The sequence below is a fragment of the Chlorocebus sabaeus genome, chromosome 11 (assembly GCF_047675955.1).
Source record: "Chlorocebus sabaeus isolate Y175 chromosome 11, mChlSab1.0.hap1, whole genome shotgun sequence".
Lineage (NCBI taxonomy): Eukaryota > Metazoa > Chordata > Mammalia > Primates > Cercopithecidae > Chlorocebus > Chlorocebus sabaeus.
In genome coordinates, this window is record NC_132914.1 from 28,280,851 (window position 1) to 28,546,177 (window position 265,327).

General features: G+C 40.2%; 4 protein-coding genes and 1 pseudogene across 19 annotated transcripts; 3 read left to right on the forward strand and 2 right to left on the reverse strand.

Moving 5' to 3' along the window:
- Window positions 1-4,402: 4,402 nt before the first annotated feature.
- Window positions 4,403-182,209, forward strand: LOC103218783 (liprin-beta-1). Of its 14 annotated transcripts, none has more exons than XM_007968002.3 (31): window positions 4,403-4,529; window positions 62,449-62,536; window positions 117,683-117,781; window positions 119,242-119,447; window positions 131,936-132,022; window positions 133,499-133,612; window positions 136,076-136,207; window positions 141,133-141,225; window positions 141,555-141,647; window positions 143,021-143,135; window positions 145,212-145,244; window positions 147,228-147,289; window positions 150,573-150,657; window positions 153,406-153,560; window positions 157,675-157,790; window positions 158,673-158,729; window positions 160,006-160,066; window positions 160,426-160,455; window positions 162,981-163,152; window positions 163,618-163,650; window positions 166,043-166,193; window positions 166,487-166,615; window positions 168,122-168,272; window positions 168,962-169,073; window positions 169,190-169,278; window positions 174,052-174,174; window positions 174,975-175,100; window positions 175,693-175,881; window positions 178,412-178,591; window positions 179,259-179,324; window positions 179,462-182,209. In XM_007968002.3, the coding sequence occupies exons 3-31, from the start codon at window positions 117,718-117,720 to the stop codon at window positions 179,546-179,548; spliced, it is 3,111 nt and encodes a 1,036-aa protein (XP_007966193.2). In that variant the 5' UTR covers window positions 4,403-4,529; window positions 62,449-62,536; window positions 117,683-117,717; the 3' UTR covers window positions 179,549-182,209. The 14 variants fall into 14 exon arrangements, with proteins under 14 accessions (XP_007966193.2, XP_007966192.2, XP_007966194.2 ...); XM_007968001.3 differs by lacking the exon at window positions 4,403-4,529 and adding an exon at window positions 7,218-7,401; XM_007968003.3 differs by lacking the exon at window positions 4,403-4,529 and adding an exon at window positions 7,218-7,401 and having other exon boundaries at window positions 150,573-150,648.
- On the reverse strand, window positions 76,873-78,586 carry LOC103218781 (uncharacterized protein C12orf71-like; annotated as a pseudogene).
- Window positions 182,210-182,324: 115 nt separating the features above from the next.
- REP15 (RAB15 effector protein) lies at window positions 182,325-184,211 on the forward strand. The gene has a single exon (XM_007968035.3). The coding sequence runs from the start codon at window positions 183,189-183,191 to the stop codon at window positions 183,897-183,899; it is 711 nt and encodes a 236-aa protein (XP_007966226.2). The 5' UTR covers window positions 182,325-183,188; the 3' UTR covers window positions 183,900-184,211.
- Window positions 184,212-197,612: 13,401 nt separating this feature from the next.
- Window positions 197,613-241,195, forward strand: MRPS35 (mitochondrial ribosomal protein S35). 2 transcript variants are annotated; one of them, XM_007968032.3, is made up of 8 exons: window positions 197,613-197,757; window positions 201,511-201,551; window positions 202,976-203,143; window positions 206,486-206,546; window positions 210,692-210,831; window positions 221,768-221,877; window positions 223,886-223,955; window positions 240,087-241,195. In XM_007968032.3, the coding sequence occupies exons 1-8, from the start codon at window positions 197,646-197,648 to the stop codon at window positions 240,354-240,356; spliced, it is 972 nt and encodes a 323-aa protein (XP_007966223.3). In that variant the 5' UTR covers window positions 197,613-197,645; the 3' UTR covers window positions 240,357-241,195. The 2 variants fall into 2 exon arrangements, with proteins under 2 accessions (XP_007966223.3, XP_007966224.2); XM_007968033.3 differs by lacking the exon at window positions 201,511-201,551 and having other exon boundaries at window positions 197,634-197,757.
- Window positions 241,196-246,711: 5,516 nt separating this feature from the next.
- On the reverse strand, window positions 246,712-259,586 carry MANSC4 (MANSC domain containing 4). Of its 2 annotated transcripts, XM_073020582.1 has the most exons (4): window positions 258,072-259,586; window positions 256,428-256,968; window positions 251,952-252,086; window positions 246,712-248,624 (listed from the first exon to the last, which is right to left on the reverse strand). In XM_073020582.1, exons 2-4 carry the CDS (start codon window positions 256,654-256,656, stop codon window positions 248,008-248,010), a joined length of 981 nt encoding a protein of 326 aa, XP_072876683.1. In that variant the 5' UTR covers window positions 256,657-256,968; window positions 258,072-259,586; the 3' UTR covers window positions 246,712-248,007. The 2 variants fall into 2 exon arrangements, with proteins under 2 accessions (XP_072876683.1, XP_007966227.3); XM_007968036.3 differs by having other exon boundaries at window positions 256,428-259,586.
- Between the last annotated feature and the right edge of the window lie 5,741 nt (window positions 259,587-265,327).

A 265,327-nucleotide genomic window follows, 5' to 3' on the forward strand; every position in this document is an offset into this window, starting at 1 on the left:
GAGTCTTGCTCTGTCGCCCAGGCTGGAGTGCAGTGGCCGGATCCCAGCTCACTGCAAGCTCCGCCTCCCGGGTTCACGCCATTCTCCTGCCTCAGCCTCCCGAGTAGCTGGGACTACAGGCGCCCGCCACCTCGCCCGGCTAGTTTTTTGTATGTTTTTTAGTAGAGACGGGATTTCACCATGTTAGCCAGGATGGTCTCGATCTCCTGACCTTGTGATCCACCCATCTCGGCCTCCCAAAGTGCTGGGATTACAGACTTGAGCCACCGTGCCCGGCCTCTTACACTTTCTTTTATTCAGAAATGGGTGATGATCTTTTTTTTCAGGGTCAAATGGAAATTAAAGTGAAGTAAGATTAAGAGGTTTAAAGGCTTTAAAAGACGGACATACTGGCTGGGCACGGTGGCTCACGCCTGTAATCCCAGCGCTTTGGGAGGCAGAGGCGGGCAAATCACGAGGTCTGGAGTTCGGGACCAGCCTGACCAACATGGTGACACCCATCTCTACTAAAAATACAAAAAATTAGCTGGGCATGATGGCAGGTGCCTGTAACCCCAGCTACTCGGAAGGCTGAGGCAGGAGAATTGCTTGAACCCAGGAGGCGGAGTTTGCAGTGAGCCGAGATCATTTCATTGCACTCTAGCCCAGGCAACAGTGTGAGACTGTCTCAAGAAAAAAAAAAAAAACCAGACAGACATACTAAAGTGATAGTTAGGATACTTTCTCATTGCTTCCTTAACACCCTGGCTAGTTTAACAAACCACAGTACTAATTATCTGGCAATTCAGATGCTGCACAGTCAGCATCCTTTAGTGGAAAGGAATTTCTGAAGATAGAATCTGGAAGAGCAAGGGAAAGTAGCAGAGAATCTAATTTTTATGGGACTTGGGAGATAGATGCTGGATCCTGAAGATTTATCAGCAACTTGTTTCAACGTGCCAGGAAAATTTCTTCAATGAAAGCATTTGTTTAAACCAATTTTTCCATCATCATCTTACATCTGTTTTTAGCTAAAATTTATTCCTCTTAGTCTTCTTTGACAGAAATGTCTGGGTTAAAGTTAACCCACCATTTTAAAATGTAAGTTCGAGTTAAGTAAAAGAATTCTAGTTAAATATTAGGAAAGACTAAAGAGATAATAAATTAATGATTGTCTAGGTGACAGGTGAGTGAAGTAGAAATTAATGGATCAGTCTGAAGCCTGGTATATATGGCACTGGTCCAGGAAATGTCAAGTTGGGTAAATTTTGATCAGTAGTGAGCCATGATATATTATTTGAAAACTGAGCCCTATTTAATATTGTGGCAGGTGGAAATCAAGGGGGGGACTTACTGGTTTTGAGTAATGCTCTGTTGTTACTGGGCATGTTCCTAAGACTTCAAAGAGGCCTATCCACAGTGCATGTTGATAGGAAGGATGGCGGTTCTCTCCCACCCAAAAGTTTGACAGCTATAGAAAGGCTTGAGCTGCTTGGGGCAGACACTATGCAGATCACCTGCATTCAATGAAAAACAGAAATTGCTCCTGTGTATTGAAAAGGCTGGCTCCCTATCTTGTTGACCTCTCTCAGAATACAGAAACCAGACATACTTTTTAGGAGATTCAATTAACGAAGTTTGTAATGAGGTTAATTGTTTAAGGGAATTTAATTTGTTTAATTTAGTCATTCGTTGAACATTAATCAAAGGCCATGAAAACCAATTATCCTTATTTTTAATTAAATTTTTTTCAACTTATAAATAGGCTAATAAAATGAGTAAGTTGAATGTAACTAGATGTTTAGATGTATCTGGTGGGTAACCAGAGAATAACCAGCACAACTGGGTTGCAAGGAAGAAGTGATTAAAATAAGCCTCCCCACTTGGAGCAAGATATTGTGCCTGTTTCTAACCTGTCTCTGTGAGCAAGAAGAGAATGGGGAGGAGGGCTAGATTCAGAAATGATGTCAATGATGAGAGCTAGGTAGTGGCTTAGCATTCAATGAAAGGATATTAAAATAATGTCTGGATTATCACCAATGCCGTGCTTAGGATCAGACAGAATAAGCAGTAATTTCCTTTAGAAGGAATTCTAAAGCTAAGCTTGTTTCATTTGGATTTGGGTTCATGATTTATACCATGTGTTTAACCCATTCTGCGTTTGGCAGTGTAACTGGGATAACAACAACTGGAGGCACCCAGATCCTTTGTGATCAGTCTGGTCAAGTTATTCCTGAACTTGTGAAGACCTAGACCATAGCAGGTTATGAGCAAAAGACAGCATTCATTCATTCATTCATTTGGTGAATCTTTAATCAAGATCTATGGGACAAAACATGGTTCTAGATCCTATAAAGGATGTAAAGATGAAATAAATTAGCATTCTGTTCTTGAGGGCTGTAAGAAAATTGCAGCCAGAAAGGAACATAAGGCACCTATAAAAATAATAGTACGATTGTTTTATGTCATAGAAAAGAGGAAAATATGTTTGCTTATGACCTATGATGTGTCAGGCAAGGTGCTCTGTCATCTTGCATATGACATCCTGTCAGATCCTTGCAACCACACTGTGAGGTAGATCTTTGTAGAAACGGGCAAAAATCACAGTGAGGACATATTATTAGGGAATATGGGTGTAAAGTCATGCAGTTCATGCACTGTGGGGATATGAAGAAGAGTGGAAAATAAATTCAGAAAGGTAAGTTGGGGGCAAGGATGTGAAGGCTTTTGGACACTAGTCAAGAAAGCCTGATGAGTTTTGTTCCTTGGTAAAGGGAGAGTCATTTAAGTTTTTAGAGTCAGGAGTGATCAGGGTTGTGCTTTAGAGAGCTGCACCTGGAAGCCTATAAAGCCCAGACAGGCAAATGACGTGGACTTGATGAGTAGGGTGAGCCTCTTATGGCATCCGTATCCAAAGTAGGGGAGATGTCCTCATGCCTGCTCAGATTTGGGGATAGGGTGACAGAAAGAGTCAGCTTGTTCTGTTACTGCAGAGGGCAGAAGTGACAGTGTAAATTGTGGACAATCAATGCTTTAGAAATAGAAAGACAAAATAGGTTTGGAGTCAAATAGACCTTGGTTTCTTTTCCTTTTCTTTTTTTTTTTTGAGACGGAGTCTTGCTCTGTCACCTGGCTGGAGTGCAGTGGCGCGATCTTGGCTCACTGCAACCTCTGCCTCCCGGGTTCAAGCCATTGTCCTGGCTCAGCCTCCCAAGTAGCTGGAATTACAGGTGTCCACCACCACACCCAGCTAATTTTTGTATTTTTAGTAGAGATGGGGTTTCACCGTGTTGGCCAGGATGGTCTCAATCTCCTGACCTCGTGATCCGCCCACCTCAGCCTCCCAAAGTGCTGGGATTACAGGCATGAGCCATCGCGCTCAGCCCCTAGACCTTGGTTTCAATCCCAGTTCTGAGCAATCTGGAGCAATTTACTTGTATAACCCTGGAGAGTCTTTGATTCCAAATGTCAAAATGATGCTAGTAACACAGGATATTTGTGAGGATTAAATGAGACACAAGACAGATGTCTTTGGGGAGAAAGTCAGTAAAGCAGGATCCAGATGGAGATGAGAAAGATCTTTAATGGTGGGCTGCTTGCTTCTTTGTGTGTTACTGGTTGCCAGATGAGTTCAAGCAGGGGCTGGAAGCTACCTGTAAGGAATGTTGATGAAGGGTTTCTTGCATTTTAATAGTGGTTGCATCAAATGACTTTTAGGATCCATTTCAAGTTCTAATTGAGTAGTTTACTCCTGCTCTGCAGTGTCTCTTGCTCCCTACCCCCCAATAGTGGTACTCTTTGGCAAAAAGTTACCAAAGGTAAGGCTGGTCATAGGAATAACGAGGCAGAAAATATCTAGACCTACAGAGTAAATTAGCGTTGAAACCACAGGAATCATAAATAATCATTTGCACTAAGCCAGCCAGGAGCCGGGATAGTGAGTAAGTTCTGGCTACCTTCTCATCAGGCATCCTGTGTTGCTTCTGCTGCACTATCCTGATTTTTTTGGAGTTTCCCCAAGATACCCAGAGGCCAGTGATTTCAGTATGTTTATTTAAGGGTTACACTGTCTTCAAAAAATGAAGTATCATGGTGAAGCCTAAATGTAGAGCAGATAAAAGAGCTGTAACTCTGGTTAAAGGGGGTGGGGGGAAGAGGCTGAAATCTCAACCGTTGGTTCCTTCGTCACCCACTCTGTAACCTCTAGCTTGAACATTACTGCTCCAAACCTGGCCTGTTTTCAGCCTTCCCTTTGAGTCTTTTGTTTTCTGGATTCTGGATGGCAGCTGTTATCACTCCAGCTGCAGAGAGGATGGGAGGCGACTTCCTGTTTTTCTATCCTGCCATCTCTGTGGGGGTGGGACATTCCCTCCCCCATCTCCTGCGGCTGGCTGTAGTTTTGGAAAAATGTGAGCCTGGATGCAGCCGTCCTGACTAGGGCTGTAGGAATGGCTGGTAGCCACCCAGCCTCTGTTTGAAGGCATCTGGGAGCAAGACAGGCAACAGACACTGATGGACAAGTTGTGTCCCTGACTGTGGGACAGGGAAGGGTGAGTAGCTAAGAGAAAGGTGAAGTAGTTGGTCCAGAAGTTATCTGAGGGAGTTAAGGGTGTTGAACAAATGGTGGGTAGGGGTGTGGGAGAACGGAAGGGCTCTGGCCAAAGCATAAAAGATAGAAAGAAAGAGAGAGGAAAAAAAAGAAGAAGAAACAGTTTTTGTCTGAGATATTATTTGGGGATACAGTGCATTTAAAGAATGGAAGAGAATAGAAATGATACAATGATCCGTTTTCTCACGCCCTGTATTTTTATTGAGCTTTTCCTTGAATTGGGTACAAGGAATATAAAGAAGTCCTATAAGCAATATGCTTGCTCTTCAGAGTTTGGGAAGGCAGGAAAGGCATTTAACTGGACATGTATAACCACAGGTTCACACATCTGTACAATCTCAATCCTTATAACAACCTTTAACGTCGGTATTGTCAGCCCTATTTTAAAGAGGAGGTAACTGAGATTAGGGATGGATGTTTTAGTGACTTGCCCAAAGTTACCCAATAGGTAAGTGGCAGAGCCAGGCCAAGAACCTTGAGTCCTTTTTTCTGTCCGCTGTAACACACAGCTAAGTCTTGGCACAGGACAAGGACTTTAATTAGGCTTTGAGAGAAGGGTGGGACTTAACACACAGATGAGTGGGGATTCTGGTTAGGCCGAAAGGTGAGAAGGAAGCAGGGATCTGTGAGTTGACCTGTTTTGACTACAGAGAGGGTTTCCTGGGAGCGAAGTAGGAGATAAGCTGGGAAAGGGAAGTAGAAGCCAGATAAGGGAGAGTTTTAAATGGCTAGAAAAGAATTGCCGGGAAAGGGGGACCTGATTTAAAGGGGAAGAGGTTGATGACAAAACCAAACATTTTAGAAAACTCATCTGGTAGTGGTGCAGAGAAAGAATTAGAACTGGGGGAAACTGGAGTCAGAAATTCAAGTCAGGAGTTTGGGATAGTGCAGGTCTGACAAGCAACAAGAGGGTAATGATACAAAGTAGGTCTGTGAGCGCAGTGGCCCAAGCCTGTGGATTTCTTGTAGCATTCTATTGTTTGAAAAAATATAAATTATGGACACTCAATACTTGAGATATGGAAAGAAAAACAATGGCTTTGGAGTCAAATAGACCTTGGTTTCAATCCAAGTTCCGGGTGATCTGGAGAAATTTACTTACATAACTTTGCTGAGCCTTTGATTCTTTATGTTAAAATAGGGCTAATAACACTCAATTTACAGGATGATTGGGAAGATTAAACAAGACACAATGCTGGATTCTGTGCATCCCTCTACAATTTTTGGCAGATCGGTGAAATGTAAGGCATGTCATCCATCAAAAAACAATGAAGCCTGGCGCGGTGGCTCACACCTGTAATCCCAGCAGTTTGTGAGGCAGAGGCGGGCGGATCACTCGAGGTCAGGGCTTCGAGACCAGCCTGGCCAACATGGCAGAAACCTCTCTCTACTAAAAATACAAAAATTAGCCGGGTGTGGTGGTGGGCGCCTGTAGTCCCAGCTACTCAGAGGATGAGGCAGGAGAATCACTGGAACCCGGGAGGAGGAGGTTGCTGTGAGCCAGATCGTGCCACTGCACTCCAGCCTGGGTGACTGAGTGAGCTGTTTTTTAAAAAAAAAAGAGAAAAAAAGAAAGTTATTAATTCACTATATTTCTAGAAGATGGTGGGTTATATGCTACCTATATCTCACACAAATAAAGCTGCTTTTCACCATTCAGTCCTGCCTCTAAGTAGCATCTGCCTTGAAAGAACCATCTTCTGAGAATCTTTCTCTTCTGTCAGCCAAGGGGATTATACCGCATGATATCTGTCAAGGATAAACGTTACTTAATTCTTAATTGATAGCTCAGCCACTACAATTGGTTCCATTCAACAGTAATTATTCTCATGTGGTTTGTGGAACTCAATTGTGAGGTCCCTCCTTCCTCCATCCTTTTCAGTGTGTGCATTAAAACAGCAGCCTTAAGGTCTTTAAACGAGTAAATAAATTTTTCTTGCTTCAGAGATTCAATTTTACTTGCCCGAGAAGCTTGTGTGGTGTGATTTTCATCGCTAAAAGCAAAAGCAGCCACATGGCTGATAACACCACTTAGCAATTCAAAGCTCGGTCACCGTTTTCAGGAGTCTCTTCCAAATCTTTCTGAAGTGCTTTTGAAGCTCTACATTCCCCGTCTAAGGGAACACCCAGCAGTCCCAGGATAAAAGGGCAGAAGGGTGAGCTGACGTTTTCCTTTATTTGCATGACTTAAAGCTAGCCATTTTCTACACCACGCGCCGCCGGGCTCGTACATGCCCGTGTGCCCGTGACACTGAGGCAATTGTTTCTCCTTAAAAAGGGGGTTCGCGTGGGTTAGTTTCGTTTCTGATCTGCAATCTCAGTTACTACAACAAGAAAAGTCTAAAACTCGACCCGCCAGGTTCTTCCCCATCGCATTATCTCCGTTCCTTAGAGATAGCAGGAAGGGCAGCATTTTCTTCCATCCACCCACTTCCAGCCCTAGTCTGGCTCAGCGAGGAATGTATAAAATTAGTGGACTCCTCTGAGTGACGTTCCCCGGCTCCAATCAGCGGGCGCGCAGGCGCCTCCGGCCCCGCCCCACTGCTGACTCTCTTTGGCTGATTCCTGCAGGGAGGGAGGAGAGAAGGGCGGCAGTGGGAGGGGGAGGTACCTGAACTGGGAGTGATGTCAGCTCCCAGCTCGGTGCCTGCCCGGATTCCTGACATGGTGTAGTGCAGGCAGGGTGGGGAAGGGACGGGGAAGGACTCGTGTGCTGCTAGCCGGCGGACGGGCCGGAGTGCTGGGGCTTTGAAATCCTAGAGGAGGTGGACGAGAACTTTTGGAACTAGTGCCGGCGGCTCTCCACCCCCCAGGTAAGGGCGTTTTGCTCCACTACGAGACGGGAGGGAAGTGGCACCGTTGTGTGGCTGCAGCTGGCTGTTGCAGCTGCTCCTCCTCTTCCCCGGGTCGATTTCCTTGTGCAACTCACTTCTGTTTCCCAATGGGAACGGGCACTTTTGGGGGGTGGTAGGGGTGGAGGGTAGGGCTTAACTCCTGGGGATCCGACCGAGCTTGTACGTGAAGAATACTCCAGGATTGGACGTTTAGGTCTTGTCTGTATCCTTAGACCCCCACACCCTAGGTTCCCAGTAATACCTGAGAACCCCAACCAGAGGGGTGTGTGTCTCTCTATATTGGGGGATTTTAAAATGCCGCAAAAAAATTATGAATCATCGACTCAAAAATTATGCTCGTTGAAAAGAAAAAAAGTTTTGTATTTTTTTGTCTCCTTGTGGCCTATTATATATTAAAAGAATATCAATGTTATTCTTATATATCAATGTAAAATATCCTTTTGTGTAATCCAGTCAGGATGTGAGAAATTCACTTGGGGTGTGTATTAATTATGAGCTTGTGGGAAAACTCGTCTCTTGGGGGCACACTTCTAAAACTGCAACTAGTATTCGCTCATTTTAACCGAGAAATCCCTTCAGCTGCCAACTTTGTATTTGGAGGGGTTAGGATGGCTGCTGAGAATCTTCAGATCTGTTTCCTGTGGCTGCTTTAAAGGTGGGCTGGTAGTTGTGTTTTCAGGGATCTCTTTTAGAGAAGGGAATTTTAACAGGGAAATGCGGTAGAAGGCGTGGCATATAAACTCTTAATTATAGAGTCGTGAATTTTTCAACATGTGGGACCAAAACAAATCCTTTCTTTCAGTGAGAACTGCGGAGAGCAATAGAAAGAGAACTTGATTTCAAAGTCCAAGTTTGGTATTTTGGGAAAGCAATTGCCTGTCGGGAGGAAAAAGATACTTTAAGAAGTGAAAAGATACTTTAAGAAGTGAAAGAACAGAATTCTGATTTTTGTTTATTTCCTGTTTCAAACGCTGTCTTTTTCCTGTGTGGAGATTTTGTGTGCCCTGGTCACTAACTGGGTGTGATTGACTTTCTCGAAGGGGCGGGGAAATTGACTCCATACAGATTCAGGACCCTCTCATCAGTGCTTTAAGGCTCTCTTCTGGAGCAGGAAGGAAAAAAAAAAAAAAGTCAGCGCTGAGACTCCTGAGTCAAGTTTCCCCTTTCTTTCACCGAAGTTCCTCCTTAGCAGTGAGGATCCTCCTGTTGCCAGGTCTGGAGGAAATGGGAGTGGACTTCATTGTGAGTCAAAATCCATATCCCAGGCCCCTGAAGGAAAAAGCATTTCCAGGAGATGGAGAAAGAAAGAAGCCACAACAGTACGTCTAGTAAACCCAAGTCAGGAAATGGGATAGAGGACTCTCCATGGGGTTCTCTATCTTTCTAGCCGGATGATCATTAGGTTTCAGAACTAGAAAGAAGTGTTTGGTTGTGCTGTTGTTTATGACATACCTGGGTCTGTATTGTTCTTAGTTCCTGCAAAAATTAAATAGGGTGGATAAATAGCAGGCTTTTTGAGAAAGGAAACTGCTTTATTGGAAAGACAAGAACATTTTAATTTTGGTTTGTATTTTGGCTTAAGACACAGAAATTGCAAATGGCTCTGCAATAATGGTGAACAAGTCTTTTCTATTTATGTTCTATGGGGAGTACATAAAACATACCATATTTCCAGTGTACTTTTTCAGTAGGATAGAGCTGTGGAGTGGGACAATGTGAACTCAGTGTAGTGTTCCTTGGTTGATAGTGTTCCAACTGCATTTGTAATACCAAAAGATGGGGCTGCAAAAGCCAGACGGTTAAGTAGAGAAGAGTATCTTTAGGATATTATCCTTATGTGCCAAATTCAGATTTACACTTTCTTTCCAAGAAACTAGTCCTAGTTGAGGGACTTGAATATACCAAAACTCTAAATTTGATTCACAGTTTGAGTAATAGCAGTAATTTTACATACTTAATTTAAACCAATATTTCTCTTTCTCAGTTCATGTTTATGAGGCAGATCTGGTGAGGAAAACACAGAATACTTAAAAGATGTTTGAGTTATTGAGAAAGGTAGGATCAGGTGTTGGTTAAATTACTTTTGACCCACAACTGTCATACTTCCAAGAGCAATTTTAAAAATTAAGGTCGGCCGGGTGCGGTGGCTCACGCCTGTAATCCCAGCACTTGAGGCAGGTGGATCACCTGAGGTCAGGAGTTCGAGACCAGCCTGGCTAACATGGTGAAACTCCGTTTCTACTAAAAATACAAACAAATTGCCGAGTGTGGTGGCGGGCGCCTGTAGTCCCAGCTACTTGGGAGGCTGAGGCAGGAGAGGGAGGCTGAGGCAGGAGAATCGCTTGAACTTGGGAGGCGGAGGTTGCAGTGAGCTGAGATCTCACTATTGCACTCCAGCTTGGGCAACAAGAGTGAAACTCCATCTCAAAAATAAATAAATAAAATAAAATAAAATAAAAATTAAGGTCATCAGGCCTTAATGAATAAATGTTGATTTGAAATCCAGGGACACATTGAAGTTCCAGATCAATGGTGCCTAATTTCAAGGGCATCATTGACATTTTTTGGGAACAAGTTCACTGAAGGACAGTTAATTAACTGTTTATATAGTCTTTTTGTTACTCCCTGTTCCACCATGAGATAAATCAGAACAAGGTAATTTTCACCTCAGTTACTGACTAGCTGACTTCTTTTAAAACCTTTCATATTCATACGACATTTGTATAAGTTAATTTAGATTATGTTGATAATTTGTTACATTAAAATTAACTTTTTATTTATATCCCAAACCAGCATAATTTTCAAACTGTTAACTGAAAGAAGACCTTATTCAGCACTCTGCCTTTTGTTTTTTCTTTTCTTTTTTGAGACAGGGTCTCGCTCTGTCACCTTGGATGGAGTGCAGTGGCGCAATCTCAGCTCACTGTAGACTCTGCCTCTCAGGTTCAAATGATCCTCCCACCTCAGCCTCCACTGGGATTACAGTCATGCACCAACATGCCCAGTTAATTTTTGTATTTTTAGTAGAGGCAGGTTTTCGCCATGTTGCTCAGGCTGATCTTGGACTCCTGGGTTCAAGCAGTCAACCCACCTCGACCTCCCAAAGTGCTAGGATTACAAGAGTGAGCCATGGGTGCCCAGCCTGTCTTTTCAAAGATGTTATTACATGTCTCTGGCCTAGTTTGAATCACCTTTTCAAAACAATGAATGAAGGAATGAATTAATGAATGCGTATTCATTCATGTTTGGGTCTGTGTCTTGATTCTTTATTAAAGAAACGTTGCTTCAAGGCGAAAACATAGGCAAGAAGTTTTGCATAATGACGTTTTTATTTTCAGAGATTTCCTTAGAAAGTCATATTAGCTCCAAAATTAAGAAAAAAAAATCGCAGTTGAGCAGCCAGTTGTGAAATCTTTCAGGGAGCCATAATCGTAACTATCATGATTATTTTGTTATTTTTAACCATGGTCAAACAGATGGATTTAAATATGAGAGTCAAAGCTGTTAGTGTTACTGTCACATTTTGATGCAGGATATTCTTTTTTTTTGTTTGTTTGTTTGTTTGTTTGTTTTTGAGACAGAGTCTCTCTCTGTTGCCCAGGCTGGAGTGCAGTGGCATGATCTTGGTTTGCTGCAACCCCCACCTCCCGTTTTCAAGTGAGTCTTATGCCTCAGGGTCCCAAGTAGCTAGGGTTACAGGTATATGCCACAACGCCTGGCTAATTTTTGTATTTTTAGTAGATACAGGGTTTCACCATGTTAGCCAGGCTGGTCTCGAACTCCTGACCTCAGGTGATCCGCCTGCCTCAGCCTCCCAAAGTGCTGGGATTACAGGCGTGAGCCACCATGCCCGGTTATGCAGGGTATTCTTTGTGAATAAAGAGAACAAAATGTCTTCTGGCCAGCATTTTCTGTTCAAGTAAAGGTGGATAACTTCACAATTAAATCAGTTATCTAACTGTCCAAAAACTGTTCTGGGCTCTTGTAATTCAGTGCATCAGTGGTGTGTTATGTCAGTTATTTTTCAAATTAATTGCAGTGCACATTAGAACCTTCTTCCTAGAAAAACAAAACAACAACAAAAAACCCTACAGCTTTTGTCATATATGTCACTGCCACAGAAATTGATGCTGTGTTAAATGGAGCTCATAAATTTAAAACTAAACTGAATTATTCCACCCTACAAAATACATAGAATCTTTTCTTTTACACTCTTCGTTTTAGATATAATAATTACTGATGCTCATTTGGTGTTCAGTGATAATGTCTCCAAAAGCCAAGTGGTGAGCATTGTTTTTCCACTTCTAAAAAAAAAAAAAAACTAACATACCAGACAACTGGATTTGAGATAAAAAAAAATATGGGTTCTTCCAGGAGTTTTAAGTTTATGCACTTTTTAGGCAGTTTGGGGGAGGAAGGGAGAGAACCTGAGGTAAATATGTACCAGTCTAAACCCACTGAAGAGTGTCTGTTTCTGAAAGGTGGGTTTGGACTCTGAGTGGTCCAGGTGGACGTGTTGTCACAGTTTGTGAATCCTCTTTGGTTATGCATCTCCCTGGGAACTTGATGGGACTCACATTTTGACTGGCCCCCCCACACATCCTTGTTTTTGTTGGCAAGTGTAATGAGTTCAGAATAAAAAGATCGTGTAGTGGTTTTCTGTACAGGGGTGCGCACCTAACAATGTCCATGCCCGAAGGAATTGTATAAACTCAAATTGCATTGAGTATCAGTCATTCTGGCCAAGGGTCTTGTCTTAAATATGGATCATGTAGGAAGAAGATCAAGTACCACCATCATGTTTGGGGCTGGCCCTAGATTTTGTGGACACCCTCTGGACTCCACGGTAGGCCTGGATATTTTCACCTCTCCTTTAATTTAGGGAAATTATGCCTTTGACATAAAAAGACAAGTTCAGAAGAGTAAGTGTGCTCATTCTTCGTGTGCGTGTCTTTGTTAAGAGGTGAAACTCAAATTTCACCTGGTGCAAGAGGGACTAAGGCTTTTTTCAGTGGCAAGTCTATTCCTAAAGAAGTGGCCAGGCCGGACGCGATGGCTCATGCCTGTAATCCCAGCACTTTGGGAGGCTGAGGCGGGTGGATCACTTGGGGCCAGGAGTTCGAGACCAGCTGGGCCAACATGGCAAAACCCCATCTCTACTAAAAATACAAAAATTGGCCGGGTGTGGTGGTGCATGCCTGTGGTCCCAGCTACTCAGGAGGCTGAGGCAGGAGAATTGCTTGAAGCTGGGAGGCGGAGGTTGCAGTGAGCTGAGATTGTGCCACTGCACTCCAGCCAGGGCAACAGAGCGAGATTCTGTCAAAAAAAAAAAAAAAAAAAATTAAAAAAAAATAATAAGTTGCCAAATTTTAATTTTTCCTTTTAGCAATAAAAGCTGAACTCTTAAGAAGTGGCCAGATTCTTTAGGCCAGCAAAGTAGTTTTGGGGAGCAACTAGATAGGCCCATTGGGAACGGTGTGGACTCTTCTGTGGTATGCAGTAATATTGTACCATATCACTAAATGTACCTGTGTTTTCTTGTATTTTTGTGCCTAGGATCAAGCTCACCGATGTCCTTTTGCTGGCACTTTGTCACCCTTCTCTTCATCTATAGTATTCTACACAAATATTTTCTCACTACCACAGAATTGCATAAGTTTTTCATGAGGAAAGTTTATTGTATTTACTTTATTTAGAAGAAAGTGAAAACAAGGTTGAAACTCTATGGTCTACTTTTTTCATCTAGTGACTTGACAGAGCAGGTGCTATTGCATAAAGAATGCCTTTGCAACCATTATCTTTTTCTAAAGATGCTGCTGCTTGTAACGACACAGTAGAGGGTTTGCTTTTGTTTGCATTGGAATTTGAACACACTCTACTTTTTCTTGTGAATGATAGAAGAGTCGAATGAACCTGTGGATTCTCGAAATTAATTCTGGGAAGTGAGAGGGAGGAAGGGAAACAGTGACGACTCACGGGAGACACTCTGATTGAACCTGTGATCTGGTCAGGGCCATCTGTGTGAAGTCACCTGGGTCTCAGTGTTTTTCCTCTGGATCAGCTGCCTGGATGGTTTTGTCAAACTTTCAGATCCTTCCATCCTCCACCTCCATCAGTGTGTGACTTTGCATAACTGAGAAAGCTGCTATACACAGAATTAAGTTTCTTTTATTGTTTTTGTCTACTAAGGGAATTTGATTCTCTGGGATGATTTGCACTTCATATCACCTTGTGGGAAAGACACAGCTGGATGCCCAACAGATATCTATCCCCCATCCTTCTCTATAACTGAATCTATTTTGTTTAATTCACCACTATGTCCAGTTAAGTGCTAGATTTCCCAGAATCCCTTGCAGCTGGGAGGTGGTTCAGTGACAGTAGTCCTGGGTGATGAGATGTAAATAGCTGGATGCCCCGCTCCCCAAAGCACTTTAAAGGGGAAGCCTCTGTGAGCTTGCCTGTTAAGACTTTTGCTCTTTGTACTTCTTCCCTGGAGAAAGTAAACAGGCCATTGTGTGACCAAAGACAAGATGCTTGAGGGTTAAGGATGACTGGGTGAAAAGTTAGAAGGAGGCTGAGAAAGCTGATAGCATTCTGCAACTGCTCTACTGGACCCTGTCTGCCCATTTCTTGACTCTGTGAGAAAAATAAAACCTCTACTTGGTTAAACCACAGAACTTGGGTCAGTTACTTGCAGCCAAATGTGATCTTAACTGAGTCTAAATGTTTAAAAATCATAGTTCATCTTTTCTTTAAAAATAAAAAGGCTTTATTCTGTACGAGAAAAACAGGACTTTGGAGCCATGCAGATCCTCAACTTGAATCCTGGCTTTGCTATTTTTTACAGTCTAATATTGGCAAGTAATTTAAACTCACTGGGTCTCAGTTTTCTCATCTATAAAATGGTAGCTCTGATATATGTGCCATAGCATTTTTGCAAGGATTAGAAATAATTCAAAATTATTATTATTTTTTTGAGACAGTCTCACGCTGTCACCCAGGCTGGAGTGCAGTGGTGCAATCTCGGCTCACTGCAACCCTCCTGGGTTCAAGCGATTCTCCAGCCTCAGCTTCCTAAGTAGCTGGGATTACAGGTGCCCACCACCATGACCAGCTAATTAAAAAAAATTTTTTTTTAATTTTTTTATTTTTAGTAGAGACAGGATTTCACTATTGTTGGCCAGACTGGTCTTGAACTCCTGATCTCAGCTGATCTGCCAGCCTTGGCCTCCCAAAGTACTGGGATTACAGGCGTGAGCCACCACGCCCGGCCAGAAATTAGTAATAGGAATAATAATGGCATATTCAGCACATGGAAGATCTTCAACAAATGGTGGCACTGTTACCAAAGGGAAGTGTAGTGGGGAGCCTGAAAGGGGGAGGCAAAGAATTCAGCTCTTTCTCCTGGAAGGTTCTCAGTAGGTTTATAGCTACAATCCCTTGGCTCCATCTACTTGGCATTTATTCCACCTCCTGTTTCTTATCCTCATTCCCACCTGCGCACAACAGAATACTTGGAACTCTTCTGTTCTCCAGCTTTGGTTAAGAAAGCAGAGGATGTCCTTATAAAAATTTATTAACTATAGCATAGGGAGAAGGGTGGGGGCTCCAGAGTCAGACAGATGTGGATTAGAATCCCCTGTTGTTACTAGCTGTGTGATTTTGGTTAAGTCTTCTGTGAAATGGGAATAATTGCGTGGTTACGAAGATTACATCTGATAATGTATGTGAAGCACTAACAGCTGGTTTCTTGGCACACAACATGCACTGGTTTGATGACAGATATTGTTGTTACTATTTCATTAAGCATGTGTTAAGCAATTCCCAGCCTTGGTACAAGGTCCTCTTGGAGATGGAAAGACAAACAAAACATGATCTTTACCTTAGGAGTATTCACATACAGGAGATGGGGGCAGAAAGAGATGGCACAGCGTATTCATGACTGTAATAAAAAGCAGATTTAGAATACTGTTTAGCTGTTAAAAAGATTGAATATACTGACTTGTACAGATGTCTATTACATATATTTTAAGAAGTAAAACACCAAGCACACATGTATGGTTTACATTTGTCAGTGCATGAAAAACTGCTAAGTGGGATGGCTTATGGGAGTTGAGATGAAGGGAACTTTGTATTTTTTTTTTTTAAGTATATTACATCTATGTTACATTACTTGGGAAATATAAAACATGTTAAAATTTTAAACATCTATTTTTTGGTCCTTTTGGAGGTTGGTTGGGGAAGAGCATTCTGTGAACTGGACTAGCCACCAGAGCAAAGGAAGAGACTGAGTTTCGGGAGGTTCCACTAGAAGAGGTGGGATTTGATTGGGTCTTAAAGGGTGGGGAGGAGATTTTGAGGAGGCAGTGGGGACAGATGAGCATACTTGGGTTTGCAGCAAAATGTAGAATAGAGTGAGATTAGATCTAGAGAAAAGAGAGAACAATACTGTTTGAAAAGACGTAAGTTATATTGGGACAAATCTTACAGGGTTTTAAAGAGAGTGACAAGATTATACCTTAAAACAGGATGTTTTTAAGAAAAGAAAAAGTGAGGGAACTATTGTTTTGTAAAAATGACTCTGGAAATAGCAGATTGGGTGTTTCTAGTGGGTATATGGGCAAGGGGAGGGACAAGGACAGAACACCCTAAATCAAGAATGGCCCATATGCAAAAGTTAATTTTCTTTCAAAGATGATGTCTTGCTATGTTGCCCAGGCTGGAGTGCAGTGGCTATTCACAGTTGTGATCATTGTGCACTCATGGGCTCAAGCAGCCCTCCTGACTCAGCCTCCCGAGTAGCTGGAACTACAGGGACATGCCTCGATGCCTGGCTAAGTGAAAGTTGAATTTTAATGGGAAACATGAGTTAAGATTTGAACATCTCTGGAGTTTGAGATTCCATCATGACCCACATTATCTTTCATTTTCTCATTGTATAAATGGATAACATAATAGTACCTATCTTATCAGGTTGTTAGGAGAATAACAATAATAATAGGTAACACTTACCTGGTAGGTTAACTTTTTATGTACCAAGCGCTACTCTAAGCACCTTAAATATTTCAACTAGATTAATCCCATATTACAGATGAGGAATCTGAGGCATAGGGAGGCTAAGTAACTTTCCCAGGGTCACACAGATTATGTGTGTCAGACTCAGAATTTGAACTCAGGCAGGTGCAGCTCCAGGGCCAGTATCTTCAACCTCTTCTTAGTCCTACCTCTGGCGTGGTTCTGTACTTGGGGTGTTAAAAGCCAGTATGAACTGTTAGTTGACATTATTTATATAAAGATGTTGAGCAAGAATTCAGAAATTTAGGCTTGGAGTTTAGGCCAAAGCCTAGACTAATGGATCATCTCTATAGGGTTGTTACATAAAGAGCGAGAATAGATGAGCTCCCCGAGCAAGAGTATGTAGAGTTAAAAGAGAAGCAGGCATACAGTCTTCAGGGGACTCCTGACATTTAGAAATGGTCCGGCAAAAAAGAAGTTAGGAGAGGAGATAGAGCAGGATCTGCAGAGAAGTGGAGGACAATGGTGGCCAAGGGAAGAAGCACAACGTAAGTGAACTAACCATGCCATCCAGTGCAACAGACTCGTTACAAGGCTGCATCCAACAGACTGTCCCTGGTCCTGCTGCCAGGTCAGTTCATGAACTTGGAATCCAGAATGCAAAAAATTGAAGACTACACGGGAGCTGATGAACTGCAGGCAGCCCAGTTAGTTCATCCTTTCAAGGAATTGATCCGAGAGAGACATGGTAGATAGCTTGCGTTTGAGGAAGGCTCAGGTAGAGAGGAGGATATTAAAAGAAGGAAAAGGGAGGAAGGAATGAGTGCATGGTCCAGGGTAGAGAGATGGGGATAGACCCAAAATCAAGTGGAGGGCTATAAGAACACTTCTTCTGATGTGATGGAAGAGAGGATGGGGGAAATGGAAAAAAAAAAGATGTGATCAGAAGGGATACGAGTTGAGTAAGTTCACTGCAGGCAGTCTGCATTCATTTATCAGTAGAGTAGGAAGCAGTGAAAGGAAATTCACAGTCAAGTAACTCAGGCTCCTGAGAGGCTGGCTCTGGGGATTATTGTTATGGAGGAAAAATTTGAAAGAATGACAGAAGTCTCTCATCTGAACAATACAAACTGACACATTTGCCAGAATGTGTCTCGAGGCAGGAAGTTGGTTTATTGAAGTGGAAAGTAGTGGTTATTAAAAAAAAAAAAAAAAAAAAAAAAAGGAGAATGAAATTAGACAAAGGGAAACTTGACTGTCTTTGAAGGAGGAATTTTTAGACAACCAGACTTAATGGTTCACAGACCAACTTCTTGGGGGAAACCTGAGCTCTGAGTGGTGAGAAACAACTGGTTTTGGAACTCACAGCTGGGATTTGGTAACAACAGATCCATCAAGGCACCAGGAAATACTCTGTAGAAAGGAATTATCCAACAGAGACAGCACTGGATTAAATTATCCTCCTGATAAGGTGGTCTCTGATCTTCAGTTTCTTATTTCTAGAAAGATGTTTAGTTGAAAAGACATAGGCTTGTGGCATTTCAGCAGATTTGTTGTGGTAATGACATCAGGGGTATGTGAGAAAAGGATTGAGGAATGCAATAATTAAGAATACGGTACTAAAAATCACTACCCCATCAGTCCATTGGTGGGTCTTATGGTGGTTGCTTTGAAAGATGTCAGTAAAGGCTTGTTCATGTGTGTGCAGTATAAATTGATAGGCATAATATTCTGGAGTTCAATGGTTCTCAGCAGGGCTGGCTGTAGAATTCGTGGAGCCTGTTGCAAAATGAAAATGTGTGACCCCTTATTCAAAAGGTAAGGAAAAAGTGCTGCTAAAGGTACTAAAATATGAAGCTTTTTTCCTTTCTCATACAGTTTTTTTCTCTTGACTTGTCATAGTATTGGCTACTTGTCATTCTATGTGAAGAAAAATTAAAAATTGAAATTATAGCATGAATTCAATTTAAAAATTAAAAAACTAAACATTGAAGTTTTTAGTATGAATTTACTCTTCGTCTTTGTATTATACAATGTTGGTTTTTGTTGTTGTTGTTGTTGTTGGTTTGTTTTGTTTTGTTTTTTGAGACAGGATCTCACTCTGTCACCCAAGCTACAGTGCAGTGGTGTGGTCACAGCTCATTGCAGCTTCTACTTTCTGGGCTCAGGTGATCCTCCGGCTCAGCCTCCCAAGTAGCTGGGACTACAGGTGCATGCCTGGCTAATTTTTTGTAGAGACAGGATCTCACCATGTTGCTCAAGCTGGTCTTGAAATCCTGGGCGCAAGCAATCCTCTTGCCTTGGCTTCCCAAGGTGCTCGTATTGCAGGCGTGAGCCACTGCGCCCATTGCAATGCTGGTTTTAAATGAAAATATAGAGCATTGAACTCATATGCAGAATTACTGAAGTTGTCGATGTGTATGTATATTGTTATGAGAACAGTAGAAACACTGCCCAAAACTAAACTACTTTTATTTCACTTCTTGACATGTGCACATTCTATTGACACCTACCTTTGGCTTATGATGTGTAATGAAGGACTGAAAGAAGAAGCAACTATGAGTTGCCTTATCTTTCCTTTTCCTTCTGTGCCGTCATTTTCAGCATAAGTGGTTGGCTAATATGGTTAAGTAACATGAGAAAGAGATAAAACGCTTAGGCTCCCTGGTCATTTGTGTGTCTTAGAAAGACATTTCTGTGTGCAATCAAAATGGAAGTCATTGCCTCTTGGGGCAGTCAGCAGCCACCTGCCTGCTTATTCAGTTGTATTTGTAACACACTTACCTTGCACTCACTTTAAGTCTTGCTGAAATCCCACACACCGGGAGTTCACCGGAATTCTGGGCTCATGGTGCATTGGGAAACGTGTGTGAATAGAGAGGTCAGGAACGGTGGTTGTACCTATTACGTGCTATGTTAGGCTCTTTTGCATTGGTATAAAGGAAAACTAGGACTGGGTAATTTATCAAGAAAAAAGTTTAATTGGCTCACAGTTCTGCAGGGTGTGCATGAAGCATAGTGCCAACATCTGCTTCTGACGAGGCCCCCAGGAAGCTTCCGATCATGGCAGAAGGCAAGGGGAACCAGCTTGTCACATGGCAAGAGAGGGAGCAAGAGAGACAGAAGGGAGAGGCCCCAGACTCTCAAACAACCAGATCTCCCATGAACGAATTGAGCAGGATTCACTCATCACCAAGGGGATGTGCTAAACCATTCATGAGGGATCCACCCCCATGATCCAGTCACCTTCCACCAGGCCCCACACCCAACATTGGGAATCACATTTCAACATGAGATTTGGAGGGGCCAAACATCCAAATCATATCACATCATTCTCCTCTGCTCACTTGTGGGCTACATTGCCCCATTGGACCTGACTTACACAACACAAATTCAAAATTATTATCATTCTCAAGATGGTGACAGTAGAGTATTACACCAACCATGGGTCTTTTCTGAGCGTGGGGTCCTGTGTTACTGCCCAGGTCACAGGTCCATGAAGATGTCTCAGAAGTCAAAGAGCTCACTTTTGAGGCTAAGTTTCCCTTGGTCCTAATGTCTCAGCTTCATTATTAAAGTTTGCAATGTATCAGCTTTGTGGGTGATAGCCTAGGGGACCCTCTCCTGGCCATCAGCAAGGTCATTTTTGCCTTTCAATAATTTTTTAATCATTCTTCATTTCCCCTACCAGTATATCTGGGTTCACATCCTCTTCCTCTCTGGTAGATACCCTGTCATTGTCTCCTACTGGAGCCCTGCAGGTAGTCCCTTCTGATTTTTTTTTTTTTTTTTTTTTTTGAGACGGAGTATCTCACTGTCGCTGGGGCTGGAGTGCAATGATGTGATCTTGGCTCACTGCAACCTCTGCCTCCCTGGTTCAAGCGATTCTCCTGCCTCAGCCTCCCAAGTAGCTGGGATCACAGGCGCCTGCCACCACGTCTAGCTAATCTTTTGTGTTTTTAGTAGAGACAGGGTTTCACTATGTTGGCCAGGCTGGTCTCGAAACTCTTGACCTTATGATCCACCCACCTTTGCCTCCCAAAGTGCTGGGATTACAGGTGTGAGCCACTGTACCCGGCCGCCTTTTCTTTATTCTGCACCTTACTGCCAGTCAAATTTTCCAAGTAAGTTTGGTACCAGGCCACCCTGCCTACTCCAAAGCTTTCTTTGACCTCCTGTGAGCCATGGCTTACAGCAGAGTTCTCATCCTGGTGTTCCTGGGGTGGAGACTGCATGGAGACAGGGTTAGTTTGGCCTACGTGTTATTAATAGAGAAGTTTCAGCCAACACTTGCTTTGGGAGGATTCACTTACTGAAATTTACCTATTGAAATTCAGATTTTAAAAAGAGGTCTGGCCACTGTGGGCTCTTGTTTCCTTGTGCTGTGCTGGTGCCCTAAAGAACAAGGTGGACTGGGCATGGGGAGAAAGATGCCCAGTTCATCTTTTTCCTTGGTTTACTCTTAAGGCAGAGTGATTCTTTGCTGTGGGAAAATCCTCACTTGCAGCTGTGTAAATGGAAAGCAGGTATCTGGCTATTCTTAAGAATGGTGTGAGGCAACCTGAATGTTGATCTTTTAGTCTGAGAAGTTAAATTCCCTGTTCATAATGGAAATTGGGTATGTGCTTTGTAGCAGCCTTTGGTTACTTTTTTTAGGAGAAATATTTCTTAAGTCTTGCCTGGCTATTATTACTACTGTGTCATCGTGTGACCTCATCTGATCTTGACCTCTTTCTCCAAACTTGCCTTTCCCTGCTCTTCTGTGCAGAGGACTCCGGCTCCAATCCCCAGGTGGCTTTAAGTCCAGCAAACCTTTCTGTTTTTCCCATTGCTCTTCTCTTTGCTTAATGTCTCCTCTTTCCTCCAGACCCACTTAAAAGCAGTTCTTCAGGAAAACTTAGCTGAGAGTCTCAGTCAGAACTCATTCGTGCAGGAACTTTGCAGGAATCAGGTAATCAAATTCTGGATTTTAACTGCTCAGGTACCAGTTGGGTGGTGAGTTAAGGTTGTCTTTGAAGGTTCCTTCCAGCCCAGTGATTTTGAGATCTGGCATCTACTTGTTATTTGAAATTGTACTTTGTGATAGGAACTGTACTTGCAGTATCTCAGTAAATTATGATGCAGCACTAGCATTGCCTCCATTTTACAGATGGGGAAACTGAGACTGTTTTCCAACACTGACTCTCAAAATGGCTCTTTTCTGGGTTTGTCTTATTTCTTGAAATATATTATGGACTAGCTGAAGACCATGACTGCCTTTGTTGACAAGACCTGCTAGCCGGTAGGAACTCAGTAAATATGTGATGAGATGATTGGTTCATTCAATCAATATGCATTAGGCCTATGCCAGGCTCCATGGAGATGCAAAGATGCCCCAGGTAGAAAATGAAGTATTAGTTATACTGTAAGCTTGGCCTCCTACCTGGGCACGAAGGTTGTATGGAATGGTGGATCTTGGGCTCTGGAGTTAGATGGACCTATAGCTGTGGGTCAGTTTCCTCCTTTGTCAAATATGGGCAGTAATACTGTATACTTTTGTAGCAGTAGTTTTCAACTGTAGTGATTTTGGCCTGTAGCAGTCATTTGACAATGTCGAGACATTTTTTGTGTCACAACCTGGAGGTGGGGGTGCTGCTGGCATTTGGTGGGTACAGTCCAGGGATGTGGCTAACCATCCTACAATGCACAGGACAGCCCCCCACCACTGAAGAATTATCCTGACTCAAAGTATCAGTAGTGCTGAGGTTGAGAAATGCTGCCTTAAAGGGTTGTGAAGATGAAACAAGATAATGACTGCAAAGAGTTTGGCGTAGTTAGCTGTTACTCCAAGAAAGTCATCCCAAAGACTGCAAAATCATCCTTTGAAAGGCAAACACCAAAAGGCTGAATTTCATCAGCATCAGTGATTCTTGCCAGTGAGAAGCCTTATGCTAAGGGTTTCATGCTGTCCTGTTTAGGAGTGGTGACAGACTCACTGGAGGTTGTTTATGTTACATCGTGTACTACTGTGAGCTGGCGTGGAGTTATCAGAGCTGTAAAAGCCATTATTAGTTTTTAGGGTATTCCTGGTAAACTTCCTGCTTGCTTTACTAGTTTGTTCTGTGGAGATAATTTTGGTGTGCGGGTTTAAATCTTCTGATGGAAAATGTTTTGACTATCAAATTCCCAAAACCTGTTTTGATACGTGACACACGAAACGTTTTGGTTTTCACATCAAGAAGCCTTATGTTTTTCTAGCCTTGGATTTTAAACAAAGCAGCTTTTCCCCCTGTTTACTGCCTTACCTGTCTATCTGTGGGAGTAAGAGGGTGGAGAGCTAGCTGCTGGATTTCCATCTATTGTTTATTGTGGATTTATATTTGAAATTGTTTAACCTTTTTTTGTAATTATAAAGGTAATATATGTATCTTATAGAAAATTTGAGTAACATAGAAAAAATAGAGAAACACAGTTAAAAAAAAAAAGCATCAGTAACCCTTTCACATGAAGGTATAGTTAGCTTTGGTGTGTTGGTGTGTTTTCTTCTTTTTCTATTCCTATATTTTTTCCATAGATGAAGTATTCTGAGTATGTAATTTTGTGTCCCACTATTTTTAAAACTTCACATTGTTTTATTGTCGTTTCCTTACACTACTAAAATGTCTGTAAATATTTCTAAGGACTGTAAAATATTCCATCTGTGGGTGTTTCATTATTTTATCGCATTGTAAAAATATAGCCTATTTTCAAATTTTTTTTTTTAACAGACAGGGTCTTCCTCTGTGACCCAGGCTGGAGTGCAGCGATGTGATCATAGCTTACTGCAGCCTCAAAATGCTGGGCCCAAGTGATCCTCCTGCCTCAGCCTCCCATGTAGTAGGATTATAGGCATGTGCCACCATGTCTGGGAAATTTTTTTTTTTTTTTGTAGAGACTCTGTCTCAAAATATCGGTAGTGCTGAGGTTGAGGAACACTGCCTTAAAGGGTTGTAAAGATGAAACAAGATAATGAATGCAAAGAGTCTGGCGTAGTTACCTGTTACCCTAAGAAAGCCATCCCAAAGACTGCAGAATCATCCTTTGAAAGGCAAACACCAAAAGGCTTAATTTCTTTTTTTTTTTTTTTTTTTTTTTTGAGAGGGAGTCTCGCCCTGTCGCCCAGGCTGGAGTGCAGTGGCCGGATCTCAGCTCACTGCAAGCTCCGCCTCCCAGGTTCACGCCATTCTCCTGCCTCAGCCTCCCGAGTAGCTGGAACTACAGGGCCCGCCACCTCGCCCGGCTAGGTTTTTTTTTTGTATTTTTTTAGTAGAGACGGGGTTTCACCGGGTTAGCCAGGATGGTCTCGATCTCGTGATCGAGAGGTCTCCTGACCTCGTGATCCGCCCGTCTCGGCCTCCCAGAGTGCTGGGATTACAGGCTTGAGCCACCGCGCCCGGCCAAAAGGCTTAATTTCATCAGCATCAGTGATTCTTGTCAGTGACCCTGTCTCTACCAAAAAAAAAAAAAAAAGTGATCTTCCTGCCTGAGCCTCCCAAAGTGTTGGGATTACAGTGTGGGCTATTGCACCCAGCCTGTTTTCAATTTTGACAAGCATTTGTGCATTCTGTATTTTCTGGATTTCAGATCATTCCTGTCTCTACAATAGATGATGATATGCAGAACAAAAGGATGGGGTGTGTGTGGATATTTGATTAGTATTGCTGTCAGTTGCCCCAAAGCTTCTACTAATTTTTGCTCCTGTTAGCACAGTGATGTTCTCATATTAGTAGCATTTGATAATTTTCTAGGAGAAAAGAATTTTTTTCTTTTTAACGTATTTGATATTAATGAGCTAAATCATGTTCATATGACTATTGGCTGTTTCTTAACAAACTGTTCATGTTCTCTGCCCATTTATTGAGAGTTAGTATTTTTCTCATTTGTCATAAACTTTAGTTTGTGTATTTCACTTATTAATCATCTGTCAAAGTTGCTGCAAATATTTTCACCTACTGCTTCTAATTTTTTAATTCGGTTTGTGTTTTGTTTTTGTTAGTGATATAGAGGTTTAAAATGTTGATGTAGTCTAATTTATTGATTGTCTTTTGCACTTGCGCTTCTCCAACTTTCCTCTGTCTATACTAAAATTAACCCTCACTGCTCTGGTATATCCCAAAGTAGAGTATCACAGGGATTCCTGATGAGGATAAATGGGCCTGAAGGGCTTATGGGCACCCACTGTGTATCATGGGAAAACTTGCACACGTGTGTGTGTGTGAGAGAGAGGTGTGTGTGTGAGAGAGAGATGTCTGTGTGTGTGTGTGAGAGAGGGAAAAAAAATAAAGTTGATGAGAAAAGGGGAAGCTGTTTTTGGGCCGAGGGTTGTTTGTTTGGCTTTGGTTTTCATTTCTTTTCCCTCGGTAGAAGTGAGCTTACTGAAGGCAGCGGGGCTTCCTTAGATTCCTGAAGCAGCTGAGTGACTGAAACCAGCGACTTGCTGAGAGAGCTGTGACTACACCTGGCAAGGGGTGTGTTAGGCATTTGTTGAGTCTGTGAGAAGGCAGGCGGAGCAGAGACTCAGGCCACATCCCATTCAGTCCTCACCCCTTAAGTTTTGCTTTTTGAGGCTGCAGGCTCTGTTCCACAGCCTCACCCAGGTTACGTCCTGTGAGAGGACTCATAGGAGCCCACAGCCCTGTTGCAGCTCACCAGCTGCACTAACTGTAGCTTGAAAATGAAGGTAACAACTAGTGCTTACATAGCACTCAGCTGTTTTGCAAAACCCTTTCACCAGGGTTTTTATAGATGCTTCTCACCTCAACCTTATGAGGTTAAATACTGTTTCTATCTCCATTAATTTGGAGGAAACCACTACTCAATAGATGCATCATTAAAATCCAGAGCTTCCGACTCCGGGGCTGACCTGCTCTACTTAAGAAAGAATTCCATCATTATATTTTCTGGTCGTAGTTTCTTGGTGATACTATTAGGCAGAGGGTAGCGCCGTTTTAGGTTTTGGAGTCAGACATATCTTCACTGGAATCCCTACCTAGCCCTATCTTGGCATTGTGACTTCGTTACTTAGCCAGCCTGAACCCTGGTTTTCTCATCTGTAAAATGGAAATGACAATGTCTACCTTGTAGGAATATGGTCGACCCTCTGGATCTGAGGGTTTCACATCTGGGGATTTAACCAATAGCAGATGGAAAACATTTGAAAAAACAAAATAACCATACAACAATAAAAATACAATGCAAAAACTATTTATATAGCATTTACATTGTATTAGGTCTTAAGTAATCTAGACATGATTTAAAGTATATGAGAGAATGGATGTGTGTAGGTTATATGTGAATATGTAAGGAACTTTATTTAGCATATGTGGATTTTGGTATGTGTGTGGGTATCCTGGAAACCAATTCCCCATGGATACTGAGGGATGACTATATTAAAAAGATTAAGTTGAGGTTGGTGCAAAAGTAATTGTGGTTTTTGCCATCACTTTCAATGCCAAAATGGCAATTACTTTTGCGCCCACCTAATATATGCAAGATGCCTAGTGCAGCACCACTGTGCTCATTGTAGAAGCTCTGTGATGATGGTTTCTTAATCGCAAAGCTGAAAATGCTGCTGTTGTTTTTTTTGTTTGTTGTTTAAAAGTTTTAGAATTGCTGGTAGATCTGCACAGACTTGGGAAATTCTAGTGAGTATCACTATATTTAAATGCTAGAAACACTTCTTTATCTGACCTATTTATTTTTCTGTTGAGTAGACTTTCTTGTCTGTTGTGGATAAGTCATCCGCTTCTCTCAAATCCTTCTGCTTATAGAATTGCGTGATGAATTCTCAGCTTAGGACTGTGCTCATAGGCAAAATAAAACATGTTTTGTCTACGTGTTCATGTAAAAAGTACAGACGGCTCTCTTGAAGGGCAATAACCCTTCTCTTACACATAGTTGAGATTTTTGGCATCATTCATGAGGTTGTTACTTGCCCAGGCTTCATAAACATTCAGGTACCAGAGCAACATTTAAAAAGAAGATTGTAGAAACTCATGAGAAAAGACAAATCTGCTAAATAACCCAAGGGAGGCAAATTGCTAAGTAAATTTTTATTTTTCATGCCATTTAAAAGTTAGGTTAGATTTGATTGGTCTTTATGCCAGACTTTGTTTAACCACATAAAAAAACTCCCCGAAATTAAATCATTTTTGCCTAAAGAATATCAACATAAGGTTGTCTTGCCATTTAATGTATAATGTATGTTAATTTAGGCTTTTTCATTTTAATAAATTGAGCCAAGTAACTACTATAAATACTCTAATTTAGAATTATAATCCAATGCAGTCTTTTTTCTATGGAGTTAAAAATACCCTTTGGGAATCCTCTTTAAATGTGTCTTGGACCTTCTTATTTTTTTATCCCTGCTACCATGGTTGCATTTTCAACAACAAATCAACTTAGTATTAGAATATGAGGTTATGCTAATGTAAGTGGGGCTTTATGGCGTTAAGAGTTAACATTCTTACTTCTGTTCTGGGAACTTTAGATCCACTGCCCTATGGCTTTTTCATTTTTCCCCTTTTTGGTAGGAAGGGAGAGACCATGAGGAGAAAGTCTTTTTTTATATAATTTATACACGTTTGTAAATTAGAGTTGTAATATAATTCATGCCATGTGTATATGCTTCACCTAAAACAGATACAATTAAGGTGAGTGATTATGTGAAATTTACATGATTTCTAAGTTTCCTGTCATGTTTAGAGTTCAAGGATCAAAATGAGCATACTGTTGGCTAAATCTTACAACTTTTGCAAGCTGAGTGCAGGACATTGTGAAATGCCTCAACCAATTGTATTGGTCAGTAGGAAATTCTTTTCCTAAAATTTCAAGCCTGTTGCTTGTGTTTTTTCTTTTCTTCCCTGCACCCCCTAGTCCTTGCTTTTTTTTTTTTTTTTTTTTTTTTTTTTACAAGGTCTTGCTCTGTTGCCCAGGCTGGAGTGCAGTGTTGTGATCATAGCTCACTGCAGCCTCGACCTCCTAGGCTCAAGCTATCCTCCCACCTCAGCCTCTTGAGTAGCTGGGATTACAGGTGCACACCACCATGCCTGACTAATTTTTTGATTTTTTAAATAGACATAAGATCTCACTGTATTACCCAGGCTGGTCTCAAACTCCTGGGCTCAAGTGATCCTTCTGCCTCGGCCTCCCAAAGTGCTGAAATTATAGGCATGAGCCATCATGGCCCGCCTGATTTTTTAATTTGCAGTGAAAGTGGACATTTGGAGGCAGAGGTGTTTGTGGTGATATGGTGAGGAGAGAATGGACAAACAAACTTGGTACTGCTTGACTATTAACTGACAGGATACAAAGGACTAAAAAATATGCCTAGTAATGGGCAAAGACTTCATGACTAAAACACCAAAAGCAATGGCAACAAAAGCCAAAATTGACAAATGGGATCTAATTAAATTAAAGAGCTTCTGCATAGCAAAACAAACTATCATCAGAGTGTACAGGCAACCTACAGAACGGGAGAAAAGTTTTGCAATCTACCATCTGACAAAGGGCTAATGTGCAGAATCTACAAGAAACTTAAACAAATTTACAAGAAAAAAACAACCCAATTAAAAAGTGGGCAAAGGATGTGAACAGACATTTCTCAAAAGAAGACATTTATGTGGTCAACAAACATATAAAAGAAAGCTCATCATTACTGGTCATTAGAGAAATGCAGATCAAAACCACAATGAGATAACATCTCACACCAGTTAGAATGGTGACCATTAAATAGTCTGGAAACAACAGATGCTGGAGAGGATGTGGAGAAATAGGAACGCTTTTACATTGTTGGTGGGAGTGTAAATTAGTTCAACCATTGTGGAAGGACAGTGTGGCAATTCCTCAAGGATCTAGAACTAGACCATTTGACCCAGCAATCCCATTACAGGGTATACACCCAAAGGATTATAAATCATTCTACTGTAAAGATACATACACACGTATGTTTATTGCAGCACTATGCACAATAGCAAAGACTTGGAACCAACCCAAATGTCCATCAGTGATAGACTAGGTAAAGAAAATGTGGCACATATACACCATGGAATACTATGCAGCCATAAAAAAGAATGAGTTCATGTTCTTTGCAGGGACATGGATGAAGCTGGAAACCATCATTCTCAGCAAACTAACACGAGAACAGAAAACCAAACACCACATGTTCTCACTCATAAGTGGGAGTTGAACAATGAGAACACATGGACACAGGGAGGGGAACATCACACATTGGGGCCTGTTGAGGGGTGGGGTGCAAAGGGAGGGATAGCATTAGGAGAAATACCTAATGTAGATGATGGGTTGATGGATGCAGCAAACCACCATGGCACTTGTATACCTATGTAACAATCCTGCACATTCTGCACATGTATCCCAGAACTTAAGTATAATAAAAAAAATATGCCTAGTGATCCTGAGATAACAATCCAGTTGGGTAGCCCCATGCTGATCCCTTCAAATCATTTTGGCACCAGCCCTTTGAAACAGAGCCTGCATAGTACATATGAGAACCCAGCAAGTTTCACCAGGCATTTCTTGTTGCTGGCTGGGTGGCTCAGGGAATAAATAGAGTAATTAGTGCTCATTAGCACTCCCACGAGCTATAATGCATCTACCTGAGGCAGAGAGATGCTTGCCTGTGTTCCTGAAGCATGGAAATCCCTATATGATCTCTTCAGTCTAGACATTTTTGCATTGCAGAAACAAAGGCTAACTTGGCAAGTGTAAAATCCTCCAAGTGCCTCAAATAACAGTAGGTAAAACCTGTGGACTAGGGACAGAAGGCTTTCCTAGGAACAGTTAGTGTGTCTAAGAAATTGGTGTGCTGTTTAAAGCATTCTCTTCTTCCGCAACCCGCCGCCTCTCAGTGTATGCGACTGAGGCAAACCAGATTAGTCAGAGATGTTGGACACGGTAGTCATATAACTTGATCCCCTTAGCTTCTTGTCAGCTGTACTTCAGCAGCTGTAGTCTCCATCAACGGAGGGTCTGGATTGTACAGAGTCATTGAGAAAGAAGAGAGAGAAACCTTTGATGGTGATCTGTGGCCCTGTCCAGGACCCTGTGCCATTGATAGTTCTTGTTCCTGTGAAATACTAATCTGTGGTATAAAGGTGGGAGTCACAAAGGGAGAAAGAGGGAGCCAAGTTTTGGGGGCTTGGTACACATGCCTGGAGAAACATATAGATAAATCGTGAATTGGCAGATTGTTATGGGAAAGAAGCCTGAACCAAGAATCTGGCACTCTGATCCCTACATTGATTAGCTGTGTGATATTGGGCAAGTCACTTAACCAGTTATAAAATTGTTAGAACGATACAAGCCCAGCCCTCACTGGGAGGGCTTTAAGGATCAAATGAGATCACATGTAAAATGCTGTAAAAATTAAGTAGTAGTATGATTTTTGAGTTTTTATATGGAGTATGTTAGCTATGCTTTAAACATCTTCACCCAAACCTCTGGTAAAAGCACCTGCTTTTCCACTGACTTCCAGCCCTGTGACTCTAATTCCATCTCTGTGCCCTAAACTAGATTAGAACCTGTTTGGATACCAGGTAGTTCCCTTGAAGTTTTTTGGAAGATGGTGCTGTCTCCTGGACAAGACAATAGCAGGAGCTCCTGATTCCTGCTTTGGCCTGTCTGCCATCCCCTTTCTTGGGAATGCAGTAAATTCTACAAAGTCATCATTCATCTATCAGTTCCACAGGAATTGTTCTCTGTTATTAAAAGTTTGGAACATTGGCTGGCCCCAGTGGCTCATGCCTGTAATCCCAGCGTTTTGGGGAGGCCGAGGTAGGTGTATCACTTGAGCCCAAGAGTTCGAGATCAGCCTGGGTAACATGGTGAAACCCCATCTCTACAAAAAATGCAAAAAAACTGGCCAGGCATGGTGGTCCCAGCTACCAGGGAGGATGAGATGGGAAGATCACTTGAGCTCAGGAGGTTGAGGCTACAGTGAGCCATGATTGCACCACTGTATTCCAGCCTGGGAGACAGAGTGATACCCTGCCTCAAAAAACAAAAACAAATAACCAGTTTGGAATGTTATGAATAAAGTGTTCAGCACTCAGTTTCATACTTAGGTGGAACTCTTCTTGCTGGGTAGCTTTAATGAAGATTTGCTGGGATTTGAGGTTATAAAGTAAATATGTCTTTGGTGGGCAGCCATACTCTGATGGTTAAGGTTGGGAAGCCCAGCTGTGGCCTCCTTCATGCAAATCACTACCTTTGCTAGGTCTCGCCGCCTTTACTTGTGAGCTTGCTGTATTCTCGTGCATTAACTCCTGTCCCTGTTGACTGGGTTGGTGTTCAGAAAGTGATCTGAGCTGATTATCAAAAATGTGTAGTTTTTAAACCGAGTGGCTATATGACAAGTGTGTTTCAAAGACTGTTATCAGCCTTCGTAGGACCTTTGAAGGAGCCTGTGACTTCTTCAGTACAGTTAAAAAAATAGTGTTCTGCATTAGTGATATTGGAAAACTGCTTGTGGTCTTAAGTTAGGTTCCCTAGAAGCAGACTCTGAGACCGGGAGTTGGGTGTGAAGGATTTTGGGTGTGAGCTCTCAGGAGACACCTGTAAGGAAGGAACAAGGCAAGGTTGGGCAGAGGAAAAGCTGACTGGCAAATGTGGTTGCATCCGAGACCCCAGCCACTTCTCTGGGGAGCGCTGGATGGTTCTTCAGAGCTGTCCCCATTTGAGCAAGGGGCTGGACCTTTGTATGCCTACATCAGCTAGTTGCTGGCAACTGGCCACTCCTTCTGAGGATATCACTTTAGGTGAGACTGTCCTGCAGCTGGCTGAGGACCTTCCTTGTGAACTGTCAGCAGCCGGGGATGGGTGCACTGGTCCTAAAAAGGAAGTCTGGGTGGAGCAACATAGTGTCTACTATACTGTCCCAAAGAATCTAACCCTTTGAGAAAGAAACAAGTGGGTACCGCCAAATGCCCGGCATATGGCAAGTCCCTTTATATGGAAAGTTAGAAAGTTTGGATCCCTTAGCAAAACTGAAGGAAGAGATTATAACCCCTTTGTGAACTATTAAATAAACAGATCTCCAGCCTCTTGGAAATTTATGAGATCCTTGGATAATATTTATATCTGATTATGGTATAACAGGGCTTAGCTTCTGTATTTGTGAAATGACTGACCTATAATTGAATAATTTTCCCCAAGCATGAGTTACTGCATGTTCACAATATTCATCCTATGTGTATATAAATGTAGTCAAATGGGTCACCGTAACAAAAGGCAAGCAAGTGAGTGAGGCACACAAACTCAGACTTAGAACCTTTCAGGGGACCCTGGGGATGGAGGGCAAATACAGGAGATTATAGCTTTGGTTCCCGAATCACCTTATGTGATATTTTAGTCATGGTTGAGGATAATGATTTAGGAATTAAATTGCCAAAGGGTAAGTCAATATGCTTTGGGGGAGGGAGGAAAGAATCAACTTTCTGGCATTTCCAAAAGCCAGTTGCACTGAACAAATGTCTAAAACTGGCATCGTTTGTTGTATAAGTGGGATGAGTGGACAAAGCCAAAATTCTACCTAATCTCTTTCCCAACTGCAGATTAAGTCATATCTGTAAAAGGCAACATGGTTTTTCTTCTGCATTTTCTGCCTTCTAGTAAGTGAAGAGGCAATGGGTTGTGCTCCCCCATCATCTCAATAGTTGGAGTGTACTGTGGGGACTGGAGGTGGGGAAGCCTAATGACTTCGTTGTGGCACAGAGCAAAGGTGATCAGAGGTTGTGTGTTCTGACCATGGACTTCGCTTCCCCGTGAGCCCCCTGGACTCTGTGTATTCTTTGCCTTTATCTGCATTGCCACCTGGAAGCTTCGTAATGTCAAGTCCTGGAAGATATTACTAACCTGTTTCCATTATGGGTGTAGTGGAAACATAAGTAGGTCACCGTTCCTTATTCAGAAGCTGAACAGAGTCAAGCTGCCATGGTGACAGGCTCTGTGTAAAAACACCCATCTCTGAACCTCTTGGAGAGATGTGATGATTTGGTCATTGGATGTGAAGAGGAGAATCTGCCAGCTGGTTTATTGCGTTGGCTAGAAATAGGAGATGCAGAAACTAAAAAGCTTTCAAGGAGTCGTCAGATGAGAAGGAAATTAATGTAGCATAGTGATCCTGCTGTAGAGGAAAGGCTAAAGGTGAGACTTTGAATATGTGCACCATTTCTTCTACAGCTCTTGACTCGGATGATCCTTCTCAGTGTGATCCCACGAGTGTTTGGTGATGATCTGATAGTAGAAGGGGCAGAGCGTTTTAACTTTGGGCACGTCTTCCTCTGACTTCTCTATCTTTCTAACATGCCTGCACATGTGCCTTTATCATTGGCATTCTGGAGTTAGGGACATGACCTTTTCTACAGTCCAGATGAGGAATCTCCAACAGTGACTTTTCATTGTGACTCATGTCTGCAAAGAATGAATAAAGAATTTCTTGGCCAGGAAGTATGTACTATGCAGAGAGAAATAATTGTTGTTGGGAAATAAACTTTTGAAGAACCAGAATTAAAAAAAAAAAAAGAAGAATGAAGGAAGTCTATCAAAAGGAAGACCAAGAAGTGATCTGCAGGGTGTTGCCTGGAGATATGGGAAATAAATCAAGAACAAAGAAATGGGAAAAGATAACATAAAAAACATTGCCAGTTAGGACCAGCTGGGGTCCTAGGAAAGTGGCAGTTCCAGTGGGACTTGGAAAGCCACTGAAACACTCACTTACGCACACACAACTGCTCCGCCCTCTCCCCTTCTTTGGCCCCCATTCACCTGGTGTAGGAGGGTCTGACACCCTCACCAGGAAGGATGCTTTTGGCTGTTTTGAAGGCGAGACCTTGAAGTGTGGGAGAGCTTCACCTCTTTCGTAAGCTGATGTTGCATAACCTCCTCCAGAGTTAGGACATAGTGGTTAAGGACACAGGCTTTGGAGCCAGGCAGATAGGGTGTGACTTAAATGCTGGACCTCAGAAAAATGGCTTATTGTGAAGAGTTTAATGGAGCATAATGCAGTAAGTGCTCAAAACTGTTGTTAATATATGCCAAGAGTTATAACTAAATTTGTAAAAAGCACCTTCTTATACTCTCAGGCAAACTTTGAACCTGAGCTCAGCTTCAACAGGGAGCTGGACTCTATCACTGGCCCCATGGGGGAGCTGGGCAGTAATCCAAAGCTCTGGGCGGGGTGTTTGAAGCAGCTGCAGATCCTCGCGAAGGGCTCTGGGTGCCCATACATTGTCCCCGTGGAGTTTCTGTACTTAAAGCCCCTGATTTTGTTTGTAAGCTGCTCCAACTGGGATGTGTGCACACTCACACATGTTAACTGAGAATGGATTCAGGAACTATTTTAACATTTACATGGATAATAGGTTGCTTTGTTAAGTCATATGTCAATTTTTATTTAGCTCCTAACCATCTCCTGTACACAAGACACTGGACTCACAGGAGTGCAAAATGCAATGGTGTTAGGGGTTTGCATGGATACGTTATTTGTGATTTATGACAACTCAGAGAGAGGTAGGTAATATTACCAGTTTTACAGAGATTAAATAACTGGCCCAAGATCAAACAGAGATTATACCTTACTACATGGACTCTGTGCAACCACGAATTGTAAGATATATTCCCATATTGGAGATGTTAAATTAATCTTTAAAATTAACGAAATGTGGTAAGTCACAGAGCCTCGATTCTACCCCATACCTGGCTGATTTCAAAGTTTGTGGTTTTTTACCCTCATCACATATAAGGGCTTGCAATCCTGTCTAACTGGTGAACATAAAACAAGCACAAATAAGAGGACAGTTAACATTTGTAAGAGTTGAAAGGGCGGCATTAATAATAACAATAATGATTGTTGTTTATCGCCCACTTACTCTGTGGCAGTGCTTTCATGTGCTTTGTTTGGGGGTGGGCACTAATTTTATATTCTTTTTTTTTTTTTTTTTTTTTTTTTTTTTAGCAAATGTGAAAACTGAGATAGCTGCTCTTATTCCCATCTTCAAATGAGAAAACTGAAACAAAGATTAGTTATGTGACCTTGGGAGATCTTCTCCAAGGTCATATAACTTGTATTAAAAGTCAGTCTGCAACGTTGTAGTTAAGAGTACAAAATTATTTATAACCATGACAGACCTGGTTTGGGTTCCAGAAGAGTGTGATCTGATAGACAGGTGCTCAGTGCTCCAGGAGCACCTAACCCAGCCTTGTGGGGTCTGGAGGGACTCCCAAAGTGGACGGCACCTAAACTGAGAAGGTAGTGTCCATCTCTCCATCGTAAGCCACTGTGCTGCTAAAAATAATCATGGTTGTCCTATGTTACTGACCTCCACTAGTACTATGAAGGTCTAAACCTGGCATTAGCTAGTAGGAACTGGCTTTATTTATAATTTACATCCTTTCCACTTCCCAAGAGCAACAGAGGAGGTTTAAAAGGAACACTATAAATTAGACAGTTGCTGAGAACCAGGATGATGGCTACAGAAAACATCTTGGAAATCCAAAAAAATAGAAGAAAAATATTATTTGATGTTCCATTGTGTAATGTAAGTCTCTGGAGATGAACAGCTAGGTAGTTCTTCCTACAACTTTTAGGCTACGGAGTGCAGTCTCAGGTGCTGCGAGAGCTCACACACTGGCCAGCCAAAGTCTCTGTCACAACTCAATCATTGGCTTTTCATGTTCCTCTTAATTCTTTTTACAGAATTAATGATTTTTATTTTGAGTTAATATATTGCTAAAGGACGTGAAGATTGTGTGTCAAGCTGGCATCCTGAAATAAAACTGTATGTTTACAAATGGATACCCTGTTATTAAAAATAAATTTTGACAGACTGTGGTTCATAAGGAGACCCGTATTAGAAGACACAGAAAGAGCCTTCAGAACATCAGATCATAATTGCTGAGTAGCAGACTGCGTTCCAGGTCTGTGTCTGCCCCTTCAAGAACATGTGACCCCTAGTTTCCTCATCTTTAAAACAAGGGGGATAGGTTAGATATTCCCAGATTTCTTGAGCTCTAAAATTTGTTTGACGCAAACATTTCTAATCAATTCTAACACAGCGTTTGTTCTGACTAATTCATCAGGGTACCTGCCTAACAGCAAATGTTGAATTTGTTGGTCTCCAAGTTCTGTTTTCAATGAATTGAAATAGGTGTTATATTTTAAATTCTGATTGTCCATTGATTGCATGTCAAAGAGAATGTATTGCAGGCATTTCTCTTGCATGTCTTTGGAAAAGAGAAAGTTATTGTTAATGAAGAGAATTGAACCGCTGGCAGTTTAGGGGCGAAGAAGGCTTTTGGCTGCAATAATCCCTCAGAGTCGATCCCAGAGCCACCGACCAGCCAAAGTTGTCCTGAACTGCAGTCAGGAACGCTGACACTGGATCAAAGGACAACTGTTTTGGTTAGTTTGAGAGAGGTCCTGCTGCCGTGGAACTTTGAGGGTGGGACTAAGGAACAGGCAGGGCTGAGGATGGGAGAGAAAAATTGTACTCACTCTTATGTACCAGAGGGGGAATTCCAGTTGTGATTCCAAATCGATGTTTCTCAGGGAGAAAAAGCTCTTCTCTTTTCCTCTGGTTCAAGGCCATCTGACAACTCTGAACATAACTCTGGTTTGGTAACTCTGAACTTAAGTTAAAGAGTTTGGTAACTCTGAACTTAAGTTAAAGAAAACATTATTCAATGATACTTGTTAAAGCATGGAACAAAGATTTTATTCAGTATCATTGCTACAGGGCTTTGCAGTGGGGGAGAGAGATTGGGTTCAATTCTGAATATTGCGTGGACAAGTGGGCATTTATAGCCAAGGAGCAGGGTGGGAGTCAGTGGATGGAAAAATACTAAGAGGAAATGTTGGGGTAAGGGGGATTCTGGCTAAACTAACCTAACAGGATTCTTGCTGAAGATAGGCCAGGGTGATCAGACATCTGGGGGATGGTGGAGGATGAGGATGAGGAATCTGATCAGATACTGAGAGTGGGAGGTTCTTGCTAAACTGACTTAGCAGGGTTCTTTGCTAAACTTGGATTTTATAAGGAAGTTCACGCAGGGGCCTAGCAGAAGATTTATGAGCCTGACTAAAGTTTGGCCAAGCAAAGAATCTTTGCCACATAACTCATTTGATAACTGAACTTAACTCATTGCCAGATGACCCCATACACTGTCCAGGCTGGGGATAGAGGGTGATTGAAAATAAAGATGAACTCAAGCTTACGATGACATGAAGAAAGTGAAACTACAAGTCTGATCTCTCCCCAGGCCCTCAACAATGCCACCACTGTCACCACTCAGTCCAACTGGGCCGGGGATGGTGCTCACCCGCACTCTGGATGAATGCTGTTTTGTGCTCTGCTGTGTTGGTTCTTCTGCAGCCCTTTCTGGCTTAATGATAGGTTGCCCCCGCCCCACAGGAGCCAAAGGTGCCCAGTGAGGCTTTCTCTGTGGATGGGACTGATACACACCATGACATGTGTTGGGAAAGTCCCTGGTGCTGGACAAGTTCTCCTTAAGTAGCTTTGAAGTTATGTGACTGACCCTGTAGGAGTAATTGGTTTCTTATGAATGATGACCTATGAATTAAATAGGAAGCAATTCTTATCTACAAAGTTTATCTCCAATGATAAGGAAAAGACTGCCAAGGAAGCTCATCGACTCAGCATTCACAACTGCAGGGGACACCATTCACACCATTCATGTGGCCCTCATTCAATGCTCTTGTAATTCTTCATACCTCTTAGAACATTTTTGGGTGATCTTCTATTAGAACAGGCAGATGGAGTTGAGCTGGCTGCAGCCAACGATCAAATGGTTCCTCAAGTATTCCTGCTTTTCTTCCCCTCCTCTTTATCTTCCAATTGAGTAAACAGATGCTTTCTGAATTATACGTGTTATTTAAAAAACTGATTAAAGAGGCAGTTTGTAAGCAACTCTTGCTAAGTGCCTTGGGTAAACCTGCTGTCTCACAGAATTGAGCAGGGCAGAAAAAGGCATCTTATGGAATGCCAGTGTTTCATCTAAGTTTAATTTGATACCAAGGGCTGCTTGACAGCACCCATCTGGTTAACACTGAGTACTTAGATGTCTATTACGGTAAATGGCTTAAAACTGGCAACTTTTAGACATTAGCTCACAATCCCATTAAGATTCCTGTTAAGCCCTGGGGATAATGCACAGCCTGGTGTAATCAAGAAAACTGTAGCAGTTACACTCATCCCAACATCCCAATTATTCCTAACTTAAATGTTGCCATCCACCAAATTTCTCAGCCTAGTGAAGCTGTTCCCTCCATTTAAAACAATTGCTTTCTGAAAATTTGTATTTCTTTGGTAAAAAGATATATAGTAGGAGGAGATGATTTGGAATTTAGAAGTGCTCACCACAGGGTTCTTATTCAGTATTTTTATCAGTGACTGGGAGTTGCGGTTGAAACCAGACTGGGAGAGACAACCGATGACAGTCAAAATCCAGAAAATAATCTGTACAAACGATGACAATGGTAAACTGAAGCTGATAATGCTTTAAATAACAGAGCTGTATGTCACGCTGTGAATATACATGAAAAAAAATCAACTGAAGACTGACATGACTTGGTTTGGTAAACACTTCCTGGGGGTTTGTATTTCAGCAGAAGTCAAATTTGTGATATTGCTGCGAATGGAAAGTTCATCTAACCATGTTTAGCAAATTTCATGCAAGTTAGTGTCCTGTTTCTGGAGATAATGGTCCCTTTGTGTACCTTGTCAGAGATTCTACATCTGGGGTCTTATGCTCGACTCCATACACTTTAAGAGGAATGTTGCCAAATTGGAATGTTCCCAATGTTGGGATGTGGAGATCGTGCTGACACCAGAGGTCTGGAAATTGTGTCCTCTTAGGAGCGGTTTGAAGAACTGGAGCTGTGATGTCCTAGGAAGTTAAGGGAGACAGGGCTGCTATTATAAAACATTTGCCTGGTTGCCAAGCAGAGGAAGGAATAGACTTGTATTTTTTGATCCCTGAGGACAGACCTCAAATGGCAACAGAGGCTGGGGTGGGGCGTGCATTCTTGTTCCTTCATGGAAGGCAGGCCCTTCCAGTAAGTAAACGAGCCAAGCTGTTGACAGGAGGTGGCAAGATTTATGGAGATGCCTCAGAAAATATTCGGCCTTTCCTCCTAGATGTTGGCTCAGGTCCCCTTCAACAATAAGGTTCTATGGTTTTGTAAAATAGCTAGCACCCCTGGTTCTTTTCAAAAATTATTTTCTTCAGAGAGAGAGAATGGTGGAAGAAAGGCACTCTTTGCTGCGACACAGATCATAGAAAGTACAATAACTGCTTGTTTCTGATGAGAGCTGAAAATGCTCTGGAAATTTCTCTAAATGTGGCTTTTCTTGTTCTTTATTTTCTGCAGATCCTGCCAGGACTATAGATTCCTTATTCCTTTATTTATTCGGTGTTTCACTCGAGTGGGCTAAATAACAGTGATTATTATATGCAAAAAAGGTTGCTACAGTTATTTTTCCCCCTGATATGAAAGCTAAGCCTTGTTTTCCTCTTCTTGGCAGAAATTGTGCTTTTCTTTGGAGGAAATCATAAATCAGGATTGAAAGCAAAAGCTATTTTGACCCAACTCTTCCCTTTTTCTCTATGGAGTAACAATCACTTGGCGAGGATGTAGCACGTCGGAGACAGATGATCAGAATTAAATTCTTTTATCTGTTAACAAGCTCATCTTTTCATGGACTCAAATCCTTTTAAGAAACATTATTTTGGGGGGAAAAGCCCCCATTTTGTGTTAATTTTTCTGATCCTTTGACAAATACGTTTATTATTCTTTTAAGCAAGTTGGGCACCATTTTACATAAAATTATAGCTTAAATCAGAGCCTTGTGATTGAAAGAGACTTTGCATAAAAAAAGCAATTACTTATTTGTCAATGTTAAACTTAGATGCAGTGTTTAGAACTTAAACTGTGAAGTTTAAGTTGAATTGAGTAATGAATACAGAATATTTTGGAATTAGCAATTAGCCTACTGAATAAAGCTGCTTCCTGAATACATCTCTTGCTTTTGAAGTCAAGTATTTTCTTGGCATCACAACAGGCCAGTTTTGAGTAGTCTTGTTGTGGTTGATATGCTAGTTTCAAAATCTGCTGGAGAAATCAAAGCTCCAGTGTAGGTTTCTGACTTCCCACATGCCTAACTGTAAGATCTCTGCCATATAGATGGCTGATAATATTTTCCATAGCCACCTGGGAGTAACAAAGAGCATTAACATTCATTACTGCATGTTAATGAAACATATAAATATTGAAAATAAATATTGTGTGACTTGAATCTTTAGCAAGGTTTCTATTCTCTGCCAATGATAACATTTGTTATCATAGAGTGAAAAACCAGTTTCGGCCGTCACCAAACAGGAGCCATCATGGTAATACCCAGAAAATGTGACAAAAGGCTAACTGTTGTGGCCTTAGTTTGCATTGTTAGTTATACAGACTTTTTGCAGAGATTTGATATGAGGTTGGGTTTATAGGAATTAGGAATTCATGATGGAGCCTCATGTTTATTGCTTCTTGGTTCACATTGGGAAAGGTGTCAGTTATGGAGGGAACAGGAAATTTCCATCGTGCTTTGCTGCTGGCAGTCTGGATTTGTGTTGTTTCAGAAGTTTTCCTGGTGTAAGCTACTTTTAAGCCAACACCCCCCTAATATTCAAGCATTGAGCAGGAGAGAGCAAGTTAGAAGATTGTCTCTCAGAATTACTAACAAGTCATCTCACCTGTCTGCTTTAAGCTTCAAACAGGTTAATCCTTGGAATTGCTGAGGGCTAATAAATTAAAATACGTAAGCCTGTACTTTTAAGGGGAGTGATTATTTTGCATTTGCTCAAACATACATGTTTGAAGGGAAGGAGAGAGGAGGATTAAGCTTCCTAAAATCTCAATAAAGACCCCACCCCTCAAAAAAAAAACCCTCACAATCCTGAAATAGGGCTTACCAATATGTCTAAGTGGCGTGGATTTTGTTTAATTTCAAAATCTGGAATTGCATTGAGTCTTTTTATTTGAAAATCCTTCATGACTGGTTTCCATATGTGTTTTAGGAAAAAGAAGCGGGTGTCTGCTTTAGAAGTCTCTTCATGGCTTGATTTATTTTGAAATTAATGAAGTACAAGATTTTCTCTCCTTCTGCTGGCCTTTTTTGTATCAAGCTAAAGTTTTTAGGAGTAATATCATGATGACATTTTTTTTTTTCTTTTTTTTTTTTTTGAGACGGAGTCTTTCTCCATTGCCCAGGCTGGAGTGCAGTGGCACAGTCTCGGCTCTCTGGGAGCTCCACCTCCTGGGTTCAAGCAATTCTCCTGTCTCAGCCTCCCAAGTAGCTGGGACTACAGGTCCCTGCCACCACGCCTGGCTAGTTTTGTGTATTTTTAGTAGAGACGGGGTTTCACCGTGTTAGCCAGGATGGTCTCGATCTCCTGACCTTGTGATCCACTCGCCTCGGCCTCCCAAAGTGCTGGGATTACAGACGTGAGCCACCGTGCCTGGCCACATCATGGTAACAATATTTAACTTTTAATCTGAAAAATTAAAACTGTGGTGTTTCCCAGGAACCCCAAAAGTCTATAGAATGATATTTAATATAGGTGCTGGCATGGGTATGTTTACAATATAAAAGAACTCTGTCTTTTGAACATCAGCTTTTATACTCATGGTATTTTTACCTTTAGGTCAGATCATGAAAAGTCTCCAACACTGTTGGCATAGTACATTTTGTCTATTTAAGTGCTAAATGCCTCCCTATAGGGGTTTTATATGAAAAATGAGTGATGCAGATGTATTGTGGACAAACCTGGAATTACTGGAATGTGAACTTCCTTCTTACATTTTCAAGCACTCAGGAAAATTCTCTGTCCCTTAGATCTAAATAAATTCTCTAGTTTTGTTTTCTGATAATCCTGGGAACAGATCACTGGGTTGTTTAAGGGATCATGTTTTATTCGAAGCTCTATTCCTTTATTTCCAAGAGTCAGTTGTTTTCTTCAACATAGCCTTATCGTACTCCACAAGACTTGGTATATGTAGAAAGTGTTCTTTCTACATATGTGGTTCTTAGGACTTTTGGAATGCAGTAGGTATATTTGGGTGGAAGTGGACGAGAAATATTTTGGAATACAATTATTAGGCATTTTATGGTTTACAAATGCTTTATTAGTATGCTCACATATTCTCTTTCTTATACCTTTTTCTTTTCCCTAAAGACCTTCTGGGTTTTGTTTTGTTTTGTTTGTTTGTTTGTTTTGAGACGGAGTCTCGCTCTGTCGCCCAGGCTGGAGTGCAGTGGTGCAATCTGGGCTCACTGCAAGCTCCACCTCCCGCGATCTGGGCTCACTGCAAGCTCCACCTCCCGCGATCTGGGCTCGCTGCAAGCTCCACCTCCCGCGATGTGGGCTCGCTGCAAGCTCCACCTCCCGCGATCTGGGCTCGCTGCAAGCTCCACCTCCCGCGATCTGGGCTCGCTGCAAGCTCCACCTCCCGCCATCTGGGCTCGCTGCAAGCTCCACTTCCCGCCATCTGGGCTCGCTGCAAGCTCCGCCTCCCGCTATCTGGGCTCACTGCAAGCCCCGGATTCACGCCATTCAGTAGCTGGGAGTACAGGCGCCTGCCACCACACCTGGCTAATTTATTTTTTATTTTTTTAGTAGACACGGGGTTTCACCGTGTTAGCCAGGATGGTCTCAATCTCCTGACCTCGTGATCCGCCCGCCTCGGCCTCCCAAAGGGCTGGGATTACAGGCATGAGCCACCGCGCCTGGCCTCTGAGTTTTTTTTTTTTTTTTTTTAGATTATTTGGTGCTTGAAACCTGTAGGTATGATTTTGAATGAACAGGGCTACTTCCAGTAATTAGATCATATAATGAAGATTTGAAAGGGCTTATTTTCATTTCATCTCCAGCCCTTCCCACAATGGACGCAGTACAGAAAATCAAGACTGTATGTAATTACATAATATGTTATACACACACACACACACACACACACGATATTCTATATAGATCAAGACATGTCTTACTTCTTTGTGGGCATTGGGGAAAATAGTTTAGGTATATATACTCTTCCTTCCCGCTCCCACCTCTCCACAAACACACACACACACACACACACACACGCATGCACGCTGCCTAGAGGTAATTATAAATTATGTATATGTTTGATCTTCAGCAAAGTGGAAGCATAAAGAATGATGTTTAAATGCACTGTAAAGCCCCAATTCAGAAGTTGTGTTATCGCAAAGCCTTATTAGCATACAAAGCCTTATTAGCATGCAAAGCCTAATTAGGTTAAACTTACTTAACCTAAACTTGCCATTAACTTATTTTTCTGGATATAAATCATAGCCATAACAGTGATTTTTTTCTTTTTATTTATTTTTATAGAGGCGGGGTCTTACTTTGTTACCTAGGCTGGAATGCGGTGGCGTGACCACACTCACTTGAAGTTTTGGGCTCAGGTGATCATCCTGTCTCAGCCTCCCAACTATAATAGGTGGGACTACAGACACGTGCCACCACACCTGGCTAAGTTTATTTTTTATTTTTGTAGAAATGAGGCCTCACTGTATTGCCCAGGCTGGTCTCAAACTCCTGTCCTCAAGCGATCCTCCTGCCTTAGCCTCCCAAAGTGCTGGGTTTATAGGCATTAGCCACAACGCCACGCCCATAATAGTGATTTTTAAAAATTTTTTTATTATTCATTCATTTATTTATTTTTAGACGGAGTCTCGCTCTGTCACCCAGGCTGCGAGTGTAGTGGTGCAATCTCAGCTCACGGCAAGCTCCACCTTCCGGGTTCATGCCATTCTCCTGCCTCAGCCCCCTGAGTAACTGGGACTACAGGCACCCGCCACCATGCCTGGCTAATTTTTTGTATTTTTAGTAGAGATGGGGTTTCACCATGTTGGTCAGGCTGGTCTCAAACTCCTGATCTCGTGATCTGTCCCCTCGGCCTCCCAGAGTGCTGGGATTACAGGAGTGAGCCACCGTGCCCGACCCATAATAGTGATTTTTCAACATCAATGCGTATGTATGATATTCTCAACAGTGCTAAATACTGATATCGGCTGTATTCGCTTAATTCTTTATTTACAAAACAACTTTTTAGCTAGACGATTTTTTCCTGTTTCGTAAGGTTTGAGGAATGTAATGGTTCAAAGGAAGAAAAAGCCAACCCAATAACACAGCACCAAAACTCTCTGTGATTTTACAACTGGATCATAAGGATACCTGTGGTATTCGAAAACCTAATTATAGTTATACCTCTTGGCGTAATTATAAGCTCCCCTCCTTCCAGACAGAAAAATTAAATGGTGAAATGTTTATGTACATACATAGCACCAATGTGGAATAAACCCTGCTATTTCTCTACATGAAAAATAAATGTAATTGGGCTAAGTTGACATTTTCTAGAGAGGACACATAGGGTAGGAGATGCTAAAGCTGTTTCTTTCTCCCCTCAGAAACAAAACACTGTAATTGTCATTTGAATTAGAATGTACCATGCCAGGGACTAAGGCTTTCTTTAATGATAAAATACAATCTATGTAATGTTCTTCTGTGGAGAGAATTTGTGTTGACAGGTAAGTATTACACATGGACAACTTAACTCAAATGTTTTTAAAATGTACACCCAGAATTTTTGTCTTTGTGTAAAATATTACTGCTTTTTCGTCTTTGAAACGCCAAGGTTTTCCCCTTTGTTCTCAGATAGCAGTCAGTAATCCTGCGCTTGAAATTCAAATTATTGGCTGGCTTAGATCCTGACTGAAAAATTTGGGAGGAATAAAGGATCATGGATTTGCCTGAGGAAAGATGAGTTCACAAAACCTCAGGAATGAATTAAATGCAAAATGAGTCTATTTGTTTTGGTGGTTTGGATTTGGGGTTCTTTGTAGCAAAACCTCGTGGATTCTATCAGTTGGGATTTTAGAAATTAAGTTAGATGGGACTAGTATTGTCTTTGAGAGAGTCTTGTTGAGAACAGACTGAAGAGGAAAAGCTCAGGTGAACACATGATTTGCATCCAGTACATGTTGTAAATTATTGGCATATTTTGGCTGTTCCTCAAACCAGGCCTGGCTGCATCTGTGCTTAGAGGTAAAACTAATAAGAGGACCACATTTTGGGTTCTTCGTGTGAGCTCAGTACTGTGTGAGTGAGTCACTTACATCAACATAGCCATATGAGTTGAGTATTATTATTACTTCTATTTTAAGATGGGTTGATATAGGTTGAGAGGGCTTGGGTAATTTGAAAGGACACAAAGTCAGGATCTAAATCCAGCCCTCCTGGTCCAGAGATTCATCCTTGTGATCCTGACCGTTCTACCCCACAGGAGCTGCTGTTAGCTTTATTTCTCTGTGCTTGAAAACTAAATATCCTATGTACTAAACCTTTCTTTTAATAACACATAAAACTGGAAAACAAAAGTTCATAATCACCTTACCGAAGAGATGATTTTTGCTAGATTTTGTGTATTGTGGAGGAATATTTTTCCTCTAATCTCTTAAGATCCTGTGGGCCTGAGAACTAAAACAACAAAAGACAGAATAACAGCGGAAAAAAAGTTTGCATGTAAGAAGCTCACCAACTGGTTAAAGCCAGAGACATGTATACCTAACATAGTAGGATATAGGGAGGGAATGGTGAGGAGAGAGAAAAGGCCTCTGGGAGGAACCACTGGGTTTCTTTATGGAAGAGGAAGGGGTTTCTAGAGATAAGCAAGTTTGTTCTTGCAATTGTGAGTGGTCTTTTGGTCTTTCTGTTTTCTTCATGGTCACAAAGGTCCCTGGAGAGGGGATTTGTGGTAGGTTTACTCTTGGCCTCCTTTCTGGGGGTAAAGGCCACCTGAAGAGGAAAATTATGGCAGCCTAATTTTCTTTAAGTTTCGGCTTCTAGTCCAGTCAAGGAAGCTCCAAGAAAGCCGCTTTTTGTATCTGTTGAATCTCAAATATCTTTAGCTTAAAACAATCTTTATAACAACTGTGGAGTTCTGAGTGGGTCTCTGTAGGTGTTTTGATCTTCTATTTTGTATCGTTGGATAAAACGTGTCATTTTCCTGGCCCTCAGAACCCTCTGATGGCATTTCTTCTCCCTCAAAAGGAAATCAGTCTTTAAAATGGCACAGAAGTTATGCATGGGCTCTCCTCTCCAACTTCTCCGACCTCTCTTGATCATCTCAACCTTGTGCAGTTTGCTCCAGCCACAGCCACCTGCTTTCATTTCTGTAGGTCTCTGAGCACACCTCTGCTCCTGCACGTGTGCACGTGCTCTTCCCTCTGCTTGGGGTGCTTTTCCCCAGAGAACTGCATAGTGCACTCATTTGCTTCACAGCCTTCCCTGACTAGCTTACATAAAGCAACAACCCCAGGCTGGGCAACATAGTGATAGCCCATCTGTACAAAAAAAAAAAAAAAAATTAAAAATTAGCTGGGTGTGTGCTGTGTGCCTGTAGTCTCAGCTACTTGGGAGACTGAAGTGGGAGGTTCGCTTGAGTCCAGGAGTTAGAGGATGCAGTGAGCCGTGATTGCCACTGCACTCCAGCCTTGGGCAACAGAGTGGTACCCTGTCTCAGTCAATCAGTTAATCAGTCAATAAAATGAACTAGCGACCCTCCTGTCTGAACTCTCTTTTTCCCAACTCTGCATTGTTCTCTCCATGGTATCGCTGTCTCTTGTATTTTCACTTGTTTATTTATTTATTTGCTGTTCCTAGGCAGTGACTGTGTTTTGTTTATTGCTATATCCTCAGCAACTAGATGAGTGTCTGGCACATAGAAGATGCTCCAGAAGTATTTGTTGAGTAAAAGAAAGAAATGAAAATGTGTGAAAACGTACACAGACATGCCTGTGCACACACAAACGTGCACAATATCATACATGGTATTGTGCAGCCTGCTTTGCATTGTATCGGGACTAGTATTACATTGTATCACTATTTTTATAATTTTTTAAATTATTAAGACTTTTGACAGGGTAAATTGTCTTGGTAAAAATTATTGAAATTTAATTGGAGCTACATGATTTGTTAACCTGGGCTTGTCCTATAAATGTTAGTTGGCCATGATTTTATTTTTTCCTTTGCCTTTAATTTACAAAGCCAGTTAGTTGCTAATCCTGTTAGCAGCTTTAAATATCTATATTCCCTACTCCCATTACTACTAAGTCACTCTTTTTTAAGAGTCATAATTGTGCCATGCTTTTAAAAATATTAAAGAAAATGAGCTTTTTAGACTGCTAAAACTGGGTTTAATTCTGATTCTCCCATTGCCAGCTCTTGTGTTCCTGGGCAAGTTATTTGACTTCTGAACCACAATGTTGTTGATTATTAAGATGGTTATGATAATATTGAACAGAGTCATTTGCAGGTTTAATTGAAATAATTCATATAAAAGTAGTGCCAGTTCCTGTTTATACTCTGAAAAATAACTGCCAGGCAGATTGGAATACTTGAATCTGTATTTTTTAACCTCACAATATAAATGGATATTGTGTGCATAATTTTAAAGATGTTTCCCCTTGCTGCCTGTCTTCTGGTTGTTCAAACACTAATCTAGGCACTGCTGTGAAGGAACTTTGCAGATGGAATTAAGGTTACTAATCAGCTGACCTTAGGTTGGGGATAGTTTTTTGAATGATCTAGGTGGGCCATCTGTAAATAATTACATAAGCTTTTAAAACTAGACAACTCAGGCCAGGTGTGGTAGCTGACACCTGTAATCCCAGCACTTTGGGAGGCTGAGGTAGGCAGATCACGAGGTCAAGAAATCAAGACCATCCTAGCTAACATGGTGAAACCCAGTCTCTACTAGAAAAAAAAAAAAATTAGCTGGGTGTGTTGGCACGCGCCTGTGGTCCCAACTACTTAGGAGGCTGAGGAAGGAGAATCACTTGAACCTGGGAGGCGGAGTTTGCAGTGAGCTGAGATAGTGCCGCTGTACTCCAGTCTGGGCAATGGAGCGAGACTCCGTCTTAGAAAAAAAAAAAAAGCAGACCAACTCAGAAACTCAGAGATGAGGCAGAAGAGGGAACCAGTGGAGAGACTGGGCACAAATAGAAAAGACTTGTAGGGTAAGAGGAGACTCCACCGGCCATTGCTGACTTTGAAGGGGCCATAAGCCAAGAAATGCAGGTGATCCCTAGAAGTTGAGAACAATACCCACAGGCAGCAAGGAAATGATGATAAAGCCTCAAGTTCCCCCATCATGGATCCTGGTGGCACTACTCCCTCCTTAGTGTCTTTCCCCAGAGCTCCTAGGCTGTCAGTCAGGGTGTAACTTTATAGAGTTATTCCCTGCATTTAATATGTTATTGTGCATATGTTTTTTTAAATTTTATTTTATTTATTTATTTATTTTTAAGATAAAGGGACTTAAGGAATATGCAGACCCCAGAGACTCAGCACCGGGCAAGCCAGCCATAAACACTTCCCTTTTTTTTTCTTTTTTGAGACGGAGTCTTGCTCTGTCACCCAGGCTGGAGTGCAATGGCGCGATCTCGGCTCACTGCAAGCTCCACCTCTCGGGTTTAAGTGATTCTCCTGCCTCAACCTCCTGAACAGCTGGGACTATAGGCATGTGCCACCACGACTGGCTAATTTTTATATTTTTAGTAGAGACAGAGTTTCACCATATTGACCAGACTGGTCTCGAACTCCTGACCTTGTGATCCGCCCACCTTGGCCTCCCAAAGTGCTGGGATTACAGGTGTGAGCCACCATGCCTGGCCAATGCTTCCCTTTTTACATGCATTCGATCTGTGAGACAGTGAGAAATTACTGAGGTTTGAACTTTTGTTCTTTCTTCTTCAAAACTTGAGATAATGTATACAGTCCTCTGCATATAAGAAGATAGAATGAGTGTACTTTTTATCTCCAAAATTGTATGTAAGGATATTTGAAAGGGAGTCAAGTGTGTAGTTTAGAAATAGTCTTCTTAAACATTCACATAGCTCCTTTCACAGAAATAAAATTCTCTGAGCTCTTTTCATTATGATTTACCAAGTCTGGTCTTGTTTGTACTGTTGTTGTTGTTGTTTTTTGTTTGTTTGTTTGTTTGTTTGTTTTTTGTTTTTTTTTTTGAGACGGAGTCTTGTTCTGTCGCCCGGGCTGGAGTGCAGTGGCCGGATCTCAGCTGACTGCAAGCTCTGCCTCCCGGGTTCACGCCATTCTCCTGCCTCAGCCTCCGGAGTAGCTGGGACTACAGGCGCCCGCCACCTCGCCCGGCTAGTTTTTTTTTTTTTGTATTTTTTAGTAGAGAGGGGGTTTCACCGTGTTAGCCAGGATGGTCTCGATCTCCTGACCTCGTGATCCGCCCGTCTCAGCCTCCCAAAGTGCTAGGATTACAGGCTTGAGCCACCGTGCCCGGCCGTTGTTGTTGTTTAAAGAAAATTCTTTTCTAGTTGATTTCTGGAAGTTGAATGGCAGGGAGATGAAGGTAACTTAAAGGTAAATTTTTGTATGACTAACTTTTCTCTCTTGTGCTAATTATACGTGCTTTCACTTTTCTCCAACAGTCTCCAAATTCATCTTCCCTCTGGCCTTTGATGTGTGTCTGTCAGCTAATATTTTTATACAGATAATATTTTCAAGTTCCTACCAGAAGAATTCCGGGGAATACTTTCTCATCTTGCTTTCCAGGTCTCTCCTACCTCTCTGCCTCCCTCTTCCTAATCTGCTCTTTGTTCTTATGACGTCCCCTCCTATTGTCCCAGGCCACCAGCCCCTTTGACTCCCCTTCTAGGCCAGGTGCTGGCCAGTCACCTCACCGAGATCCCTGAGAGCCCTCAGAACCCTTTGTCTTCCTGTCTTGTGCCATGACTGCCCTGTGATCACTGCTTCCAGGCTGTAGGGCACTGCTAAGCAAAATGATGAATCACTGCTGTCTCTTCAGCAGACTAATTAATAGAAGGCAGTCCTTTGATTCTTCATCTCCTGTTGACTTCCCAACCCATTTCCTTCAATAGCTCTTATTATGTTTTTTTACACAGTTTTTAAGTCCCAGTCTGCAGTCTCCACTCAGTCTCTAAGGATGACATTACCACTTTATTTTATTGAGAAGATCTGGGTCAGGGGACACAATTCAGATGTCAACAGGGGCCATTGAAATTATTGAAATGAAAGGGATGTCAGGCAGGGGCTGTTGTAGACTTGCAGGATGCTGGCCGTGCCCAAGGAGGGGCAGCACTGATTGGAGTCTGGGGCAAGCTGGGCTCAGTATTGCCACATCTTCTGTTTTCTCTAGAAAAATCAAATATCTGGTTTTCTAGTGAAATCTCTCTACATGTTGAAGTCACATTTTTTGGAAATGCTGTGTGGACTAGAACAAAACACATCTGGCAGCTAGTTATCTTGATTGTAGGGCTTCTCTTTCTTTTTTCACCTCATCGTATTTCTCTATATCCATTTGCCAGCATTTCTTTGTCTCCAGGGTCACTTCTTTTCCTTCCTGTCTCACACGTCCAGTTGTTGTCTCTCCACCTTTTATCTGCATAAAAACATTCAGGATATCCCCCTTCCTAAGCACATAGCTAATGACTCCTCCTTCCATACTCTTGCCTGTGTCCTGGTGTCCCGTCTTTTCTTCATTCTTTCATACTGAGTTTATAAACAGTGAAGGGGTCTATGTTCATTGCTCTTACTTCTTCACTCCTTCTTTTAACCTCTACAATCATTTGTCTTCACGACTTCTCTGAAGCTCTCTCATTCCCTGGATCCTATGATTGTACTAACCCGAATTTTCCTCTGTGAACACTACTTTGCCATCTGTTTTCACCAGCTCATCTTGCTACATCCTAACCATGTTATTTCTCCATCTTACTCACTTTTCCTTCTTGAATAGCCCCCATAACTACCCTTAATTATAAGTTTTTTTTTTTCCTGGTTTTTCCTAGTATTTCATCTGCCCATCTCATGTGATAGCCATACCATATTATGTTAGATTACATTATAGGTCATTAATATGCCTCTCCTAATGGATCATGATATTTTTTTTTTCCCAGAAAGAGACTTTACCTTTTTATTACGTTTTTTTGGGTCCCCTACAGCATGTAGCCCAGTGGTAGGTATCAAATACATTTTTAAAATAACTTTCACATTATTAATAATTAAAACCTAAGACCATAGGATACCTCTGACACTGCCACCACCAAGCCCCGCAGATTAGAACTTAGGAAGGTTTTTTTGCTGCATGCTGGGTTTGGCCCATGATAGTCAAAGAAAAAGCTTCATCTCTCACTTGAATGCTTCTTCCACAGAAGATTAACTCTATGATTGTATTCCAGGACAGCTGACTCCACCTGCTGTTTGCAAAATATTGAAGATATATTATCACAGAGCAGGGATGGGTTTTCTTCAGAAATACTGTTCTAGACAGAAATTGGTAAAAACTCAAGTGAATCAAAATCCTTTAGGATAAAACCACATTTAGAATAGTGATCGACGGCAGGGTTGAAGAAAAGAGGTAGTTCCTCAAAATTAAGCTTTAGTTTTGAGGAGGAGATTTTAACTTTTAATTATGGATAACAACTACTAAAAATGGATAATAATGAGGACTTTTTGGGGAGTAAGTGAGGGCTTATTGTTTGCCAGGCTCTCTATGTGAATTACATCACTTAATTCTCACACAATAAGTGGGAATTATGGAATCTCTGTTTTATAGATAAGGACCCTGAAGCACAGAGAAGTTAAGTCAGCTTGTTTAAGGCCACACAGTCAGCGAATAGTGGAGCTGGGCTTCAGCCAAATCCCAGAGTCCATCCTAGTAACCACTCTGTACCAGAAAAGGGAGTTGAGGGGGGAAAGAAAGGATCAGTCTGGAACATCTGTTTCCTATCCCTGTTCCTAGGATCTAAATACTACTTTATAGCAAGTCTGTTCCTGCCCCAAAGACAATTTTGTGGCACCTTTGCACATTGTCCCTCAGTTTCTCTTCCATATTACTCAGTGTTAGCCGAAGAGGAAAGCATACTGGTTTTGTTCCATTCTAATCTATAGCAATAAAGGGCAGAATATCAATAAGGAAAAATTAACCTACCTGAATTTTAAAGGTGAACTGGAATGTGTTAAATTGTACCTGCAAATACAATTCAGACCATGGGATACTCTACAGGCCCAATAACTCAGTTTCTTCAATGAATAACTTGGAAGGAAAAAGAAAAAAGATGAAGAACGAACCTGTAGATTGAAACATTATTTAAAGATCTATCAACCAACCACAGTGGTGGGTCCTGATGAAACCCTAATTTAAACAAATGGTTTTTAGATACAACTTTTATAAAATAATTGGGAATGTGATCACTGACTAGAAATGGGGTGATGCTGGCATAGAAATTCCTCTCCCTAACAACAGGAATTATTGCTCATTTGGGGGATATGATAATAGTCTTAAAATTACCTTTTAGACATATGTACTAAAATACTCATGGAAGAAATGATAGGATTTCTTGGATTTGCTGCAAGATAATATGGTAGTGTGGGTGGCGGGAGGATTGATGGAACCAGATTGGCATGGGTGGTGATTGTTGAAGCTGGTCATGGGTACTTGGCACTTCATTGTATTAATCTACTTATCTTGGTACATCTTTCACATTTTCCATAATGAAAGTTTCAGGAAAAAAAATAAACTGGTAAATCCAACTTAAATAATAAATTGTTTTAAAACTTTAAATACTTAAGGTATTTTAAAGTCTGGAAAGGTTGTTTAGTCTCAATGAAGTTTAATCCTGGCTCAGCATTCAGATCAAGTAGATATTGTCAGGACACTGACTGAAACCTAAGGTAAGTTTCTGTCCCATATCATTATGGAGACATTCTGGACTTAAAACAATTTAAGAGATGGGGTATTGCTATGTTGCCCAGGCTGGCGTCAAACTCCTAGGCTCAAGCAATCCTCCTGCCTCAGCCTCCCAAGTAGGTGGGATTGCAGGCTCTTACCACAGTGCCCAGCCAGACTTTTTAATTTTTAAGGGCAATGGGAAAAGTATAAAATTTGCCTTTAATCTAACTCCTATTCCTCTTAAGAGAGGACATGGCATGGACCCATAGTGGCCTCAAAAAGCTGCAGTCCTTGATGGTGTTGTGAAGAAGGGTCATGGAATCTCACAAGAAAGAGAAATTGTCATTAATGCTGGTCAGGCAGTTAGGCAAATGTAGCCACAGTAGTCTTAGAAATTATTTTTTTCATGTTTTCTGGTCATTAGGGAGATTTTGTTCTTAATCTCAAAAAGTACTGCTGTATTCTTTTTTGTATTGGTTGACTATTTAAAATCAGTTTGCAGGGGAGAATATTCTTTTTCTAGAATGTCTTGATAAATTAAGCTTAGGATAGTGCACTTAATTACTGATTTCTGTAGGAGTTAAGAATGCCAGTGTTACATCTTTCTTCACCAAGCCCATCTCATTCAGCTTCCAACTGTGTAAGGGTGAGGGGTGGAAGTGGAGGGGCCTTATTTTGCTTTGGAAGTGGATAATGATGCCAGGATGTTCTCACATCACTGAGGGCTTGTGGGTGTGGTGGGTCACTTAACAGAGCCGGCTTCCCTAGCCAGCCTTCTCCTTCCATCCTCTCCTGGACTTCTCCCGTCTTTTAGACCCTTCCTTCCTAAAATTATTTAATGGCTGTGCTTCCATGACCTGTGTTCTCTCCCAGTGCACTTATCAAAAACCCATCTTGTTGCTGACCACTTTTAAATGGATGAAGTTCAGCCATGAGTGAACCCAGGGCTCTTTACTAAACCTTCCGGACCTGTTTTTCCAATATATTGTATATGTATTCACCAAGAGGTTCCATAGGCTTTTGGAACTCAAATGTGAGAAAAATTTAATTATGCACCCCTCGCCACTTTATTTTATGTCTTCTGAATTCTCTGTTCCCACAGAGAAAAAAGTCAGAAACCAGAGTCGTAGAGTCATTAGTGATATCTGCTGCTTCGTGCCCCAACTGAATCCCCTAAATGCTTTTCTCAGTTTTCTTCTTCCCTGCGTTCTCACTGCTAGTTCATGGCCCTGAAACCATAATTGCATCCCCTGCCTCCAAATTCATCCTCTGATGTGGTCTCCAGCACGATCTTTTGAAATTCTGATTTGATGTTGATTTTTCTCCCGCTTTAAAGCCTTCTGCACTGGGCTGTGAACCTTTTTCATCAGAGTACTGTTGTCATCAAACTTGTGAGCATCTCCTTCAGTATGTGTATTTATTATAAATAATACACACATTATTGCACGGATATATTCAATATTGTAAACACACCTACAAAGTAGAAGTCTCTTATTATCTTTCATACAACAGAAATAGTTAGGATGGCTGACTATGCCTTCTGGTCTGACTGCTGAAGGCATTCTTTGATTCACCCCTCTGCTTTCCTGCTTACTGGCCTTCTGTCAAGAAGTCTCCCCTCCTCATTCCCACATGTTCCTACTCACCTCAATCATTCCTGTGCATATATCTACTTTTTTGTTTTGTTTTGTTTTTGAGACAGAGTCTTGCCCTGTTGCCCAGGCTGGAGTGCAATGGCGCAATCTCGGCTAACTGCAGCCTCTGCCTCCCAGGTTCAAGCAATTCTCCTGCCTCAGCCTTCTGAGTAACTGGGATTACAGGTGCCAGCTACCACGTCCCGCTATTTTTTTGTATTTTTTAGTAGAGACAAGGTTTCACCATGTTGGCCAGGCTGATCTCAAACTCCTGACCTCATGATCCACTTGCCTCGGCCTCCCAAAGTGCTGGGATTACAGGTGTGAGCCACCGTATCCTGCCGTATCTACATTTTATACAGTTTCCAAGTATAGGTATTTTAGTTCCTGTTCTCCATGGTCTTTAGCATTATAGCCTTGATAATTTCTTAATTTTATTGCTTTGACTTCCCCAACTTAATTAAACGATTTACCGTCTCTCTAATATTGGATATTCAGATATTTCCAATTACTCATTGTTATTTAGAGTTCTGTAATGAACACCTTTGTGTATATAATTTTTTCCTGCCTTTTGGAGATTATTTCCTTAAGGCAAATCCATTTGGATGTAATTAGTGACTCTTATTACATATCATGCATTAATGCTTTCCTAAAGGTTTTGTATTAAATACAGTGCCACTAACAATGCATGACCAGCAATTTTTCTACAACATCGCCACCAGTGAGTGTTAGGATTTTGTGTGTGTTTTGGTATATGTAAAATGGTAACTCATGGCTGTTTAATATGCATTTTTGGTTACCATTGCAGATGAAATTTTCCCCATATGCTTATTTTTTTTTCTGATAAGGCTAGGATTTCAATTTTTTTCTTAAAATATATACTCTTAAATGAAGTTGTATTTTACATGCTATATAGTAATCATTCCTTTATCAAATATGCAGTTCTGTTAGCTTCTCTAATAATAAAATAGCTGCATACTATTCTGCCTATTTGTTGGATGAGAAAACTTGAGGCTTAGATAGGCTAAGTAACTTGACAGATCATATATAGCTAACCGTTGTGGCCGTGGGGTATTAAAAGTCAGGCTGATTTATTTCAAATTCCACCCTCTAAGTCATCTTGCTTCCTTTGACAAAAGCAGTCCCTATTGTTTATAATACAATTATGAAATACAGATAAGCAAAATGAAAAATTAAATCACATTAATCTGAAACCCTGCCGCATAGTAACAGCCACTGTCAACATGGTGTCATATGATAGCATACCTCAGAGGGAGACACAAGACCCACTGACTGGGGGTGGGAGAGGTTTTAAAAAAATGTGCGTGTACCTCGCCTTTCATCTCCCCTCCCACATCTGTCTCTAATTAAAGATGTTACTGGTAGTAGACTGCTCTGGGATCCGTGACGAAGGGGAAGAATAAAGTGTTGAAAGCCATAGATGGTTATCCTTCCTGACTTTTATGTGTGTGTATATTTATGAAAAAGCAGATCCTTTAGTATATCATGGGTGTCCTTCTATGTCATGAATTACTGGTAACCACTCCTGTAACCTGGTTCTGCTTAATATTCTGATGGATGTACCTCAGTGTACAGACATTTAGACTGTTTCCATTTTTTTAATTGTAAATATTATAACATTCTTGTGAAAAGAGTATATATTTATCTTTGCTCATTTTTCCATGTTTTTCTTGTAAGTCTAATAAATGTAGAATGATGGGCCAAAGGCTATTATATTTTTAGGGCTTTTGATGAGCATTGTCAATTGCCAGTTTACCAACCAAAAAAGCAGCTATCAATCTGGTCTGTGGTAAAATGAGAAGGAAAATGGGGGAGGAGATGAACCCACCAATCCATTTTTTTCCCCCTTAAACGCACATGATGCAGAGATCATGGTTGTAATCTGACAATGAAAATGTGCCTATTCCATGTGGGACATTTTATGGGACAGAGTCTCTGCTGTTCTTGTGGGGTCAGTAATGATAGAGTTCATAATGGGCCAACCCACTTTTCAGACCTATGATGACCTCACTGGGGTATGTTAGTTCCGGCAGTTCTACTGACATGATAAAGTGTTATATTCCAGTGGGCTGAAGTCATTGCTTTTATTCAGTCACTATACAAATTTCACATTAGTTCAGAATGGCCTTTCACAATGCTTGTGGGATCTCAGTGGTTTGACTTCATATTTGTTGAGTGATATTTGCAGTCACATATTGGTTAGTGATTGAGTGGAAGTACTTGATTTTACAGGATTTCTTGGATATGGATGCCTGAATTTTGAGAGTGGTGCAGTCATTTCTTCCACATTTTCAAAAAGGATAGAACATATTTCAGGACATTTATAGAATGCTTTTTTTCTCTGAGGACATGATGACTGACTATAATCTGCAATCTCTGATTTCTACCCTGATGCTTCAAGAAGTGTACAAATAATGGGAACATCTACTCTAAAAGTTCTTGCCCCCAACTGAATTGAAACCCACTGTTTAAATATATTGTTATGTAATTTTACACTATAATTCATATTTTTATATAGTTTTAATACATTGTTATGTAAATTTTGCACTTCAGTCCATATTATTCTCATATAAAATAAAGTTTTAAAATATTTGCCACAAAGAAAAATTGGTATATAGTTGGTATACCAGGAAGCTGAACCATGTTCTTTGCTTCACTAGGCTGCCAGTACAGTCTCATATAGCATGTTACTGTACATATGTTTACTTTTATATAAAACTTTATGGCAGACTTTAATCATTTCAGTCAATTCAGTCAAAATTTTCAAAGAATGACAACTTTTGAATTCTACAACTGCTCAGAATCTTTGAATTATGATCTTACTGTGGAAAAGAAAAATACTTTGGCCGTATTGGCAAAGAAAGCAAGCCATTACTAAACACTTCAAATATGATTGCAAAGCAACATGTTAATTTAAAAACATGTGGGCCTTGTTTGATGTAATATGTCAGTAGATATTACAAATACTAAAATTTTGGAACCTCGAGGGAAATTGACTACACTGACTTTTATTTTGGCATGGAAAACGGGTTCACTGAGGACTTTGGGACATGGGATTATCAGATTATTCATTGAGCTAATATTTACAGCACAGTGCTTAGTACTGTGGGAACACAGAAAAAACTGCACACTAAACCTTTTAAAGCATGAGGGATGAATCCCAAGCCCTCATCCATCCTCAGATTTGCAGATACACCATAACATGTAATTTCTTCATCTCTTTAATGTCTATTTATTTTATTGGCTAAAGGCTATCACTTCCTTGTACCACTTGATCTTCACTTTGATTGCTAGAACTGACTGCTGGCTTTTTTCTAACAATCCCACAAAGAAATAAGTTTGAAGTTTGCTCATGAGAGTTACTAGATAGTCAGAAAACAAAGCTTTCTTGGAATACAGATGTTTATTGGTTGGCTGGGCTCCATGTAACTAACACAGCCCAAGCTTGTGATTGGAATTTGCTTTTCAGCTAAGTTACTTGTCAGCTCTACTTGTCAGGGACTCTTCATCTACAATTTGAAAATGCCAAGCATCTATTTGAAAGAATCTGTTATTTGAGGAACAATGTCTTATTGAGAAAGCAAAAGAGACTTTTGGAATATTTAAACAGTGAACATTAATATGTGATTAAATACCCGAATGAATGGGTGGTGGAAATAGTACAGGGTGTTGGCAATGAGAGAAAAGGAAGACTACTTAGGGACGTAATATGTATTGAGCCACAAATATGGTTTCGAGCGTGTTGCTAGTAGAGTTTTTCATGTTGGTAGCAGAGGAGAAAATAGGGTCTTTAACAAAGGGTACGGAATGAGTATGGCCTCAGAAACAGGAGTAGATATGATATACTGAAGAAAAAGCCAGCCATCCTGGAGGCATGAAGACCAACATAGAAGGAGATAAGATTGGAAAAGTCAGAAAGGCAAGATGTGGAAGGTATTTAATGTCAAACTCAAGGATCTAGACTTTACTCTGCAGACATTGAAAACCAACTGGAGACTAGTGTAATTAAAAAGAAAGTTAAAGTCTGGGTGCAGTGGCCCATGCCTGTAATCCCAGCATTTTGGGAGGCTGAGGTGGAAGGACTATTTGAAACCAGGAGTTAGAAACCAGCCTGGGTTACAAAGTGAGACCTCATCAGTACGAAAAAATAAAATAATAAACTAGTCAAGCTGGCACACCTATATTCCTAGCTACTCAGGAGCCTGAAGCAAGAGGATTGCTGGAGCCCAGACTTTCGAGGCTGTAGTGAGTTGTGATTGTACCACTGCACTCCAGCCTGGATGACAATGTGAGACCCTGTCTCCTAAAAAAAAAGCCCAAAACAACAACAAAATGGTTAAGACCATCTATGCACATGAATTGGTGATGAGTAATTTAGTGCTATATTGTCTCTCTATTTATTTGGAATCATATAAACCTATATTTCAGTACAGAAGGGCACTGAGTCACACTTAGGTGACATATTTCCTCCCAAAATCCCAGCGAACTTCAGGAAGTGGTGGGGGTGATTCAGCAAGGGGATATCTTCCTGACCATGTGATGGTTGTGGCTGCATAGAGCTCTTTTTGCCAGGCTATGAGAACAATCTTTCCGTAATTTCTGTTGACGCTTACTCAACGTTTTCTCAGATGGAAACTTGGGGGTAAGACTAGATGGGAGCAAACGTGGAAGATTTAGAGTCTCTCTGCTAAGTCTTCCTCCTGAAGCTTTTCTGAAGGGCCGGAACCTCCTGGAGAGGCCTTACTTACCAAAGAAAAGATAGATATTGGTCAGTTAGCTTGATTCTTTGATTACTTATGATAAAAAATAAAGAATATGATAGGCTTTTATATTCCCAGTACCCCAAGATTGGCTCTAATCTTAGATGGGTCTTAAAAGTCCATGGAAGTCCATGTATAGTCTTATTTTGGGTATCTTAACCTAAATTGTGCAGAGGTATGTTTTACTGGATTGACCTAACCTAACTAATAGATCTTTTGAGATTTTATTTTGTATAATTTATAAAATGGAAAGTATTATCAATGTAGCATAAAGGTTAAGAAATGAGCTCTGGAGCTGGACTGCCTGGGTTCTGGTCCTGATTTCTCCACTACCTAACCTTGGGCAAGTTATTTAACCCCTCTGCCTCGATTATCTCATTTAGAAGATGGAAATAATTTACTTCTTTCCTAGGATTTTTGTCAGAATGAAACGAACAAATTTGTTATTTACTAAGAGTAAAGCTCTTAAAATATTGCCTGGTATATATATTCCCAATAAATATTGCAATTAGTGTATCATAAATGAAAAAAATTAAAGCAGGTAAAGCTTAAGTGATTAAGTGACTTAGGTAGTTATCCGGCAACATTACTACACCAGGATTAGCATTTCTTATTTTAAGACAGTCTACTGAAGTAGCTGGTTTTTTAGACCAGAGGTCAGCAAATCTTTTCTTAAAAGGGAAGATATAAACGTTTTACACTTGTGTATCTTACAGTCTCTGTTGCTACTACTCAACTCTGTCATTGTGTCTTGGAAAAATCAACCACAGGCAAAATGTAAATGTATGGGTGTGGCTGTGTTCCAATAAAATTTCATTTACAAAAACAGGTGGCAGACCCACATTTGGCCTTCTTACAGACCCTTGCTTTAATGACTTAAGTCGTATCTGAAAGGAGACTACAGATTCCATTTCATTTTGAAGGCTGAAATATGGCATTATGTATTAGAATAAACAGAAACTTTGCTTTTTAATGACTGTTTAACATGTTAGTCTCATGATGGTCATACTTTAGGATAGCAAAGGGATTTAGAAAATAAACAATAGTAACAAATGTGTTTTTTATCTCAAAGAGATCCATAGAAATCACTTATTTAATGGTTGGAGAATTATCTTGGAATTTGAGACCTGAGGTTGTGGGCAGGATGTTAAGAGTTCGTTTGATTAAATGGACCCAAATATAGACTGGTTTCTTTTTTTTCTTCTCTATGTATGGGATAGGTTTGTGAGTCAAATAAAAAGCTGTTTGTAAGTATACTTGTCATTTCACTAAGGGTTTTTCTTCTGGGAATGTTGTTTGCATGGGTTTGGATTTTTTTATGCCTTACTTTTCAGTTTGGTAATGTGTTCTTGTTTTTAAATTAAACTTGTCATTGAGTCTTTTTGCGAGTGGCTATGTTGGTTAGTTAGTATTTATAGCTTAAGTCTGTTTCTGAGGAAATGACTAAAGTCTCTTTGCATTCAATCAAAACTGTAGAACAAAGAACATCTTTGACTTACTTAAACCAGTCCTATGATGAAAACTCAAAAAATATAATGGTTCATGTTTCTAAATGTTTTTGTGTATTCAGTCCTGGTTAGGCCAAATAATCGGAGCTCTGTGCTGAGGGAGGGATTGAATATATTCAGTGCCTGTTAGTTAATGTGAATTTCTGTGGAGCACATTCAGGCAATGCTTATTTTCTCATAATCCTCCTCCCATCTTCGCCTGCCCTCCGCCCCACACCGCCACCACCACTTTTTTCATTTTACATATTGTTTTGAAATGGGTTTTATAGAACATAGGGGTTTTTTTTCTTCTTCTTCTTCTTTTTAAACTCTTCTACTAATTTTCTCCTTTCTCATTCCTAGCCAAGAGCCCTGATCCAGGTGAAGCATGTAAACCTTGCACATGGAATTCCCAGCAAGGAGGCTGGTGTGGATCAGGGCAGGGCCTGGGAAGTGACTGACTTGCAGAAACCCGCTGTGTCTTGTTCTCTTCTGGAGACCCCTGCTTCACCATGTTGTGAACATCTGCAGCCCCCCACTGCACCCTAATCTTGCCCTCTTACTGTTGACTCAGTCCTCATGGAAGTGTAGGTGCCCTTCCTTCTGCTCATGATGTTCCAGGGCAGGAGATGAGGGGGCTGAGTAGGAAAGAAGAGAAGGCCCAGGTCCTGTCTGCTCAGACCCGGGCTGATGTCTGCCCTGAGACTCGGGCTGGGACTTGTATTTTACCATAAAGGCCCTATGACAGGTGGTGGTTGGATTTTGGTGTTAGATCAGCTGTGTTGTGGACTGACTGGGATTTTCTGCACTCGCTTTTAATCTAATTGTTACTTGGTTCCATTGATTGTTTCAGCTCTTTCATAAGCAGCTGGAGGAACCACTTCCCCAACTAAATCTTGGGTCTAAGTATGAAACATGAAAGTGAAATCGCACCGCACAAGGCTGCACATCCACTCACTTCTGCCTCTGCTCTCAGAAGCACCTGAGGGTGGGATTCCTAGGAGCTCACTTTGAAAACTGCTCGTTAACATGACTGTTTACTTTCAGAGCATAGCCTAGTCTTAAACTTGAGCTTGCCTATGTATATATCATAAATTACTTAAAATTTGCTGGGATTAGTGTGTATATATGGGCCATATATGAAGCCAGCTGTAGGAGAAAGCAGAACGGACAGATACTTACCTGATATGATTTGATGGGTTGTTGAGAAATTCCATGATGAAAATCCACACCCCCATTCATTCCTGAAATTCCATAGTCAGTAATGCATTTTATTTCACTGTTAAGCACCTGCCTTTTCTGAAGCTTTTTTTTTTTTTAAATAAAAAATGTCCTCATGAAGGATATCCATTAAGTTGTTGCAACCTTGGAGCTGATCCTTTTGCTTCCCTGCTTGATTAAACATCTGGGGTTAATGAATCCTCAAAAGGACAGATAGAAGAAAGGAAACAGCCACATCCATATGTCATAATTTTGTCTAGGACTGGCCCTGACTCTGTGTGCATTTGTAAAACACGTGTGGCAATAGATCTTTTATTTAACTGGGAGACTTCTTGCTTTCTCCTTTGGATGCAGGTAGTTCTGAGGTATTTGAAGAGATGGCATCTCAAAAGGAGCTTTCACTGTTCTTAAATATTCTTTTAGTACCAAAATATATTTTATTACTGTATCATGGTGAGGATATATGTGCCCGTATATACTAATGGGAAGTTTCCCCTAAGTATGAGTTATTCAAGAGATAAGAGAATCAGAAATGCAAGTCGGAAAAATAATGTATGTATTTCTACATATTTTATACAACTTGTTCCTGTTGGACAGCAAAATAATAAATTGTGGGCATTTCCTATTTTTTTTTACCTTAACGACAAAATATTGGAAAACCATGGTTCATTCATTTACTCAACAAACATTCATAGAGTACATACCATGTGCTACTTCTACTTTGTGCTATAAAAATTAGTGATGGTGGTTTCAGCGGAAAAATCAGTCATCAGGGAATATTTGAGGTTGTCCAGTAACTGAGGAAGGAAGGGAGAGAAGGGTGGAGTGCTGGACGGGGACGAAGGAAGAAGGAGGATAGGAGAGAAAGGATGGATGGAAGGAAGTCCTTAACACATGTTTTGTTGTTTTTAATTTTACTCATGTTATCTAGTTTAATGTTCTTTATATAACAGCCATTTGCCACTTTTATTATTTCTGATGCGCTGTAATTTTCACTTGTCGTTTTTGTATTTGTTTCTTTTCAGTATAAAAGAACGTGTGGATCAGTTTGCTAAGTACATCCAAGATTTGAAGAACTGAAATAAATCAGCATTAAACCTGCTTTTTAAAAACGTAAGTGAACTCACTTCTGGCCATGGTTCGTTTCAGACCTCTCTGAAGCCTGCAATTACCTCTCAGTGTATGTGAATTTTTTTCCAGGAGTAAAGTTACTTGACTCTAGTGAGTCTACTAATTAAGTCTAGGAGTGTTTGTATCCACTCCCCCTTTTAAAACCTGTAAATTCTAAGAGTAGCATGAATAACATAGGTGGCTGTAGGACTTAGACGTGGCAGGCGATGAACAAATCTTCATTTGGCACTGAGAAGGAAAACACAGACGACCTGGTAGTATATAAAATAAAGAGCATAGCCCTCTTCTCGAGTCCTTCAGCACTCTCCACCTCACAGACCATTTCACCACCTTATCTACACCAGTGAGAATTGCTAGTTGACCCATTAATGACCCAGTAGGCTTAGAATATGAGGCATTGGTTTCTCACAACCATGTTTACCCACTTCCTCCCTATTTCTCTTGCTCAGTAATAATAACTACTGTTTATTGAGCTTCTACCAAGTGACAAGCATTTGATTAATTTCATTCCATATTCATTCCACAAATAGTGTTTCTGAATGCTTGCCGTGTGCCAGGCATGGCCCTGACACTACTTATTACCTTATCCTCATGGCACCCTTTCAGGGTAGGAGTTAACACTTCAGTGATCTGGATGAGGATATGAGAGAGGTAAGGAGCGTGCTGACGGTCGCCTGGCCAGTGAATGTGAACTGTCTGACTTTCTCTGATTTGCCATATCCTAAAGCATGTTTAGATGGTTTTCCTGGCATGGATGTCAGTAAGAGATTGGAACCCCCTGGATCATATTCATAATAGGAATGTGATTCTCTTCCTTTTAAACCTTGGCTGCAGTCACAGAAAGGAAGGAAGTTAGAGAAACATCCTGTCACACAGCTTTGGTACCTGTGTGGGGAGCTAAGAGATCTGATGTCCAGTTCCAGTCCTTTCATGAATTTCCTCTGTGTCCATGAGCTATCTAACGTCCATGGGAAACATTTGGTCTTATGCCAACCAAAGGGCACGGACCAGATGCTCTCAAGGGTCCGTCTCAGTCAGCTCTTTGCTGAGGGACCTCATGCATGGAGGAAAGTGCACACATCATTAAGTGGATAGCTTGAGGGGATAAATGTCACAAAGTAGACACACTTCTTCAGTCAGCACCTTGATTAGTAGAAAATTACCAGCACCCCAGAGCCTTCCTCCCCTCATGCTCCAGGAGCAACCAATATCCTGCCTTGTGATGCCTTTGTTTAGTTTGTCTTTATGAATATAATCATACAGTGAATATTTTGTGTCTACCTTGTTTTGCTTATGTTTGTGAAATCTACACTATTATATACAATATTTTTTGCATTCTCTTCGCTCTAATACTATTCAATTGTATACCTATTTTACGGTTGCTGGCCATTTAGATAGTCTCTTGTTTGGGCGTATTACTAATAGTGCTCCTATGAATGTGTTGTGCATATCTTTTGGTGATGATTCCATTTTGTTTGTTCAGGGACTAAAGTAATTTTAATTCATGGCACTTCGGAATGATGTTGAACTTTAGGTAGCCAAGTGATTTGTCTGCTTCAATGTGATGTTCCAAGCTGCTTACTCAACAGGAAGATGTTTTTGTAGATTACTCTTGTGGGGTGTGGCCAGGTGGAAGCCCTCTCTGATATGTGAGTGGTGTGGTGGGGCTTATTGCCCTGGCAGAGAAAGGTTTCAATTGCATGGTACAAGAAGGGACTATGTAGGGGAAGAGGAAATAGATCCAAAAGAGAGACGTGTCTGGGGATTCCCATAGAAACTGTCAGGATATCTCACCAATCAGATCAAGAACCTGGAAAAGTAAGAGACCCAGGGAAGACTCAGCTTATAAGACCTGATGTGTCTAGGGAGACGAATAGAGAAAGAAAAATGGAGGCAGGCCTGAGCTCAGAAGGAGCTCTCAAAGAATTTTCTGAACAAATTCATTAAGCCTAACTTGTTTTAAGGAAGTTTTGAAAAACCAGTCCCTAAAAGTATGAATCTTGAGTCAAGAATGATCTTAAAAGTATAGAACTAGGAAAAAATGTATTTTCCCAAACAAATACGGGATGTGAGCATGTAGACTTTGCTTTAAGACCTTTCTACATTCAGATCACAATTCCACCACGTTCTTGTCTCATGACCTCTCTGGGTCAGCGTCCACATCTGTAAAATGGGGATGGTAAAATGTCCACCCCTAAGATACCCCCAAAATTTGCGGTAACAATTGACTACAATAGTGTTAGTAGTGTGCTTCAGGGCACATAGACCTGACACTAAAAATGATAGTCATTATATTTCTCATTCTTGTCACTAAGATTACCCATTTATATCTGATACTTTATGAGAGTTTTCAGATCACTTTTTAAAAACATGAGACTTCGGTTTTTAATTTCAGTGTAGTGAATACTAACAAAAAAGATTTTTCTACTTGCCTCACGTTAGAGTGAAACTCAGAGGAAGGATGAAAGGAAATATTTGTCCGTGTGTCCTTGGCATGTCCCTCCCCAGGGTGAGTCAGTGAAGATGCTCTTGGTTTTCGGAACTGGTTTACTTGTTCAAAAAGAGACCAGTGGAGCTGAGATTTATACGAAAGTAGGGTCATTTTGCACAAAGGAAATTTGTAATTGTATATATTATACTTTTTTTTTTTTTTTTTTAAAGAGACAGGGTCTCGGTTTGTTGCCCAGGCTGGAGGGCAATGGTGCGATCCTTGCTCACTGCAGCCTTGAGCTCCTGGGCTTAAGTGATCCTCCCCCCTCAGTCTCCTGAGTAGCTGGTACTACAGGCATGTGCCACCATGCCCAGCTGGTTTTTAAATTTTTTGTGGAGACAGAGTCTTGTTTTATTGCCAAAGCTGGTGTTGAACTCCTGGCTTCAAGTGATCTTCCCACCTTGGCGTCCCACGGTGCTGAGATTACAAATGTGAGCCACTGCTCCCAGCTGTACTTTCAGTCTTAGGTGTTCTGAGAACTGGCAAATATATGAAATTTCATTTGCCTAAGAGTGCAAGCAATACCCTAGTCTCTCCTCTGTGCCAGTGGTCCTTGAGTTCATGCATGATAGTGGTGAATGCTGTTTTGTTATACCATTTTTGAGGCTGAATGGACCCAGGTACAAGAATGAGGTGGGAGCCCCTTGTCCAGCTTCATCTCTGTCTTCTCTGCATTAGGCCAAGGAAGGTTGTGGGGCAGTAGGGTTAGCTGTTAACTCAGGCTTGCCTGTATCATCACTCCACCCTGTAGTGCAGTGGTTTGTAAGTAGTCAATTTGTAGCCATTGAGATAATGTCATCCCCAAAGAAAAGCATCTACTATGGATTTATCCTTTGCACCATTTTCTCTATACCCTTTTTGCAGTCTTTATCACTTTCATTGTTATGTGGGGAGTGGGGTTTTCTATCTCCTGACTGTCTTTTGTGAACTAAATCTTATTTTATGCAATTTGTACTAAAAATTATAAAAATGCTGTTTGGGGATGGCAGTCTTATTTGGAATTGTGTCACATGTTGTTTGTTTTGTGCTTAATTGGTTCATGATAACTTGGACAATATGTAAATGATCTTGTTTTCATCATGTAACTCACAAAATGTTTTCCTTTCCGTTTTTTTTCTTTAGTGCTTTCTTCTTTTCCTACCAAATACCTAGGCTCACTTTTACCATCAGATAGAGATTTAGTTGGGCTTTTAGAACTCTCCCTTCAAGCAGATGCCTTGCGTGTGTGTGTGCCTGTGTGTGTGTGTGTGCCTGTGTGTGTGTGTGTGTCTGTAGTTTGTGGACTGTTAGAAGCTATTTGCTCATCTTGTCAAAGCCATAGCAGTCTTTTCATTCTCAGTTGCTTCGCTTTCTCCTCACCTCTTAGGAAATTGGCAGCCAATGACTTCGATTTTTTTTCCTCTGTGAGACAGATATGCTAGTGTGTAACTGTAGACAGAGGAAGAGTTTGCACATTTAGCAAACGATCAAATAAGTGGCGTGTGGATGTGTGTGTACATACATGCTGGCTCTGTAACTGAACAAGTGGTGTTTTTTCTCTCAAGTCTCTATGCATTTATACATTTAATTAGGAGGCTCAAGTATCTGTGATGCCTTTTAGATATGTAACCTCAACAGTTTTTTAAGAAGGGGGACGAAGGTCCAAGACAATTTTTGCTCTTATTTAGTGGATGTGTGGTTTAATGTTATGATACGTTGGGGAAACCTGGGTTCTGACTCCGTCGTTTCAGTGAGCCATGATTTCCCATTGTTTCAGGAGTAGAGAAATTGGGGAAGGGATCTTGATAGTTCTTAAATCTATTATTTAGCAGTAGCTCAAGGCTGTGTGCAATATAATCAAAGAAACGAGATTGGGTCCCCTGGGTGTGGGTCTGCATTCCTTCTGTACCGTAGCTGTTCTAGTCTTCTGGTCAAATCATAGCTCAGAGCTGCTTCAGCCGAGAGGAGACTTAAATTAGGGATGTGCAATTTACAGCCATTGTAGCAGGATCCATTTAGTCCGTAGGCAGAAGATAACGTGTGCTCTCTCTGTAGAAATGATAGCAGCTTTCAGATAGAAATAGCCCTGAGAGTTTCTTGTGACTATTACCTTGAGCTGAGGTGTAATCCCTTACCAGTGGTGGAATCCTAAGTACAATAGAACAGTGAATTGTCTTCTGTGTTTTCATCTGTGGTTCAGAACACAAATTCTTACCGTTCCATCAGCTTTTCTTGCTTATTGTTTGATTTTTACCTAATTCCTTTATTGTTGTAGTAGTAGTTATATGCTTGGCTTGACATAGTTAGGCTATTTGATATTGTGATATTAAGATATTTTCGAGGAAAAGGTCATCAGCTGTCTTTCTGGGCTATTCTGGGCATTTTGTACTCTATTTTGGATCTAACTTTTCTTGCTCTTGATTTCTGATTAGCTGTTCTTCCTCTTTGCTTTGGCCTCACAACTTGCTTGGAAGCTTTTCAACAAATCTGCTCTTGGATGACTGCTTTGTTCAACAAATAAACATTATCTCAACCTTGGGGAAGAGTTAAGAAGACACAGGATGGAACACTCTGTTAGATGCTTCTGGTTCTAAGCATAGAATTCCTGGAACAGAGAAGCTAGCTTGCAATACATTGATGTCCGGAAGTTGTTTTCCTGCTTGAGGAGGTCACATTTCTACCAAGAGAAATGTGAATTCTGAGGCATTTTCAAAAGTTTTGGATGATTTGGTGAGATTTAAATTGTCTTATTTTTGATAAATTTTTATAAATTAAAGAATGCATTATTTGCTTAGAAGAGTGGGATTTTTGATTCTTTGTGGTCTACATTGGTCTTACCTGAGGTCGGACACAGACCTTTCAATAAGATTGGGCCTACTGTGTGGTTGGGATAGTTGAAAGCCAAGTATCAAGCAGGAAATAAGAGTAGTAGATCTTAAAGCATTAGAATTCTCATAAGCGAAAACAGCAACACCCAAGAAAAATCCATTTACACTTACCCACAGTCCCTGTGGACTGTGGACCTCTTTTCTCCTCTTGTTAGCCAGCAGAACAGCAATCTCTTCTTTGCAAGACTGTGGGTAATTCCAGGGGGACAGAATAGGACAGAAAACACCAAGTGCCTCTATCCAGAGGGTGACTTTTGTTTCCTCACTTTGTGGCCCCACTGAATTCTCAGAAGGTAAAGCTGAAAGAACTCAGAGTGTATGGCTGGGTTTTTGCACTCTTTACCTGATAAAATCAGTTGATTCTTGTTTTTTGTGGTAGTTGTGCTCTGACGTGATTGTGAACACTGAATGACCAAATACTTTTCCTAGGGGAAATGCGGAGGGAGGTTCCTGCGAGCCTTTGACCACAGCATTTTTGCCAACTGATCAATACAGAACCTTGTTTTATGTGTGTTTCTGTTTAGACATAGACACCGTTTTCACGTATGTTGTTGAGTCATTAACACTGACGCACATCCAACAGCTTTGTAACTCAGGCCTGAAGGAAGCTGACCTCACACACTGGTTTCATCCTTGAGGCACAGCCTCATTGCCTCAGGAGCACCAGGCAGCCCTTCCACACTGTGCGTGGAGCCATTTTCAACAGCACAACGATTGATGACAAGCACAAACATGTGAACAATGTGAAAAATGTGACACGGAACAGACCATGAAAAGGACACTTTATGGCAGGAGGGCTGAACTGATGCAGGAAAGTGGAGCATTGCCTTGTTCAACCTGAGCTGGGAACTCCGTGAGGCTGACTCGGAATTCTCACTCCTTTGCATGTGTCCGTGAATGAGTGTGAAGGTACTGATGTGGGGGTTGCAAACAAATTTTAGCAAGTGGGCCAATTCCCATGTGTCAACTGCATAACAGAAGCAAAGCAATCCCAATTATTGTGATAGGAAACTTTCTCGGTCCCACTGTGTGGTTCATGTAGAAAACCAATCATTTAAGGTAAAAATGAACCGTAAGCTGGTGTTGCCAGATCAATGTCCAGAAGACGTTTTTAAATAGGCTCTTGTGAGATGAAGACAGGCAAGGAAAATGTGCCCAAGAAATTATCATTTGTTGTTGAACAAATGGTAATTAGCTGTGCTGCCCGGCTTTGAACATTTAGAGAAAGGGAACAACATCATGTATCCGCATGTCCTTGGCATGAAAGGTAATAATGGCCAGCACCTAGGGGCACCTCAGCAAGTGAATGAATCCTAAATAAATGAATGAAAGAGCAGGGAGAATTCTTAGTGATGCCTGATGGCCCACTGTAGGGCACCTTAGGAATCTCATGCATCATTTTAGCCTAGATATATCATTTCCTGCCCACTGTGATCCTTAAATTAACTTGCATAAATGTGCATCAACAGGCGGAAACAGTAGTGAAAGGAAATCATGTGACACAGAGGTTATGTATCATGCTCATTTTTATGCACAGCCCCTACCACGTTAATGTTCATTAAATGGATTTGAATGAATGAATGAATGAATTTAAATATCTGGAATACTTAGAAATGCAATGACTTTAAAAAACTTTTTAAATTTAAAACAGAGGTGACTTTGTAAGTCACTTTGTACTATAAGTCTGTACTCAGAGAAGTAGAAAGGTGTGGATATTCTTTTGTTAACTAGCTTTGTCTATTGTATGAACCTGAGCTTTTCCACTCAGGAAACATCTACGCTGTGCTGTGTGCTGTGTCTCCCTGCACCCCCCTCATATAAATATCCAGGGACGAGAGTTAATTAAAGTAGAAGCTAGTTAGGTTTTCTGAAAGGAAATGACATTCAATTTCAGATGTTATCTGTTTAAATTATTTCCTGCAGATGAACTGTTCATTTTACGAATTATTTATCATGGAGCTAGTGTGTACATGAAACTGGGCCAGGGGCTTTGGAGCATGCAAAGATAAGCAGAACATAGGGGCTTTTGTCTAGTGGGAGGGAAAGACATAAGTGCACATTTTTGTAAGTCTGGATAAAATGTACACTAACTACAGGTAAAAGTGAAGTGCTGTGGTGGCATAAGGAAGAGCGAGGTTAATTCCAACCTGCTCTATTCTATGGAGGAGCTTCAGTATAACCTGGGTCTTGAATGCCCATTTGGGAGTGGATGGGCAGCAGGGTAGACTGGAGAAGTAGCACATTAGGGCAAGAAGAGGTAACAGCATAGGCAAAAGGACTGGAGCATGAAGGTACAAGGAGCAAGTAACATAAAGGTTCTGGAGTGTGAGGGGCAGTGGGGGAGTATTGTGAAATAAGACTAGAAAATTGCCTCGGGATCCGATTATAGAGAGATTTAATGGTAGTTTGCTTGAACTTTATTCTGTAGTCATTAGGAACAATAGCAGATATTAAAACAGAGGAATTATGTGACAGCAACTAGCAGCAGGTAAAATTTGTAAGCACTCTTTATGTGCCAGGTACTAATCCTTACCACAGCCCTTTGAGGCTAATACTATTAGTATGGCAGTTTGTAGATGAGGAAACAGCACAGAGAAGTTAAGTAACTTCCCCAGGATCCACAGCAAATAAGTGGTGGACTGGGAATTGAAGCCAGGAAGTCAAACTTAAGAACTTGGGTTTTTAACCTAGGATTGAAGAATAAGATTTGGAGAGTCTTTGAACTTTTTAAATTATTTGCAAAGCGGTCAGTATATATGAATATGTGCATTAGTTTAAGAGAGAATCTATGGCTTTAATCATATAAGAGATACATGCTTAAAAATGTTCATAAAGACTATATAGGCCAGGCATGGTAGCTCATGCCTGTAATCCCAGCACTTTGGGAGGCCAAGGTGGGCAGATCACTTGAGGCCAGGAGTTCCCAACCAGCCTGGCCAGCATGGTGAAACCCTGTCTCTGCTGAAAATATAAGAGTTAGCCTGTGTGGTTGTGTACGCCTATAGTCCCAGCTACTTGGGACACTGAGGCATGAGAATCACTTGAACCCAGGAGGCAGAGGTTGCAGTGAGCAGAGATCGTGCCACTGTGCCCCAGCCTGGGCGACAGAGTGAGACTCTGTCTCAAGAAAAAAAAAGACTATAAGAGCACCCTCTTTCACTCTCAGAAGTCCCGCAGAATGCACAGTACATTATATAGTGACTATGCCTGTTCTTCTTGTTAGGTAGGAAGAAGCAGAACAATCTGTCACTGCTCGAAATAAAAGAAAATGTTCAAATAATTTGAAGAAATTATTAGTATTATAAGTGTCAGGCTGTTCTTGATTTGTGAGAAACAGAAAATTTAAAAGACGATATTTTGAAGGTAGACATCAGATATTCAGGCTTTGAAACTTGCAACAATTTGAAAGGGCAGAGGACCTATCTCCCCATTTGGCAAAAATTATTCTTTTTAATCTCAGCAAAAGCTAGATAAACTCATGAAATCTTACATCTTCTGGAAAAATACCTAGATGCTACTCTGCTTTCAACTGAACCAATTTGCTTTTTTACGGTTAGGACTTGAAGGATGAATATTTACCAATCTATGAGACTGAAAATTCTTTGCAGCCAGCTGTGAACCCAACCCCAGGATGAATGAAGAAATCCAGATTAAAGAATTGCCCAGTTTAGATCACTTGAGAAATCAAATTAGTATCTAGGTTTTATTTAGAGTAAATGTTTTAATGTTTTAAATATATATGATATCATAAGATATTACTGTCGGCCGGGTGCAGTGGTTCATGCCTGTAATCCCAGCACTTTGGGAGGCCAAGGTGGACGGATTACGAGGTCAGGAGATCAAGACCACCCTGGCTAACACAGTGAAACCTGGTCTCGACTAAAAATACAAAAAAAAAATTAGCCGGGCTTGGTGGCGGGCGCCTGTAGTCCCAGCTACTCGGGAGGCTGAGGCAGGAGAATGGTGTGAACTCGGGAGACACCAGCCTGGGGGACAGAGTGAGACTCCATCTCAAAAAAAAAAAAAAGATATTACTGTCATACAAGTGTAGCAGATGTAACACTTTAATAGAGATTTGTACTACTTACTTACTAGAGTTTTTCTTTGTATTTTCGCCATCTTTGTTTTCTCTCTGTCTTTTTTTTCCTGGACTATTTGAAAGTAGGTTGCAGATATCATGACACTTCTACCCTTAAATATTTCAGCCTAAATTTCCTAAGAACCTAGCCCACATTCAAAACCAAACTATCCTTTACTGTATTTTTTGTTTTGCTTTTGGTTTTGATCAAAGATTCCATCAAAAATCACAAATAGCTATTAGTTGTCATGTTTCCTTCATCTCTTTTATGAACTGTCTTGTCTCCCTGTCTTTTTTGTGTTTTCTTATTTTGTGTTTTATGATGTTAACATGTTTTAAAAGTCCAAGACAGTTGTCTGGTAAAATGTGCTATAGTCTAGATTCATCTAACTGTTGGTGTCCTCATAATTAGATTCGAATTAAACATTGCTAGCAAGTGTACATTGCTTCTCTTCAGAAGGTGCATGATATTAGCTAGGCTAAGTTTAATCACTTGGATAAGTTGGTGTTGACCAGACCTCTCCATTGTAAAGGTGCCTAATCCTCTTGATGACTGGGAAGGCACCTGTGGGGTCATCTTAGAGACCATGTGCCTGTTTTTTCCCTGACAGTGATTCACTGAATGGTTTTAGCATCTATTTTTGATCCTTATATGAATCAATTATTAAGTTGTTGGTTGCAATATGGTACTAACTTGATTTCTAAAGTGATTTTACTGAAGAAAAATTCTCCTTTCCATCCCCATGCCCTGCTTGAGGAAAATCTTGGCCCCAAAGATGCATGACAGAAGGATTGATGGAAGTGAAACTTGAAAACGACTATCCAAACACACATTAACTATGAAGATGTTTGAAGGGTTTTCTTTTCCTTTCTGAGTGGGTATGCAGGAAGCCTCTACCCTAGGGTGAGAGCTCTTTCTTTTAGAGATTTGTACTTAAAATAATCTTTATTGATGCAGGTGAGGAAAAACTAAATAAATTGCTATTTTGGTTTTCTTTTGGACTGAGAGAATTTAGTAGTAATGAAATGAATTTTCTTTCAATGCCACAATCTGAAAAGCTATGGTGTATACCATACCATTTGAAAATGTCTTAGAAGTAGTTCCTTATAAAGCATATTATATTGAAATCAAATGGTCATTAAAACTATGGAATTCCTTTGAAAGGTGGAATAAAGCGGAAATTGTTTTGTCCTGGTACTTCTTGATCTAGGCTAATAACCCTTTGGGGGAATTTATCCTGAGGCTTTTTACTCATTCTGCTCATGACTGGCTCACTCAGTGAGTGTTATCTGATGAAGATCTTATTTCACTTCTGAAAGCACAGGGTTGTTCTATTTGTTTGAGGTATTAGTAGGTGGCAGGAAAAGATTGACTCCAGGCATTGCAATATAAAACCCACCCATTCATCTTGAAATTGGAGATTGTCCTGTATGCTATATAAGTTCTCCTACTTGCAATGTAGAATGAGGAGACATATTTTTGAAGCAATTAACTGTTCCTTCAAAATTTTCTTTATTGTTAGTGTAAGGACTTTAGCACTCTCTAGGAAATCGTTTATAACTCGCTTCATTTTTCTTTTGTTTTGTAAGAGGATTTTACACACTGTTCTTGTGGCCAGTTAAACTTGGACCCATGCATCCTCTTGAGCTGTGAATTTTCTGGTCTCAAAGACCCGGGCTCAAGTGATCCTTGAGTCTTGGCCTCCCAAAGTGCTGAGATTATAGGCATGAGCCACCACTCCTGGCCAATAACATATTTGACACTATAATTAAGAGATACTGAGATACTTCTTATTTTAAAATACTTTGTCCTGCTTTCTAATATATAGCATGACACTCAACCTCAAAGGGCATGGAAGGCTTACTTTATTGTAAAGGCTTGCAGAGTACATTGCTTAAATTTTAGGGACAGGTTCATACCTGCCAAACAGGTTTATAAAACACTGATGAATAAACACAAGTATGTCAGAAATCTTACTAAAGAACAATGCATCTTATTCAGTGTAGACAGTCTTTTAAAGTATTTTGGTTGAGTTTGTCCTAGAGCTTAATTACTAGAGTAAGAATTAAAATAATAAGGCCGGGCGCGGTGGCTCACGCCTGTAATCCCAGCACTTTGGGAGGCCGAGGCGGGCGGATCACAAGGTCAGGAGATCGAGACCATGGTGAAACCCCGTCTCTACTAAAAAATAGAAAAAAAAAAAATTAGCCGGGCGCAGTGGCGGGCGCCTGTGGTCCCAGCTACTCGGGAGGCTGAGGTAGGAGAATGGCGTGAACCCGGGAGGCGGAGCTTGCAGTGAGCCGAGATTGTGCCACTGCACTCCAGCCTGGGCGACAGAGCGAGACTCCGTCTCAAAAAAAAAAAAAAAAAAAAAAAAAAAAAAAAAAAGAATTAAAATAATAAAACTGGTTGCAAGTCTCTTGAGAGTAAAAGATGTCATCTTTCTTTCAGGCCTATCATAGTGTCTAGTCTAAAGCAACAATAAGGCTCCAGGCATATTTGTTGAATTAAATTTTCAATTTAGTTTCTGAATTCCTCTAGTTAATAGATTTCTCAATTGATAGGTGGCCATCTCACTTGACTTCTACTTGATGGCCATGTTCTCTTCTTGTCTGCCTCCCTTTTCATTCCTATTTCTGACCCTACTGATCAGTCTCTTTTGACTTAAAGAATAGCAAAGCTGTTTTATTTCACTTTTTAAAATTTATATAGACAGGATACTTTAAAAACATTTAAAGAATTACATAGAGTCAGAGAGAGAGATTACTTTTTACTAAACACTGTGTTAGGATTTTGTTTTTTGTTTTTTTGTTTTTTCAGATGGAGTCTCACTCCATTGCCCGGGCTGGAGTGCAATGGTGCCATCTCAGCTCAATGCACCCTCTGCCTCCTGGATCCAAATGATCCTCCTGCTTCAGCCTCCTGAGTAGCTGGGATTACAGGCACCTGCCACCACACCTGGCTAATTTTTGTATTTTTAGTACAGACAGTGTTTTACCATGTTGCCCAGGCTGATCTCAAACTCCTGACCTCAAGTGATCTACCCCCCTCGGCCTCCCAAAGTGCTGGGATTACAGGTGTGAGCCACTGCTCCCAGCCCAGTGTGTTAGGATTTGCAATATAAAGGAACTAAGACCTGGTGCTTGCCTTTAGATCTCACAGTCTACAGATAAAATAGATCTGTAAAGACGGCTGAAAAGTACAGGTCATGGCAAGAAGGTGGCAGGGCAGGGACTAGGGGACAGCTAAAGGAGGGTCATGATCCCTTTGCCTGAGGGATCAGTAATGCCCAATAGTAACCCTAGAGCAGGATCTTTAAGGATGAGTTTCCCAGGCAGTCAGGAAATGGAGAGGGAAATCCCTATGGTTCTGTGTGTTGGCTGCAGTAAGGAGCAAGAGGGTCCCCTTCGGGAACTTAATGAGCATAGATTTTTAAAGTATCTGGGAGAAGAGAAAGGCAAGGCAAAGCAGGTGTTACTAGATGCGGTAGACATGCCAAGTTTGGGAAGGAGGTGTATGGGTTGGATCTAGAGGGAAGCAGATAGAAGTTGGGGAACAGGAAACCTTTTACAACCAACCTCCCCATGCTGAGTGGATTATTACTTCATTAGAACTCAATGTTTACCCACTACACAGTATTATCACTCATACTCTTTATAGTCATATGTTTGCCTGACTTTATCTCTTAAATAAGTCACTTGAGCCTAAAGATTGAGGGATTTTGTTTTGACAAGCTAGAAAGGTATCTGGCACTCCTATTTGCTAAATATATGTAGAAGGAAGGAAGAAGAGAGGAAGGAGAGGGATAGGGAATTGAAATTGAGGAAAGGAAGGAATTTGAAACTGAAGAGTCATATGCTTTGCCACATAAACTCTGAAGGTCACACAGGATGGTAGTGCCAGCAGAAGAAGGAGGACGTTGAGTGAACCTGTGGTTGAATGAGGAGGATGGTAGAGATGCTGGGGAGGTGAGAGTCAGGACAAGAAGGCTGAGGGCTGTCTTCCTCAAAGAAGTTGACATTTAGTGGAATGTTCAATGACAATTGCAAAGGAGTTTCAGAGGGCAGAATGGAATGGGTTGGGAGAGGACTTGGTTAAGATTTGCTGAAAACTCTGAACTTTTGGTAAGTACTGCTCTGTGTGGGAAATGTTTCAATGAGAATTGACTCTTAATTAACTCTCATTCTTAGATATCCCTTGAACAAGTTCTCCGGAGAGTTCCTCAGGAGAATGTCTACTTGCAACAACAGTAATAATATTTATCAAGTGCTTGTATTACCTCATAAACTCTCACACTAACCCTGTGAGGTATGTATTATTATCTTCCACATCTTTTGAATGAGGACAGCTAGACTTAGAGTGGTTAAGTGGTGATCACAATCCTCACATTGCATCCCAGGTCCCTGGGGAATATCAGAATTGCTGTCCGATTTCCTGAAATTGAAATTAATTTCCTTGGTGACTCAATATCCACTCCCGCTCGCTCAAGTCCTGCAAGTTCAATCCAAATCATCCTGCTACCATGAAAATCTGACGGGTCACGCTGCTGTCTACTGAAAATGGGGATTTGGGTTAATGATAAAATAGGTTAAAATACATAAAATAGATAAACTAGGGTAAAATACAGTATAAATGGGTGAGAGGAGAGAAAAATAATACTTGAGTTTAGGAAGCATAATACTAATTAAAATTTCCTGAGAAAGAATTTTCAGGAAATTTTAGACAACACGTATGCTTGAAATGTGAGTCAAGATGGTATGCTGGAAGAGGAAGACATGGGTAACAAGAGCATTTATTTTGTTTATTGAGGAAAAAATAAACTGATGGGGATTATTAATGGAATCCTCATTATGGATTATTTTCAACTTTCCAAAAAGTTTTAAAATCTGTCTATATGGAATGTCCTAATTCAAGGGTTTCTTGAGGTTGAATTCTCTTGCGTCTGTGAAAGAGTGTTTTCCTTGGTGCTGGCCGATGGGGACTCTTGGTGGCCTTCACAGGGTGATCCCTCCTCAGCAGAGGGGAGAGGATACATTGCCTCAGGCAGCTGAAGGCCCACCCAAAGTTCAGGCAGCACTGGGCCTGTGTGTGGGAAGGAGTGTCATCCTTCTCTGGCTGCTCTGACAGGATTGAGATCTCTGGAGCACTTGTCCTTTGGCCTGCAGTTGCCTGGCTTATCATCTGCCAAGAAAATAAAGAATGTGTTAGGTAGGTGTAACCATGACAGCAGCCAACTCAACATTTACTCATTTGTGGAACTCACATCTTTTTTGCAAAAATAGCCCAAGTAGGCCAGGTGCAGTGGCTCACGCCTGTAGTACCAGCACTTTGGGAGGCCGAGGCATGTGGATCACTTGAGGTCAGGAGCTAGACACAAGCCTGGCCAACATGGTGAAACCCCATCTCTACTAAAAATATAAAAGTTAGAGTGGCGGATGCCTGTAATCCCAGCTAATCGGGAGGTTGAGGCAGGAGAATCACTTGAACCCGGAAAGTGGAGGTTGCAGTGAGCCGAGATCACACCACTGCACTCCAGCCTGGGCAATGGAGCAAGAATCTGTCTCAAAAAAAAAAAAAAAAAAAATAGCCCAAGTGTCAATGCAAAGTTTCAATGCTCATTAATACTGAATATGTACGTTTTTGGTGGGGAGGGAGATATAGTTGCTAGCCCTTCTCCTTGCTTGCTACCCTCTTGTTTCCCTCAGTGTTCCTCAGTCTTTTCCCTAAAACTCCACCCTGACTCCCTTCCTTGTTATCTGTCTCCCACTGGTTTCACGTCAGACCTCCTGGGACCTGCTTCCTGGTGGTCGTAAGATTCTGTGGTTCAACCCAGGCCTAGCCCTTGCTGTCCTGTGAGGCATCTCTGCTCTCCTCAGCCAGCTCATGTTCCTTAAGCCTTAGAGGAGTCTGTGGAGACTGCATAACATCTTTATTTTCTGGTGGTTTGCACTTGGGCAGGTCTTGACAAGCATCATGTTCTTGATGACTGACCTGAACCATTTCCAGAGGGGAGTCGCCGGACAACTGGAAATCTTTCTGAGTCGTTTCAGGAAACATGGCGTCATCATCTTCAGCATCTTTCAGATTTTCTAGAAATGTCTGAAACTCTTGCACAAGATTATTCAGTTTGTCAACAGTTTTGTTTTCTCTTTTGGTAACTCATCTATCCACTGGTTGTCTCCATTTAGAAGCCTATTAGCTATTGAGTCTGTGTTGTTGGAGTTGACGTCCACGTCCCAGGCTAGGAAGATGCTTAGTTTGCAAAACTGCTCTGGTTCATCCTGAATTTGGTCTTGTCTCTTCATGCATCTCCTTATCCTTTCAGTCCCCCATGCCCCTTGGATGGGAGGGAGAAAGTGGATGGAAGGATCCTTGGAAGTTGCGTCTTCACAGGAGGTTGTGTCCTCACAGGGGGTGTCCTCACAGGGGAAATAGCCCACAGAGAGGCTCAGGTTGGAATTGGATTTGGAGCTGTAGTCCTCTATGTCGCTGTTAGAGGATGAATATGCCATGGAGTTCAAAGGCACAAATCTCTCTCAACTCGAGAAGCTTCAAAAAAGAAAAGAAGAAAAAAGAAAAAGTAGGTGGGATCAGGGAGAAGAGAATCATGGTACTTAAGCAAAAACATTATTCATCTCCCTTTTTTTTTTTTTTTTTTTTGAGATGAAGTCTCGCTCTGTCACCCAGGCTGGAGTGCAGTGGTGTGATCTCAGCTCTCTGCAACCTCCACCTCCTGGGTTCAAGTGATTCTTCTGCCTCAGCCTCCCAAATAGCTGGGATTATAGGCACCCGCAACCACGCCCAGCTAATTTTTGTAGTTTTAGTGGAGATGGGGTTTCACCATGTTGCCCAGGCTGGTTTCGAGCTCCTCACCTCAAGTGATCCACCCACCTTGGCCTCCCAAAGTGCTGGGATCACAGGCATGAGCCACCATGCCCAGCCCCATTCCCTTTTCTCTTCAGAACTACCCCATTTAGATTGAAGTCTTATCCTATTTTTACAATCTCCCAGTGAAGGGCAGAAGAGGCAGCCGTCTACCTTTCAAAACTGACTTCATTGTGATATAATCCTATCTACTAAGCATCTCCACCTCTCATAATTTGTCCTATTACAGTTGTAAGATCTTGTATCATAAAATAAAAAAATCATTATTTAAAATTGGAAAAATATAGAAAAGTATGAAGACGAAAACAAACATGCCATAGTCCCACCTTCTGAAGGTAACAACTATCAAAACATTTTGATGGACTTCCTTATCTTTTCTATTTATATAAACACACACATGTATATCTGTACATTTATACAATATATCCACATATATATATATGTGAATGTGGCTATCATATCAGTTGAAACTGAGATTATTTTATGGCATAGCCTACAACAAACATATATATGGTTACTCTGCATTTTTAAATTACTTCTTATTTATGACCATTAGGTGGTAGTTATTGTTTTACTAAATAAATCTGTAGTAAACCTGCTTTTCCATAAATCTTTGACTATGACTCTTATTTTTCTATATGTAGGATTAATGGACCAAACATCACAAATATATTACAGTCTTGTGCTAGTTGATACCAAATTACTTTCCAGAAAGGTTTCACTGTTTAGATGCCCATCCTCCCATCATCTGATGACACTTTTTAGTCTAGCTTTTTCCGTGAAGCCCCGGAAAGCAAGTAGGACTGGAAGAATGTGCTCATGCGCGTGTGCACACACACACACACGTACACACGCACGCACACACACGCACGCGCATGCCAACATACATGCAAGACTGTCACACCCTGCCCTGGTGGCTGCCCACATGGAAGAAGTGCTGCTAACTCCTGAGGCAAAAAGGGGAGACATGAGAAATCCTTCACATCCCGAGTCTCAGTGGCTAGAAGTCCAGCTGTCAGAAGTCTGTGTTCTGAGACTGTTGGTTACCATGGCAACAGAAAGACCTGAATTAGAGCCAGGAATATGGAGAGAGAAAAGAAAAAAAGGGGATAGAAAGCCACAGAATCTATCCCTTGGCTTCCAAAATATTCTATGCCCTAGGCTGGGTGCAGTGGCTCATGCCTGTAATTCTAGCACTTTGGGAGGCCGAGGCGGGTGGATCACCTGAAGTCTGGAGTTCTAGACCTGCCTGACCAACATGGAGAAACCAAGTCTCTACTAAAAATACAAAATTAGCCGGGTGTGGTGGCGGATGCCTGTAATCCCAGCTACTCAGGAGGCTGAGGCGGGAGAATCACTTGAACCCAGGAGGTGGAGGTTGCGGTGAGCGGAGGTCGCGCCATCGCACTCCAGTCTGGGCAACAAGAGCGACACTCTGACTCAAAAAAAAATATGTGTTTGTATGTGTATATATATATGTGTGTGTGTGTGTGCACGTGTATGTGTGTGTGTGTGTGTATTCTATGCCCATACCATCCCGGGTTGAAGAGGATCCCTCTTGAGGGTAGAAGGACGAATGCATGGAGGTTACTTCTCTCTTGTCAGGTGGCTAAGATGGTTCCCGTCCTTAGGAGATTTAGAGCTCTAAATAAGGGGCATGGGTATAAACACACACACACTCTCACACACACACACACACACACACACACAGAGAGAGAGAGAGAGAGAGAGAGAGACATGCTTACAAATGGAAAGCAAAAAGCCAAGAAACACTAATCTGACCTAAGAGAACCTCAACGCATTGGAATCTATCAATTTCTAAAGATCTTTTCCAAATATTTGTCTCCATTTCCACTTAACAAGGTTACAGTTAAAGTTTGCCATGACTCACTCTCACGTTTTTCATTGTAGAATTGGCTTAAATTCGTTTGTTCTGTTAAATAAGATTGTTTAAGGAATTCTGATGACATAATAGACGAAATAGGCAGACTTAGAGTTAGAAAGAAGCAGGTTCTGCTACCCAACAGATGCAGCCTGACAGGTGCCCACAGACTGCCCACAACTCCCCTGGGTGATTGTGGACCTGGATTAATCCTGGAGGATGTTTAAGTCAGAAGCAACGTATTCCCTAGCGTTTATTTTATTTTGTTTTATTTTTATGTTTTATTTTTAGAGACAGGGTCTCACTCTGTTGCCCAGGCTGGAGTGCAGTGATGCCATCATAGCTCACTGCAGCCTTAAACTCCTTGGCCTCAAGCAAACTTCCTCAGCCTCCCAGGTAGCTAAGACTACAGGTGTATACCACCACATCTGGCTAGTTTTCCCTAGCACTTATTTAACACTTATTATATGCCAGGTCTTGTACTAAGCACTTTACATGTGTCATTTGTTTAATCCTCACAGCAACTTGATCAGTTAAGTACCATAATTTGCCCCATTCAATAGAAGGAGGAACCAAGGCATGAACGGTTGTATAACTCCCTCACATTCCCCGATCGTAAACCCAGAACCTGGATTCAAACATAGGTAGTCTGGCTTCAGAGCCCATATCCTGACCTCTACACACTCTTGTCTCAGGAGGCTGACCACCCACCTCCTCCCTGGAAGATTCCTGGAGGAGCTGATCCAGGCCCAAATACACCCATGTTCTGGTTCCTTGGAAGAAAATCCTTTGAGGGGAACAGCTTGTTCTAAGAGACTTGCAAGAGGTACCTGTGGTATATAGAACTGGCCTAACAATGGTGTCCACATTTGGGGCAGGCCAAAATGAGATTTAAAATTAGCATTTGGCTTCCTTTTTGGCCTAATGGGATCTGGAGTCCTCTCTCTACCTTTTCATAAAAAGTTGGTGACTGCCTTCCAGAACTCTTATGAATATAAGTAGGTTCTTCTCCATGCCACTGGAGTGGAGGCAGGGGAGACACTGTGTTTTGTCATTACTCATGGAAATGGAACACTTTGAACTGAATATAAGCATTTAAGGAAAAAATGATTTCCTAGCATAAACCACCAAAGTTTAGAGTGATCCTGAGGATAGAAGAGCTTCAAGGGGAGGCAGCCTCAGATACAACTTGAAATTTTATTTATTTATTTTTTTAAATGTATTTTTGAGATGGAGTTTCGCTCTTGCTGCCCTGGCTGGAGTGCAGTGGCGCGATCTCCGGCTCACTACAACCTCCATCTCCTGGGTTCAAGGGATTCTCATGCCTCAGCTTCCCAAATTGCTGGGATTACAGGCATGTGCCACCACACCTGGCTAATTTTTGTATTTTTAGTAGAGATGGGGTTTCCCCATGTCAGCCAGGCTGGTCTCAAACTCCTGACCTCAGGCGATGGCCCACCTCGGCCTCCCAAAGTGCTAGGATTACAGGCATGAGCCACTATGCCCAGCCAGAAATTTTACTTGCTTATACCATTTCTCTACTGTATATTTGTAGAGATATTGTATTAGTCCATTCTCATGCTGCTAATAAAGACATATGCAAGACTGGGTCATTTATAAAGAAAAAAAAGTTTAATGGACTCACAGTTCCATGTGGCTGGGGAGACCTCACAATCATGACAGAAGGCAAAGGAGCAGTAAAGTCACATCTTGCATGGTGGCAGGCAAGAGAGAGAGCATGTGCCAGAGAGCTCCCCTTTACAAAACCATCAGATCTCATGAGACTTATTCATGATCATGAGCACAGCATGGGAAAGACCCACCCCCATGATTCATTTACCTCCCACTGGGTCCCTCCCAGAACACCAGAGAATTATGGGAGCTATAATTTGAGATTTGGGTGGGGACACAGCCAAAACATATCAAATATATTCTCTATAATCTCTCTGTGTGTGTGTGTGTGTGTACACAACTTTGAAAATATACAACTCAGGTAGTGAAAGTACCTGAAACACACTTTCTTGTTCTAGAAAAATATATGATCATTTAGGTTTTTCTTTCTAAAGCATCATAGAAATAGCAATGACACATATCATCCTTAGGATGCCATGTCAAGGAATGTAGTCCCTATTAATTAACTCCGCTTTCACCTCCAAAAGAAAATCAGGGGATTTGGGGGTCCTCATTAACAATACAGCTCATGTTAATTTTTTTCTTAGGGCCTTAGACTTGCAGGTCTAGCTTCTCTTGGATTACAGTTACTACATTGTCTAAGTTGTATAAGCTGCCTTTTCTCTTGAAGCAAGATCAACTATAATAAAGCTTCTTGAAGTTTTAGAAATGATAGTATGTTGTAGATTTATAATGTTTTAGGCCTGAAGCCAATAATAACTAAGAATTGGAACACTTCCTAAGATCCATTTGACTTGATGGGATTTGGAACCTAAATATACAGAGTAGGAAGTTTCTAATTTAGAAGTTAAGCTGTTATGATACTTAATTTTATGTTTCATCTCGGCTAGGCCGTGTGGTGCTCAGAGATTTGTTCAGCGTTATTCTGGGGGTCTCCATGAGGGTATTTCTGTATGGACTAGTATTTGAATCAGTAGACCCAGTAAAGCAGATTGCCCTCCCCAATGTGGGTGGACATCATCCTATCCACTGAGGCCCGAGTAAAACAAAACACTGAGTAAAGGAGATTTCGCACAGTCCTTCTCTGCTCCTGGAATCAGACTGGCACTTACACTATCAACTCTCCTGCTTCTCAAGCCTTCAGACTCAGACTGGAATTGTACTATTGGGTTTTCTGGGTCTCCAGGTTACAGTTAACAGATCTTGGGACTTCTTAGTCTACATAACTGCAGGAACCAATTCCCTAAAATCTCTCTCCTTTCTCTTTCTCTCCCTCCCTCCTGCCTCCTTTCCTTCCTTTTTCTGTCATCTTTCTCCTTCCTTCCTTTCACCCATTCGTTTCCTATTGGTTCTGTATCTCTAAAGAACCTAGAGTAATACAGCTATTTATTTTTCATTTATTGAAATTATGAAATATTTTAAGCATACTAAGAAGAGACATCCTGAACCTGTGATGGGATGCACTGAGGGCGCAGCATCGTTTCTGTGGTATTCTTGCCAACAGTGTATAATCTCAATGATGAGAAAATATCTGACAAACTCCAGTTGTGGGACATTTGACAAAGTTTCTGACAAGTGTCAGGTCAAGAAAGGCAAGGAAAAACCGAGGTGCTGTCACAGACTGCAAGAGACTAAGGAGACTAAGGAGAAGGAACCACTAAATGGAATACATGATTCTAGATAGGACTGTAGAATAAAAAAAAAGACACTAGTGGAAAAACGGGAAATTCCAATACCATCTTTGTTTTAGTTAATCATGTTGTACCAAAGTTAATACCTGGTCTGATCATTGTACTATGGCTGTGTAAGAGGTTAATGTTAGTGGTGTAAGCTGAGAGGTATATGGATACCCTGTACTATGTTTGTAACTTCTCTGTAAGTCTAAAATTAGGTCAAAATAAAGAGTTAAAAGAAGGGCTGGGCGCAGTGGCTCATGCCTGTAATCCTAGCATTTTGGGAGGTTGACGCGGGTGGATCACCTGAGGTCAGGAGTTTAAGACCAGCCTGGCCAACATGGTGAAACCCCATCTCTACTAAAAATACAAGAAATTAGCTGAGTGTGGTGGCACATGCCTGTAGTCCCAGCTACTCGGGAGGCTGAGGCAAGGGAATTGCTTGAACCTGGGAGGCGGAAGTTGTAGTGAGCTGAGATCGGGCCACTGTACTCCAGTCAGGGCAACAAGAATGAAACTCCGTCTCAGAAAAAAAAAAAAAAAAATGTTAGAAGAATACATTAGCATATAGAAAATGATATGACAAACGCCTGTGTACTTAAATCTCAGTTTGGTCAAGTCTTAGCATTTTGCCATATTTATTTCATTGTATCTTTAAAAAGAAAACATAGATAAAACTTAAGCCCCCTTTTATTTCTTTCCTGAACACCTTCTGTCCCTGCTTCCCTTATGAGCATTATTCTGAATTTGATGTTAATCTTGTGCATGTTTAAATGCTCTTTTATATATTAGTATATCATTTTACCTTTGAGGACAAAAACTTACGGAAATTTGAATTAATACTTAGTATTATAGAGTAGTATATACTTAGTACTTAATGCTACAGAACTATTAAATTACATTTTTAAATTACTATTAAATTAATTACAGTTAAAAATGATTAAAATTGTATTTTAATTTTTCTTTTATTAAAGTTATTTTTAATTGACATATATTTGTTTATGGGGTACAATGTCATATTTGGATACATATATATTGTGGAATGGTCATAGCAAGCTAATTAGTATAGCCATCGCTTGAAATATTTATCATTTTTTTGTGGTGAGAACATTTAAAATCATTTCTTTTAGCTATTTTTAAGTATACAGTACATTATTATTAACTGTCATCACCTTGCTGTGCAATAGAGCACCAGACTTATTCCTCTTGTCTAACTGAAACTTGGTACCTGGTGACAAACATCTTCCCTTTCCCTCTTTTCTCCCCAAAATGGTAAATTTTATATGTATTTTACGAGTAAAAACAATTAAGGGGAAAAAAAGAACCAAGTAAATGGGCTTCAAGTGATGCTCTTCAGAAACAAGGACATTGTCTTATTTCAGTTGCTTATTTTGCTTTATGAGAATTATTGTGACAAGGACTTCCTTCTTCCAAACCAAATTCTTAGCTGAAATATTTATAATGTTTGTTTTCGGGGGCAGGGAGAGGATGGGTAGATTTCCTATGCTCTGTTTGTATGTTCATTCCCAGACACAACCTTATCAAGGCTCATGTACTTAATTAAAGTGGGGGGCAGGTGGTGAAAATAGAATGTGTTGGTGTACGCAAGGTTAAACCGCATCGTACCGCTGCTGAAGGCTACACACTCTGCTTGGTGCTTTCCCATGGCTGGTAGTTTAATTTTATGACAGCCTCTGAGTTGTGTATTTTCATTCTAATATTAAATTGTGCAATTCAGAGGACCTAGATTTGCCTCCAGAGTCCAGAGACTCCCTGCAGCTCTGCTGCCGTTTTGAGAAGTGACCTCCGCTGAGTTGTTCATGCATCATGAGTTGACATAGTCCACCAGGCTAATAGAGGGGAGCTACAGGTTCCGTCTCCCACAACGTTACCATCTAGCTTGGCCATGAATGTAACTTACAGACTGAGTTCTGCTGTACATATAACATTTAATGGCCAGCAGGCACAAGAACATCACAGAACCTTGTTCTGTAAGCTCCAAAACTATGCTGTCCCATAGGGTGGCCACTAGCCACATGCGACTACTAAAATTTAAATGGAATTAAACAAAAATTGGTTCTTCAGTCACATTAGCCACATTTCAAGTGATTAGTGACCACCTGTACTAGTGGCTACCTTATTAGTCAGGCAAACAAAACATGTATGTCATCTCAGAAAGTCCTGATGGACAGAACTGCTCTAGACAGTCCCTGTGCTCTGTCCTTTGGTGGATCTGGAGAACACTGAACAAAAAGTTTCATTAGCAGCAGATGGGACAATATTCTAGCATCAGGATTGGGCTAACTTTCTTGACAGCATCAGGTGACCAAATTTCCTCCAAAGCATCTAGAAACAGGACTGGGGAGCGTCTTCAGCTGAGGACACCATTTCCCCCTCCCCACCCAGCTTTATTGAGGCATAAGTGACAGATAAAAATTGTATATATTTAAGTTGTACAATGTGATGATTTTATGTATGCACACATTGTGAAATATTACCACAATCAAGTTTATTAACACATCCATCACCTCACTGTGTGTGTATGTGTGTGAAATCTATTGTAGCAGATTTCAAGTATATAAAAAAAAATTAACTATAGTCACCATGCTGTACATCAGATCCCCAGAACTTCATGGTCTGAGGGCACCCTTTGAAAGACTTAGACAACTGGGCTAGATAGATTCTTATTTTCAGGTTGTGCAAGAGTGGGAAAGTCTCTGCAATACTTAGAGCCCATTATGAACACTGAAAAATCATTTGCAGCATTCATTATTGTAAGTAACAACCCTCTGGTATTCATCAGAGATAAACATGGTTGACTTGGTTTTCTGTTTACATGATCTTTTGATTAGTCATTCAAATGCTAACTACCCCAGGGTATAGGTTAAAAATAATTATTACCCTTGTATCACAAAAATACCCATGTTGAAATATTTTGAAAAACTGCAGACAGTATGACTGCCGGTGTATAGATGACCTCGTTTAGTTTTTGCAACAACCGTTTCCAGTAGATATTGCAGGTATTAACTTCATTTTTGTTTCTACAAAATTCTTCAGGATCCTGTGGCCAGGCTATTGCATGATGGAACCAGTTGCTAAAGACATGCAAATTGTTCGTTTAGCTGCCACATGTATAAGCATACAGCCGTTCTTATTGTATTTTATAATGTCAAGGCTCCTACATACTTTGGGCCAAGCCCGATAGTGCTTCATGCAACACAAAATACAGGCAACCTATAGTCCTCTCCTAACTCTCTGTTGGAATATTTTCTGTATTTTTCAAGTTTTTATTATTTCAGCAACTGTGTGCATACCAGTTGAGTGCCTGTCAGGTTCCAGGCCCTACATCCTGCCACTTCTAGCAGCAGCAGGTTCATTTTTAACCTGGCTTTGCTGCATCTATAAAATAGAGATGATAATGTTGTCTTTGCAGAGTTTTTGGAATGATTATATATGTGGAATGTTCCATAAGTGGTTTATTTTTATTGCATAATTGAGGAGACAAACTCCTTCCTCTCACTTTCCTTGGCAATACCCTTCTGGGGAAAATGTTTATATTTTATTCTAAAATATCAAACATAGACTACTTTCCAACCCTGATTCCGAATCAAAATCATGTGTGCATGCAATAATTATACTTGTATTTATGTGATTATCTGACTGTCTCCCCCACTGGACTGGAGCTTCCAGCAGGGCAAGGTGGATCCAAGTTGTTCTAGGAAATGTCAGCATCTGCCAACATGGTGCCTGACCAACAAACCCCTCCTGGATTCTGGCCGTCATGGTTAGCGAACCACCAGAGTTAGCATCCTTTCGCAATGTTTCAACTGCATGAGAGCCACACTGGAGACCATTTCTAGTGCATCTCTAGTTGGGGTGGAAATGCCCAGAAGGGATCCTTTTGGGCTAAGCGGAGGTTTGGTGAAATGAGTGTCAGCTAATGTGGACGTTCCAGATCAACAGCTGTTCTCCTTTTGGCACCATTCTAAATTGAGTGGACAGTCCCCTTGGTGGGAAGAATTTTGCACAAAATATGTTTGTGGGGAAGGAGGAGAAACATAGACCCCCTGGGGGCTGTTAATTACATCAGAGGAAACCAGAAAGCACAGATCAAAGAGCAAAGTTGGCATTTTACTACTTATCCTTAAAGGACTAGAAGTCAAATGATCAAAATGTGAAGACCTTTGTTCTAGTTTTCTAGGGGACTATAAAGGAAAGTGGGGATGGGGGTGGAAGTAAGAGGTGGAAATGCTCAAGGTTGATTCTCTAAGTGGGACCCCAAGGGTTCAGAGGCAGACTGACTGGCGTCCAGCTCCAGACTAACCCAGTTGGAGAAAATGGAGATAGGAGGTAGCCTACAGTGTTTTTATTATATTATGGAAAATCAGAAAGATGATATATAGTATCTGAGTGAGTGAAGAATGAATGTAAATAGGAGCAGTAAATGTGAATGACTGTTATAGTTAATAATTAACTTTAATTTAATTAGAGAATTGAGGATGAGCAGAACCGCAACAGGTAAGCCTGGAATGGGGGCTGGGGTGAGATGAGAGTTGCATGTCTCTTGGCATCTCTCTGGCTGTTCTCATCAGTCATCACTGAGTTCCTATTAGTAGAACTGCCTGTGGGCCAAAACCTCCTGCCCTGCTCCTCCTGCCTGTAAATGATTTTGCTGATTTAGTGCTTTATATTTCTGTCCATCCTATTCTTAGCATAAATCAGTCTTTCTCTGCATTTCCTTGAAGCTAAATAAAATTAAGCTATGGGATACTCCCTGCCTCTGGCATGTATCTCTCAGAGCATCTGTGAATAAACGCTGTTGTGTGTGCACACAATGGTCTCCATTCAATTAGGAACCACTTGTGCACATCTCCTCTAGGAAGAGAGCTCTTTACCTATATTAGTCCGTTTTCACACTGCTGATAAAAACACACCTGAGACTGGGAAATTTACAAAAGGAAGATGTTTAATGGAACTTACAGTTCCACATGGCTGGGGAGGCCTCGCAATCCTGACAGAAGGCGAAAAGGAGCAAGTCACATCTTACATGGATGGCAGGAGGCAAAGAGAGAGCTTGTGCAGGGAAACTCCCATTTTTAAAACCATCAGATCTCATGAGACCCATTCACTATCAGTAGAACAGCATAGGAAAGATCCACCTCCGTGATTCAGTCATCTCCCACCAGGTCCCTCCCATAACATGGGAATTGTGGGAGCTACAAGATGAGATTTGGGTGGGGACACAGAGCCAGACCATATCCTTACCCAAAATGCATTTATGGTGGCCTACCAGCTTGGGAAGTGGTTAATGAAAATGACATTGGTTAATGAAAACTATAGTCAAGGTTTGAAAAATCTTGTAATGTGAAAACAACTTTAAAAAAATTTAAAAACAATACAGTATGGGAAAATTAGAAGCTATAAGACGAAAGGGGGCAATATTTTTTAAAACTTACCGAGAGCAAAACTTTAGGGGTAGAAATTAGATCAGTGGTTGTCAGGAGCCCCCGGGGGTAGGGAAATGGTATAGACTGCAGAAGGGTCAGGGGAGCACTGTGGAGGACAGAAATAATCCACATCAGCACTGTCCAATAAAAATGTAATTTGAGCCACAAGTGGGAACCACTAACTTTTAATTTTCTATAGGTAAATTTAAAAAAAGAGACATAGGAATAGGTGAAATTTTTTTTTGATGTTTTATTTAACTTAATATATAAAATATTATAATTTCACTCTAAAATAAAATTATTACGATTTTTTGCATTTTACACTTATGACACATTTGATTTTGTGCTGGCCACATTTCAAGGAGCCGTGTGTGGCAGGTCTATAGGCCACACAGTTCAACACAGTTTTGGTGGTGGTTTCATGACTGTATACATTTGTCAAAGTCTATCAACTATATGTCTTAAAGGGTGACTTTTACATGTGTATATTATATCAATTTAAAAAAATTCCTGATAGCCATTATTAGCCAATGTATGTTCCAAGCATATATTAAAATTATTGTCTCAAAATGAATTTCAGAAATTTCCAAAATAAAAGTTAAGAGCATACATTAGAATCACCTAAGGTTAGTAAGTTTCATAGACTTCATGGGGGTGTGGGTGTATGTGTGTTTCCATTACACAGCTTAGTTTAGAAAGGTCTAGTGAAAATTTAATTTGACTTTGCGATTCAATAAGAAAAGGATTTGCATATGTTTGGCAAGGTAAAGATGAACCCAAATTGTTTTGAGAAAGACAGTGCTATTTTAAGAAAGCCTGTCATTTTCTCTTTTGTTTTATGGCTACTTCTCTTGCAGCACTATTAAAAATCACTGTCTCTTGACTTCCTTCTGTTTCTATTGTATAATGTGTTCTGCAGTAACTGTTTTGACAGTAGATCTGCCTGCAGGCACTTTTGGGGCATGGGGAAGGATGGTACTCATGTACCCACTTGGTAAGAGGAGGTTGTCGGGGAGTAAGTTTAACTTTCATCACTAAAGCTAGGAAATTTTTTTAGCTGTACGACCGTGTGTTAGTAGTTACAAATAATATTGTTTGCTATTTGATAGCTATTTTGATGTTTTCTTTTTTTCCACCAGAAAGTCCATGTTTAAGTTTTGCTGAAGCTTACATAAACTTTCACAATTTACAAATGAATATGTCTAGGAGAAATAGGCCAAAGGATATCTTCGAAATGGTTTTGAAACCCAGATATCTGGGCTGAAAATAAAAAGATAAAATTTGTTAGGGTTGAAAAATAAATTCCATAAGTTTGGTCTGGGGAAGACCCAACTGATAAGAAAATTATCCCACAATATTCATAGACTAAATCTTAGAGCACAAAATGTGATGTCGTTGTTTGAGAACTTTATAACCCGCAGCATACATTTAACAAGTGGGCCACAGATTAGGCAGAAGGCAAATCCTTCTCAGGTTGTTTCACCTTAGTTTAGAGTTTAGTTCGGTGGTCTGTTAGTCCATGAAGCAGTTACTCCATTGTTCTTGCTATCAAGATGAATTTTATATATAGCAATGAAAATCAGATTTCAATGTGCATTGAAAATGCAAATCCTAGTTCCCCATTTGTAGGAATTTCTGGTTTAATAGACAAGGAATGGGGCCTAGAATCTGCTTTCTCAGCATGCATCCCCACGTGATTCTTGTGCCAGCAGACTCCACCCTGAGAAACTCTAATCTGCAACAACCAGTTAAACTTTTACTAGGTTTTCTCTACCGATTAGGCACTGTGATAAATTCAAACAAAAGGCAATTTCTTTGTCATGAACATGCTAATGTAACTTACAAGGCGGTATGCCGGGAGTGGTACAGCCAGTATGAATGGGAAGGAGCTCAGAGCCAGGAGCCAATGCCACCAACAGTTGATTCAGGTTAATGGAGACAAAAGTGCATGTCCACCTCGTGGGAAATATCATGAGCTCCAAAAGGGAGAATGGCTTTCCTGGGGGAAGCAGCTGCACTTAGATATGGACTGCAATGTTGTTGAAGCACTGAGGAAATTTTAACAAGAAAATTGACTATGACAATTAAGAAGCAGATGCGAAAGAAATGCATCTGATCATTGTCAGAGGTTCTTAAACTTGAGTGTGCATTAGAGTCACCTGGAGGACTTGTTAAAATACAGATTTCTGGGTCCCATACTCAGAGTTCCTGATTCAGTAGGTGTGGGGTGGAGCCTGAGAATTTGCATTTTTTCTGACAAGTTCTCAAGTTATGCTGATCTGGGGGCCACACTTGGAGAGCCACTGCTCTTAATGAATTTGGCATCTTGATTTACCAAAAATCCATAGATGATGATGATGGGTGCAGATTGTGGGGGGCAAGAATGGGGAAGGCGATGATTATCAGGGTGTGACCTTGAAACCCCACTCATGGGCTATGTTCCTCTCCACTTTTTTTTCCTTCTATGACTTTTTTACTCTCAGAGCAACTGGTCTAACCAAAAATACCCTGGGGGTGGGGACAGGAATGTGGCTATGGAGAATAATTTGAGAACTATAAATCAGTTTTTTTCTTTCCTAATTGACATTTTATTGGTTGTGTTGAGGATCAGTACACAGACATTCCAATTTGTACACAATTATGTACTGAAACTCTAAAAAGCCATTTTAATTCTTTTTAAATTCATTGCAGTTCTTTTTAAAAGTTATTCCAATGACTCTCCACCTTAAAATTTGGTAGCAAATTTTCCTTAAGAGGATATCAAGTACTAGTATCTTCCAATGTTGATAAGCTGTTACATACGTCATACCAATTCACAATTTAATAACATACACACTGCATACTCAAATTTCAGTCTTTCACAGCATAATGCATTTAGGAAAACAGGACTACCACGACCAAAGATGCTACAGACTGCACACCGTCCTGACAGGGAGAGCCATGACCAAAGAGCAGTATTTTTTAGGAAACAATTCTACTAAAAGCCAACATGAAAATAGAAGTAATCACAAATGTTCGAGACATTAAATGCAGGACTGTGACTCCATATTGCCATTTGCTGTGCTTTCTGTTATAGGATATGGAAACGAATCCCCCATCTATAGAATGTTAATCTGACTCCCAATTCAATATCCCACACTATTTTCTGGTTGTACCAGAAAATAAAATAAACAACCAGCAAATGATTTTACCTGTTAAAGAAAAGCATTTACCCTTGAAAAAAGGGTGAGTTAGGATTCCCTCCTTCTTAAAAATATTTCTGGAACTACTAAAAAACTTGTATTTACAAAACAGTAGATAAAAATATTCCTCTGGATTGTACAAGAAGGGAGACAGGGACACTGATAAGACATAGCATGTGACATCGGTCAGACTTTTTGTCTTTCTCTGTGGCTTCATCCGAGGCTGGACTTTCCTTATTTTCAGTGTCTCCATTTTCTGTAGATAAATCTTTAGTTTCTTGATCAGCCACTTCAGCCTGTTTTTCCTTTGCTCCTTTTTCCCCTTTTGTTTGTTCGTTTTGTTTTTTGCTTGTTTGTTTGTCTGAAGATTTATCCTTTCCTGCTGCCTTTTGGGGCTTTGTTTCACTTAGTAGGAGCCGGTTTAGTGGACCACTTTGCAGATCTCTTCTTGGGGGTCTCCCTTTCCCGACACTTCAGCTGGGCTGACCTTCCCCCTGGGCATTTTGGTGACAGGGAAACTGTGGGCTGGGTGTCTGCAGGCTGTGGTGCACCGAGAGCCTTCCCGAAACTGGGCTGCCTGGCCACAGCTGCTGCTGTTCCCATCCGAGAACTACAATCTTATATTCAGCATGCAGCCAAGTACTTCTAAAGCTCTGATCAGGACTGCATGTCTCAGATTTTATTTTAGAAAACCATAGGTATGGAATATCATATTTTATTATGAAGGCTGTTTAATCCACTGCTTATAGAAGTCTCAACTCTAAAACTGTACTCATGACGTTAATCCCCAAACTTGCTCCTCCTCCAGTGTTCTTTAGAAACGGCACCGTCATCTGCCCGTCTTCTCAGTACCACAGGCTGGCCTTATCCTGGACATCACTCCTTCTCTCACACACTTTCATTCCTGCATCCAGTCACTCAGAAAGTCCCATCAGTCCCATCTCCTGACATATGTTACATCTGTCTACTTCTGTTGCCTTCACTGCCTCCACCTTGTCCAGTCTACCAACTGTCAACTGGCTCTTCCCACATCTTCTTGGGCTCCCTTCTGGTTATTATTGTATAGGAGGCAGAGAGATTTTTTTTTTTAGGAACATAAATCACATCAAGTCTACCCTGTACTTAAGACCCTTCAATTGCATCCCACTGTTTTTAGGATAATCCTTAAATTCTCAAAATGGTCCCATGGGCCCTGCATGACATGGCCTCACCCACATTTTCAGCCTCATTTGCAGCCATTTCCCTGTTTGTTCTCTACACTCCAGTCCCACTGACTGTTTCACTTCCTGAACTAAAGGTGTTTAAAGACACTGCTCTTCACTGAGATACTCCTAGACAAATATCCCAGGGGTATCCATAGAGAAGAGGGTGAATGTGACACTTGCAGATGACATTTTAATTAAGATTAAAACTGGCAAATGGCCCCAGTCTATTGCTTTTTGAAAACGAGGTCTTGGGAAAGAACCACTACTTGTCCTTGGAGAGCCTGGGCGAGTTAGAAAATGGCGCCCCTCCAGGTGAGTGCAGTCCCCGAGCTGCATGGATTGGATTTCAGCGTCTACGCACCCAGGGTGAGGCGCTCTGTGAAGGACGTGACCTGCACAGCCAGAATGGTGACCTCCTCTGGAGATCTCAGTCGGTTTGCTTCCAAATGGAAACAGGTATAAATAGATTTGTCTTATTTAGAAGCTGAACGACTATGGACAACTTCTGGAGCTCCCTGGTAGCCCAGTAGTGGTTTTATAATAATAAATAATATGAAAAGCTTTTACCACGAGGCTGTAAAAGTTGTTCTTTGCATGACTAGGATGACATGGCTTTCCAAGCCAGCATGGTTCTGTCTATGCTGCTAGCTCTGTAGCTGTTGTTTTTCGGAGTTGAAGACCAGGTGTGATTTACAACCTCGAATGTCTCTAGCTGCTGGCATCTAAGTTTGGCGCTGAGCACTTAAAGCGCCCAGACTGTGGTGTTTTACTGTGTGGAGGAAGGCCTCGTTGGAGAGGCACAACATTTTTTCATCTGACATGCTTGCTCTTGTGGAAATGGCTTGAAGTATTTGAGTCCTGGCAGCAGAAAACATGGGAGGAGACTTAATTCTTGCTGAGCATGAATCATCCTATACAAATTAAAAGTGATCACTTTTAAAAGCAGTTTCATTGCTGGTATAAAACTATTCATCAATCATTGGATTGCTTTGATGTGTATATCACATATCTGTGTGTCTCTGCCAGGATCCTAGCATGAACCTCTCCCTGAACAAACACTGAATAAATATTGCTATGATTTTGCTTAGTGCTGATACTTTTGTCTTTGACTTAGAGACAGTTTAGTTTCTTGTTTTTAACTCCACGTTGAATATGAGTTCTGTTATTTTTCCTTCTTTTTAATATTTATGGAAGTGCCTAAATTTTCCTAGGGGTGAGGTGGGGAACATAGGAAAGTATGAAAAACAACCACACACGCACAATTCCTTTGTAATTTCAAACGCTAGTGGACACTCTCTGGAGGTCATTGTCAGATCTCTCAGTAGGAACAGAATTTGAATCGGAGCAAGTAATCAGTCTGTAAATGTTTGTTATGATACTGGAATTACCAAATATGCTGTATCTAATTGAATTTCATTACTGGGGCATGAAAGGCAGTTGGTTGAATGTTGCCACTGAAAAGAATATATTGTGGCCAGCAGACTGTTGCCTGTATAGCGCTGTAGCTGGGTTTTTCAGGCCAGCTGCACTTTGAAAAGTTCTGGATGCTGTAAGTATTGGAAAGGTTGGGTCCTTCTGAGCTCCAGGAGGGAAGGATCTATTCCAGGCTTCTCTCCTTGGCTTGTACATGGCTGTCTTCTTTTGCCTTCACATCATCTTGAATTTGGACATGTATCTCCGTGTCCAAATTTCCCCTTTTTATAAGGATTCCAGTCGTACTGGATTAGGGCCCATCCGAATAGTCTTGTTTAAATTGATTATCTCTATAAACACCCTATATCCAAATAAGGTCACATGCTGAGATCCTGGGGCTTGAGATTTCAACATATAAATTTTGAAAGGACTTAATTAAACCCATCACATCACCCGTAGTTGAACCGCAACACAAATTAGCCTCAGAAATCAAGCTGTATTTATTTTGTGTTTGTTTTTATTTGCTTTTTAGCTATACTTATTTTGGAATTGTCTATAAACTGAACGAATTTCCATAAAGTAGTTGACTTTTATTTCTTTTTTCCAGACCCACCAGAGTGCCATAGTATTGGTTCTGCAGTCAACACTGCGCTCACTCTCTCTCGCTATCTCATTCTCTCTTTCACACACTCTCTCTCTCATTTGTTTCATGAGTCATTAGGCCAAAAAGTGTTAGGTAAATGAAAGCAAATATGACAGCAGCACCTTGAACAAGAGGACCACTTCTTTCCCCCTCAAGTCCATGACCTGTAACATGTCTAACATTCCAGTTCTGAGGATTTTAAATGTAATTAGTTGATCTGTAGTGTGTTTTCACTTGACACCTTGCTTTAGTTACACCATTCTTGTGTATCCCTCATTTTCCACATTAGCCTTGTTTAGTTGTGCAGTTTTGACATTCACAGCTCTCCAGTGCTTTGGACTGAATGTTTATTCCAAGAACTTGCAGCTGACTTTTCCAGCAGATCATTCTGATGTTGTCGAGGGATGCCGTCACAGGTGCAGGTTCTCGAAGCACCTTTTCTACTATCTTCCTTTTCTACTCTGGGCCTTTCCCAGTTTCTGGGAGGTCAAGGCATCTGCCAAGCCTCTCTCTCTGCAGCCCACTGGCATCAGTCATACTTGTATGCTCCATCTGTACTTTATTGGTGTTTTTTTGTTTGTTTGTTTTGTTTTGTTTTATTTGTTTGTTTTGAGACAGGGTCTCTGTCACCCAGGCTGAAGTGCAATGGTGCAGTCACAGCTCACTGCAGCCTCAACCTCCCAGACTCAAGTGATCCTCCCACCTCAGCCTCCTGAGTAGCTGGGACTACAGCTGCCACCACACCTAGCTAATTGTTTGTTTTAATAGAGACAAGGTCTCACTGTGTTACCTGGCTGGTCTTGAACTCCTGGGCTTAAGCGATCCTCCTGCCTCAGCCTCCGAAATTGCTGGGACTACAGGTGTGAGCCACGGTGCCTGGCTCCATCTGTACTTCAAAACTCACCCCACTCCCTGTTCCCGCAGCACGTCATGTGCTAATGTGACTGGTATGTACCCTCTTAGCTTCTGGGCCCTGAAATACAACCCATATTTTGTTCCCCCTATCCTTAGAGATCAGCTGGAATGGAAGATTTTCTCCCTTTTGTATTAAATGAGTCAAATGTTTTCTCTCCTCAAATATATTCCAAAATATCAGTAACCTGTTAATAATAAAACGGCTTATCCCTTCAGAAAACAGAATTTAGGGTTGGTTAGATAATACCCACTACCAATCATCATCATCATCTTCATCTTCATCATCCAGCCCTCTCTAAGCCTGTGGCGGGGTGGAATAGCATGAGCTATGGATTGTACCTGAGCAGAGGAAGGTCTGGAACCCCATCTCTCTGAAGAAATTAGGTGGCTTGAGAGGCCATCTTAGATCTGCACAATTTCAGTACCAAAGACCAAAACCCCTTCATAAGCTGCAATTAGACTCTCCCTGATTGCCATGCCTGGCTTTCTGTTGGAGAAAATCCTAGAGGAAAACAGAAACTCCCAAGGAGCTGGGTAGCCAAGAGAGGAGCCCAGACCTTCCATCTGGTGACCTGATGGTTCTGGCATTTGAAGCCCAGGGTATTACATATGAATTGCAATATCTGAATTGACAAAAGTACTCTCTCCAGGTTAGATATGCTATCAGAGCTTAGATGTAAGGAGGTTTTAAAAATTTCATTCAGAGATCAGGTGCAGTGACTCACGCCTATAATCCCAGCACTTTAGGAGATGGAGACAGTGGATCACCTGAGGTCAGGAGTTCAAGACCAGCCTGACCAACATGGCAAAACCCCGTCTCTCATAAAAATACAAAAATTAACTAGGTATGGTGGCACACGCCTGTAATCCCAGCTACTTGGGAGGCTGAGGCAGGAGAATCGCTTGAACCTGGGAGGCAGAGGTTGTAGTGAGCCCAGATCTCACCACTGCACTCCAGCCTGGGCAACAGAGTGAGACTCTGTCTCAAAGAAAAAAAAAAAAAAAATTTCACTCAGAGACCTGAAGTGTCAGGCCCAGCAATAGTTCTTTGGCCTTTGACGTCAGTCCTATGAGCTAGCTCTCTAGCACTAGGGACTATTCTTGTGTTTAGTTTCACCTCCTCTCTTCTTGGGGTAGATCACAATCAAATAGCTCCCAGTTTCTTCCTTTGGGAAGACAATGACCTTGTCTTCCCCACACACATCCATACAGCACTACTCTGTGGACTCCTCACCCCAGGTCCAGAATAGTCAGGGTGGCTACTCTAGGACTAATCTCTTTTCCTATCTCCTGGTGAAATGGTTTTAGCAGACGTTTGTCCCTGGCAGCTGTTAGTTTCCCCTGTCATCACTATATTAAGACATCCTTGGCCAAGCATGGTGGCTCGTGCCTGTAATCCCAGCACTTTCGGAGGCTGAGATGGGAAGATCACTTGAGCCCACAAGTTCAAGACCAACCTGGGCAACACAGGGAGACCTTGTCTCTACTCAAAATAAAAAAAATTAGCCAAGTGTAGTGGTACGCACCTGTGGTCCCAGCTACTTGGGAAGCTGAGGCAGGAAGATCACTTAAGCCCAGGAGGTTGAGGCTGCAGTGAGCTGTGATTGGGCCATCGCACTCCAACCTGTGTGGCACAGCGAGACTCTGTATTTTAAAAAAAGAGAATAAAAGACCTCCTAACCCATGACTTCTTTAACTGTTTGCTTACACACTGGGGCCTTCAGCAAATTAAGAAAACCTTGGTGAGCTCCTGAATAGTGCTGCTAGGCCTCAGCACATACAAAGGAGTCCTGGAGTGTGTTCATGGTTCTGCTTAGCTTTTAGAGCAGACCTCTTTTTACGGCCAGACTCCTAAGCTACTAATGGACCAGTTGTCAGGGATGGGTATACGCAGAGAGAGCCTGTCTGCAGATTTTTCTACTCATTCTCTATCAGGTGCGAATTTCAAATAGGCAGAAAAAGAAAGGACAGCCTGCAATGCAATAGAACTTTCCTTTGGGAGGAATTTTTTCAATAAAAAAAATAAGCTATGACAGGTTTTACTTCAACAAAGAATTGTTATGTAACTGGAATCATAAAGATTCTTGCATTTATATTGAAATAAATGTTTGGGTGATTTATTTTCCACAACTTCAAAATGACAATTGCTATTAATTAATGAAACAGAAAAATTCCATGCTAACTAAAAGAAGCAACTGGTGGTACTTGCTAGTATTAATACCTTCTAGTGACAAGTTGGCTATCTGAGAAACCCTTCTTGATTTGATTCATTAACCCCATGAATGAATCATGAACAGGAGATCCAGCCACAGAAAACTATAGTTCCTACAAGCAGATCCTAGGAAGGTTTGACACCATGGGGGTTCTGAGCTTGGGCTACTCACCACATTTATTGCCACTCTTTAGACCCCGAAAGCCTCAGCAAAGTGTATATCTCTTAAGATCCTATTATCCAGCTTTAACTCCCTTTCCCAAATCCAGGAAATTATACAAGTTATTTAGAAAATTCTTGCATTGCATGTTTTTGGTAGGATGTTAAGACGTTAAAAAATGGCACTCCAACTTTGTGTTTTGTTGCATAATAGGAGAAGAGAGCAAAGAAAGGGTAACATCAAAAAGACCATAATCATGCATGCAAAATGCATGTCCACACCCAACAGAGGGGTGGGTGGAATTCAAGACCAGTTTGTGTTGGATTCCAAGATAAAAACAGACTAAGTGGATGTGCCTGTGTTTCCTCAAGGGAAGAATTTATGGTATTTACTAGCATAAAGCAATCACTTAAAAGTTGAGTCAAATATTCCTGTACTTGCTTATAGGCATAGTCTATAATAAGGTAATGATTCATCTAGTTCCAACTTCACAGTAATAATCTTGGGTCATAGATGTGGAAAAAGGATTACATTTATCTGGTTTAATTTCATTTTACAAACAAGGAAAATGAAGCCTGGAAAATTTGTTTGAGCAATATGCTCTGTAACATTTCATAACTCCCAGTGGTATCATTTTCCACAAAAGAGGCAGAGTAGAGGGAAGAAAATGGTGTCCACAGGCCAGGGTCAGGGACCAGCCATACTCCAGTCCCTGCTGGTGACTGCCCCCAGCCATCCTGGTGGCCTCAGCTGAGACCCAGGCCCTCCCCCAAAAGAGGTGTCCCAGGATAACTCAGGTATCACTAGTCATCTGGCGGATAAAGGCAAAGTTTGTATGAAAGTGGCAATTTTGGGGGGACATTTAAATGTTTCCATGCCTCATTTTCCTCTTCTATAAAAAGGGAATAATAGTATGTTTGTTCTAAATCACTTGGATACTTACTAAGCACTTAATAAATATTAGTTGTTGTTATTTTCTTTTTTCCATTCTCACTTCTTTTCCCTCTCTGCCTTCCTCCCTCCTCTTTTCCCTCCTTTCCTTTTTATACCCCATCTCCATTGTTTTCAAGCAAAATATATAGGGCATGAGAGGTATTTTTCTTTTAAAATCTGGCTATTTTTGTGTTTTCTTCCCAGAATTTCCAGAACTCAGTTTTATCAGTATATTTTGAGAACCCCACTGGAGGACATTTAGTTTGTTTGCAGGTTTGTTTCGGTTCTATTGGAATCGCTCCTCTTCTACTTTGTAGCCCTGTGATCTCTTCAAGAGATGATGATCTTCAGTGGCATTTTGGGGGTGATGTTCAGGTGGCAGCCAAATTGGAGGGGACCGTGGAGCAGCATGTAGGACTAATTCTAAGGGTGTCATTGTGGAGAGTAAGCGCTAGATCGTAACATAGGAAGGGTGAGGGAAATGTCTGGGAGTGTTTCTTGTTTGTTTGGAGCTGGGATTTTTAGATCCAGAAGATTTTCAACATGTTTATTAGTTTAGCAGAAGGAAACAGAGGAATGGAAGAGATTGAAGATGTAAAAGGGTAAGGGAATACTTGTCTGAAAGCTTGGCATGAGATCAAGAATAAAAGGGCGAAGACTTCCTGTGATGGAAGGCCAGGAGCCAGGAACAGACAAGCAAGTCTACACAGGAGCTTTAGAAAGAGGGTTCCCCAGGATAGGCTTTGAGATTCTCAGTGTGGAGGGATCTGGAGTAATCTGCTGAGATTAAGTGTTGGAGGAATAGGAACAGATTAGGGGAGAGTTTTATAGGATTTTTTAGAGACAGCCATTATCAGAAATGTGACAGGGAGGGAACTAATGATGGATAAAAGGATTCTTGAGTAACATTAAGTACCCAGTCAAGATTAGACAACAGGCGTTTGAAGTGGAGCCAACTCAGCTTTCTCTGGCTGTGCTTGGTACAGCTAAGTCAAGAAGCAGCAAGACGTTTCATGAGGAAAAATAAATTTTTAACACTCTATTACTCTTTAACAGAGAGCAGGAATTGAAGCATCCTGCTCTGAAGACAATTCAAAGACATCCAATAGAGATGGCATAAATAACAAAAATTTGAAAAGTGTGTTGTTCCCCAGCCTTGTTTTTAGGCTCAAATAAACACCCCATTAAGTGGAATGTATACCTTTATCACTTAGAATACTCAAGTTTCGGGGTGCCACTTAAAAATAAGGCAGATGCTGTACTTGGCTAGGGAAAAGGTATGTCTCTGGCAGGTGGGATCCCTTCACCAGGTCCATGAGATGGACTTGATTGGAAGCAAATACAGAATTGGAGATGGTCAATCGAACGGAAGCTCCTCAGTTCCTAGATCAATTTCTGGTACATGGTAGGTAAAGGAGAAATACTCTGTGAATAAAGTACAGTTGTCCCTTGGTATCCATGGAAGATTGATTCTAGAATCTCCTGAGGATCCCAAAAATCCATAGAGGCTCAAGTTCCTTATATAAAATGATGTAGTATTTGCATATAACCTGCACCCATCCTCCTATATATGTTAAATCATCTCTAGATTACTTAGAATACCTACTGCAATGCAAATGCTATATAAATAGTTGCTCTACTGTATTTTAAAATTTCTATTTTTTTTTCTTTGAATATTTTAAATCTGTGGTTGGTTAAATTCATGGATATGAAATCCATGGATATAGAGGGCCGACTATATATATCTGTATGTATTTGAGTAAATGTATGAATTTATTCATGTCACTTTGGAGCACTAGTCATATGAGACATAGTAAAATGTGGAAAATCCTGACTATATTGGTCTTTTGGTAGCCCTGCCCACGTCACTTAACATGTAGCTGTGGTAAAAGCAAGTTTTCAAGTTCCTGTCAAGAGAGTTCAACACATTTACTCCCTTCTGCTTCTCTGACTCCTTCATTTCCTCTCTTCGAAAAGTCATGGGTTGTCAGAACTTTTACTGAAAACAAAATCTAAGTTGATATTCTAAGACATGAAAGAGTCAGAGTCAAACAAGTCCATGATTCCATACTCCAAAGCATGTTTGGTGATGACTAAGGAGTAGTTTTGTTTTGATTTATATAAACAGTTATTTCTTATTTATTTCATGATCACCATGGTAAGTGTAAACCAAAAATGAAATTCCAACCACCTGAATGGACCCTTCCTCTCGGCCAAGGGCATTCCAAAGTTAACCCAAAAAACTAGTTTAGGCCATGATGGGAAAGGGGAGCCAGACATGACTCATTATTCCTTCCTCCTTTTTGGAATTACTGATAGAACAGAGTCTTTTAAAGTCTGATAAGAAACATTAACAATCTGTTCTCTGAAGCTTCCTACCTGGAGGCTTCATCTGCGTGATAAAACCTTGGTCTCCACAACCCCTCATCTTAACCCAGACATTCCTTTCTATTGATTCTAAGTCTTTAGATAATAACAACTTTTTCAACCAATTGCCAACCAGAAATTCATTGAATCTACCTATGATCTGGAACTAACCAACCCCTGCCCACCAATTGTGCTGTCTTTCTGGACTGAACCAATATAGATCTTACATGTATCAATTGATGCCTTGTGTCTCCCTAAAATGCATAAAAGCAAGCTGTAGCCTGACCACCTTGGGCACATGTTCTCAAGATCTCCTGAGGGCTGTGTTACGGGCTGTTGGTCACTCATATCTGGCTCAGAATAAATCTCTTCATAATATTTTACAGAGTCTGCCACTTTTCATTGCCATAGACCTGGTATAGAAATTTTAAGAGTGGATCCTTAGTCCTTAAAAAACTCTATCTAGTAGAGACAACATTCCAAGGACCTGGTTAAGTGAGGCTGCTTGCCAGAGATACACTTTTTCCTTAGCCAAGTATAACATCTATTAGAGATAAGCAATGGTTCCATATGGTACTTGGTAACAGAGGCTGGGAGAGAATGGGTGTGGGAGAGACAGCAAGTGCTATAGGAGTACTTGATGATGTGGTGATCTTCCTTGAGGATTCTGCCATGACATTCAGTTTTTAGGTACAAGATCCAGGCACAGTCGTCACTGGGTATCCACGGGGAGTTGGTTCCAGGACCTCCCACAGATACCAGAATCCAGAGATGCTCAAGTCCCTGACATAAAATGGCATCGCATTTGCCTATAACCTAGGAATCTCCTCCTGTATACTTTATATCATCACTAGATTACTTATAACACCCAATGCAATATAAATGCTATGTAAATCTTTGTTGTATTGTTTAGGGAATAATGACAAGAAGTCTGTACATGTTTAGTCACAGACACAATTTTTTTTCAAATATTTTCTATTCATGGTTGTTTGAATCCACCGATGGGGCACCCACAGATATGGAGGGCCGACTGTATTTCATCAAGTTTCAGTGTAAAGGACGGCAGGGTAATGACTCACCCAGATGATACTTTTATAGTTCCTCCTGTTTCCTTCCTTTGGTGGATGAGGGGAATGCTGTCATGCTCAGAAGTTGACAGTGGGCAGTTAGTTGCCTCAGTAAATGGCCACTCTGTCCTCCCATGACTTAAGCCATAGTCTTGAGTTTGTCCTTTCTCCCAAATGCTATATCCAGTTCTGTTGACATTTACATCAAAAATATACACAGGGTGATGGAAACGTTGCTATCTTGTTAGGGATATTTTACCTAGGTGTATGCATTTGTCAGAACACATCAAACTGTGCAGTAAAGATCTGTGCATTTTACTCTCTAAATTATAACTTAATTCATATGTGTAATGCATCCTAATATTTATAGTAATATACATTTTGTACTCAGAATATATAGCAGTATACATGTATACATATACATATATGTTTGCTATATGTGTATTCACACATACATACATTTATACATATATATGTATAGACACACACATATTTACTATGTGTGTATTCACACACAGATACATACATAACTAGGGTCCAATCACCATCTCTACTGCTCCCACCCTGACCCGAGCCACCAACAGGACACCTGTCATCTAAATTGTTGCAGTTTTTTTCTGACTGTTCTTCCTTCTACCTTTGCCACCCCTGCAGTGTGTTCTTAGGAAGGATACTTCTTAAAACAGAAATCAGATCATGTCATTTCTTGACTCAGAACCCTCCAGTGGCCTTCCAACTCCATGCTCAATTGAAGTCAAAGCCTGGCTGGCATGAAGGCCCCAGATCCCACTACCCCAGTGCTCCCACCACACCTTCTGTGCCTCTGGGACCACATTCCCTAACTAACCCTCTGGCTCACCACCTTCCGGCCCACTGACCTCAAACATCAGCTACATGAAGCTCTCCCTCCTCGGTGCCTTTGCGTTTACGGTTGTTTCTCCCTGGAAGCTCTTCCCAGATATTTCCGTGACTTTCTCCCCTCACCTCCTTCAAGGTTTTAATCAATGTTGCTTTATCAACGGGGCCTTCCCTGATTATCAGATCAAAACTTCTAAGTCCCTGCCATTCCCTTTCTGCACAAAGAGTTGGCACAATATATAATTAAGAGGATGTGCTCTGCTGCCAGACTGGCCTCACATCATTTTCTAGCTATGTGACTTGGTGCCTCAGTCTGATCACCAATAAAGTGGGGATAAGTATTGTGTCATTAGGGTTATTGTAAGGATTCATTGAATTGATATATGAAAAGCACTTAAAACAGTGCCCAGTACATAGTAAGCTAATGTTAATGTTACTGCTCTTGCTTGCTTCATTTTCTTTCCCATAGGACTTATCAATCACCTTCTTATCTGCTATATATTTAAGCAATTTTTTTTTGTGGTTTCTTGCCATTAGAATGTATGTGCCATCAGAACAACAACTTTTTACTTTTTTTCCTCTATTTTCTTTCTTTTTCTTCACTACTATACCTTCATCACTTAGAATAGTGCCTGATATGCAGTAGGTACTCAATAAATACTGTGTAATCGATGGGTGAATGAGAGAAGAGTCTGTGCACTTTCAGGAGGTTGTAGGATAAGGTAGGTTAGGGAAGGGGCTGGAAACATTTTCTGCAAAGAGCCAGATAGTAAATATTTTAGGCTTCATGAGTTACAACTACTCAGCTTTGCTGTTGTGTCATGAAATCCACCATAGATGATACATAAACGAATGAATGAGACTGTGTTCCAAAGAAACTTTATAAAAACAGGCAGTGGACCAGATTTGACTATAGGTCATAGTTTGCCAACTCCTGAGTTGGGGAATAATTTTTGGCTTTACTTTCCTCCTTCTCATTACTCCTCCCTTCAGCCCGCAATTAGTGCTACTCACTCAGAACTGAAATGTAAATAACTTGAAAAGCATTACATTACCCCTTAGTATTTGGCTCAGTATTCATTAATTGTACAAATTTTCCATATGTCTCTTAATATTGTAATAGGAAATAACAATGTTAAGAATATATTTTGAACTTTCCAGCGGTACAGTTTCAGGGCTCTGGTTTTCATTTCTCTTCTCCAACAGCCGAAAACTGGTGATTCTGGCCAGGAGCACGTATGCTATAAAGGAACAAGCAGTGTTGGCGTTCCTCTTACTATATGGCCAAGAGTGTAACTGACACCCAGTTGGAATAGAAACCAACAGAAATTACCTGCAAGACAAATTGTTTAGTTTATAAGATTATTTATAAAAACTTATTTCTCCACAAAACTGTTTCCTTGCCACAGTTTTTACCACTCTTCCCAATCGATTTTATATGCTCACAAATTTCTTCCAGCTTTTTAATGCATTGAGTTCTTGACCATGTGACAAACTGTAACTTTAACACAAAATATATAGCTTTTATTGTTGTAATTAAAGCAGACCCGAAATTATACTCATTTTGCTGCTATGATCCATTGTAATTAGACATATAAGCAGTCCAACTACGTGACTGCAAGTGATGTGAATTTGACGCAACCAGAAATGTTTTTTGTGTCACCTCTTCTGAATGTAGCAGCACATCCTTATTGTTGGTGCTGAGTTTTCCACTTGCCATTTAATTATCTTCATCATTTTATATGTGTGGAAAGAGAACAAACCTGGACCATACTCCCCATTTGTTGGGATTTTCTTGCTCCCTGTATTGCGCCTTTCTACAGCTGTGGTCCGTGGCTGCAGTTTCCAATCAGAGTGTGACATAAGCTACTCCCAAGACACCTGGCCAGTGTGCCCCCCAGAGCAGTGCTGCTCAAACCATCTCTGGGGAAAGACTATTTTGTTTTTCTGTCATGAATTGATTCATTTTCTAAAATTCAATTAAAAAGAAAATTGAGTTGCCAGCAGAATTATCACATAATTGGATATCACAGCAAGGTCAAGTTACAGTGTAATTTTTAAAACGTTTATTCTCCATTTCTGAACTTACAGTAGACCAGTAACAGTTAGTGCGCCAGCTCCAGTCTACAGACCATATTCTAGGCAATGCCACTTCAGTGGTTTTCACTCCAGTGGTTTTCAAATGTTTTTAACCCAGTATAAAGTCTGCATTCTTAGGCTGTAAAACACATGAGTGTGTAGACACCTGTGCAGGCACACACACGCAGATACTCTGAAACCACTGGAATATCAGCCCCCTAAGGGCAGAACTTAGCTTTTCTTGGTCTTTTTCACTGTTCTGCCTCTAATACCTGGCACATAGTAGGCCCTCAATCAATATTTGTTGCAGGTGTGTGTGTGTATGTGTGTGTCTGAATAATCAAATCAGAATTTTCACACAATAATACTTAACCTTTACTCCTGCTGAAATAGCCTTTGTTGTCTATTTAATAAAAATAAATACTGATTTTAGCCTAATAATTCTATTTCAGCAATTCTAATTTTAGGAGTCGTGACCCATGGTTTATAAAACATTCCTTTAGAAGGTGCTCATGTATAGGAATTTATTATTCTTTTCTTTTCCAGAGCTTTGAGTAGCTGTTACTCACTCCTGTCTTCCTATGGGTGTACATATCCCAGAACTGCTTACATCTAGGCAGCAGTCCACGTAGCCTGCATACTTACATTGGTGGGCCTGTGCAGGAAAATAGAGATAGATGAGTCTTAAGGTTTTTAAGAGCTAAAAAGAAGGGAAGAGTGAGGTTAGAGTTAGAGTGGGTAGAGCAATAACAAGTTGAAACAGACCCGCTGATACTCCTCCATAATACTGGGGTCTAAGTTTGCAAACTCTTAGGAATAATGTCATTCTAAAATAGTACAATGAATTTGATTCACCTGCATCTCGAAGAGCATGAAATTTCACTTTTTAAGATTGTGGATAGCAAGCCTGATAATAACGATCATGTTTATCTAAATGTATCTAAAAAGTTAAGGTCATGGCTGAGTGCAGTGTCTCCCACCTGTCACCTCGGCACTCCAAGGGGAAAGGATTGGTTGAACTCAGGAGTGTGAGACCAGCCTGAGCTATATAGCGAGACCTGACCTCTACTAAAAATAAAAATTTTAAAAATCAGTTGAGCATGGTGGCACCCACCTGTGGTCCCAGATACTGGGGAGGCTGAGGTCAAAGGATCACTTGAGCCCGGAAGGTCAAGGCTGCAGTGAGCCGTGATCATGCCACTACAGTCCATCCTGTGTGACAGAGCCAAGACTTTGTCTCAAAAAAAGAAACAAAAAAACAAGTAAAGGTCAGGGTGTAGTTCTCTGGCTTATACAGCTCAGACGAAGGTGATACTATCAGCCAAAACAGGGCATACGGGAGCCAGGATACTTAAGACATCAGAGTGTGTGTGTTTGCAGAGCCACTGAGTCATAGCTGCACACAGCAAGCATTTGGTGTCCACCACACTGGATGATGGGGAGCAGATAGCAGAAATACAGTCTGTTTTCAAGGAGCGCACAGCTTTGTCCAGGAGACAATCACTGTAAAATCAGGGCTGTCATGGAGGTGGCGGTCAGGCTGACCTTGGAGGAAAGAATGCCTGACACACCTAGAAAACGTGTGTCCCAGGACATAGAAGAGGGCCCAAGCAGTAGGGGGATCAGTGCGTGTCATGGCACAGAGGTGAGAGGGCAGAAGTGTCTTCCAAGAAGGGCATGTCTTTACAGTATGGTGGGAGGCCGGCAGTCCTGTACATAGTTGATAGCTTAGATTAGAAACGTATGAGGGAGGTCAAGGTTGGTGATCCTAGTCAAGGTCTAATAGTTGTTTGATAAATACCTACCGAATGAGTGAGAGGCATATGTGGGAACAATATGGCTTTTGGACTCAAATCTCACTTCTTCAGTGACCTTGAACAAATTCCTAACTTCTCCATGTAGTCATAATAATAGCTAGTAAGATTAAATGTGGAGAAATGGAGCTTTCTTTCAACTGATCACAAGATCTTCAAATCTACTGCCATTTAATACACATCAGTTTTTCAATAGCAGCAGCATCCTTTATTCAAGAAATAAAAGATCTTGGCTTATTGTATGAACCTTTTCATCATCTCTCTTCTGGTTATTCCTAAGCATTAATAGCAGAGAAGGCTCATTTCCTTTTACCTCATCCTATTTTCCCTTGCTGTTTCATTTATTTGATTACTTACTGGCTTTGCCTCTTTGTATTTTGTGGCGTTTCATTTTAGTGAACCAGAAGTAACTTTTACTAATGTATTGTCATTAATACACCCTCTTTTGTACTCTGCCTTACAATCCTCTTTGAGTGGCTGTTCCATTTTCTGAATGTGCGTGTGCATGTGTGTGTTTGTATTTGTGAGGGTGGTTAAAATAATAAGTAGTGTATTATTTGGTTTATAAATATTTAGTGAGCCCTTAGTATGCTTGAGGTTATGATAGAGAAATAAAATATCTAAGACAATATATCATGGTTGAAGGCGTTTGAAAATTTTATGGCTTAAATACATGGATAAAAAAATGAAAATGTTTCATTATGGAAAGCTTCAAATATAAAAATATAGATAGGATTCCCAGCTGGGTGCAGTGGCTCACAGCTGTACTCTCAGTACTTTTGGAGGCTGAGGTGAGCAAATTGCTTGAGCCCAGGAGTTCAAGACCAGCCTGGGCAACCTGGCGAAACCCTGTCTCTACAAAAATAAGCCAGGTGTGGTAGTCCCAGCTACTTGGGAGGCTGAGATGGGGGGTATTGCTTGAGCCCAGAGAGGTTGAGGCTGCAGTGAGCTGTGTTTGTGCCACTGCACTCCATCCTGGGCGATAAAATGAGACTCTGTTTCAAAAAATATTTGTATCAATAGATGGAATAGTATAGTGTACCCCTACATACCGCCACCCATTTTCAACAGTTAACAACTTATGGCTAATCTTGTTTTATCAGTATCTTTACCCTGATTTTCTTCTATTTTATTTTAAAGCAAATTCCAAATGTATCATTTCATCCATGAGTATTTTGCTACTTGTCTCTAAAAAATAAGGACTCAAAAAAGATAACTATAATAGCATTATTAATAACTTTAGAATGACAGTAATTCCTTAATATCAAATAAACACTGTTCAGATTCCTAGTTATATCATCCATTCTATACTAATTTTACAGTTTTTTTTGTTTGTTTTTGAGCAGAGTCTGGCTCTGTCACCCAGGTTGGAGTGCAGTGGCACTCTAATCTCAGCTCACTGCAATCTCAGCCTCCTAGGTTCAAGTGATTCTCCTGCCTCAACCTCCTGAGTAGCTGGGACTATAAGCACAAACCACCATCCCCAGCTAATTTTTGTATTTTTTAGTAGAGAGAGGGTTTTGCCATGTTGGACAGGCTGGTCTCAAACTCCTGACCTCAAGTGATCTGCCTGCCTTGGCCTCCCAAAGTGCTGGATTACAGGGGTGAGCCACTGCGCCTGGCCTTATTTTACAGTGTGATGCCTCCTCAGGAGGCTAAGGTGGGAGGATCACTTGAGCCCAGGAGTTTGAGGCTAGCCTGGGCAATATAGCCAGACCCCAATTTTAAAAAAAGTGGTGTTGTAACATTAGATATCACCCTTGCTGCCAACACCCCCTACCTTTTCTGGTTTCACCACTTCCCCTGCCCCTGTTTTGCCCTTTCCAAGTGATTCTGAATTAATTTTCTAGGGATGTTAGAGCAGATTGGTGGTGAAAACGGTTTGGGCTCATGGAGTGGGAAGGAAAAAAATATGTGATGACAGATACATAGCAGAGAACCAGAAAACAAGGAGGGTTGTATTTAAGAATCTAAAATGTTGCAGACATAAGGACCTATAATGGTTGAGGTTTAAAGGGAGAGATTTTTTGAAATAAAACCTGAATGGCTTCTTCAAAGCTGTTATTTTTGGATGGAAAGTAAGAAGCTGAGGCATGGGGAGAGGAATTCTGCCCTTATTTACCTTGTCAGCCAATTCCCACCTCATCTAGGCAGGGCTTGTTGTCCCAAGGACGAAAGACAGGCCAAAGTGTGTGTGAGTCTAGTGATTGAGTGTGCCTCAGAGCCAGTGGGCGGGCTTGGAAAAACACAAATTGCTGGGCCTGCCCCTGGAGGTTCTGATTCAGTAGACCTAGGGTGGGGTTCAGGGATTTGCATTTTTCTTTCTTTCTTTCTTTCTTTCTTTCTTTCTTTCTTTCTTTCTTTCTTTCTTTCTTTCTTTCTCTCTTTCTTTCTTTCTTTCTTTCTTTCTCTTTCTTTCCTTCTTTTCTTTTCTTTCCTTTCTTTTCCTTCTTTCTTTCCTTCTTTTCTTTTCTTTTCTTTCTTTTTTTTCTTTTCTTTCTTTTCTTTCTTTCTTTCTTTCTGATGGAGTCTTGCTCTGTCGCCCAGGCTGGATTGCAGTGGTGCAATCTTGGCTCACTGCAACCTCTACCTCCTGGGTTCAAGCAATTCTCCTGCCTCAGCATCCCCAGTAGCTGGGACTACAGGTGCACACCACCATGCCCAGCTAATTTTTGTATTTTTAGTAGAGATGGGATTTCACCATGTTGGTCAGGCTGGTCTCGAACTCCTGACCTCAAGTGATCTGCCCACCTCTGCTTCCCAAAGTGCTGGGATTACAGGCGTGAGCCACCATGTCTGGTGGGATTTGCATTTCTTACTAGCTCACAGGTGATGCTGCTGTTCCAAACCACTGACTTAATAGTACCTGTTTCTCCCTTTAGATCTGTTTTGGTTTTTGTTTTAAATTAATTTTTATAAGTACATAGTAGGTATGTGCCTTTATGGGGTACATGAGATTTTGATACAGGCATAATGATCACATCAGGGTAAATGGGGTATCTGTCACCTCAAGCGTCTGTCATTTCTTTGTGTTACAGACATTCCAATTATATTCTTTTAGTTATTTATGAATGTACAGTAAATTATTGTTGATGGTTGTTACTCTGTTGTGCTATCAAATATGATCTCTCTTTTTAAGATAGTTTCTCTTTGCTGAGATTGTATTGCTGCACGCATTGGCAATCATTGTGTAATTGATTAACCTTCGAAGACAGCTTCTTGCAGAAAAAAAAAAAAACTGTTGAGAAAGGTATGAGTAATTTGTGTGAAAACATATTCTATTTTCATAATGACCACAGAATACTGTGGCGTTCTACCAACCTAGTGGAATGTATGTGAACATTCTCCCTTTCTCTGAAAATTTCTTCTTTTAAGTATCTTAGTCTCAGGGAATTCTCTCTGTCTTGGGTAAGAAGTTCAGGGTTCTCTTTTGAACACAAGCATTTTACCTAAAGAAAGCTGAGAAAGCTAGGACAGATGTTATTCTCACAGAAATTTAAAAGAAACTTGCTAGTTTTCTTATGGCCTTTCTTTTCTTCACAGAAAGACTGGGCAGCGAGCCTGACCTAAAACATCAGTTAGTCAGCAACCCTGCAAAAAATTATTGCGTCTCACCAACGCTTTAGCCACCACACCCATGCCCGGAACTTTCCTTGGTATTTCACCCCATTCAAATCTGCTCTAAATGGGTCCCCCCCCTTTAGTCTCTTACTATAATATTTGAATCTTATACCCAAGAGCTTGCTTATCTAAAACTTTCCTAAATTTATTTTTATTAAGCCGTGGGAATAGGAAACCAGTAGCCTGAGAATTCCTGCAAACAGAACTCATTTCACTGTTTACATCACCCAACAAATAAGAGACTTCTCCAGTTTGAACTATGACTTTGAACCCCAGCTTCACTCCTTTGTTGTAATAGTGATTAATGTTTTCCTGGTACCTTTTTCTTTAGCAAGTCATTCAAAGAAGCATATATTAGCCACTTAGAATCCAGAAATAAATTTGCTATTTTGTGAGAATTATTGGATGGTGAAATTTTTTGTTCTTTAGGATTTTTTTTTCTTTATTTTTGAGACAGGATCTTTATCACCCAGGCTGGAGTGCAGTGGCACAATCACGGCTCACTGCAGCCTTGAGCTCCTGGGCTCAAGTGATCCACCCACTTCAGCCTTCTGAGCAGCTGGGACTACAGACACATGCCACTACACCCAGCTTGGTTTGTATTATTTTTTGTAGAGACAGGGTCTCACTATGTGGACCAGGCTGGTCTCAAACTCCTAGGCTCTAGTGACCCTCCTGCCTTGGCCTCCCAAAGTAGTGGGATTACAGGTAAATCACTGTGGCTGGCCTTGGATGGTGAAGTTGTAATTTTCTAAGTGGTTTTGTCCACTCAAAGAACTCAATTATAACTAGCAGATTTCTGGGTAAGCAAAGAATGAGAAGAAATGGAGCTGAATATTCTGAGCCTTTTATTTTAGACCATAGGTTCATATAATTGGATTATTCATGATCCTTGATTCATGACATATTATCATCATAGTCTTAGATGCAGAGGTCCATGCATGTCCAACTTCATTCATTATTTAGTTCTTTTTTAAAGTGGAATTTTTATGTCTAATTTCTAACAACCAACTTCTCTTTCCTAATGTTTCAAATACAAAAGTTTTATTTGGAAAGTAATCCTAGGAAAGACTTAGAGACATAAAGAAGAGAACTGATAAATGATGCATTATCAAACAAGTTACCACTCTGAGTAGATCTTAATTGTCTGAATAATTCTGGGAACCAATGTAGATTACATGAATCAGAATTTTCTCTTTCTAGGGGAAAGTGTGCTGGAATATTTAAAGCTGATAACTTTAAATATTAAAGGAACATTATTTCTCTGGCATTTTCAGACCACCACATCCAATGGCAGAGGGCTCCCTGAAATCTTAGACAGTTAAAAGTTGGGCTGGCATGCATGGAATTACAGAGGGGGCACCAATTACATCTGCCACAATTAGAAGCTAAACAGTATTATTAATGCATATGTTTCAAAGGTATTCCCAATTAAATTAGTTCCTAAATGAATTTTATGCTTTCAACATTTAGCCAACAACAAATGGTTCTTTCCTAGTTAAAATAAAGAACTTAAATGGGATTGACATTGGGATTCTTAATGCCTGACAAATTTTAAAGACCATTGCATAGTTTGATGAGTTTTGGCAAATGTATCAACTTGTGTAACCTATATCCCAATCAAGATATTGAACAGAAATTCTGCTGGTGTCTCCTTTCAGTCACTCACCATTTTCTGTAAGTAATTCTTACTCTACCTTCTATCATAGGTTGCCTATTCTTGAATTTCATATGAAAGTATCATATAGTACATGGTCCTTTCTGTCTGGCTTCTTTTGCTCAACATAATGTTGCATGTATTATTTTTTCCATCTCTTTACTGTAGAATAATATTCCATTGTATTAGAATAATATTTTATTATGTCAATTATATGAGGAAGCCCAGGGAATCTTCCTCTCAGAAATGTTTTTGAGGATTTAAGAAAGTCTTTTTAGAGACCAGGGGATTTTCCAAAGCTTTTTTATTTAGCCTTTTCATTTTTAAAAATACGTTGTCCTAGCCCTGAAAATTAACATAGCTTTATCAACACAGATGCCTGCCAAATTAGGCCGTCTCTAAAATAGCTCCAGCCATGGGCAAGGCAGAATTTTAATAAATATGGATGGTCTATTCTTAGTACTTCACCACTTCAGGTTGTGTGTTTCTTATTCTTCTGTGTAGTTCTTTAAAACCCATTTGAAATTTTTTGAAACTGATTCTGTGGCCTTGCATATATGCCTTATCCTGGTGAATATAACGTGTAGACTTGAAGGTACATTCTGCATTTGGGTGTTTTATTCTATAAATTGAATTAGGTCAAGATAGTTGATAACATTTTCAAATCTTGTGTGTTACTAAGTTTTTTTTCCTACCTTACCTGTCAATTCAAAAGAAGGTTATACAAGAACAAATGATAGATGGGACAAACAGAAAAGAAATGGCGGGACAATAGATTTAAATCCAACCTTATCAGTAGACTTCAATCCAGCCAAGTCAACCATATTTATGTTACGTTAAATATAAGTGGATTAAATTCTCCCTTAACATCATCAGTTTTTGCTTCATGTATTTGGAAGCTCTGTTATTATTTGCAAAAACATTTGCGCTTGTTGTGAATTCCTGATGAATTAACTCTTATCATTGTAAAATATCTTTCTTTCTAGTCATACTTCCTGATTTGTAGTTTTTTTAATATATCCGCTCCTGCTTTCCTATGCTTACATATGTATGTTATCTCATTTTTCATCCTTTTACTATTATATTTCTTTATATTTAAAGTCTCTATTAATAGCACATAATTAGGACTTAAAAAAACTAATCTGATGATCTCTGGCCCTTATCAGTGTTTATTCCATTTGTACTTAATGTAATTTTTAAAATGTTATTTTAAAAAATTGTTTTATTTCGGTAACTTTAGGGGTTCAAGTGGTTTTCAGTTACGTGGATGCATTGTATAGTGGTGAAGTCTGGGATTTTAGTGCTCCTGTCACCTGAATAGTGTACATTGTACCAAATAGGTAGTTTTTCATCCTTACCTTCTTCTCACTCTTCCTGCTTCTGAGTCTCCACTGTCCGTTTATACCACTTTGTATGCCTTTGCATACCCATGGCTTAGCTCCAACTTACACAATACTTAATCCGATTATTTATGTGCTTCAGTTTGAGTCTACTACCTTAGCTATTGATTTTTCTTCCTCTTATGTGTCCATTGTTCCTTCATTACTGCCTTTGGATTTAATAAAATTGTGACTGAGGCTGCAGGGTTGTATGAGCCCAGGAATTCAAGACCAGCCAACTGGCAACATAGTGAGACCTTGTCTCAAAAACACACAAAAAGTAAAGTTTCTGTGAATTCATATTCTCCACAACACTTGGCTATGTCATTTTTTTTTCACTAATTGGGTATAAAACATTATCACATTCCTTCAGATTCCTCATTTATTAATGATATTAAGCACCTCTTCATATTTTTATTGGTTGAAAACATTTCTGCCAAATGATTGTTCATATCCTCACACCTCCCATTTTTTCGTTGATTTCTAGGAATTCTACACTTGGAATACCACTGAACTGGACCACTTATATTTGACTACTTTTAACTTATTAGCAAAATCTTTGGCCTTTGATTCTAACGCCAGTCCCTGGCTACCTGTTTAATTTGCAAAACCTTCCAAATTGGACCCCCTTATCCTACTACATTTTCCCCCTTAGCACCTACCACCTTTGCCATGTTACATACGTGTTTATTACTTGTATGTACTGTCTTTCCCTTACTAGTACATGTAGGCTGCTACATGGTATAGAGATTAAGAGTTAGCGTTTTGAACTTTCATAGCAATTTAACATTGTCATCATATTTTTATGAAATGAAGAGATTCGTCTCCAATGAATTGGAAAGTTTTGAAGAACTGGTTCTTCACTACTTTGAAAAGTGTGATCTAGGTTGTCTCATACCTTCATGTGATAGCATTTGAAAGGCTCATGGAACAGAACAGAGAAGAACTCATTAACTACTGTACCTATCGGACTTGAAAAAGTGTTTATGCTCTACACAAAATATAGTTGCTAACAAAGACGAATATGTTTTTCAGATTTAGTGAGAAAGTATGTTTTTCTAACATGGGCATTACTTTGTGTTATTGGTATTCCCATGTTTATAGCTGAGCCTGGTTTGTGTCTCTTTGTTTTATATATACACATATATAAATGTATCTATACAAAATACTGCTTTTTAAATGAAAGAGCATGCAAGCCACTTAATTATGTAATTCAGCTGAATCCTTTATGCTCTCAGTTTTCATGTTTTGAGTTTCTCAGACAAGAGTGTGGTTATTAAATGCATGTCTTGCTTCTTTGGATGGCGCACTGGCTGAGTGTGTGAATACATTTTTTGGAATGACCTAGGTTCATAACCTAACTTGTTGATTCCTTGTTTTCTGGGTAACCGTAGACACATACCTTGAGTATTTTCATGCTGTAGTATTTCCAGATAAATGGTAGTGATATTTTTCACCTTTGGAAGTGAGTAAAGTTCTGGAAAATCCTTAAGTGAAATGACTTTAATTCAAAACAATATTTTACAACAATTATATGGCATTATGTTAGAATGAATTCATAATCGGGAACTGATCCAAGAAGCTGATACCAGAACTATAAATATATTTGTGAAAATAAAGTGGTGAGATTTGGCTGCTTGGAAACAGAGGGCAAAGGTTTCTGTGAAACAGCATATGCCTTTTATTTCCCAGGTATTTGTTCTATCACAGTATATATAACATAGTAAGAGCTTTATTTGGGTGCTTAGTCTGGTACCTGAAATGCGTTAATGAATGTTGAAAATCGCATTATCTTGACTTTTTGTGCCAATGACTAAATTTTTGGCAAGCATTATCTCAATATATTTTTAAACAGATAAACCAATGAATAGATTGTGACATAATTTCAGGATAGACCCATCTTCAGATAGGATCAGGTAAAGAGAAATTATGTATTATAGTGGAAGTCAGACAGACCTAGGTTAGAAACTGAACTTTGCTGTATTTACTTTGCTGTGTTTCCATGCAAAAATCAAACATCTTTTATCCTCATTTATAAAATGGAGATGAATTCACACATTTTATAAGGCTGTTGTCTAATTATTATGGATAATTTATGTAAATGTGTAGGAACCACTATAGGCACTCAGTATGTGATACCTGTGGCTCCATTACAAAAGGTTTAATACCAGTAGGAGTGTGTGTGTGTGTGTGTGTGCGCGCGCACATACACATAGTATATTTGTTAGTTAATCCTTTTGTAGACAAATCTTAAGTCCTTGTACAGAAAGAAAAAAAAATTAATAGAGCAGAGATTGGGTGGGGCTGGTAAAGGGAGAAAGGAGTCTTGTCTGGCCAGTACTTGTCATGGCCCTCAGCAAGCTTCCATGGCCATCCCTGTTGCCCTTTACAGAGGCCTAGAGTTCTAGAGAACAGCATGGAAACCATGCTAGTGGATTTTAAACACCTCAAGTGCAAGAATGGAATCTTCTTTATTAACTGATACAGGTATCACATGTGGCCTTGCGCTACAGTAGGTGCGTGGCCACAGCTTACTACTCCACTACTGAAGTTCCTCCTCCATATTTGACTACACAGCAGAGTTATCCTTTGAACCTGAATTAGCAAACCCACTAGCAAGCCTATGCCATTTAATGGATATAGTAATAACATCATTTTTTTTTCCAGATCTAGGTTGGAATTTGCCCCTGACAAATAAGAAAATGATGAGTGATGCAAGCGATATGTTGGCTGCAGCATTGGAGCAGATGGATGGTATCATAGCAGGTGATCTGCATCCTGTGAAAGACAGAATCACAACATTTACTCTGCTCACTTCACTTTTTCACTACAACTTTCATATTATCTTTTCACTTGATTTTCATTTTTTAGCCCTATGCCTTTTGCTTCCCTGTAATTTCGCCATTGTTCTTCTTCTCCATTTTCTGCCAGCATTATTCTCAAACATTATTTTAAAGTATCAAAAATTCTAGTTCCATCCTAGGTTTCTAATCAAGGATAAAGAATCTGTATCTCAGGTGATTCTGGTGTAGGTGATCTGTGGACCATACTTCGAGGGACACTGCTCTACCCAGTAACCGTGAATGTTCTGACCTGTTTTCCTGAATTCAAAATTCACTTTTCACCAACGACTCCCATATGTTTTGTGGTTTTTTTTGTTTTTGTTTTTGAGAGGGAGTCTCGCTCTGTTGCCCAGGCTGGAGTGCAGCGGTGCAATCCCAGCTTACTGCAACCTCCGCCTCCCGGGTTCAAGCAGTTCTCTGTCTCAGTCTCCCAAGTAGCTGGGATTTAGGTGCCCACTGCCACACCTGGCTAATTTTTGTATTTTTACTACAGATGGGGTTTCACCATCTTGGCCAGGCTGGTCTTAAACTCCTGACCTTGTGATCCACCCTTCTCGGCCTCCCAAAGTACTGGGATTACAGGCGTGAGCCACCGTGCCCGGCCATATCAATTTCTTTTTTTTTTTTTTTTTTTTTAAGAGAGGAGGTCTTGCTCTGTTGCTCAAGCTGGAGTGCAGTGGCTATTTACAGGCATGATTACCTGCGAATAACATGCATAGTGCAGCCTTGAAATGTTGGGCTCAAGCAATCTTCCCACCTCAAGTACCTGCGATTACAGGCATGCGTCACTGCACCCAGCTTGTTCACATCTATTTACCTTCCCAATTCTTTGCTAAGCTTCCAGTCCCTGTCTCTAATTTCCAACCAGATATCTCTCCAGAAATGTCCTATAGGCATATCAATGTAATCATTTAACACATTGAGCTCATTGTCTTTCCTCAGAATTTACTCTGATAGTCTTTATCTGGGTTCATTTCATAACCCTTCATCCACAGTTTTTCTAAGCCAGAAATCATTTGGTCCAGTATTGGTCCGGAATTGACCAGCTCTAGTATTTGTATTTTCTGATCTGCTACTTTCTTAACCATCATCCCCACGATGCCAGCACACCTCACACCAAAGCCCACCAGGTTCTTTTTCTTTCTATACCCCAGGATTGGCCTCCTCGTTAGGAATTGGACCATGGATATTTACCATCAACTACATGGTTTTAATTTTTGCACCATGTAACTCTGACTTGGAGAGATTTATGTGATTGAATTCTCTTTTTTCTGTCTCTTTTGATTGTTCCTTACTGTGACTAGACTGGTTTACCACCTTCGGCTTTGGTATTTTTATCTAACATAAATCCCATTGCTCTCTCTGTGATTTTGTTTAACTTAGGTTCTAAGGCCCTGGAATATTCCAATGGGATTTTTGATTGCCAATCTCCCACCTCTCCATTCATGGGAAGTTTGCGAGCTCTGCACCTTGTGGAAGACCTGCGTGGATTGTTAGAGATGATGGAAACAGATGAGAAAGAAGGTTTGAGATGCCAGATCCCAGATTCAACAGCAGAAACGCTTATTGAATGGCTTCAGAGTCAAATGGTAGGGTCTGCCTGTTATAAATTCTGTGTTATGAATCCTTTGTTGCTTATTCTAAAATTTAGAACATAGAATAGCTGATTAGAACAAGAAAAGTTTAAGGCAACAGATGCGCTCGTTTTTTTTTTTGAGACGGAGTTTCAAAAAACTGTCGCCCAGGCTGGAGTGCAGTGGCACGATCTTTTCTCACTGCAAGCTCCGCCTCCCGGGTTCACGCCACTCTCCTGCCTCAGCCTCCTGAGTAGCTGGAACTACAGGCACCCGCCACCACGCCCGGCTAATTTTTTGTATTTTTAGTAGAGACGGGGTTTCACCGTGTTGATCAGGATGGTCTCGATCTCCTGACCTTGTGATCTGCCCGCCTCGGCCTCCCAAAGTGCTGGGATTACAGGCGTGAGCCACCGCGCCTGACCAAGGATAACTTTTTTAAAAGTGCTATTAGTGTACATTTTATAAATACCAACTGCGGGTGACCTGATTCTGCCCATAAAAACAGACTCCCTTTTGATTGTGCTTGAATGACTTCCTGTGGCTTAAATCAAATAGTGCTATAAGGGAAAGAATCTTGCACATAATAGATGATTTCTCAGTCATATTGGGTTCTTCACTGTAAAGGACCCAATAGCAATTCTAAACGGAAAGCATAATGAAAGACATTCAAAAAGCCACAGGATTTACAGCAGTATTTGACCTGAAGTGCCATCTAGTGGTTTATGGCAATCATGTCAGTTCCAGTTCTCGAATTAAATTGTGGAGTTGGGCCTTTAACCCATTTATGCGTAGTGTTCCATTATTGGAACGCTAAGCTTGTGGGAGTTATTTATATTCTGCTCAAAGTCATCGCCAAGGTCTCATTTTTCAAAAAAAAAAAAAAAATGCAACCTCTGGCATTAGTGGGTTAATGGTGTTATTCACTGAACAGTGAGGCCTCTTTCTAGGCATCTTTCTCAAAAATTGATGATGCGGCAGAGCTACCCTTTGTCTGGACACAGTGGTAAATACCAGGGTTTTAATCTGTGATGATTACATAAAATCTAAAGAGTGTCACAAAAACATATTCAGTGGAGGACAAAGAAAAGGAGATATTTTGTGTTTAAAGGATATTCAGTTTTCAGTAAGAGGCAATAATATGCTTATGAGCTAACTGTGTTGATATAAAAACTAATGAGAATTGTATGAAAGAATCCTGATCTACTTTTGGATCTGTGGTAGACATGAAAACTGCTTGCTTTGGGAACCTTAAGAGTACATCCTACAGCTAAAACATTTTCATAGGACGTGACACAAATACCAGAGCTCCCAGCCAGTCCTGTGCTGAATACTCTGTGTTCTCACCTATTTTACCTCTGAGTTTATGAGTGCAAATAATATAATCCTTCAGCGGTGGTGCAGCTACACAAACTTGACAATTGAAGATATTTTACTTGTTAAAACACATAATGCCTTACTATTCTACTTTATATTTGCTCTGCAAATTTCTCCTCCAGAGATTTAAAGGTCCAGGTTTGCTGATTTCTTTGGGGATTGCTTCATGCTCTGAAATTGGTGTTTCCTGGAATATTCCTTAGTCTATTTCAATGTCCTATCTCACCCCTTCTTTACTCCATGTTCTTCTGACCATTTAGCATGCAGTGAAAAAAGGAATTTACTATTGTTAGAAGAACCTGTTTCTATCCTACACCCAGAGGCCACCAATAGCAATAGTAGCCTAAGCATACTTGTAGTTCAATTTTTGACATGTGTGTAAAACATTTCCATTAACATGTGCTTAATCTGTTCTGTGAAAGTATGTCCAGAAATGATAAAAAGTAATGATGATTACATCTGAATATAAGTTAGATCATGACACTCACTCCTTTTTTCAGAAACTGCCAATGGCATCACATCTTACTCAGAGTAAAAACCACAGTGCTTACTGTGGGCTGCAAGGCCTCGTAGGATTTGCTCCCCATGACTTTCTGACCTCATCTCTCATCACACATCTGCTTATTCACTCCACACCAAGCACATTGGCTATTTCACTGATTCTTAAACGTGCCAGGTACACTGGCCTCTGAGCCTTTGCACTGGCTTTTCCAGGCACTGGCTTTTCACTTTGCCTGGAAAGCTCTTTCCCCAGATGTTTGTATGGCTAGCTCCCTCATATTCTTCTCTTTCCCCAGATGTTTGTATGGCTAGCTCCCTCATATTCTTCTGGTGTTTACTCAAAAGTCCTGCTCTCAGTGAGGCCGTGCGTCACCACCCTAACTAAAATTATACCCATTTATTCTTTGTCTTACATCTCCCCGCTTTATTTTGTTCTTAGCATTCACCACTTTCTTATGTGCAGTGTATTTGTGATGTTTATATGATTTATTATCTGTCTTTTCAACTGGAATATAAGCATCATGAATCCGATTTTTGCCCTTAATTTTTTAAAAATACTGTATTCCTAGTGCTTAGAAGAATGCCTGGCTCAGTAGTTATATTTGTAATGAATGATGCTCCATGGATGATAAAGTGGAATGCACGTTCAAATGAATGGAAGTTGTTTTAAGTTTATTCCTCGGATGGGTAATGTCTTGTTGATCAATGTTTTTAGTAGCTTTCTCTCTTATTATTTGACATTTTAACCTTGAGGATCCACAAAATGACAAATATTTTAAAGAACTAATGAAGATTCAATTTTTATTCTAAAAGTAACAATAACAAAATAAACTAGATGTAGATTTAGAGAGATAAGGAATTTTTGTAATTGCTAAATTTATATCCATCTAATTTATTTATAAGAATTCCTCACCTTGCCCCCAACTTTCCAAATTCAGTGTGTTTTCTTGAGCACACAGAGAATGACAGGATGAAAGAAGAAAGGCAGCAAAAGGCAAAAAACAAAGCAAGAAGAGGAGAGCAGGACTGGCTGTTTGGAACCATAAAAGCATAGGAGTGAAATTGAGTTGTCACCACACACCTACCATGATAGACTTTATTTTAGAACCAAAAAGCAACTTGGGCCAGCATTGGGAATCCAACAAGCAGAAGATTATATGCTTATAATTAGTGATTGGCTGATAATATTAGATTTTTCCAATTTAATATTTCAGAAGTTAGGATGTGTTTTATGATCTTAAAATGGGGATATGTATACATTTTAGCTGGGATCCATCCTCCCTTCCTCTCTCCCTTCTTTCCTTTTTATTAATAAGGTACTTAGAATAGTCAAATTTTAGAGACAGAAAGTAGAATGGTGACTGCCAGGAGCTGAGGGGAGCAGAGAATGGAAAGATAATACTTATTGCATATAGAATTTCAGTTTTGCAAGATGAAAAGAGTTATTTAGATGGATGATGGTGATGGTTGCAAAACAGTGTAAATGTGCTTAATATCACTGAACTATACACTTTAAAATGGTTAAAATGCTAAATTTTCCGTACTTTACCACAATAAAAAATTAAAATTGATGTCATCCTAGAATTTAAGGAACACAGAATCCTAGCAAATTCCCCCTTCATATTTGAGTATGGGGAAACTGCCCAAATAAAAGAGATTGTGATGTTTAAAAAAAGGAAGCAGTGAATGATAAGGCAGGATTGTATCTAGGGAGTTTCAAATGCAGGCTGTAGTAATAGCAGATCTGAATTTTAATGTTGGCCCTAACTCTTCGAAGCTTGTATGACCTTGTGAAAATGTCTGAAGTTCTGTGTCTTGGTTTTCTCATCTGTAAAATGGGGATGATGGTTACTGCCACTTAGGATTGTAAGGATCCTATGAACTAATGTATGCTGAGGGCTTATGAATACGCCTGGAAAAAGGCTAGTCAGAAAGGCAATACTGAAGAGTAGAGCGTAGAGAAGAGAATAGAGGGAAAATGTTTAACAGGAACCCTTTGCAGTGAGGAAAGAGTTGGGTCCAGTTGCAAGGGGAGTTAGGTTACAAACCACAAATACATAGTTCCCTTCTTGCGATAAAAGAGTATAAACATTTCTCAGACTACAGAGAAGCTTCTGGAATATTTTAGAAAAACTTAAATTCAAAAATTTTTGGAAATAATTATGTATCTGTAAATAATAACAGATATATAATTATGGTTCCATTCATGTTTAATGATGGCCAACTTGACAGGCCCTGTACTTTAAGATGGATACTAACCTTTTCATTAGTGCAACTGGGCATTTGCAGTTCCAACTATCATTTTGCCTGGGCCAGGGAGATCCCCTGGTTTCTTGTAGGATGCAGGTTATTTCTTTACTACTGATTGCTCCTGCCTGTTTGTTTCATATGATCAGACACTGAATGTGATCAAATACCAACACTAGTAACCTGTTATAGTGAAGGGACATTAAATCTGTAAGAATGAATTTACAAGTGTAGCTGTAGGCTTCTAGAAATGAACAAATTTCTTTTAAAACTCAGAAGTGTGTCTCCTTGGTTTAAAAAAACTATAGACTATGACATATTTGTTTAGTTACTAAGGCTGAATTTTCTGTTTTGATTGTGAAATATTATAATGTGTTAACACAGATATTAATAATGGAGAATTACTTGCTTTATGAAGCTCCAGATTCAAGAAGGCAAATAGAAAAATATGTCTAATTGTTTGAGTCAAGCAAGTAGTTATTTACTTTAGGTCTAACTTGATGAGTTGCCCTAGAACATTCTTATAATGTTTTTTTTTAACTGAGGATCATGACCTTGATCCATGTCAGCAGGGGATCAGGTAGTGAAATCCCAAAGATGTCTGACTATTTGGCAGTTTCAATTATGAGGCCATCCCAAAGTCAGCAGAAATTACAAAAATACAATTTTCAAAAAAGTGAGTGAAATACTAATGGTGAATACTAATGGTAATAACTCCAAAGCAGGCATCATCACCCATGAGATAGATAGAGTGTAAACAGGGGAAATGAAGTGTTCTGGACTGGCTTCAGACCTATTAATCATCATAATACACTTCTGTCTTATTTTTACATTAAAAGTTAGATAATATTAATCCCAAATGTGTATTTTTAAAAGTTGCTATAAAAATAAAAATACTCATAACTTAAAAGAGTTCAGCCACGGGACGTGCTCTCTGCAGGGTTGCTGGCTGTTCTCCCTGAGTCCCTGACTCCCAGCCCCATGACACAGTCCCCGTCCTACCACCCTCCGATCCCTGCTGCTTTCTGACCAGCTTTGCTTTTCATCTGTGCCTCTAGGAAATGTTTTCTCAGGCCTTGGAAAACAAGATACATCTTAAGATGATATCCCGTAGGTGATCACAATTATCTGAGTCATGCGGTGCCTCACTGAGACATCCTAGCTAAAATTAAGGCAGTTTTCCCTTAGTCTTCAAGTAAACTCCCATGGAAAGTATTCACAGACACAGAAAAACAAATTGACCAAATCAGCCAAATTCCTAGTTTACAGAGGTAAAAGATGTACTTTTCATGGAATCCTAGGCCACTGGTATTTGTTAGAATTGAATGGAAAGAGGTTTCCCTGTTCCTTTAGGAAAGTGAGTTAAGAAAGAAAAAGTGACAAGAACAATAGGGACTTTTTCTTGGTCCCATGTTATCCTTCCCAAAATAGAAGACAGATTCCTTCTTTAGATCTCTGTATCCTATCACATGTTGCTGGCTTTCAACAAATGTTGAATAAATTAATGAATCACAATATTAAATGAATGAAGTTGCTGCTGTACTGAGATAGGAGCTGGGACTTCACTTCTAGTGACACTGGGATCTTCTTTTTTCCCTGTCCTTCCCAAATTCAGGGGACTTAGGTGTATACCTATGACTAGGGTACTATTATTGTCTAAACGTGTGCCCCCCGCTTGCCCACTGTGAAGCTCATGCCCTTATTCCATCACACCCAGTGAGAGGACAGGGGAGTGGAGTACTGCCGCTGCCTGGTTGCTTGGTTTCCAGCATCACTGATACCATGTTCTCTGACTCTTTGGACAGTAGTGGTGTAAGATGCCTTATTATGGTATTGAACTCAAATGCAATATAACTGCTCTTCATGGCTGAAGGATTCAAGTCTTAATCTGTCCTCCCAGTTCAGAGTCTAGTGCAGAGCAGGCATGCAGTAAATGTTTGCATGCGTGGCAGACGTATAATTCTGAGTACAAAATGCTGTCATAGTAGTTATTTCTTTTGGTAACTAGAGATAACGTTTACTTAAAGGAGAGTTCATGGACTGAGCCTTACTCTTCCTTTCTTGATACTGAATGTTTAAAAACAGAATTATGAAATCAAGACTCCATGACAGCTTTAATAACTAGTTTTAAAAATAAGTATAATGACTGGATGGAATGTGGTCTGTGCATGCATTTGTGTATATGTAGTATTACTAATCCAGCTGTGCTTTAACATCTGTTGACCTTAAAAAGGGGGCTGTTTTCTTTTCCCCATTTTAATTTAGGTACTCACCATTCTGATTTAGGACTATTACACTCAAAATTGGTTTCTGTTCAAATAAGCATAATAGTGGCAAATCACTGCTTGTATGTTGATTTTGGATTTAGACAGGATAGCAGAGCTCAGGAAAGAACAAAGAGAAACAAAGGGGAAACAGGGAAGAAGACAACTGTAGACCAATGCAAACCAACAGAACCCAGAAACTCAAAGGAAAACACAGCGTGATGTTACAAGTAAAAACAGCGGGTGAGACTCCTACCTTCCGTGAATTAATAACTCTTGAAATGGAGTGGCGAGTACATGGGGTTTCATCACGCTCATTTCTCAACTTTAAATCTGTTTGAAATTTTCTGTAATAAAAAAATTTTTTGGCCGGGCGCGGTGACTCAAGCCTGTAATCCCAGCACTTTGGGAGGCCGAGACGGGCGGATCATGATGTCAGGAGATCGAGACCATCCTGGCTAACACGGTGAAACCCCGTCTCCACTAAAAAATACAAAAAGCTAGCCAGGTGAGGTGGCGGGCGCCTGTAGTCCCAGCTACTCCGGAGGCTGAGACAGGAGAATGGCGTGAACCAGGGAGGCAGAGCTTGCAGTGAGCTGAGATCCGGCCACTGCACTCTAGCCTGGGCAACAGAGCGAGACTCCGTCTCAAAAAAAAAAAAAAAAAAAAAATTTTTTAAACAGACGCAAAGGAAAGATGTTAACATTTATTATGTCTTTATGCTTGATTGTAATACTTGATAATTAAAAGGAAGTTGATATAAAAAGAAGGCTTTCTAGCTGGGGAGGGTGACTGCACCCACCTTTAAATACGGGGCCTGTAACTCAGCTCACACCCAACCAATCAGGTAGTAAAGAGAGCTCAGTAAAATACCAATTAGGCTAAAAGCAGGAGGTAAAGAAATAATCAAATCATCTATCACCTGAGAGCACAGGGGGAGGGACAATAATCAGGATATAAACCCAGGCATTTGAACCAGCAGTGGCAACCCCCTTTGGGTCCCCTGCTGTTGTATGGGAGCTCTGTTTTCACTCTATTAAATCTTGCAACTGCAAAAATAAATAAATAATAAGTAAGTAAATAAATATAAATAAATACATAAAAGAAGGCTTTCCACTTATGATGGTGAAGGGAAAAGTAGATGGTGTTCTAATGTTATGTGTAGCACCTGCCATGTAGAGTCAGGGAATTTGTTTTCCAGGTGAGGTTCCTGGCTAGCTCTAAGATTCTTTAATTCTATGAGGGATAAAGCTTTTTAGATGTGTTTCTCCCCATCATGCCAGGAAAACCTGGCAGAAGCCATAAGTTCCCTAATTAAATCAAAGTACCAATGTTACAGTTGAGTTAGATCTCCCTCCCTGACTCTCCACACACACTATTGGTTGGATACTGTACTGTTGAAATCCCCACGCTGATTCCAGTTTCGACTTAGCTGAATTGGATGTGGTCAATAAAAGGTTGCACCATAAGCTAAAGTAGAAAGGTAAAGTGATTTAGGCTGCTCTTCCGTGTTTTGAAAGTCAGATTGACTCAACAGGAGTTTATACTTAAATACATTTTAAATTAGGTGCTCAGGATTTTATAAGCACCATGGAAGAATCAAAAGAAATGTAAGACAGTTTTGCACTGAGAAACTTAGGCTGAGTGACCAACTCACATAAAATTATTAGTCATCCACCTGAGGCAGAATAGGATGAAACACTAAAGAGCACAGTTTAAGACAAGACCCAGGTCAGCCAGTAGATGGGGAAAGGAGAATGGCACAATGGAATGAGGAGGAGGTAGAAATGGGTTATGAAAGATGGATTGACCTGAGAGGGAGGAGTGGGAGGTGAGTAGAGTGTTGGGTACAAAACCTTGGGATAGTTGTTGTAAAGGAAAATGGAAGAAAGCTCATTAAAAGGAAGAAATGGAAAATGATAAGTAGAAGTGGTGATTACAGGTCCCAGTGAAACAGGAAATCAAGGTTCCAAACTAGAAGTGGAATGATGAGCTTTCAGGAAGGAGTTAAGAATCAGTTCTCCCAAGCCTGCAGGAAGAAAGAAAGGAAAGAAATAAGAGGTAATACACACTGAGGAAGAAAGTGTCTAGGGCAGCTCACACAAGATGGCCTTAACTATTGTCCATTACAAAGGCTCTGAGATCACCGCCTAAACATAGTGGGAAGAGAGAGTACAGGCTTGGGGAGAAAGGAGCCAGTCTAGACAGAGGTCAACCATAGGGTGCATACCAGATTATAGAGGACACATAAATAAAGACCCACTGAGAAGCAAGAAGGCCAGATCAAAACCAAACCTGCAGTCATCTTTTATTCAACCGTGTTTATTGAACACCTGTCATCATTCTTCCATTCAACAGACATTTAGTTATCACCCACTGTGTGTCACATGCCAAGGCAAATCTACTTGCAAAGAATGCAGAGTCTATTAGAAGAGAGAGACATGTATGCAGTCAAGTCTAACCTTAGTGCATTCAGAGTAACGCCTGCTGTAATGAAGGTTCATCTAGATACTGTTGCTGGCACATAGTAAACAGTGAATTCAAGGAAGACCTCACAGACCAAGCCCTAATAGAGGTGGACCTTAAGGAATGGGGAAAGAAGAAGAAAGGGTGGGAAAAGATGGTCCATGCAGAAGGAATAAAAGTAGTGTGTGAGAGAGCATGCCATATATGGGGAGGTTTTGAGTGACCTGGTAGGTAGAAGAATATGGGAGTTGGAGGAAGAATACAGACAATAGGGTGTTTACCTAATGGATCTTACTGCCAGCATTCTTAATGCAAAGAAACAAAATTGGCAGAAATATAAACACATGTGGACAGAACAGTCTTTACCTACTTAACACAAGAGTGTAACATTGATCGCTCTTAAATTCTGCTTTATGTTCCTATAGTGAGTTTTAATATACTAAACTACCCTTGAGCATTATGAGTGCTTGCAAATATCAGTACAGTATTGAGAAACATAAATATGCTCATTTTGAGTCCATTTTCGGTATCTGTTTCTATTTGGGGCTCATTTTGGAGAACTGGTTTTGGAACATCTCACTTCCATATCATACAAAGTAGCTTGGAAGGAAACACTGCTCTCCTCTTGCTATAATTTCCTCCAACCAGAAGAAAGATCAGTTTTGTTTTGTTTTTCTTTTTTTTTTTTTTTTTTTTTTAAATTTATTTATTATTATTAAACTTCAAGTTGTAGGGTACATGTGCACAACGTGCAGGTTTGCTACATATGTATACTTGTGCCATGTTGGTGTGCTGCACCCATCAACTCGTCATTTACATCAGGTATAACTCCCAATGCAATCCCTCCCCCCTCCCCCCTCCCCATGATAGGCCCCGGTGTGTGATGTTCCCCTTCCCGAGTCCAAGTGATCTCATTGTTCAGTTCCCACCTACGAGTGAGAACATGCGGTGTTTGGTTTTCTGTTCTTGTGATAGTTTGCTAAAAATGATGGTTTCCAGCTGCATCCATGTCCCTACAAAGGACACAAACTCATCCTTTTTTATGGCTGCATAGTATTCCATGGTGTATATGTGCCACATTTTCTTAATCCAATCTGTCACTGATGGACATTTGCGTTGATTCCAAGTCTTTGCTATTGTGAATAGTGCTGCAATAAACATACGTGTGCATGTGTCCTTATAGCAGCATAATTTATAATCCTTTGGGTATATACCCAGTAATGGGATGGCTGGGTCATATGGTACATCTAGTTCTAGATCCTTGAGGAATCGCCATACTGTTTTCCATAATGGTTGATCCCACCAACCATCAGAGTGAGCAGGCAACCTACAGAATGGGAGAAAATTTTTGCAATCTACTCATCTGACAAAGGGCTAATATCCAGAACCTACAAAGAACTCAAACAAATTTACAAGAAAAAAACAAACAACCCCATCCAAAAGTGGGCAAAGGATATGAACAGACATTTCTCAAAAGAAGACATTCATACAGCCAACAGACACATGAAAAAATGCTCATCATCACTGGCCATCAGAGAAATGCAAATCAAAACCACAATGAGATACCATCTCACACCAGTTAGAATGGCGATCATTAAAAAGTCAGGAAACAACAGGTGCTGGAGAGGATGTGGAGAAATAGGAACACTGTTTTGTTTTTCTTAAGACAGGGTCTTGCTTTGTTGCCCAACCTGGAGTGCAGTGGTGCAAACACCGCTCACTGTAGCCTCCACCTCCTGGGCTCAAGTGGTCCTCCTTCCTTAGTCTCCAGAGTAACTAGGACCACAGGTGCACACCACTAAGCTTGGCTAAGTACTTTTTGGTTTAGTTTTTTTTGTTTTTGTTTTTGTTTTTTAAGAGAGAGGGTCTTGCCATGTTGCGTAGGCTGGCCTCAAACTTCTGGGCTCACACAATTCTCAGCCTCCCAAAGTGCTGGAATTACAGATATGTACCACCACCCTTGGCCAGTTTTACTTTTTGTCCTCACTAAACAGCAGATTTTTTCTACTTACTGAAATGTATCTGTTTCTGAAATATTGTTACTTATATGGGATTTTAAAAACAGATGCCTGTTAATTTCTATAATCAAAATAAGGTATTTAAACCTCTACAGGGCCTGTCTTGGCACTTTCTGAAGATTGAGAACATAGATTATGCATCCTGGCCCTTTTCCAAAAACTGCCCTCGAGAAGTTATGCACAATTTATTTTTATGTTAGTCCCCAGGAATAGAAGTTGTCCAGGCCACTCCATCACACTCTTCATAATACTTGTAATTTAATGCCGGGCACTTCAGTTAACAACATGAGCAGAATTATGCTGTGGTAATTGTGGAGGTGTGTGGCAAAGCAGCTGATTGTAAAATTTTAATCCACTCTAAATATGCACCCTTACTCAATTAGCCTCCGATTCTTTGTGGCCTTTTGGAAAATGTATTCAGTATGTAAAGTTTTTAGAAAAAGCATTCTGAGATCTTCCTTTTCATTCAAGCCCTGTTTTTTTTTTTTTTTCCCCCTTCCCAGCACATGACTTTTGTTATTCCAAGAATTGATACTGGAAACCACATTTATTGGAAAGATAGAACAATGGTATCAGTTAATTCTGGAAAAACAGTAGATGTCACATCAGATGTGCCCTGGAGAGTAAGGTTATACAGTTTGTATTTTTTCTGGTTCTAAATCTGAAGATATTATTTTCTTTTTCAGTTGAACCCTGGGTGGCCCCATCTAACACTTTCGGATTTCAGCTGACTTTTATTTCTATTGTATTTGAATGAAGAATCAGGAAATTCTATTGGGATTACATTATCTTATGGTTATGTTGAGATTACGAGAGACACCACTTACGCTACTACATACATTTCGAAATGATGTTTTTAGGTTTTCTGTTCTTTGTGAGCCTCTTCGTGTGTCTCTTTCATGACTTGCATGTGAGACAGCTGAGGAAGAAACAATCTATATGTCGTTTCTCAGTCTATACTTCCTTTGGCATTTATACAATGCTTAAATATACTGAAACATGATGTTTTTTAAAAAGTGTCCGGGGGCAGGAAGGAGGGGAAGAAATAGTAAGTAAGATCAGTATATGCAGGGCACTGAGCCAGATGCTGGGGAGGTTACAAAATGAATTATAGGCTCTGCCCTGGAATAGAAGGTAACATTAGACAAAGAAGCAAACTCACAAGTTAGTAAGATCAGGACAGAAAGTGTTAAAATGCAGATAAGTGAGGCTAGTCGGCACTACCAGGGGAAGTCACTGTGGCCTGAGTGTTTATGCTTTTGGAGGAAAAGAGACAGATCTCAACAGCTAGGGGTGCCCCCTACACACTGACAAAGCTTTGCCTGCCCCTGGGTGTGTGTCAGCTCTCAGTGGAGATACCAGTATCCACTGTGCCTTGTGGGTCATTATTTTCTGTTTGATAAGAAATTGTTTACTTTGGCAAAAACATGCTTATACACTTAACGTGCCTGTCTTACCTCTTTTGTGGTAAATGAACCAAATTGCATTCTCATGTTTTCTGTTTGACAGTGACAGCTGTGCCAGATTCAATTCAGGCCCCTCGGACTTGTGAACACTTGTGATTTTCATTTATCCTCAATATATCATTCTTAGAGAAGATCAGCCTTACCCATGTTATTTCCTTTTTCAGACAAATGGACACCTACCTGGGAACGGAGATGTGTATCAAGAAAGGCTGGCACGTTTAGAAAATGATAAAGAATCCCTCGTTCTTCAGGCAAGTGATTTTTAAATACTGTTCTTTCCTTGCAGCATACTTACAAAGACTTTTAAATTGGGGTGGCAAATTCAGATTGCTTGCAGCAACCAGACTGCTAACAGAAATAAGCCTGGTAAACCACCTGTGCACAATAGGGAGTGGTGAGGATTGGGGCAGAATGATGGTGTTTACGCCCAGTTTAAAAGGAGCCGCCATTCATCATCCTCAGCTCTTCCAGGGCCAGTCTGAATACAGGCACAATGTTGTCTGATCTGTTCTAAAATTCAGATATATGAATATAGCATAAAATCTGAATATATGTAAGTTTATATTTCTGAATCTGCAATCTGAGTATATATATTTAATTTTTCAATTTTAAAAATGATAACCTGTGTGAGACAAAACAGTGAGTAGAATCCTCCCTGTGGGCTAAATTTGAGTTTGCTTCTTCATAATGTTTTAAATGCTTGACAAACATTTTTCTTTGGTATATTGAGCAAAATGAACTGAAGTATGTTTTTCTTTGGTATACTGAGCAAAATGAATTGAAGTATATTTACTGGGTGATGATTATTGAGGAAAATCTCGGAGATCGGCTCTAAGCACTAGAGTTGAAGGACTAGCCCAACAGCTCCTCATGGACCTTTGAGTATATTGAGCTGCCCCCTGCCTTTGAACACATCTGTGATCAGTGTCATCTTCAAAGAGCTCATGGAATTTGAATTCCCTGGGTTTTGTGTGTGTGTGTGTGTTTTTGTTTTTTGTTTGTTTGTTTGTTTGTTTGTTTTAAGATGGAGTCTCGCTCTGTTGCACAGGCGGGAGTGCAGTGCAATCTTGGCTCACTGCAACCTTCACCTCCTGAGTTCAGGCAATTCTTCTGCCTCAGCCTCCTGAGTAACTGGGATTACAGGCACATGCCCCCATGGCCAGCTAATTTTGTATTTTTAGTAGAGACAGAGTTTCGCCATGTTGGCCAGACTGGTCTTAAACTCCTGACTTCAAGTGATCTGCCCACCTCGGCCTCCCGAAGTGCTGGGATTACAGGCGTGAGCCACCGTGCATGCTCCCCGCCCACCCCCTGGGGTCTTTTTCTTATTCTTCCTGAAGTATCAAATTTTAATAATTTCTTTATAATTTCTATTTCAAACATTAACTTTGTTTCCTCTTTTCTAATACTATCTCCACCCTGTCCCCCAAAAAGAGAACTTCTGTGCACACTCTCTCTCATAAATGGTTGAAGTAGCTTTAACCAAAAAGTATTGTACATTCCTAATCTACACAAATTTTCTCCTTAATAGGCCTCCTTAAATCAAATAGCAACATATAAATAGGAATGCAAGGGACCACTGTCTTCTTGGTACTTCTCATTTTTTTTTTCTTTAAAACCATATGAGTGGTAGGATCATTCCTTTTATTGTTCCATTTAGAGAAATAATGTATGCAGTGGAACCCAAGTTCTTTTTCACTCATTGCATGATTTTGCTCTAAATACAGGTAAGTGTGTTAACAGACCAGGTGGAGGCTCAGGGAGAGAAGATTCGAGATTTGGAGTTTTGTCTTGAAGAGCACAGAGAGAAGTTGAATGCCACAGAAGAAATGCTGCAGCAGGTATGTGCAGAGGCCAGAACCAAGATGAGATTTCCCTGCTGAATTATTTCAGATGCTGCGTTTCTGTGCTGTGTTTGCTCTATGCAGCAGTAAGTTTCTTGATTCACTTAGACCAGCACATTTTAAAAAAACGAGAGTAGCAGAGTCTCAAAACACATGCACACAATAGAAAGTGTTTATGTAATGAGAATCTGGAACAAAATGTCAGTAGTATTGTGGCTTATTTTAATTTTCTTTTTTTGCATTCAGGTGGTTTCCTCTCACCCATAAGTATATGTTTTATAATTAAGAAAAAATATAATAGTAAAAAATCTAATAATCCAATTTAAAAATGGGCAAAATAATAGACATTCAAATAATAGACATTTCTCAAAAGAAGACATACAAATGGCAAACAGACATATGAAAAGGTACTCAGCGTCATTGATCATCAGAGAAATGCAAATCAAAACTGCAAGAAGATACTATCTCACCCCAGCTAAAATGGCTTTTATCCAAAAAACAGGCAATAACAAATGCTGACAAAGATGTGAAGAAAAGGGAACCCTTGGACACTGTTGGTGGGAATGTAAATTCGTACAACTGCTATGGAGAACACTTTGGAGGTTCCTCAAAAAACTAAAAATAGAGGCCGGGTGCGGTGGCTCATGCCTGTAATCCCAGCACTTTGGGAGGCCGAGGCGGTTGGATCATGAGGTCAGGAGATCGAGACCATCCTGGCTAACACAGTGAAACCCCGTCTCTACTAAAAATACAAAAAATTAGCCAGATGTGGTGGCAGACTGCTGTAGTCCCAGCTACTTGGGAGGCTGAGGCAGGAGAATGGCGTGAACCCGGGAGGCGGAGCTTGTAGTGAGTTGAGATCGCACCACTGCACTCTAGCCTGGGCAACAGAGTGAGACTCCATCTCAAAAAAAAAAAAAAAAAAACTAAAAATAGAGCTACCATACAATCCAGCAATGCCACTGCTGGATATATACCCAAAGGAAAGGAAATCAGTATATCGAAGAAATATCTGCGCTCTTGTGTTTGCTGCAGCTCTGTTCACAACCACCAAGATTTGGAAGCAACCTACATGTCCATCAACACATGGCTGGATAAATAAAATATGGTACTTATACACAATGGAGTACGATTCAGCCATAAAAAAGAATGAGATTCAGTCATCTGCAACAACATGAATGGAACTGGAGGTCATTATGTGTAAAATAAGCCAAGCACAGAAAGACAAACATCTCATGTTCTCACTTATTTGTGGGATCTAAAAATAAAACAATTGAACCCATGGAGATAGAGAGTAGAGGGATGGTTACCAGAAGCTGGGTAGGGTAGTGGGGGATGAAGGGAGAGGTGGAAGATGGTGAAGGGGTACAAAATAATAGTTTCCATGAATAAGGCCTAGTATTTAGTAGCACGTCAGGGTTACTATAGTCAATAATAATTTAATTATATGTTTGAAATTAAGAATATAACTGGATCGTTTGTAACACAAAGGATAAATGCTTGAGAAGATGGAGACCCCATCTTCCATGATGTGATTATTACACATTGCAAGCCTGAATCAAAACATGTACCCCATGAATGTATATACCTACTATGTACCCACAAAATTAGAAAAGAAAATATCTCTGTAAGGTCGTGGATGGAGTATGCACTTGAGCAAAACCTCCTAGGTTTCCATTCCTGCTGTGTCTTTATTTTTTATTTTTCCCTCTATGACATTAGGGAAGTTCCTAACCTCTCTGTACTATGTTTCCTCATCTTTTGATTAAGGATAATAAGAATTTTTACCTGATAAATTTTTTATGAGGATTGAAACAATATTTGTTATAACTGGTGCCTGGCATATAGCAAACATAGTATCACCATAATCAATGTTATCATCACACTGAAGTGTATATGTGGTTTATGCATGTGTATCTACATAACATATGTCTCCGTCAGTAAACTGACATGTGCTTATTTCTGCTTAAAGGAGGGTAACTAAAGTGGATGGTTTTTTATTTTATTTTATTTTGTTTTATTTTTGAGATGGAATCTTGTTGCCCAGGCTGGAGTGCAATGGCGAGATCTCGGCTCACTGTAACCTCCGCCTCCTGGGTTCAAGTAATTCTCCTGCCTCAGCCTCTTGAGTAGCTGGGATTACAGGCACCCGTCACTATGCCCAGCAAATTTTTATATTTTTAGTAGAAACAGAGTTTCACCATACTGTCCAGGCTCATCTCAAACTCCTGACCTCAAGCGATCTGCCCGCCTCGGCCTCCCAAAATGCTGGGATTACAGGCGTGAGCCACCACGCCCAGCCTCCAGTGAATAATTTTTTAAAAGTGTGTATATTCAGTAATTATATTTTACCATATCCTCCACTTAATAGATGCTGCTTTGTGATCATAAATGAGGTAAATTCACATGTGGCTGTTTATAATAAAAGAATTATTGAATGTATCTCTTAAATTCCAATAGGAGCTTCTAAGTAGGACATCCTTAGAAACTCAGAAGTTGGATCTGATGGCTGAAATATCTAACCTGAAGTTGAAACTGACGGCTGTAGAGAAGGACAGATCGGATTATGAAGATAAGTTCAGAGACACAGAGGTGAGTGATACAGTCTCTCCTCTCTCTCTCTCTGTCACTCTGTCTCTGTCTCTCATACACATGCATTCCTAGAGCAAAGTTGAAATTCCCTGGAGGTGTGCAAGGCATTACTACATGCCCTCATCCTGCTTCATTTTAAGAATAATCTTTCATTGCGTTGACTTTTTATCACTAAATGCTAATGGCAATGTTTATTTTTAGCCTTTTGATATGATATATTAATCCTTTTATTAACCTTTAGAAATACTTTTGACTTTAGGATATTTGGAGCATCCGTCCATCCATGCTGGTTTTCTTAATTTTGTAAATAATGGGCTTAAATGCATGATTTCACTAGTAGTTATTATTTAGGCACACTGATTATTTACTATGTAATTGGATTTTGAAAATCTGTATAGAAAACATGCTAACATTCTATACTCACAAAATCACAGAGCTTTTTTGAAGTCTTTTAATTTGGCCTTCTACTTTTGATCTATTTCGCATGTAAATCATTCCAATTAAATAAGACTCGCTGTACTTCTGCAAAACTCAGGGTACATTCTATAACTTGAAGTATCCATTTTAGGGCTTAACAAGCTTTATTGTTTGTTCTATTTTATTAATTCAGGCCTTCTAGTTTATTTGCTGTGTGACGTTTGGCAAGTTCTTAACCTCTCTGTTGGTTTTTGGTGGAGAGAGAGAGCATATCCATTTGAAATATATTCATTTGAAATGAAGTGTAAAGAGTTGCAGAAATTCCTTTTCTCTGAGGGCCATCTCCCCTCCTTTTTTCTTCCTATATTGTTTCCTTAGTTGGAGTATGGAAAGGTGTCATGCTGGATTAGAAAATAGGTACCAAGGAGAGAGGAGAGAAAATGGCTTACTTATTTTTCCCTTCTGTTTTTATTTCAAACATGTATTTCATGCAGACTATAAGCCAGCATGGTACCAGGCATTACATACATTATCCACTAGAGGAAAGTTCTTTATAGATTTGGAAATGCGTTTTACTCCACTGCTATTTTCAAAATTAAATTTTCTGTGAAAGATTCAATTATAGTGGAAAGTCTTGATATATGTCTTGCTTCCTGGATAGCAAAAGGAAATCTTTCATTTGGTTCATGTTTTAATTTTTCTTTTTCTTTTTTTTTTTTTTAGAAATAGGATCTTACTGTGTTGCCCAGGCTAGCCTGGAACTCCTGGCCTCAAGCAATTCTCCCATTTTGGCCTCCCAAAGCACTGGGATTAGAGGCATGAGTCACCATGCCCAGCCATGTTTTAATCTTAAATCTCTTTGTCAGTCGCCTATATGAGCATGTTTCTCATTTGATCAAAACTGGGGCTTTTAAAACAAGATGTAGAAAGTCACCCAATTTAAAATTCTTGCTTTTGTGCTTTCTCTAAAAATCTGTTCTGATATTTTCCTCTTCCTCCTCTTTTTGTCAGGTCCTAACCCCATAGTCGCTAAGTAAGGTAATAGTAAAACTCAGTCAACAGATGGACAACATGGCAGTGGAGCTAGCTCTGCTTCAGGGAAGAATTGGTGGTAGATGTGGATAGAGGTAGTCTTCTACATTGTGTCTGCAAAGTCAAGGGGAAATCTTCATCTGTTGTTAGCTTAATTTGGATATGAGATGTTAACCAAGTGTTGGGACTGAATTGCAGTAGATGTGTCATTTATTTTTGTAAGAGGCCAGGGCAATATTTATATCCCTTGAGTTTGGCAGCTTTTTTTTATCAAACTTTTTTTCCCCACTTTTTCTTTGTTTCACTCATGCACTCTTAATCATATACAAAGAGATCTTGTCATCAAACTTCCAGTACACTCAATCCCTGATAATCTTCTAATAAAAATTCAGTGTTATTTCTAAAACGTATGCACATACCCAGAGATTAGAGCATATGTGGTAAACTTTGTGATGTTACATATGAAAATAATTAAAATAATCTTCACTATTAAACTAACTTGAATATTCTCATGTTCCTGTTATCGTTCCCTTAATAAAAATATTTTCCTGGCTGTTCCCTGCATCCATAATATTTAACTTTCTCTTAGAATTTTAGATTATTTGGATATTAATTTCCAAGAAAATATTGGCATGGGGAAGAAGTATAGGCATTTCCAAAGGACTGAGGGTAAAAGTCTTTTAAACTTTGGAAGATTCAGAACTTGTCCCTGGACTTGCTAATGGGAAATGATTAGCATCTTTCGACAGTGCCCCCTTGTGGTAAGAGCATACATGTCAGAGACTGAGTTCCTGCGGGAGCCCTAAGGAGTTCTCTGAAAGGGAAAAGGGAAAGGGAACAGGGATTTTGTTTCTTAAAAGGACTGAACTTCTAATGAGAACTTGATTGAAATAATTTGTATTCTGTTTTTTAAAGTTTTACATTAGGGAGCCATTTCTAGATTTTCCAGCTTGTGTTGTCAGGGGAAGGTATGATTTCAGGTTGGAAATGTAGACCATATTTAAAGTATTGCCATGAAATATAGTTGAGTAGTTTTTGTTAAAACAGATAAATTATCCCAGTTTACAATTCCGTTTTTTTCAATGGTTTCTTCTTTGCACATTGGCACTATTTCTAAAGGAAGGGGTAAAATACAACAATAGCAGGTAAGAATTCAATGCTATTTCTTAGCAATGAGAAAGTAGGAAAATATATATTTAAAAAGATCATATTGGTGAATATCACTAAGGACTCATATTATGCAAGGATGATTAGTTTCGATAACTGGGAAAAGCTTATTTTTATTTATTTATTTATTTTTTTTGAGACGGAGTCTTGCTCTGTCACCCAGGCTAGAGTGCAGTGGCCGGATCTTGGCTCACTGCGAGCTCCGCCTCCCGGGTTCAGGCCATTCTCCTGCCTCAGGCTCCCGAGTAGCTGGGACTACAGGCGCCTGCCACCTCGCCCGGCTAGTTTTTTGTTTTTTTTTTTTTTTTAAGTAGAGATGGGGTTTCACCGCGTTAGCCAGGATGGTCTCGATCTCCTGACCTCGTGATCCGCCCGTCTCGGCCTCCCAAAGTGCTGGGATTACAGGCTTGAGCCACCGCGCCCGACCGAAAAGCTTATTTTTTTCTTTAAACTTGATTTCTGACCTGTTAGATGAGGAATCACAAATATGTTACTGAATAATGTCAAACAGTTCTTGACCTAATTCATAAGAAGAAAGTAGATATCATCTAAGTGAAATATTGTGCCATTATTAAGGAGTAATTGTATAACTATGATAGGTAATATTTTGCCCTATTTTATAAGAGACCACAATTTAAAAGCCTGTGGGTTTACTGGAAAGTGTATTTCATTATAGCATCCCTTCTCTTAGCCTTTGTGAACTTGGATCATTACACTTGGAAGCTTAAAATAATTTCTATTTACAAAGTTTTATTTCCTTATAGCATTGTTCTACTTGTAATTTTTGGCATTCTTGGACAATTTTGTCCTGTAGTCTATGAATTTGTGAACCAGGAATACATGCATGTCTTTGTAAAAAGAGAAACTAGCCGGGTACAGTGGCTCACACCTGTAATCCCAACACTTAGGAAGTCCAAGGAAGGTGGATCACTTGAGATCAGGAGTTCAAGACCAGCCAGGTCAACATGGTGAAACCCCTGTCTCTACTAAAAATACAAAAATTAGCTGGGCGTGGTGGCGGGTGCCCGTAATCCCATCTACTCGGGAGGCTGATGCCACCCTGGAGGCGGAGGTTGCAGTGAGCAAGATGGCGGCACTGCACTCCAGCCTGGGTGACAGAGCAAGACTCTGTCTTAAAAAAAAAAAAAAAAGAGAGAGGGAGAGAGAAGCAAAAATATAGTAACCATTGTAGGGATCTTTGTGGCTTGCAGTAAAAATAAGTCAACCTCCATGCAGAGTATTTGAGTGTCTCTTTTGGAGGTGTTAATATTGCTTAACACTCTAATTTCCTTTCCTACTCTCTGGGCTCTGGACAAAAATACACCAATATTTCTCAGAATACTTGGACAAGTTTTATGATCAAATTGGTTCTTTAAAAAGTGACACTAAATAAAATAAAAAATGGTAGTAGAAAAGGTGCAAAATTGTGTTGTGTTATGTAAACATTAGGATTGGTTTCTCTTTCATTTTCTAATTATAAAATTAGGTGAACAGCAGGGCCCTCATCCACTTTCCAGTTGAGAATTGTCATCAAACTTAGAGTAAACTCAATCCCTGATAAGCTTCTAATAAAAATTCAACACTATTGCTAAAACGTATGCACATACCCAGAGATTAGAGAATAGTTGAGAAACTTTGTGATGTTATATATGACAATAATTAAAATAGTCCTCAAAATTAAAACTGATTTGACTATTCTCATGTTCCCGTTATTCACTTCGTAAAAATAAAACATTTTCCTGGCTGTTTCATGAATCTTAAGGATTCATGGGCTTAAAGGATTTAATTTTCATTTCATTCTCCCATATTGGGTTGACGATCAATCTGTGTTTCTTCCGTGTGGACAAAGGAAGAAATTACAAATTGTTTTAATAACCATGTATCATTAAGAAGGCTGAAAAGGTAAATGGCTTCACTAAAGAATGTGATATATTTTAAATATGAAATAGCATTCTATGAAATAGAATAGAAATAGCACTCTATGAAATAGCATTCATAGAGTCATTTTTAGGATAGAAATATCTGACAAATAATAAATATTAAGTTACATTTCTTAATCAAAATTATAGTCACCTTTTATTTTCATAAGCCCATCACTTTAAGGCAGAGGCATTGGGGATTTAAAGAAATGTTTTAAATGTAAAGATGCTTTCATTCTTAAGGAGGTACATTTATTTCCATTTGTCTCATCTGATTCATACAACTAACCCTAGGAGCTGGTGACTTCCTAAGATTTCCAAGCTATTTTGTAGTTGTAGGTAACTGTGTTACCACTTTCCTAATGCACTTTCTTGTTTCTTCTTGGACAGGGACTGATTCAGGAGATCAATGATTTGAGGTTAAAAGTCAGTGAAATGGACAGTGAGAGACTTCAGTATGAAAAAAAGCTTAAATCAACCAAAGTAAGTTTTTCTCGCAGGTTGACATTTTCAAACAAATGGCTCCACTGTTCATCTATGCCCAATAATATAAATAATATGTTTTCTACTTAGTATATGATAAAGAAGGTATTTTAAAAGTAAATGAAGTTCCCCCCAAGCTGGAAACCTTCTTAAATTTAAACACTACTGATCTGAATTTAAAAACAAGGCTTAACTCTTCCGACAGAACATAACCTGCCCTTTCTCTGAGTTGTATCTAACCTCCTTTATAAACTGGTACTATTTTCTCGGTTATTTAGTTTGTCTTTTTCTATCTGTAGTTTTCTTTCACTCCTCTGTCTCTCTACCAGTCTTTAATGGCCAAACTTTCTAGCATGAAAATCAAGGTGGGTCAGATGCAGTATGAAAAGCAGCGGATGGAACAAAAATGGGAGTCACTGAAGGTGTAGTAGACGTTGGGTGATGGGGTCCATGGCCTGTTGCTTTCTGGCTTGTGTTGTTTTGCTGTGATGATGTTTTTAGTGGCATGTGCATTCATTCTGTGTGTGTGTCACCTGTTGATTAAAATCACCTCAAGCTGATTGAAGGGAAAATGGGATCCCTGATGTTGTTTTCAGAAATACATGAAATAATTAGTGAAATATAATAAACAGGTAAAATGAAAGAATTTATAAATTAAACTCTCTTAGACTGAGACCCAAGCCTAGTAAAATAATTGTAAACATTCACCTGTGAAAGAATTCTGTTTCGTATCCACAGTAGAGGTCACTTTCCTCTTTAGGGACTTTCTTGATGGTAAATGTACAGCAGTTGACACTATCATGGCTGCGAATAGAAATGACTGCTGAGAAGCAGCACGGTGAGAACAGGTTCACACTTCCTGCCAGTGCTACTGAGAATTTTTTGTACTTGTCCACTGTGCTCCTACCAGAAGTCAAAACTATAGGGCCAACTGCCTCGCCTCATTGGAGAACTACATCTTCTCATAGTACTAAATGTAATAAATATATCATTACAGATTCTGAAAGTAAAATGTGATATTGAATATAAAGCTGTACTACTTAGCATTGCATAGCTGTATTTTCTGTGTTAAATACAGCCAGCAAAATTTGTTTCCTAAAGCTTCTCTTTACTGAAAGGAAACTGAAAGTTTAAACGTTAGTACATAGAAGGATGGACTTGAAATCTTATACAGTTGTATACTTACACATTAAAAGAGGGCTTAAATATCTGTTTTCTAATTTAGTTTTTCCCATTGTTGTAGGAGATTCTGTCCTTTTATCTTAGCGATGAGGGTGAATTATTTAGTTTCATGATTTGGCTAAAGTTGTTGATGACTTGCTACTTTACCCATTAATGAAACTCTGTGCTTGTCAAGGAGGCATGAGTGCCAACTTGAAATGCCAAATAAATGTCAAGCTAGTCTTTTCCAATTTGCATTTTATTTTGCTTTTATGACACTAAGTATCTAATTTGATTATCTTCCTTGATTAACTTGGTTATATTTTTAATTTAATGTAAAGATTTAAACCTTAGGGCTATCCCATCCCTAATTACACTTTAAAAGATCTCTTTTTCATTTGATTACAAAGAAACTTGTAATAATTATACCATAACTATTATAAACAGAACTTCTGCTGATACTCTTGCTTTTTGCTTTTCATTGCCCTTGTCTGATTTCTGATGCTTGCGTCTAAATTCTTATAGATTTGTTTCATTCATAAAATCTGATGATTGATTTAAAGAGCTAATGTGCTCTCTGAATGTTCTTTTTTAGTCATGATCTGCTATTTTTAAATGAATTTGTAACTTGTAGGATGAACTGGCATCTTTAAAAGAACAACTAGAAGAAAAGGAATCTGAAGTAAAAAGGCTACAAGAAAAATTGGTTTGCAAGATGAAAGGAGAAGAGGTTGAAATTGTTGATAGAGGTAAGAAGATATATTTCACATTTGTCATCTCATTTTTTTAAAGTCCTCCAAAATCTGTAAAAGAAACCAATGATAGTCAATGTGCAGTTTTAGCATCAAAGAAAGAGTAGCAGAATCCAGCCAGGCCCAGAACCACAGGGAATTCTCCAAGACTCTTTACTGTGACTGGGAATCCATTAACTTCCTCTTCAGCAGCTGGAAAAGGGGAATTCTGTACTTCATTTGGTGTTTAAGATTACTAGACTGTAAATTCTCATCACAAGAATGGACTTGTCTCAATTGCAATGCAAGGGAATGTATGCTAAAAGAGTTAAAAAGAACCACCCCTGTGTCCCAGGATTGTTGCCCTCAGAACTGAAATTAGATAAAGTAAGGGACTTAGAAACTGTTCTGCCCTTTAGACAGCAGAGAAAAATGGTTCTGTATCTTTGTAAAAATTAGTAACAAATTTATCCCAGGGATTGAGCCCCTCTACCTTTTAGAAAAATAGGCTAATTCTGTTTTTGGAAAAATGCATGAATTTGTCCAAATCTTTTTTTCATAACTGAAGAGGTTCGTTCTGAGTATTATATGGACCATAATTTCTAACAAAGTAGGTTGTATGTGATAGAAAATAGCCCAAATGAAATATATTTTTAAAATTATATTTGGAAATATAATGTGCATAACATCTGGCAGCACTAGGTTAAATTTAACCTTTCTTTGTAATTACGAATGATGACTGTGGCACTATGAGATACCAAAGCAATTTCTGACTCATTCGAAACAGTACAAATTCCAGTTAGTGTAGCTTTGTTACATTTTTATCTGTTATATGAAAATTAGTAACATTGTCTGTCCAATGAGGGACTTGAATTAGATTATCTGTAAAGTCCTTCCTTGCTCTAGAATACCATGGCCTTACATACCTGTAGGTATCCCAATTCCTTGTCCGTCAGAAAATTCATCAAACCTGAGGAAAATGGATTCTCACTGCCAACCGCTTCTCCGCCCCAGCCCATCACCTACTGTTTGGCATATATAGAATTGTGTATTGATAAGGGGCATTCAGAAACAGGTCATACTGATCATGCTTTTAGGGTTTTAAAAATAAAATGGGCTGGGCACAATGGCTCACACCTGTAATCCCAGTACTTTGGGAGGCCGAGGAAGGAGAGATTGCTTGAGGCCAGGAGTTCAAGACCAGCCTGGGTAACACAATGAGACTCTGTCTCTACAAAAATTTTTTTAAGATTTGAAATTTTTAAATTTCAAATTTCGCCAGGCATGGTGGCTCACTCCTGTAATCCCAGCTACTTGGGAGGCTGAGGAGAGAGGATCGCTGAAGGCCCAGGAGTTTGAGGCTGTAGTGAGCTATGACTGTGTCACTGCACTTCAGCCTGGACAACGGAGCGAGATCCTGTCTCTGAAAAAAAAGAAAGATAAAGAATAAAATGGCATCACAGGACTTGTGGGCTAGAAGATATTAGAGTAATGCTACCCAAAGTCTGATCTGAGGACTCGAATCAACCTGGGAACTGTGTGTTACCAGTGCCCACCAGCTAAATACGGGGATTGAGAGCAAGTCTTTAGAAAGCTCATGTCAGGGTGATATTGGGATAGCTTGTAACTGCATCCTCAGTGGCCTCATCTTATTGGACAGGAGATAGACCCTTTCAGTGTTGTTGAACTTGAGTGGTGAGTTGCACGTGACACAAGCAGCATTCTAGTCACATTCAGGAGGACCAGGTATCAAACTGTGATGGAAATATAAAAACAAAGTGACATTAACTAGGTTTTCATCATTTATGGTATAAGAAGTGCTTGTACTCCATAAACCTAATTTTAATGTGAGAAAATCACGGTCCAGAAAAATGAAGTAACAGAGGTAGTAACTCAAATTTAGGTCTTATATTCTCTTTCTAACCTCACACAGAGCATTATTATACTGCAGTCACAAAATAGTGCTGAAAAAGTTTTTATGAGGTTAGATTTCCTTTATTTTAGTTCAAAGGAGACTAAATAATAGTGATTTTAAAATATTATTTATTGTTGTAATGTTTGCTAACTTCCAATTCGATGGGTTTTCCTGCACAGATGAAAATTTTAAAAAGAAGCTCAAAGAAAAAAGTAAGGTTTGGTGCATTTCCATCAGCCTTTACATTCACCAAAAATACTACCTTGGACTGTTCTTTGCATGTGTTTTAAAACATTTCTCTCACCAAAGATGTAAAGTTGCTTCATCGATAAGCCCTCCATTTCTTCAGAGTGTACACAATAGAGGGTGGATAATAAAACAATAAGGTAAAAGATCATTTTGAAGATTTTGTCTGATTCAACCTTTCTGCTCTACAGGGTACAACAGGGCACACAGCATTGTGGATGTAAGAAAACATGTTCCTTGCAGTCTAGGTGATACAGGGTCAGAGGAGAAAATAACTCTTATAGTACGAAAACTCATGATTTTAAAGGTTTACCAGAGTTGAAAGATAATTTTGAAATTTGCTTTTGCTTTTCAATGTTTTGAAGTCCACTATTTGTCTGAGATCTATTAGAAGCTCCTTTGAACATGTTACGTTGTTACAACAGAGATGGAATTCAGCTGATTAATGGAGCCTGAATATTTAATGCAACATTAAGATAAATCCTGCCAGACATGGTGGGAGGATCACTTTTGAGGCCATGGGTTCAAGACCAGCCTAGGCAACATAGTGAGATCCTGTCTCTACAAAAAAATTTAAAATTAGCTGAGCATGGTGGTGCATGCCTGTAGTCCCAGCTACTCAGGAGGCTGAGGTGGAAGGATCACTTGAGCCCCAGGCATCTAGGAGTTTGAGGCTGCAGTGAGCTATGATCTTGCCATTGTACCACATTCCGGGCAATAGTGAGACCCCATCTCTTAAAAAAAAAAAAATTAACTCCTTAGGGGCTCTTTCCCCCAGATGTTAAATTCTCAATTCCTATAGAATATATCTTAATTTAAAATGTTACACCAATGCAGAATGATGCACCACTGTTTTAAAATTTATCTTAGGAAGACTGGATGTGGTGGCTCACTCCTGTAATCCCAACTCCTCGAGAGGTTGAGGTGGGAGGATCACTGGAGCCCAGGAGTTCAAGGCTACAGTGAGCTGTGATTGTGCCATGCACTCCATCTGAATGACAGAGGAAGACGCTGTCTCTAAAAAAAATATTATCTTCAGTAATTTTTTTTTCTCTCAGAAGCAGGCAACTTTAGCTGATTTTTTTTTTCCTGTTTCGATTTTGTAGTTTGTGATTTCGCTTTGGAGTGACTTTTCATTTGTTTATTTGAGACAGGGTCTCGCTCTGTTGCCCAGGCTGATCTCAAACTCCTGAGCTCAAGCAATCCTCCCACCTTGGCCTCCCAAAGTGCTGGGATTACAGGCATGAGCCACTGCACCAGGCCCTGGAGTGACTTTTCATCTTTAAAATATTTAAGTTTTTTATTATTCAAGTAACATGCTTTTGTATTTGAATATCAAATTTTAAGGAGAATCACATTCAGCTTACTTTGGCCTTTATGTCTTGAAATCTATCTTAAGGTAGTATTGGAAATGAAGTTTATAGATGAAGCAAAGTACTTATTATGCTTATGTATGGAACTACAACCAGCTTCTTAGCATGACTACTCATGTAAATACTACATGCCATCAGGCTCCTACCATTCATGCCTCTATCTTGGTTATAACTATCATTTTCTCTGCTTTTGTCATTATATGTACCATTCATGGCTTTCACGCACTGCTTTGTAGATTCCTGTTTTAAAAACATGTTTTTATTACTATAGCACTGAAATTTCATCTTCAGTGTTCTCATGAAGATTCTCTTGTTGCTTTAAGAGAGGATCGCTAGTTCTCACACACCCTTGTTTTCTTTCTAGAATGGCAACTGTTCAGGTGAGATAGAAGACGTCCATCTTTTCAGATTTTCCCTAAAAGAGAATATGGGTGTTAAATGTGCCCTTTTAAAAGAATAAATGAAAGAAATCGTTAACATATTTACCTTAAACTATTTCAGTCTGGAGAGTAAATAACTTCTGATCACTGTCACACATGTGAACTAAACTGACTTCTGATTTGGTGTTATTTTCAGACATCGAAGTACAAAAAATGAAGAAAGCTGTGGAGTCTTTGATGGCAGCAAATGAAGAAAAGGTATCCAGATGAAATTTAAATATATATGTGAATGTTTTTTAACACCATTTTGACCATTCCATGCAATTTCATGAGCTATTCCATTTTAAAAGAACATGCCCAGAACACTGCTAGGAGTGAGGGGCAGGTGTGCACACTCCCAGGTGGGCTGTATGCACAGGAATAGGGAGGAGCAGCACTGGCTCCACTGAGAACTCCTGCCCCCATGAATTCAGAAAATGTTCAAACTCTCTGATCAGTTCAGCATATTCAGGTGACAGAGAGAGGATACATTCCATAGTAGATCCTGTCTGTGGGCACTGAAAATTCTGGGCTGACCTGTGGGCCCTGAAGGAGCTAACTTGACAACCTCAGCTTCATGGTCATGTTGATTTGGTCCTCCATTTACTCATTATTTCCTTTACACTCCTGGCCTGTTTCACATCTGTGATTGTCTCTGCTCTCCTGAGAGATTAAATACCAGAAAACAGTGGCACAGTCTTTACTTCAGCTACTTTGGCTTCATTCCAAGGTTTCCACAGGTTTTTCCCCGCCAGTTGGTTCTTGTTATCCACATCTGATGTTTCATCCTGCTAAGGGCAGGGATGCAGTTACCCCACGAAAACAATGGGTTTCTTCCTGGCCTGCCTGACCATCCGTGTATCTAGCTGGCAGCCGCAATTGTGTTCAGCTGATGTCATCAGAACTTCTCTCCCCTTATCTGCCTGAATGAATAGAACCAGGGAATATTTCCCCCAAAAAAGAGTAATTTCAAGGAAGTAAAAAACAACAGAATGTCAAAGAACTTTGGCTTGATCCTTCTCTCCCATTGTGAGTTTCTTTCTCTCATTCTTGGCTACTCTGTTTTTCTTATCTCCTTGTTTATTTTTGCCCTGCGTTCTCTTTATTTGCTCTTTATTGCCTGGAAATAAACTGATTGTCATACCTACTCATACAGGTTCCTTTTTGCTAATGTTTCCCACTATTGAATAAAAAGACAAGGAATTAGCAAGCTGCCCACCGTAACTTTTATTTTTCAAAAAATCACTGAAATTCATTTTGTTTTCATTTCTGTCCCTCAACAAGCAACCGCAAACAAAACTCCCAGTGTTGAATGAGGACTTATGAGATGCTCAAACCTTTATAGGAGCACCCAGAGTAACATAACTTCCTCCTGGGGTCGGGAGTTCAGAAGACTTCAAAGAGGACATATTTGAGCAAATTCTGGGGAAAAGCAAGAGTTGTTCATTGGGAAAATAAAGGCTTCTTAAGCAAAGGGCCCATGAGTCAAAACTTGTCTTGAGACCAGGTGTGAAACAGCACAGTGCATGCTGGGATTGAGCAGTGCAGGTGAAGGAGGGGGCGTGGGGCTGACCACAGAGCTCAGTCAGGGGGCAGGCCGCTTCACGCACCATGCTCTTGATTTAAGGTCTTAGCATGTAAACCTTAGGCAGTGACATGATTAAATTGCCATTTTAGAAAGCTAACTCTGGTAGCAGAATGGGAGAGTGACGACAGGTCAACAGTTAAAAGTTTGTTAAAATAGGTGAGAAATGAAGAGGGCTTGAAGTAAGGCAATAGCAGTGAAGTGGTAAGGTGGGAAGAGGTTTTAGAGAAATTTACGGGTTGACAAGATTTAAGGTCTCTGGATTTGAAAAACGAGAGTAAGTTTCTGGTTTGGGCAACTGGGTGAATGGCTGGTGCTCTTAAGGAGTTAGGGAAATCCAGGCACAGGCTCAAGTACTGAAGGGAAAGAATGAGCTTAATTGTAGATCTAGTCTATCCAATATGCTTACGGGACATTCTTAAGGAGATTTCTTACAGAAAGTTGGAACATGAATCTAAATGTTAGGATTAATGTAGAAACATAGATTGATGGGGAGTGAGGCCCATCAATTTTAGGAGAAATGTAGAGTTGTAGTTTGGTGTAGACTAAGCCACAGTTGATGTGTCAGGTAGCTTTTGCTTTGTGACAGACCACATTTATTATTTCTCGTACTTGTGTGAGTTGGGTAGATGATTCTTCTGATCTCGGCTGGCTTAGCTGACGTCTGCAGTCAGCTGATGGCTTAGATGAGACTGCATGCAGAATTTAGGGTAGTGTCATTCACGTGTTTGAATTAATTACATTTTTTTTTTTTTTGCTTGAATTACATTTGCTGATATCTCTTTGGCCAAAGCCAGCCACATGGCCAGGCCCGGAATGAGAATGGGAGGAGCTAGGGAGGCCATTTTCATAGCACAGTTGAGCACATGGGAAAAGCAAAGAGGGTCACGGACAGAACCTGGAAGCTCTAGCATTTTATTAGTCCGAGAAGATAATGGGAGTTATGGAAGTTTGGCAGCTATCTGGTCAAAGGATTGATAAACAAAAATGGAAGAAAAGAAGGAGTGGATGGATAAGTGAGAGGAGAAGGAAAGTGAGAGGAGAAGGAAAGATAAGTGAGAGGAGAAGGATAAGTGAGAGGAGAAGGAAAGAGTCAGTCAAGTGCCATATAGAGGTCAAATTAGAAAAAGGTTGGGACTGGTCATGGTGGCTCATGCCTGTAATCCCAGCGCTTCAGGAGGCCAGGGTGGACAGATTACTTGAGCCCAGGATTTCAAGAGCAGTCTGGGTGACATGGTGAAATCCCATCTCTACAAAAATAGAAAAATGAGCTGGTCATAGTGCTGCATGCGTGTACTCCCAGCAACTCAGGAGGTTGAGGTGGGAGGATGACTTGAGCCCAGGAGATTGAGGCTGCAGTGAGCCAAGATTGCACCACTACACTGCAGCCTGGGTAACAGAGCGAGAGCCTGTCTCAAAAAAAAAAAAAAAAAGGATGAAAAGTGTTCATTGTTTTTAATAGATAGGAGGTCACCTTGGTAGAGTGTTTTGAGAGGGGAGAAGCCAGATGGTGATTAATGATGGCTAAGAAAGACAGAAGATGGGGGCCTTTCTTTCAAGGTTTGATTTATAAGTTAGAGAGGAGAGTAACTGAAGCTGACTTTTTTCTTTTTTTGTTTTGTGTCTTATTACCTTGTTTTGTTTTTGTTTGTTTAAAGATGGCAGCTAAAGGATAGAATCCCTAAATTTAGAGGTACTTTTTCCATATCTTTAATGTATGTAGGAAACATAGTCTAGTTATTACCAGTTCTCCTAAAGCTTAGAAGTGTTCTTTAAATAATGTAAATAATTCACATCTGCTTATTCTTTTTTTAAAATACTCTCTCGGCAGAATCATGCATATTCTTTATGTAAAAGCGATTACTGTTACTCTTTTAAGAACATAGGGTTAAAGATTATAATTTATTTTATTCCTAGGATCGAAAAATAGAAGATCTTCGACAGTGCCTGAACAGGTACAAGAAAATTCAAGATACTGTGGTACTGGCCCAAGGTAAAAAAGGTAGAGTGTAGCTCGAAAAGTTTTTTTACTTTGGTTGACTCTAGGTGGCTATAAACTTTGGCCTCAGTTTCTTTCCTGGATCATATCCATCGTCCCAAATTAGGTAGCTCATTCATTAATTGAACAATGAGAACTGTACTCTGCCAGAAAGTGTCCAGCCTGAGGAGTCAGTGTACTGTAGAGTCGTTGGTCGGGGAGTGCCTCTCTAAGGAGTTGATGAGATAGCATTCCAGAGAGAGAAAACGACAGCATATGCAGAGAGCCTAGGGGGAAAAGAATGTGGCATGCTTAAGAAGAAGAACACCAGTGCAGCTGCAAGGTGGTGGGTAGTGAGGAGAGGGGATAAGAGGAGACCATGATGATGAGCAACCACTGGTCATGCAATGGGTGGAGTTAAGCTCATGCTCAAGTGCAGAGGGACTCACTGACGGGTTTTAAAAGTCAGCAGTGGCCAGGCATGGTGGCTTATGCCTGTAATCCCAGCACTTTGGGAGGCCAAGGCAGGTGAATCACCTGAGGTCAGGAGTTCGAGACAAGCCTAACCAACATGGTGATACCCTGTCTCTACTAAATACAAAAAAATTAGCTGGGCGTGGGGGCAGGTGCCTGTAATCCCAGCTACTCAGGACGCTGAGGCAAGAGAATCGCCTGAACCCGGGAGGTGGAGGTTGCAGTGAGCCAAGATTGCACCATTGCACTCCAGCCTGGGTGACAGAGTGAGACTCCGTCTCATTAAAAAAAAAAAAAAAAAAAAAAAAAAAAAAAAAAAAAAAAAAAAAAAAAAAAGTCAGCAGCATGATCTTTGTAACACGTGGGCCATGGAGGGAAGTGACCAGTATTGGGAGCAGCGGAAACCAATTCTGAGATTTGCAGTATTCCAAGAGAAAAAATCTGGTAGTTGCTGATTGGGAATATGTTATGGTGGATTGACCCAGTGGTGTAATAAGATAGAGGAGGAGAGTGAAGAAGAGGGGAGAGATCAAGAAAGACCTTTCCAACTAAAGCAGCTGGGTAGCTGATGGTTCCATTTACTGATAGGGGGAAGCCTAAAGAAGGAACACTGGGCTGGGTAAGGAGGATTGAGTTCAGCTTTGAACATGGTAAGTTCAGAAAAACCTTGTAAAACAGGTGCATAAGGATAGTTGTGCATTTTGTTGTATTTGTTATTATTTTATCTGCAGATGGGCCAATTGGCCATCCTCAAATGTGGAGGAAATTTGAAAGGGTTCTTGTTTTTTAGCAATGCATAGGTAGAGTTATTTGCTCTCAACGTAAGCACTGGAAATAATTCTTTTGGAAGGTCCCCATGAAACACTCAGATTTTGAAATTTTAATTTTGGTGAGTTCACAGAGAAGGAAAATCCTGCTTTGGATCAGGATTTTTGAAAAAAAAAAAATTGTATGCAGGGTCTGGCATATTAGATTTTATAAATATCTGAGTGAGCAAATGAACCTCTGATAATCAGTGTTGACTAGCAGTTCTCATCACTCAGCATTTTCCATGCCTTCAGAAAAAGAGTCTCTATCCTATGGAATATTGCAAATTTGTAAGTGGTTTTTACATATGCATCTCATTTAAAATATTGTTTAATTTTATAGAGTTTCAACTGTTCAATTCTTATGTTTAAAACCAAGGCAGAAAAAATTAATTCCTTTAATTAGACTATATTGTAAAACATTTGGAAAATAAAGAAAAGAGATAAAAATCACTCATAATTGCACTGGCATGATCACTATTGGCATTTTTTTTATTGTTTCTTTCTAGCTTTTTTGCCTGTGCATACAAACATGTAAATAAAAGAGGTAGTTTTTAACGAGGTACAGCAGCACAGATTTCATAAACCCTTGAAAACTATGTTCTGTTCCAATAAAGGGTTGTATAAACTGATTTCTCACTAGGAGTTATATTTAGTTAATCCTCACACAATTCTAATAACACTAAATTCTAATAAAGTTAGAATAACATTCTAGTGACCTAAATTAAGAAGCTGTGGTCTGATTAAGATCTTTAAACAAGTATATGATTTACCATTTCATATTATTTGTAGATTAGAGTCTTAAGTATCATTTTTTTTCTATTTTTAAGAAAGAATATCTGGCACTGCGCTTTCACCATTTAATCCTTTTGATTTCTAGAGATGCAAAAAAAATTCTCAAGGTTGCAGCTTTGGTGAATATGTGGTTGCTTTTTTCCATCAGACTTTTTTTGCTTTAAAATGGCATAAAAGGATCCTCTTGAGAGATCAAAGGTCATCTGTCTTTTTGTTTTTTCTATTCTTTCTATGTTTTTTCAAGAGCACATCAGTGATGAAAACTAAGTGTTTAAATGGGACTTTGTTGCTATTTGGAATTTGTTTTTTGTACCAGGTATTATTCAGTTTGATTATTTCTACACTAAAATTTGTAAGCCCCAGATTTTAAAACAAAATTACAAGAGAGTTGTTGGAAAAAGTTAACTTTTAATTTTCTTTCCCTCTAATGAGTCAATGTATCAAGTACGACTTTGTCTATTAATATCATAGGTACCCACTGTGGCCCAAGAGCCCCTGACCCTAGTTGTTCACAGTTTCAAATGCTGTTTCCTAGGTCCTTTGTTGTTTTTCAAGAGATGCCAGGAGAAGCTGACTCTGATTTTTAAGGATCAGAAAAAATTTTATGTTCAATATAACTGGGTTTCTTACCTTCCTGTAAAAGTGAAATATAAATCAAAAACTGCTGTTGTCTCCTCTTTGCTTTGTCTTTTCCTAGGCAAAGATGGAGAATATGAAGATCTGCTCAATTCCAGCTCCATCTCCACTTTGCTGGATGCACAGGGTTTCAGTGATCTGGAGAAAAGTCCATCACCCACTCCAGTAATGGGATCTCCCAGTCGTGACCCATTTAACACAAGTGTTCCTGAAGAGGTATTAATAGACCTTCAATATTTCCTTCATGTTGAAGAGACTGTGTTATTGACAGTTAAAACACTGCTCATAACGTGAAAAACATGGGTTCCTTTCTCAGTTCCATTACCAACTCAAGTGAGGTTATATAAATAAATTGACTTTGGCCATTTCTGATGGTGACTCTGAAAGATAATTGAATAAAATTTTCTTCTGACTTCTTTAGACTTGGAAGAAGCAACTGGAGAGGAGTAAGCAGTTATACACTCCTTAGTTTGCATCAAACTGGTGTGAAAATCTGTTTGCTATCTATTGTACACCACACCGAAAGTTTGTGGCTTCAATGACAGCATTTCTTTTGCTGATGACTCTGCACTTCAGCAGGGTTCAGCATGAGCATCTCGTCTCTGCTCCACTTGGCATCAGCTGGAGTGGTGTGAAGGCCTGGGCCTGAGTCGTCTGAAGGCTAACTCATTCATATGTCTGGTGGTTGAGGCTGGCTTTTGGCTGGGACCTCAGCTGAGGCCCCATTTAGAACAACTACCTGTGACTGCTTGGGCTTCCTCACAATCCTAAGGGTGAGCATTCCAGGAGGCCCGGGCAACTCTGCATCTCCTGTTATGATTTATCTCAGAAATCACATGGCATCTCTTCTGCTGTAGCCACAGGCCTACAGCCCACCCTGATTCAAGGAGAGGAAACACAGACCCTACCCTACCTCTGGATGAACAAGTGACAACATTACATTGTTAGGACACATGGGATGGGATATATTGGTGCAACCATATTTGGAAAATATAATCTACCCTCTGGCTACACCACTTTACATCCCTCTCCCATGCAAAAGACACTCGCCCCCTTTCCGAAGACCCCTGAGTCTCATTCCAGTGAGGCGTCAACATCCCAGGATCTTGTCATCCAGACCAGGTTGAGATGTGGGTGAAGCTCCTCAGGTACAGTTCCTTGCGCAGAGCTCCTTGGGGACTGTTCCATTGACTTAAAGAGCTGTGGACTTCAAGGACAGTTATCTGCCCTCCACACACCCATACAATAGTTGGACAGGCGTAATGTAACTGCAGTAGCCACTCCCATTAAAAAAGGGGAGCTGGAAGGCTCACAGGTGTCACCAGTCCATAGCAATTCCAAAATCCAGCCAGGCACGTGTTGCCAATCCTCTGGGCTATTGGCTCTTCCCTCTAAGTCATCCTTCCTTTGCCTGTGTTTGCAGATGAGTAGTTTTCTCAGTTTTGTGCCTGCAAAAATGCCCAAAGATCTCCAAGTTCATCTCTTCATTTTCCATTATCTCTGTCCTTTTGAGTCTAATTTGGTGTAATACTTTAAACATTTAGAATTTCATATGAATCGTGTTATAATTCACTGAATTAGAAGAACACATCCACAGCTATCTTCACCATAAGCCTATCTCTGTAGCTAAGGTTCCCTGTAAGGCTGCAGTGGGACATCCCATTGCTTTTAGAGCCTTTGATCATTTTTCAAAGGTTCAATGAGACAGTACTACTCTAATCTTCCTAAGGTTTTTTTTTTTTCCTATTTTTATTTGATTCTAGTCTAGTCCATCCTGAGGTCTTAGCAAAGGGTTTTACAGCCACATCCTTGGCTCACCTGAAGACCATGTTCTCCTGATAGCCCTTGTGCTTGATCTTTGCCCTGAAACTGTTTCTTAATTTTAGTGTAATTTTTTTTTGTCTAGAGAGTCCGGGAATGGGAAATAGTTTCATTGTCTAAACAATCTTGGCTTCCTTATTTTAGCAGTTGCTGTTTTGGTCATTTCTCTTCTCACATTTTACCATAGGTAGTGAGAAGAAACCAAGTGGCATTTTTACTTTTTATCTGTTGCTGATAATTACACAATGAGAAGATGAAATTTGAACTGAATGAAAATGAATTCAAGGAGAAGACAATGAAAATGTCTCTCTTAAATGTAGGAGAGGGCTGAAATATTTCATTAATCAAGGAATTAATTAAGGAATAAGAAATACTTTGGTAGAAAATATCCCCTAATTGTTAGATATATATTTATATTGAAAGCAAAAATAATATTTGACAGCCCATGAGTAGGCTGCAATTATAGAACTAGTGTTACATGTAGGGTACACCCAAATAATCTCACGTCCTTTTAGAAAAAGTCTTTGCTATGTGAATTGTAGTTTAATTACCGGTTTTAAGTTTGTACCAAGAATGGTTTGATGAGGATTGAGGGAGTTCAGCCACATTTTTAAAGAAAAGCCAGGAGGGGGATCTGAGTTTGGAATTAAAGTCTAAAAGTTTGAAAAAGATCAAGAAAATGGGTCTGTTAGTTTAGTTATATTTTCCTCATGATTAGGAATCTCAAGAGACAAATGAACTTCAGGAAACAGCGATGATGGCTAAATAAGTTGCCCAGGATTCACCATAAAGATTCAAACTGAAAAAGTTGATAGTGAAATAATCTCCTACTTTATAAATAATATGATTTCACATTTTATTACCTTTTATTGCGTTAAAGGATGAGCCCACCACTGAATAACAGAAACAAAAATCACAAAGCTGAATTTATTGCTTATTTAAGTGAGTGAGTGTTCCCGATCAAGTACATTCTCTTCTAGCTAATCATATGTGGGTTTTGGGATGGTTGGAGCTCAAGGATTGGTGGACTTTCTGAGGCAAGTGTGAGTCGACGTCCACTGTAGATGTGTGGTTACTAAGGTGAGATTGTTGCTGACTGGTTGGCGTGTAGAAGTGTGTTCACTGGTGTGAGTCCTTACCAGGCAGCTTTCAGAAGTGAAGAACTGTCACTAGTTGACTGGTGGGAGTTCATTGTGACAAACTTTGTTCATGTTTTTGTTTTTAACTGAAATATTTTTCGTTCATTCATTTATGGTGTGGCCCACAATCTAACTGCTCTACGGTTGTAAAAAATTATTGAAAACCAAAGTATTAAAATTATTTCACAGGCTCTTTCCTTAGGATACACAAAGCATTTGTTTGAGAAAATGTGTGATGCATTTTATTTGTTGCTGTAATATTATTATTGTCATTAAGCAAAGTGTTTTTTAAGTGGCCACAAAGTCCATTGTAATTGGTTTTAATTACACTTTTCATCAATTATGTTAATTGAAATTAGTCAACTAGTTCACATATAGAATAATAATAAACTGGTTTGACCAATGTTCCGTATAAGATTAGTAGTAGAAATCAAAGTAAAAATGGAGCTTTTCGCTGGACACAGTGGCTCATGCCTGTAATCCCAGCACTTTGGGAGACTGCGTGAGCACAGAGTTCCAGATTAACCTGGGCAACATAGGGAAACCCTGTTTCTACAAAAAAATTTTAAACGTCAGCAAGCTGTGGTGGCGCATGCCTATAGTCCCAACTACTTGATGGGGCTAAGGTGGGAGGATCACTTGAGCCCAGAGGTTCGAGGCTGCAGTGAGCCGTGATCGCAGCACCGTACTTTAGCCTGGATGACAAAGTGAGACCATGTCTCAAAAAATAGTAGTAATAATAGAGTGTTGAAAGCAAAACATGTTACCCAAATCTTATGTTAAATCGTCGCAACCTGCAGGGTAGGCATTGTCATTCTTATTTTACAGAGGGCAAAACTAATGGATGCCTCGCAAAGTGATTTGCTAAGATCACAGATCACTTAGGCAAGTGTGTCAGAGCCCACATTTCAGCCAGGGCTTAAGGTTGTTAGGATTTACTATTACTAGCTGGGTACGGTGGCACACATCTATAATCTCAGCTACTCAGGAGGCTATGGCAGGAGACTGCTTGAGCCCAGGAGTTCGAGACCATTCTGGGCAACATAGCAAGACACTGTCTCAAAAAAAGAAAAAAAAAATTACTGTTAACTTGCTTAATGGTATACCATCTTTTTCACAATATTCAGTGTCTTATTCAGAACCAAGTTAAAAAATTTCCTTCCTCCAGAATGATTTCCTTGATTAGTACTTCTTCTGTGTAGATGTTTATATTCCGAAATCATTTTATAGAGTTCTGAACAATGATTATGAGATTTTTGTCAATAGACCATTTAATTGTCTTACTGTTGTTTAATTACTCTGTGGCTTGTGTTTTGTTTTGATTGATGGATTGATTGATTGACTTTTGACTTTTTATGATTACATTACAGTTCCATGCCACCATCTTGCAAGTTTCCATCCCTTCATTATTGCCAGCAACTATAAGTATGGAAACTTCTGAAAAATCAAAGTTGACTCCTAAGCCAGAGACTTCATTTGAAGAAAAGTATGTCATTTATTAACAGTGCAATATAAATGTTCAAAATAGTAGATCAACCAAAGACACAGATGTATTGCATTTATTTACAGACGCAATTTTTACCTAGAGAAGCAAGAAACAGCAAGACGTCCATTGGGGGATCTGTAATCAGTTCTGCATTATGGAAATAAAAAGTGTGAAGCAGGAAGTGATAAGAGATGAGGCTGCCGAGGTAGGGTGGTCAGGTTCGAAAGAGATTTTGAGGAACTTGACTGGGTGTGGTGGCTCACGCCTATAATCTCAACACTTTGGGAGGCCAAGGCAGGCAGATCACTTGAGGCCAGGAGTTTGAGACCAGCCTGGCCAGCATGGCGAAATCCCATCTCTACTGAAAATACAAAAATTAGCTGAGTGTGGTGGTGCACGCCTGTAATCCCAGCTACTCGGAGGCTGAGGCACAAGAATCACATAAACCCAGGAAGCAGAGGCTGAAGTGAGCTGAGATCACATCACTGTACTCCAGCCTGGATGACAGAGCGAGACTGTGTCTCAAAAAGAAAAAAAAGAAAAAGCAGTTTAGGGAGCTTGGAATTTTATTTCCTAGGTCATAGGTAACTGTGAAAGGATTATAAATTAAATAGTCACGGTCATGTGGTATGAGTGCATTTGAAGGATGGGTCTGAAGGGGACAGGAAAAGGATACAGTAGTTTGTCTGTAAGCAAATAGAATGTTTTGCCAACATATTCCCAAATTGCCTAGTCTTATTTTAGGCCAAATAGAACATTTTTTAGAAAATAGAAATAGCCTCCTTTGCACAATTTTTTGTTTTTTACATATCTGTTCACTTAGAACATATATGGTCTTTTATTCGTGAGGTTAATAAATACCTTCTGTTCTTTACATTTTAGTGATGGAAAGACAATCCTTGGCGCCACTGTTGATACCCAGCTGTGCGATAATCTTTCGTAAGTTACATTTTATTCAATGTGAAAATGTGATTGAGGCAAGAGGAGGAAGAGAGTTCTGTTATACTAACAGTTACTAATACTAACAGCAAATGACCGAGGCTGTTCAATTACTGAATAAATTAATGCAGCTATAATAATTGGGTGGGGGTGAAGGTGGGGAGCTGTAAGTTTACAAAGAAATAATTTCTCATTTGCTATTATCTCCCGCCGGGGTTTTGCAGGTCTTTAGCCTTGCTTAATCAGTTTTCATTTGAAGTTCAATGCTTTTAATTCATTTTTTCACTGACATGTTTTGAGTCCAGTGGGAAGGCATCACAGGGAATGATGATGCTGGAAAAGCTGAGATGGGTTTTTTTGCACTTTCAGTTTTATGAACTGACCTAATATCTATGTTTATCCAAGTTAAAGTCTGGATTAAATTAGGAAAGTCTATTTTCAGAGCAGTACTCAAAAATGAGATCTTTTCTTTTCTCACTATTATCTTTTACTTTATTTGGTAGTTGATACTTCTGGCAATGTATACATATAAACACAGAAGAAATGCCTTTTAAAAGTTTGTAAATGTGCGTATTTATATTACTCTGTTTCATAGAACCAAATACATTACTTCTCTGTCACTCTCTCTAAACTGGTCACATATCTCTACCTTCAATTTTTTAGTAACACCAGCTCTATATAATTGAATACTAATTATGTGAAAGAGAGAGTCTCTGGATGTTTATAGTGTCTTTTTCCCTTCACTAGGCTAGCAAATGAATTATTATGGGCAGCATTAGGGATTCCTCTACTATGCTTTAATTAGAACTATAAAATGAATTGCTTTGCCAGGCTCAGAAAAGTGATTCCCTCGTGAATTGAAAAGTAAAACTTCCATTCTTTATTTTAATTAGAAGGATTAGATATAAATAGTACATGAGTATTTTTAAAGTTCCTAGTTTAAATGTGTACATGCAGAGGACGCACCACTAGTCCACAGAAAACTCTGCTTTATTTTTGAATATGGACATCACAAGGCTAGTCCTAAGTGCTTTTCCAGCTCTTCTAACATGTGTAGGGCAGTCAGAATTATTGGCAGGACAGTTAATCACCCCTGCTTTTAAAAGAACTAAATGTTGTCATTTAGTTAAGCACATAAGTGACTGCCTGATTCCAGATTTTCTTTTATTACTAGGATTCAACCCACATGCAATTTTAGTTTCTTTCCAAGATGTTTTACTTAGAAACAGTGGCACTGGAGCCACTTATTATTAATTGTTATTGCTGTTATTTTTAGAACTTCAAGTCTGCAAAAGTCCAGCAGCCTGGGCAATCTGAAGAAAGAGACATCTGACGGGGTGGGTTCTGTGTTTTCTGTCTGTTATCCTGAGAAAAAACTGTTTAGGGATCTTCATCTTTTCCCTTTTTGCAAATAAAACTCTCATGAAGAGCTTGTGGTTTTTAGTGGAAAATTATTAGATATTAGGCTTAACAGTAAATATTAAGAAGTATGAATATGAAGGATTGAAAATAGTATGTAAAACCAAAAATGGAGACTTTAATAAAACATTTTGGAAAATAAATGATACTAAGATTTTGTAGCTTAGAAGTAGATATAAAATTATTTTAACTTATGGAGTTGTATGTGACAAATTCAGAATTATACAAAGGATTTCCCTAACGACCTTAAATATTGTTATTGCTTTGCTTTGAACAGGAAAAGGAATCTATTCAGAAGACATCAGAGGTAACTTTTTGTCCAAATTACAACGCAAAAATATTTCTACTTCCATTACATGTAAATTGCTTAAATGTCTCCAGTGGATAAAAACTTTCAGAACCTCTAAAACATTATGCCAAATGAAGCCAGACACAAAGTTCACATATTATATGATTCCATTTATGTGAAATATCCAGAACAGATAAATCTATAGAAATAGAATGCAGATCGGTGTTTACCAGTGGTGAGAGGAGGGAAGAATGGGGAGAAGCTGTTTAAGGGTAAGGGGTTTTGCTTTCGCATGATGGAAATGTTTTGGAACCGGGCAGAGGTGGTGGTTGCACAACATCGTAACATACTAAATGCCACTGATTTGTGTGCTTTAAAATTGTTAGTTTTGTTTTGAATTTCACTTCAATAAGTTATTAAGAAACAAAATGTTCCTAAGAACAAAAATGTTCTTAATGACCGTAACTGAGCTTCCTTAGACCTCCCCAAAAGCCCTTCTTAGATTGCCATTAGATTATACACCCGGTGTCCATCTAAAGCAAACATTTTGGTATGTTTAAAGATGTCATCAGCATGTGCTCAATTCTTCTTTCCCCTGATTTTCTTTTTTTTTCTTTTTTTTTTTGAGATTGTATCACTTTGTCAGCCAGGCTGAAGTGCAATGATGAAATTATAACTCACTGTAGCCTCAATTTCCTGTGCTTAGGTGATCCTCCCACCTCAGCCTTTCAAGTAGCTGGGATTGCAGGCATGCACCACTATACTGGGCTGTTTTTTTTTTTTTTTGAAAGTACAGATGAGATCTTGTTATGTTGCCAAGGCTGATCTTGAACTCCTGAGCTCAAGTAATCCTCTCACCTCTGCCTTTCAAAGTACTGGGATTACAGGCATGAGCCACTGTGCCCGTTCTGTCCTCTGATTTTCTGTCATTAACCTTTCAAAGATTACAGCTTGATGGGCTACTTCCAGATCCAGTCTCTTGACTCTTGGCTCTTAGTGCCAGAGTTATATATGGATAGAACTGACAAAGCAGCTAGTGGCAACAGCTATAATTAAAATCCTTTTTGTCTTTTCAGTTCAATAAGTGGTTAAACTATTTTGATGTCATTGTTGAGCCAGAGATAATAATACCACTAAACGGTGCCATCTATAAACTTTTGGTTTCTGTGAGCTATAATATATAGAGTAAAATAACCTAAAATACCTGTATCCCTCACCCTTTTCTCTGCTTCTGCAAAAAAAGAAGCAGAGGGCAAGAATTATTTCTACTTCTGCAAAAAAAGAAACAGAGGGCAAGAATTATTAAAGAAATGAGAACAAGAAGACAAAAGCATCTGTGTATAAAGTGTCAAGACTATACAGTGGGGGGGCCGGGCGCGATGGCTCAAGCCTGTAATCCCAGCACTTTGGGAGGCCGAGACGGGCGGATCACGAGGTCAGGAGATCGAGACCATCCTGGCTAACCTGGTGAAACCCCGCCTCTACTAAAAAAAATACAAAAAACTAGCCGGGCGAGGTGGCGGGCGCCTGTAGTCCCAGCTACTCGGGAGGCTGAGGCAGGAGAATGGCGTAAACCTGGGAGGCGGAGCTTGCAGTGAGCTGAGATCCGGCCACTGCACTCCATGCACTCCAGCCTGCGCGACAGAGCGAGACTCCGTCTCAAAAAAAAAAAAAAAAAAAAGAATATACAGTAGGGAAAGGACACCCACTTCAATAAATGGTGCTGGGAAAATTAGATATCCATATGTAGAAGAACGAAAGTGGACTCCACCTGTCACCAAATCAACAAAAATCAACTCAAGATGGATTAAGAACTTACATATAAGGCCAGAAACTATAAGACTGCCAGATGAAAACAGGGAAGCACTTCAGGACATTGGTCTAGGCAAAGCATCTTTGTATAAATACTAAAATAATATAACATGCTGTGTTACAGCCAGCTCTAATTGCCAATTCAAAGAACCAAAAAGCTCAAAATAAAGTTGCTCACCGTGCCTTCATTTTGTTATTCTTTGAGGAGAATATTTAAAATAACTGGAGTAGAGTCTCCTTATACTGCTGGTGTAGAAGTTTGGACTAATGCCTGCTTTGTAAAATAATTAATATTATATTGGGCTTCTAGTATAGTTATGAGAATATGAACTGTATTATAGCTAAATCCATGTCATAGTTGTTAGAAAAGTCAGAAATCTGCTGCCATTATTCTGGTTATGTAATGTCTCCATGTCTTTTGAGGAATGAGGCAAACAAAATTTAAGAATTTTTGTATCCTAAATATTTAAAGCCCTAAACAGATTGATCCTAGATTAGTGATGAACATGTTTTCCTTGTTGCTTTTGTTGTTGTTTCTTAAGTAGCTTTCAGAATTGATTTTTTTTTTCAACTTCTGATAAGGCATTTGACATTGGTGATCGATGTGTTAGTTCAGTTTTTCTTTTGAATAAACTCATGGATGTGGCGTGAGTGAGTATTTGCTGTTAGCCTGGCATGTGCTAAGGATGCTGCACCTGAAAGCTGTTTCACTATTCTTATCTGCTTCTCAGGACAGAGCTCCGGCAGAAAGCAGGCCATTTGGGACCCTTCCTCCCAGACCCCCAGGGCAGGACACCTCCATGGACGACAACCCTTTCGGCACTCGAAAAGTCAGATCTTCCTTTGGCCGGGGCTTTTTTAAAATCAAAAGTAACAAGAGAACAGCAAGTGCACCAAACTTGGGTATGTACGGCCAAAATGCCTTTGCCCTCATTCTTCCACAAGGAGGAAAAGAGCAGTGTCTTCCCTTCCCTTATTCCCTCATTCACTGATTCCTTTCTCTTTCTCAGAAACGAAGGTGGATGACTTAGGGGGAATTTAGCAAAAAATGGTTCAGTGGATTTAATTTAGTGTTGTGAAGATATATAGACTCTCACCCGGCTCTCTCCTGTGGTATAAACTTAGTGGAAAGACCTAAAATCATGATTCCCTTTGACTTCATCATGGAGTTTCCCATCTATTGTGACAGTGGATAAATTAACATTGACATTGAGCCTGTGTGTAACATCGGAAGCACGGTGTGCCGCATGCCTCTCCTCCACGGTGTGTATTTGGTGAGGAGGAGTCTGATCTGTGTTTCATTTTGTCATCTCTGTGTTCTCTCCATTGGGCTGCGTGTGATTGTGTGCGTTGTTGGGATATCTGAAGATCGTAAACGAAGTGCCAGTGCACCCACCTTAGGTATTGTACCCCTGCATGCCAGCCTTCACCAGCACTGTGCTCCAAACCAATCTAATCCCTGCTCTTGGCATCTGTGATCTCTAGAAAGTGATCTGACAGCAATCAGAAAATGTAGTTCTCTATTCCAGAGTGTTCTTTCCACCTTCTGCTGAAAAGGACTCTGTAGAGGCTTTGCTTCCAAGCCTAAACGCTGTTTTAACCAATGCTAGTAACACTCACTGTGTGAATAGCTTTGAGAGGACCTAGACGTGTGCAGCATTCCTTAGAGTGCAGGGCAGGAATGTCCTGGCATTGTACATTGCAGCTCTTTCAGCCTTGAAGTGCGTGTTACCACACACTAACTCCCAGGTCCTTGCAGTCCATTCTCCATGCTTACATTTCTCCCAGCCTCCAAAAAGAAATTTTTTTAGCCATATAAGGAAGTTTATAGAAGACTTGGAATATTATAGTTTTAGGCTTACTTCTCTTATGGGAACATTCTTCTGACGTTTTATTACTTTGAAGATGGAGATAATATTTAGTGATGACAGAAGCAACTTTACTTGATGTCTGAGGCGTTACCCCACAAAGTGATTTTAGAAAAGAGGCAGCTTAGTTTTCCTCTTTGTAAGGCAGGGCACAAATGGGGAGAAAAGCTCTCAAAATAAAAAAGAGAAGTATGGTAGCTTTAAGATGAGAATAAGCTAGGCAGCATTTTCAGGGGCACCTGTACCCATCATGGTTGAAGGATTTGAATTGGGAAAGTTCCTTTGGGTTTTTCCAAAAAGTGCTGTTACCTTGTATAGATATCGACCTATCTATTCACGTGGACCAGCAAACAGGACTTCTCTCTCTATAGAGATAAATGTCTAGAATGAACACTGGATGCATAAAATAAACTGATCTATTCAGACAACTATTTTCAAATAGTTTTTTTTTTTTTGCATCTTTCTTAGAAGAACTGTTTTGTTAATGCTAAGAGGTAAATGCTGCTTATTATAACCTATAATCACAGCTCTGCTTTGTAGAAAAATCAACTTTCTGCAACTTGTAGATCTTGCTGAAACACTGTTCCTGTGATTTTAGTACAACTTTTACTTTCCTTTATAAAGTATAAAATCTCACAGTGAAGACAGCAGTAGCCCTTGTGTTTGCTAGTATGGGATTGTCCACTAAGGGACAGCTAAAAGAACTGAAATAGTTAATGCTTGGAGATCTGAGAGTGGCAACTGTGGGTGTGATTCTTTTAAGGTAAAATCAACAGGCACTTATTTTATGTCAAAAGAAAAATTATGCGTATCCAGTTCACTCTTCTCTCAGTGCCTAGGATTTAATAGATTGGAATACATTTCATAAATAAAGAATTGCTGGAACTGGGTAACTGATTTGATATAAATGCCAAAGGAGAAGGAGTAAAAGGAAAATGACAGAGTTTGAGCTACAGTAACAGGAACAGTATTAGTTAATATTAACCAAATAACAAATAAGAACATTTAAGAGAGGAGGCCAGGCGAGGTGGCTCACGCCCTTAATCCCAGCACTTTAGGAGGCCGAAGTGGGTGGATCACCAGGTCAGGAGTTCAAGACCAGCCTGACCAAGATGGTGAAACCCCGTCTCTACTAAAAATACAAAAATTAGCCAGGCGTGGTGGCAGGTGCCTGTAATCCCAGTTACCTGGGACACTGAGGCAGAGAATTGCTTGAACCCAGTAGGCGGAGGTTGCAGTAAGCCGAGATCGCACCACTGCACTCCAGCCTGGGCAACAGAGCGAGACTCTGTCTCAAAAAAAAAAAAAAAAAAAAATTTGAGAGAGGAAAAGACTCTCAGGGAAATTGGATGAGTTTGTGAAGTCCCAGATGTCCCGACACACTGAATTGGGAATATCACAGGCATTTAGATACAGGACCTGGAGAGAGAGATTGGGCCCAGAGATTTTGATCCACTAGAGGGCGCTTAGAACAGAATCTTAAAGTGGCATGGGGGAAGAAAAAAAAGCAGGAGTGCTACAGCAAAGACACTATCAGATGACAGATGTAGGAGTGGTCATGTCAAGAAGCCAGAGGAGATGATTTTGAAGGATGTAGGAGGTAATCAACAGTACCACGTGCTATGGAAAGATTGGGAATAATTCCATCATGAATTTAAATCACTCAAGGAAAGAGTGTGGCAATCCTATCACCCTCTTTTAATCTCCAAAGGGCTTATAATTTTATTAACTTTAAACACAGTAAACTATGGAGCAGAACATATATGTGTGTTCCATTTCTAATATTTATAAGGTGCTCTTTGTAAATTACTGATTTATAGACCAACAGAAGAATTCTTAATAGTTCTAGAACCAAGAAGATTAACATCTTATCATGTTCATTCCATATTTTAAAATTCGTTGTCTGTATTCTGCTCTTGGAGTAGCTGAAACAGAAAAAGAGACAGCAGAGCACCTAGATCTGGCTGGTGCTTCTTCTCGGCCAAAAGATTCACAGAGGAACAGTCCCTTCCAGATACCACCTCCATCTCCAGATTCCAAAAAGAAATCCAGAGGTATCATGAAACTCTTTGGAAAGTAAGTAAAGCAGTGAACAAGTAGAGTGGGCCCTGTCTTACATGTTGCTTAAAGTGGCTGGAAATGGGTATGGACTTGTAAGGCCTTTGTATTCCTCTTATGGAAGGAAGTTTGGATTATGATGTGGGATTTATTAACTCATTGGGTCTTAGTTAAAGTTTAAATTTAAATGTCTATGTTAATGACACAAAGAGGATTAGTTCCAGTAGCTGCACTAGTTAAAAATTCTCTGATTAACAAGCCTAAGGCCTCCTCAGGTCTAATACTGGCCATGTGTGTTATGTCTTCTTCAGACTTAGGAGAAGTCAATCAACTACGTTCAACCCAGATGACATGTCTGAGCCTGAATTCAAAAGAGGAGGGACAAGGGCAACCGCGGGACCCCGACTGGGTTGGTCTCGAGACTTGGGACAGTCTAACAAGTAAGAAGAGCCAACTGATAGACTTTTGCATCTCTACCAAGCATCATAGCCTCATGGGTCCTGCAGTGTTAGTACTGTCATTGGGTTAAACAAAGGCATTGCTTAATGCTGTGCCTAGTGAAAGGGGACATCATCTTTAGAGCAGTGCAATTTGTCAGTGGTTGATGAACATACAGAAGGTGAGGGCTGTGTGAACTAGGGGAGAGGCCAGAGCTAAAGTGTCAGCAGCATCTGTGTTAGAGTGGCTCTCAGACTTAAATTTTACATAGATGGTAATTATAAGTACTCTAAAGCATAGCTTTGGAAAGATGGGATATTTACATGAGAGTATGTTCTAGATCAGACCACTTGGATTTGCTTTCTAGCCTTACCACTTTCTACCAGCTGGGTGACCTTGAGCAACAGCTTCCAGGCCCTGTGTCTCAGTTTTCTCATCATCAGAATTAGTGCCTACTCCAAAAGCTGATCGTGAAGATTAAATAAGTTAATATGTGTTAAATATTTGGCAGATAGTAACTACTCAAGAAACATTAGTATATAACAGAATCTATGAAAGTATGAAAGTACTTAAAGACAAAAATTCTATCAGAATCCGTATATTTATCAGGACTATATAATATTTTATTCATTAAGATTCTAAGAACTGCTCCGACACTCTTACCAAAGTTGAGGGCTGGCTTAGAACTACTACATTGACTCACTGTGCATAAAAGGGTGGGGTTGGCAAACATAAAGTACAAGGCATTGATACCAAATATTTTAACAACCAAATATTTTAACAGTATAATAGACTAGAAACCTTTTAAATACAGCCCCTCCCATACAGGTGGAACACTGGACATAGGTTACATCAAGGAGGAAACCCTCTTTGGCCTTCTTCAAATACCAAACAGTTTCATTTGCCATATGTTGTCTTTGAACACAGCAGAGCTCCTTGTGCTATTTTAAAAAAGCACATTCATCTTCCCCTCCGCACCCTGTCCCCACCCCGGAACAAGAACACTATTTGTGTATCTAAGTAAAAGAAAGCAGGAATTTTGCTTTGATTGTTTCCTACACTTAGTGACAACATATTGCCCTCCTCTCATTGGTTACCATATGGAAATAAACCATAATTCTGCTAAAGTTAGTTCAAATTAGACTTAAGTTTCTTTCACTCCAACTGAGTTTCCTGTTTGGGAATCCAGTCTTCAAACAACATTGGTTGAAACTGATACAGTGACTTATGTTTTTCCAATTTAGTCTTTTTCTGTAGAACTTGTTCTTGCTCTGTCACATTAAATCTTTTGTGGTTTCGTTTGAAATGAGACAGTGGTCTTAGAAGATAACTTTCAACTCCAGTACCAGTTGTTCCTCCAATGTATACTAAAAATGAAGCTTTTTGTGGTCAAATGTGTATCACCAGGGAATGTCCATGTCTATTGAATGTATAGTTGTTTAAAACTCATGATAAGCCACAGGATTGGCTTTGGATTATTTTTCATGCAATTACTCATTTTCCTGTAGTGACTTGGATATGCCATTTGCCAAGTGGACCAAGGAGCAGGTTTGCAATTGGCTGATGGAACAGGGCTTGGGCTCCTACCTGAATTCTGGCAAGCACTGGATTGCATCTGGCCAAACGCTTTTGCAGGCTTCTCAACAAGATCTAGAGAAGGTGACTGCTTCTCTATTTTGTTCCCACAATGGATACTGAGAAGAAGACAATGTGAATGTAGGGTTGTTTTATAGTCCAGAAAGGGCCATGAGTGAAGCCAGTAAATACTCTCTAAATAAAAATTTGGGTTTTCAATTGCTTCATGCTTTTTTTTTCTGATGGTCTTGGGAGGACCTGGTCTTGATGATTCCTTATGGAACACTTAAGCCATTGGGCATTTTAATGAAGAATAATTACATAAGCATAATTAAGTTCATATTTCTCAAAATCATTATATGGCTTTATCATTGGCCTATTTTCTCAGTGTAATATATGCAATGCACTTTGCAAAAGGAAAAAAAAAGCACCCTACAATTTATGTCTAATTATTTAACATTTCTTCCCAATTATTTAATATTTTGCACAAAATAAGAGTCAAATTCTTTTTATGCATGCTACAGTTCCTAGCTTACAAAGAAAAGGAGTCACTAGGGAATGCCTAACACACCCCTAAGCTAATTGTGGTGGTCTTGGCTTTTCAGGGACCTTCGTTCTACAGCACTTTACTAGCGCAAGTTAGGATTGTAATTTAGTATTGAATTGGGTCTTTAGTGCTAGCTCCATTTTGGAGAAATTTGCATCCTTTGCCAGTGGCACCCAGCCTATATAGATAGAATTATAAAGTCAATGTTTAATGTTTATTGTGTCAGGAACTTGGAATCAAGCATTCACTTCATCGAAAGAAACTCCAGCTGGCACTCCAAGCCCTGGGATCTGAAGAAGAAACCAATCACGGGAAGCTGGATTTCAACTGGGTCACTAGTAAGAAGTTTTTATTCTAACAAAATGAAAGAATTATATACATAGCTGCTTTTTCTTTTTAATCACAAGAACAGGTGTTTTGTGGCATGGTAGCAACACTGGCCTCTCTCTTTTAGGATGGTTGGATGACATTGGCCTCCCTCAATATAAGACCCAGTTTGATGAAGGACGGGTTGATGGTCGAATGCTACATTACATGACTGTTGTAAGTGACTCACTCCTGGGGTTTGGGGGAGGAAATCTTTTTTCTCGAAAAACACAGAAATTGAGTAAGCCAAACACAGTGTAGTGATTACACCAGAGTTTGAAGCTGTTGCTTGAGCTTGAGGAGAGTGGCGGGCATATTTCCTGTGAAGTTGAAGTTGTAGCATTTGGTGATTGTGACTGAATAGCCTTGGGATAATTTGAAACCCCAATTTAAGCTAAGTGAAGCCTAATTTAAACTAAGCTCTCCAGAAAGTTGATTTTATATGTAATACATTCAACAATGTAAACACTGAAGTGTATACTTTGAATGGGTACATTTTATGGTATGCAAATTATATCTCATAAAGATATATATATATATATTTTTATTTCTTTTGAGATGGAGTCTTGCACTGTCACCCAGGCTGGAGTGCAATGGCACGATCTCAGCTCACTGCAAGCTCCACCTCCCAGGTTCAAGCCATCCTCCTGCCTCAGCCTCTTGAGTAGCTGGGACTACAGGCCTATGCCACCATACCCAGCTAATTTTTTTGTATTTTTAGTAGAGACGGAGTTTCGCCATGTTGGCCAGCTGGTCTCAAACTTCTGACCTCAAGCGACCTGCCTGCCTCGGCCTCCCAAAGTGCTGGGATTATAGGCATGAGCCACCACGCCCAGCCTAAAGATATTTTTTAAATAGAATATAGAGTTTTTAAGCCCAAGCTGTTTCTAAGTTATGGGTTTCTACGTGCAGTGACCATTTGGAAGAGCCCACCCTTTTGACCTGACATCTTCCAGGACTTGTCTTCTCCCTACCTTTCCACTCTGGACAACTGTTACCTGAAACCCTATCACCCGTGTCACTTCAGCCCGGTTCTGCTACAGCAGGAGTTAACTGGGGTTAAAGGAGGCAGGAGGAAGGCTAGACTTCCACTCTGGTTCCTTCATTATTGTACACTTCTGGCCTTCCAGCCAGTGTGTAGGACTATTCACTGCTTGACAGCAGTGGGAAAGATGGATTCCAGGAGAACCTTGTTTTAGGTTCCATACCACTATTAATATTCTACTTAAAATCCTCTTATTTTATTTTATTTTTTTTATTTATTTTTAATTTTTTTTATTTTTGAGACGGAGTCTCGCTCTGTCGCCCAGGCTGGAGTGTGGTGGCACGATCTCGGCTCACTGCAAGCTCCCCTTCCTTCCTGGGTTCATGCCATTCTCTTGCCTCAGCCTCCTGAGTAGCTGGGACTACAGGCGCTCGCCACCAATGCCCAGCTAATTTTTTGTGTTTTTAATAGAGACGGGGTTTCACCGTGTTAGCCAGGATGGTCTCCATCTCCTGACCTGGTAATCCACCCGCCTCAGCCTCCCAAAGTGCTGGGATTACAGGTGTGAGCCACCGCGCCCGGCCATGTTCTACTTAAAATTCTTTTATTCATTTATTTATTTCGGAGACAGAGTCTCACTCTGTCACCCGCGCTGGAGTGCAGTGGCGCAACCTCCACCTCCCGGGTTTAAGTGATTCTCCTGCCTCAGCCTCCCGAGTAGCTGGGATTACTGGTGTGCACCACTGCGCCCAGCTAATTTTTGTATTTTTGGTGGAGACGGAGTTTCGCCATGTTGTCCAGGCTGGTCTGGAACTTATGACCTCAGGAGATCCACCTGCCTCAGCCTCCCAAAGTGCTGGGATTGCAGGTGTGAGCCACTGTGCCCAGCCTAAAATTATTTTATTTAAACAGCTTTTTGTGAAGTAGGCTTTAGACCCAACTACCCTAAGTATAATCTTTTTCAAATAAGTGGAAAGTTTTAAACAGCCAACTTAAGTAGGCATTTCTCAATATCAAAAAAGTTGGAGTTCAGTTCATGGATTTTTCTTCTCTATCATTGAACCCAAGCCCCTTACCTTGATGGGCACATCATGTAAACCTGCATGAAATAATACTAATATTTGTAGTATGTTGCACGTTTACTATGTGTCAAACATCCTTTTAAGCATTTTGCTCATATTAATACCGGATTCTCAACAACCCTTTTAGTTAATATTACTAATTTTATTATAGTGTGTAATATATATTAAAAAGGTTTTTAAACTTTTTATTTTAAAATAATTTTAGATTTACGGAGGAGTTGCCAAAGATAGAATTCTGTATACCTTTCACTCAGCTTCCTCTAATGTTAACATCTTACATAATCATGATTACATTTCTCAAAACTAAGAAATTAATGTAGATGTTAATACAGTCAACTAAACTGAAGACTTTATTCACATTTCACCAGTTTGTCCAGTAAGATCCTTCTTCTGTTCCAGGATCTAATCTGGGGCACCACATTAAAACACACATTTTGTGACTTAGGACTTCTGGGGTCAAATTTTCCAGGGTCATTTACTCTTTTATAGCCATTTCATATATGCTGCTTGTGATTTTAAGCTTGAATTTGTTCACATATATACTATATAATTATATAATACTATATATACATAGTATTATACACACATATGTAATACTATAGATACACAGAGTATGTGTGTATATATACATACATGTGTGTATATATACGTACACATATGTGTATATGTATGTGTGTATATATGTGTATGTGTATCTACATATACACATACACATATACTCTGTGTATCTATAGTATTATAATACTATTATTATCCCTACTTTTTTACATGTATAAAGGAAGGAATCCAGATATTGGGTAACTTGGTAACCAACTTTCCACAGTTAGCAGTAGAAAGTCGGAGAGAGTTTGAACTCAGGCTGTTTCAAGATCCCTGCTTTTAATAGCTCATAATTATGACTAGAACACATTCAGTAAATATTTGCCTCCCTATCTAGGTGTGAGTATGTTCACCCTGAGAATGTGAACAAATTCAAGCTTAAAATCACAAGAAACATCTGTGAAATGGCTATAAAAGAGTAAATGACCCTGGAAAATTTGACCCTAGAAGTCCTAAGTCACAAAATATGTATTTTAATGTGGATTAGATCCTGGAACGGAAAAAGGACTTTACTGGACAAACTGGTGAAATGTGAATAAAGTCTGCAGTTTAGTCGATGTTATTATCATCCACATTAATTTCTTAGTGTTGACGAATGTAATCATGATTATGTAAGATGTTAACATTAGAGGAAGCTGAGTGAAATGTATATAGAATTCTGTTCTATCTTTGGCAACTCCTCCACAAATTTAAAATTATTTTAAAATTAAAAGTTTTTAAAAATCCAGAATTAAGAAGAAAATCACCCATAAAGTCTGTTTTGATATAAAACTGTCTCTGTTTAAAATCCTTCAAAGTATAAAGAATTTCAAAAACAATTAACATTTTAATCACACTGTAAACATTGTGCTTTCAGATATTTTTGAAGCTGATAGACTAGTTAGATGAAAATAGCTCACACTGAAATGTTTGCAATGGGTGTCTCAATTCTAGATTAAAATAAGCACTTTTTCTAACATATGTTAAGATGCTACTTTTAAGGAATTACTCCAGAAAAACTTCAGGAAATAATTTTTGCCCAGTTAGTAGCCGCAAGGATATAAACTGATTAATATTTTTATTAAATATTTCTGTAGTAGATTGCATGTTTTTCTTTCTTTCATGAGAAATGTTTTATCAGAAAGGTGTGTCTAAAATGGATGTTTTCCTTGTTTATTTTCTGGGTGTGTTCAGAAGTAGACTGGTGCTTATCTTAACACTGCCCCTAATATCACCTTCTTCTGAAATAATTTGTTTTGGTGTGTTTGGTATATTTGAAAATATTTCCAAGAGCTACAGACTGGTGAAGATTCTTCCTTGAAGGGAGGGAGGGTTGACTGGTTATAGATAGATGGATGGATGGATAGATAGATAGATAGATAGATAGATAGATAGATAGATAGATAGAGAGAGAGATCTAACTTATAACTTTTTATTCTCTCTTAACTCTGACCAAAACCTTTGCAGTGATTGATATAGTTTTGCCAAAATTGTTCACAGTGTCTGCTAGATAAACCATAATCATCTAGAGCTATTCAATAGCAGACAAGTCTTTACTAAAAAATAATCTAGAACTGGAGAATTATTAAGGTCAGGGAGTAGTATAACAAGAGCACTGTTCTGATTTTCCCCAAAACTATGACATGCTTTAGTTCAGAAAACCAAGCCTTGGCTAGGAACGGTGGCTCAGGCCTGTAATCCCAGCTCTTTGGGAGGCTGAGGCCGGGGGACTCCTTGAGCTTATGAGTTTGAGATAGCCTGGTCAATATAGTGAGACCCTGTCTCTCCAAGAAAAAAAAAAAAAAAAAAGAGAAAGCCAAGCCTTGATCATGTCCGCCAATAAGCATCATTTGCTCTTCGCTGTCTGCTGAAAGGAAAGAGAGAGGGCAGTTTAGCCAATGCCTAAGTGCTTTATCCACAGATAAAGTTCTCAAAACTAAAGAGGAAAGAAGTAAATTCCCTGTTTGTAGTATGTGCAGATCAAGTCAAATCAGATCACCTCTTGTAGTGACCCAGCAAGTGCTTGTCAAACTGTGGTTTTCAGAGCCCTGGGATTCTACAGTCCTATCTCAGAGCATCAGGAAGAGAGAGAAACAGGTGGAAGGCAGCTTCATTGGCAAAAAATACTAATTTGGGGTTTTGGGGAAGATTTTGTTCCAAATGGGAAGGTAGGTTCTGACAAGCCCTTGGGGCATATTGGTTTGAGGGGCTCTTCTCCGTTTACTCCAGTTTTCTGAGATTCCCAAGAATGTCCCCCTGCTACAGGCCAGCACAGTGAACTCCCCCTTTTGTTCTTTTTCGCAGGATGATTTACTGTCTTTGAAGGTTGTGAGTGTGCTACACCACCTCAGTATCAAAAGGGCCATCCAGGTCCTGAGGATCAATAACTTTGAACCAAACTGTCTACGGAGGCGGCCATCTGATGAGGTAGCATTTTAAGATTGAGGTTTATAAGCATGCACTTCCCAGGCATGGGACTGTCCATATGTCAAAACTAAGAGCCATTTTTCTTGGAGCTTGCAGGAAAAGCCTTAAAATTCAGCCTCATTTACTTTTTAGGCTTTTTCTGTATTCCTTCCTTTTCTCTCCATGATGGTTCCACTTGTATAACTAAAGCTAAGGGTTCATTTTCAGTTATGCTTCTTCCTTTTCTTGGGTGTATTTTTTTCCTGATTCCCTAATCCACAGAGATAAATATCACTCTAAAGACTTCCTTTTCTGGCCAAATATAATGGCTCATGCCTATAATCCCAGCACTTTGGGAGGCCAAGTCAGATGGATCACTTGAGCCCAGTAGATCAAGACCAGCCTGGGCAATATAGGTAGACCCTGTCTCTACAATAATAGTAATAAAAAATTAGCCAGGCATGGTGGGTGCACGCTGGTGGTCCCAGCTACTCAGGAGGCTGAGGTTGGAGGATCTGCCTGAGCCTGGGAGATGGAGGCTGCAGTGAGCCCTGATTACACCACTACAACTCCAGCCTGGGTAAGAGAGTTAGACCCTGTCTTAAAAAAAAAAAAAACAAAAAAACAACTTTCTTTTCTAAACCAATGCTTTATTAGTATGTAAGAAAACTTGAAACACAAACTATGACAGAAATTCTTTAAAAGAGAATTTTTCCTTTTATGCATTTAGTGGGATGTTGAGTAACTGTACTCCATGGAGCAGACTTTTTAGACAGAAAATGCAATTTAATACTTAGGATCTTGGTTGTGTGTTCCCATAGAATACCATCGCCCCATCAGAAGTTCAGAAGTGGACTAACCATCGAGTGATGGAGTGGCTGCGCTCCGTGGACTTGGCAGAATATGCCCCCAATCTCAGAGGCAGCGGTGTCCATGGTGGGCTCATGGTAAAGCTCTGATTTAATTTCAAATTGACTTACTTTGTTTCCTTTAGTCTAGTGAGTAGGATAGTATCAATTTTTGCTTATCATAATCCTAAAGTCATCTGACGCAACCCTCCTGCCCTATTTCTAGTAAATCTTTACTTTCAGAGTATTTGTATTGATATCTTATAACTCTGGATCGAATTTAAAGCCGGTTCTCTTTTATTGTCCTCTTTCATGTCAAATAACATGTAGCTTCTTCCTCTCATATGATCATGTTTGAAAACCGCTGCAAGGATGCAGATTGTATTTCTGCACATTGATATTGCATAAGGAGTTGGCTGCCACAGACAGCAGCACCCCAGAGAGGTAGAGGACTGATATTGGGATGCCAGAATCCTGGATTTCAGGACCAGCTCTATCACTCACTAGCTTGGGCAAAATGGAGAAAAGATATGTAAATTAAAGATCAAAATCCATATGGTGTCTACCTCACCAGGCTGTTGAGAGGATCATTGGAGATAACCTAAGAGAAAGAGCTTTGCAAATTATAAAGCACAATACAAACATGTATGATTTGTGGTGACTTTTGACAAGCTTATTTTTTTTTTAACAGGTTCTAGAGCCTCGTTTTAATGTAGAAACAATGGCTCAGTTATTGAACATCCCACCCAATAAGACTTTGCTGCGAAGACATTTGGCCACTCATTTCAACCTTCTGATTGGGGCTGAGGCACAGCACCAGAAGCGAGATGCCATGGAGCTGCCAGATTATGTACTTCTAACAGCTACTGCCAAAGTGAAGGTTGGTTCAGGCTCATACAGTTTAATAATTGCTTGGCGCAAAGGCAACATTTTGTCTGTTACCTAGTTATTCTGTTTTCTGGGGTTTGCTAAGTTTTGTGGATGGGTTCCTTACCAGCAGATGCAGGAATCCTCAGCGCTTAGTTGTCTTGGGAGAAAGATGTTGGCCAAGAGACAGTTCACAGATAGCAGAGAGCTTTATTGAAGGGAAATAGGGAGCAAAGAGCTTATTGTAAGAAAAAAAAAAAAAAAAATACAGGGGCTGATCCTGCAGGGAAAACAACAGGGTCGCAGTAGCAATGTTTATGTAAAGGGACAGTACACTCCAAAAACCGAGGCACAGCGGGCGGCTGAAAGAGAAAGAGGCCAGGAGTTCTGCGTTGGGTTTTTATGATGTCTAGTTTTTTCTTCAAGCTCTCGCCTCTGTGTTAAGTCCCTGCCTTTTTTATCTCGTTTTCTTGCTCCTGCCTTAAGTCCTTGCCTTTTCCCTGCCTAGTTCCCATCCTAGGCTTGTGGGACCCTCCCTTACTATAGTTGGTGCGCATGCGTGGGCTGGATGTTGGCTGCAATTCTACCTAAAGGCTGCATTGCTCATTCCCGCTGCCCCCAGGAAGGTTGTATAACAGTCAAATCTATACGTACTGTGCCGCATTTCTCTTAGGCATTCTCCTTTGCCCTCTTGCCCTCTTTATCAGCATGCAGCTAGCTAAATTCTGGCAGGTGAACTGCAGAGTGAGTGATTACTGGGCATCTTAAGGGGTGTTCCTTTCTCCATAGGTATTTCTCCTCCTCTCTGCTCATATGGAGCATGCATGTTTTGGGTGGTTTCTGGGGTGTGAGATTTTCTGGACCTCTCTTTTCTCAGGGGCTTCCCCTCATGTCTAGCTATCTGCCTACTCTAACAAGTTGAAGAAGCAGTTGACCCTTGAAGAACATGAGTTTGAATTGCACAGGTCCACTCCTACTCAGATTTTTTTTTTTTTTCAAGCAAATGTGGAGGGATGCAAAACCCACATCTAGGGAGGCCCGACTTTTTAGGTACACGGGTACACTGGACTTGAGTATGTATGGATTTTGGTATACATGGGGGTCTTGGAACTAATGCTCTGTGTATACTGAGGGACAACTGAGTATATATCTTTTAAAAGTATAATAATTAAGAGAATGCACCCGGATAGCTCAGTCAGTAGAGCATCAGACTTTTAATCCGAGGGTCCAAGGTTCATATCCCTTTTTGAGTGCTCCCTCTTAGGTGGGCATGGTGGCTCATGCCTGTAATCCCAGTGCTTTGGGAAGCCAAGGCAGGAGGATCATGTGAGTCCAGTAGTTCAAGGCTGCAGTGAGCTATGATTGAGCTATGAGCATGCCACTGCACTCCAGCATGGGCAACAGAGCAAGATTCTGTCTCTAAAAAAATGATAATGAACACATAATACTGGCTTCCGCAATCCATGTATTGGCAGTGCAGAGAGTCCATAACTTGGGTCCAAATATTGATTGCAGTTGTTCTGTTTTTATAAATCAAGTATAGAATAGAGATTTCTCTCGTACAGATTTAGCTTCTCTGGCTTATGATTGACCAGCCTTGTAAATAGGAAAAGATACTTTAAAAATGATTGAAGGTAGGCCAGAAGAGAATGGATATTTCCTAGTTTACCTGGATTTATGGGACATACCAAATTCAGATTACTTTTTCTTCTTTAAAATTAATCCTAGATTAACTCTTCTGAATATGTTATCTCAACCAACTTGTTGGGTTATGAGGTCCTCCAGAAATTTGCGCCAAAGTTCTTTTTAATTTTTTTTTTACCCCCTCTATCTGCCTGAGTATCCAATGACCAAGGTGGAGTTTCTCTTCTAAGTATCACTGAAGTTTCCTCTCCAGAAAATTCTTTTAGCAGTCACCAGTCCTGTTATGGAAGCAAAATAGGCATACAAGATAATTATAGCCTCACCCAAAGAAAAAATATAGTGAGGTCTATTCTATTTTGCTAATCTTCGATTGAAAAACCTTGCAAAATTGGATTCAGCCATGAGAAATCTCATTGCATTAAGTCCTGTCTAATCAAAACTATGAAGCCAGATGCAGTGGCTTGTGCCTGTCGTTCCAGCTACTCTGGAGGCTGAGGCAGGAGGATCCCTTAAGCCCAGGAATTTGAGGCCAGCCTGGGCAACATAGCAAGATTCTGTCTCTAAAAATAATAGTAGTGATGTAATCAAATTATTCTTGCCATATTTTGTTTATCACAGTGACTATTCAGCTAGTTGGCGTGAATAAGAAGAATAAGATTAATTTTCTGAGATTCATTACAAGGGTCATTTATCATTGCATCATTTATATGTCTGGGATGCCCTTTCATTTTTATCCAAATTTAAACATCCAGTTAATTTTCTCTCTACCATGGGGTAAATAATTAAATTACACATGTAGGAGGGAGGGGGCAATGCAAAAATAATTACATGTTATCAGTCCTTGATTGTACGAATTTTATCAAATCCTTTGGATGTTTTTGTTTGCTTTTCTTTTAAAGCCAAAGAAGCTTGCCTTTAGCAATTTTGGGAATTTGAGAAAGAAGAAACAGGAAGATGGGGAAGAATATGTTTGTCCAATGGAATTGGGACAGGTATCAGGAAGTGCATCTAAGAAAGGATTTAAACCTGGTTTGGATATGCGCCTGTATGAGGAAGATGATTTGGACCGATTAGAGCAGGTAAATCCATTATATACCTTTTTTCAAGTGCTTCCATCATTCAGACACTAAATGGGAGCTTTGTATACTGTGTCTGATCGAGGACATCTTCTTCCAATAACTAAAAATACAGGTAATAATAAAATAGTAGTGAACACACAGAGATCGCTTATATGTTCCAGGCACCATCCTAAGCACTTAATGTATACTATGTTTGTGGTAACCTTAAGACATGGAGAGCATTGTTATTCTCATTTTGGAGATAAGGAAACTGAGGCACAGAGAGCTAAGTAACTTGCCCAAGGTCCCCAACCTGTCTCTTTGGCTCCAAAGCTTATGATATTTACCTATATTATGCCATCTCTGTATTAAAACATGTTAGGAATGGACAGGTTATTCTACCTAGCCTTTTCAGATTAAAGTCATGGGACTGCATATTTCCCTTCTAATCAACAATGCTTTGGTACTGTTAGCAAAGGCATTAGACTAGCTGTGTCAGTAAAGTGTCTCTTCTAATTTTTCACTTCCGATTGCAGTGGTGAAAGGAGATTATCACCAGAAGTGTTCTGTTGCTCCTACCCCATTCAGTGCTATTTGCATTATTTCCTCTTAGACTTTTGTTCCTCTCGTTGCACTTTCCCTGAAATTATGAAAACACATATGTCATGTTATGGTTTGTTCTTTGCAGATGGAAGATTCAGAAGGGACAGTGAGACAGATAGGTGCATTCTCCGAAGGCATCAACAATCTGACAGTGAGTTTGTGAAATGAATTGAAAATGTTATTCTATAAATGTCTTTTAACAACCCCAGAGGACCACATGTCTCTTGGAGAATGTGTAGTTCTGAGCTCTTGGCTCTCAGTGTGACTCCCTGTCTCCTTGTTTTCCAGCACATGTTAAAAGAAGATGACATGTTTAAAGATTTTGCTGCCCGTTCCCCCAGTGCCAGCATTACAGATGAAGACTCAAACGTTTGACCGTAGCACCTGGAGGAACATTAGGAATGCTTAGTCTTTTTTCTACTTTCTTTTCCAAACACTCACAGTATATACAACAGGCAGCGGATTGTCTATTGTTTGTTGTTCCAATTTCTGCTGTTGAGAAGTTTAAACAGGAAGCAGGAGTAATGTGCCGATTCCGAAGTGGCCACAAAAAATAAGACACTGGTGAATGAGAGTATAATTGTTTTTCTTCTATTTAATGTAAAAATCTGTGATATATTATATTTAAAGTGTTGCATTTAAGATGAGTATTTTACCAGAGTGTTTCCATTCACATCCGCAGTATGGAGGATTTGGGGAACAGCAATCAGGATGGGAATGATTTTGTCACATCAGTGTTCACTGGAGCCACCTAAGTAGGACATTATATGATTTCAGAATCAATATGTGGAACTCCTTTAAGCATTCAGTGTGCCCACTAAATGCCAGCCACACCTCCACTTGCCTCTTACTGTCTTATTTTTATATATTTTTCTAAATATATGTATATATACAGTACATAGAAAATAGAACATTTATTTTGTGACCTAAGGACGATGGTGAAAAGATCACGTTTTCTAAACAATCTGGTGATCAGAACGTTCATATACCAGCTGGTTTCTGAAGAAGTCAGAATGATCTTTCTCCATACTGACTTTTAACAATGTTGATCATTGAGGCTAAATTAATATATATGATATTCCTTTTTGATGACACCACAAAAATGTTGAACAGTTTAAAAATTTCAACCTTAATCTTGGATCCCTTTACCTCATATGGAAGAACTTGAGGGACATTAGTATACTTTTTTTTTTTTTAAGATGGAGTCTCACTCTGTCACCCAGGTTGGAGTGCTGTGGTATGATCTCGGCTCACTGCAACCTCCGCCTCCTGGGTTCAAGCCATTCTTTTGCTTCAGCCTCCCAAGTAGGTGGGACTACAGGCACATGCCACCATGCCTGGCTAATTTTTGTATTTTTAGTAGACACGGTGTTTCACCATATTGGCCAGGCTGGTCTGGAACTCCTGACCTCGTGATCCGCCCGCCTCAGCCTCCCAAAGTACTGGGATTACAGGCATGAGCCACCATGCCTGGCCATGCTGGAGTGACTCTGTCACCCATGCTGGAGTGCAGTGACGTGATCATAGCTCACTGCAGCCTTGAATTCCTAGGCTCCAGTGATCCTCTCACCTCAGCCTCCCCAATAGCTAGGATTACAGGTGTGTGGCCTCCCACCCCACCCCACCCTTCACACCTCGATGATTTTTCAAAAATTTTTTGTAGAAACAGGATCTCACCATGTTGCCCAGCCTGGCCTCAAACTCCTGTCCTCAAGTCATCCTCCCGCCTCAGCCTTTCAAAGTGCTGGGATTACAGGTGTGAGCCACTGTGCCTGGCTTGAATACACTAACTTGAATACATTCAGAATCACCTCCTCTCCCCAAAATGTGTAGAAATAGTTTTTGAGGAAACCAAAAGCAAAGCAGAAACCTTTACAGTATTGTTTCTTTTCTCTTTGTTAACTATGTCATTGCATCAAAATACTAATAGTCTGCCTAAACATGTTCATTGTACATTTCTCAGGCTATCAATGAATGGAGCTTTTTAAAAAGTTGAATATTTGTCTGAACATTTTATTTCAAAGTTTAAAAAAACAGAGGCTGCAAAATGCATTTTATAATGGCTATTTTGTGATGATAAGATGTAGTTCATGTTTTTCTGTAGCACTGGGCCCAAATATTCTTTGCAAAGAAAATCACTGCAGCAAAAATTGTTACTGTGTTTATTATGTTTGTAGAAATATTAGAAAAATATTCTATCTTTTATTCAGTGCTACATAATTACCCATGGTAGCCAACCCTACAAAAGACAGGTTTTCACAAATTGAGGTGGAGGTGGGCAGTTCAGTATCTGCCATTGGACTTGATTATAAACTGAATTTGAATATCAGTGGTGTTATCTTTTAAGTTGTCAGCAGGTTACCAAGGTATTCATTAAAGAAATTGTAATATCAAATTACTGTTTATTCCTAATAATTGATTTGATGCTAATAATAATTTTCTTTAAACTCTACCATTCATTATGTGGTAACTGTATTGGACTTACTTTATTTGGATTTTATTTTAATGTGACTAGATGTCACTACTTGAAAAAATCAATTTGTTCTTAGAACCTGGTTGAAAATACCAGGAGACTGTTACAGATGTCAAATTTTTTTTTTTTTTTTGAGACGGAGTCTCGCTTTGTCGCCCAGGCTGGAGTGCAGTGGCGCGATCTTGGCTCACTGCAAGCTCTGACTCCTGGGTTCACGCCATTCTGCCACCTCAGCTTCCCAAGTAGCTGGGACTACAGGTGTCTGCCACCATGCCTGGCTAATTTTGTTTTCGTATTTTTAGTAGAGACGGGGTTTCACCGTGTTAGCCAGGAAGGTCTCAATCTCCTGACATCGTGATCCGCCCACCTCAGTCTCCCAAAGTGCTGGGATTACAGGCGTGAGCCACTGTGCCCGGCCCAAGTATTTTTTATTCAGGACAGCATAACCTAACTGATAATATGTAATAAGGTTAAATTTTTTTATGATGTGTTTTATTTACAAAATATCATACACTGCTGGTGTTACCATATGAAAGGAAATAAAGTCAATTGATATTGCTTCATTTTTATTGCCCTTATTTCATTTGCCGTTGTTCATAGTAACAGGCTTTGTTTCTGATATAGAAAATAACACAATCTCTTTATAAACTGCCATAAATTTGTTTGAATGGAGTTTATAACATGTATCAACAGATAGGAATTTGAGGCCTTTGAGAAGATTTTGTAGGAAAAGCAGCAACTGAGCTGGGGAATGAAGAATATGGCAGAAGTAAAAGAAACAAACAAAAAAGAAAATAGGAAAAGCAAATGGAAATGACTCACCTACAGACTGGAAGAAGTTAGTTGTAGAACGAGGTGTATGGATATTTAAAAAACTAACATAGGGCTGGGTGCAGTGGCTCATGCCTATAATCCCAGCACCTTGAGAGGCCAACACAGGAGGATTGCTTGAGCCTAGGAGATCGAGACCAGCCTGGGCAACATGGTAAACCCCACCTCTACAAAAAATACACAAAAATTAGCCAGGTGTGGTGGTATACACTTGTAGCCCCAGCTACTCAAGAGGCTGAGGTGAGAAGATTACCTGAGCCCAGGGAGGTTGAAGCTGCAGTGAGCCATGATTGCGCCACTGCACTCCAGCCTGGGTAGCAGAGTGAGACCCTGTCTCAAAGAACGACAAAAAAAGAACTAATGTGCCATTTTTACTTTTACTAAAACTTGGAAAGAGGAAACATATGTTGGAAGAGATTACCAAAGGTTAAAAGTAGAGTGAATATAACCTAGATGGAACAGACGTTTTGTGTGAAATTTAGTATCTTTAATAAGACAGCAGGAACTGAATGAATACAACACACCCAACTGACAAACAGAGAGAACATGTTTATTTAGCTGTATGTATATACGCTTAACTACACCCAAGGAAGCTGTAGAGTTAGAAAAACATGAACCATTAACAGATGTGACCTCCTTGCAGAACTTTTACTTTGAAAAAGAACTACTCCTGAACCAGATTCACATGTGTGATATTTGGATGCAGAGAAAATGGGGCAGAAAGCATCGCAACAGTTGGTTCTGAAGGACAGCAAAGAGGTGCCCATCGTCTGGGAGGTGGTCAGTGAAGCTATAGTCCATGCAGCTCAGAAACTGAAGGAGTACCTTGGATTTGAATATCCTCTGAGTCAACTCTGCCCAGCTGCAAATACTCTGAATGAGATCTTCTTAATCCATTTCATCACTTTCTGCCAGAAAAAGGGAGTTGATGAGTTGCTGACCACCACCAAGATGACCAAGCACCAAGCCTTCCTGTTTGGCGCAGACTGGATTTGGACCTTTTGGGGATCCGACAAGCAAATAAAGCTTCAGCTGGCAGTACAGACTCTGCAGATGTCTTCACCTCCTCCTATGGAATCTAAACCTTATGACCTTTCCAATCCAGAACCAAGGGTAGAGGAGTCTTCCTGGAAGAAAAGTAGATTTGATAAGCTGGAAGAATTCTGTAACTTAATAGGAGAGGATTGCCTGGGTCTGTTTATCATCTTTGGTATGCCAGGAAAGCCTAAAGACATCAGGGGAGTTGTCCTGGACAGTGTCAAAAATCAGATGGTGAGGAGCCATCTGCCAGGAGGGAAGGCTGTGGCTCAGTTTGTCCTGGAGACTGAAAATTGTGTCTTCATCAAAGAGCTGCTCAGAAACTGTCTGAGTAAGAAAGACGGGCTGAGAGAGGTGGGCAAGGTTTATATTAGCATTCTCTGATTTGGATGTGTATTATGTGACTGGCGTGTAAGAGGAAAAGAAAAAAAGATTCTAATAAGCAAGCTCATCTATTTGCATCATTCCAGCATGGGATTTTTTTTTTTATTTGTTTTCCCATTGATTGAAAATGATTACTGGGATCAAAGTATATTAATGTCACAATTACAGAGGGAGAGAGAAAAAAAGAAAACTCTGGCTCTGCCTATGATTTAAAAACAGTTCAGGAAAAGTTATAATTTAGTTTAATATTTCATTCACTTATTCAATAATAAAAATGGGAAGAGAGATAATAAAGTCACATTTAAAGTTTGATTTGCAAAAAAAAAGTGTCTTTGTTTGAAATAATAAGTCTAGCACTCAAAAGTATAAAATGTGTTTTTGCATCTGTTGGTGGGAAATGGGTAGGGTAAAGTAGTGGGTAGGGCTACAGAGCAGGTTTAATTACATTTGTAACATCAGTTTCAAGCCATGCACAGTGGCTTACGCTTGTAGTCTTAGCTACTCAGGAGGCTGAGGGGGGAGGATCACTTGAGCCCAGGAGTTTAAGGCTCTGGGGAGCTGTGATTGCACCACCGCACTCCAACCTGGGCAATGAGTGAATCCTCATCTTTAAAAAAAAAAAAAATAGTTTTGGTTCAGGACTCCTGAGCAAAACTCACATTGTTCTTTTCCTCTTAACACTTACCTTATTCTGCCTTCTCCCTAGCTGCTGTCCACACTGAGAGGACTTTGATGGGATTTGAGATTCACTTTAGTGTTAGCTCTGCCTATGATTTAAAAACAGTGACCTATAAAACTATTCCTTTTAATAATACTTGTTTAGCCTTTGCAGTAAGGAAAATGTATTCACATATAATAACCATTTTTGCTTAAAAGCCACTGTGGAATTATAACAGTACAAAGAGGAATCACCATTATTTATTGTACTTGTAAGTCAAGTCAGATGCTTTACATATATTAGCGTGATTTTCATGTGTCCTCCATGACTCTAAGAGGTTTCTATTTGCCAAATCAAAGAGGCTAGATAACGCATAACTCTATTAAGTGGCTCGTAACAAAAATGTAAAGTCTGCCCAGTTACAAAGCCCATATTTTACCGTCATGTAAAGAAAATTCCCTGTAAGCCTATAAATTATGTTAAGTAAAAATCAATTAAAAAAAAGAAGAAGAAGAAAAGAAAATTAGTTAGCCAGGCAGGGTAGCTGTGATTCCAACACTTTGGGAGTCTGAGGCAGGAGGATTGCTTGAGCCCAGGAATACAAGACCAGCCTAGGCAACATGGTGAAACCCCATCTCTACAAAAAATACAAAAAGTAATGGTGATGTGTGCCTGTAGTCCCAGCTACTTCGGAGGCTTGGGTCCAAGAGATCAAGGCTGCAGTGAGTCGTGATAGCGCCACTGCACTCCAGCCTAGGCAACAGAGCAAAACTCCATCTCAAATACATAAAAAGAAAATTCTCTCATTTTAAACTACTGGCATTGCTGAGACCACAAAGATGTTCACCTACAAAGATGCTAGCTGGTTGCTGTTGCTCATTTTTCCTCCATTTCCTGGCCTTAATCTGTGGCTACTTTTCCTGTTCTTGAACAACCTGTTTACTGATATACAGCCATTAGAAACATGAGCTGAAGCCTTTCAACTGCATCCAACCTCTTAAAACCATTTCTGTTTCTGACAGTCTTCTTATGGCCTTGGCCCCTTCTGGGTTTTGGAATTTAGGGCATGTTCCTGTGAGGCTAAATTAAGACATATGAGCGCAATGTGGTGTCCTATAGGTATTCCAAAGTAAGAAATACATTTGTTGCTGTGATCTGTATAACTGAAGCACGTTGCAGTGCACTCTGATAGTTTGTCCGACATCAGTTTGTAAAATGCTGACTGCAAGCCACCAAACTGATATCATGACCATCAATAGGTCACAATGCAGACTTGTAAAAACTTTGTCACGGTAGGAGTGAGAGCTTTCGAGTTTAGTTGAGGACAAACCTGCTTAAAATCCCAGCTCTTTTGTTTATGCTTATCCAACCAAACCTCTGTGCTGGTTATTCTCAGTTCAACCTCCACATCTCCTCCCCACCCTGTCTGCCTTCTTCTGGGTTCTGACCGCATCACTCTGGCTTCCATCCCGTGGAGGGCACGAGATCAGAAAGGGGACAGGTCTGGAATGTATTAGCCCAACTCTCCCTGCCTCACTATGACGCTTTGTTCCAGACAGCTCCTGTCCAGCTGGCCCTTCTCTGAGACTCCAGCTCCCTCCCCGTCACCTCTCAGGCCATTGTCCCTTCCAGTTTGCTTCATCATTCTTGGTTAGTTCCTTGCACCCTGCCCCCACCGTGTAAATGTCCTTTTCCCTCAGGTGAACTTGAGGGTGTCATTCGATTTCTTCTGGAGCCCTAATGCCTCCTGATTTTCCCATCTAAAAACGAGATGACAATACCTACCTCGTAGAACTGCTATTCGTTACAAAATTAAGAATAATCGGCCAGGACTGGTGGCTCACGCCTGTCATCCCAACACTCTGGGAGGCCGAGGTAGGTGGATCACAAGGTCAGGATTTTAAGACCAACCTGACCAACATGATGAAACCCCGTCTCCACTAAAAATATAAAAATTACCTGGGCATGGTGGCACGTGCCTGTAGTCCCAGCTACTCGGGAGGCTGAGGCAGGAGAATTGCTTGAACCTGGGAAGTGAAGGTTGGAGTGAGCTGAGATGGCACCACTGCACTCCAGCCTGGGTGACAAAGAGTCTCCGTCTCAAAAAAACATAAAAAATAATTTTAAAAAAATGCTTAGTACAATAATCCAAATCCACTCTTTGATTCTTTATCCAGCTCAGTAAACAGGATCCACAGCGAATATAAAGGTGCATCGTTAACTTCAATCTAGATTTAGGTTTAAGAGCATGCTCCTGTTTTCTTTCCATTGAGCCTGGTGTTCTTCAAGTTAAAATAAGCCTTGCAACATTGGGGAACGTCAACCCCCAATCCCTTCTCTTCAAATTTATCTCCCAAAGAAGTCCTGGGGGAAAGCGAGGAAGGGAGCATTCCTAATCCCCATGATGCCTGCAGCTTCAGGAAAGAAGAAAACGATGTATATTCTCTTCGGCCTCAAGAAATGGCTTTGTTTTCCCTCCTATCAATGTTTATTCACCCCCATAGCCCTCTCCTTGAGGAACCTGGAATAGGAAGAACATAACTGCGGCCTTGTAGTTGCCCTTCATTAGAAATTGGCATGAAAAAGTGTTTAATAAAATGGAGTACTGATATACAAAATTACTTGTCAATTAAAAATGATTTTTTTTTTAAAGTAAGTATTGGCAGAGACGTCTGTTTCCTCTTTTTGGTAGTGAGGTCTCCAATAGCATAGAGGCAAGCTCAGCTTTTGCAATTTGGGTTAATATATTGCACAAAAAAAAAAAAAGTATAAATGGAAGATAGATTCATTCAAACATAATTGCTGAGTGCCTATTATATGTAGGACTTGTTCTGTGCCCTGCCAATCCAGCAGTACAAAGAACAAAGTTTCTAGTCTCAGGGAGTTTCTATCTTAATGGTGGAAGACAGACAAACACGTGCAGATGTTTAAATGCATATTTTCAAAACATCTCATGCCTGTAGTAATCCCAGCACTCTGGAAGGCTGAGACTGGCAGATCACTTGAGTTCAGGAATTTGGAACCAGCCTGAGCAACGTGATGAAACCCTGTCTCTACTAAAAATACAAAAATCAGCCTGGCATGGGAGTGTGTGCCTGTACTTGAGAGGCTGAGCTGGGAAGATCGCTTGAGCCCAGGAGGAGGAGGTTACAGTGAGCCCAGGTCCAGCCACTGCACTCCAGCCCGGGCAACAGAATGAGACCCTGTCTCAAATAATAATAATAATCAATTTTAAATAACATCAGGAGTAATGTAAAGAAAAAGCATGATCAGGGAATAAAGAGTGTTAGGAGGTGCTATTTTATATTGGGTGGTGAAGGAAGGCCTCAGTGAGGAGGGGGCAATTAGCTAGAGATCTGAAGGAAGACACTGAGCATCAGAGCAGACATTTGGGAAAGAGTGTTCTAGGCACAAAGAACTGCAAATACAGAGGACCTGGAATGGGAGTGGATGTGAATGTGGATAGCAAAGGAAGCTGACGTGGACAGAGCAGAGTGAGCTGGAGGCGAGAGGTGGGAGATGAGTTTGCAGAAGTAGCCAGCAAACTGATCAAGCTCTTCAAACTTGTAAGCTGAAGTAAGGACTCAACTATTCTGAGTGATAGGGGAGAGAAATGTCTTGACTGACCTGTACCTTAAAAGCCTCACTTGAAGCCAGGCATGGTCGCTCACACCTGTAATCCCAGCACTTTGGGAGCCCAAGGTGGGTGAATCACTTGAGGCCAGGAATTCGAGACCAGCCTGGCCAACATGGTGAAACCCCGTCTCTACTAAAAACACAAAAACTAGTCTAGCGTGGTGGCACATGCTTGTAATTTCAGCTACTCTGGAGACTGAGGCAGGAGAATCAATTGAATCCAGGAGGCAGAGGCTACAGTGAGCCGACATCGTGCCGCTGCACTCCAGCCTGGGTGACAGAGCAAGACTCTGTCTCAAATAAACAAACAAATAAACCCTCACTTGATTACTGGGGGGATACCTGATGGTAGAAGAAAAAGAGGAGAAGCAGAACCCAGGTAAGCAGCTAGGAAGCCACAATCATCCAGATAAGAGAAAAAGATGGCCTGGACCACACTGATACAGGAGGAGGTGTGAAGAGGTCAGATTTAGAATATAGTTGAAGGTAAAGTGTACAGCATTTGCTGATGATTGGATGTGGGGTTTGAAACATGTAACAATTAGTTGCTGTATTTCCAAATGTCTTGAATAATAAGAATATATGCAAGGACACAAATATATTTGTCTTTGACTTTCCTTTATCCCAAGAAATCAAAAGATGGAGAAAAGCATTTTAGAGAAACAGTGCCAGGGTACATGATTGACAGACGGGCACTGCATGACTGGGTGCCTCACTGAGGAAAAAGTAACTAAACATGGGCAAAGGAGATCCCAGAGGCAATAATGTCATTATACGTATTCTTTATGCACACTTGTCAGAAGGAGCACAAGACACAGCACCCGGATGCTTCTGTCCTCTTCTCAGAGTGGTCTAAAAAGTGCCAGAGAGGTAGAGGACCGTGTCTGCTAAAGAGGAGAATTTGAAGACGTGGCAAACTCGGGCAAAAGACCCATTATGAAAGAGAAATGAAAACCTATATCCCTCCAGAAAGGGAGGCAAAAAAAAAAAAAAAAAAAAAAAAAGCCCAAGAGGCCTCCTTTGGCTTTTTTCTTGTGTTCTGAGTATTGCCCCCGAATCAAAGGACTATATCCCGGCCTATCCACTGGTGATGTTGCAAAGCAACTGGGAGAGAGGGGGAATGACACCGTTACAGATGACAAGCAGCCTTATGAAAAGTGAAGGAAAAATATGAAAAGGATATTGCAGCAGACTGAGTTAAAGGAAAGCCTCATGCAGCAACAAAGGGAATTGCCAAGGCTGGGAAAAAAAAAAAAAAAAAAAAGAAGAGGAGGATGAGGAAGAAGAGGAAGAAGAAAATGATGATAAACAAGTTGGTTGTAGCCGTTTTTTTCTTGTCCATAAAGTATTTAACAAACCCTGTATACCACTCCCTCCTTTTAAAGAAAAAAAATTGAAATGTAAGGCTGTGTAAGATTTGTTTGTAAACATTACAGTGTTTTTAAAATTTTTTTGTACAATTAACAGACTACTGAATGTCTCTTTAGATAGCCCTGTCCTGGTGATATTTTTAATAGACACTAACCTTGCCTGGTACAGAATGGGGGTTGTAATTGGCATGGAAATTTAAAGCAGGTTCTTTTTGGGGCACAGCACAGATTAGTTATATATGAGGATAGTTTTTTCATCTTCATTTGTCTCTGCTGCGGCTTATACGATATAATTGTTGTTCTGCTAACTGAATACCACTCTGTAATTGAAAAAAAAAAAGTTGCAGCTGTTTTGTTGATATTCTGAATACTTTTAAGCAAATACAATTTTGTTTTTAATTGAAAAAAACATTTTAGCCCTTTGCCTTCAGTAAACTGGGCATGAATAGGCCCAGGTGGCATCTTTTAAAGTGTTAAGCAGTAACTGTTCCCATGTTCAATGCTTCTGGGAGGTTACAGTACTCAATTAATGTTTCTTTGGTGTATAGCGACCCCTGTCTGCAGGAATGCTGTGTGGAGTACACTCTCAAGAAGGAGGTGATGTAAAGAATATGCAACTTGGAATCAGATGTGGATTTGAGTTGCAATGCTCATAAGAGCAGAGTCAAGTGGCTTAACTCTTTGTTTCCTTATTTGTAAAGTGGGAATGACTTCAACTACAATCATGCATTGCTTAATGGGGATATATTCTGAGAAATGCATTGTTAGGCAATTTCATTGTTTTGTGAACATCATAAAGTGTACTTACACAGACCTAGACCGTACACACCAAGGCTATGTGGCATAACTCCTAGGCTACAAGCCTGTATAGCATGTTACTTTACCGATAATGTAGGCAACTGGAACACAATGGTAAATATTTGTGTATTTAAACATATCCAAACACAAAAAAAGGTACAGTAAAAATAAGATATGAAAGGTAAAAAATGGTACACTTATATTGGGCACTTACAACAAATGAGGCTTGCAGGACTGGAAGTTGCTCTGGGTGAGTCAGTGAGCGGTGACTGACTGCGAAGGACTAGGACATTATTGTATGCTGCTGTAGACTTCACAAACACTGTCCACTTAGGCTGCGCTAAATTTATAAAACAAAAAAGTAGTTGTGCTATGAGGTCACAATAGCCACAATGTCACTAGGGAATAGGAATGTTTCAGCTCCATTATAGTCTTACGGGACCACCATCATATATGCACAGTGGTTGACTGAAATGTCTTTATGTGGCAAGTGACTGTAACTCAAAGGAGACAAATCTTGTGAAAATATTTTACATACCGAAGTGTAAGCTTACCAAATTTCAGAGAAACTAGTATAAATTGTAAGTATTCATGTTATAAACAGCTGAAAACCATAAATCAGACTCACCATCTTTTTTTTCCAAGTGAAAATTAAAATGTGAAGCTTTTGTAGATTTTTAAAATACTGCATACTCATTTAATTTTTTTCAAGCTGTATGCTTGGTGTAAAAATTCAAGTACAGAAATGGAGAAAGTGAAGTCTTCAGGAGTGTCTCCTCCATCCTCATATCCGCTGCTTCAGATTTGCTGTTGACCATTCCAGAATTTGTATTGCAAAAAATAATAAAAAAAATACACAAATGAGATTATATAATCCATAAATGCCTTATAACCTGCATTTTTAAAAACAACAATATATTGTGGACAATTTTCTATGCTAGTAGATTTATATCCACTTCATCCTTGTTAAGGCTGACACCAGTGGTTTTCCATCTTGCCTCAATATTAGATTCACTTGAAGAACTTAGAGTAAACAAAAAACAAAACAAAACCCTATTGCCCCAAACACATCTAGAGGAAGTCTATATAATTAAAAAAAAAAAAAAATCTCCTGAGGTTATTCTAATGTTTAACCAGTATTGGGGCCCATGTATCTTAAGTGGTGTTGCAGGATTTTTCTCAGCTCCTTTGCTGGACTCCCAGCAGGTGCGCTCTGTCTACTAGGCCCAGCGCACTCAGCCCCTTGAGGGAGGGAGGGAGCACGTGAGTGAGTCCAGAGTCCAGCCTGCCACTCCACCATCACAGGAGCAAACTTTGTGCAGAGGCCACAGCCAGACCAGTGGTGTTGCCTTGAGGGGAATGCAGTGGCACCCAGGCAAGGGTGCCTAAGACCCCAAAGTCCCAGAAGGGGTTTTAGTGTGCTAATTAGCTTTTTTAGTTCTGCCACCCACAGCCCGATGGATGGCGGCGTGTTAGCAGCTCAGTCGGTTCCTGGCCCCCTCGCATGGAGTGGCTGTCCTCTGCTGACCAGGGCAAAGGGTCAGTGTGACAGCCTTTCTGGGTACCCACACTCGGATCTCAAGCTCTTGTCCAGCATCCAAGAAAAATTAGGTCACCCTTGACGATTGAAGGATAGTGAGGGCGGAGAATTTTACTGAGTGATGAAAAAGCTCTCAGTCGAGAGGGGATGGGAAGGACTGTTCATCTTCCCCTGAGGTCAGAAGGTCTCTTCCCTGAAGTCAGGCCATCTCCCACCTCTACCAACTGAGTCTGGGGTCTTTACAGGCACAGGATGGGGGTGGGTTGGACTGTAGGTAATACCGGAAAAGGCAACATTTGATTGGTTAAATACATTATTCAGAAAGAACCAATCGGGAGAGAGTGAGCAAACAGGAATAGAAGTTCTCACTCTGGTCCATGGGCTTCAGGCTGTTCTTGGCCTGAAGGTCGGGTTTCACGGGAGACCCACCACTGCCTGCTTAGGATTACTCAGGCTCCTGCCTCTATTAGTAGTACTCTGCTTTATATCAACACACCATAATAGATTTAACAAAGACTGTTTTGATGGACATTTAGGTTGCAAGGTCTATACCTATACCTTATATTTGCATATTGTCTACCATACTTGTGAATAGACATACTTTGTTCACCTACTATAAAACAAGTTAGTTTTGAAGGCCAGGTGTGGTGGTTCATGCCTATAATCCTAGCACTTTGGGAGGCCAAGGTGGGTGGATCACTTGAAGTTAGGAGTTCAAGACCAGCCTCGCCAATATGGTGAAACCCTGTCTCTACTAAAAACACAAAAGTTAGCTGGGCATGGTGGCATATGCCTGTAATCTCAGCTACTTGGGAGGCTGAGGCACTTGAACCCGGGAGGTGGAGGTTGCCGTGAGCCGAGATTGTACCACTGCACTCCAGCCCACGTGACAGAGCAAGACTCCTTCTCAACAAAGAAAAAAATAAAATAAAAAAAGAAGTTAGTTTTTATTAAAAGTAGCTTTTTAATGCAAAGGATAAATGCTTGAGGTGATGGATACACCATTTACCCTAATGTGATTATTATACATTTTATGTCTTTATCACTGTAAATCATATACCCCATAAATATATATACCTACTATGTATCCACAAAAATAAAAATTAAAAAGTAGCTTTTATTGAATTAATCCAGGTTTAAATATAATAAAAACCCATTGTAAAAAAGCTTAATATTTAAAATTGTTCTACACAGGATCAGCTACATAATTTGTAGGTTCCAGTGCAAACTGAAGATGCAGGACTCCTTGTTCAACAATTATTAAGATTTTTAAGACAGCAACAGCAAAGCATTAGGCCAAGCACAGGCCCTTCTAAGTGCATATTGTATGTCTATGAAGCCAGCCTGGCTTCTATGATGTGTTAGATTACTTGGTCATAAAGTTTGAAGAAATTTTTTTTTTTTTTTTTGAGACAGGGTCTCACTCTGTCACCCAGGCTGGAGTGCAGTGGCACTATCTCGGCTTTCTGCAACCTCTGCCTCCTGAGCTCAAGTGATCCTCCCACCTCAGCCTCCCCAGTAGCTGGGACTACAGGCACACATCACCATGCCTGGATAATTTTTGTATTTTTTATAGAGACAGGGTCTTGCTATGTTGCCCAGGCTGGTCTAAACTACTGAGCTCAAGTGATTCCCCCGCCTCAGCCTCCCAAAATGCTGAGATTACAGGAGTGAGCCACTGCACCCAGCAAAGAAAAGATTTTTATCATGAGTGAATGATTACACCTCTAAGATCATTCCCAAGTGAAAAATTATGTAATCTTAGTAACCCCTGTGTGCAAGAGAGTACATGCTTTACTCTTTACACTGCGCAAGACAGATATTTTTGCTTGTTGATAGCATAAATAGCATTACAAATTAATTTTTAACTTTTACTATAGAATGAAACTTACTGTACTTGATGCCAAGGAAAACAATAAGTATTTTTCTGGTTCCTCTAGCTCTGGTCATCTATCCACTTTAGTCTTAGGGAGAGAGTACAACAAAAGAACACATAGCAAGGTACAATGGGGACCTAAGTCTTTAATATCTTGCTCAAAAATTAAGAAATATTGTTAGAGCAGGTAGCTAGTCATGAATGAGCAGGGCAGGAGAGGGCTCCCTTTACACACACACACACACCCCCCAGGAATTTCAGGCGACCATCAGGTGATTATTAACTGTCTTTCTGAAACAATAAATGGTCACAGCCAGCACCAGGGAAAAGCAGTCTCCCAACAGATACAAAAAACCTGAAACTAGTGATCAGCAGCTTTCCAGTAAAATCTTAGGAGCTGGGTGAGTGTGCACAAGCATGCACATTAAGAGGCAAAATGGCAGAATTTAACTGGTATTTGATATTCTAGGGACGTTCAACTGGTAAGGGACGTTCAACTGGTAAGGGATGTTCAACTGGTAAGGGAAGAACGCCTCAAGTAAGCGTGTCTGCAACTCCATGAAACACACTATGCATGCTCCCCTCCAAAATCCTGGCAAGCCACTGTGCATGCAGACAGCCCACCCCAAGGGAAAAATCGGGGCAGAAGGGACACAGACCCCAGAATTATGCCAAAGTATAAAATCGTAAGTCAAAGGTCAAATGGGATACTTGTCTTTCAAGTCACCTACTTGGTCCTCTTCCCAGTGTATTTTCCTTCCTTTTGTTCCTGCTGTGAAGCTTTTTAATGAACTTTCACTCCTGCTCTAAAACTTACCTCAGTCTCTCCTTCTGCCTATGTTCCTAGGTCAAATTCTTTCTCCTGAGGCAAGAATTGAGGTTGCTGCAGACCTGTACAGATTTGCCGCTAGTAACAGTATGAATATGATCATACTCCTTTTGTCCCTAAATTTCTATGATATAGGACTTGCACTTTACTAAAATATACAAACTTGCAAGAAAAAGAGGCTGTTGCATTGACCCTACGCTTAATGCCAATGCCCACTGTTTATATTTATGCCTTTAATCATGACTGTCCTAAGAAAAATATTATTGCTCTCATTTTCTTTGAAACTGAAACACAGAAAGGTTAGGTAGATTTGCCCAAAATCATAAAGAACGAGAGCCTGGATTCAAACCCCACCTCCATCTGGTTAAAAAGGCCATGCTTTTGATCTTAAAAATAGTCTGAACAGAGAACACCATTGGCACATGGGGGCAGAAGGTGGTGTGATGTGTCTACCAGCCAAGGAGTGCCAGCAACCATTAGAAGCTAGGAGAGAGGCATGGAACAGATTCTCCCTCAGAACCTCCAAGTAGCTGGGATTACAGGCATGTGCCACTGTGTCCAGAATTGGTGGGTTCTTGGTCTCGGTGACTTCAAGAACGAAGCCACAGACTGTCGCAGTGTTACAGCTCTTAAAGGTGGCACATCTGGAGTTGTTCCTTCTGATGTTTGAACGTGTTCAGAGTTTCTTCCTTCTGGTGGGTTCATAGTCTCACTGGCTTCAGGAGTTAAGCTGCAGACCTTCGCAGTGAGTGTGACAGCTCAAAAAGGGGTATGGACCCAAAGAGTGAACAGCAGCAAGACTTATTGCAAAGAGCGAAACAACAAAACTTCCACAGTGCTGAAACGGACTCCAGCGGGTTGCCACTGCTAGCTTGGTGGTAGCCTGCTTTTATTCCCTTATCTGACCCCACCCACATCCTACTGATTGGTCCATTTTGCAGAGAGCTGATAGGTCTATTTTGGCAGAGTGCTGGTTGGTGCATTTACAATCCTCTAGCTAGACATAAAAGTTCTCCAAGTCCCTAGGAGGTTAGCTAGACACAGCACTGATTGGTGTATTTACAAACCTTGAGCTAGACACAGAGTGCTGATTGGTGCATTTACAATCCTCTAGCTAGATATAAAAGTTCTCCAAGTCCCCACTAGGTTAGCTAGACACAGAGCACTGATTGGTGCATTTACAAACCTTGAGCTATACACAGAGTGCTGATTGGTGCATTTACAATCCTTTGGCTAGACACAGAGTGCTGTACAGAAAAATTCTCCTCCTCCCCACTAGGTTAGCTAGATACAGAGTACCGATTGGTGCCTTTACAAACCTTGAGCTTGACACAGAGTGCTGATTGGTGCATTTACAATCCTCCAGCTAGGCAGAGTGCTTGCTAGACAGAAAAGTTCTCCAAGTCTCACTAGGTTAGCTAGATAGAGTACTGATTGGTGTATTTACAAACCTTGAGCTAGACACAGGGTGCTGATTGGTGTATTTACAATCCCTTAGCTAGACATAAAGATTCTCCAAGTCCCCACTAGACCCAGGAGCCCAGCTGGCTTCACCTAGTGGATCCCGCAGCAGGGCTGCAGGCGGAGCTACCCACCAGTCCCACGCTGTGCGCCTGCACTCCTCAGCCCTTGGGCGGTCGATGGGACCCGGCACCGCGTGCAGAGTGCGGCGCTAGTGGGGGAGGCTCAGGCCGCGCCGGAGCCCACCGTGGGCGGGGCAGGGGGAGACTGGGCACGGCCGGCTGCAGTTCCGAGCCCTGCACAGCCGGGAGGCAGCTGAGGCCCGGAGAGAATTCGAGCACAGCGCCAGTAGGTCAGCACTGCTGGGGCACCCAGCGCACCCTCTGCAGCTGCTGGCACGGTTGCTAAGCCCCTCACTGCCCCTGGCCGGCAGCTCCACCGCTATGAGTGCAGGGCCCAGCGAGTCGACGCCCACCCGGAACTCGCAGCTGTCCCTCGAGCGGGGCGCGCGGCCTCGGCTCCTACCGGCACCTCTCCCAGCACACCTCCCCGCAAGCAGAGGAAGCTGGCTCCAGCCTCTGCGAGCCCAGAGAGGGGCTCCCACAGTGCCATGGCGGGCTGAAGGGCTCCTCAAGCACCGCCAGAGTGGACACCGAGGCCGAGGAGGTGCCGAGATCAAGGGCTGCTAGCATGTAGTCACCTCTCACCACCACAACTGGCTAATTTTGTATTTTTAGTAGAGACCAGGCTTCTCCATGTTGGCCAGGCTGGTCTCAAACTCCTGATCTCAGGTGATCAACACACCTTGGGCTCCCAAAGTGCTGCGATTACAGGCGCAAGCCACCGCAGCTGGCCGAGAAAATTTTTTATTAATCCATGTATGTTAATCCCTCCTACCGTGGAAAATAACAGTGTTCATTAAAGGTTTATTTTCTAGGTTCTGATGAGTTCTTTCTGTAATTCTAACCTGATCTAACAACAAGCTAACCATATATAGCTAAAAGTTATAGGCTATGTACACGCGGTGTTCACTGTATGCCAATGCTGTACACAAACATTTGTCTATGCTAACTTGTCTAAGATCATACCTCCCAGAAATGGTGAAGTCAAGTTTGAAACTCAAGCACTCTGGCTCAGGATACTGCTTCTCTCCCCTTAGCGCATATCACTTGCATTACTTGAAGATTTCTTTAATCCAAGTAAATGTAGAAAAGCAGCAATTATAAAGAACTAGGAGTCCCTCGGGTAGACTGCCTGACTCTTGGATCATCTGAGGTTCCACCCAGACCACACTTGCCTTCAGTGAGCCGCAACCCCCATCCCTATGGTCCTTATCTGCAATTCTCTACGAACTGATGCACTCGAGTTTTAAGGATTTTTTTGTTTTCTTTTCATTACTTCTTTCAGTTGGGGGTATCTTCCTGCACATTTGACTCGGCTCTGTGTGAGCAGACCCACGTGTTTCCTGTTTCTCCAGCCTAGTGCGGTGCCAGCCCAGGAAGCCTGTGTTTAGTCGCCCGAGGCCCGCCCCTGACGCTGAACGGCGCTTGTCCCCTCCGACTTGCCGTACTCGCAGTCATGGCGGCCGCCGCGCTCCCCGCATGGGTGTGTCTGCGGTGGAGAGCAAGGACTCTGCGTGCATTCTCCACCGCCGTGTTCCCGGTCACTCCGGTCTCGAGACGTGGCCTGCGTGAGTGTCTGTCTCGTCTTCTCCGGGTTTTGAGGGAGGTGCAAGAGCGGAATACCGGCCCCATGAAGGGTGCCGCGGTGGCTGAGCCAGCGCCGCGCGAGGGAGGCCGGTGCGTCAGCTGCCAGGCCGATCTGGTAGGAAAGCCGTGGACGTAGGTCTGTGCTCTGCGCCGGCGTTGCCCGGCTCCTAGTCGCCTGTTTCTGCCCTGGGTGCTCTGGGCGTTTGCTTAGAAAGCTTACATCCCCCTTCCCCGTGACCTGCTCCTGTGTTGCCCCCGCCCACAGTCCCTGGCACAGGTTACTGGTGCTCTGTATTGCTTATCCGGCTTCGGCAGTGATGAACCGTGGATTTCCCCAAACATTAAGAGAGGCATACGGTTGTGCTAGGACAAATTGCTGCTCTGAATTCCAGGCAACCAAATGGGCGGCCTTCATTCAACAGGCGTTGATGACCTGCATTTAACAGAGATTATAAGGATGCTTGATAGCGTGATTACCCCGGAGGAGTCTAGTGGAAAATACAGATTTATTAACGGAGAAGTGCTGTGTAGAGTGAGAGGCGCTGTGATGGAAGTGTGGCTGGAGTGAGTCTAATCAATCAGCGGATCCTACCTGTGCTACTTCCTGTTATATCTCTAATTTACTGTCCTCATACTACAGCTATCTGGTTCCGATGACCATCTCACTTCTACAAGTTTCTTTTCCATTTCCTGTGTCCCTTCTTGCTTTCCTACATTGAATTCTCACAACAGCCAAATGAGGCTTTCAGAACTTAGATCTTGTCTTGCTGTTACCATGTTCAAGATCTACCCATTGTTTTCAGATAAAGTATAAATTCATTAATCCTAAATACTGGTTCTTAATAGGTCTAATATTTGTCTGTTTTTAATTTTTCATTCTTTCATTCTTGGAATACTTAACTCCTATTGTATACTATGCAGTGTTCTGGACACTCACTGGGGATACGGCAAGGTGCGGAAGTCAAGAGTATAAACAACCAAACAACTAAATAAGATGTCAGATAGGGTTTAATGCTATGAAGAAAAATAAAGCAGAGTGTTGAGAATGATGGATTTGTGGGGAGTAGTGGCCATAGGGTAGTCAGGAAAGATCTTTCTGAGGAAGTGACATTTGAACAGGGCCCCAAGCCATGCAGAGATCTGGGGAAAGAGCCTTTGGGGCATGGGGAACTATAAGTGCAAAGGCCAAAAGTTGAGAACAAGCTGAGGGGTGTGATCAAGGAACGGAAGAAGGACAACGTGGCAGGAGCTAAGTGTGAGTAGAGGAGAGAGCGGTGGTATAAGACGTCAGAGAGTTAGTTAATGATCTGATCTCTCCAGAGTTTGTAGACATTTCATTTGGATTTTTGGCTTGGGTTTTATATCAGAAGGCTTTGAACAGGCAACTGATATAATGTGATTTACATTTTTAAAAGATCACTGGCTGCTTTACTGGGGTAAGAGTGGAAGCCAAAGACATGTTTGGAGGCTGTTGCAGTAGTCAAAATGAGATGATAGTGACTTGGATTAAAGTAATAGTGGAGAAGGGGGTGTGGTTGTATTTGCAATATATTTTGAAGGTAAAGTTCGTAGGATTTACTGATGGATTTGATGTGGGGCTTGAGGACAAGTCTCAAAAAAATCCTGTTACATTTTTGTCCTGAGCAATTGGATGAATGATGTTTCCATTTACACGAGTTGGGAAGACTGGAAGAAGAAAATCAAAAGCCCTGCCAAGGGGCTGAGCATGGTGGCTCATTCCTGTAATCCCAGCACTGTGGGAGGTGGAGGCATGTGGATCCCTTGAGCCCAGGAGACCAGCTTGGGCAACATGGCAGAACCTCGTGTCTATTGGAAATACAAATTAGCCAGACGTGGTGGCACATGCCTGTAGTTCCAGCTACTCCAGAGGCCGAAGTGGGAGAATCACCTGAGCCTGGGAAGTCGAGACTACAGTGAGCTGTAATCGCACCACTGTCCTCCGGCCTGGGTGACGGGAGTGAGACCCTATCTCAAAAAAAGAAAAAAAGCTCTGCCAAGGATGCATTATAGTTAAGAAGCTTGTTAAGTGTCTTCAGCCTCTTTTCTCTCTGTCTCTCTGTTCTGTTCTTAAACTTCAGCCATATTGAATTTGTTCACTTTGATTTTCCATGTGCTCTTGCTCTGTCAAAACACTTTTTCTCACCTGCTTGTCTGCATGGCTATGTCCTGCCCATCTTTCAGGTTTGACCTTAAAGTACACTTTCTCAGGGAGATTTTCCCTAACTGTATTGGCGTTTTCCAGAGAGATAGAACGTAGATGTAGGATAGGATAGATGTAGATGTAGATATATAGACATGTGACAGGGGAGTTTTTAGGGGAATTAACTCACCTCACAATAGGCTGTCTGCAAGCTGGAAGCCCATATCAGTCCAAGTCCAGAAGCCTCAGAACCAGGGAAGCCATGTAATTTTCAGGCCAAGGCTGAAGGCCTAAGAACTCAGGGGGCTGCTTGTGCAAGTTCCTGGAGTCCAAAAGCTGGAGCACCTGGAGTTCTGATGTCCAGGGCCTGGGGAAGAGTGTCCCAGGTCCAGAAGAGAGAGAGAGAGAGATGATGATCTTCTTTCATCTGCCTTTTTGTTCTCTCTGTGCCCTCAGCTGATTGAATGATGCCCACCCACATTGAGAGCAGGTATTCCTCACTCAGTCCACTGACTCACGTGTGTGTCTTTGCTGGAAACATCCCCACAGACATGCCCAGAAATAAATGCTTTACCACACATCTATGTATTCCTCAACCCAGTCAAATTGACACCTAACGTTAACTATCATGGCTGGGCGTGGTGACTCACCCCTGTAATCCCAGCACTTTGGGAGGCCAAGATGGGTGGATCGCTGGAGCTCAGGAGCTTGAGACCAGCCTGGCAACATGGTGAAACACTGTCTCTACAAGAATTAGCCAGGTGTGCTCATGCTTTTAGTCCTAGCTACTTGGGTGGCTGAGGTGGAAGGATTGACTTGACCCTGGTAGTTCGAGGCTGCAGTGAGCCGAAATTGCACCACTGCACTCCAGCCTGGGTGAGAATGAGATGACCTTGTCTCAAAAAAAAAAAAAAGAAAAAATTCACCATCACACCAACTAATTGACTAGGTTTAGTTCCCTGCTATATGTGTTCATAATATTTATCGCTTAATTGAAATTATTTGTTAAAAAGTTGTCTTACTTGACGGACTCTGTAAGAGTCATTTTTTAGATGATGAATTCACTGTATTGGCAATTCAAATAACTATAGAATTTTCCTTACTGGGGCTGGGCATGGTGGCTCACACCTGCCCACTGCACTTTGGCAGGCTGAGGCAGGTGGATCACTTGAGGTCAGCAGTTTGAGACCAGCATGGTCAACATGGTGAAACTCCGTCTCTACTAAAAATACAAAAGTTAGCCAGGTATGGCGGGGAACACCGGTAGTGCCAGCTACTCAGGAGGCTGAGGCAGGAGAATCACTTGAACCCGGGAGGTAGAGGTTGCAGTGAGCTGAGATCACACCACTGCACTCCAACCTGGGCGACACGCCAAGACTCCCTCTGTTTCCAGTTTTTAGTCTTCATTAAGATGATTTTGGTCCCTGAGCTTACCAAAAAAAAAAAAAAAAAAAAGTTGTTTCTTTGTTATGTTACAGAATACCTTAAATTGTGTTAGAATAATGGGATCATGATTGATGTTGAACTAACTTGACATGATAAAATTCCCTTTATTGTGTTCTTTTACGTACAGAAGAAGGAACATCCACAAATGAAAGGCCTCCAAGAAGAAAGGTAAAAAGTTCATATACTCTACCATCTTAATGGTTTCTAGAGTTCTAAAATGAGGCACGTGCTCATTATAATGCAGAAGGGTGTTGCCAGAGAAGACTTCACAAGGTCATGTTTACTGGATGATTACCATAGCCCTGGCAGAGGTTAGTCTTTGTTTTTTGTCAGTACCCAGAGAATAGATCATCTTTGAGAGGTCAACTTACTGAGGAACTCCCAGGAAACAGGTGTATAAACCAGAATGTGGAACAATTTCTAATGCTATCTTAAGTCCTGCAGCCTGGGACTTATGCATTAATATAACTAGTTTGTTTATTTATTATTATTTATTTGAGACGGAGTTTCACTCCTGTTGCCCAGGCTGGAGTGCAGTGGTGCAATCTCGGCTCACTGGTACCTCCGCCTCCCAGGTTCAAGTGATTCTCGTGCCTCAGCTTCCCAAGTAGCTGAGACTTCAGGCACGTACCTCAATGCCTGGCTAATTTTTGTATTTTTAGTAGAGAGGGGTTTTCACCATGTTGGTCAGGCTGGTCTTGAACTCCTGACCTCAGGTGACCCACCCGCCTCAGGCCTCCTAAAGTGCTGGGATTACAGGGGTGAGCCACTGCACCTGGCCATATTCTGACTAGTTTAGTCTCACCCTGTGGACATTTGGATTCCTTACTTCTGTGGAGGAATCTAAACTATAAGGTCAGTTGGTCAGCATAGTGTCAGAACAAAGACACATTAGTTGGAAGTTAAATGGTATCAAATTACAATAATCAAGAGCAGTCATTTCCTCAGGACTATTACCTGCTTCTAGGACATCGACTACACTGGTTTTGATATTGTGTAGGTGGGGCCTGGCTGAATTTTGCCACCATAGACCCTACTTTTGTATGTGGGCCATCCCCTAGTATTTGATGCCATGAAAAATAAATGTTAATGTGATTGACTAAGCTATCGAGTACTAGTTTTTCTCTGGGCCTAGGAGACATATAATTTTTCATTATGTATTTATTCAATCAGTTTAACCCTAATTATTTTTTCTTTTTCTTTTTACTTCTAAGTACTTAATGCCCCCTCGTGCTACTGATTTCCATCAAAGAAGTTTGAAAAATTATTTCAAAATGTATTGTTAATTCACCCTTTCATAAGCCAAATGAAAAAATTTTTGCTGAAAGTCTAAAGAAATTTTTAGTGAAGAAAATGTGATATTAAAGGGGATCCTTACCAGAGGGTGTGAAGAAACAGTGCAGAGATATTTAGCTATATTTAGTGTTTTTAAAATTTGGACAGCAGCAGCTTTGTGGGAGGTCAGATTTTACATCTGTTGCAATTTTGCTTCTATTTCTTATAATTGTAGCTTTTTGCTTTAAAATGAAAATTCTTTAAAAATTAAAGAATGTTTTTATATTTAAAATACTAAATGATTTTATATTTCTTAGGCACTACCTCCTAGGACAGAGAAAATGGCTGTTGACCAGGACTGGCCTAGTGTTTACCCAGTTGCAGCACCATTTAAACCCTCTGCAGTACCTCTTCCTGTTCGAATGGGTTATCCGGTAAAAAGGGGTGTGCCCATGGCAAAGGAGGGGAATCTAGAACTTTTAAAGGTAAGACAAATTGCTGATTCATTGACTCAGACTTACATAGAAATAAATGCTGATCTTCTCCCCATTTCTACTCTCTTATGCTTCAACGTTCAGTGTATAGCAGCTTACTGTATTTTAATTAAAATTGTTTAAAATAATATAATAGGTATATTATTGTACAACACCAGATAATAATAGGTGTTGATTTTGATTATCAGTGGTAAAGGATACTCAAAGAATCCTGGGCATTCAATAATGTAATTAGTTGGCTGGGCGCGGTGGCTCATGCCCGTAATCCTAGCACTTTGGGAGGCCGAGGTAGGCAGATTACTTGAGGTCAGGAGTTCAAGACCAACCTGGCCAACATGGTGAAACCCCGTCTCTACTAAAAACACATAAAAAATTAGCCAACCGTGGTGGTGGGTGCCTGTAATCCCAGCTACTTGGGAGGCTAAGGAAGGAGAATTGCTTGAACCCAGGCAGTGGAGGTTGCAGTGAGCCGAGATGGTGCCACTGCACTCCAGGCTGGGCAATAGAGTGAGACTCTGTCTCAGGGGAAAAAAAAAATGTAATTAATCAATCTTGTGGCTTCCCTTGTGACCTTTTTCTATTGTATCTCTTCTCTTTGGAGACGGGGGTCACTATGTTGCCCAAGCTGGTCTCGAACTCCTGGGCTCAAGAGATATGCCTTCCTCAACCTCCCAAAGTGCTGGGATTACAGGTGTGAGCCACCACACCCAGCCTATCATATCTTTTCTATATTGCAGCTTACCAGTGGAATTAAGAAAAATGAAATAACCTAGTTTGAGATTGAGAATTGGGAGGTAAAACTTCCAGTTTAAAAAGAGGGGCCGGGCATGGCAGCTCACACCTGTAATTCCAGCACTTTGGGAGGCTGAGGTGGGCGGATCACGAGATCAGGAGATCGAGACGATCCTGGCTAATACGGTGAAACCCCATCTCTACTCAAAATACAAAAAATTAGCCGGGCGAGGTGGCGGGCCCCCCTGTAGTCCCAGCTACTTGGGAGGCTGAGGCAGGAGAATGGCGTGAACCCGGGAGGCAGAGCTTGCAGTGAGCCGAGATCGTGCCACCGCACTCCAGCCTAGGCGACACAGCAAGACTCCGTCTCAAAAAAAAAAAAAAAAAAAAAAGAATTTAAATTTTTTCTGTCTATAAAGGTAGAATATTATTTAGTATTATTATTATAGTCTACCAATTTTAACTTTATTGCTTAAAGCAAAATAGGTTAAGGTAAATGCTTTGATAGCATGTATAATTATTTATGATGGGTGTTTTAAAGAAAATATAAATGCTTAGTCTGGGAATGCATGTCTTAGATGGTTTCTTAAATACGATGAAAGTTATACAAAGGAAAATGAACTGTTTTCCATTAGATGAGAGTCTTTGAAAAACAGAAGTTTGCTAAAAGGTGATGGGAACAGGGAGAACGGGTACTCTGTTGCTGGAGACGGGAAATGAAATTTAGAAATAGGAATGGGAAAACACAAGAAAGCGTACATCAAGGAAAACAAATGTTTTCTTTGAATAAAAGAAGAGAATTTTGTTCAAAGAGATCTTTGGAGAATTACTGGGTGAGAGAGTAGCAGTATATTTGCAATAATGCTAATGGTTGTAAATGACATTTTAATAAACATAAAAATCCAAACATTTAATGCATGCCATTTATTTGTAGTGATGGTGTCATTGAATAAGCATATTAACTGAGCTAACATATGCAAAGTGCATGGAACTGTGCCTATGTAAGTCCATGCAAATTGTCTGTTATTTTTTCCTTTTATGATTTTTGAGGTTTATACGTTCATGTTTCAAAAATAAAAGTCTGTCACTGTGATCTATTAAAATAGCCCCTCAACACTAGAGTTTATAATTTTTAAAATGTATAAAAAGGAAAAAACCAAAAAGTACAGTAAATGAAGCTGCCTATCCCCAAATCCCAGTTTTCAGTGCCTATTTTCTCTTGATTAAAACATTATTTTCTGGCCAGGTGTGGTGGTTCACACCTGTAATCCCAGTACTTTGGGAAGCCAAGGCAGGTGGATCACTTGAAGTCAGGAGTTGGACACCAGCCTGGCCAACATAGCAAAACCCCATTTCTACTAAAACTACAAAAAAATTAGCCAAGTGTAGTGGCGCATGCCTGTAATCCCAGCTACTCGGGAGGCTGAGGCAGGAGAATCACTTGAACCCAGGGGGCGGAGGTTGCAGTGAGCCGAGGTTGCAGTGCGCCACTGCAACAGCCCGAGACTCCGTCTCAAAAACAAAAAATATTTTCTGATGAGCCCTCAAGATACCTGGCATAGTTCTTGGAGTAACTTTCGACTTGTTTACACTTTCTTTCCAAATGAGCCTTTAAGCTCTTTTAGATGTTTAACATTAGTCAAGAAATGACCTAATAAATGCTAATTATTTATTTGAAGAAATCAAATCTCTGACCTTTCCTGAATTTTCATTCACGCTGTGAATGATTCATTAGCCTTTTAGTATGTCATCATAAATATATTCCTAACTTCATTAAACTATCCAGTTATGATTTGCTAGCTTCGCTTATTAGTTCGTAAAATGTTTCTTATGTACAAAGTGGAAATACTGTCATGCTATGCAGTCCAGGGGACTTGGGATGATTAAACAATGATCCATATCCTGGGCGGGCACAGTGGCTCACACCTATAATCCCAGCACTTTGGGAGACCAAGGCGGGCGGGTCACTTGAGGCCAAGAGTTTGAGACCAGCCTAGGCAACATGGTAAAACCCTGACTCTACTGAAAATACAAAAATTAGCAGGGCATGATGGCACACGTCTGTAATCCCAGCTACTTGGGAGGCTGAGGGAAGAGAATTGCTTGAGCTTGGGAGGCAGAGGTTACAGCGAGCTGAGATTGTGCCACTGCACTCCAAACTGGGTGACAGAGCGAGACTCTGTCTCAAAAAAAAGAAAAGCAAAAAAACAAACAATGATCTATGTCCTTAAGTCCTTTCAGTTTTATAAAGGAAATATACATGTATACCTGTAGATTTGTGGCAGGAAGAATAGTATAAAATGATGTTTAGTTTTTTTCATTATGATTGTCATTATAAGATGCTTGGTAAAAGACAAAAGATTTATATGATCTGAAGACAAACCCAGGTATCACTGTAAATTACTTGGTACTGAATTTATATTTTAAGAAATGTATTTCTTGAATTGACAACATCTGTGACAGAAAATCAATATTGTAAAAAACCAGAATTTTATTTAGTGCATGTTTTACTGGGCCTGTGATTTAGTTTTACCAGAAAACTATCTTTTTCATGTTTTTAAGACATTTAGCTAATTTATCCTTTAAATTTCTCTATTTAAGATTCCCAATTTTCTGCATTTGACTCCTGTAGCAATTAAAAAGCACTGTGAAGCCCTTAAAGGTAAGTGGTTATTTTCTTATATGAACTTTATATTGACTTTGAACATAAATTTAAGAATCTCTTTTCTAATATACTGTATAGGCTTATATTCAAGTTGTTTTCAGTGAATTGTTACATGTCAAGTCTGCAAATTGTTTTTGCTAACTACTACAAGGTATTAGGAATAATAATGAGAAACCATGATCCTTGTTCACAGGTAGGTTAGGGACTTAGTGTTGAGTTTTAGAAAACATGCACATAAGGCTGGGCGTGGTGGCTCATACCTGTAATCCGAGCAGGTGTTTGGGAGGCTGAAGTGGGCAGATCCACTGAGGTTAGGATTTCGAGACCAGCCTGGCCAACATGGTGAAACCCTGTCTCTACTGAAAATACAAAAAAATTAGCCTTGCATGGTGGCAGGCACCTATAATCCCAGCTACTCTGGAGGCTGAAGCAGGAGAATCGCTTGAACCCAGGAGGTGGAGATTACGGTAAGCTGAGATCGCGCCATTGCACTCCAGCCTGAGCAACAAGAGGGAAACTCCATCTCAAAAAAAAAGAAAACAAACATGCACATAAGAAGACTGAAGTAAATGTTGCAGATACTTCGCAGAGAAGAATTATCTTGAAGAAATTATTGAAAATTTTAAAAAATGAATGACACATGCATGTGGTAAATCAAATAGTAAAAGAGTTTATGATGAAAAAGCACTAGCCTTATGTGCTTTCTTTACCAGCCCCTCATTTATTTATGTATATATGCTTATATTTATAATAAATACTCTATATATAGTATATATATTTATATATACTTATATACTCTGTAGTGTGCATGTGTATTTATAAAATAGCAAGTAATCACTGGACTATGATTATACCTTCAGTTCTGGATTTCTTGATTTTGAAAACCTATTGATTCCTAGGTATAAACATAGATTTCATGTACTTACATTACTACTTCTCCTCCTTTCTACATGCATGGAGGTAAAGGCAAATAACATTTTTTAACTCATGGTTTTGTGTATGTTTTTATAATTATGTACATATTCCAATTTAAGTTCTGATTGATAGTTATGATTGATTAGATTAATTCAGGAGTTGGTACCTGTGGATAAAGTCTTAATATACTCATGCTGATTTAAAGGTGTTGTATATACATGCTCAGTATACTTATTAAGGCTTTTCAGGAAAGAATATGAAACCTAGAAACACTTCACAAGTATCTTGATTATGTTGGGAAGGAGATGTGGTAAACATAATTATGATTAAATTTGAGCTTTTCAAAGGGCCTTCCATTTAAAAATATAAGGAAGACTATATAAAGAGGTCCTGAAACATAGGAATAATAACCTTACTCTTGAAATGAGGGAGGAAAAATCTGTTTCCTTTCATTTATTTGGTCTTTTGGGACATTGGGATGCTTTTCTATCCCTTTAGAGTATGTGTTTCTATATGCATTTGTGCCTGGAATTAGACTAAAACTGATCACTTCCATATTTGTGTCCCAGGCTGGGCATGGTGGCTCACACCTGTAATGCTCGCACTTTGGGAGAGTGAGTTGGGTGGATTGCTTGAGCTCAGGAGTTCAAGACCAGCCTGAGCAATGTGGTGAAACCCCATCTCTACAAAAAATACAAAAAAATTAGCCGGGTGTGGTGGCACGTGCCTGTAGTCCCAGCTACTCGGGGGCTGAGGCGGGAGGATTGGAACCCAGGAGGTTGAGGCGGCAGGGTGCTCAGATCGTGCCATTGCACTCCAGCCTGGGTAACAAAGTGAGACCCAGTCTCAAAAAATAAAAAAAAAAAAAAATAACAAATTTGTGTCCCGTTTGGCACAAATCATGTATTACTATTTGATCATCTGTAAAGCCAGTTAACAAATGGCATTGCACTGTGAAAAATTCCATGTTTCTTCTTTTTAAATGTGTGTTTATAATCTAGAAACTTGTAATTTTAATAAAATATTTCTGTAATACTTCCTTATTTTTAAATGAAAGGCTTTTGACAGGGCATGTTAGCTCATGCTTTTAATTTCACAGCATTTCGAGAGGCCACGGAGAAAGGATTGCTTGATCCCAGGAGTTTGAGACCATCCTGAGCAACATAGTGAGATCATGTCTCTACAAAAATATTAAAAAATTAGCTGGAGTGTGATGGTGCATGCCTGTGGTCCCAGCTACTCTGGAGGCTGAGGTGGGCCTGGACGACAGAGTGAGACCGTGTCTCAAAAAAACATAAAAATAAAGTTTAAAAAAATTAAATGAAAGATTTTCATACAGCACATTCAGAAGAGTGGCATTCTATTTTATAGTACTTACATGAGTGTCTTAATCTTTCCTTAATTATCCCTTTGCCCTTGCTGCCAGTCTCTGGATTTAGATTGCGTCTTCCGAATAACTCAAAGGCTTTTCAAGTACTTCTTCTCAGTTTTCTTTCAAAGTAGGTCAGTTCAGATTTTATATCTAACTTGCAAATGGAAAATCTGAAGCACAGGAAAGTTAGGTAATTTACCAAAACTTTAATATCAGTGGCAGAAGTTAAATACAAACCAAGGTCTTCCAAAGTCTCGTCTATTGCTCTACCTATCAGATGAGTAAAGGCTAATAGGAATCTGTTACGTATTTTCCATTTGGCTGTGTTTTTTTAGACATATAATTTAGGTAATTTAATTTTAAAACTGTAATTATTATTTGGTGATTGAAATGACTAATTCATAGTTTCTAAAAAAAGAAAAGAAAAAGAGTCAGTGCAAACCCAAGAGCTCACAAAATTCCCCAAACTAGTCTGTCTTACAAAGTGCTTGGCAGTGATGCATCTTGTAGTGCAGGATATTGGAGTAAGTTCATGATGGCAATGAAATTCAGCCTCAACAATCTTGTTCTGTTCATATTTTTTAAATGTTAAAATGATGTTAATTGCAAAGATAGTTTTTTCCCCTCAAAACGACTGGGTATTGATCTTTTAAACAGTGTTCAAGGAATGGAGTGAACTATATTTAATTTGTTAGCATAAGAAAATTGTTAGCCCAAGGAAATGTTATTGGCAAAATAGTTCTCACTGTCCCTTAGATTATCACGTACAAGAGCTCCCACGTCTGCCTGTGATTATGACCAGCCTCTTCTGCAGTTGTGCTTTTTTGGAGGAAGCATGTATGCAGTCTAATATGTTTGACCCAAAAAGCCAGTTACTTTTAGCTGTTCATAGAGTGAGGCTGTTTAAGAAATGAGATTTCCATTGTGGACAGCCTGATAGTGCCAGAAATTTTCATCTCAAGCTGAAAGTCCTCTGCCATGCTAACTTGATTGAAACAGGGCAAGATGAAATCAGCTCTGATACCTGGGGGAGGCTGGGAGCTACCTCTTTTCCTTTAAGTTTTTTTTTTTTTTTTTCCTGTTCAGGGCCTGAGTTTATACTTCTGTGTTATGAAGGTAACATGCTATGAAGATGACAAGAAGGCATGTTCACAGTGCTTGGAGCTCCTGTTGTGACCTAGGTCTCAGACCCAATCCCACTTCCTGTCTATGCTGTCTTGCCCAGATATGAGGACAAAGCTTTCTTCTTTCCATTTAGCCCCATTGGCACATGGAAGTCACATAGAAGAAATATCAGTTCTTATAAGAATCCATTTAAGGGCTTAGGCTTTTGTACCTGTTTGAGTTGAGGTTCTATTCAGCCAGATTTCTAAACGACTGTTAACTCCATCTCAGTTTCTTCTCAGGGCTCTTTGAGAGCTTTCAGTTCCTTTCAGCTGATCTTTAGTAACCTTTAGTAATTAATATTATCTGTTACTTTTTTGAAAACAGTAATGCTCTGGGTACTATGAACTGTTTGCTTTTAGTTGGTACGGAGGAAGTAAACTGTCCAATAACAGATATGTGCAAAGCTTATAATCAGCTTCCATCAAGGCATAGTTCCCTTTTAACTGAACATACCACTACCATCAAACCTGAAATATCCAAAGAATTCCCTGATTAAATTGCCTAATTTAGGATGTACCTAATAGGAAAAGGGATAAGGGATGATGGTATATATGTAAAGTGCAGAAGAGAATCTGTTCTTTCATGTGACCTGGCAATGATCTCAATAATTTGGTATTGTCTAGTAGTATGTATTACAATGAGAATTTACTTGCAAAAGTGTAATTGAAATTATTTCTTTTATTCTCAGATTTTTGCACTGAGTGGCCAGCCGCACTGGACAGTGATGAGAAATGTGAGAAGCATTTTCCAATTGAAATTGACAGCACTGATTATGTTTCTTCAGGACCATCTGTTCGGAACCCCAGAGCACGAGTAGTAGTCTTAAGAGTAAGAGTTTTTTTTGTTTTTTGTTTTAAATAAGAATCATTATAATACATTATTTAAAGATGTCTTTGGTGGCTAGCACAGTGGCTCATGCCTGTAATCCCAGCACTTCGGGAGGCAAAGGTGGGAGAATTGCTTGAGCCCAGGAATTTGACACCGGCCTGGGCAACATAGCAAGAACCTATCTCTAAAAATAAAGAGAAAAGAAAAAAAAATGTACTTGATATGTGTGATTATAAAACTGTAATATTTATCACAGAAATTTTGGAAAATACAAGTTTTAAATTATACGCCAGGCACGGTGGCTCATGCCTGTAATCCCAGCACTTTGGGAGGCCAAGGCAGATGGATCACCTGAGGTCAGGAGTTCGAGACCAGCCTGGCCAACATGGTGAAACCCCGTCTCTACTAAAAATACAAAATTTAGCCAGGCATAGTGGTGGGTACCTGTAATCCCAGCTACTCTAGAGGTTGAGGCAGGAGAATTGCTTGAATCCGGGAGACAGAGGTTGCAGTGAGCCAAGATCACGGCACTACACTGCAGCCTGGGTGACAGAGCAAGATTCTCTCGAAAAAAAAAAAAAATTATAAAATTGCCCATAAATCTACCATTTGTAACCACTGTTAACTATAGTAGCTCATTTTAGTACATACTCACAGCCTGCCTGTGTGTATATTAATAGGATGATACTGTATGTGTTCAGCAGTCTCTTTCTTACTTAACAAGAATTAACCATTTCCCAATAATGTTCAACATTCTTTAATTTTCATTTGAATTTTTTTGAGATGGGGTCTGACGGGCAGAGAGCAGTGGCACTAACATAGCTCAATGTGGCCTCCAATTCCTGGGCTCAATTGTCCTGCCTCAGCCTCCAAAGTGGCTGGGACTACAGGTGTGAGACACTGTGCCCAGCCCATTTTCCTAAATTTTTTGTAGATACGGGGTCTCACTTTTGGCCCAGCTCTTCTTGAACTCCTGGGCTCAGGTGATCTTCCCACTTCTGCGTCTCAAAGCACTGGAATTACAGGTGTGAACCACTGCACCCAACCTAATTTAATTTTAATGGCTACGTAGAATAACGTATAAATGAGAGACTGTTATGTACCAAGACAGTGTTTGAATCTGGTGGGTGTAATGTTGATCACTTCAAACTTAGCTTTTTTTCTGAGACTGAAGTGATATACAAATAATTTCATAATATAGATCTATAATTTAAGTTATCTGTATTATGGAACCTTTAGGCTTTTTAGTGGTTTTCTTTATTAGAACAATGTTTTAATGAGTAATCTTAGGTATTAATATTTGTATGTATTTCTAATGATATTCCTAAGATAACTTCCTGAAAGGAGAACTGTGAGGTCAAAGGATATAGCTCTTGAAGTTTGTTGATATATATTGTAAAATTCCTGCAGGAAACGTAAAAAAATATAACACCATTGGATTGTGAGAAGGCCTGCTTTAGCTTTACTGTGCTCTCACCAACCTACATATTGCTTGTCAACCTGAAAAATGTGTCTTATATTTAAAATATGTATGTCTTTAAATACTAGTGAGGTTGAGGATTTATTCCTTTATAAAACACTTATATTTTGTCATTTGCCCATTTTGATGGTGTATTGATTCCTTGTATACTTTTTTTTTTTTTTGAGACAGGGTCTCACCTTGTCACCCAGGCCAAAGTGCAGTGGCACAATCTTGGCTCACTACAATCCCTGTCTTCCGGGCTCAAGTGATCCTCCCATCTCAGCCTCCTGAGCAGTAGCTGGGACTGCAGGCATGTGCCACCATGCCTGGCTAATTTTTTTGTATTTTTGTAGAGACAGGGTTTTTCTATGATGCCCAGGCTGATCTCAAATTCCTGAACTCAGGCAATATGCCTGCCTCGGGCTCCCAAAGTGCTGGGATTACGGATGTGAGCCACTGCTACCGGGCCGTTGTTTCTTTTTAATAATGGCTTTATTGAGACATAGTTCAGTTGCTATAGAATTCCCCCCTTAACCATCCTCAAGCCCCTTTCAGCAACTAATCTTTCTGTCTCTGTGGATTTACCTGTTCTTGACATATTACAGAAATGGAACCATGCGATATGTTTTCTTTCACATAGTGTAATGTTTTCAATAGATTTCATCTGTTGTAGTATTTTATCATTTCTTTTTATTGCCAAATGTTATATTTTATGAATATACCACATTTTATTTATCCATTCATTAATTGGTGGACATTTGGGTTATGTCTGCTTTTTGGCTATTATGAATAATGCTGTTGAACATTCATATACAGGTTTTTGTGTAGACATGTGTTTTCCATTCTCTTGGGTATATACCTAGCAATGGAATGACTGAGTTGCATGGCACCTCCATATTTAACATTTTGAGGAACTGCCAAACTGTTTTTCAAAGTGGTTCACTATTTTACAATTTCACCAGCAAGTTTGAGGCTTTCTGTGTCTCCACATCCTCACTAATGGTGTTATTACCTGTCTTTTAGTTTTAGTCATTCTGATGGGTATGAAAGTATCTCATTGTAGTTTTGATTTGTGTCTCCCTAAGAACCGTCTTTTCATGTGCTTGTTGACTATTTGTATATGTTTGGAGAAATGTCTGTTCAAATCCTTCGCCCATATTTTAATTGGGTTGTTTATCTTTTGATTGTTGAGTTGTAAGCGTATTTTATATATTCTGGACACCGGTCCCTTCTCAGATATATGATTTGCAAACGTTTTCTTCCATTCTTTGGGTTGTCCTCTTACTTTCTTGATGGTGTCCTTTTTTAAGCACAGAAGTTTTAATTTTGATGAAGTCCAATTTATGTAAGTCATGTGCTGCATAATGATGTTCTGGTCAGTGATAAACATATACCCAACAGTGGTCCCAAGAGATTATAAGACTGTATTTTCACTGCACTTTTTCTATGTTTAGATATGTTTAAATACACAAGTACAATTGTGTTACAATTGTTACAGTATTTAGTACAGTAACATGCTGCACAGGTTTGTAGCCGAGGAGCAGTTGACTATACCATGTAGTCTAGGTTTGTAGTAGGCTGTACTACATTGGATTGTGTAAGTAAGCAATAATGTTTGTACATGACAAAATCACCTAGCCATGTCTTTGTCAAAAAATATTGTTAAGCGGCGCATGACTGTATTTTTCCTTTTGTCTCTTGTGCTTTTGGTGTCGTATGTAAGAAATCATTGTCTTATTCAAGGTCATAAAGATTCACTCTTGTGTTTTTTCCTAAGAGTTCTATAGTTTTAGCTCTTACATTTAGATCTATGACCTATTGTTTGTTAATTACCATACAGTTGTTCCTCAGTATCTGTTTGGTATCGGTTCCAAGACCGCTTGCAGATGCTTAGATCTGCAGATGCCCAAGTCCCTGATGTAAAATGGCATAGTATTTGAATGTTGAATATAACCTAGTACATCTTCCTATATACTTTAAGTCATTTCTAGATTACTTATAATGCTTAATACAATGTAAATGCTATGTAAATAGTTGTTATACTGTGTTTTAAGAATATGCATTTTAAAAATCGTTGTATTGTTATTTTTTCTGAATATTTTCAATCCACGGTTGGTTGAATCCACAAATGTGGAACCCGTGGAGACAAAGGGCTAACTGAATATGGTGTGAAGCCAGGGTCCAGCTTCATTCTTTTGCATTTCTTTTGCATGTTGATCCAGTACCATTTTTGAAAAGACTATTTTTTCCCCTTTGAATGGTCTTGGCACCCTTGTCAAAGTCATATAGTTACCTTTTAACTTTTCATTTGGCTACTTTACCAAATTCTCTTTTTTAAATTTTTTATTATGAAAATTTTCAAATGTATGGACAAGTAGAAAGAGGCTAATATAATAAATACCCATGCACATGGCATCTTGGTTTGGTAATTAATATTTTGACAAATTTGCTTCATACACATACATATACATCTAAGTACCTTAACATTTCTGACACCTAATGTTTCACACTAAAATACTTCAGTGTGTTATCTCTAAGAATTCAGGAAATGTTTCCTATTTAATTCCAATACTATTAACACATGTAACAAAATTGTCAGTAATTCCCAAATATTATCTAAAATATCTACCCCACACTCAAATTTCCCCTATTGCCTTACAAAATGGTATTTATTAAGCTCTTTTATTTAAACCAGAATCCCGTCAAAGACCAATGTATTTGATAATGATGTATCTTACGTCATCTGGAATGGCAAACAACTCCACCTCCCTCCCTTCTTCTTGATGGATTTGACTTGTTAAAGAGGCAGGTTATTTTATCCTGTAACATTTCCTACCTTCTGAATTTGCCCCATTTACACCCATCTGGATGTCATTTACCATATTTCTTTAACTCCTGTATTTCACATAACCTGGATGTTAGATTTAAAGGACTGATAAGATTCCAGTTAAATATGTTTGGCCAGAATACTTTATAGATAATGCTATGTATTTTATATTGCATCAGGAGCACGTAAAGTCTGGTTACCTCATTCTTGGTATGCTGAAATTGAGCACTTGGCTAAGAAGCTGACAACCTAATCATTCCTTTGTGAAGATTTTTGTTGTTTTGCTTTTCCCTTGAACAAGTAATCTATGGGTGGATATCAAGCAAAATCATTATCTTTTTTGATCCTTGAAGTATATCTATCTTAACTTTGGCCAGTGGGAACTCTTTTAACCAAGTGTCCTTTTGTTACAATCCTTTAGCATTTGAAAGTTTCTTTGTATTTTGACACAAGATGGTTCAGGCTCATTTTTATAAATTTCTTATTCCGGACCTGGAATCAGCCATTTCTCAAGGAGCCCTAACACCTGCCATTGGACAATGGTGTTTACAGACCATAATCTGGATGCTAGGACTTCTCAGTTGATTCTTTCAGAAGTTTCTCAAGAAATAATCGATAAATAATGGTAGTTTTAATTCCCCTTTTCAAGTATCCGTAGCTTGTTTTTTCTTTTTGTCTTCTGCATTAGATAAAATTTCTGAAATCACATTTCTGTAGTCCCTTATACTGTTCCTTACTTTGTCTGTGCCTCTAGTGTTTAACCTCAGGTATGAAGTATGATTTCGGTGAGATAATGTTTATTATGTTAATGGTGTATCCTATTCTTAGATTACTAGCATTTATGAAATTACCTCTTTTGAATTATTGAAGTCATAAATTACATTAATAGGTTTTCAGTATACTGATGCATTTCTGAACCCTGGTCAGTTCATGGTGTATCATTCTTTTATTCTACCACTGATTTGCTGTGCTAGAATTTTACTTAGGATCGTTTGTCCAGATGCTGTATTGCTCTGGAGAAACATGAGATCCTGCTGTTACTCACCTGGATCATGCCACGTGCCATTGCACTTCCAAGTGTCTGTCCTAGGAACTTCTAATTCAGTATTTGAAACCACTGTTTGTTTCCTTTGTCAAAGAAATCTTCGTACACATGACATATCTTTTTCACACAGCAGTCATGGAGCAGTTACCTGATATACTTTTTTAAAATTAAACTTTTTATTTTAGTTTTTAATTTGCAGAAAGGGTTAATTTGTAGAAAGGTTCCAAGAATAGTAGAGAATCCTATATATTTCAGACCCAGGTTCCCCTGTTGTAAACATCTTAAAATATACTATGGTATATTTGTCACAACTAGTGAATTAATATTGATGCTGAATCAATATTGAATTTATTGTTACTCAAGTCCCTACTTTGTTCAGATTTTCTTTGTTTTTTTTTCTAACACCCTTTTTCTGTTCTAGAATCCCATCCAGTTTACTACATTACATTTAGTCGTCATAACTTCTTAGGTTTCTCTTGGGTGTGATGTTTCTCAGACTTGACTTGTTTTTGATGACCTTAACAGTTTTGAGAAGTACTAGTTGTATATTTGGTAGAATGTCTTTCAACTTGTTGTGTGTTTGGGGAGAAAATCCCCAGAAGTAAAGTGCCATTCTTGTCACATCATATCAAGAGTATAGGCTATTAAGATGATTTGTTTTGTTTGTTTTTTTGAGGCAGGGTCTCATTCTGTCACTTAGGCTGGAGTGCAGTGGCACAATCACGGCTTACTACAGCTTCGACCTTCCCAGGCTCTGGTGATCCTCCCACCTTTGTTTCCCCAGTAGCTGGGACTACAAACACAAGACACCACGGCTAGCTAGTTTTTGTATTTTTGGTAGAGATGAGGTTTTGCCATGCTGCCAGGGCTGGTCTCGAACTCCTGGGCTCAAGTGATCTTCCCGCCTCAGCCTCCCAAAGTGCTGGGATTACAGGCAGTGAGCCACTGTGCTGGCCATGATTTTTGTCAGTGATGATGCTAATCTTGATACCTGGCTGAGGTAGTACTTGTCCATTTTCTTCACCATAAAATTATACTTCCTCCCCTCTTTTCCATACTGTACTCTTTAGAAGAAAGTTTTACAATGCAGAGCCCACACTTAAGGATCAGGAGGTATGCTCCACTTCTTTGAGAAAGAAATGTCACATAAATTATTTACAGTCCTTTTATATAATAGCAAATTTGTTCGTTCCCCCCTATTTATTTAATCATTTATATCCATACCCATGTATGGACTCATGGGTATTTATTTTATACTATGTGTCATAATCCAATAAAACGGGTTTTTTTTTTTTGCTCAAATTGTTCTGAGTTTAACCATTGGGAACTCTTTCCACTGGCTCTGCTATTCCTTTGCCATGCCCCCATCATTTGTATTTTAAGCAATTACTTATTTTCTGGCACTACAAAATGCTCTGGGCTCTTTCCCTGTCCCATTCCTAGAATCAGCATTTCTCCAAGGAGCCCTGACTGATGTGCTTTTGATTGGTCTGGAAGGTGACTACTACCTCTTTGAGGTGCCTCCTGGGACTCTCAAAATATTAACTTTTATACTCTCTGTAGCCTGTATTTTAAGCCAGAATATTCGAAGTACACTGAAGAAATGTGTTGAAAATCTATGCAACCATTTTTACATTATATACTAACAATCTTTAATTCCTAGAATTTTCCATTTTCCTCAGTGATATTGTTGATTGATTTGTAGTTTTCTTTCTTTGCTACGTTTCAGTTTCAGGGTTATACCATTTTTAAAAATTTAATATAATTTTATTTTTTAAGACAGAGTCTCGCTCTGTTGCCCAGGCTGGAGTCCAGTGGCGCGATCTTGGCTCACTGCAACCTCCGTCTCCATGGTTCAAGCGATTCTCCTGCTTCAGCCTCCCAAGTAGCTGGGATTATAGGAATGCTCCACCACATCCAGCTAATTTTTGTATTTTTAGTAGAGATGGGTTTCACCATGTTGGCCAGGCTGGTCTCGAACTCCTGACCTCAAGCATTCTGCCCTCCTTGGCCTCCCAGAGTGCTGGGATTACAGGTGTGAGCCACTGCACCTGGCCTGTACCATCTTTATGAAGTGAATTATGAAGCTTTCCAACCTTTTTTATTTTGTAGAACAGTTGAAATATCACAATATACTAAGTTCTTAGATTGAAACTATCTTTAAATCACAAAGACAGTATATGTTTACTATATAAAATTTCAAAAATCCCAATAAAAGAAAAAAAAAATTGAAAGTTCATTGAAAGTTCAGCCATGCTTGTATCATTCCACAGGTTCATATTTTTAAGAACATATTAAATGTTACCTATTTTTCATAATAATGTTAACAACCACAATCAGCAGTTGTTGAGCTCTGTTGTGTGTTGAAAAATCTCTTAACTGAGAGTCAGAAAACCTAGATCCTAATTTATGTTATCCACCTCAAGTTTTGTGGGCCTCCGTCTTCAGTCCTAGAATTGATATCTTATGTCCCTACTGGTTCTAAGTTTGCTTATTTTATTTCACACAAAAATAATCTCATTGCTTTATTTGAAGGATGGCACCAAATTTCATTTCTTATATCATGCTTTGCCTCTTGTCCTCTGTGCCTTGTGCTAGCCTGTGATGCCTTCATTGCTCCCTTGTACCCCTTCTGCTGACTTCATGTCTGCCCTGCTAGACTCGGCACTCCACCTGCTGGCTGTTGAGGTTCAATGGTAGTGTCCTGGATGTGCCATGTAGTTCAAGGGTAAACATAGGTCAAACAGGTGAACTAAAACACAGTATGATTAAAGCAATCTTGTGAAGGTAGTCAACTATGAGAAACTATTGGACATACTCAAATTTTTTAATTCACAGAAAAAAAATTTTTGATAGTCATAAAAGCAGTTTAGGATTAAAAACAACTTATATATAACTTTACTTCAAAAGTGCTTTCTTCTATTAATCTCATTTATTTCTGACAAAAATTCTGGAATTAAGTGTTTCCGAGGAAACTGAGTCTCAGGGAGGTAACATGATTTGTTTAAGGTAACATATTAAATGGTAAATCTACAAATCAAACCAATTCTTGTCTTTTATGTAATACCAGCATTCTTTAACCACATATACTTGCATATAGAGAAAATATTTCACAAGTTAGATATTTCCCAATTTATGTAGCTCTTTTTGTGTTAAAATGTAGGCATTTGAAGATATATATATATATATATATATATATAACCAACACGTCCTATGATTTGAAATATCGGTGTTATTTTGGGGATAATGTTAACAGTATTATATTGATTCTTTGAAAAGTAGCAATTGAGGGCAAAATATGTAAGTACTTTGAATTTTGATAAAAGACAGTGAATGCCACTCAGCCCAGGTTAAAGTATTAGCCCATATTAAAGACTACAATGTTGCAGTGCCTTTGAGTGCTACCAGGTGGCCTGCCTGCACCACACAGCTGTTTGTGAAATATTTATGATTCTTGGCATAAACTCCATATAGTTTTTGAACATTAAAATGTTAATGTTAATGTGAGTTTTAAATGAATGTGAATGTGATCTTACATTACATTGTTACAGTAATGACCAGCTTTGTTGCCTTTTTTTGGACCACTTCTTATATAAAAAGCTACAATACTTTAAGCTTTTGAAACTGTTAAATTTATTGTTAAACATTATTATGATTTCATCAAAGGGAGATTTAAAAAAGGCAAAATCATGACATTCTCACTATCCTGATGTAAAAACTATTCATTTTTCTCTCCTTACTCCCTCTGTATACATGCATATGTGCATATATTTGTGTATTCATAATCGTAGTAAAGGTATATTTTATTTTTTGTAAAAAATTCTTCATGTTTGTTTTAATCAGAGTATAAAATGGCTTATTTTATCTATCAAGTCAGTAACCTGGTGGTTGATACATTCTCTTTCCAGAAAACTGGTGATTCACATTGTCTAATTGAGAGTTAGTAGTCGGTATTCATATTACTTGAGTTATTTTTAAGAGTGCATTTGTATTTATCTATTTTCTCTAGTTCAAATACAAAATACAAAAATTTACAGTGCTTTGAAAAACAATATATCCTTGCTTTTAAAAATTTATGTATTCATTCCACAAGTATTTATTGCATGCATTTTAAGTGTTAAGCCATTGCCAAGAACAAGATAGACATCATTCTTGCCCTCAAGGGTTTCAAGTCAGTGAGAAAAAAATGGGAAAATAAATAGGCTACTATACTTTGATGTCTTGAGGGAAGTGTACAGGGTTATTGAAGCTACAGAAAACCAAACAGATTTCAAAATCCTATTTAACCTTTTTTCTTCATATAGTTACAGCTCTTTTTTTATTCTTAGTGCTCTCCCTGGAAGATTAATCTTTACCTTATTTAATTGTATTCCGGTATCTAACCTAACCTATCTTCTTTTTTTTTTTTTTTGAGTCTGAGTTTTGCTCTTGTTGCCCAGGCTGGAGTGCAATGGCGCGATCTCAGCTCACTGCAACCTCTGCCTTCTGGGTTCAAGCGATTCTCCTGCCTCAGCCTCCTGAGTAGCTTGGATTACAGGCATGCACTACCACGACCGGCTAATTTTGTATTTTTAGTAGAGATGGAGTTTCTCCATGTTGGTCAGGCAGGTCTCGAACTCCCGACCTCGGGTGATCTGCCCACCTCGGCCTCCCAAAGTGCTGAGATTACAGGCGTGAGCCACTGTACCCAGCCTATCTTCTTGTATCAAACATATTCATCTCTAGATAATACCTTTAGCCCATGCCCTTATTCTCTGCAAATTAAAAAGTGTGTTCTTTTGGTCTTGCACTTCCTAAAATATGTCTAAGGAAGACTAGGGTTGTGAACTGTCCCTTGAAAAGTGGAATCTGAGGTCAAATAAATTTGAGAATCATTGCATATTGACCCTACATTTTGAAATTTCAAGATGCTTATTAGCATATTATCTGTTCTAAGAAATACTACCTTAAAAAACCGAATTTACCTCGGCATTTCCTAAACATTTTCAACAGAAAGAGCCTTTAAAAAAAATTCTTCTTAGCCTGTGGAACTAGTGTTAACATTTTGAGAAACGTTGAGCTAAATGAATTTTTTAAGTGTTTCCTTCCCTAATGCTGTATTCCAGCTTCCATGAGATATCTGTAGCTTTTTAAAAAATCTTGTTGCAATGATACAAGTCTCATAATTGCATTGTAGAACTTGTAATGATACAAGTCTCATAATTGCATGGTAGAAATTTCTTTAAGCCCTTATGTTTTATCTATTTATTTCTATATTCCAACTTTACTAACACTAATTGAGTTTAATTCATAATTTCATTTATTTACCATAATTACCATAATTTCATTTATTTACCAGATAATGTCATTAGTTCTTTCAGGGAAGGCACTAATGCCCAGAACTTTCAAAGAGCTTCAAACAGTATGTTCCCCTCCCTTTTTTTGTTTCCATGAGTAAGATCAGAGTTTATAATATGTCCCAACTGCTTGCTCTGTGTAGAAAGGAGTTTGAAAAGCTTTCTTTTTAGTGGATTTAATGTTAATAGGAATAACACTGCTACCTTTTTTTTCACTAAACAATTATATGAAATTATTTTTTCAAATAACTTTTCTTATTTTTAAGGTAAAGCTTTCCAGTTTGAATTTAGATGACCACGCAAAGAAGAAATTAATTAAACTTGTAGGAGAGCGATACTGCAAGACCACGGATGTGCTTACCATAAAAACAGATAGGTAATGGAAAAACAGTTCAGCCTACTGGTCACATGAGTTTCCCCATTGTCTTTCAATTCCTTGGCAGTCCTTTTTAAAGAAATTTTGTTGAAGACGGGGGAGGGGGTAGCCTTTTCTTATTAAGCAGAGTTCTCTAATTCATATTTTTAATGTCCTCATACTAGCCTACTATTGCCATAATCTTTATGCAGAGGCCTGCTTAGCTAATTTAATGTTATTTTTAACCTTGATTTTAATATGTCCATGTATATAAAACTCAAGAGAGATATTAGAAGAAAAAAGTGTGATTTGCTAGTGATTAATGCTTAAGCAGGCTTTTATACATTCAAAGCATATAAAAATCTTATAGTTCAAAAGTAAAATTATTAAATGGTCTATGTGGAAATTGATCAAGGCACATTTGTAAATAATCAAAACCTCAGAGCCAGGACAGATGTTTATAAAGGCGATACTAAATTTATCATATATGAATTTATAAATTGGGTCATTTTTATTTGAAGTAAAGAAAGGTTATTGGTATGTTTTCACTAAATGCCTATTTTATTTTTAGAATTATACTTTAGCTGTTTCCAAATTATGTCAAAATATAAAAGACCCACTTTTAGAGATAAGTAAGTGGACCAATCTGCTGTCTTCCTGCCCATCCCTGTTTGAAAGCATTTGGAGTTGTCAGTTTTGATTAGGTCTCATGATTCACAGTGGTGGGAAGAAGGAGCCTGACACACGCAGAGACTGCAACAGTGTGGAGGCAGAAAAAGCCATGGGGCCATGGTTTGTGATTATTACCATATGGGAAAAAGTAGATTTGAACTATATTAGGAATAGTCCTTTTACTATCTTTAGATAATGTTGGCTTTTCTAGTTCATGCAACTTAAACGCCTTTAAAATGTTATTGTTTGAAATTCTGTGAGTATCCAATAATGCTGCTTTTTTTTTTTTTTTTTTTTTTTTTTTTTAGCTAGTTTTACAAGTCTTAGTGTGTGGCTATGTTTTATGGTAATTAGTTAGAGTAGAGGACTTAAATAAATATAAGTACAGAATAAGCAGTATAGTTGAAGTTATTTGTCATATGATGGTTTTATTTGATATTTAAAGAAATTGGAAGTAATTGTATCTGTCTGTGTATTATTTCATTGTCCTTAAAGCTCAATGTGTCATCTCATGTATGTAGACGTTTTACCTAATTTTAGGTTATTAGTTTCATTTTAAATACAGCAGCAACAGCACAGCATTGTATAGTGTAACTCACTTTTAAAAGAATCAGTGTAACTCATTTTTAAAAGAATCAGCTCTAGGAAAACCAAGGTTAACATCTATCATCTTTCTATACCTACGTCTTATTTATATTTTTAAATTTTTTTAGAGGTTGAGTCACTCACTCTGTCACCCAGGCTGGAGGTCAGTGGCAGTCATAGCTCACTGAAGCCTCGAACTCCTGGGCTTATGCAGTCTCCTGCCTCAGTTTCCCAAGTAGCTATGACTACAGGTGTGCACCATCATGCTTGGCTAATTTGTAAATTTTTGTAGAAACAGGGTTTTGCTGTGTTGACCAGGCTGGTCTCAAACTCCTAGCCTCAAGCAACCCTCCCACCTCGCCCTCTTGGATTATAGGCATGAGCTACCACGCCCAGCCCTATGTCTACTTTGTAGGTGAACTCATCAGATATGTTCATGCTATCTGGCAGATTCTTGGCACTGAGATGGTGAAGGGAACTTGGATTGTACACAATCATAGTAAAAGTAGCGTAAAGCTATTGTTACATACAAATAACTCCATTACTAATGAAAACAAAGAGATACTTGAAATAAAGTTAAAATAACACCAATATTTAGCTTCCTCAAATAATGAACTACAAAGACTATTTTTATTCCAAAAACAGTTTTCCTAAAGCAGAGAAGGAATATCTGAAAACATTATCTTCTGTATATAGTATATTGCATATTTTGCAAATTATTCTGTATACTGAGTTTTTGGAATTTTGACTTCTCCCGCTTTCTCTTTAATAGGTGCCCTTTAAGGAGGCAGAACCGTGATTATGCAGTGTATCTATTAACAGTGTTATACCATGAGTCTTGGGTAAGTGTGTATGAATATGTAATGATTTTGTCAGTGTAATTTAGATGATTATAACCTTTCAAAATACTCTGTGTGGCAAGTACTCAGTTGAGTATTTTGTGAACTGCTAAATAATCTAAGTATGTATGAAATGTCATAGGTAGCTTCTACTGACTTTAAAAGTGAAGTAGGATTTGAAATACGATTATTCGGTTCATCTCAGGACCTTGCTGAAATCATATTCCTAAAATGCCTTGAAACTTCAGAGTTTTTGACTTGGGGTTTTTTTTTTTTTTTTTTTTTTTTTTGACTTTGGGTGAAAGTTGTTAGCTATGAAGAGAATAATAATTATTGTATAATTTGAGAATTTATAATTCATCCTCTTTAAATTGCAGAGCAAAACTTTATAGAAAGGTATTTTAAATGTTTATTGGAATTTTTAGTGAACACATAACATTTTGTGTGAACATTTGACTGTTATACATTAGGGACAACTAAGGGCAGTTAATTATAGCTTGAGTATTCTTTATCCAAAATGCTTGGGACCAGAAGTGTTTCAGATTTTAGGTTTTTTCAGGTTTTGGAATATTTGCATATTAATGTATAATGAGATACCTTGAGGATGGGACCCACATCTAAACAGGAAGTTCATTTATGTTTCATATACACTTTATACACATAGCCTAAAGGTAATTTTATACAATATTTTCAGTAATTGTGTGCATGAAACAAAATTTGACCATGCTCCATCACATGAGATCGGGTGTAAATTTTCCATGTGTGAGTCATATCCGTGTTCAAAAAGTTTTGGATTTTCAAGCATTTCAGATTTTGGATTTTCAGATTAGGAATGCTAACTGTATTTAAATAGTATTAAAAATACTCGAGTCTGAATGTATGGAGTTTTCATATAAGTATATACATTTATAAGGAAGATTTCACTATGTCTGAGCGACAGCTCGTGTGATTTGAAGTTGGTAGCTAATATGTTTAGGTAACTCAAAGTTTGAAATAGTAATTTTTAAAATTAAAATAATTTTAGGTATGCATTTGAATTAAATTTTTTGTGCCTTACCTAACACAGGGGAACTCAATAGCATTTCATACTAGGAATATTCAAAGGAATAAAGATAGCTGGAGAGAGGGGTCATGTTCTTTAGAAAGGACTTCATATGTCAATGTCTACAGAAACAGTGAAAAAAGGAAAAAGGAAAGAAAAATTGAAAAAGATAAATAAAAGTTTTCATATGGAAGAGGGTTTACATTTGTTTTTAATGACTCTTAGAGATACAACAAGGTAGAAACAATAGTAAGACAGAGACAGACTTCAGTTTACTAAGTGAGAACTTTTTTTTTTTTTTTTTTTTAAGTCTTGCTCTGTTGCCCAGGCTGGAGTGCAGTGGTACGATCTCAGCTCACTGCAACCTCCGCCTCCCAGGCTCAAGTGATTCTTCTGCCTCAGCCTCCTGAGTAGCTGGGACCACAGGCATGCATCACTACCACCTGGCTAATTTTTGTACTTTTAGTAGAGACGAGGTTTTGCCATTTTGGCCAGGCTGGTCTCAAACTCCTGACCTCAGGTGATCCACCGACCTCAGCCTCCCAAAGTGCTGGGATTATAGGTGTGAACCACCATGCCCAGCCCTCCCAAAGGGGAACTTTCTAAGAGAGCCACCATAAGATGCAATGAGCTACTTCAATAGGTAGAAGACATTCTGTCCATTGGCCACTTAGTGAAGATAGGCAAAAAATGTATGCTCCCTGAATAGGTAGTTAAATTCCATGGCCTTTGGAACCTCCTTTCAGCCCGAGTTACTGTGATTCTGTGAGTACATGCAGCTGTTCTCTAAACTGCTCACAGCTCTTCCTTCATGTTATGATAAAAGAGTTTTAACACAAGAGGATGAATGGAAAGTGACAGAAAAAAAACTTGGTTGGGAGATTAGTAAATACAAAAAGTAGCTGGTAAGCTCTTCTCTTCTTTACGATTATTTCCATTATCATAATTTATCTGGATTTTCTAGTTCTGGCTTTAGGAGCAACATCAGAATAGCAGTTAATCTCTCTTTCCTAACAATTGATTTTAGAAATGCCGTTGGCTTAAGATAATTAAGTTTCCTTTTGAACCAGCAACAGGGCTGAAATAGCTACAGTTTTATGGCTGTTGCTGCTTAAAGAGTTAATAACGAACAATAAATACAACCCGTTTTGACTCTCTTATTTTGCCAGTATCTTATAACATGAATTTGCCCCGAAGGAAATGATAGGCATAAATTCAGTGGAAGCTGATTTATGGGATTCTTTCTGTGGTTCCGTGACTTAGAATCCAAACAGGGTTGCCTTCTGGATTCACACAGAAGCCTTTGATCTTTAATGCTAATTACTTTGATGCCAGAATAAGTAGCCACATCCAACTGTCCAAACAAGCATACTTGAAGAATTCTATATTAACATTGTTTCTTGGTCCTTTCTAAACAAGTACCATCAGTGAAGAAGATTTTGAATACAGATGAGCTGTGAAATTTTGCAGAGCTGCTAGAAAAAAATTTTTATTTAATTGAAATTCATTTTCTCTCACCAACATGGAATTCATACTTGAAATTGATGTTATCACCTGTTATTTAATCAAATAGAGAGCCTCTTTTTAATCCATTGCTTGATTTTTTTATAGGCTAGCGTCTGAGCATTTAATATCCAAATACATGCTTCCCTCGGCTTTTTCTTTTTTTTCTTTGAGACAGGGTCTTGCTTTGTTGCCCATGCTGGAGTGCAGTGGTATGATCATGGCTCACTGCAACCTTGGCCTCGTGGGTTCAAGTGGCCCTCCCACCTCTGCCTCCTGAATAGTTGGGACTAAAGGTGCACGCCACCATGCCCAGTTAATTTTTACATTTTTTTTTTTTTGTAGAGACGGGATTTCACTGTGTTGCCCAGGTTGGTCTTGAACTCATAGGCTCAGGCAATCCATTCACCTTGGCCTCCCAAAGTGTTGGGATTATAGGCATGAGCCATTGTGCCCTGCCTTCCCTTGCCTTTTTAACCTTCCCCTAGAGGTTACCTCTAAGTAGCACTGAGGAGAAAGTAGCTGGTATTTTTATGTAGCTTGTAGTACTGAAATCCCTCTGGAGAAATGATCCTCTAGACTCTGGTAGAAGGATATTACTGTTATATACTATTCAAAACAGTTTACTATAGAAGTGTCAAAGTAGACTTCAGTAAACAGACATCACAAAGCATAAGCTTCAGGCATAAAGGCTTAGTAATACCTCAAAGAATAATTATTTCAGTGCTGGGAAGGTTAGATAAGAGTTGCATATTCACTGGACCATGCATTTATCCTTCAGCAGTTTAAAGAAGCAAGGAGGCTGGGAGCACTTTCGGAGGCTGAAGCAGGCAGATTGCCCGAGCTCAGGAGTTCGATACCAGCCTAGGCAACATGAGGAAACCCCGTTTCTACTAAAAATACAAAAAATTAGCCTCATGTGGTGGTGGGTGCCTCTAGTCCCAGCTACTCGGGAGACTGAGGCATGATAATCACTTGAACCCAGGAGTCGGAGGTTGCAGTGAGCCAAGATCACACCGCTGCACTCATTCTGGGCGACAGAGTGAGACTCTGTCTCAAATAATAATAATAATAATAATAATAATAATAATAATAATTTAAAAATAAGAAGCAAGGAGAGTTGTAGAGATTTGGTTTCCTATTTTAGTATTACATATTGTTAGCATTGGAATACATTTATAACCCTTGGAGCCAGACAGACATGGATTTGAATTCCAGGGCCATTACTTAGTACCTGTGTAATAAGCCTCTGACTATTTAGTCTCTGAGGTTCAGTTTTTTTCCTAAGGATTTTTGGATGGATCAGGGAGAATTCGCATAAAGTGTCTGACAAATAGTGGGCTCACCATAAGCGTCTGTAAATATTGTTAATATTAATAATAAAATAAGGACTTTTTTTCTTAGAATTTTAAATTCATGGTTTCCCAATTTCTATTAATATATACAGTTTACATTTAATTTGGCGGAGTTTATACAAGTAAAGTCAGATCTGTACTCTTCAGGATGTGTATCCTACTCACAATTCGACATAATTGATGATAACACAACTTCCTTCATTTTAACTTTTTAGTGATTTTTTAAAAATTGAAACCTTCCGTAAATGATTGGGGTAAGAAATGATTGAATCATTTTGCAAAGTGACTTACACAAAAGATAAGCACAAATACTGGGAAAGAGAAAAAAACACTTGCTTTAGAAAAGTTAGAGATCTGAAATCAAATTTCAGAGATTCATGGATGATGTTGATGTTGAATTACTAATGGTCGCTTTTTTACATTTTAAAACTTCAGCTGTATTATTTGGATTTCATGATAGTCTTATTGCCAGAACTGTATCTAGCTTTGTAATAAAATGGTTCTGAAAAGTCATGTAACAAATATTTCTAGTTTAGCCAAGCAGTGTTACACTCCTGTAGTCCCAGTTTCTCTGGAGGCTGGGGCAGGAGGATCTGTTGAGCCCAGGAATTTGAGTCCAGCTTGGGCAAGTAGCAAGATCCCCCACCTCTAAAAATAAAAATTAAAAAAGTCTAAGTTGGAGAATTTTATACTTACTAAGAGTTCATTTTGAAGGGGACATTATTAGAGATATTTCTGATAAAAATGAATACTTTTGCAGAGCCATCATCACCACTTAATCTGTTGGCTGTATGAGTTCATTTTGATTGTGTGTGCCTACACACCTGCATTTCCACTTGAGAATGCTTGAGCAGTGTTTGCTGCGTTGTTGTTCTCTTTTTGCATTCAACAACTTTTTAGTTCTTGTGTACAAGATATGTTGCTAGGTGCCACTATCAAAATGAATGACCCCCCTGCCTTAGGTACCTTGATTTCTGGAGGGAAACCATTGGTTATAATATAATCTGTTGAGTTTAATGGAGGTAGGAACACAGTGCTGTGAGAGCCACAGGCAAGGGTTAACTCTCCCTGAAAACATCACAGGAATGATGATGGGTTTTAGAAGATGAATAGAAGTATGCAGTACAGAGTGGGTGAAGAACTTTCTAAGCCTTGTGGGTTTAAAGAGCAGGCAGAAGTTTGGTGTAGCCAGGGTATAGAACTGACAGGGCCAAGAAAGGAGGTGAGGCTGGCAGTAAGTCAGAGACAGGCTGTGAAGCTCGTCGTAGTGCTTATTTGCAAAATGTAGATTTGTAACCAGAGGGCAACATTGAGCTGATACAGTATTTTACTAGTCATTTGAAAAAGTACTTCTCACTATTTTTGTTTTATTTTATTTTGGGGGCTTGTGTGTGTGTGTTTTACTAGACAATTTTAGAAGTTTATTTTCTCTTTGGAGACTGAGTTTTGCTTTATCACCCAGGCTGGAGTGCAGTAGCGCAATCATAGCTCACTGCATGCGGCCTCTACCTCCCAGGCTCAAACGATCCTCCCACCTCAGCCTCCCAAATAGCTGGGACCACAGGCAAGTGTCACCATGCGGAGCTAATTTGTTTATTTTTGGTAGAGATGAAGTCTCGCTCTGTTCACCACACTGTTCTCGAACTCCTGGGCTCAGGTGATCCTCCTGCCTCTGCCTCCCAAAGTGCTGGAATTACAAGCGTGAGCCACCACATCTGGCCCCCTCTGAGTGTTTCACTATTCATGAAACAGTAAACCATCTTGTGTCAAATGTCAAGTGCACGTTCGTTAAAAATGTTGCCCAGCAAATGTTCGCTGGGCACGGTGGCTCACGCCTATAATCCTAGCACTTTGGGAGGCTGAGGCAGGTGGATCACCTGAGGTCAGGAGTTACAGACCAGCCTGGCCAATGTGGTGAAACCCATCTCTACTAAAAATACAAAAATTAGCTGGGTGTGGTGGTGGGCACCTGTAATCCCAGCTACTTGGGAGGCTGAGGCAGGAGAATGGCTTGAACCCAGGAGGTGGAGGTTGCAGTGAGCCGAGATGGCACCACTGCACTGCAGCCTGGGCAACAAGAGTGAAACTCTGCCTCAAAATAAATAAATAAATATATAAAATTAAAACGGCAAATGTTTATTAATTGTCTATTTGCTTTGGATATGAAGGTTAATAAATCGTGGGAAAACCATTGTCTCCAATTGAAGAACACTCTAGTGGGAGCAAGGAGGTATAATAATAAATATCACAAAAGTGTTAAGATTATCTTAGTTTGAGCTATCATAACAAATTACCATAGATTGAATGGCTTAAACGACAGAAATTTATTTCTCACAGTTCCAGAGGCTGAGGAGTTGATCAGGGTGCCAGGATGGTTGGATTAGGATAAGGGCCCTCCTTCTGGTTTGCATATGGCTATCGTCTTACTGTGTCCTCACTTGGTGGAGAACAGAGAGAGAGGAAGGAAATTCTCTCCTGTCTCTGTCGTATTGAGGATTGGAATTCCAATATCTGAATTTGGTGGGGGGACACAAACATATGGTCTGTAGCACAGGTTGTATAATTTACCATTTCATGTTTAATTCTTCTCTACTTCTTCATTTCTTATGTATCTTTCAAGACCTCGACCTGCTTTGAGGCTGTTAGTGTTTGTCTGACTTCTGCTTTGTATAGATAGCAAGTTACTCTGTTTTATTTTATTTTCTATGCTGGTCAGTGGAACACCTGACTGCAGTTAGTTGTCTTAGTCACGGATTGTTCCATGTGTGTTTTCTTTTTCTAACTTTAGGGCCTCATTAGCAGGGATCTGACCTATTGTACTTTGTACTTCAAACTATCTAGGTCAGTGCTAGGTAAGAATACTAAATGTTTCATAGCAACTATTGAGGCTGGGCGCGCTGGCTCATGCCTGTAATCTGAGCAGTATGGAAGGCCGAGGCAGGCAGATCACTTGAGGCCTGGAGTTCGAGATCAGCCTGGCCAACACAGCAAAACCTCATCTCTACTAAAAATACAAAAAACAATTAGGAAGTGTTTTAAAAGGTATTCGAATTCTACATTACTTTGTAAGTTCTCCACAAATACTTGCTTCTGTGAGTTCAGTTCATGATGCAAATTTACAGTCAGCAATGTTAATAGAATCTATATTCTAAAAAAAACTGGCTCTTCCTGGCAAGATGCATCTCTTTAACATGAAGCGTATGTTTTTATTTAACACTTTATGCATAAACTTACTAATGTTACAGTGTTTGTTAAACAACTAACTATACGCATGCATTGAATTCCCGTGAGTCCGAGCATTAGTGGTTGGCCAGTAATGGTAAAGAATAACTATGTGCCACAGTTTTACTTGATTTCAGACAAATACATCTGGCCTTTGTTCTAAAAAGTGGACCTGTGATGTTCCTGTGAGAGTTAACTGGGTCTCTGTCTCTGACTTTTTTTTTTTTTTTTTTTTTTTAACTCTGTGCTGCTTCAGTGATCACTTTGCATTAACATAAAAAAGACACCAGAAAGGGGGTTGAAGTAGTTGTTCCATCTCTCCCCAACAACACGCAGTGAGGTGGGGTCTCACTCTGTCGCCTAGACTGGAGTGCAGTGGTGTGATCTCGGCTCACTGCAGCCTCTGCCTCCCAGGCTCAAGTGATCCTCCCCGCTCAGCCTCCCGAGTAGGACTACAGGCGTGTCACCATGCCCAGCATGTTCCATCTTTTAAAAGTGCTTCAAAATACTTTTTCTTTTTCTTTTTCTTTTTTTTAAACACAAAGCATTTAATGCAGCCATCCATTTTAAATTAGGGCTAACTTTGAAGGTCAGGAATCAAACAGCTTATTATATAGCCTTTTCATTTTATCCACTGAGAAATTAAGATTTAGAGGAAAGGTCAGGTACTTTGCCCAAGGATACAGAGCTTTTTAGTGGAGGAACTCAGACCTGAACTGCAGCTTCAGCGTACCATATTCTTTCCATGGTATCATATTATTTAGTTTTATTTAACTTTGACTTTCAAAATGTTATGAAATAAGAGATGAAGTCAAATCTGACTTTAACTGCTAGTTTAGTCTCCTTTCAAAATGAACGACTAACTGAAAATTCATCTATCTCCATAACCTGTTTTCATCTATCTCCATAACCTGTTTTCAGCTGGGGGTTGTGTCAGTGCCACCTGAGAAGCTTTTGTAACTACAGCTGCTTGGGCCCTGTAGAATTAGAATCTCTAGCTGTAAGACCCAGGTTTTTATACAGTTTTAAAAGCCCCACAGGTGATTCTGGTGCTGAGCCCTGATTGTGAATAATTTCTCCAGTCTTTGAATGTTGTAAATAAGGAAACTGATTAAGTTGGCTTGTCTTTTTTAAGACAGTTTTTGTACATGTAAGTTTGAGTATCCCTAATTTGAAAATCTGGTATCTGAAATGCTCCAAAATCTGCAACTTTTTGAGCACCGACAGGATGCTCAGAAGAGCATTTCACATTTCAGATTTTCGGATTAGGAATGCTCAACCAGTCAGTATAATGCAGATTCTAAAATCCTTTAAAAAATCGAAATCTGAAACACTTCTGATCCTAAGCATTTTGGATAAGGGATACTCAACCTATATCTCATATCAGAGCTTGAGGGTAAAGGGTGGTAATTAGAATGAAAGGGGCAGGCAAGAAAATGGAGGGATTTTTCTGTTGTACATAAATAGGAATTTAGACTTGATGTGGTAGACAATAAGCAGTGTTCTAGAGCCCTGAGTAGGATGGTGCTACACAGAAGGTGACAGTCTCATAACTCTTTGCCTTCAGGCAGGACTTCATTTTATTATATACTTAAAAGACCTTTCTGCTCACATTCTTCTTCCCCACCCAGTGGCTGAAGTCATACATTTGAGAGTTACAGTCTTCTTCCTTCTCTTCTGATACCAAATAAGTTACCAAGTCTTTCAGTTTCGCTTTTAAATATCGGTTAAAACCGTTTCCCCCTTTTTATCCCTACCGCTACACTCTAGTATAAGTTTTCATCATCATTTACCTGAAAACTACAATAGGCTACTAATTGATTTCCTTGTCTCATCCACCTTCTATATTACTGTTAGAGTAATTGTTCAAAAAAAACAAATCTCTTGCACCATATTCCTTTACAGAATCCTTCAGTGGTTTCCCATTACTTAGGATAATGTCTGAACTCCTTAGCATGCCATTCACAGCAATTTGCCACCTCATTACCAGCACTCAGGAAATATACATTATATAGCCTATACCTTAGCCATAATGAACATAATATGTTCTTTCATAACTTTGCATATGTTATTCTCTTTGCTTATAATTCTTTTTTCAAATTGATCAGCCTTGCAAATTCATATGAATCTTTTAATGCACGTCAAATGTAACCTCTCTGTTTCCTGCCCATCCCTTTTCCCTCCTCTAGCTGGCATTCCTTTTATTACTTTTCTGGTAATTGCCTGTACACGTGTCTGCTCACCCCATTAGACTGTGAGATCACTGAGGATAAGGAGTGTATATTCATTCCTCTTTGTATTTTCAGCATCTAGTACAGTGTCTGGCAAATTTGCATTCAGTAAATGTTTTTTAAAACTTAATTGAATTCCTTGACATAGTTAAAAATGTAGCTTTGGTAGCTGAAAGAATTGACAGTCATTCTTTTCTCACTTTTTATGAATATTTGCCTCTTCGTATTTTTTATGATTTTCAAATTGCTTGGGATTTTAAAAAATGGTTAAACTGTTTTCTCTCATACAGCACAAGGCCTTACTTGTAATCATGAGAAGTGGAATATTACTATGATTCATGTCCTAGGCAAAGAGAGTTGTAAATAAGAAGGTAGGAGGTGACAGGCTTGTGTATTCAGTGGAGCAGATATTTCTTTGCCTTCTGTTACAGCAGAATACACTGACCCTTGCATGAATTCGCTATTATGTTTTTCTTTGTATTAAATTTATACAAGGAAAAAAAAAAGATGATAGGTTCCAGTTATGTTACTCTATTTTTTTGTTACTTCTTTTATCATGCCTGGAGGTTCCTTAGAACATGTTATTCTAACACTAACAAGCAGTGTGGTTTTGGGCAAATTACTCAGTTGCTCTGGGCTTCAGCTTCCTGATCTGTAAAACAGATGATAATAGTACTAACTCACTCCTAGGTTTATTGTGAGAATCAAATGAGTTAATATCTGTAAGGCACTTAGAATAGTGCCTGGCATGGAGTGAGTGTTCCAACAGCTTTTCAGCCTCAGCCCATGCCACTTCCTTCTCATTGGCCTTCATTCATTTCCTTGATTGTGTTAACCGGCTTCAAGGCCTTTGTGGATGCTTCTCCTCTACTGGGATCACGGTATTCATCTGACAGGCTCACCGTCAACTTCAGGTCTCTTGTTAGACTGAACGTTCCCAGAGAACACTATGCCTGGTAGAGTAGTTGTGCAAGAAATATTTATTGAATAGATGAGTAAATAAATAATCGAGCCAACTGGAAAAGAGAACAGGATCACATGGAATGGAAAGTTGCTTCTTCAGGGGTTGGGGTCAGGGCAGATTCTCTCATTGCAGGCAGGAAGGAAAGGAAAAGGGGTGTGTGTGTGTGTGTGTGTGTGTGTGTGTGTGTGTGAGATACATACTTATAAATTAAATGGTGAAATTGTAAATATTTAATGGTCAAAGCATTAAAATAGGAGTTGATAGATTAATTGATTTGCCTAAGTAGTGATCAATTTGAGCTTAAAATGGTATTGTTAATTGCCCCCAGTAATTTGAATATGCTGTTGTTTGTGCTTTAAAATTAGTATATATTTTAAAATTAGTATATAGTATAAAATAACTACACTTCAATAAAATAAACTTTGTGTGTGTGACAAGGTCTGGCCCAGTCACCCGGGCTGGAGTGCAGTGGTGTGATCTTGGCTCACGGCAACCTCTGCCTCCCAGGCTCAAGAGGTAGGGAAATGTGGGTTTGAAACCCACTCCTCTTTGAAGTTGTATTATTAACAACAACATTTATGTAATGTTTACTATGAGCCAGATCCTCTAAGTACATAGATATTCCTTACCTCTTTTAATCTTCAGAACAGCCCTGTGAAGTCAGTTCTTAGAGAGATACAAGTTCAAGGAACTCACCTATTACAGTAATAAATGATGAAAGTTAGGATTTAAACTGAGGTCTGGGAGATACCAAAGCTGACAGTAAATACCATCTTATACTAACTTCCTGGGTGACCTTGAGCAAAACTTAGCTGCCTCGTCCCTGCATCTGTAATTTAGAAACCCAAAAAGCTTTAGAAATTGTTAGTCTTTCCATAACTTATTTGGTGACAAACATGTGACCTGAATAGATGAGAGGCTATTTATATTTTTTGTTCATTCCATTTAGTGTAAATATTCATATATGTTGCATTAAAAATTATGTGTTGGATTAGGTGGTGCTGCTATAGACCCCCCTGTAGAGGTGTTAAAAAATATATGCTATACTCACCATAATTCACTTTCTAAAATACGAAAATTTCTGAAATCTGAAATCCCCCAATAGATTGTGGACCTCTGTTTAACTTCCATAATACTCAGTTTTCTTACCTATGTAATTCTTAAAATTTATCCCAGTACATCTTAACAAGAATTATATGTAATAGTATATGTAAGCATTTAAGATACCTGATATATGATTACATATTCAGTTTGTTGGGATTGTTACTGTCATTATCTTGGAATTTTTATTCAGCTGTGCAGAGTTTGGATCCTAAAGCTAGACCATGTAGAAAATGTGAATTTGGCTGGGCACAGTGGCTCACACCTGTAATCTAACATTTTGGGAGGCCGAGGCAGGTGGATCACTTGAGCCCAGGAGTTTGAGAACAGCCTGGGCAACATGGCAAAACCACATCTCTATAAAAAAAATGCAAACATTAGCAGGGCATGGTGGTACTCTCTGGTAGTCCTAGCTACTCCGGAGGCTGAGGCAAGGGGATCGCATGAGCTCAGGAAGTTGAGGCTGCAGTAAGCCAAGATAGCGCCACTGCGCTCCAGCCTAAGTGACAGAGGGAGACCCTGTCTCAAAAAAGAAAAAAGAAGGCCAGGCGCCGTGGCTCGTGCCTGTAATCCCAGCACTTTGGGAGGCCAAGGCTGGTGGATCACCTGAGGTTAGGAATTCAAGACCAGCCTGGCCAACATGGTGAAACCCAGTCTCTACTAAAAATACAAAAATTAGCCAGGTGTGGTAGTGGGCGCCTATAGTCCCTGCTACAAGAGAGAGAGAGAGAGAGAGAGAAAGGAAAAGGTGAATTTTGTTTTGTTTAGTTTGCAACTGAGACTGAACACTGCATTGTTTTCAGTACAGGATAAGAAGCCAGGCCTTTTACAGAATGTAGTTTGTTTTCCTTACTAGTGACTTTAAACCATAGTGATTTTCTCCTATAAATGTACATTATTCCTTAGTACAGGGTTTCCTATCCTTTTTGTCAGATCCCGGGGTCCAGGTCTAGCCCATGCTGAAGTCCGAGGGGGTGTGGGTGGATGAGCAGAAAGAACACCTGGGGGACTATAGGCAGGTGAAAGATAGTTTTATTCAGCAGCAGCTCAAATTAACAGCTTTCTTACACTAGCTCTCTTATGAACAGCGTTTCTTACACTGTCCACCTTTATCTCAGCGGTTTGCTCTGGCTGTGTGGCTCCCGCGACCGCCATGCCTGCAGCTTCACGGAAGGCTCTCCCCTGCCTTCAGGGTCAGCAGCTTAACCCTTTATCTGGGCATGAGCAAGCCGAACTGTGTCCTGGCTCCCTCCTGTCCAGACGGACAGCTTTGGCGCTCTCTCTCTTTCTCTGGGCACCAGTGCCTACACAAGAGCCATGTTGAGCCAAGCTGAGCCCCAAGAGCGCCTATGCAACGGTAGCAGGGCAATTATACCTTTTACAGACAACAGTGGCTCAGAGCCAAGGATGAACTTATGCAAACAGGTTACATAACGAGTAGGGGTGTGCACCTGCACGCCAGACTCGCTGTCATGCAGGCCTGGATATCCACCTTGGCCTGCCTCCGTGTACCTGTTCATGTGATTACACACTTAGAAAATTATTTACTGGCCAGGTGCGGTGGCTTCCACCCTGTAATCCCAGCACCTTGAGAGGCTGGGGCAGAAGGATTGCTCCAGGCCAGGAGTTTAAGACCAGCCTTGGGCAACATAGCAAGACCCTGTCTCTACAAAAAAAAAAAAAAAAATTAAAATTAGCTGGGCATGGTGGCGTGCACCGGTAATCATGGTGCAGCTAATCAGGAGGCTGAGGCAGGAGCGTCCTTTGAGCACAGGAGTTGAGGTTGGCGGTAGGTAAGCTTTGATCACACCTGAGATGAATGAAGGAGGAGGGTGCTTCATTCTGCTGCCAGTATTCGAGGCTCACCTGGCTACAAGGGCTGAGGGAATCCATATCTTGGCACACCTATAATACATCTTGGCAAACCAGTGTATAATTATATATACCAAATGTAAGGGGAAGAGACATGAAATGTGGGAATTATTAGTGGATTTACTTTAATTCCTCTGCGTAAGCATCTATTTTGAAGCCGTTAAGAAAATTCAGATAAAACATGTGAAACTTAAAAATACTAAATAGTTAAGTCTCTTAATTGCCTGTCTTCTAGCAGTCAGGCAGTTGAGTCAGGAATGAGATGGAGTGACTGTCGTACTTAACGCTTTATAAAATGTATTTGTCGGTTTGTTAGATTAAGTATATTTTACCCTGTAAGTTTGAATTGTGAAAAAACTATGACATTGTCTTGAAACATCTAAAACATTTCTAAGAATAGATAGAACCAATAATGTATTTAATTTAGGACATTTATTTTTTAAGGGGTTGACATTTATTCCTGTCTCAAGTATTACAGTAAAAATTAGGTGAAGTAGGATAATTAGGCCATTTTTTTTAATGGACACATTCAGAGTTTGTTAGAAATTATTTGCAGCAGAGTTGTGGGGGAGAGGCATAACAAGTTGTTTCAGGCTGGTCTGAAGGTAGTTATCTCAGTTGATTGTTCACAGTCAGTTACAGCTTGAATTCCTTGTTCTGCTCTTACCCCGTTCTCACTACTCGACTAGCCTAAAATATAATAATAAAATAAAAAGAAGTTGTTTCACATTTCCCTGCCAAGCCTAAAACCTCCCGACCAGATTTTCTTTTAAAAAGGACACAGAGTTGGTTCTCAACTGGATATGTCTAGATTACGCTGAGACGCTGACCACAGCCATAAATTTGTTACAGGGAGGTGGGGCAAACATGCAGGAATTGTAAGTGCAAATATACCCCACGTGGCTTTGGAATTTGAGGGCCGGGGAAGACATCCTGCATCTTCCTGGTTTCCCTGGAAGGAACGGTACCCAGTTTGAAGGATTCAAAGGAGAATTTCTTCTCCAAAGTCTCTTCCTTTCGCCTCGGTGATCTGAGCAGGGTTTGCCGACTCCGTGTTGTCCCCAGTGGCCTGTTTGTGATCGGTGGGGCTCCTCTTTACCCTGGAGGAACACATCTCCAATGCTTTCTTTTCTTTTCACAGGCACTTGTAGTGGGGATGGGGGTGGGAGGGTGGCACAGGTGGAAACCTTACCTGCTGCTTGGCGCCCACTCAGCTCTGCAGAGCCTTGGAGCTGTCTACTCAAGCTGGGATCTCTTTGAAGGGGATTTTCCAGAGGTAGAATAGTATTTCTGACAGCCTCACAAATATACTCATCTTTTAATATTTTGCCACCTTTAAAAGTTGTTATTCAGAATAGTAGATGATTCCATAGCAGCCCGTGGCTCAGAATATTGTTATGTGTTAATTTGGAAGAAATGTGACTAGTATTCAGCACTTCTTTGAACAGGGTATATTACTTAGTAGCTGTGTTGCTTGATTTTCACAGACTGTTATATCTCCATTTAAATCATAAATCTGAATTATGCTGTATTACTGTAAAGCCTACCAGTGTTCCCTAGAATAGCATGGTAATAATTTTTTTAAGAAAAAACAAGTAGTAACAAAACATTGTTCACATTATAGGAACAGAAAGATAATAACAAAATAAAAGTCCAGGATAGGCTGGGCACGGTGGCTCACGCCTGTAATCCCTACACTTCAGGAAGCCAAAGTAGGCGGATCATTTGAAGTCAGGAGTTTGAGACCAGCCTGGAAAACATGGTGAAACTCCATCTCTACTAAAAATACAAAAATCAGCTGGATGTGGTGGCGGCCGCCTGTAATTCCAGCTACTCAGGAGGCTGAGGCAGGAGAATTGCTTGAACCCGGGAGGCGGAGGTTGCAGTGAGCCAAGATCGCCCCACTGTACTCCAGCCTGGGCAAGAGAGCGAGACTCTGTCTTGGGGGGCGGCGGGGAGAAAATTCCAGGATATATGAAGTCATTATGACTAAAAACCATGTATTATGTACATCATATTCTTAATTGTATTATAATAATTAGTCTTCCTCATCATCCCGCAAGTATATCACAGAGATAAATAGAATCTCCTCTCAGCTCTCATTATTTTTAATAATGATCTCCTTGGTACTAAAGAAGTTGAAGATTACAACTCAGACATGCCAAATGTTGGGCCAGGCACAGTGGCTCGCCCCTGCAATCCCAGGACTTTACGAGGCCATGGCAGAATAGTCACTTGAGCCCAGGAGTTCAAGACCAGCCTGGGCAACATGGCAACACCCCATCTCAACAAAAAATACAAACATTAGCGGGGCATGGTGGTGGGCGCCTGTAGTCCCAGCTACTCAGGAGCCTGAGGTGGGAGAATCACCTGAGACTGCGAGGTTGAGGCTGCTGTGAGCTGTGATTGTGCCACTGCACTCCAGCCTGGGTGACAGAGTGAGACCCATCTCAAAAAAAAAAAAAAAAAAAGTGAAATGTTGATGTTTTAGGGTTTAGAGAATAGCTGCAAAAAGTTATTTTCTATATCTACTGGAAAACAGCATATCTTTGTAAGTACAGTTTGTAAGGCAGACAGATTGTAATTATGTGGATAGAGTAGTGAGTGGTAACAGAGCTTGACAGACCAGTGTTCACGTGACAGAGTGTGCAGTCCTCAAGCGCAGGTGCAGGTGGCCAACAGTGCTGGGTTAAGGGGCCAAAGTGCACAGACAAGGCATTGGCCAGGCCTCTCCACATTTTGCAAACTTCTCTTCCCTTAAAAAGGAAAAAAAAGAAAAAGAAATAAACAAACTTTTGATATTTCTCAGAATTCAGAACTCATTTTTTGTTTGTTTTGTTTCAGAAAACTGAAGAATGGGAGAAAAGTAAGACTGAAGCAGACATGGAAGAGTATATATGGGAAAACAGTTCATCAGAAAGAAATATCCTGGAAACGCTTCTCCAGATGAAAGCTGCTGAGAAAAATATGGAAATAAATAAAGAAGAGCTCCTTGGTACTAAAGAAGTTGAAGAGTACAAAAAGTCTGTTGTTAGTCTTAAAAATGAGGAGGAAAATGAAAATTTGCTTTCTCAGTACAAAGAATCTGTGAAGAGACTATTAAATGTGACATGAATTATGGAGTAGAAAAACCTGCTTGATTTATTTTATAATATATGTAATCAGTATCTAATTTGATACAAAGTCGAAAATGTTAAAAAAAATCATTGTTTTTCCTCAGAGTTAAAATTATTTCCCTCATACTAATGCTTAATGGCAATGATTACTCCAGAGTTTTTTTATTTTTACACTGGGGCAATAGACTAGGAGATCTTTGATTTCTTCTTGGTCTAAAGTGTTTTGATTTTATTTCTGCATAATAGCTTTGGTATTCATGTATATACATGCTTTTAATTGTGATTTTGCCACCTTCCCCATTTCTTTCCCCACAAGCTGGCATTCAGTAGTTGCTTTTGAATAATGGTTTTGGTTACCTCAGAAGGTAGGCCCAGAACCCATTTCCTTGACTTGCAGTTCCGGGCTCTGTTCACGTGACTGCTGTCTAGCTGATGCATTTTTCACGTTTGTCAGTTCTGGTTAGAAACAGGTCCTCAGGAGTATTCTCTAACCTGATATTGTCTAAAAAGATATGTTGACTCAACTTTGTTTAGCGTCCTACTTTCTAGATTGTGGGGCTCATTTTGCCAGGGCCAAGCTACGAAAAGTAGAAGGGGAGATTACCTGGTGTGTATCCCCCTGGATGCCCCAGTTAGAGCTGCCACAGCTCAGGAAAAAGATGAGGCATAGGGATCTTGAATGTAATGGAGTAAGTGACAAAATAAGAACTACCCTGGGAAACCCTGCATTCAGTGTAGCTGTCAATTCAGTATTTCTGAGTACACCTGTCAGCTGTTTCTTACCACTTCGATGGTTGTGATTAATTTAAAATCAGAATAAAGGAATTACTGAGTTTATTTGCCTAATAGACTTATTTTGCCTAGAAGAATTAGAGAGTATAAATGAAAGCCAAAAGGGAATTTCACAACGATTTCCTAAACCATTTGTGTGAAATGAAGGTATGGTCTGGTGTGAGTGAGGCCAGGAGTCTGTAGGTTATGAAGGACAATATGGCCTTGAGTACAAAAGGGGGAGAAAGAGGCATGTCGTGCCCTGCTGGGGCACCCTTACACTGGTTATTTTAATCCTAGGCCTGACTTATGAATGAACTCAAAAGGGGCTAGACTGAGCCAAATTGGTAAGTAGCGGATGAAAAACAGTATAGATAAAACCAATATTTTAGATCATGTTTAGAGCATATTTCAAGAAACATACCAGTACATTTAGAGACTCTTATGGAGTTAAGAAAAACTCAGATTCCTAACAGGATTGAAGAAGGAAACATTTTGAAAACAGTAGAAACTGAGAAGAGATGATCATTTGGGAACATGTAAAGCAGCAGTAGCTTAGGGTGGTTTATCCTGTGTAATAATACAGTGCAGATGAAAGCAGAGAGGAGGATGTGTAATAAGGAGTTTGACCTTACCCAGAGGTCTGGCCTTTGCCCTTGGCTTCTGGGAGGTAGTCTATACCATACCCGTTAGGACTGTCTTTGTTTAGTGGGGTAGCTGGCCCCAAAATATCTCAGGATGGGACCAACATGCCAGAAAAATCTACCATGTGATTTAGGGTGGGGGCTTTGAGTCACATGGTATTAGTCCACCTGACAGCCGGGAGGACTTACCAGACAATCAGCTATCATACCTACATAATGGAGTCCAGTAAAATCTTTGGGCTGAGCACGGTGGCTCACGCCTGTAATCCCAGCACTTTGGGAGGCCGAGGCGGCGGATCACGAGGTCAGGAGATCGAGACCATCCTGGCTAACACGTTGAAAACCCATCTCTACTAAAAACAAAAACTTAGCTGGGCGTGGTGGCAGACGCCTGTAGTCCCAGCTACTCGGGAGGCTGAGGCAGGAGAATGGCGTGAACCCGGGAGACGGAGCTTGCAGTAAGTGGAGATCGTGCCACTGCACTCCAGCCTAGGTGACAGAGCAAGACTCCGTATCAAAAAAAAAAAAAAATCTGAACAGGGAGGCTTGAGTAAGCTCGGGTTAGCAATACTCCATGCATATTGTCACACACTGATACTAGGAGAGTAATGTGTCCTGACTCCTAGGGGAGAGCACCAGAAACTAAACATTTGAACCCTTCCTGGGCCTCAACTTACGTACTTCTTCCGTTGGGCAACTTTAAGGTATCCTTTCCCTGTAATAAACTGTAAATGTGAGAAGAATAGCTTTCATTCAGTTCTGAGTTCTAGTGAATTATTGAACCTGAGGGTTGTTTAGGGAATCCCCCACAAACTTAACAGTTGGTGTCAAAAGTAGGACGGCATTGTAGAGGACTCTACCCTCTTTTGCAGTTTGGCCAACTCCAAACTGAAGACTCTTAAACAATTATTGATGCCTAATGGCAAAATCGTAGAGCTGGCGGATTAATACAAAACTGCCTCAAAAATAAAACAGTTGGACCGGGTGCAGTGGCTCATGCCTGTAATCACAGCACCTTGGGAGGCTGAGGTGGGAGGAGGGCTTGAGGCCAGAAGTTTGAGACTAGCCTAGGCAACATAGCAAGACCCAGTCTGTACTTTAAAAATGTATATATACATACATATTTGTATGTATATGTAGCAGTTGTCATTGTAATTTTAGCAAAATTAAGCAGCACTATTTGTCATTAATCAGATCCTTGTCCTTTAAAATCTGCCAGTTGACTGAATGTATGCAATTGGAACATACATTCATCTTGATAATGAAAATGCTAGGGGACACTTTGCTATATTAATACAGTCATTTCTGATTTAAACTTAAATCGTATAGCCCAGAAGTTGCTTAAACACATAGGCAACTAAGATGTAGATCAAATCTCTTTTCTTAATTGTGGGATGCTTTAATTCTTTGGCATATTTTTGCAATATTGGTATTTCGTAAACAGTTACAGACTTTTTTTTTTTTTTTTTTTTTTTTGAGAAGCTGGACCCAGTGGCTCATGTCTGTAATCCCAGCGCTTTGGGAGGCCAAGGTGGGAGTATTGCTTGAGGCCAGGTATTGGACACCAGTCTGGGCAACGAAGTGAAACACTGTCTCTATATAAGAAAAAAATTCCCGAGGCATGGTGGCACACGCCTAGCAACTTGGGAGGCTGAAGTGGGAGAACTGCTTGAGACCAGGAGTTCAAGGCTGCAGTGAACTATGATCACACTACTGCACTCGAGCCTGGGTGGCAGAACAAGAACTTGTCTCCAAAAAAGAAAAAGAAAAGGAAAAGGGAAAAAAAGAAAAAGAGACAAATAAACTGGACCCTGGGGTCCAGTCGATAACTAAGGCTGAGGTTGTGACACCCACCTAGGAAGTAACCATGAAATCTTTCCAACGTTGTCACCTTTTTTTTTTTTTTTTTTTTTTTTGAGACAGGGTCTGCTCTGTTACAGCCCAGGCTGGAGTCTGGAGGACAGTGGCACATTCATGGCTCACTGCAGCCTCAACCTCCTGGGCTCAACCGATCCTCCCACCTCAACCTCCCGAGTAGCTGGGACCTCCAGCTACTCCTAACCTCCCAAGTAGCATGCCACCACGCCTGGTTAATTTTTTGTTTTTGTAGAGATGGGGTCTTGCTATGTTGCCTGGGTTGGTCTGATTGTTTCTTAATAAAATTTAAAATTTTACTCAGAAGTTTTCTTTTGTCTCTGGCTCCCAGTAAGAAAGTAGTTTCTAGTCTCAGTTTTGCTTCTTAACTGATTCTGGTCTGTTGTCTTTCCAGTCCAAATTTCCTCAATTTATCTAATGGTCAAAAGGGCTGAAGAGGAAAAGGAATTTGTTTGTTTTCTTAGAAGATAAATATGCTTTTCTCAAATTAAGATCATTTATATGAAATTATCAGCTTTAAGGAATGAGTAAAATTCTGAGAAGCCCCAAGGGGGAAAAAAAAACCTTTTTAATTCTAGCAGCCCTAGTCTATTGGAAAACCTCTAAGCAATTCACATATACTTAAAAGTAATGATTTTCAGCAGTGGCTCATGCCTGTAATCCCAGCACTTTGGGAGGCCAAGGCAGGTGGATCACCTGAGGTCAGGAGTTCGAGACCAGCCTGGCCAACATGGTGAAACCCTGTCTCTACTAAAAAATACAAAAATTAGCTGGGCATGGTGGCAGGCACCTTAATCCCAGCTACTTGGGAGGCAGAGGCAGGAGAATCGTTTGAACCTGGGAGGTGGAGGTTGCAGTGAGCCAAGATGAAGCCACTGCACTCAAACCTGGGGGACGAGAGCGAGACTCCTCTCAAAAAAAAAAAAAAGTAACTACTTTCTAAATGTATGTACAAAAATGTATAAAGACAACTTACTAAATTATTTCTGTAAATATAATACAGAAATAGGGTTTAATAATACAAAAATTTAATAATACAAAAATTAGGGTAATTTAAATCTTGCCTCCCCCCACCCACCACCCCCTGCTTCAAATAGCATGGGTTTTGGCCAGGCACAGTGGCTCACGCCTGTAATCCCAACACTTTGGGAGGCCGAGGTGGGTGGATCATGAGGTCAAGAGTTTGAGGCCAGCCTGGCTAACATGGTGAAAACCCATCTCTACTAAAAATACAGAAATTAGCTGGGCATGGTGATGGGTGCCTGTAATCCCAGCTACTCGGAAGGGTGAGGCAGGAGAATCACTTGAACCCGGGAGGCAGAGGTTGCGGTGAGCCGAGATCGCGCCATTGCATTCCAACCTGGGTGACAAGAGCAAGACTCCATCTCAAAAAAAAAAAAAAAAAAAAAAAAAAGCGTTTTTTTTTTCCCCTAATGTATTAGGGAAGAAATTAAAGAAATGTATAACAATTTTATGAATTATTACAAATTAAGGTAAATTGAATTTTTTTTTTTTTTGAGACAGAGTCTTACTCTGTTGCCCAGGCTGAAGTGCTGAGGCGTGATCTTGGCTCACTGCAACCTCTGCCTCCTAGGCAGCCTCAACCTCCCAGGCTCAAGCAATCCTCCAATGCAGTCGTCCAAGTAGCTGGGACTACAGGTGTGTGCCACAATGCCTGGCTAATTTTTTAATTGATTATTTATTTAAGACAAAGCCTTACTGTTGCCCAGGCTGGAGTGAGGTGGCACATTCATGGCTCACTGCAGCCTTGACCTCCAGAGCTCAAGTGATCCTCCCACCACAGCCTCCCAAGTAGCTGAAACTACAGGGACACACCACAACACCCAGCTCATTTTTTTTTTCTTTTTTTCTTTTTCTTTTTTTTTTTTTTTTTTTTTGAGATAGAGTCTCACTCTGTCATCCAGGCTGGAGTGCAGTGGTGTGATCTCAGCTCACTGCAACCTCCACCTCCCGGGTTCAAGGGATTCTCCTGTCTCGGCCTCCCGAGTAACTGGGACTACAGACCTGTGCCACCACGCCCGGCTAGTTTTTTGTATTTTCAGTAGAGAGGGGATTTCACTGTGTTAGCCAAGATGGTCTCAATCTCCTGACCTCAGGTGGTCCACCCGCCTCGGCCTCCCAAAGTGCTGGGATTACAGGCGTGAGCCACTGCACCCAGCCAATTTTTTTATTTTTTGTAGAGACGGGTTCTTGCCATGTTGCTCAGGCTAGTCTCAAGCTCCTAGGTTCGAGCGATCCTCCTGCCTCAACCTCCCATAGTGCTTGGATTATAGGTATGAGCCATCATGCCTGGCCTTTTGATTAAATTTTAAAATCAGACTTTTAATTGTGGTTAGTATTCAACTGCAAGAGATTTTATATTTTTCTTTTCTATTAAAAGAAACAGTCATTCTCTTTTTCTACCCAGTATTAATACCAGGGAAAGAAAAGCCACTGGACTTAGAAAAATTTGGGTTTTCTTTTTCTTTTGAAATCAAATGTTTTATTTTTATGGCTTTAGGGGTATAAGTGCAGTTGTGTTACATGAATGTATTGTGTAGTGGTGAAATCTGGACATTTAGTGTACCCATGGGCAATTTGTTTTAACATACGAGGGAACAGTACTATTTTATAAGTGTTATAAATAGGATTTCCCCTTATTTATTCTTTTTTTTTTTTTTTTTTTCCCCAACAGAGTCTCACTGTTGCCCAGGCTGCAGTGCAGTGGCGCAATCTCAGCTCATTGCAACCTCTACCTCCCAGGTTCAAGTGATTCTCCTACCTCATCCTCCCAAGTAGCTGGGATTATAGGCACGTGCCACCCATGCTCGGCTAATTTTTGTATTTTTAGTAGAGACAGGTTTTTGCCATGTTGGCCAGGCTGGTCTCGAACTCCTGACCTCAGGTGATCCTCCCACCTCGACCTCCCAAAGTGCTGAGATTACAGGCGTGAGCCACTGTGCCCAGCCCCTCATTTATTATTTATGCTTATTAGCTATCTTTTAATATCTGTTCTCACATTAAAAACAGGTTTCGGGAATGAGAAGAGGGGCCTAAAAAGCTTAAGTTTATTAGAGACTTGAACTACAGTATTCCACACTTAAAAGTCTTCTAAGATTTAGGGGGTAGATCTGGTGTAAGATTTGAACAGAACTGAAACACCCAGAGCTAATCTTTACACCTAGGAAAACAGAATGTATACAAGTGAGGGCTGTAACTAAAATAAAACTCCCAAGCTTTATTCAACAGAAATCAACACAGAAAGCTCAAAGAGCGCCGTAGCACAATTACTGAAAGGAAGATGAAGATGGGTTGGAATTGAGAAGGATTAATCAATTGAAAGTAGAAAGCTAGATTAAGGTCAGGAGGCATTTGCTTATGCATTAGTAACTGTTAGTAACTGTGTTATTTTGCTCAAATTACTACATGGTCGTATTACTATACGTGACAATAATTTGACCTTGACTGGGAGGCAAATATGATGATATTGTGGTGTTTTCTTCCTGGTATTGTTTTTTTTTGTGGTTTTTGGGAAAACATACACTTAGTCTAACAGTGATTTTCAACATGGACTTGAACCAGACTGCCTGTGTTTAATTAAGTCCTGACTTCACTACTTAATGCTTGTGTGTCTTTAGAGAAGATGCTTAACCTCTCTTCACCTCAGTTGCCTCATCTGTAAAATGTGATAATAGTATCATGGTTAACAGCAGGATACCCACCTCTCAGGGTTGGAAGGATTCAGTGAGTTCATGCCCCTAAAGCACTCAAACAGTGTGTCTCATTCAGTAACAACTGTAAGGATCAGAATTTTGCAACTCTGGCAGAGGGAACAGTACTCAAAAAATAGAAATAACAACAAAAAAAGCAGTTATGTTTATCAAGCGTTAGCCTTTTTTTTTTTTTTTTTTTTTTTTTTTTCACAGATTGGTAGGAGTGGGCATCCTATTTTTTCTTTTGAGACAGGGTCTGGCTCTGTTGCCCAGGCTGGAGTGCAGTGGTGCAATCACTGCTCACTGCGGCAGCAGTCCTGTCACCTCAGCCTCCTGAGTAGCTGGGACCACAGGTGCATCATGTTGCCCCATGTGCTATTTTTTAAAATTTTTTATTTTATAGAGACAGGGTCTCACTATGTTGCCCAGGCTGGTCTCCAACTCCTGGGCTCAAGTAATTCTTCTGCCTTGGCCTCCCAAAGTGTTGGGATTACAGGTATGAACCACCACGCCCAGCCCAATTTTTTTTTTCACTAAACTGCCCTTTCTTACACAAAACTAAAAATGATATCCTTTAAAGCATATAATCTTGCTACAGCTTTTACTATGAAGAGTTCTCCTTCACATGGTTACGATTTTTAATTTGCTAGGATCCTGATTTTCTCTGTCTCAGTTTATAGTGGCCCTGCTGCTTTCCACAGCATCCAGATGCCAGGATGACTATACAATAGCCAAGGAAGATGACAGAGGTGCAAAGGGCCACAGAAACCAGCCAAGCCTTTGAAGTCACAGATACCTCATCTTCATTCACAGATGTGTGGTTTCTGTTGTTGTATCCTTTGGTTTTATTCAGTAATTGTTTACTACTGTTGAGTAGGGGTGGAATAGGCATATGAGAAAGTTTTGTGTCTATGGGTACAAAGAAAGGAGAAATAGTCTTATTATCTGGATTGCTGATGAAATCAGTATTTGGTGACACCATATTTATCTTTGTGGTAATGGAGTCATTCAGGGAAGTAAATCTTGCCCAAAAATCTGTGGTTAATTCCTTGGAATAACTGGTACTGTTTGTGTTTACAACCAAATCTTGATGCGTGGTTGAGGATGGAGCCTCTGTGGATGGCAGCATACCATTTATCATGGTGGTTTGTTTATCTAAATTCATAGCTTTTAGAATCCTTAGTCTGTCCCATCTCTTGGATGAAGAACGAGTATTGAGATATGTGGAAGATTGTCCAAAAACCAGCAAATCTGGATCTATACCTGAAAAATAAATAAGGCATCATTCATTTTATTTTTACTTTCAAAACAAAAACCTTAAAGCACAGTTTGGAAAAGGGATTGGCTTTTGCTACTATGAGTTACTGAACAAAGCTAAATTCACGTTCTACTACCACATTCTTCTCAAAGGTTTCCAAACATACTGGCTACATTTGAATTTATCTTTACTTTCTAAAACACTTTTTTTTAAATGAACAAATTTGACTACACCCAAGGAGAAGGCTTTGTGTCTGTCAGGGTTTTTGTACAATAGTGAGTGTTACTTTGAGAGCTGTAGAAACAGTAACCAGTTGAGATACAATATAGCGTTTATTATTTATTTATTTATTTTTTGAGACAGGGTCTTGCCCTATCACCCAGGCTGGAGTGCAGTGGTGCGGTCTCAGCTCACTGTAACCTCTGCCTCCCGGGCTCAAGCAATCCTCTCACCTCAGTCTCCTGAGTAACTAGGATTACAGGCGTGCGCCACCATGCCCAGCTAATTTTTGTTTTTTTTGTTTTTTGTTTTTTTTTGTAGAGATGGAGTTTCGCCATGTTGCCCAGACTGGTCTTGAACTTGTTAGCTAAAGCGATCCGCCCGCCTCGGCCTCCCAAAGTACTGGGATTATAGGCAGGAGCCACCGCACCCAGCAATATAGTGTCTTTAAATCAAGTTAAGCAAAATAGGGCCTGAGAAGGGTGACTGTAAGCAAAATCATGAGCAAAGCCTTAAGTCTCATCCCTTTTTGACCTGTGAGGGTCTTGCTTTGTCTTTAGTATTTTCTCCCTTATATACTAACTCCTTTCCCTGTAACTTCGGACATGAACAAATACTGCTTTGTCTTTATAGGAGAAGAGAAAAAACTGTCCACATCTTTCCAGTGGTCCCTGCTGGTGACTTCTCTCTGTCTCTCTCTCTCTCCCCCTCCCTTCCTCTTTCCGCGCGCAAACATGCCAGCATCCATTGCTTCTGAGGTAGTCAATTGTTCCCTTACTTCCTGATCACTCACGTCACCTTGCTTTGGCTTCTCTATTGTCCTTGATGCTACCAGCCACCTTCTTGAATTCTTCTCCCATGACTCCCTGGACCTTGGACCCCCTTGGCATTTTCCCCCACAGCCTCTCATTTTCACTTTCTTTTGCTGGTTCTCTTGTACAATCTCATTGCTTGTGTGGTTTCCATAGTCTTCAGTCCTTGGTTTTCAGATGTATTTTCTCTTCACCGCCCCCTCCCCTCCAACACACACAAAGAGATCATGCTCAATTGGCACCACTACATCAATGGCATTGAAACCCATATCACTATGTTTTCCCCTCTTTCTTAAGTTCTGATCTCATTTATCCAGTCTTCTATTGAAGGTTTCCATCTGGACCTCTTACATCATCTCTTAATATGCCCAAAGCCAAAATTATTACCTCTGCCTCCTTGTCTCTTTCATTGGCATCATCATCCTTCCATCACCCACACTGAAATCTGCACTGTAAGCTGATTTTTTTTTTTAAGAGACAGCTGTCAGTCAGGCTGGAGTGTGATCGTGCAATCATAACTAACTGTAACCTTGAGCTCTTGGGCTCAAGTGATCCTTCCACCTCAGCCTCATGAGTACCTGGGACCAACCACAGGCACACACCACCTTGCCTGGCTAATTTTTTTTTTGTAGAGACGGGGGTCTCTCTGTGTTGTTCAGGTTGGTCTCGAATTCCTGGGCTCAAGCGATCCTCCTGCCTCAGCCTCCCAAAGTGCTGGAATTACCGGCGTGAGTCACTGCACTTGGGCCTGCAAAGTGATTTTGACTCCACTCACTTCATTTCCTTTCATTAAAAAGGTGACTAAGTCCTTATTCAACCTTCCCAATGCTCTGGTAATTATCCCTTCTCTTCATTTCAACTACAGTCACTTTGTGCAGACTTTAATGCTTCCCTGACTAGATTTTCTAATCTGTACTGCATGTAAGTGTGGACTAGGACAAATAGATATCACTTCCCATGTTTTTTCATTAAATGCCCTTGTTGTCTGTTTCAGACAAAGTCAAACCAAAACTCTACTCTGTCCATGGCCCTTATGATACCTGTCCCTACCTTATCTTAGCCATATTTTCATTGCAACTACATGTCTCCTTATTGTGTCCAGACCTGTTTGCTTACTGTCTTGTGGCATAATATAGAACTCATCTTCTTCTGCCTGCCTTCTTCCATGAGCCTCCTCTGAATACACTGACTTTCATTGGCCTCTCCTTCTTTGAAACTTTGCACTGAGACGGCTTCACACATTTCTGTATTTAGTTGTGTCTTAACACTAATTGTAAGATCTGTCACATCTACTAGATTATAAAGGAGATTGAGCGCAGAGATATGGCTGCGATCTTCCACAGTGTTGATTCTAGCCTGGAGCATCAGGTGTTCAATACATACAAATTGATAAGAAATGTATCTCCTTTGCATTTTGATGGCAAAAATCTCTTCTTTTATGGTCACGAATTTACACCCTGAGATTACATAAATGGGCACAAAACACTTATATTTCTAAAATAAAATACACCGGTTATCTTGGGACCAATGATATGCTAATGTATGTTAGCACACGGTGGTAAGTTTCCCTGAACGTGACATCCCTCTTTTCAGAATCCTGTATGCAGTGTCCATTGGCCCTCAGAACTGCCATTTAGCATGTTCTTTATCTCCTAGTGGCACCCTCAGCCACTGCAGGAGAAACGCTTCTTTTTTTTTTTTTTTTTTTTTTTTTTTTTTTTTTGAGACGGAGTCTTGGTCTGTCACCGGGCTGGAGTGCAATGGTACGATCTCAGCTCCCCGCAACCTCCATCTCCCAGGTTCAAGTGATTCTCCTGCCTCAGTCTCCTGAGTAGCTGTGACTACAGGCACATGCCACCATGCACAGCTAATTTTTGTATTTTTGGTAGAGACAGGGTTTCACCATGTTGGCTGGGATGGTCTCGATCTCTTGACCTCGTGATCTGCCCGCCTTGGCCTCCCAAAGTGCTGGGATAACAGGCATGAGCCACCGTGCCCGGCCGAGAAACACTTCCTTTAGCTTTGCTAAGAGTTCTTGAGATTCATGAAATACAGTGGGTAAGCTCTTGTTCAATCATGTATGATTTATAATCTGGAGTGAACTAATTGCTGAACACATTAAACTGAAGAGAATTTTCTTTCAGTTTTCTGTCCTAGATATGCAAAATTTTTCCAAAGTTCACTAGAAATTAATGATTCTAGGGCCTCACATATGACTGTTGCCAGCCAGTTTCTCAGCTATATGCCTCTATTAGAGTATTGCCAGCATTCTTTAAAAGTCTTGAAATATGTAATCATTACCATCTGTTATGTTGTACAAAATGGCACTGGTTCCAGGCTCTAATATGCAGCTCTCCAGTGTTGGGCAGTGAACATGGAGGCAGTTGATATTGTCATGAATAGGATCGTGGTAGAAGACAGCCAGGTTACAGGAAACTGAAAGGGAAACAAGCAAAGTACATCTGTGGATGGTCTCAATTTCCACCAGTTTCATGAACTCTGAGTAACTTATATTTGTTTCAGGAATACTGGATTAACAGTATTTTTCAGGGCAATATGCAGACATTTTGCAGAACATTTATAAACTATTGTAACTGCTTCTGTGAATATGGAAAATACTTAAAAAAAAATTTTTTTTTGAGACAGGGTCTCACTCTGTCACTCAGGCTGGAGTGCAGTGGTGCGATTACAGCTCAGTGCAGCCTAGACCTTCCGGGTCCAAGCAATCCATCCACCTCAGTCTCCCAAATAGCTGAGACTAGAGGCCCACATCACCATGCTGGGCTAATTTTTGTATTTTTTGTAGAGGCAGAGTTTCACCATGTTGCCCGGACTTGTCTCAAACTCCGGAGCTCAAGCCATCTGCCTCCCGCAAAGCTGGAATTACAGGGAGGAGCCATCCCACCCAGCCAGAAAATGCCTTTTTAAAGAAAATACAGATTTTCTCAAAGTAATCTTTCATACTTTCCATCCCACACAGGATATTTGGAATCATTCATTATTTCCTGGTCCCAGAATTTTGTGTTCATGAAAAGTTAGATTAGCTACAAAAACCTCTGGGGGCCCGGCATGGTGGCTCATCCCTGTAACCCCACCACTTTGGGAGGCCGAGTGGGGCAGATCACCTGAGGTCAGGAGTTCGAGACCAGCCCTGACCAACATGGAGAAACCCCGTCTCTACTCAAAACACAAAATTAGCCAGGCATGGTGGTGCATTCCTGTAATCCCAGTTACTCGGGAGGCTGAGGCAGGAGAATTGCTTGAACCCGGGAGGTGGAGGTTTCAGAGAGCCGAGATCGCGCCATTGCATTCCAGCCTGGGCAACAAGAGCGAAACTCTGTCTCAAAAACAAAACAAAACAAAACAAAAAACCCTGGGCATTTACACATCAGGTTTCTAGGCACAGTGTCCTCTCAGAATGCTAAGGGGCTGGGGGTCACCAGAGAAAGAAATAGGAAAATACAAGGACAAATGCTGTAAAGAAGAAGAGGGAGTAGTGGGAAGGGCAAAAGAGTAATACCTGAACGGCCCAGATGGTGGAAAGGCCACAGGCTGTGTAAGCATCACCTTGCCCTGACTGCAGGTGTGCACTTTCCCCAGATACAAAACCACATCCAAGGAAAAGCCTAATCAGTGTCATTTAAAGAGGCAGGGACTGGACAGGCAGGGATGCTAGCAGGTAGAATTCTAGCAGGTGGGGACACACTACTGGCTCATGCTGTCTTTCCTTCTCTAAGTAAATTTGCTTTTAAAACATGCTCTCTGGCCAGGCACAGTGGCTCACACCTGTAATCTCAGCGCTTTGGGAGGCCAAGGTGGTGGATCACTTGAGGTCAGGAGTTCGAGACCAGCCTGGCCAACATGACAAAACATCGTCTCTACTAAAAAAAACAATGACAAATATTGGCTGGTCGTGGTGGCACACACCTGTAACCCCAGCTACTCAGGAGGCTGAGGCACGAGAATCACTTGAACCCAGGAGGCGGAGGTTGCAGTGAGCTGAGATCGCGCCACTGCACTCTGGCCTGGGCAAAAGAATAAGACTCTGTCTCAAAAAAAAAAAAAAAAAAAAAAAAAAAAAAAGAAGAAGAAAAAAAAGAAAAAGAAAATGTTCTCTGACAGAGGAAGAGAAGACTTAAAAAGAAAAAAATTTCCTTACTTCTGGAAAATCTAAAACAGATTTGTGTAATGCAAATCTTCAGTCTACCCTCACAAAAGTGCAACATAGATTTTACTTCTGCTACAGTGCAGTAGAGACCATGTGATATGAAATATCCATTGGCCAAAAGGTATCAACTTTTTTTTTTTTTTTTTTTTCCTCCAGTCACCCAGACCGGAGCGAAGTGGTGCAATCTCGGCTCAATGCAACTTCTGCCTCCTGGGTTCAAGTGATTCTCCTGCCTCAGCCTCCTGAGTAGCTGGGATTACAGGGGTGCACTACCACGCCTGGTTAATTTTTGTATTTTTGGTAGAGACGGATTTCATCATGTTGTCCAGGCTGCTCTCAAACTCCTAACCTCAAGTGATCTGCCTGCCTCGCCCTCCCAAAGTGCTGGGATTACAGGCATGAGCTACCCGCCAAGGTATCAACTTCTTTAATAAAATAAGATCACAGAGGGCTAGTGTCTGATCACCAGACCTCAAAGCATGCCTAAAGCTGTGGATCTGCTGCTTGCAGAACCTGTACTGCTTTTGTGTAAGGTGAACTGTGAGGAGTTACATCTCCATCGTTACTTCTAGGACATCCTCATGTTGCTGCACTCTATTTTTCCAGGAGAAAGAATAAGACAAAAATTAGTTAATAATACATTGCTGATACATTACACATTACAAATACATTCCCTGAGAACTGTGCTGTAAAGTTTAAGGGAAAGAAAAACTATTCAAACTTAAGACTTTTAAATTTCTGATGAGAAAGTAGTTGATTCTGTAGAGGACAATTTTGAAACGTGTTTTATATTCCTTGTAGACATTTCAGCATCCCAGCTCTGAGCAGGATTGTGGCATTTTAAAGTTATGGCTTCCAGCTAATAACTGGAATGTGCCTTCCTGTTTTTTCCTGTTCTGAAGGAAGAAAGTCACAACTGGGAAGTTACAGGGGCTCTAAAATCATGGGATTACCCTATATGCTTACAGTATCCCCGACAGTCCAAAGGCCAGAGCTTCTCTGCTGTGGAGTCAGGTAAATTCATGCTAAGGGAAAATGCAAAAAAATGTACTGCCCCTCCGCCGTCTCCTCTCAGTGAGGACTTACGGGAGTTAGAAGCATCTGGAAGGTGGAAATCTGGATTGGCTATCTTTTCAAAAAGATTTCCTCGTATTAAATTAATTATTGTAGCTCCAGTTTTCATCTCAAAAATCTTACATACATAACCTTCTATACACAAAAATCTTACATAATTGGGCAAGAGGCATTGGCAGTTAACAAGTTGATACGAAACCATGGAAAGAAAGTGTGGAACAACCAAGGGAATTATTTTAAAGTGCTGTGCTGCTTTTGCTGTTTCTTTTCAAGTAGCTTTAAAATCTTGGGAAAATGAAAAAGAAATGAAAGAAGTCTTTAGGCAATTATAACTGGAAATCCTGCAATAATAAAACAAACATTCCTAATTGCCGGTCTTGATCATATTATATGGATGAAGTCTACATGCAGATTCCATATGACAGACAAAACATTGATGAGGAATATTTGGAAATATGATTTTGGGGTGGGTATTTGACATATATCTCCCTATTTCTTTCAAAACATGAATCACACTCTAAATTCTTTTTTAATACATTCCACATTTGGTAAACCCAAGTCAGCACATTTTAGTTTAGCTTGTGTGTGTGTGTGTGTGTATGTGTGTGACAGAGTCACACCAGCATAAGCCCTCTGCTTTAACCTTTACAAGGAAAGCAATCTTTTTATTATTTATTTTTTTATTTTGAGACGGGAGTCTCACTGTGTTGCCCAGGCTGGAGTGCACTGGTGCAATCTTGGCTCACTGCAACCTCTGCCTCCCAGGTTCAAGCAATTCTCCTGACTCAATCTCCTGAGTAGCTGGGATTACAGGCACCTGCCACCATCGCTGGCTAATTTTTGTATTTTTAGTAGAGAGGGGGTTTCACTGTGTTGGCCAGGTTGGTCTCCAACTCCTGACCTCAGGTGATTCACCCACCTTGGCCTCCCAAAATTCTGAGATTACAGGCATGAGCCACCGCACCTGGCTCAGCACATAAAAAAAATTTGATATATGATACTAATATCACCAAAATGTACTTTGAAAGGGAAATTATAATAAATATTTGACTGGGTGCAGTGGTTCACATCTGTAATCCCAGCACTTTGGGAGGCTGAGACAGAAGGACCGCTTAAGTCCAGGAGTTCGAGACCAGCCTAGGCAACATAGTGAGATTCTGCCTTTAAAAATTTAAAATAAAGTGAGAAATAAATATTTTTAAAATCATATATATTTTGAGCTGTAAAAATATTGTAAATTAACCTTGGGGGAAATATTTTCCTTTAGCATTTTGGTGAAGAAAAGAGGATTCTGTTTCCTGTAGGTTCTATTGAATTCTGGGTCATTATTAGATATGTAAATAGAGCCTGCTCTGGCCCAGACTGTGAAATCAGTTTCAATGGCTCTCTTTCCTCTCCCTCTCTCTCCCACACCCCAGGGCATCTTCTCTAGTCCTTTACAACTGTTTACTGGCCTCTGCCTACAACTCCTCACTTAGGGCTTCATCTTTGGAAGTTTCGTCTTATTTTTGCCCTAGCATATCATGGATACTTACCATCCTTCCGAAGACAGCAGCTCCTACTGCACTTCTGGCCAGTGCTTTCAGAATAATACTTCAAGAACTGGGCTCCCAGCTTCTGAGACTCCTCCAGATTGATTAGAAGACCTGGGAAGCGACGGATCCAGCAATCTCTGTAAAAAACTGTGGGTGAGCAGAGAGAGTCTGACGTCCACCCCATGCTTAGGAGCAATATCACGTTAACTGCTACCACTGCCACGTGCATTTTTCCTGTATGAAGGAAGACTCGAAGATAAGTCTGATTTCCAGACAGAAGCTGAATACCGGAGTTTAGGACAGTCTCTGGAATGTCAGAGGTGTTAAGGGAGAGCTTCCTTGGAGCTTTTCTGGAGAGTCACTTTCTAGAAAAATAAGACCACTCTTTGACTGCATACTGATTTTTCTTTTCTTTCTTCCCGAGCCCCAGGTGAACATTTGATTTGCTGGCATTCTTTCTGAACACTTTCCAGGCTATTTCAATCCCCTGTCCCTTTAGCATCTTAAGACGTGCATTCTCTTTTCTGCTTTTCTTCTTTCTCTGAAAGTGAATAGTCACAGACACCTTTTGCTAAGTAAATATAAAGAAAAGTGGAAACCTTAGTCAAGAGGCTTTCTGAGGGAAACAATAAGTTAGTCACTTGACGTCAGATAAAGGAAGTATCCGTTTCATCATAAACAAGACATGATTTTGTGAGGGCACTTCTGTTTGATTTTTAAAGAACTTGTAACTGCAGGTTGTTTTTTAAAAAATCATCTATATTTCTTTGAATTTAAGTTCTGACATTCAGGTTCACTAAAAAAATTTTTTTGCACTGGTTTGGGTTTTCATTCTTACTTAAAAAAAACCTTGGCCAAGCACAGTGGCTCACACCTGTAATCTCAACACTTTGGGAGGCTGAGGTGGGAGATTGCTTGAGCCTGGGAGGTAGAGGTTGCAGTGAGCCGAGATGACACTACTGTACTCCAGCCTGGGTGACAGAGCGAGACCCTGTCTCAGAAAAACCAAACCAAACAAACAGAAAACACTAGGAAAATGGTGAAATGTTTTAAAAATTTCTAAATAGTAATAAAATCATTTCAATTGCAATGCCCAAACATTTGAAAAGGCAGTGAAAATGAACTCTTGCTTTTGTTAAAGTTATGGGATTCATATCCTGTGACATCCAAGGTGACAAATTAGTTCAAAGCATAAAACTGTTGCTTTTTTCTATCCAATTTTATATGAAGTATTAGTGATAATCAGCTTTTGGCACAAAGCACTCTACTGTTTCTTTTAAAAAAGAGAAGCTTTCTAATCTGTGATCTGTATTTCTTTTATACCTTTTTATACAATGACTCATTCACCTCCTTGACACAAAAATCGTTAGCATTCTTTGAACATTCATCTCTTCACCTGTTTCCTAATAATAGTCAGTCTAGTTGTTACATATCTTTTTATGTTTAGAAACATATAATAATTGATAATGAAAAGGAAAGTAGTTAAGACTGAATAGCTTTAAATATGAAACACTTCATTTTCTTCTGAGCAAAAATTATATTATGCACTAACTCCTAACCTTGCCTAAGCCACACAGAATACACAAAATGATAAATATTTCATTCTAATGAACTTCGTATAGAAAGCAAATTTCAGTTGCTTACCTGCAAAGACTCAGACGATTCCATCTGATCGAAGGGATAGGGAAGAGAGGTTTTATAATGGCAAAGGAAGGAAGAGAAAGGATGAGTAACAAAAAATTACTCTCAATATTTTATGAGATTCCATGGTGATTTCTCTTAGAAAATGCCCTCGAGACATAAACAGGAAAACTCTCTAATCTTATGATTAACTCTCTAATCTTATGATCTTCAAGTCTTTGAGTCATATTAAATATAGGTTCTTTTGTGTGTTACATAATTCCTTGAAGTTCTTGTGTTCCTTTCAGGGATAATGGAATGAGCCACAGTTGTTTAACCCTTTTGCTGTCAGATTATATTTAAATAAAGATCAAAGTTTCATTTTAAAGGATCTACAAGTCTTGGCCAGGTAGGGTGACTAATGCCTATAATCCCAGCACTGTGTAGGGAGGCTGAGGCAGGAGGATTGCTTGGGCCTAGGAGTTCGAGACCAGCCTGGGCAACATAGGGAGACAAGGTCTCTACTGAATGAATAAATAAATAAATAAATAAATAAATAAATAAATAAATAAAGCCCTGCAGGGGCTGGTGCTATTAAGAAACAAAAAAGCAAACAAACAAAGGACCTACAAGTCTCAATGTAAAAGCATGCTTTAAACTTTTTTAAACTTTTTTTTTGGAGATTGCATAAAGTCTGGAAATGGATAGTTTCTTGGGGCCAAGTATTTTAAAAAGAAATGGTAGAAACTGGAAGGCAGAGGTTGAGGGAGGCATCCATAACAATCTCAAAACTTGTCCCTGTGCACTGAAATTGCAGAAACCAGGAAGCAATGCAACTGAATCAAAAGTTGTTATAAGGCCTTGTTATCAAATACCTAGAACCACTACACTGTTGCAATGTGGAATACATTATATTTCTTTCCAATACGGTGCTCTTGCTCTGCAGAGGGGTTCACAAATGTGATATGTACTTTAAAAGTCACTTATCTCTCCCAACAGCCTGATTCAGTAGCTGTTGAGTGGAGAGTGGCCTTCTTATTTTTACAGGAGTCCCAGGTGATTTCCTAAGATGTTTGGGAAACACTGATATAGATAGATGACTGAAATAAATGGAAGTTTTACCTAAACAAGGAGGCTCAACTTGAATTAACTAGAGCCGTCTTAAGACCATGTACTACTTTTATCTCATTTAAATCACTCCATAAGCTTTGATGAAAGGAAGACACTTCAGTTTCGCTTGTTAAAAAACAGAAATAGGACAGGCGTGGTGGCTCACGCCTGTAATCCCAGCACTTTGGGAGGCTGAGATGGGCGGATCACTAGAGGTCAGGAGTTGGAGACAAATGTGGCCAATATGGTGAAACCTCATCACTACTAAAAATACAAAAATTAGCCGGGTGTGGTGGTGCATGCCTGTAATCGCAGCTACTCAGGAGGCTGAGGCAAGAGAATCACTTGAATCTGGGCAGTGGAGGTTGCAGTGAGCCAAGATCGCAACCCTGCACTCCAGCCTGGGAGACACAGCAAGGCTCTGTCTCAAAAAAAAAAAAAAAAAAAAAAAAAAAAAAAAAAAATCCAGAAATAAAGTTGTGTTAGGAATATTGAGAAACTGAAAAAAACAAAGAGAAATAATTTTTAAATGGTAGTGAAGTAATAGCATAGCTTTAGTAAATTCAAGACATTTGGAAAACAGTCGATATTTCACCTTTATTTATTTATTTATTTATTTACTTACTTACTTACTTACTTACTTACTTACTTACTTACCTACTTTTTGAGACTGAGTCTCACCCTGTGGCCCAGGCTTGAGGGCAGCGACGCAATCTTGGTTCACTGCAAGCTCCGCCTACCGGGTTCAAGCAATTCTTCCATCTCAGCGTCCCAAGCAGCTGGGATTACAAAAATGCAGCACCATGCCTGGCTAATTTTTGTATTTTTAATAGAGATGGGGTTTTACCATGTTGGCCAGGCTGCTCTTAAACTCCTGACCTTAAGTGATCTGCCTGCCTCAGCCTCCCAAATTGCTGGGATTACAGGCGTGAGCACCGTGCCTGGTCACCTTTATTTTAAAATTGCTAGTTGCTTTATTTACTTATGTTTCCGTTTCATTTGCTGATAAAATTAATAAAAATTATTTTTTAAAAATGGTACCTGAAAACTTTAAATGTTATTTTTTCTTTAAAAATGTTTTTGCTTCTATTAAATTGACATATGGTCACTTTAATTCAAATCATGTAGAAAAATACAAAAAGAGAAACTATTCAAGCACTTACCATCTTAATAAACATCTTTCTGGATATTGCCATTTGACATATGAACTGTCAAAATACAAAATTACAACAAATTTAGTTTAAAGATCTTAATTGACTTTTATTTGTGATTCCAGAATAGGGCAACATCTCATTCTATAAAATCCAATCAACTGAGCAGAGGAGGTGGCTTTGTTGATGGAAAAGACCTGAGGAAAGCAGAAATAGAAAATAAAAAGCAGGGGCCGGGCATGGTGGCTCACATCTGTAACCCCAGCACTTTGGGAGGCTGAGGCGGGTGGATCACGAGGTCAGGAGATCGAGACCATCCTGGCTAACACAGTGAAACCCCGTCTCTACTAAAAATACAAAAAAACTAGCCGGGCGTGGTGGCGGGCACCTGTAATCCCAGCTACTCGGGAGGCTGAGGCAGGAGAATGGCGTGAACCTGGGAGGCAGAGCTTGCGTTGAGCGGAGATTGCGCCACCACACTCCAGCCTGGGCGATAGAGCCAGACTCCCGTCTCAAAATAAATAAATAAATAAATAAATAATAGAAAGATTACTTTCCTTGTAAAGGTTAAAGCAGAGGGCACTGCCTTTTGCTGGCTAAAAGTGGCCTGTCTGGGGATATGGTTATTATCTCTCTCCTGGGTTTTTCAGAGATCAGATACAGATCTTGGTTTTCGCTTGGTGGCATCATGGAACATCACCATGAGTAACTCCATTTTGGTTTCATCTGTGGGGCTAGTGCAGGAGCTCAGTTCAAACCAATGGTCTTGGCTGGTGCGGTGGCTCACACCTATAATCCCCACACTTTGTAAGGTTGAAGAGGGAGAATTGCTTTGAGCTAGGAGTTTTGAGATCAGCCTGGACAACACAGGGAAAGCCTGTCTCTACAAAATTAAAAAAAATTAGCCAGGTTGAGGTGGGGCCCATGAGGTTGAGGCTGCAGTGAGCTGTGGTTGTGCTACTGCACTCCAACTTGGGCAACAGAGCAAGACCTTGTTTCAAATAAATAATAAACAAACCAATGGTCTACACATTTTATTTATGTTTTAATTTATTTTTTAATTTTTTTGTAGAGACGAGGTCTCACTATGTTGCCCAGGCTGGCCTCAAACTCCTGGCCTTATGCAATCCTCCTGCGTTGGCCTCCCAAAGTGCTGGGATTACAGGAATCAGTCACTGCACTGGCCTCCTATAAATTTTATTTAACAGTATATAGATTTACATAAATGAAATCATACTGTTCCAAAATCTGTTTTTTAAAAAACTTAATGTAACAGTGTATTTTTCAGCTGGGCGTGGTGGCTCATGCCTGTAACCCCAGCATTTTGGGAGGCCGAGGTGGGTGGATTACCTGAGGTTGGGAGTTCAAGACCAGCTTGGCCAACATGGTAAAAACCCGTTTCTACTAAAAATACAAAAATTAGCCAGGCATGGTGGCAGACACCTGTAATCCCAGCTAGTTGGGAGGCTGAGACAGGAGAATGGCTTGAACCCGGGAGGCCGTGGTTGCAGTGAACTGAGATCACACCACTGCACTCCAGCCTGGGCAATAAGAGTGAGACTCTGTCTCAAAAAAAAGTATGTTTTTCAGTGATCCTAAAGAAAGATCTACACAAAACCTAATGGCTCTTTGGTATTTCATTCTACCATACCAAAATTTACTCTGCACTTCAGCTTCCTCAGCTGTAAAATATAAAAACAGTACTGTAATCCATGTAAAGCACTTACAATAGTGCCTGGCACATACTAAACACTCAATACATGTTAGCTACTATTATTATACATTATGTTGTTTTCCAATTTTTTTGTTACTAAAAGCAATACTGCGATAAACATCTTGTGCTAAGATTTTTTTCTACTTGCTATTTCAAAAGGGACATTTTCCATAAATTCTTTAAAAAATGACCTACTTCAGCTGGGTGCGGTGGCTTATGCCTGTAATCCCAGCACTTTGGGAGGCTGAGGAGGGAGCATCACTTGTGCCCAGGAGTTCAAGACCAGCCTGGGCAACATGGTGAAACCCCATCCCCACAAAAAATGTAAGAATTAACCGGGCATAGTGGCGCATGCCTGTAAATCTCAGCTACTTGGGAGGCTGAGGTGGGAGGAGCACTTGAACCTGGGAGGCTTCATTGAGCCATAATAGTGACACCGCACTCCAGTCTTAATGGCATAGTGAGACCCCTTCTCAAAAAAATAAAAAATAAAAATTACCTAACTCTATTTGACCTAACTGTTTGTAAAACTGTTTTATAGATAGTAACACAAAGCCAGTTTTTATTATCCAATGATCAGTCAATAACAGATCTATAAAATTATACCTCCAGTTATATAAAACGGTATTTTCAAGAGGCCTAGAAGTAAATTTAGGTCTTTTTAAAATAAAGGAGTTTATATTGCTCTGACATTGCTTTTCTAGCTTAACAGAAAACTTACTGTGTAATTTATTAAAATGAGTTGATCGTTTAAGATGCTCCCAATCCTAAATAATGTTATTATCATATTGGGAGCCAAAAAACTCACAAGATCAATGCCCAGTATTGTGAGACTAACACCCCAGACTCCCTGTCCAACCTCATCTTACCCTGATAATGTTACTGTGCTTGAATTGCCTTTCTAATGCACATCATTCTTTGAGCATGATTTTTTTGGTCTGTTTTAAAAAGGCAAGAAAATACCAGTCTGAGGCATATCTATGACGGCTGGGAAACAAAAGCATCCATTGGTGAAAGATTCAAGAGACAGAGGAGAGACTGAGAGCCTGTTCTTTGTGGCTGACCCACTGAATCTGGTATTGTTGCCAGTTGAGGCATAGATAAATCGTAGGTCCAAGCCTCTTTGATACAGGAGGTGCCTCCCAGCAAAATTCCGCAGCCTGATGCTTAATACTGGATGTTATACTCTACTATCCCAAAGCAGCTGCTAAATCCATGATCACCCACTCCACCTCCTGCTCCAAAGCTTATCGTGTCTCACTGCACCCTCATAGAGAATGGAAATGTGAAGGGTTGATGTGAAAATGGAGTTTTATCACTAACAATTTAAAGGCCAGGTGAAACAAGGTGAAGAGATGAATGTTTTTTGTAGAATCCAAGAAAACAACTGAGTAAGTCATAGATCCATTTTTATTTCCTTCTTTTTTTTCCAGGGAGGCCAGAATCTACTAGACCATTTTCGATGTCTTTTATTTTTTAGTTCCTTATTCCCAGCATTATTATAAAGAAAATAGGCCAGACGCACTAGCGCTTTGAGAGGCCAAGGCAGTAGGATCACTTGGGGTGGCAGGATCCCTTGGGGCCAGGAGTTTGAGGTTAGCCTGGGCAATGTAGCAAGACCCTATCACTATGGAAAAAAAATGCATTTTTTTGCCTGGCACGGTGTCTCACGCCTGTAATCCCAGCACTTTGGGAGGCCGAGGTGGGTGGATCACCTGAGGCCAGGAGTTCGAGACCAGCCTGACCAACATGGTAAAACCCCATCTCTACTAAAAATACAAAATTAGCCGAGCGTGGTGGCTGATGCCTGCAATCCCAGCTACCCGGGAGGCTGAGGCAGGAGAATCGCTTGAACCCGGGAGGCAGAGGTTGCAGTGAGCTGAGATCGCGCCATTGCACTCCAGCCTGGGCAATAGGAGCAAAACTCATCTCAAAAAAAAAAGAAAAAGAAAAAAATACATTTTTTTCCTAAAAAAGATAAACCTCTTTTCCAAAGTAATAATAATATACAAAGTAAAAGATGACAACACCTCTCTGTGATGCAGCAAATTACATAGGAAGAACCACAAATGTAACCAAACTATGTTGAAAGGATCTCATGTTTCACCTATGACTTTCTTTAGTTCTCTGGTTTTTGACCCTTTCCCTTTCCCAACATAAAATGTTAGCATGGTAGGATGTACTTCTTTAAATACGGGAAATATACTTATGAAGAAGATATTATTTAACAACCTGTCATTCAAGAAGAAAGCTGAAGTTTGTAAAAACAAACAAACAAAAAAACCAAATATCAAGCACATATCCTCTCCAAGTTAAGGACTGTTTATCATAGGTGGTTCTCAAATCTTGGTTTGGAGGAAGTTTTCAAGGTTTTCTGTTTTTGTTTTGCAAGATAAGAGTGAACACACCCTCTGCTTCCTCTCAATCCTTCTCCCTTCTCCTACCCAAAGATAACTCTTAGCAGTATATTTCTCCCCCCACCTCCTTCCTTGGATGAATTCATGAGCAACACAAAAAGTCCTTCCTGTTATTATTTGGGGTGGGCCTTCTAATTGCAATGTTCAGTGAGAGAACATAGGAAACAAGTGGTCTCTCTTTTCTGAGACGGAGTCTCGCTTTGTCGCCCAGGCTGGAGTGCAGTGGCACGATCTCGGCTCCCTGCAACCTCCGCCTCCCGGGTTCCAGCAATTCTCCTGCCTCAGCCTCCGGAATAGCTGGGATTACAGGCACGTGCCACCACGCCCGGCTAATTTTTGTATTTTTAGTAGAGACGGGGTTTCACCATGTTGGCCAGGCTCGTCTCGAACTCCTGACCTCGTGATCTGCCCACCCCGACCCCCCACAGTGCTGGGATTACAGGCGTGAGCCATCGCGCTCAGCCAAACTGAACGTGTGATCTCTCTTAATAGTCCTCAGATGATGGGGACAGGGTAGGTGGAGAAAGGGGGGTGACAAGAAAAGCTACCTCTTGCAGACATCTATGAGCTGATTTTGTCAGATCTTTTGCGACAGGATAACATTCCGTAATGGCTAGTCCAACCAGACTGAAGTAGACAAGCAATGGCTCATAGAAAACGTGGTTTAAAACCAGAAGCCACGTGATGTAACTTTATTTAGTCGAACTGCGCTTTCATCTTTCTTTTAATAACTTAGGGAGAACAACGGGCCCCAGTGGCAAATGCAAGGTCCCCTGCCTCCCAACCCGATTCCTCTGAGAACCTGCTGCCATCTGCCTGGACCTCCTGTAAGATGGCTCCTACGCGACGACCCTACCAGAGAATCAGCTCTACGTGCCACCAACATTG

Bases quoted from the DNA above. Each gene is read 5' to 3' on its own strand.
- REP15 (XM_007968035.3), top strand. From the start codon at position 183,189: ATGGGGCAGAAAGCATCGCAACAGTTGGTTCTGAAGGACAGCAAAGAG.
- MANSC4 (XM_073020582.1), bottom strand. From the start codon at position 256,656: ATGCACGTGGCAGTGGTAGCAGTTAACGTGATATTGCTCCTAAGCATG. The intron at 252,087-256,427 runs GTAAGTATCCAT...TTTCCCTTTCAG, and splicing joins CTGCTGTCTTCGGAAGGATG to TTTCCTGTAACCTGGCTGTC. The intron at 248,625-251,951 runs GTAATGATTACA...TTTATTTTTCAG, and splicing joins TTTGTACAACATAACAGATG to GTATAGATCCAGATTTGCTG.
- MRPS35 (XM_007968032.3), top strand. From the start codon at position 197,646: ATGGCGGCCGCCGCGCTCCCCGCATGGGTGTGTCTGCGGTGGAGAGCA. The intron at 197,758-201,510 runs GTGAGTGTCTGT...TTTTACGTACAG, and splicing joins GGTCTCGAGACGTGGCCTGC to AAGAAGGAACATCCACAAAT. The intron at 206,547-210,691 runs GTAAGTGGTTAT...TTTTATTCTCAG, and splicing joins GCACTGTGAAGCCCTTAAAG to ATTTTTGCACTGAGTGGCCA.
- LOC103218783 (XM_007968002.3), top strand. From the start codon at position 117,718: ATGATGAGTGATGCAAGCGATATGTTGGCTGCAGCATTGGAGCAGATG. The intron at 157,791-158,672 runs GTATGTCATTTA...TTTACATTTTAG, and splicing joins GAGACTTCATTTGAAGAAAA to TGATGGAAAGACAATCCTTG. The intron at 168,273-168,961 runs GTGACTGCTTCT...TTATTGTGTCAG, and splicing joins CTCAACAAGATCTAGAGAAG to GAACTTGGAATCAAGCATTC.